Source organism: Eublepharis macularius, chromosome 14 (genome assembly GCF_028583425.1).
Source record: "Eublepharis macularius isolate TG4126 chromosome 14, MPM_Emac_v1.0, whole genome shotgun sequence".
In the NCBI taxonomy this organism is placed as follows: domain Eukaryota; kingdom Metazoa; phylum Chordata; class Lepidosauria; order Squamata; family Eublepharidae; genus Eublepharis; species Eublepharis macularius.
Genome location: NC_072803.1, coordinates 21,409,235 through 21,651,514, shown reverse-complemented (window position 1 = coordinate 21,651,514; position 242,280 = coordinate 21,409,235). Strand labels below are relative to the sequence as shown.

Genomic DNA, 242,280 nt, shown 5'->3' with positions numbered 1-242,280 from the left:
CTCTCCGCAGCATGCCTTCCTGCCCCGCCCTTTCCCTTTTTTTTTTAAAAGGGGACTTTCCCAGCATTGTTGCACAATCCTGGCCATAAATCTTAATCGGGATGTTCCAAAATCCCCGCGGAGACATCGAGGGGTGGCGTCATTTCCGTGTCATTTTTAGGATGCCGAACAGTTGGAAATATCGGTGGCTGTTAAAATTAATTTTTTTTAACTGTTGAAATTACCGTTATAGCGGAAATCCATCATTCTAACATTATATTCAAGCATCAAATAATTAGTCTGCCCGTTTGGAGAGTTTGGATCACCCCCACCTTAAATATCAGTTCAAATTAGCCCGCCAGAATAATGGTCCAATGGATTTCAAAGAAGAAGTCATAGAATAACATTAACCAATCACAGGCATCATAGTGGTGTGGCCTCGCCATAGCAATTTAGCAAAAAAACACTATAGCGGAAATCTGATGAAAAAATGAAAAAAAAAAGGAACATGATGTTGTCATCGGCGACGTCAGATCTAAACCCACCCCGTATTGCGCGATTCTACCAGGGATGTGGACGAAGTATAGCGCAAGGCAGCGGCAGTAAGAGAAGGGATGTGAACACAGACTGGGACATTGCGGGATAGAATCCAGCGCGATTAATGCACATGAAAAGCGGAAGGTAGGGAAGTGTGGATTCAGCCCATGTTTGAAATTGAATGTCTGTTAACTCTTTGGAAGACCCCGCTCCCTTCTGTGGCGAGGTAGGCTGGATTATTGTAGGGAGTGCACACCTAGCCCTGTTGATCTGATGGTGCCAGACCATTTGTGCCAGGTGAATCAGCAACAAAAGCCATGTTTGAGGCAAAACTTCCCATTCCAGATTTGTTGCTGGTTAGAACTGCTGCATGAACTGCAGCTGGGCTAATAGACTTATTGGCACTGTCCTTTACTGAAGAAGGGAGCTGACAGTTATTGTGTGTGGTACAGGAAAGGGACGGGGCAGAACTCAAGGTTAAATGATAGAACATAATGTGTACAGCCAACCGAAGGGACAGTAAGAGCCCACAGAGAAACTAGAGATTCATTTTCTCTAAGGAGCAGACCTTCCGTTACGTGTTCTGCACTGGCAGCTGCCTTTCTAGAGTGCTTCTGTACAGCTCCATCAGCTGTTAGAGGCCAAAAATGGGCAAAGGCCTAACTGGCCAACACCTGGTCATACTTGTGTCTTCGAAGAAGTTGAGAGCAACCTGGAGAAAGCAGGCTGGTGTTCAGCTTCTCACAGACACTTAAAAAAAACTTTGCTAATAACAAATAAGTAAGATGTGCCAAATTTATAGTAATGGGTGTGTGTGTGTAATTGCCTTTAAAATTCAGGGGAGCGTAGAATAGGTGCTCTGCTCTCCCCATGTGGTAGTATAACTCACACAGTAGCTTGCCAGTAGAAGGAAGAAAATAGGCTGCAGAATACACTGTTTAGAACTGCAAGTGTCAAGGTGCACATGATCCAGAATTTTTTCTTTGCTTGTCCAATAAGTAGCAAATTTTCAGCCTGTGCAGAATTAATTCTTTGTAACTCTGAAGTTTATTGCCCCTTCTACACAGCTGAACCCCTGACACACTTCTATCGGTTGCATCATTTTAGTTCATATTTGGGTAGCATTTGGGTCAGCCTGTAGCTGCAATGGAAAGTGTATTATGGATCTGGTTTAGCTTTCTGTATTTTTAGCTCAGATCAGGCTCATAGGGGAGAAGTATCTCATTCTCTTTGCACCTGCTTGTCTTCCTTTGAGAAATACGTTGGGCATCTTTCCTCCTCTCTTGCCCGACTGCTAAAATAATCCCATGCTACTGTTGACTGTGCTTCGTTCAGGGTTGGCAGTGGAGAGGAAGCTGATGTGGCCACAACACAAGGCAAAGTTGTGTTGGGGGGTGGGGTTTCCCCATCACAGGAGTTCAGCATTTTACTTCTAAACTGTAGTTCAGCAAATGAGTGCTGTAGGGTGCAAATAGATGGTACATGCTCCTGATAACTTTGGCAAGGAATGGCCATGCTGTTATGTGATTACTAGCACATTCCATGCCAGTGGGCAGCAGCTGCATTGCCACAAAATCAGTCACTGAAGCAGGCACATTTTCAGCTGTGGTGTGATGGGTGGAGCACACATTCCAGTCCCACACAAGGAGTGTGCTAGGCTCCTTTTTATGAGGGACCTGAGCTGCCTTTTGGAGTTGGCGGTATCAGATTCTGCATTTTGCATACCTGAAGCTGTTGCCAGATGATCTGACCCTGAGGATGGACAAGGAATTTGCTGTGGAAAGGAAATCCAGGTGGACTTCCCCATCTGGGCGCTTTTGGTGTTCTTCCTGTTTTGGCTTTCTCCTTCTCCTTCTTAATTAGTAGTAGAAGCAGTGTTTGTTGTTTCTAAACCATCTAGGCAAGAATCATAGAGGATTTCCTAAAGTTTGGGAGATACGTAAACAACTGACTTGCTGTGAAGAGCTCTGTGAGACTTGGCAAGATCTAGCCTTCCTTCAGCTATGTGAAAAGAGCTCCCCATATAGCAGATTTTATGAATGGGCATCAGCATTGTAATCTACTGATTACACTGCATGTTTATGGACAGCTGCATCATTGAGATGGTGCCCTGAAGCCATAGGAAAATCTTTTATCTAGCAGAGAGAGACCCCTAACTATTGTCCACCTGGCCCTTGGCTTCTAGTTGCCAAGCTTCCTTTCTATTCTCATTTCCTTCAGAAGTTGCAACTTTGCCATTAAGCAAGGTAAGAGTCCATCTAGGGCAGGTTGCACTGTTTGTGACCCTGAGCACAGTTTTCTCCAGACTTGCTGCCTGCTTAGGAGTGCAAAAATGGAGGGGGGGGGAGTCAGGCACCTAGCAGACCCCCACAGTACAGTGGCTGCTGGGCTGCATTTTGGCTTGGTGGGTTGCAAGGTGCATGAGCCTGGTGTAGTTTTGCTTTTGGTTCTCTCTTGCTTCTCTTGTGTCTCTTTCCAGATGTTGCTGTGAGGGGCCTTTTCTGTTTCATGTTAACCATTTAGGTCTAGCACCTATATTTAGTATATGAAGTGAGTTTGTGTGGACATTGTCTGAGCCGAACAAAAATACAGTTCTCTATTCCTGGCATCAGCTGTATCTGTGGCAAGTTCTCTACATGCTTACAATAATAATAATAAAAAATATCTAAACAAATTTGCGTTTCTGCATCTTAACACAATGCAAACTTCCTCCATAACTTTTGGGTATGAATAGTTTATCTCTCACTGCATGTTGCTGCTTTGGTTCAGTGTTTGTTCTTTGGTTCTCTGAGGCAGTATTAATCACTTCAGTACCAGACAGGTATATTTTAAGCTTCAGCAGGCAATAGTTTAAAATCGTCATCTTAAGTATAGTGCCTTAAAATGGTTAAAAATAAACCAAGCTACTTAAATTCATCATGCACATGAACACACATTTCTGCTGTGTAACAAGAAATCCAATCCAGGAGACTGGTGGGAGAAGTAGCAAGTTGGTGTCTTTAGAAAGTAAACTTCCATCCGATCAAATGGCCAGAGAATACTTTCACATTCAACTCAGTCTAGTCCAAAGAAGGAATAAGCAAGAGGTGATGTTTTGAGTGCTCACTGTTCAAGCCTTTGGTTCTGAGACGCTCTGCTCCTCTTGGCAATCCCAAGTATCCTAAATGAGAAGCTTCTATATTTGGAATCAAAAGCTAAACAAGTCCAGTGGCACTTTAAAAACTTAACATTTATTCCAGCGTAAGCTTTCAGAGCTCACTTTGTCAGATGCATGGTTAGCATGGAATACATTTTGTTTAGTCTATAAGGTGCCACTTGACTCTTGTGTCAGTTTTGCCGTAGAAGGCTAACACGGCTACCCCAATGTGATTGGAGTGAGAAAGTACTCTTTACATTCCCTATTTTCTAATGGTGGTGAATGTAGAGGCTGTTGCAGATACTTCCGAGACCTGGGGAGCACATTTTCCTAGGATGCCAAAGACCAAGGAGAATGCAAAAGAGAGATGCTCTAAATGTTAAGAGCCTTTAGCTGATCTTTAATACAAAGGTCTTCAGGCTTGCTGTATTAGTCCTCTGGGTGTGTCCCTTGGAGACACTTAATGGTTTTTCACATGGTTCATTTTGGAATCAGTGGCAACAGTACAACAATGCTTTTATTAGAAACAACTGTGGCTCACAATGCTTTGAGCAGAAGATATTTGTGCCACACAACTTTTCTTATTCAAGACTCATCTAGTAAGAAACAGTGGATGATTCTGAACAAAGGCATAGTGTTAAAGTTTGCTTACCTGTGTTGTCATGGTGGAACTGAGTAAATAGTATTCTTGTGCAAATAATTGCATGGGGGAAGAAAAGGAAGAAGCCAGCTTTGTATTTTGAGAATTGCTAATCTATATAATAGTGATATGTATTTTAGGCAGCCATTATTACATCTGACTTTACAATTCTCATCCCATACTAGAAGGGATCAGAGAGAATTATAGAAATCAGTAACTTTTTTAGGTGTCTTACAGCCAGCTTCTTTACCACGGATCAGCTGAGTACTTGGTGATACATGCTCTGTACTGGAGGATGGGCTGGAAAAGGGGAAATATCTATAAGTGCAGCAAATTAATGTGTCTAAGCCACAACAGCTGGAGAGATGGATTACAAATGTTCTTTGTCATGTCTTCTGTGCGGTCTCAAATGGGAACTGCACGTGTAGGCCAGTCACAGACGTTCCAAAGTTCCTAGAATCTCAAGATGCTCGCCTAGCCTTTTTGCGTGCTTTCCTCCCCCCCCCCCCCAGGCACGACTATAAAAGATAGTTGAGTGGCTCCCTCCCTCAGTTCTTACTTTGCTACCACTGAAGAAGGATGTGTCTTCTCTCCGCTCCTCGGTTCCAACATTATAGATGCGAATTAGGGTCTTAGATTCCATAGAGTCCAGTGCCTATTTGATTCCAGTGCCTATCACCACTCAGAAGGACCAGTCAGTTCCAGCTGCACCTTCATCGGTTCCACCTAGGTGCTAGTCAGAGCCACCTACATAAAAGGCCAAGCTCAAGTCAAAGCATGCTGATAAGCCATTTCTCCATTGCCACCGTCACCAATATGACCTGTGAAAAGACAGAGGTTCCTCGGGTCTACCTAAAAATGACAATCATTTCAAACTGGCTTCTCCTCATTACAGACACCATTGGTTCCATTATTTTCCATATGGTTCCTCATACCATTACTATGCTTACGGGTTTGAAGGTTTGCCAGGCATGTACCTGCCCCCCATTACTTACTCCATGATGAAGACCCCTATGTTTTGGTTCACTCAGAACAAAGAGTTAAAACTAAATCTACATTGGGTCCGGCCACAGTTCTAGAAGACAACACTGTCCTGGAACCGATATTGAACTATACTATGCACTCTGGTGACAATTCCAATGTCAGCTCAGATCTTGCATCAGAACCTTGTCCACAGGAATTACTTACTGAGGATTCTGCTGCATCCCTGAGTGAGGATCTCCGCATGCACACCAAGCAGTCTTGATGGTGACATCTCTAGACATTGAGGTGACCTGCTATGCTCCCACCTCTTCGGATCCAGTCTTCAAGATCCTACACTCAGAAGTGGCTGGACCGGTGGTATTTCCATACGTAAGCCTAGTCCCAGATGATAAGTAACAACTTGCAAAAATTTTGCAAGAAGAAGATCTAAGGCTCTCCAAACAACAAATTAATATGGTTAGATATATTGGAGATTGCTCTTTGAGACCTATGGTCTCTGCTATTCTAATACGTAGGCATGCATGGCTCAGAACTGCAGCACTAGCCCCTCACCATAGGATAAGAGTAGAAGGCCTTCCCTTTGAAGATGCAGACCTATTTTCGTCCACCACAGATGTGGCACTCAAAAAGATTGCTGATATGGTGTCGGCAAGGTCATTTGGTGTCACAACCCAAATCCTTTTAGACAGAGTTTCTCCCAAGGTCATGTGGTGGTGGAGCATGTCCTCAAGTCATAGTTGACTTATGGTCACCCCTGGTGGGATTTTCATGGCAAGAGACTAACAGAGGTGGTTTGTCATTGCCTGCCTCTGAAACCCTGGTCTTCGTTGGAGGTCTCCCATCTAATTACTAACCAAGACTGACCCTGCTTAGCTTCTGAGATCTAACAAGATCAGGCTCACCTGGGCTATTCAGGTCAGGACCTTACAATAGTAAATACAATCGGTTCCATCCCCAGCTGATGCACACATTGCCCAGAAGCTCTTGAGCCTTCTCCCTCAGCATCTGTTCAACCTCAGAAGAACCAAATCAAAGGATGGTTCCCAATCCCCAAGAGATTAGTATGAGTCCAATAAGCAAGGCTTTTGACACCACACTCTCTTGTGCCATGTCACTCAACCACCCACTTCCTCTACAGGTTTGGGACTCAATCACCCAAGAGGCTTAGGTAATAGACATCGCTGCCCAACATTCCTTCTCTGTCCAACCCTCCACCTCCTCCTGCCTTACTCTTAGAGGAAGTGCAGACATTGCTGAAGAAACAGGCCATAGAACTGGTTCCGTTTGTACTGACGGGGTGTTTTCCCGGTATTTTATTGTGGACAGGTGCTCCCGCCCCATTTTAGACCTCCGTTCCCTAAACAAGTTTAAAGTTTTCAGAAAGTTTTGGATGTTGTTTTACCCCTGTTAAAAAGTCAAGTTTGGCTTGTTACTGTCGATTTTAATATTTTCATGTTCCAATAAATGTTCACTGCAGAAAGTTCCTTCACTTTCAATGTGTGTCAGAGAACTACCAATACAAGGTTCTTCTTTTTGGCCTCTCCTCTGCCCCCTGTACCTTTACTAAACTCATGGCGGTCGTAGTAGTAAGCCACCTCAGAGAAAAAGGGTGTACCGTTTTTCTTTATCTCGACAATTGGCTTCCAGTGGGCCAAACCAGAGAATCCCTGTCCCAGCACACATATCTGGTTCTTACTATTCTCCACCAGCTGGGACTGAGGGTCAATGTGGAGAAGTCATCCCTGGTTCCCCAACAAAAGGTGACATTTGTGGGGGCAGACTCAGACTCCTTGTTAGCCCATGCCTTCCCTACTCAAGAAAGGATAGGGAAATTTCTCCTCACTCTGAACAAGGTCCTTTCATACAGGCACCAAGGTGCAAAACAAATTCAAAGATTGTTAGGTTGTATGGCCTCTCTGACTCTAGTTCCATTTGCCAGGCTAAGGCGTTGTCCCCTGCAGAACTGGTCCATCAGAGTGTTCTATCTACACCATCAGAACCCATACTAGTGGTTCTCTAGCCTGAGGCTCCTCCACAGGTCTCTGAAGTGGTGGAACAACACACAGAACCTCTTAGTGGGGACCCCCTTTGGCTCCTCCCCAGTTCACATCTCGATCTATACAGATGCCTCTCTGTCAGGATGGGGGGCTTGTTCTGCGATCACCCAGGTAAAGGGAGCATGGTCCTCTCAAGAATCGTCTATGCACATCAGCCTCCTTGAGCCCAGGACAATACGGTATGCTGCGAAAACTCTGTTCTGCCTAATGGAAGGTAAGAAAGTTTAGACATGCACAGACAATACAATACAATACAATACAATACAATACAATACAATACAATACAATACAATACAATACAATACAATACAATACAATACAATACAATACAATACAATACAATACAATACAATACAATTGCCATGCATTACTTGAACACACAGGGGGGACGGCTTCCTTGGCTCTCTCCTGGGAATCCTCACTGATACGGGAATGGGCTATCCAATATCGAGTCTCTCTGTCTGCCATACAAATAGCCATACACATAGCGGGCAAGGACAATATTCTGGCAGATGCACTAAGTCAGTTCAGATCCCAAGGTCCATCCGCATGGACTTCCAACACTCTATTTTTGCAATGTGGGGGTATCCTACCATAGATCTGTTTGCCACAAACCTCAACAGGAGATATGCTCAATATTGCTCATGGGCAGGAAAAGGGAAAGCCTGTCTCAGGGATGCCTTTCAGATCCCTTAGACAGGCACCCTTCTGTATGCATTCCCCCCTCTTCCTCTTATGATGTTGACACTCAGCAAGATGATGAGGGAAAATTCCTTGATGATCGTAATAGCCCCTTATTGGCTGAGACAGTGATTTTTTATTAAAAATTAGCAACCTGTAAAATTTTGTTTTAATGGAAATATGGGGTAGAAATGTTTTAAGTATAGGAAACTGTCCCAGTGTCCACTGAAGAGCTTTGGAAGCAGTTGTGGTACGGCAAGACAGAAAAGGAAGTGCAGAGGCCCCAAAGACTTCAATGGTATTTTCTATCCCAAGGAATGTTATTAAATGGTTGAAGGCCATGTGAATAACTTCATTGGATCACTGGCTGTCAAGTGGTGCACATAAGCATTTTCTAAGCATTTAATAAAGGCTGAGCTTGGATGAAGATATTCACATATTTGATTGAGAGCCTGAGCTAGGATGGGTGGTAATGTTGCTGAAGCCAATGCATCTAATCCACCTAGAAGCCAATCCAATGTACAGGCTTACCAGAGGATCAGTGTGGAAAGCACGGAAGTCCAAGCATATCACAGCAGGGAGGAGTGTGTGCTCTTTTTAGCTTGTTCACAAGATGTCCACTGCCAGAAATAACACGCATGGGAGAGGGGAAAGGGTGGCATTCAGAGCTGGATTTTAAGGGCATTGTAACACCGTAAACATTTGAAAGCACTTTGTGTACTATTTACATTGGACAGTGTCTTCCATCCATGAAGGATCAAAGATACCACCTTCAGCATTCCCCTGGCAGTTTCTGTGGGGTTCCTTCACACCTTTTTAACATTCTGGCAGGTTCACCTATGGTGTCCAAAGTCTGTTATTAATGGCTGGCTTGCTGGGTCAGTGCCTAATTTTAAAAACTGACTGTTATTAAGCTAAAAGCTGAGATTCTCACGCATGTGCTCCTGGAACTGCCAAAACAGAACAAACGAGGAGAATTCAAGAGGGAGATGGAATTCCCATCTCTCGTGTGTGTGTGTGTTTTAGCTGGGGCATAGAATTGAGAGGCGGGTGGACTGCAGCTTATTCCAACAATCAGATGTGACGTTCCTGGAAGTCCAACTGAACACCCAGGATGACAGCTGCTGTCCCTTCTTACCGAAAAGGGGACAAACTGGCCATTAAGCTTACAGGGTAAGTTCCTGGTGCCTTGCTGTTCTGTCGGTCACTGACAACCATGAGAAATCAGAGTCAAGCCCCAATAAATCTGCCAGCACGACAGGGGCCACTTATCACAGATCTCTCAGCGACAGCCATTGGGGTCAGCTCAGCTGTTGCATCCTCCTGCACCACCACTGTTGTGTGTTGTTAGACATCACTGGCACTGCTGGTCAGGTCTGGACTGTGTGGCCCTCGCAGCACTGGCTTGTAAGTGCTGAAGGCGTCACTCGGCACGACTTGTGCCTGGGCCATTTGAACTTCCCAATCTGCCCTGATCGTGCTGCTTTATACTATATCATCTAGGAGGCAACTGTAGTGAGCTAATTTATTTGTCCAATACTCTATGAATAAACTCTGCCCTTCATCTGGATGGCAGAAATGTGGTGTGTAAGAAACTATTGCCGCTTATTTCCCCACCTCCTTAGTGCTAGAGCACTGTAAACCAATTACGGATTTTTAACAGCCGAGTTAGAAAGCAGCACTCAATGTTTTTGGAGAAGCAGGATTTTCTTTTTAAAATATCTATAATTTATATTTTTTCAGGGCTATAGATAGATTTAAAAAAAAAACTACTTTGGTCATGTGCCTAGCCACATGCAGCAATCCCAGCAACTGAGAAATCCCAAGACACACCAGACACCAAACTGCAGACAGGCCAGTAAATGCACACGCAAGGCTAAAAGTCCTTAAGACATTGTCCTAAGTCTGCCTTGTCATGGTTATAGGATATGAATGTAATTTGTACGATTGCAGCTAGTCATACTTATTGCTGCTTTAAAACTGGTTTTACAGATTTCCCTGCAGGCCCCTGGGGAAAGTGTAGAGTTTCTGGTAACGATCCCTGGCCGCCTTGATTTTTCTAAGTGTTCCTAGAGGGGTAAAAATGTATATTGTAAGGTTAGACATGACATTTCCATGGCTCTTTAGACAAGGCTGGCTTGTCCAAAGGACTAGGAGGGAGAAGCCTTTATCGGCATGTAACTAACGAACAAACCTGAGCCTTGCTTAATTCAGAGTTAATTTACAATTGGATTGATTCCCTCCCCCCTTCACTTTTATATCTCACATGTTCAGGAGATAAGTTCAAATGATTTGAAAGAAAATCAGCAGCTGCTGGTGAGATCAGGAGCTACTTGGCTCACCTCTCCATGCTAAAAAGTGGTCCAGGATGCTTTTTCTGAGGGGACTGCAGGTCCCAGAGCAATCTCCAAAAACAAAGCTATGGTTTTCATCTCTGAAGGGTGGAGCTTTTGCTTCTAAAGGGGAATGTAGGAACATCTCCTTATTGCCTAAGGAACACAAATTGCCTTTGCATTCACCCAAGACAGAAACTGTGTTTTGGGAAGACAGCAAACAGGGCAAAACCCACACTTACATACATAAAGATGCGGCTTTGTAAGGAATTTCATGTTACCCTTCAAAAAGATCCTCTCAAAGCACTCTGTGAGCCCTCAAGGGCTTCCATGAAGACAGTTTCAGGTGGGTAGCTGTGCTGGTTGGTAACAAAAGAGTAAGATTTGGGTCTAGTAGCACCAGATTTCCAGGGTATGAGCTTTTGAGAGTTAGAGCTTCCTTTGTCAGATATGAGGAATGGGAAAAGGAAGGATTCTTTATAATCCCCTCCAAGCAGAGGGTGGGAGGGGTATATTGTAAATTAGAGTGTCAGAAAGCTAGTTATAATGTGTTGTAATTAGCTTGATAGAACATGGGTGCAGTGCAGAAAATTAGCATCTGTAGTGCAAGAAAAATCCGGTGTTCCAATTCAACCCTGGGGGATCCATTGTGCCAAATTTGCAAATAAACTCATTTTCAGAAATCTCATGTTGCAATTTTCCTTTAAACCGTCTTTGCTTGCGAATTGCCTCTCTTATGTCAGCGATGGAATGTCCTGGCAAATTACAATGTTCTCCCACTGGTTTTTGTATGCTATGATTTTTGATATCAGATTTATGTCTGTTTATTCTTTTACAACTTTGAATATGTAGACACCATATTCTGTGTGTCATGCTTTTGCTGTTTTCATGATTCATATGGAAGCCAGTTGCTGTACTGATAGAGCTACCTTGTACCAGAGGTCTGCATTATCTCCTGATTTCCAGAAGCTCTTAAGTGAGGAGGGAGTCTTGGGTGGGCCAGTTTAACAGAAATCCCTTTAGCTGGTGATGCTGGGGAGTGAACCTGAATATGTATGCAAAGCATATGCTCTACCACTGGGTCAGCGTTGCAGCTAAACCTCACTGAATAGTAAGTACACTATTGTTGTATGATAACATTCATTTGCTTCTAAACTGGCTTGTGCACGCAGGATAATCTAGTTGCAAATGATTGCTATAGTCGTCGTGCAACAATCCAATTATATCTGGATGCAGCCGAGGTCTCCCTAGCAAAAAATAACATCATCAAATCTTAGCAGTGTGAATGTGTCCCTCACACTTGACTTTTCCTTGGTACCAATAAGGGGGTCATATTGGAAATCAGAAAGGCATTAACGGCTGCAGTTCTGTGCACACTTATCTAGGAAGAAGTTTCATAGCATGAAGTGGGACAGACTTCTGAGCAAGGAGGCATATAGGACCACACAATCAGGTTGTAAGCCTAGGCATGCTTGCTTGAGTAAGAGCCCCATAAAATTCAATGGGATTTTCTACAGGGTTGAACAGTCACTCCTCTGCAGAGTTACGAGCTTACTGCATGGTGGCAAAAACCTCTGGGCAGAGGGAAATCTCCTTGAGTCTAAGGAAAGAAACGGCAGGCTTGCAAAGATCCAACCCCTCCCAAGTATGAAAGGCTGGTTCTTTACTTTGTTGGAAGATGGGACTAGGGAAGTCCCCATCCCCTCCTTCATGCAGCAAGAAAAATTTCCACCACCACCCCTCCAATCTCTTCCTAGGAAAGGATTGGGGGATTGGATCCTTTATTAAGTCAAAGCTACCTCTACCCAGCTGCACTGTTGCTCCCCAGAAACCAAGTGATCGCTCCTCTCTGGTTAGTTAGAACAAAAATATCTGTCAGCAAATATCTGTCAGCAACATGCAGCCCCCACAGTCGCCCACGGTGCCCATGGCAACAGCAGCACCAGGCAGTCATGGGCAGGGATGCTGGGGGATTGTGTTTGCTCTGGCATAGAGGGGGTCTTCTCCTAACTGGAAGGATTCTGCGTTTCTTTAGACTTTCTTCCCTCCTGCCCAGTTTTGTGTTGTTAAGCCATGGTCCATGAGGAGGGGTGCCCCTTGATGTTTTGATGATAGCCTACTTGGAAAGCATGTCCATAAATAAACAGTTAACCCACCCACCCACCTCACACCTCTTAGACAATGTCACCACCTGAATGTTAAACAAGAGCTCCACGCCAGAATCTCTCAACCTAGGTGCCTTCATTGTACCATTTCTTTCTTTCCTACCAGTAACTGGTATAAAAATGCGTATTCTCCCAATATGATATTTTAAATTTTGTATTTATACTCTGCTGTTCTCCCTGATGGTCACCCAAAGCAGCCTATCCCATCATTCTCCCTTCCTCCATCCTCACAACAAGAATTCTGAAACAGCTGAGCAAGTGACAAGCCCGAGGTTCCCCCAGTAAACTTCTGTCACAGAGTGGGGATTCAAATTTAGCCCTCTTAGATTCTGACACGCTAGGCCACCCTGCCATGCTGGCTCTCTGAGAAAAGCAAGGAGATGCAGTGATGGGTTGTCATTGGCCCTGGCCTCATAATTACCAGTAAAGGGGGTTGGATGACACATTTGCAGGACTCTTCCAGAGCTGTGAACTCTGGGAGTGCTTTTCAGTAGATGACTTGCTATTAATTTGTGGAACGGTAGCCCGCACTATTTGCTGTGGTTCAGCCTCTCAGCAGGATGCAAACAATAACCATTTCTGGTGCAGACTCTGGTTTGGTACTTACTTACCATGGCCTTGTCAGCCTTTTACATCTAATCCAACTCTTATCAACCAATGATGACAAGGAGAGAACAGAGATGGCAGTCATAAAAATACTAGCAGGAGCCCCACAAGAACTTGCAGGGGGCGTCTCGTTTTCCCATCCACCCCATTCCCTCTTTCCATCCTTGAATGCTGCCCTAGCCTCCCCCCTTCTCCTGTTTCCTTCTGTCCTTCCCACCTACCAGCCAACCTACAATTATCTGCCCCCATCTTTAGCTTTCCCGTGTCTCTCTCCCGGCAGCTTCTACCTGGGAAATGTGGCCCAGTTGAGTAGTACCACCGTCCAAGCCAGGCCCACTTGTGCAGCAGAGAACCTGCAAGGATTTGCAGGGACTCCTCATTCCCCCCTGTATTGCCTTCCCTACACTATTTCCTCTTTAATCTTTCTCCCCATCTTCAGCTATATTTTATTATTTTATTTATACCCCACCTTTCTGCACAATGGGGACCCAAGGCAGCTTATATCATTCTCCTCTCCCCTTTTATCATCCTAACAAACCTATGAGGTTAGTCAGGTTGAGAATTTGTAACTGACTGAAAGTCATCCAGTGTGCTTCCATAGTAGAGTGGGGATTCAAACTCGGATCTCCCGGATCCTAGTCTGAAACTCTTGCTGATTCTGCACACGTTGGATAATGCACTTCCAATCCTCTTTATAGACCATTTGGAACTGAACTTTTCGTGTGTGAAACAAAAAATCCACTTCTAAACGATTGCTAAAGTGTACTGAAAGTGCATTATCCAACGTGTGCGGAATCAGCCTCTGTTACACCACACTGGCTTTTCTGAGGTTGCTGGTGTTGAACAGAAGGAAGCACTTGGGCGTCCTATCCTGTGGAAGCAAGTCAACCAGTGGTTGCTGCCCAACATAGCTTTGGTAAGTCCTCCCTCAAAAGCCAAAAGGGCCTTGCCCCTCCCTCTGTCTTTTACTGACAGAAACCATTGCTGGAACTTGCTGGCAATACTTTGAGGTTGCCTAGCAACAGGCTCTGAAAGCATTTGTTTCTTAAAGCTCCAGGTGCTGCTTTTATTATTGCGGGGGGGGGGGGGGGAGTTAACCATCCATTTTAAAAAAAAGATTTCAGATTTTCCTGCAAACCATCTTTCAGGTTTATAAAAAAGATTTGTCTTGTCTGTTCACGATGCCAATCTCCAAATTTATAGTTATCCATTGATCCGGCCATATTGATAATTAGACATATCAACATCCAGAGTAGAAAAAGTGAATAAAATTTTTCTCTCCCATCAGACTAGTTCTTCATGCAACACATAATGAATATACAGAATTCCTGACGGCTGTGGGATGTGGCAATATTTGTGACCTTAGATGACGATAAAAGGGGATTGAACAGATTGGCTTATTTTGCACGGGAGATTTTTGCCGCTTTTGGCCCCATACCTCTGCAGGTTTTCTTCCAAATTCTGGATGCTTAACTTCCTTTTCAGATTTCAATGCAGCATTCCAAGGGTTCTCTTCTGAATTTTCTGTCTGCACTGAACTAAAATCTTAAGCATCTGGAATTCAGAAGAAAACCTGAAGAGGTATGGGGCCCAAAGTGGCAAAAATCACCCATATAAAAAAGGCTATTGATTGATGGAGGACTATTGGTGGCTATTAGCTACAATAGTTAAACCACATTCTGGGGTAGCTTATCTTTGTATAATAGTTGCAATAGGAAGCCTTCCTGCCTTTGCTGATGAGTTTTCTGTTTAGCATCTGGATGGCCACTGTGGGTACTGGGCTCCTGGACTAGATGGATCTTTGGTGTGAATCAGCAAAGCCCTGCTTATGTTCTGAAGATTAAAAATAAATGGTCAGCTCACAGTGTGAACATCCTTTCAGGATTTGAAAGGAACAAAGAACGATCCTAGAAACACTGCTTTTTAAAACCATTGACGTATCTTTAATTCATGTAGAGGTAGTACAAATAGTTAATATTTTCCAATGTATTTTATGGTTGTCCCCTATCTTCCTTCTCCAGACAAATAGTGACAGCCCCCCTAACTGTCTAAACTGGTTCTCTACCACCACTTTTGGATAGAGGTAGAGATCAATTTTCTTCAACCCATCCTTAATCAAGAAAGGCTTTGCAGACACATTATTTCAATTCTAATTAAAGCACATACTCCTCCAGCAACATCTAAAAAAGAGGTTGACTTTTACCAGAAATTAAAAGCCGAAAGTTATTTCTGTAAATGTTCTTCCTCTCCAGCACTGGCTTTTCCATGGTGCATCCCGGAGTCTGGCAGCAGACTCCGCAACGAATCTAGATGTGCTGATGCTGACCATATCCACTCAGGCAATACAATTTACTGGTTCTAATAACATCAGCCATGCCATTAGGGGTCCATTCACATTCCCATCCTCTGATGTGATAGATGCAATCATCTGTTAACTGAACCTTTTGCGGTCTGCATAGGACAAACAGGTTAGTTTCTGCACAAAAGAATAAATGACTACAAATCTGACATTTAAAAAAGAAGCCAGCGGGAGAAAATTTCTATCTACCACAAACCACCTTGTTGATTTGAAAGTGATTGTTCCTTAACAAAGGAACGTCGAAGGAAGGCCCTGGCAAGAAATTACTAAATTACTATCAGACATATCAATACCCATAATTAACCAGACCTAAACAGAACACATGCCTTACGTAGCCTCTACAGACGTTAAATTAACACACTTAGACATGTATGTCTGTGCTATCCAACGGCAACTAACTTAGAGCAACCCCAGAAAGGGGCTTTCAAGGCAAGTGAGGAGCAGAGGTTGTTATTGCCTTCCTCTGAATCTAGGTAGAATGTGTTAATACCTCCAAGAATAGTCACTGTGTTTAGCTTGTACACATCTGAAGTTTCCATGAAAGTGTCACAAAAGTGTACATCTTGCTTTTCATAGCCTTTTAACCCACATGCATTATATCTGTATCCTTCTCTCTCTGTGTACATATACAATTCTAGAGGGGACTATATACATCACCTGACCAAAGATTCACTAAATGCATCTGATGAAGTGGGCTCTAGCCCATGAAACTTACATGCGTCAATAAACCTGTTTGTCTTTAAGATGCTATAAAATGGCTCTCTTTTTATATTTTTGTTGTAAGCAGATATGAGGACCCTACAACAGTGGAAAGTGACATACAAATATTTAAAATAATTTTTTGAAAGCCAGGCTGGAGTTTTGGCATCTGTACTATTACAAAAATCCAACTTCATGTGTCTCTGCTTCTATGCTATATGGCAAAGTTAACCTGGAAAATGATGAGATAGTGCAATGTTGTACTTCAGCCTAAGCCCGTTGCACTCAATCGGTTTAGGCTGGAATTACACAAGATTCCACTGTGATTGTGTCAGATTAGGAGAACCCAGTAAAAAAATCCAAGTATCAGGAAATGATCTTCTGAAGTTTAGTTTAATTCTGTGGCTTATTATTTTAATTGTTCGAGACTTTAAAGTTCTAAAACCATCAAGCCTCTCTGCCCTTCACAACCTAAGTAAGGGGATGTGTATGTTTGCACCAATTCAAATCCTAAAACCGTATTTCAAATACCAACCACCCCATAAAGATATTGTCAGGTGTGTTGCTGTGTTAGTCTGTAGTAAAAGCACAAAATTGGAGTCTAGTTGCACCTTAAGTACCAACAAAATGTTCAGAGTACGAGATTTCATGAACCCAAAGGTCGCTGGAAATGTTTGTTGGTATGTAAGGTGCTACTGGATTAGAATTGTGTTCAACCACTCCACAATCTTTTCAGCGGTAAACTTGTGGGTTTCCTTGCTCTTGAATTACCCTCCCTCCCCTGCTTTGGTCTTCCAGCAAGAAATGTCACTGCCCCTTATTCATTCTGAACCAGTGTGGCTTACTGTGTGCGTTTATCCCAGGAAAGGTGTTCGATCGTTAGTGGATTACATCACATACATATTTTGCATAGATCAGTGTGGTGTTGATCAGACATCAAGTAAGAGGGGAATATTTAGCCAATACTGTGTAATGGTGTTTCCAGTGGTATATGTCAAAGGGCGTACTACCACTGTTTATGGTCAACTGGTACATACAGTCTGTGATGTTTTGATGATCCCTTCTGCCTTTAATAAAGCAGGTCAGCAACTGGAAACAGTAGAATCAGAGACACTGGGAAAGAGAAAGGAAAATCCCTCCTAATCTTGGCTGCTTTTGGTTTCCACACTTTAAGAGTCTACTGCAGAGACAGATGCAAGAACGGGGTCAGACCCCCACCCTACACACGAGTGGTTACAGCCCGTCCCCAAACCGCCACCAGTGGACGACTGCAATGGCTCTGGGTCTTTGATACACCTGTCCGCAAAAGCGAAGCCCTTCACAGTTTGGCCTTTTTGGGAGAATGTGCAACCCCCGAAGCATTGCTATGTGGCTGTTTCAATGAACAGTTGTGGGGCTGGAGTGGCCTTGGATGGAGACGCTCCCGAGGGTGTCAGGCGGCCTGGGAGAGTTTGCCCGAAGAAGACGTGAATAAGGCAGCAGATGTTTGCAAAGGAGGAAGGGGAGCTCTGAGTCGCCGGGGTGGGTGTTCGGGCAGCGGGGGGGGGGGGGTCCGAATGGGCCGCTGGGCGCGAGCAGCCCGAGCCAGCGCCGCGAGCGAGGAAAGCCCCTGCGTTGCGTGTGGGCCTGGCACCCGGTACCCCCAAGCGAGGAGGGGAGGTGGGGCTCCAATCCCCCGGAGGGTGGGCGGCACGGCTGGCCCTCCTCTCCGCGCCGTCGAGCGTGCTGCAGGCTGCGAGCGTTGGAGCGCTTCCAGGCCTCCTCCTCTCCCGAAGCGAGGCGGCCTGGGGGCGGCTGGTGCGCAGCAGGGTTGCGCTCGCCCTCCCTGGAGGCTGAGCAGCGCCCCTCCCCTGGCAACCCTCCTGGGCTCTGCCCAGCACCGGGACCGCTCTCGCCAGGCGCTCGCTGTGCAGGCAGGCAGGCAGGCAGGCAGGGGCTGGGCGTCTCTTGCCCCCGATCGGAGCCTCGCCCCCTCCTCCTCCGCCTCTTCGCCTTCCCCGCCCGCCTGCCAGCCCCTCCTTCCCCCGCTGCCAGCCCGAGTCCAAGCCGGAGCGGAGCCCGGGCGGCTCATTGCGGAGCGAAGCTGCAGCCGCGATGGCCACCACCGTGACCTGCACCCGCTTCACCGACGAGTATCAGCTGTACGAGGAAATTGGCAAGTAAGGAGCCCGGCCGCGCCTGGCGAGAGCGGGGCTGGGGGGCGGGAAGGAGCCGGTGCCCAACGCGAAGGCCTCCGGAGGGCCGGCCGGGGGCCGAACTTGCCACCGGGGAGGCCCGGCTCGGGGCTGGGCTGCAGGAGGAGGAAGGGGCAGCCCTCGAGCCGCTCTGCCGCCTCTCCGTGCCCGCGGCCGTGCCCGCGCTTGCCCTCCCCTCCCTTGCCTGCCCTGGCCCGCCAGCGTCTCCGTGGGGCTGAGCGGTGGGTCCGGCCGCGAAGGGAAGGGGCGCCGTGGAGAGGCTCGCCCGCGCTGCGCAGACATGACGCACGTTGCAGAGCCGCGGACGGCCAAGAGCGTGGGGGGGAGGCGAGGCGAGCGCGGCGGCGGAGGTTCCCCTCGCCCGGCCGGCCGCAGCCCCGGCAGCCGAAGCCGGTCGAGACGCTTTTGCGCCACCGCCCTGGGCGCCAGCCTCGCCCGCCTGCTCTGCCTCGCGAGCGCGCCGGGACTGAGGGCCACGGCCGCCGCTGCGAGCCCTCCACTGCAGTCTTGCCCCCTCTCGCTCGCTTCCCCGGGCGTGCGGAGAAAGCACATGGCCGGGCGGGGCAGCGAGGGGAGGAGAGAGAGGAGGAGGAGCGGGGATGGCCGGCCGGCCTGCCTGTGCCGGGCGAGCGGGCGCCTGGGCGCGCTGCGGGGGAACACCCTCGCCCGGCTGCGAGCCCCGAGGAGACTCAGCCGCCGCCTGTGCGCGTCCGCCGCCCGGGCGGTGTGGAGCGCGTGGGCTGCTGCAGGCCGGGCTAGTCGGTTGCTTGGCGCCCCGCTGTTGCGCGGGGGCGTCAGCCGGGGCGGCTGCTTGGAGTGGGAGACGGCGAGGCTGCTGCTTGGCTGGGGAGGGCGACGCCTGTCTCGATAGCGGGAGGAAAGAATCCAAGCCCCTTTACCTCTTTGCTTGGTACTGCGGAACGAGTCTGGTTCGGCGCCCGCGATCCATCGGGGTGGCGCTGAATGGTTTCTCAAAAGGCTGAAGCCATCCTGTCGGTTCTGCCCCGCTCTTGAATGCCCGGGGACTGGGGGCAGGGGCTGGCCAGTGAGGTGCTCTGCACATGCTCCAGAGCACCCTTCAGTCGACTTGGATGGGGAAGGGGAGAAATAACAGTACAGGTTGATGCCAGAGAAGCCAGATCTGTTTCTCCAGAGGCTCGCTTTCCACCCCTCGTTGGTGCTGCCTCTGCTGAGAGGGTGCTGCCTGGGTGTGGAAGGAGCTGGACATCTTTTTTGCTGAGATGCAGCCCATGCTTACCCAGCAGTGTGGCTTCAAGCTTGTAGGCATGGCTTTTTACTGCAAGACTGTGCGGGCTTTCTTTGCTTTTTGCTGGTGAATAGCATTTATTCCCAGAGTGAAGGTGTCACAAGACACCAGACCACAGAGAATCGGCCTTAGGAAGAGGCACACCAGCCAAGAAGTGAGCATAAGTCTGTAAGCCTCCTTGCAGCTGAGTAAATGTGTAAAAGAAACCTGCCAGGTTGTTGCACACTACAGTTCCCCTCTCTTGAACTGTCACTGTGCAGGTGAAGCTCTGCTGCTGGCTGTAAATTAAAGCTGCTGTTGAAGTGGCAAGAGGAGATCAGACTGTCCTGGTCAGTCAGCAACCTCAGGCCAAAGCCACTAGTAAAAAAAGTACCTAAACCTGTTTCTAATGCTCAGCTTTGGGACTTGTAGAATAACGACAGAGCAGAGAGAGAGAGCTGTGCAGAGTGTTTTTCCATCACTACTACTGAGCCAACAAATGGCCTTTACAATACATCAATTGGTGAAAAGGGCTGGGGGAAGAGGTCGGTTGAAGGTAGATGTGAGTGCTGGCAGAGGGGTTTGGAACATCTCTTTTTGCTTCCTGTTGGATAAATAGTTTTTTTTTCCCCCTGGGGTTGCCTGTCGGGCACACATGCACATCATCAGACAGCTAGCCTTAGCAGAATGTAACTGTAGACCCAACTCAGACTGGACTGTCTCTAGTATCTCTTTGATGATACTCCCTTCTTCCTCCTAATGGATGCTTGCATTTTAACTTACTTATTATTTGTACTCTGCTGTTCTTACTGAGACTTAAGGCAGAGTAGTCAATCTGATCAATGGATTCAGCATTCAATAAACAATACAACAGAGTATGGATTGCAGAAATTTGAAAACAAGTATTGTTATGAATGACCTGACCTGGATAGTCCAGGTGAGCCTGATCTTGTCAGATCTCAGAAGCTAAGCAGGGTCGGTCTTGGTTAGTAATTGGATGAGAGACCACCTATGAAGACCATGGTTGGAGAGGCAGGCAATGGCAAACCACCTCTGATAGTCTGTTGCCAAGATAACCCCACCAGAGGTTGCCATAAGTCAGCTATGACTTGAGGGCACTATACACACACTGTTATGAATATAGAGATGAAGCATGGCTGAAACAGAACTTAAGTAATTTGACATGACATTAAATGACGTGGAAACTGCTCATATCTGCATCAACAGGCAGTACCCAGTAATATAGTCTACAGCCCCTGTCCCTTAACTAAAACATCTCTGAGCCATTTCTTAGATCACAGCCCTATTACCTGAGTGAAAAAGCCAACCTGAAGAATTCAGTTTGCATAATTTGCAGAAAGCCAAGAAAGTGGGACACCACAGAAAATCTGCATGTATGGGCAGCAGCCAATATTGCCCATTTGCAGGGAGATCTGCAGATGTTCAGATGAACAAAGCTGCATGGTATATAGCATAGGGAGAGAGGCGGTCCTGCAGATCTGACATACACAGTGATTAGAGTTTCAGGCGAGGAGCTAGGAGACAGATTTGACTGCTGCACTGCCATGCAGTCTTGCAGGATGACTTTGGACCAGAGTCTTATCCTAATCTACCTTACAGGATTGTTGTAAGGATAAAATGGAGGAGGAGAGAATGATGCTCTCAGCAATTTGGAGTCCCCATTAAGGAGAAAAGGGAGGGGGGGGTAAAAATATCTAAAACAAACATATAGGCCTTTCCTGTTATACAGTTTTAGTCTAGCTGTTTCATAAGTTCAGTATTTAATGCAGTATCATCAGCAGTAGTTTAAGATTTATATGTTAAAAGGATAGTAAAGCCAAATGCTCTTATTCAGTAATTGGATTCAAGTCAGGACTCATGAACTAATCCTTCTATCTGCCAGCATGCCCACAATTCCCACAATCACTTTTTAAAAATTCTACAGTGCAACTCTAGTACCAACTTTATCCATGCAAGGTAACACTGATTTGGCGTGACTTTGTATCTGATGAAGGGAGCTTGACTCTTGAAAGCTGATACCTGGGAAAGCTTGTTGGCCTTTAGGGTGCTACCGGACTTGAATCTTGCTGGTTTAGTGGTTTCACTATTTCCTCTTAAATCAGTCTGCTATTCTGCTTGGTTATTTTGCCATTACTCTTTGATTTCTAACCAACTTTTCTCCCCGGCTGCAGTTGTTGTAGTGTAAGATATAGGAGTTATAGATCTATTATTTCATCCCAGACAATTTTCAGACCCAGATTTCAAATAGGTTTCTGCTCATTCCTAGAGATGGAGGAAGAGGCAAAGCAAGTGATTTTTCATGACCACAATGAAGTATGAATCGGAGTGAAGGCACCTGCAACATTCAAAAGGGTGTGTAGCCTGCAGTGGCTTGAACTTCTTTTTCTGAAATGAAAGGTCTCGATGCTGTTCAGAAGATTATACTTTGGTCTTCAGAATTTTTCGCCCTTAGGCTATTTATTACTCTTTGCCTTTGGGAACAAGATTAATTTCCTTTCCATTTTTCTAAGAGGAAGAATCGAGACTCCCTTCTGCATTCCAAGGCCTGTTTCATAATTAGTTTGAAGGGTGGTTTGTGTGTGTGTCTGTGTGTGTGTCTGCAGGGGTGGGGAATAGAGCTATTCTGTGAAGTTCTAAAACGTGGCTGCCCTAGATGCCTGGAAGCAAACAATTTGTTGGTGAGAACAAACTGCGCTGAGAAGTTCAGGCCCCCCTCCCTGCACTTTTTATGCCCATGCGGTTCCCTTCGAGTTGCTGGGTCACAGTGCTGTAGGGACAGCAGACACCACAAGCAGTAGTAGTTTCCTTTAGAGGCCTAAACTAGCAACCCCTAACTCAGAGCTCTTCACCCTCCAAGTCTTAATTTCCTTGCGCAATCTGTCACTAGGCCTTATGTGAGTTCTGCCTGTGTACCATTTTCCCTGTGGCTCCTCTTCTCTTCAAGTCTAGGATTCTGCCCTCCATTGTAATCTTAGATGCAGGCTGCACCGCACTTTTCCTATATCTTTTTAGCCACCTTGCCACTTGACTAGGGTTGCCAGCTCCAAGTGGGGAAATTACTGGAGATCTGAGGAGTGAAACCTGGAGAAGCCAGGGTTTGGGGAGGGAAAGGATGTCAGCATGGCATAATTCAATAGAGTCCACCCCCCAAAGTAGCCATTTTCTCCAGGTGAACTGATCTCTGTGGCCTGGAGACGAGTGTAATTCCGGGAGATCTCCAGCCACTACTTGGAGGCTGGTAACCCTGCACTTGACCAACCTCCATCGCTCTTTCCGTGACAGTATGTATTCCCTTCTGATCTAGAATGCTTGGAAGGATGTGAGGAAATGACTTGTGCCCCTACCTAGCACGATCTGCCTCAGTGTGGCCTTCCCTTGGGTCCTAAATTAAAATTTTCTTTATTTTACTTCATTTATATTCTGTGTTTGTCCCCAGTGGGAACCCAAAGCAGTGTACGTCGTTCTCTTCTCCATTTTTCCCTTCATGACAAACCCTGTGAAGTAAGTTAGCCTGAGAGTATGTGACTGGTCCAAGGTAACCCAGCAAGCTTCCATGGCAGAGTGGGGAATCGAACCTGGGTCTCCCTAGTCTGATACTCTAGCCATTACACCACACTGGCATATGGAAAGACTTTTTCACAGACATTCAGTTTAACAAAGCATGGATTTATCCTTAACTCCTCTGTGAGCCATTTTTTGGTCTCTCTATGCTTGTGTATTCTCTCTGCATAGGGTTTGGGAACTTGAAAGCTGTTTTTGTTGCTGATTCATATAGTGGTAATAATGTGCCACACGTATCTCCCTTTTCTGTAATACTGGAACCGAGGGGCACCCAATGAAATTGAGGAGTGATAAAATCAGGAGGGACCAAAAGAAGTATTACTTTATTCAATGAGTAAGTAGCTGTGGAATTCACTGCCACATGGCATAGTGATGGCTTTAAAAGGGGATTTGACAGATTTGTGGAGGAGAGGTTTGTCTGTGGCTACTAGCCATGGTGACTCTACATCCAGAGGCACTAACAGTGCAATCCTAAGTAGCGTTACTCCAGTCCAAGCCCATTGATTTCAGCTCTTAGCACTGTAAACCTCCGAAACCAGTACTAGGAGCAGGGGTTTTTTTCAGCAGGAACGCGGGGGAACAGAGTTCCAGAACCTCTTGAAAATGGTCACATGGCTGGTGGTCCCGCCCCCTGATCTCCATACAGAGGGGAGTTTAGATTGCCCTCCACGCTGCTCGGTGGCGCAGAGGGCCATCTAAACTCCCCTCTGTATGGAGATCAGGGGGCGGGGCCACTAGCCATGTGACCATTTTCTCCGAGGGCAACCCACTGAGTTCCACCACCTCTTTTCCCAGAAAAAAGCCCTGGCTAGGAGGCAACATCAAGAGAAGGTTTTGTTGTCTATGCCTGTTTGTTGGCTCTCCAGGGCAACCTGTCAGCTGCTGTGCGAAGCAAGATTCTGGCCTAGATGGACCACTGGTCTGATCCAGCAGGGCTTCTCTTAAATTCTTATGCTGCTAAATATGAATTTACAAAGTTCAAGAAGAGTCTTATCATCTAAACTTTTGACATATGAGGGACGACAAATAGATGGCAGGGAGATGGAGATAATTGGGGGAAGAACGTGAGTCGACTTCAGTTCCATGTGTTTAAGCTTCGTTTCGAGGCTGCTGAGAACCAGTATGGGCGAAGATTCCCTCAGTCTTCACATTCAGAAGAAAATACGCGCAGTGACTGATGAGAACAGGGAGATTTCCGATGTCCCCCAGCAGTTCCTTGCCAAGCCCTCAAGGATTACCTTGTTCCTTAGCGTTTTGATCCCTAGCCCCACTACTTCAGTGACCCTGTTTGCTTTCAGTAGTGAAGGGGGATTCGGCGATTGTGCTATAGGCTTGTTTTGAGGAGGAAATCGAATGTCCAAATGAAAGTTGGTTTGGATTAGGGTTTTCTTTTTTCTTTTTAAAAACAAACTGCCTAGAATCATAGGGTTGGAAGAGATCTACGGGGTCATCTGGTCCAACCCCCAGTAACCCCTGTTCCATGCCCAGAAAAATGGCAAAACACCGTCAGGATCCCTAGCCAAACTGGCCTGGGGAAAATTGCTACCAGACCTCAAGGTGGTGATCAGCGTTACCCTGAGCATGTAAGAAGGGGCCTACATTACTGAGAATTTTAAGGTGCTTTCTGATAATGACTTATGCTAATTTAAACATTTAGGGCACTATCCAGCACTCTTAAACATTTCCAGTGATTTCAGCAGTTGAACTCTTCCATTGATTTGAGCCAAAATTCACCCTCACTGGATTGTGGCCTTTCTTTGCTTTCTGAAAGGAGGCTGTTGTGGTAGTCTAGCAAGAACCTCTGTACACTTGTGGAATCTAGAGCCAGTAATTGTCTTTACTGCAGAAACGGTTGACTAAGTGGAGTAGGAAAGATTTGGGGGTTGGAATTAAAGGCTTAAATTTGTTCTCATTGTTGAAAAGATCAAAATCCAGGTCAGGAATGGACAAATGTTTGCCTTAGAAGATGCGATCCTAAGCAGTTTTACATGGAAGCTAGTTCTAATGAAATCAGTTAGACTCGTAAGTGTGTGTGTAGGCTCAGTTTGTAATACTGAAATAGAAGAATGAAATATCATCTGTCGTTAGTACCGTAGGCTGCCATATACCTCTTCTCCTTGAATGATAGTGGTGGGAAATGATATAATGCATACTTGGCATCCTGAAGGGCCTTTTCTTTTTAAAAATGCAACTTGAATATGGATGGCAAGTTTATTCATCTCAATGTATGCTGTGTTATGCAAGCTACCTAATGGCATATTTTCAGATATGTATAGTACATCTCCCTCCTCCATATAAAAACACAGTGATGGGAAGCAATAAATTTGGCTGTCTGGGAGTGGTGTCTGGAAGAGGAGGAGGGAACACGCACACGCGCACACACACACACACACACACACACAAGAGTCTGTAGTAAGGCATGTGGAGAACTGGGAAGTTTCCAGATTAGAGGTCTATATAAGCAAGACCAGAAAGTTAAATGTAGAATAGCATAGTCTATTTAAAGCTCTGACAATATGGAGATGCTTGCTTGGGCCTTTGCAAAACCTGACTGTGGCTGATTCCGCACACGTTGGATAATGCACTTCCAATCCTCTTTAGAGATCATTTGGAACTGAATTTTTCATGTGTGAAACAAAAAATCCACTTCCAAACGATTGCTAAAGTGCATTGAAAGTGCATTATCCAATGTGTGCGGAATCAGCCATTGTGAGCATTTGAAGTTACATGAAGTTCCTGCTAAGGTATGGTTGAGGGGAATATGGAAGAATGGAATGTGTATGGGAGAGGGCTCTGTAGCAATAGTATGAAGTTCCTGCAGAGTGGAAGACTAGAGGAGGATCGGAGGCTTTTTTGAAGATGCAGTGTACAGGTGTTGAGTGAGTGTTCAGAGAGGGGTTGGACCCAGGAGGTGTTGAGAGATGTCCTTGTGGTGGAGGCTCAAAGAGAGGTTAAGATTGGGTGGGGAGGCTTAGGCATCATGTCTAGTTGACCAGTGAAGATGCAGAAAGTCATATGGCAGTCTTGGGACTATGACTGTTCTTTTCCTCGATCTACAGCGGTAGTGACTCAAGCTGGTGACCCAAGTGACCCAGACTAATTGCTGTAACCATTGAACCTCTGGGCTGTGAAAGTCTTCTCCCAGATTAGTTTTTAATCTGGTACGCACCAGTTACAGTTATGCATAATGAGGAAAAAATAGGTCTTGTACTTGTCAAATATAAAGGCAGTTGGGAAAGTAGCCTGGGACTGCAAGCCCTGGTGCACCGTGATTCTGTACGCTTGTGGCAGGGATTGTCCACTTATGTATTTTTAGGTGGCATTCTAGTTCAAGAGGTTAATGCAGGTGACAGAACTGTTCAAAACTCAGGGGTCCTGGATCGGTAATAAAACTTGGCATCACCTAGCAGAGAGCTTTGCAGGCACAGAGAGCACATGTGCTTGGAGGGTACGAGATCATTGATTTCCAGAGAACATATGCAATAGCAATGCAGTAACGTTTAGATGAAGTGCACATGTTGAGTGATTTAGAGCAAAAAAATTTAACACACTGCAGATTTTGTATATTTAGGACAGTTGTGTAATTTATATGTTATCTCTCATGGAATGTACATTTGATAGATAGTGAGCCCCTTGGCTACGGATGTGTGAACAGTTTGTATTCTGGTTGTTATTTATTGATGGGATTGTTTATTGACTGATTGGAGTGTTTATACATTGACTGAACATATTGAAATATTGTTGTACTGACTGTATTTATTATATTTATATTTATTAGGAGCACTTTGCACTTCGTTCACTGTTAGCACTTTATATTAAAAATTGCTTCTTATGTCTACAGGTTGCAAGATTGAGATTATAGAAGGGAGACATTTACTCTTCTGGTACAGTGATATCTCCCTAGTGTGCCTCTCGTTGGGTTGGGAGTGTTTAGAAGACCAGATTTGACCCAAGGGTCATCAGTTACTATGCTTGCTATAGGTGAACAGGACGGGGGAGAGTCTAGATTTGCAGTAGAGCGTGCTGGTAAAGTAGCCCTGCCCTTAATTCCTTTTTTAATCAGCTGGATAAAGCTTGCCAGCATGGTTCCATAAGCCAAACATGGATAACATGGAATTTTCCAACCATGGTTTAAGAATTGCTGTTCCCCGCAATCGTAGTGGTCTAGGGGCTGCTTCTCAAGAATGTTAACTGTGTTGTGGCATTGTTGCCGAGCTGTCCTCTTGAGCTGCACAACAACAAGACTCGTGGGTGGCCTGGCCTGCCTGTGGTAGCTTTGCTGCGCTGAAAAGAGTTGTTACACCACCTGCCCTCACATGTTGCACATTCACTGCGATTCATTCAGGGCATCATTCCAGCCCTTTGCTGTCTCTTTCTGGCTGGGTGTGTAATTAAGTCTTTGCACTGGCATAATAAGGAGGGTGAATGTTTCAGCAAAGATGGCTGAAGAAATGACAGGAGCATGCTTTGCGGTCAATTCTCCCCCTTTTGTGTGTCCTGTATGTGTGCTTGTGCCCATGGAAAGTTCCATTATGGGACGTAATGGAGGCAACCTTTCCTTTGAGGTGCGCGTGCTGTTCAGAAAAGCGATTAAAAAATGGAGGTACTGAAATAAAATGGAAGAATATTGCTGAAAACTTAATTCTCTCATGAAACCAAGGGTGTGTGTTTTCCTGGGAATAGCACATTGCTTTCTTGTCACAACACCTTAAGGCAGATGTAGAAACTGAAGGTTGTTTCAGAGTGAGGAAAGTGGATGAAGAAGCAGACTGAATGGATTCTCCCATCTCCAAGATACTGGAATAGCTTGTGTAGAGGGAATACAGGAAAGATACAGAGGCGGAAGACAGAAGAAGAAAAAAGGAAGGGGTGCTATTTTCTATCTTAATACGCGAACAGATGGAAGCTGACGCCAAAGGAATAGCACCTTTCACCCCCATTTTTAACAGTAAGCATAATTAACCATTGAAGCCTTTTTAAATAGGATGTCAGGCATTCACAATTCTTTGCAAATGGCTGTGCTGAGATCAAGGTTGTTATCCTTGTCCTGATTCCATGTAGAGCTAGGTGTGCCTACACCCACTGGAATCAAAGAGTTTAGGCATGCCTAGCTTAGCTTAGCCTAACCTAGCATTGAATTGCAGCTCTGGATGTAAAGCAAGCTACCCTCTGTATTTTTGGTGTAGTGGTTAAGAGCGGCAGGACTCTAATCTGGAGAGCTGAGTATGATTCCCCACTCCTCCACTTGAAGCCAGCTGGGTGACCTTGGATCAGTCACAGCTCTCCGGAGCTCTCTCAGCCCCACTCACCTCACAGGGTGATTGTTGTGGGGATAATAACAGCGTACTTTGTAAACCGCTCTGAGTGGGCGGTATATTAATAGAATCCTGCGCTGGATCCAGGCGCGCGGACGCCCGGGGCAAACCTTGCCTGGGTGCTCCGCACGCGCGCGTGCACTCCCAGCACTGCGTGATGACATCACTGTTGTGACATCATCACGCGGGGCGGGAGCCATGCGCGGCAAGCCAGCCTCTCCAGTGCCCGGTGAGCCATGGAACTGGCGGCAGCGCAGGCGTGCGCTGGGGCGGCTGGCTGGCTTGTCGCGCACACAGGACCTCCCAGCCCTGCGCTCAGCCACCCTGTGTGGCAAGCCAGCTGCCCCAGCGCACGCTCTCGCTGCTGCGGCTCACCGGGTGCTGGGGTGGCCAGCTTCCTGCGCGGCCAGCTGAGCGCAGGGCTAGGAGGCCTTCTGCGCAGTTAGTGTGCCCCGCTGCCCTGTGCTACCTGTGCAGCAAGCCGGCCGCCCCAGCACACGGTGAGCCACGGAGCTGGTGGCAGTGAGGGCGTGCGCTGGGGCAGCTGGCTTGCCGCACTGGTGGCTGAGCGCAGGGCTGGGAGGTCCTGCACGCGCAGCAAGCCAGCCAGCCGCCCCATCGGCGGGGCTGGCGAGGGTCTCCCAACCCTGCGCTCAGCCTCCTGGGCGGCTAGCAGCCGTGCCCGGCACCCCCTCTTTGGCGGCGCTGGGGGCAGGCTACCCCCCTGCCCCCCCTCGATCCGGCCCTGATAGAATATTATTATTATTATTACATGTGCAGTGCAATATTTTAACAAGTTTGCTTAGAAATCGGTCCTACAGACTTGGAACAGAACTTGTTGCTTCTGAGGACTGATGCCTGAAGACGTGTGCATAGTAGTGTGCTGTGCATGTTCTGACCCCCATGACATGGCTACTGTAGGGCTACATTTTTTTTTGCACCAGATGAGCCTAATTCCATTGATATTTTTTATTTGGTTGAGTCTCATTTGTTTCTATATAGGGTTGGGCTATGATGAAAGTTACAAACACCTTACTCGTTTCTCCATTGATTTTTTCCCTTTTATAAAAAGAGCATAACAGGCCTAGACTCATTTTTAAAGCCTGTGGTTATGGAAATGAAAATGTGAGTTGGCCATAATCAGTGCAATTACACTTACCCGCTGGTGTCTTTAGGCAATAGCTCTTACATTCTGTGCTGATTGAAAATTTAGGATTTAAGGGGCAGGCTGTGGAATTGCATGTTTGATTCTTTTCCCTTCTTTATATAAATCTGGCTCTCCCACTTAAGTGTTGCATGCAGTTGTTGCCAGTGAAGATAAACATGCTTGTAAACTCTCTTAGACCCTTTCCTAGGAGTAATCTCTATTGAATGAAATGGGACTTCCGAGGAGACCTCCTTAGGATTGCTGTCTTAGAGATGCAAATCTGGCAGAAACTAGTATTATGTTACATAATGCATTCTAATAATAATACTTGGCATTTATGTAATGCTTTCAGTGTTCAGAGCACATTGCACATTATCTTGTTGCAGTCTTAAGCACAGCCCCATAAGGTAAGCCAGAATTATTATCCCCATATTGCATGTGGAGGGAGTAAGTAAAAATGGCTTGCCTAAAGCTACTGAGTGAGCTTATAACAGTCACAAGATTTAAACCAGAGATCTTGCACTTCATTCTCTTCGCCATGGTGGATAGTTTGATTCACAGGTTTCATAGGGGATGCAAAATACTGTCACTGCTTCAGTATATATTAAGTAAGCAGATGTTTTGTATGGGAACATGGGTTTAAAGGAATTCCTGTTATGGAAGACAATGGCTCTTTTGGACTGAACCCGCTTGATGTTACTGTTCCAGTGCAAGGATCCTTCTCCAGCCTCAATGCAGCAGAAATTGCCTCTGACACATTACTTGGCAGCGTTTCCCCATTCCCCCCATTAATTTAGTACCTGGTGAATCTAATCCATCAAAGGGGGCGTGTGTCGTTTGTTCAGGATTAATTCATTTGGAACGAAAGAACGTAATCTTGTGAATGTGCCCCAGTTTGCGCTGTTTTATTATAATCACTTAATCACTGCATGGTTCTGTACTCGGAATCAGTAATGCGAATTAAAATAACCACTACACGCACGCACGCACGCACACACACAATCTGCAAGTTAAGGGGTGGTTAAGGCTGCCTTAAGTGATCTTAAATATGCAACTTTATTAAGTGTTTTAGGAATAAGACTACTGGCAAGTCAGACCAGTATTTTTGCATGCATTGCTGATGCTACAGATGTTGACAATATAGTTCAAAGTAGGTGGAAACTCCTGCGGTAAAATCCATTTTATGTTGGATGATTATCATAATGGTGGGAAATCGCACTAGAGATATCACTGCTTCTAAAACAGTGAAACAAGGAAGTTGTATGTTCTTCTGAAAGAGGTTAGAAAGATTTTGGCCAGTTGTATACCACTGGTGGTGGGGTGATCAGACGTTTTGGTTGTGGGTCCATTCTTTCTAATAAGTTAATATCAAAAGTGGCATAATGCCATTATTAACTGGTTGTGTGTATGGGGTTGCCTTCTTAGTTCTGTTGATCTTCCATGTGTTTTAGTTATTGGAGTGATAATGTAAGCAGTCCTTATTTCAAAAATGGCTGGGGATTTGATTCTTGGGTGACCAAGTACCATAGACGTTAAGGTTCCTTGTGTAGTTATGTGGAGAAGAGACTTTAGATAGGTAAGATTACTGTAACACTGGGATTCCACAAGATACACATGTGGAAACTCCCTCAGCTGTTCAGCCCTGTATTCTGCTTTGTTTGGACAACCCTGTGAAGTCAGACCTGGCTTTTAATTTGAGTAGAACTGGAGCATGAATGAAATTTCAGAAACTTTAAAAGTACAGCAACATGTTAAAGGTTTGTATTGAGCGATTACCTTCTGCTAAGAGGGGAGTCTTCTCCCTTAGAGGATGGGAGTAATTGGATCCAATCTAAAATTTAGATGTTGAAGTTGAATTTTTGCTTTGGCATATGTTGAAGGAAGTGTTAGTTATCAAGTATGTTCAAGTACTGTTGTGAGTCTGGTGCTCTCAGATATTGATACAAAATGTAAACCTTCATCCACCCAGTGTATCTGCCATCTCATGATTTGAGGAATCCTTTTGTCTGGAAAAATTTTTAAAGAAGACTGAGGAGAAAATAGAGAGCATTATTAGGGGAAAGAGGCTTGGATTGAGGAAATAAATTGGTCAAAGAGGGAACAAAGAGCAGAGGGTTTGAGAGGTGCCAGTAATCATCTACTTTCATTCAACAGTGGTCCTCTCTGTAGTTAGACAAGGTTCTCCTTACATAGTATATGAAATGTGAGTCAGGTTGGAGGTTCCCCTTACCAGACTTGCATTTCACATCAGACCTGGTGGTGGGAAATTGGCTGCAGAGGGAGTTCTGCCGTCCCTCCCTTCCATCCCATGCTACTTTGGCCAGAAAAAAATGGCTTTAGGGTTGTTTTGGTTTTTCTGTCGGCTGCTGGTTCCAAGTGTCTGGCCAGGATATGCGGGCAGAGATGTAAATTGGAGCAGGACAAATCTCCTTTTCCTAGTGAGAGTGGCATGAGATGGAAAGGAGGGAAGCCTGAAGTGCCTCCTGCCTAGGGTTGCCAGCCTCCAGGTGATACATTTCAGTAGTGCAAACGTGAAAAGTGCAAAGTGCAAATAAATAGTATGCAATGATTACAATAAATCATTGCCTGTGGATTTTACATCTATTTGGACTGGAGCCACCTCCCTAGGACTGTATTGTGACTCTCTCTTTAGTATGTTCCCCATTGTGGGCTTGTTTCGGACATTTACATAACGACTCGGACAACTGAATTGTATAAATTATATTTATTGTAATCATTGCATACTATTTATTTGCACTTTGCACATTTGCACTATTGAAATGTTTACATAAAAAGGAATAAGCATTTATTGTACATTCCCGGACTTGTTGTTTGCACCTTTTACTATCCGGGCTTTTCCCCTTGTTCTGCTTAGCCTCCAGGTGATGGCTGGAGATCTGGAATTACAGCTGATCTCCAGGCCACAGATATCAGTTCCCCTGTAGAAAATGGCTGCTTTGGAGGGTGAACTCTATGGAATTATACCACGTTGAAGTTCTTTCCCTCCCTAAACACTGCCATCTCCAGGAATTTCCCAACTTGGAATTTCAAGTATCATGTAAGGAGACTCTAAAAATGGAAGAACTTGGGAATCCTGTATCCAATCACAGAAAAAGTAGTATGCTATAAGCCAGGATTAGAAGGGCTGAGGCCCAGTCTCTAGCCTACGTTGTCCTGAGACACAGACTGCTAGAATGTCTGGGACTGTAGTGGTTATTTTAACTAGGCCTCAGTTGAATCCTGAAAGGATATTGTTTCATAGAATTGGAAGGAAGCTTATAGGCCCAATCATTCAACTTCTCTTCATAGGACTTGTTTTCTAGACCCCAATCATCATTGTTTCTCTCCTCTGAATCCGTTCCAGTTTATTAAGCATGACTTCCGAGTGGATGGGCTACAAATCAGCACTCTACTGGTTCGAATCCCACTATTGCCATGATCTCAGTAGGTGGCCTTGGGTAAGTCGTTCCTCTCAGCCCCAGCTGTATTGTGGGGATAATAACAACACTGACTTTGTTCACTGCTCTGAGTTGGACATTGATCTGTCTAAAAGAGTGGTATTATAAGCGCAGTTATTATTATTCCAGGTGAGGTTTGACTAGCACAGAATTGAGTGGAACTATTACTTCTTGTGACTTGTATTCTATACATTCAGTGAATTAACTGCCTTGTTATTACTGCTGTGCATCCCTGCCCTGTTAAATAAACTTAATTCTTTTCCCTTTTCCCTTGTATAACAGGAACATTAGGTTTAGTTTCTGGTCACTTTTCTGGGCTACCTTACTGTTTGCTCTCTGATTTTTTTTAGTAGTCTGGAGATATTAAACCATATGCTTAAGGCCTGTGGCATCCTGTCACTTCTGTCATCTCTTCTTGCAGTGGAGTTGTAAGACTAATAATGGAGGAAATGAGGTTGCAAAATTGGCAAAAAGATGACTGAGAGCCAAGCTACAGGTGACAAATTACACTTGCCTGGCAAGTGAACAGACTCACGTGTATTCCTCCCTGTTCACTTGCCATTCACTTGCTCTCCACTTGGTCAAGTGGAGCGCAAGTGAATGGCAAGTGAACAGGGAGGAATACACATGAGTCTGTTCACTTGCCAGGCAAGTGTAATTCGTCACTTGTCGCTTCGCTCTAATATTCAGATAATCTATATATCTGATTTTGAACCTGGACCCAGAATGCGGATCAAAAGCCCCCAGGTTTGCAGGAAATCTTAACTTTTTAATACATTTTAATACTTTTTTATAGGGGTAAATTGGTAAAAGAAAATTTTAAAAGATTTAAAATGCTGAAATCTCCCATGATTACCTCATAAGATCTTGGCATCCTTTTCAAATTGCCTAGGCATCTATGGATGACTAGATAATCCAGAATGGCTGCTACAGTTTCACTTCAGAAATTGGAGGTGATGCAGGGGGAGTGGGGGGAGTCAGCTGGCAAGAATGATGAAAAGGGTGGGGGAAGTGAAGCTAGAGATGGAAGAAGGAAAGAAAGATGGAGCAAGAGGGGAGGAAATGGCTGGAGGGAGGGAAGAAAGTGGGGAAAAGGAAGAAACTCAGGATCTGTGAGCTGGAAGAAAGGTTAAGATCACGTGGGGAGGAGGAAGACCAGATTCCACCCCCCCCCCAATGGTTCCCCTGCTTGTATTTGTCAAATTCGCAGAGTGCAGTTTTCAGAAGCAGTTCCAAGCAGATGCACAAGTAGTTCTAAAGCTTTCTAATCTGGATCCCAGTTTACATAAACCAGATCCCCAAATTCTTGATTTATAGACCTCCGATGGCTTGAAGCTGTGAGTCTTGAAACTTGTTTAAAGGCCTACCTTGAGCTTGAGCATTCACTGCTTGCATTGGGTCAACTTTCATTCCAAAATGCTTCCTTGGATGTAAGACAAAGAGAAGTGTGGTTCTTGAAATCTTATGCTACAATAAAATTGGTTAGTCTTAAAGGTGCTACTGGACTCTACTATTCTGCAACTACAGACTAACACGGCTAAGTCCTCTGGATCCTTGGATGTAGTGCCATTGCAGGCCCTGCTAGGAGATGGCAGTCTTCCTCTAACACTTATTTTATGCCAGCTCTATGGCAGATGGCTGCTGTATTAATCCTCCCTTTAGATTTCCGTTGCCTGTCTCTGAAAGGGGGCAGCTGTTGAGCAGAAACTGGTGTGTCTCGATTCTTTGGTGGCTACTGGAACGGCTGCCTGGGAGCCCCAAATGATTCCAGCAAGTATTCAAAGCAAGGCTTTATAAAATAATATGCTGCAATAGGCAATCTTACTCTCCTCTTGAACTTTTACTGCTTCTGCATTCAGAAAAAGGACGGTTAGTTAGTGTGTGCCTCCTGAAGCATATAGGCAGAAGTCGCAGACGTCACCTAATCTGCATGCACAAACATCCTGATATATTTGGGGAAAAAAGAGATTTTGGACTGTAGAGGGAAGAAACGGTAGAATGGATACGAAGACACGTGAGGATGGCTGCATAGCCACTACCTGGACTTGAAAGTGATATAGTAATAAGTTCTGCTGAAAAATGAAAATGATTTCTGTATTCAAAGCACCCCACTTTAGAACAAACTGCAGTGGATAGATAATTTGATATTAAATATTTGAGTTATGCTTTCTCCGTCAAAGTTCAAATGGTGTGCTGATTTTGAGGTGGGCAGCTGACTTTCAGATTGGTATTGGACAGCCTTGTTTGTCTAAATGGGAAAGGGTAGAGAGGCCAAAACAAATGTGCTCTAATTTGAGGTGTGATGTTTGGGAATCTGCCCCTTGCCTTGAACCCTGGCACAGGTATATTTCCAGCATTCTTGTTTCTCAAGTTGTAGCTATACTTTCTTGTGCGTAAGTCTGTCTGTCGTAGTTGCTTAAGTGTTATTCACTTCTATAGGAGGGGAAAAATTGGAGAGAGAGGAGAAATTGCTGAGGTAAAACATGCCTCCTGAATTCCTCCCAACACTGAATGGCCTAGCCTCTATCAAGAAGGATTTCCGTGGCGGAGTAATGTGTCCATGTGCCGATCATACAAATGTTACCACCCATCCTATCCCTGCAGTTCAAGGCCTTTCCCAGCCTGACAGTGATACGGGATTTTGGGACAAATATGACTTGGCAAGTTTTCTGATGTCCTAGAGCATGATCTAATTTTGCGTGCTTATTTTGTTTATTAAAAATAAAAAGTACCCATTGGTAACTTTATGCTCCAATAGGAACAGATACTTAAACTGAAATAATGGATCACGAAAGGAAACTAAAGTGTGGGTTGGTGTGAGCTAATGCTGACAGGGCATCTCCCCCCACTCCCCAGACTTGACTATTTTGTGTGTGTTTATATATGTTGGTACCCTCTGAAAGCTTATAACAATAACTGCACTTATATACCGCTCTTCTAGACAGATTAATGCCTCACCCAGAGCGGTGAACAAGTTAGTGTTATTATTATCCCCTCTATACAGCTGGGGAGCTGGGGCTGAGAGGAATGGCTTATGCAAGGCCATCTACTGAGCTCATGGCAGTAGTGGGATTCAAACCAGTAAAGTGCTGATTCACAGCCGAACTACTTACTCACTATGCAACAGCAGCAGTTATATATGCTAAAAATTGGCATGAATGAATGAATGAAAATGTCACATGCAGTGTTGGGCTAGGCCAAGAAATCCTGACTTTTGTTAAGATTGTATGTGACGTGGTGATGTTCATGCTAATAAATAATAACAGTTTAGGGTGTCCCTTAAATTGTTCTCAGTATTTTTCATATTTTGGAAGATACGGCATTAGCTTCGATTTGGAAGTGTCGTCTAAATCTTCTTTTGGGTTCTCATAAGGCAGCTTGTGGAAGATGGGGTTGATAAAGTCTATGTTGCTGGAGGAATGTACAATATAACTTGTTTAGGTTGTAGACCATCTGGGTGGTTTTTGCACAATGATTGGTAGATGGAGTCATGGATACTCAGGCAGGTAGGAACGGGGCTGGTAGGAGGGGAAGCAAAAGAGAGTCTAGTGCAGCTTTGGGGCTGATTCACACTATGAAGAAGGATTGTATGCTTGATTTCAATTGAGTATGAATGCAGTGATGTTTGACTGCAAGTTATGAACTTGTAAAATGGTGTGGAGGAATTTTGGGCAATAGCGAATGGCCATGTTGTGTATCCTGACTCTGAGGCACCCATCCCCTTTTTAGTGTGACAGCATGTATGGCAGGGTTGTGATGCAGCTGTATATGTAAAATATGAATCACATTTTGGGGGCAGGAGTATTTTCTGTATTCCAGTGCGTTGAATAAGACAAGGCAAAGACGCAGCAGCGCACTACAAATCTAGATATATTTACGCATGGATTATTTGGTACCTTATATGGAATGGTCATTGGTAGAGCAATTATAGATCCGGGCATCATGCACAACTGGATGTTTCTTGCATCCCCAGAGTGCAAACTACAATCAGTATCTGAATTACAGTTTTGGACTGGACTGTAAACCAAGCAGTTGGTTGCAGATCCTTTAAAGGGGTTGCGGAGTATTATTTAGCTCTCTAGAAAATGTGATTATGAGTGGCTGTGGTACATTTGCATTACTTGAGTGGAAATTTTAAACTTACTCATTTTAAAAGGCTTTGTCACGTTTAATACTTGTCAGCATGCTTCAGATCAGTGCACTTAGTCTGATCCCGAACGCAACGTTTAACTGAAATGGGTAGGGCTGGGTTTTTTTCAAGATAATATATTTAAAAATGGGTGCTATAAATACAGAGCCATGCACTGGACCTTGCTTGATTTCCTCAAGTACAGTTTGCAGGCAATGGCTTTGGGTGGGGCAGTGTGTTATGTGCGTTTTGACAGGCTGTGCTACAGAATAAAAATAATACGTCATTCTCCTCGGGAATTTCTGTGCATAATACTGATTGCACTAAGTGTGTGCTAACTGGGTGGGAGATGCACAATCCCTTTGACTTCTGGTGTGATATTACAAGTTGGGGGGCAAGGAGAAGGATGGAGAAAATGGGAAGTGTAGGTCTAATGGGAGAAACTGTTTTCTACTCCCTCTTCTCCCTTCTACTTTTTAACCCCCCACCACAAAAAAAGGAGACTGTCGCACTACAAATTTCCTCTGCATGAGAACATCAGGACTCGTACGTAAAAAAAGAGTGTCTGAACCCCCCCAAAATGTAACTGTGGCTTTTGGAGGGCCATGTCATAATTTCTCAAAATATCAATGTGAACACAAAAAGGAAAGCAAACAAATCTATTAGAAAACTTATGTCTCAAGATATTGTTCTGTGCTTCTTAATGCTAGTAACTGCCCTTTTATGTCACAAAAAGTGGCTGTGAGGGGAAATGTTTATTAATATTCTGGTCCTGTAGCAAAGAAAAGCTAAGTTATTGTTATTTCTAGCATCTTTCAGTGTACAGAGTGTCTTGCCTCCTTTATAATTTACCTCTGCAATGAACTCTCAAAATAGAGTAGGCTTGAGAGATTGTTGTGACACAGCCAGAACCACCCAGTGATCTTAGGGGTTGATTATTGATTTAACAACAACAACATTCAATTTATATACCGCCCTTCAGGATGACTTAACACTCACTCAGAGCGGTTTACAAAGTATGTTATTATTATCCCCACAACAAAACACCCTGTGAGGTGGGTGGGGCTGAGAGAGCTCCAAAGAGCTGTGACTGACCCAAGGTCACCCAGCTGGCTTCAAGTGGAGGAGTGGGGAATCAAACCCCATTCTCCAGATTAGAGTCCTGCACTCTTAACCACTGCGCCAAACTGGCTCAGAGATAGTGACACCCATATCATAGGCCAGGGTCCCCAATCTTGTCGAGCTTTGGGCCACTTTTAGCTTTTGAGGGCAGGGAGTTGGTGCCACCACAAAATGACTGCCGTGGAGGGCCAGGGACAATTAGAAAATGCCTGTGATGGGGTACACGATCACAAAACATTGGGAAGTTGCAAGCCAAGTGTCCTCCTCAGTTCTTTCTGAGTTTTGCTGCTCCAGTGAGGTGGAGGAAAGCCAGGATTAGTTCTTTGCTTTGGAGAAAGAGCAAATGGATGTCAGGAAAGCCATCACTGAGTGCCATTGTGCCCGTGGAAACCATGCTGGGGATCACTGTTGTATGCTTGTTTATCCAGCATCTTATCCATCCTTCCCTTTTAGAATGGTCTGTCAATTCCCTAGCTTTGCTATCCTTGCTGCTACTCTGGTTCACTCTTACCCTTCTCCACGATTCTCTAGTTCTTTACCATTACTTCATCCCGGTTTGTATTCCTTTTAATGCAAAGGGAGCAGTGGGTGTTAGGAATCCTGGAACGCCTCTTGTATTTCATAAGAATGTGCCAAAAATCATACATCTTAATGTCACCACTCAATGGTCACAGCTAAGGAATCGGAAACTGTTGTCGTTTGTAGTGCAGCCAGAGATTGCCTTATGGCCCAAAGCCAAAATTGGCTTTTAAGGGCGCGACTGTGCCCTTTTCTCTGTGGTTTTGTGGGTTCCATATTGTTTCCAGCTGAAGGAAACATTTTGTCTCTAGACATCAAGACGGCAGCTCATCTCAGCAGCACCCTCAGCCATGAGGTGGGCCAAGATAATAGATTTTTCGCTTCCTTTTCCTTTGTCTTGTGCTCTCCAGGCACCTTCCTGGCACAGGGCCTGGCCCAACTGGCAGCTCTGTAGAGTTTTCACTGAGTCCTCTGGCAAAGGTGCTGTGCTGGAGCTGCTTTGAGCTGAACCCGCAGTTCCTAGATTGCAGCTCAGTTTAAAAGCCAGGAGATGACTTGTGCATTTGCTGCTCAGAGGGCCCCCTTCCTTGCCTGTCTTCTGCATTTTAATCCATGCCCCAGGTCTTTCGTCGCCACCTCTCTTTATCCTCTGATTCTCTTGCTCATGACTGCCTTGCCCTCTTGATCCTGCCCTGCAATAATCAACCCCATTATCAATCCAGGATACCCATTGTTTCCATGGTAACGCCTTGCAGTGTCAGACCCAGGATCATGGCTTCCCCTATGCGCTTGGGAAGGAGAAGCCTTAGCCGGAAGGAGGCAGCTGCTCCTGTGGACATAATTTTAGAAATGTGAGGGATTTCAGATATCTCAGCAATAACTTTAATCAGCACCACCCAGCTTTGCTAGCCAGTCTTCCCACAACAGCCTGTCAAATCATTGCAACAGGAATAGTTGGGGGTGCATATGGGAGGGGGGCAGGATCACAGGCCTTTGCAACCAGAGCTTCTGGGAAATCAGTCTCTAGTTGGTATTTTTCACACAGAGTTTACAGCAAACCCCGTTGTGAAGCAAGGAGAGTTGGGGTTTTATGTCTGTTCAGGACATTCTTTGCCCTGGAAGTTGCTAGTCCCTGAGAATTTTGTTCAGACTCAAAATGTCAGACCTCCAATCCTGGAACATTTGATGATGAAAAAGTGGTTATCACTGAGTCCATGCAGAGGATGCTTCTTCTTTGTGGTTTCTGTGATGCTCATGTATGTGCAGAAGAAATTTGGGAATATTCTAGAATTCCAGCCAAGACATTAGCATGGAAATCCCCTCCCATGTGGGAGAGTTTTGATGTGGTGCATGCCTTGACTGGCTCTCTTATATTTGGGATTAGGGTGCAAGCCTTTATAAGTCAGTCAGTCTGTATTTCAGGCAATTACCCCTGCCTTCCTTTACAAGTTATGTTCTGTTTGGAATCCATGTGCAGGGCCAGTGTAGATCCAGATGATCTAGTGTGTGATACTAGCATGAGATTCTCACTATACGTTTTCTGTAAATGTACATCTTCTTGATCTGCATTACTGACCCAGTGTGCTGTGTAGCAATCACTGCTGATCTTCTGAGATTGAGTGAGTTATGGCATATAGCACCTCTGTTGCCATTGTAGGCTCTGTGTGGGCAATACCGACTAGAGATCACTCTCCCAGTAGGTCTGGTTGCAGAGGCCTGTGCCCGCGTTTGCCATTGTCCTCTGGGGTCTTGTGGTATAGAGTATTAGACAGATCCTGTGTATTCCTGGGAATTCTCTAGTGTGGCATGAAACTAAGGCATCCTGTGCAGCAAGTCCATGTGGTTGCATTCAGCAAAACAGCACATCCTGATCCCTTAGGGGCTGTAAACAGGGCTAAGTTAAAGTCACCATGCACTTAAAAAAAGAACAACAACAAAAATCAAAATTCTCCAACATGGTAAACTAATTTCTTCAAACGAGATAAATTGTTCACCTTTGCAGATCTTTGCTTCCAAGTCATAGGAAAAGGTAAGTGCAGAAGCACTATTGTCCACCCATAGGCTGTTCTGCTTTGTTTCTGCTCCCTGTTTTTCAGCTGGTAAGATTTCATTGTTCATTTCACGAATCTGGGTTGGTAGCACTGGTGATGCTTTTTCAAGCTTGTTGTATATATGCTGGGATCTTTCTTTATGCAAAAAAGAAGAGGAGGAAAGCTGAGTGTAGATGTGTGGCAGCGATCTGTGGCATCATTCCTCAGTGTCTGTGCTGTCAGAATTGTATTTCAGCTCTTCTAAGGATGCTCTGGAGACATTGTGGCATAAAAAGCATAGCATTCATTCAGGATACTTGGGCTGCCGTTGTGATTGCCCAGTTGTTGAACGGCGCTGATGAAGAGATGTGGGCTGCTTGGATGTTTTCCAGAGGGCCTAAAGCCATGTCATGAGGTGGATACTTGTACTCCTGGTTCAACACCACAGTACACAACCAGAAGCATGAGAAGCATCCTTGACCACGGCAGGTGCATCCCTAGACACCTCCATGATAAAAGCAGGCATTCTTGAAAAGATAACTAACAATTTACACACTCAGAGACATTGCTAGATAGCTCACAATTTTATGAGAAATGGATGCCCTTTTATGACTATATTACAGAGAAAGAATTGCAGGCACCTAACCAACTTTGCCGAACTATATTTGATTCATAACCTAACTAAAACAAATAAGAAAAGGAAATCAAAAGATTATGATGCCAAGCTTTATTTATTGCTGTACTGTTTTGATAGTAGCATATAATGAGGACAGAGTGTCTACTTACAACTCCTATACTTTGTACATAGTTCATATCGCTTTGCATTGCTTGTTATTATATATATTTTGTTACCTTTGTATCTTCAATATTTATTCAGTAAAATTTGGGGGGGGGGGAATAAAAGCCGGCATTCAACCATGAGGACTGCATAGCTTTGGTTGGTCCTATTCTGATCTGTGAGGATTTTTAGGAGGTAAGAAGGGCTGAAGCCACCTTCCCTTGTGTGTGAATCAGGAACAAGGGAGACCCGGCTTCTGTAACCGATCCTGTGTTTGATCATTTGAGAGCAAGATGAAATTTAGCAAACTGCCCTCTTCCTCTGTACAAGCAATTTATATAACCCTCATAACCTCTTAGGGTGGCACTCACTAGTTAATGCCCTTTTAAAACTTTTGGGTTTTGGTTAGCTTCCAGAATGAGTGCAGGTCATTTAGACTGTGGAAGGAGATTTCTTTTTAACCAGTGCTGTGTGTCTGGTTTATCTGTTGGTAGTTGGAAAGAGGAAAAGTTGGAAGAGGCATTGAAGGAGGGCAACACACGAGATGCGCAGCTGTGCCCTCTACGATCAGCTCCATATCTTGGGTTCATTGTACATTCCTGGCGGTGCTGCTTGTGTGTGTGAGATCTACTTTGCAAATGGGCACGATAGTGCTGTCCCCATCCTTGCTGTGTTAGGAGCATCATTAAAGTGCTGGATTCTCCTTCACCACAGTTTTCCTCTTTAAACAGGGGTGTTTAATTGCCAAATGGCTCATCACTCAGCGGTGCCAATACAGTCACACCAGCAATGTCACAGTGGGATAGATGTGATAGAAGAAGGATACAGTGATGGTGGTTGTGCAAAGGGTTGAGTTGGGGAGGGGCATTGCTGAAAGAAGATTGGACCTGCTCAAGAGAAAGTGTCATTGAAATTCTGAGTGCAGTCAAGGCAGCTGTGGGAGAGCCCTAACCATCCAGGAATCCAGGGGCAGCAGGGCATGGCTGATCACTTGGCAGGCGGAGGCGGTGTATACTTTATTATTAGAATGCAGTGGGAGGGGGGAAGCTAAGGCACAAAGTTAGGATGACTTCGCTGCCAAAAAGCAGAAACACACACAAACAAAATGCGAGCAAATGCTGATCTCCATGGCTAATGATGGAGCCTTAATTCTATGCTGTAACATGTTGCATAAAATTGCTGCTTTATTGGATGCCATATTTAAAATGAGTTATAGTTTCTATACAATATCACCCCTCCCTCCCAATATGGATTGTCTGTGGTCTAGTATGCATGTTTTTGGCAGTGGTCAAGCAGGTATGCTTGGATAGTTTTGTAGAGTTTGTATTTTTTGTATCTCATATTGCTGCTATCTGCTGAAGGGAAGAATGGTTACATTTCCAGGCTTTTATCATTTATTTACCAGGACATAATCACGTGCTCTATGTGCATGGTAACCAAAGTGCAGAGCAGCTCCTGTTTCCTTCTGATGGGCCATCTCTGTGCTTGGGGACTAGAAGCATAAAAAGAGTGACCTGGGAGAGCCAGGCCTGAGCCTCTATTTATCTGGTGCAGCAGAGCTAGCTTGGTGAAGGATTAAACGTCTATACTGGAGTCGTGAAAGCGACTCTACATCTTGCTTTCCATATGTACTGGAGACAGGGCTAACATTTTGCATCCATTTTGCTAGTTGCAAAGGAATGGTGTGGATAATAAACTATTTTTCCTTATAATAGTATTGGTTTCAGAATAAATTATGAATTGTTTGGCTCTTACAAGTAAGATCGTATGAATGTCTACTGAAAAGTAAGTCCCCTTATGCAGGAATGGCAATTAACAGTCTATAAACTGTTCAGAGTGAATCTTTTTCACCTGTTAAGATCCCATTCTCATATAACCTTATAGCTACTTACCTCTATTTTCCCTTTTGTTTTTCACTCTCCTCCTGTGGTTCCTCCAGCTATATCTAAATTCATATTGATGGCACATACTGGGATGGCATAACAGGCCTAGTCTGGCCTAGTGCTCCTAGAGGAAAATACTGATCACAGGCAGAGCCAGAAAACATGTGATCAACTTAAGTTGTTTAACACATGGCGCCTTGAATTTCATACTGCGCCATTGAAATAGGCCACTTAGCTTGGATTACCATATATGGAATAGACTGCTCTCAGGGTATAAAAGGGGTGGTAGCTTTGTTTTCTGTGAGGAACCTGAGGTAAGAGCCTGTTCCTCCCTTTATTGCAATGAAGACTTTCTGAACTCCTTCTACTCTGCCTGCCTTCTCAGTTGGATCAGGGGAGGATGTTTGGGCTAACTATCTCTATATATAAAGACATAGATGCAGAGGAGTTAGCCGTGTTAGTCTGTGGTAGCAAAATCAAAAAGAGTCCAGTAGCACCTTTAAGACTAACCAGTTTTATTGTAGCATAAGCTTTAGAGAATCAAGTTCTCTTCATCAGATGCATGTTACAGAAACTGGTCAAAAAATTTCTGTAATATGCATCTGACGAAGAGAACTTGATTCTCGAAAGCTTATGCTACAATAAAATTGGTTAGTCTTAAAGGTGCTACTGGACTCTTTTTGATTATATATAAAGACAAGTGTCCTGACTGACTCATCAACGCCCAGCCCGAACCCTTGGGCCTAGAAGTGTGAAATTTGGGCAGGACCTTCCTTTTGTCATGTAGAGGCTCACTAAGAAGGGATTTTAAGAAATTCGTCCCCTAAGGGGGGGTAAAAAGGAGTAAAATGTGTTTTCCCATAGGGATACAGCTACCCTGTGTGGCTGGCAGGGTGCTCTTCCCTGTTCCCGCCAACTGCCACTCTTCCCTGAGGTCATTTGCATATGCGGCCTTGATTGGTCATCATCCCAACATTCAAAACACTATACAGGACACATGCAGACCCTCAGGACACATTCAATTACTCCCAGTCATTGAAAGTGTCTTGAGGTAAAAATACACCTCCCCTCTAGGTTTGCCAATCTCCCTGTGGGGCCTGGCTTTCCTGTGTGGCTGGCAGGCTGATGGGTCAGCTGTAGAACTGTGTTCTGAGGTAAAAAGCAGGTAAAGGGAACTGGAGACAGTTGAAGAAAGGCAGTACAAGACTCCTGAAAAGGGATTTTATATAAAAGTCAGTATGGCAGCTGAGTTTTTAAATGTTCATGGGGAGATGGTGCATGACCTTTCTAGGGGCCATTTCAATGCGAACCTCTCACATGAACCTGTCGAAGTGCCCACCACACCACCCCTCCCTCAGTCCAACTCCACCACACACCTCTTGCCGCCATCACCTCTAAGTGCCCCCAAGAAGCCTCCTGCCAGACACTGTGTAAGATGTACTGATGCTAAAAGGAGGTAGCAACTTAGAGATGCGGCAAAAAAATATGCACATCATACTCCTACAGCGCAGTGAGCAGCAGTGACCAAGTACTAGCAAGTCCCAAGTCCAAGGGAAAGGTGACCATCCCTGCAGGTCTGGCCACAGTAGTGACAACCCTAGCAGATCTAACAGCCATGATACACCCTGATATCATCACTATCATGGAGAAGTCCATGGATGGGCTGTGCAAGCGTGCCATTCTGACCCCCAAGAATGACAAGGCTGCCATCATTAATAAAACACAACTCCCTCAAAGGGCAGAAATGGAGTACAAATCTGTGGACTCAGTGGTGCAAATGGATGATTCGGTCCACTACCCTGTGGAGTTCCGCAACATGCTCAACCCTCCTGGCTTTCCAGCCCACAAGCTTCTCAAAGTGACGGCTCCAGTTATTCTGCTCCAGAACCTCAGCCCACCCAAATTCTGCAAAGGCACCAGACTACGAGTGAAAGCCGTCCACAGGAACATCATCAAGGTCACATTGTTCACCGGCAGTGCTGGGGGGGTGGGGAGTCGGTGTTCATACCACGCATACCACTCATACGATCAGATAACCTCTTCAAGTTCAAGAGACTGCAGTTCCCGTCAAGGTCTGCTTTGCTATGACGATCAACAAGTCCCAGGGGTAGATACTGAAGGTGGCAGGAATTGACTTGAGGGAGGACTGCTTTTCACATGGGCAGTTCTACTTGGCCTGCTGCAGAGTGAGCTCACCCAGCAGCCTGGTGATCCTAGCACCTCAGGGGAAAACTACCAATAAGCTCTACAAAGAGGTCCTTCAGTAGAAAAAAAAAGATTTTACGTATTTTTCACTTTATTTATTGCACTACAATTTTTCCTTTTAAAATCTCTTCAATAAATATTACATTTCAAAATTCACTACATCAGTTTTTGACAACACGCTTCGCTTTATTCAAACACCTTTATGAAGCTCTGGTATTATGCTAGTATACTACAAAACCAACTAAAAAAAACCCCACAGACAAAAAAAATGTTACATACCCATAAGTATTATAACTGGATTTAAAGTAGTTAAATACCATAGCGAAGCATGGGTATCAAGCTAGTCTGTATATCAAGCTATGTCCTGACTGACTCATCAACGCCCAGCCGAAACCCCTGGACCTAGAGACATGAAATTTGAGGAGAACATTCCTTCCATGATGTAAACACCCACAAAGAAGGGATTTTAAGAAATTTGCCACCTAAGGGAGTAAAAAGGGGTAAAATGTGTTTTCCCAAAGGGATGCAGCAGGCTGCTGCCTGCTTGTGCCACCACTCACTGCCAGCTTGTCCATTCTTCCCTGATTGGGCCAACCTTACAAGGTCATTTGCTTTTGCAGCCTGATTTGTCCTCGCCCCAATTCTAAACAGTATGCAGTTGCTATTGGGGTCATTGAATGTGTCCTGAGGTCAAATGCACGTCCCAGTCTTCCCCTCAAAGTTCATTAGGGTTGCCAATCTCCCCGTGGGGCCTGGCTTTCCTGTGTGGCTGGCAGGCTCCTGCCTGCTTGCACCCCCCTCTCTCTGATTGGTCAGCTGTGGAACTCTGTGTTCTGAGGTAAAAAATCAGGTAAAGGAAACTGCAGACAGTTGAAGAAAGACGGCACAAGACTCCTGAATAGGGATAACACTTTTCACTTTATTCAAACACCTTTGTGAAGCTCGGGTACTATACTACAAAACCAACTAAAAAACACAAACCAAAAACATTTCATAGCCATAAGTATTATAACTGGATTTAAAGTAGTTAAATACTGTAGTGAAGCATGGATATGAAGCTAGTATGATATGTATTGTCGAAGGCTTTCACGGCCGGAGAACGATGGTTGTTGTGGGTTTTCCGGGCTGTATTGCCGTGGTCTTGGCATTGTAGTTCCTGACGTTTCGCCAGCAGCTGTGGCTGGCATCTTCAGAGGTGTAGCACCAAAAGACAGAGATCTCTCAGTGTCTCACAACAACCTAGTATGATATGTTCCTTGAGGTGGGAACTTTATTGCTTCAGTTACCTTGTAAAATACAACAGACACAGATGGTATTATATTCTTAAAAAACAGCTTTCTTCATAATTATCTGAACCACTGCTTAACAAAATATCTAGAATTAGATAGAAGTTCGACTTTTCTTGCCAAGGAATGCTGAGGACAATATGAGGTATATTAATAAGTATATTAGTTTCAGAATAAATTGAGTTATTTTGTTTGAAGTCTGATTTAAACCATCTAGAATCCTGGATCAAGTTCTGGTTTAGAAGCAAGAAAATAAACCAATGGTTTGCAATTTGGATGAACTAGGGTTTGCTGCTGAAGCCAGTAATTTCTGAGATGTGTGTAAGGGGAAGAGAGTAGGTTGGGAAGGAGGGTGAGAGTTGGAGGAATTCCAAGGCTCGTTTCTGTAATGGCAAACTGAGGCTAATCCTTGTGTGTAAATTGTGCCTATTTCGCAAAGTCATGCCTTCCTGCCTCTGTCCAGGTGCGAGACAGATCCTGGCCGCCTCTGCCATTTGTGGAATCCATGTGCTTGATGGTGGATCATGTCCCCTTCTCAAGGTGAATTCCAGCCTCTGAATTATTTGAATGACATGATCAGCATTGGGGAAAGCACAGGAGAATTCTAAACAGCGATTCCTCTGCAGATTTTTTTTCTTTTTCTTTGGTTTAGGTGAGTCTTCTTTTTCTGAAAGCATTTTCATTCAGCTGAGCAGGATAGTGGTAGGTCACTATGCCCCTCTGAGTGTCGTGCTCTGCTGCAAAGCTAACAAATGCTCTTGTTCAGTTTCTCTTGTTTCTTGTCACATTTTTTGGGTAAAGCCAGCTTGATGAGTTGAGTGCATTACTTCTGAGCACTGCAGCTTTCTGTTGCCTTGTGCTCTTGTTCCTGCCCCCTAAATAAAAGACAGAAGAAAAAGAAGCAGCCAATTAGAAAACCCCTGGGCCACAAGTATCCAAAGAAAGCTTGTTGGACTGATGTAACAGGTATGTCTTCACACATCTCAGCATGTCCTTTGTTTTACATAGGGAGTATCTTTTCTTTCTGGTCAGCACCATCATTTGTGAGAGCATCTCTCCTTTGCTACAGACAAAATAAGCTGAAATCCTTTGCTATATCATTTCTCTCCACCTTGAAAAACTGCCTGTGGAAGATAGGAAGCGGCAGGACCTCTGAAGGGGTGACGATGGGCTGTACTTCTCCCTCCCTCTTTGAGGGAAGAGGGACCCCGTCCATCACTTATTCATGTTTGGGGAGGGCTTCCCCCTCATTCTTTTCCGTCTTCAGTCTCCCTCTCTGCCACCTCATTGCTGGGTTGCTTAGCAACCGTCCAAATTTTCCTCTCTAATTCTTTCCTCCCTCTTTGCTCGCCATAGATCTCATGCTGGCCTAGGGCCTTTTTACACCATTTATTTGTGAGGTAGCCCCTGTAATGGAAGGTTGTCATAAGCTTTGAGTCACCAGCTCGGGTGGCCCATTGATGGATCCTTAATGTTGGGATGCGGATGCAGTAGCCGTTTGATAAGATTGGCTCCATGTTGTCTGTTTAGTGAACAATGAGCTTGGCATTTGCAGGGAAGACAGGCTTAGCTGCCCTCGCTCCATGGTTTCAGGTGTTTGATATTGAATGCAGCCAATGGGGGAGAATGATCTGAACGATTCCTTCCTAAAAGATAAGCATACACGCTTCCTTGAGCTCTGTGTGTGTGCGCGCATAAGGGTGGAACTTTTAGGAAGGTTCATGCTGCAAACCTGATATGGGGATCCTTTTTTTAGACCAGGCCTATGCGCTTGTTGTTTCTGCTTTAGCAGAACACGTACGATTCTGCCAGCGTTAAAGGTCTCTTGTTGGCACAATACCGAGTCATGCAGCTTCCAGATGCAGATATGGCTTAAGGGTTTGTGCTTTTGTCTCTGGTGTTTTTGTGATTGTTTGCTTTCTGGACAAATTGGGGAGGGGCTTTTTTGTGACAGTTTAATTTTTTTTAAAAAGATACAAATGCTGGTTTGGAAGTTGCAGAACTGTAAAGCTGGACAACAGTCAAAGGTCATGGTCAATGGCTTACACAGAGCAGAGAGTTCTGAGGGCTGAAAAATACTCTGTGGGCTGATTCATGCAATCTGTGGCTTCTCCTGCCTGTTCCTGGGCAATGCATTCTCCAGGAGAATATAAAACGCAATTTGGGCGCTTAATGGGTGCAGCTGCATATTCTCTGTGGCAGTTTTCAGGAACACAGTAGAATGTTCTTTGAACTTTATATTAACAGAAATAACTCCTGTGTAGCTGTATTTGCGAAGGGCCCAAGAGTTTGTTGCCTTATTCATGCAAATGCATCCCCGGAGAAAGTTGGGATGCCTAACACTTGAAAGAAGATTTAGTCTATGACTAATTTCAAACATGCCACTTAAAGCAATCTCCTCCACCCCCATGCAGAAAGGTGCTTTTATCAAGTTTCTCAAACAATTTGTGACTGTGCAGGGATGTTGATTTACAATTCACTTTTGGCTTTCCTGTGCTTTATAATGAATGTTTGATTCTAGTCAATGTGAACCAACTGGAGCACTGAGTACTACAAGCAAAAATCTGGAGGGGCGAAGTATACCAGTGACAATTTCAGAAGGAGACACCAATTTGAAATTGCTGAACTACTTATTTATTTTATTTAAAATATTTTATGTTCCCTTTCTACCCATCTGGAGGTCCACCCCAAAGCAGTGAACAATCAAAAACATTAAAACAAACTTGAAATACATAGTATTAAAAACAACGATAACACACACACACACAATTAAAACTATAATTTATCTGGAAGTTTGATCATATTCATCTAGGTCTTAATTGCTACCAATTTTCTTACCCATTACAGGTGTTGATACAGCGTTACTAATTTTGCTAAACTAACTAATCATCTGTGACTGCTGTTATGCATGGACACTGCACTGTGTATCTTACACACATCTGAGCTTTGCATAGAAATGTCATATGCTGTACACTGGAGGCCATTGGGGACCGCCATGAGCAGTTTTTCTCTCCCTATGTATGTTACCTGATTGTTTTGTGATCCATTCTGTTGTCAATGCTGCTCTTAAGCCGCTGAATTTAAAATATATTATTGTCAGGTAATTTATGCTGCTTATTTTTACCTCTCCGTTGCTGCTTTTAAAATTAGCATGCTGTTTTTGACCCTTTTAGGATTTTTGATAGTGGTTTTGCTGTTTGCCTCTCAATCTGTTTTGCTGTTTGTCTCCTAATCTTTTGGTGTTTGGTTCTGTTGTGAGATGCCCGAAAAAACCAACTTGATTGAGAGTTGTGGGATAGGAATATTTAAAATAAATACATACTTGCCAGCTTCATGCATCCTCTGAGAAATAGGCTGTAGTCTATAAAAGCTTATGCCATAATCAGTGTTAATCTTTAACGGGCTCTGAAGCTCCTTTTGGGTTTTGTTGACAGCTGTAACAGTAGAACAAGGAACAGAATTAACCCATACTGAAACATTTTGGGGTAGAAGGGCAGATTGACAGATGGGAAGCCGTGTTATAGCGGTTCCTTATGTTCTTTGATATGAATTGGTAGATGCCAAAAAAGATGATTCAGACTTGCAATAACAGGAACCCCTATCGCAGATCTGATATGATCTTTCCCCTGCTTCTCCCCCTTCCCCATCGAAATGTGAATGCACAATCAGTGCACACAGAGAATAGATGTCCAGGAGAATTCTGAAGATCCCCCTGACGAAGCTGAGGCGAAATGCGTATACAACATTAAAGAATTTTCTCTTTGCACCAATTTCTGTTACTTCTTCGTTTTGACTTGACTTGGTGTGGCCCCCCTTCTTCTTCATTGTTCACTCATTGCTATGCCACCATTTCTCCCAGGGCAGCTTACAACAAAATATTTTAAACTTGCAATAAAAAAAACTGGGTCACTGTAGAGATTAGAGCAGGGAAGCATGTAGACTTGAGTTCAAATCCCCACTCGACCATAAAGTTTACTGGGTGACCTTAAGCCCGTCACCCTGTTACCTGACCTCTCTCATGTGGTTGTGAGTATAAAATAAGGGGGTGAAGACACCCTTCTATGCTGCCCTAAACTCTTTGGAGGAAGAGGAGGATAAAAAAAAAATAGGTTGAATATCTGCCCCGTGGCATGCAAAGTAAAGCATTTTAAAGTCCCTTTAATTTTGCTGAAAAGACGTTTGAGCATTCATTACACCTCTTCCATTTTTATATATTTTGAATTTTATGTACAGCATAAAATATTTTGATTGCAAAAGACATCCCCTAACTCAAAGAAGCACAGATAAGATATGTAATCTAGTCTTCTTGACTAGGGGGTAATTTCTGGAGGGGGGAACATTGCAAACAGCCTATGAAGCAGTTGACTTCCTATTTAACGGGTCAGGAATCAAGGCTGAACAAAGCTTTTCTTGTCCAAGGCCATCCAATGAATTCAAGCACAGTGATGGAAAAGAAGCCCATGGATTAAGGCTTGGTTGTGAGCTTTAGTGGCCTGTGAATTGGGAATGTCTGTTTATGCTGCACGATTTTACAGGGCTGCAGTTACACGGCTTTGCATGTGGATATTACTGGCAGTGTTTTATGTTCCCAGGAGCAACCACTGCAGCTTTATTAATAAGGGGTTGTGATACCTACATTGACAATTAATTCTGATGTAGCATTTTTCACATATTTACCTCCATGGACATTCCAGAGGTACTCCTCTGGCCTTTGTTTCTGTGCCTCTGTGCATTGTGTGTGTCTTTTAGCAAAGGATCTGGGATCTTTCACATATTATAATAAGTAGCAGAAAATCAGCCACATGAGAGTCTTGAGCTTCTGCTTTTTGCTGCACATTCTTTTTTTCTAAAAAGGAAACAATCTTGTTTCCCTGCATGAAGACGCATGGGCTGTACACTAACTGCTGCCCTAAACTCTTTGGAGGAAGAGGAGGATAAAAAAAAAAAAGGTTGAATATCTGCCCCAAGCATGGGGCAACATGCAGGGACTTCTCATTTTGGATGAGGCAACATGCAGCAGAATGTAGAAATGCAAGATCTGCATCTGTCTTTCCTGCAGCTTGTTGTGATGTGCAAAAGAGTATCCTGATATTTCCCAACTGGGGAGATAAAGGATGCAGAGGAGGAAGCTAGGCATCAGCCTCCTCTGCATCAGCCAATGGTCAGCCAAAAGGGTTTATTACCTCTCTGAGTTGAACCAATAAGATCATGGCTCAAAAAGATGCTTATGAGACTTAGTGCTGCCCGCTGACTGTTCACTCTTGTAGAGCACTGAGATGGTCATCTTTGCATCCATGGCATCCATTGACACCTTTCATGGTGCCTGCAAAGTGTTTTTAAAAAGTGGGCGGGGCCAGGTAAGATTTTCGCCCAGAAGAGCTTCTGATTGGTTGTGCAGATTTTTAAATGTTGATTCGGCAGCAGCTGCCATCATAGCACAAGGATTTTCATTGTATGACCAAAGATGAGCTGTATATGTGCAAGAAAATGCTGTAACCTGGATAGCTCAAGCAAGCCCAAACTCATCAGATCTCAGAATATAAACAGGGTTAGCCTTGGTTAGTAATTGGATGGGAGACTTCCAACGAAGACCAGGATTGCAGAGGCAGGCAGTGGCAAACTATCTCTGTTAGTCTCTTCCAATGAGAGGTTGCCATAAATCAACTATGATGGGGCAAGGAGAGCACCATGCGAAATATGGCGGATGCTCCTTGCTGAAGCTTTGGTCCTCGACTGTGGCCAAAACAATCATAAACAGCCAGACTGCACATACAAATGATGGCAAAGACAGGAGCAGGTAAAGCAAAGCCTTCCCAGTCAAAATCTATGACAGTGAGAACTTACTCTGCGTTGGAAGAACAAAAAACTAGCAAAGATCTCTCTCCTGGTAAGGACTCTAAAATGGTGGGGCGGGGCTCCCATTCAGACAGGCTGATGAAGCAGGAACTTGCAGACTCTCTCCAAGAAGTGGAGAAGAGAATTATAAATGCAATCTCTGCAAATCTAGCTGAAAAAATAAACAGCTTTTTGGAGCCCATAATCAAACAATTGAAAGACATCAAAGTCTCTATATCTGCGGTTTCAAAAACAGCAGAGACAGCCCTAGAATTAGGGCTCACGTTACAGGAAGAAATAAAAGAAATCCAGACAGTGGAAGACAAGTTAACTGCTAAGATGATTGAATTAGAAACACAACTTAAAACGAAACATTTAAAATTTAGGGGTCTACCAGAGAAAGAGGAGAGTCTCTATCTTTATTAGTCTATCTTTATTTCTTCATGGCTGGCAGAACTTGTTTGATTACAAGCGGGCATTGCCCCTAGCATTGAGCAAGCCTATAGACTGGGTCCCTCCAAGCCAAAAGGAATGCAGATCCCAAGGGACATACTGGTGTGTTTTCAGGGCTGCAGATCTAAAGAAAAAACTTTGCAAGAAGCCTGTAAGCAAGGCTATTTAATGTACCATGATAAAGAAATACAAGTTTATCAAGACCTCCCATCAGAAACTTTGCAAGTGTGTCGCAATCTAAAGCCTATAACTAACATTTTATTGAGACCTAGTATCAAATACAGATGGGTTGGATGGATCGTGTGCAAAATTGTCTGTGCTTCACAAGGGAACCCTGTACTACGCTTGAGACCTGGCAGAAGGACAAACTCTATTAACTACACTCTGAAAACTTTACCTGACTTATCTGTGAAACTTGCAATAAAGGACTTGAAAATCTCTAAAATGATTGGCAAAGAGAGGAAATCTAATCCTAGAGTTCAGCAAAATGGCTGACTCCAAATTACTCTCAAACTATTTTTGAAGCTGTGCCTTTGGCAATCTTTAAATAATGTATCTGTTGGTGCTAGGGCGGGGGCTGTAGGTCTGTGGCTTTCAGTATTTCCCCCCTTTTAAGTGTCCCCCCCCCCCCAGGAATAGAGCCCATAGTCCTGTACATTTCCAACCTATTTTGTAAGGCTGGACCCAGGAGGAATGATTGTTTGTTTTATGTTATTTTCCATAGAGATAATAGTAATGCATATAACTGTAAGAGGGATAGAAGCAAGATGGTGACAGGGGAAGGGGGGATCGTTTGAACTTGACTTGTTGGAAGGACCAGAGAATTTAATAACATTTATTAGCTAGGGATATGGCTATTATAACTGCATAAAAGAAAATATCTATTCATTTTAGCAAGTGGACTTAATAATCTTTTATTCAACCTCTTGACAAGAGCAACTACAAACTTTTGAACTCTATGATCAGCCAGGAAACCAAATGGAGTAAACCATATCCAACAGACTCCTTAAATATCAGGGACTCTGCACTTGAGTGTAGGATACCCTTAAAGCTCTAATCCCCATAAATGCTTACTTTATTAATGAAAATATTGTAAGTACTTTCCCCCCTGTATATAGTACCTCTCTACTTGTTTTTATTTTATTATTATTTATTTTTCTTGTAACAAGCAGTTAAATTTGTAATCTAATAGTTAAAAGTTATCTGTTCTAAAAAAAATAAAAACTGTTTTCAAAAATAGAAAGTAAAAAAAAGCTATGACTTGACAGCACTCTTCACCGTGCAAGAAAATATTTTTAAACAATATGTTCATTTTATGCTTCACTTCCTGTGAATTTTGTGGTTGGTTCCACCTCTTGTAGCAGCCTTGTTGTTGTTGTTTTGTTGTTGTTGTTGCTGCATCCATCATACAGTGTCAGAATTCCAAAGGGGCCCTTAGGTCAAAAAGGTTGGGGACCCCTCCTCTACTCAGATTGGCAGCAGCTCTTCAGGGTCTCACATAGGGTCTCCAGGGTTGCACATCACCTACTTCAGACGCTCTGCCACTGAACCAGAGCCCCTCCCCGTCTTTGATTTCCAGACAGTTTGGGATTGGCAATGAAAAGCTATGTCTATAAAAACCCTCAATTTTTCTGCATAGGACTTGGGACGTTTCCCCCCAGTAGGCAAAAACGTTTTCTTGCTTGAACACTCATGCAAGAGACTCTACTTTATTATTATTATTATTATTATTATTATTATAGAGGATGATTTAAAATAAATGGCTGCCAGTAGCTCTATAGCTAAAGTGCTTTAATATTGCATACATTTATCACTTCATTTCAACATGGAGTAATATTGGGTAAGCTTTATCAATGTGTTTCAAATATATGTTAAAATATGGGATAATAGCAAGCAAGAAAAAAAGAGAAATGAGTTGGAACATCAGTTAATAAATGTTGAGAAAGTTGTATATCTCTTTCAATGCATTGTAAGCTGTTATGACCACCAAAGGCAAATCTTTGTGTGGTTTCAAAAAGGACCATTACAGTGTATTATAGTTTGACTTCATTTTGGAGCTAATTTTAAAATCAGAGCTGGGGTTCTAATAAGAACCTTGAGGCTGTACTGAAGTACCCAAGGAGCTGCGAGCAACCTACTTTCTAGGTAGAAATCTGTCTCATTGCCCTAGAAGATCTTCAAACATTTATTGTATATGAAATTCATATTCACTGCTGAGTCATATGCAGTGGTTTACTTGGGTTTCGGTAATCTTTGTCATTCTTCTTTTTTCCCTTGTGGAGTTTTATACAGCATTATAATTCTATGATATATAATTCTGGGCACATATAATCTTGCACTAATTTTTAGACAATCTTACACGTCATTCTGGGAAATGTCTCCAACCGATGCCCAAATTGGAAAGGGGCACTTGTCTTGAAGCAGGCTTATATTTGCCATGATTTCTAAATTACAGGCTTTTGCATTTTTCCAAGGCCCAAATTCTTTTGTAGGCATAAGATACGTTGTGGAAATGAGCACAGTGCCATTCATCTGGGGCTTTCTGTGTTCCATGTAAGGAAAAATCTTTGTTTGGAAGCAGCTGTCTTTGTCCATGGTACATATGTTAAATTTTGTTTCCAGGGCCGTTTCCAGACGGCTTACCTGGCTCCGGAACGTTGCGCCGTCTTGCGGGGAAAACGCGAAATATCGCATTTTCTCGCACGAGTTTTGCGCGACGTCGCATGACGTTGCGCAAAACTCGCGCAAACGCGGTATTTTGCGTTTTCCCCGCAAGATGGCGCAACGTTCCGGAGCCAGGTAAGCCGTCTGGAAACGGCCCTGCTATGCTATATCAAGTTTTAAAGATTTTTCTGTGACTGAAACTATAATCACAATCTATCCAGATGCAATAGGTTTGTGTAATCTAGATTAAATTACTGCAGTGCGCTCTGTGGTTGGGGGCTGCCCTTGAAATATGTTTGGAAATTCAATTGGTGCAGAATGCTGCAGCTGGGATGTTAACTGAAGTGGGTCAAAGGAACCATATCACTTTTGTGTGGTCCAATATATGCTTGGCCCCAATTTGTTTCCGGGCACAATTCAGGGTGCTGTTGTTAACCTCTTTAAAGGCCTACATGGCTTGAGACCAGCATAGGTGAAGGACCACCTATTCCCTTGTGAGCCTATATGACCTTTACGGTCGTCTTCTGAGACCCTGTTTCAGGTGCCCCAGTCTTCTTAGATTAGGTGGAACTCTCTCCCTAGGAAGACTTGCTTACCAGCAGCTATCACCAGCGGGTAAAGACTATTTCATCTTGCGTTCCCTCAGTGATCCCTCCTTCCTACCAGATGTTTTATTGTTTTTATGTTCCTATATTTGTATTTTAGCTTGCTTTTAATTGTTTTAAGGATGGGTTTTTTCGGTTTTAATGTTTTTTAAGATGTGTTTTCCTTATGTATGTTTTTTAATCTGTAGGCTAGTGTCGTGACCCTGATTAGGGAAGAAAGACAGGGTATAAATTTGTAAATAAGTAATAAGACATGAGATTTTTGCAATTGGATAGTGCTTGTGAGAAGTAATCTCATGCTCAGTTTGTGAATATTTTTTTTTACTGTGTGAAAGGATAGGCACACAATTATTGATGCATTCTTACAGCTTTTTAATGGAGGGGGGAAATGCAACCTTTTCTCCTTAGGAGTGAAATGGATCACTCCAGGTGCTGCTTGAGATCCAGTGTGGTCCATTTCACCACTCCATTGCTTTGAAACATCTGTGATTAGGAGTAAGAAACTGAAACTTTTTTTTCTCCCGTCTTCCTCCATCACAGTTGTACAGTCTTGAAGTTACCTGTGGCTCGTGGTAGTGTGGTGAAGTGTAGGAAGTAGTTCATATTGCTTGACAGAACAAGCCACCTGTATACAGGCTATGTTGGACTGCTGCAGCCATGTGGAAGGGGCTCCATGCCAGCACTTTATATTCCTGCAACTACTAACGTTTGTTTATGACTCACCAGGTGTTTAGGCCAATCCATGTTGCCAACAGCTTTAAAACACTGAATCATGTGGGAGGGGACACCTTCAGTGGTCTGTCTGACCTACGTGGGTTGAGATCCACCAAGCGCACATACCATGGCAAGAGTTTAAAAGAGCCCTTGCAGATGTGGTTAGAGTTTCAATGCATTGGTGAATGACAGTCCTCCAAAGATCACGTAACGGTATTCTGAGAGAACAGAGCTTTTCTTATAAGTATTGCTAAATCATTGGGAACAGTGTGTGCTTTCCAGAACCCTCATTTGTAATAGTGACAAAATTGACAGTTACACATGAGTCAGATATTTTGACGTTTGTAGATACTTCAGGTCCCATTTTTGTTTCCTTTTTTTTTTCTTTTACTTTTTCAAATGGAGGCAAATTTTTTTGGAGATATTTTTCTGTGTTGTGATTCTGAGAGGCTTGGGTGAACATGCACTTAGAAGTGTGCATATATATTGTTTAGCTGCTGGTTAAAGCCATAGCAGTTATATCATGATGAAGCATGGAATTTCTTTTTTATTTCATCTTGTTTTAGTGTATTTGATTGAATGCAGATTTGTGTGGTGTAGTCACAGAGCCCCTCCCTCCTCCAAGTAATTAAATCTGCAACCACTGCTGTAGTAACTAGTTTATACAGCATGTGGACAAAACAGATGTAATTTTTCCCCATATGTACTTATTTCTCCTTCTCCTGGGAGGGCTTATTCTTTTTCTCTAAACAAGGAAGGGTTGATGATGGCTACATCTGAGGAGGCCATAAACAGTTCTTTCTGGGATGTTGGATAGGGTTGCCAGGTCCCCCATCCATTGGACAGGAGGTAGGAGGCCTGGCACTTACCTTGCCTCACTTCCAGGAAGTGACATCATCGCATGGGCCACCCTGGCAGCACTCTCATGCTCCGCAGGGGCCTGAATGGGCCCCGGATCGGGCTGCTGCAGAGCATGGGAGCACAGCTGCACTCTGCAGCAGCCTGACCCAGGCCAATTCGGCCACGATTCAGGCCTGGGAGCATGCTGCGCGGCTCGAGAGCATACCCTGGGAGGTGTGTTCCTCCCCGCCAGCCAGGTAAGCGGGTGCAGGGGGTGGAGGGTGGGAGTGGGGGATTCCCTGCCCCTAGCAGGGGACTGGCAACCCTAATGCTGGAAGTTGTTATTCCGGAGACGTACACAATGCTGAATCTAGTGAGAGGTTTAACACTGTTAGCAGATTTTATTTATTTATTTATTTAATCACATTTCTAGACCGCCCTCCCCGTCAGACAGGCTCAGGGCGGTTTAACAACAGTTTAAAACAGTAAAAACATTAAAACATTATATCAACACTATTAAAATTGGCGGGTATAAAATATTAAAATACAGCATTTTCCTGCATGGGTGGTGGAAGGTGTTCAGTGGTATGGCCGGCGAGAGGACAGCCTAGCCCCCACCAAATGCCTGGCGGAACATCTCTGTCTTGCAGGCCTGGCGGAAAGATAACAAATTCAGTTTTCCCAACTGAACTGTTATTGGAGGGGAATGCAAACTACTAGTGTAAACACAGTATGTGTTGTTTGAATGTTGATCGGCACAGAGGAGTTTTTCAGTGTATACCTCTGTGATTGAGGGAGGGGGATTGACATTTTGAGACTAGGAAAGATCTAATTCCTCTTTACGTGTCACATTATTAATACTTTCCATTAGTGGGTGGAGCTTCCTACAACTCTTTGTCTCCATACTAGGATATGTTCCACGTGTTAGATTTCTACATGTCAAGCTTCTGTTAAAAGCACAGGATCAAGGATAGAAAAAAAGTTGACAATCCGGCTTCCAGTCAGAGCTGTAGTTATTACCTTTTTGCTGTATAAGAAGGAACCATTTCTGTTTCTAAGTGGTTTTTGTTGCCCAGAGCTGAATGAGGGTTGACCTAGTACCAGCTCTTCTTCAAGCGTTAGTGTAGAGTCTAGCACAGCAATTGCTAAAGCATTTGCTCTACTGTCCCATTTGAAGAGCTGTGAATGGCACCTAGATGATGCACAAGCAAGGTGCAGCAAGTAGCACTGGTTGGATACTCAGTACTGGAATATAATTGGCATGTAAATTGTTGAACACTTCCTTAACTGTTGAGGTCATTAATTCCAGCTTCTGCCTTGGAAAACAATTAAGAATGAATTATTTATTCGTATTACATTTTGCAAGTAAGTAAATAGACAGCTAGGCACACAGAATTAATAGGTGATGCAGTGATCTTACAGCACCATGCTAGGCAACTGCTTTTCAGATTTGAGTGAGTTCTTCGTTACCATGAAACCCTGCCCTTTAGTTTGTATTGAGCATAGAACTTGGGTTTCCTAATGTCCAGAGTTCATCCTGCCTTCTGGCATATAGACTTCAGATCTGCTACTTGGACCTTATAGCTCAAATAATAGGCGTTTAGCTATTACGGAAAAAAGGTGCAGTCTGAATGTGACAATAGTACTTGTAAATGATTTTTAAAAATCACTTTTTAAAAGAAATTTTAAATTTCTTTTAAAGTGATTTGCTGCTTTAATTTTCAAAATGAGGGAAAGGTGTGTGTAAGCAAACACTCATTTGTGGAATGAAAAAACATAGGAGGTATTCCATTCATACTTGGTTTTTTAATGTTAAAATGTTTTTTTGGACTTGATTCCCCCCCCCCCACCTGAGCTGTGTAATACAGTAAACTAACAACAATAGTAACCAGCAACACCAACCCTTTTTTGATAGACTGTATTCTCCCTTGCTTCCCCTAAAATCTATATATAGAAGAACATGGTCACATGTAATATCTTCTGTTTTCCTATTTTAGACACTGTTATCAACTTGCTTACTGTGCTTTGATTGACTTTCTGTTGGTTGGTTGTTCATTTATAGTCTCTGCCTTTCTCATTGAAACAAAAGGCGGGTTATAGAATTAGAAGACAGTGAAAGTAAAATAGTGTAATGCATACATAAAACAATGTAGTAAAAACACTATAACACTTGCAACACATTAAAAACTTGTTTGCAGCTCTGAATCTTTCTCTTGGAATATAAATCATATCCGAGGACCTCATGCCTTTGATAACAAGATGCTGAGGATAAACCATAGGGGATAAATATCACCTTTACATGCTTGGAAGTTTCCAGTGGCATCTGTCTGGCCTCTGTTAATATCACAGTACTGGAACTATATGAACCCTGGTCCAATCCAGTATGTCAGTTAGTACATTCTCCAAGGGTCCCACTTACACTTTCTTTTTATGTGTATCCAAGAGTATCCACAGCTTAATCAAATATGTCCTTTAGCTCCCAGCTTTACACTTGAAATCAATATAGATAGATCACGATGGGTAGCCGTGCTACTGTCTGTAGCAGTGGAAAAAGAGCAAGAGTCCAGTAGCGCCTATAAGACTTTGTTTGTCACAGTTCACTTCTTCAGATACCTGAAGAATCTGAAGAAGTGAGCTGTGGCTCACGAAAGCTCATACCCTACCACTAATTTTGTTAGTCTTATAGGTGCTACTGGACTCTTGCTCTTTTCCGCTTGAAATCAATACAGTTACGTCCAACAACCTCCCTACTGGCTGGAATTGTGGAATAAGTAAGACACAGCTCTTGGGGACTGAGGGCCAAATAGACCCTGAAGTCATTGCCACTCTTTGTGACTCCTAGAACAGCAGGAGGCGTCCAGCTTACTATCCTGCACCAGAGTAGGATTAAATATCCTGATAGTATCTTATGAAACCAATTTCATACGTCAGTTAAATGCATTGTTAGGAACTTTCTCTTCAAATTTGTGAGCTGTTGTAGAACAGAACAGAACCCCCTTTCTTTTCTTCTTTGTGTGTTTTTATGCTCTTCCCCACATGGTCACCTGTTTATGGTGCATAGATCCAGAGGAGTTAACCATGTTAGTCTGTAGTAGCAAAATAGAAAAGAGTCCAATAGTACATTTAAGGCTAACCAACTTTACTGTAGCATAAGCTATAGATGCATCTGACAAAGAGAACTGTGATTCTTGAAAGCTTATGCTACAGTAAAGTTGGTTAGTCAGATGCATCTGACAAAGAGAACTGTGATTCTTGAAAGCTCCAGAGTAGGATTAAGTATCCTGATAGTATCTTATGAAACCAATTTCCAAAGTCCTACATTTATGGGCTAGTTTATTGGGAGAACATGAATGCTGATTGCTAAAGCTTGTTTGTGCTGTCAGTGAGTTGGATCTTACCAGCTGCATCTCGGTGGTCTTTTCTAATGGGATTCTGTGCCTGTGCAGAGTCTTCTTCAGAACCTTCTAGAACTAAGCTTGGCACTGTTTTGGTAGCTGGCTCAACACACCCTGGGGGAGAAGGCATCTAATGTACATGCTGACTGGCGGTGGAGGCACGCTTCCTTCTTTCTTCTTTGACTACGTCAGTTAAATGCATTGCTAGGAACTTCTTCTTCAAATTTGTGAGCTGTTGTAGAACAGAACAGAATCCCCTTTTCTTCCTTGTGTGTTTTTATGCTCTTCCCCACATGGTCACCTGTTTATGGTGCATAGATCCAGAGGAATTAGCCATGTTAATCTGTAGTAGCAAAATAAAAAAGAGTCCAGTAGCACCTTTAGACTAACCAACTTTACTGTAGTATAAGCTTCCAAGAATCACAGTTCTCTTTGTCAGATGCATCTGACAAAGAGAACTGTGATTCTCGAAAGCTTATGCTACAGTAAAGTTGGTTAGTCTTAAAGGTGCTACTGGACTTTTTTCTGTTTATGGTGCACCAGCCTTCATTTTAAAAGTGGCTTGTATGAGTGGAGGCAAACTCCTCCAATTCAGATGACCCCTGGCTGCTGCATTCGGACCAGACTGTTTTCAAAGGCAGCCCCTGCGTAGAGTACATTACGGCAATCTAACCTAGCTGTAATCAGAGTATGGATCACTGTGGCCAGATGTAGTTGGTGCAGCAGCCAATGCTGATAAAAGGCACTATATGCCAAGACACAGACCTGGACCTCTGACCATAAGCCAGGATTCAGCAGCACCGTCAAGCCATGAACCTGCTCCTTCAGGGGTGTGCAGCCCTCTCCAGGTTGCACTCCTTAAGCAAGCAGCTTTGTCCTTTATCAACAGCACCTCAGTTTTGTCTAGAGTGAGCTTCAGTTCTTTGGTCTTCATCCATCCCATTGTCTTCTTCAAGCACCTATTCAGGGCTTCCACAGTCCCACCTGACTCAGCTGTTTAGAAGAAGTAGGGCTAGGTGGTGTCATCTGTGTATTAATGGCACCTTATTCCAGATCCCCAATGATCTCTCTCTCTCAGTGGTTTAATGTAGATGTTAAACCACATAGAGGAGGATCAAGACGGGTAGCCGTGTTAGTCTGACTATAGGAGTAGGAAAGAGCAAGAGTCCTGTAGCACCTATAAGACTAACAAAATTTGTGGTAGAGTATGAGCTTTCGTGAGTCACCGCTCACTTTTAAAAAAAAAAACTTTATTTTCCATTTTTAATATAATCAAACAGTACAAATGAACACATGCAACTGTAGAACAATATGTAACAACACCAAATTACAGTATATAATAAAGATACCTGATACAGAACAAAAAACAGAGATACTCATTTTGCAATACAATAGATTGCAACTAATATACACTATTCAAAAATAGACAAAATCGTATGAATCATGGGATCTGGAAACTGTGTTTGATCTGAATCAAGTATGTAATTGAGGTAAGGAAGCCACATGTTAGCAAAAGTAGATTGGAACTGAGAATTGTCCAAAGACTGAAGATGGTCAGCTAGCTTTTCCATAATAAAGAAGTCCCATATTTTATTATACCACGCTGTTAAAGGCGGCATAGTGGCTTTTTTCCATGACAGCTCACTTCTTCAGATACATGGAGGAGAAGATGGATCCCTGAGGGACACCATAGCACAAATGCCAAGGACCCAAGCAGCAGTCTTGCAGTGCCACCTTCCTGAGTTGGTTGGCCAAGTAAGAGTAGAACCACCAAAGCACGGTATCCCATATTCCCAACCCAGCCAACCTTTCAAAAACAATACTGTAGCTGATAATATCAAACGCTGTAGAGAGGTCCAGGAGAATCAACAGAGATGCCCACTCCCTGTCACTTCCCCAGCAAAGATCATCAGTTGGGGTGAATGGAGCTGTTTCCATCCCAGATCCAAGCTGTGCAGCCCTGCCCCTTGACTGCTCAGGCCTGAAAAGGAGATGCTCCCTGGGGCTGTCTGTGCTGCTGCTTGCCAGAGCAGACTGTTCCATCAGGGGCCGAGTTCTTCCAGCTGCTCAGCACCACCTTCTGGTTGCTGCTTCTGTTGTATAGTTGTATTGTGATTTTTTTTTAGATTGTTGTTTGTTTATTTAGGTTTTGTATTCTTCTCTGAGTCTTGTTTTGCAAGAGGAAGGTGGGATAAAAATATTCAAATGAATATCCAAATGAGTCTGAATTTGGATTGAAATGGGTCTAGATAATCTGTTTCCTCCAAGATTGCCTAAGTCCCAGAGCCACCAGCACCTGCTCAAGCACATTGCCCCCAAAAGGAATGTTGGCTACTAGGTGATAGTTGTTTAGGTCAGCAGGGTCCAAGGATGCCTTCTCCAGAAGGGCTTTCATGACCTCTTCTTTCAAGATGGTCAGAACTACTATGCCCTCCTGTAGAGGGGCTTTTATTACCTCCTTGACCCACTCAGCCAACCCAGCCTGGCTTGATAACAACAGCTATGATGGGGAAAGGTCAAGTCTAGACAGGGTGAGCCCCAAATTTCTAAACAGCTTGTCCACTTCATCAGGCCTCCTCAGCTGCCAGTCATCCATACAGCTAGGACCAGACTGCACTCCAGTGGTATCCTGAGATTGAAGAATCCCAACTGTGGAATCTAAGTCACTGCTGATGTGAGCAAATTTATCTGCAAAATGTTTTGTGAAAGCATCACAGTGGACTTGTATGTTTCCTGGATCTTCCCGTGTTGCACTGCCACCTGCTTTCTCATTCATAGATCAATGCAGACTAGAGTAGTGTCTTCACTCTGAATGTGACTTGTGATACCAGTTTGAGAAAAAGCTGTCTCCTTTTCCTGTAGATCCTTTCATAGGGTATTTGTAGTGAAGTGGGAGGGGAAGAAGCAGTGAAGGTTCACATCTATATTACTGAACCTCTGCTCTTCTCCTCCCGTCTCATTGCTAATGCACTCTGTACCTCTCTGCTCCCCTGATCTCTGAGGCTATGGTTTCCCCATTGCAGCACACACGTACAATACTTAAAATTAATAACATCAGCAAGTATAGTTGCATTTATGTAGGGGCGGCTTAAAAAAAACCCACTGCTGGTTCATTCAAGTACATTCATTTACATCAAAGAGAACTTGAATGTATGAGTGAGCCATCACAAATCACACACCATGGCTAAAGCTTTCCTGTCGCCTTGAAAGTGCACCGTGTTTTTCACTGGAGACCGTTCATTTATCTGACTGCAAGTCATCAAGTGCTAAGTAACCAGGTTATGAGAAGTTGTGGCCTGGTGAACCATCTGATATTAGCTGGTGCTATTTTTTTCCCTCTCTCCTGTAAATGAGTTATTTAGTCTTGTCTTACATATATTCACTGACGTGGTTTGGCAACAAGGGTTAAGACAAGTTGAGCATACAACTAAAAGTATGCCAGTAAGATTCTCCTAAAGTACAGACATTAATTTCTCTTCTCCCTTTTGTACCTCCTTCCCTCTTTTCTTTCTGATGCCCTTTCTTCAGAGGGGCTTTCTCAGTTGTACGACGCTGTGTCAAACTCTGCACTGGACACGAATATGCAGCAAAGATTATCAACACCAAGAAACTCTCCGCAAGAGGTAAGCCCTATATTTCTTGGTACTTCTGAGTGGACCTTTGAAACTTTTATTAACAGGACAGTTTTCTGGCAGTGGCCTACTAAAGATTAACTACAAACTTTCTGCATGAATTCGAAGAGGCAAGAGGTGCTGCAGTCAAGAATTGTGATGAAATTACTAGAAAAATAATTGCCACAGATACTGTACAAGATCATCTTTTGGAGAGGGTATAGAATAACTGAACAGTCGGAGTCCTGTTGTACTTCTCAGTGTTTTCAAAATGCAGCTGGAATTTTTTCTTTACATTGACAGAAGAGCTGGGGAGAGTTTGTCGTTTTCCAAACATTACTTTCACCCTTGGGTGTCTTGAAATTTACCACAAGTCCAAAGGATGGAACTTATACTTTATAGACTGGAACGAACAGGTTGGTAGTGGAAATTTATGTCTGGAAAGATATATCTACAGGATTAAGGAAAACAAAGTCAAGGAAATTGAGTTTGCTGAAGCAATAGTAGTGTGAGTGATTAACCCAGGCCTTGTGATAGTAGGACTGGGTACTAGGTGAGGATGGGACTAATTAAACCATGAAGTAGTAATTTGGAAAAGTCTTTTAGCACTAATGAAGCACCTCCTAGTGTGCTTTGTGCTTATACAGTTGCTCCTTTTTAAAAAGGCTGGAATGAAAACTTGGGTGTAACCTTATATGTATTTGATGATTTGAGTTATTGTTGACAAGCTTGTATAACTAATGTGTTTCCATGTGGATGGGAAACTTGGTAGCAAATTTAGATTATTCATGGATTTTGCTTAACAATCTTGCATTTTGAAATGTGCAGTGGACGAGCTGTGAGTTGGCCCTTAGCAAGTTGCCTCCGAACCTCATTTTATTTTCATGAATGATCTGCTGATAGCATGAAGACTGAAGACCTACTCATGCTTACTTGGGAGTGGCTCCCATTGATGTCACCGAGACTTACTTTTTGCATGAACGTGAATAGGATTGCCTCCATATCTACCCCAAATCTGGATGCATTCGTGTAAAGCTGTGCCAGCCCGCTCTCTGAATTGCAATAAGTTGAATCCTTTTTAGGTATTTCATTTGAGGGTACCCAACCATGCATGTTGGGCTCACGTGTGTACCTGCAGTCCTCCCATTTCATCTGGCGAGGTGCAGTGTGCAGATGAGATGATGACAGCGCATATTGGGAACATTGTGGGGTAGAATGTAGTCCCAATAGGCATGGTTAAATACCAGCATAGCATCCAAAAAGGACTACTGGCTCCATAGAATTATGGACAAGGGCTGGTTTTCACATTGCTTTGATATCTTATCAGTTCTTGTTGCAGACTTACCTGTCTGTTTCTTACTTTAATTCATAACATATTCTCATATAGGAGTGTGAAATCTCTGTGTTATGGAAAAAGAATATGAGGATTTACCTTCTACCCAATTTAGGAAAAACACTTGTGTGCAAGATTATCTCTGTGGCACTGCTATAATTAACCGTTAACCTCACTTCCCTAATGAAAATAGTCAAATATAGGAAATTACACTGAACAGAGTTGTTCAGAGTGAGAAGTTTCTCAGTGTGTTAAAGCCCCAATATAGTTTTAAATGAAATAACTAATAGATTAAACAGGAGGCATGCAGGGTACAATATCCCTGGTCCTTTTGAATGCTCTTGCTATGACTGTCAGTCATGTTCACACCACAGCTGATTGCTGGCATAGATTTAATGCTGTTTCTGGCCAATTGTAACTGTGTCATATGCAGCCATTATTTTTTTTCTATATACTTCTGAATATTGTTTCACAGAACTAGCCGTATTACAGCTTGGCATGTCTCACTTCACCACTTTGGGCTAGATCTTTTATCATATCTTTTGTTGCTCCCAGTTGTTTAAAACAGTACACAAAAAGGACATTTGGAGAGATGTTTATCAACTAATGCTAGGATGCTCCAACCATAAATGGGGAATTTGTAGGACTTGGTCCGAAAAGAAAATATAGATATAATGGCCGTATCAACAACCTGGTGGAAGGGATTTAAAATCTGGAGGAAGAAGGCACATTTCACTGTGGTGTTGCTTTGTATTTAAGCAGGCACATAGTTCTATAGACTAGAACACTTTAGAGGATCAAACCCCCTCCACGGAAACACTGTGACTGGGAATACTAGGCTTAAAGTAACAGAGTACTGAGCATTTACTGTTGCCATTCTACCCTTTTCTGATGATGATCGTAACTTGGAAAAGCACTCAAAAAGATGGCCAAAGGAGAAAATGTTGTAATAATGTGTGACTTCAGCTATCTTTGCATTGACTGGGTAAATGTACATGTACATGGCATTAAAAAGAAGAAAGGTCTAGACAAATAAAATGGGGTTTTGTGTGTGTGGGACTATTAGTCATGGATCTGACTAAAGGGAAATTAGCAGATAGATAAACATGCTCTGCATAAGTAACAGTTGACTGTGAAGGATCCGATCTTTGGTTCCTAGTTCAATCAGGACCAGACAGATGAACAGATGCACACATATGGATGTCTGGGCTGGCTGTGTGCATGTGTTTCAGAGAGAGTTTTTGTCTCTACCAGCCACTTCCAATTAGGCCTTTCACTCTAGGGACAGTTTACCCAGGAAAACTGAGTGCCAAAGTCTTAAGCAGGGTTACTAACTTTCTAATTGGATTAGTGTAGTTTAGCTGCAGGGAATGATGCAAAAGCCCTGTTCGACTGTTACAGTGAACACACATTCATGTACTTGTGTGCATCTGTTTGTAAGAAAGAGCCAAGATGGTCATGTTACAAATGAAACTGTGGACCTGTACCTAGATGAATGGGGTGTATGCATGCGTGCACACGCGCATGCATGTGTGCAAATCACACATTCAGCTGTACATGTGTTGAATGTAACATGAGAATGACTTGGCGCATATGTGAAAGAAAATCAAGTGTATGCAGATTATATGTGCATTCCCTCTAACTTGGGAACAGGGCTAGATTTTGGAAGGAAAGCTTATTAGAAAGTGACAGGAGAAGCATTTTTAAAAGGAGCTCAAGGTTATCATTAGGCTAAACTTGGTGATTTGTATGAGGACCCAGAGACTGGCAGAGTTAAGTTAATGAGGCATATAATGCTTATCGGTAGCATTTAAAGAAGGGCATTATGGTAGTAGTAGAGAATAGCTGTCAGGCTGACAGATAAAGTGTTGGAGTCAAGTAGCGTTAATGTACTTAAGCTGAAGTGGGAGGGCATTCTTGACAGCGAAAGCTGTGAATGGATCCGTATAGCCCTACTCAGGTTTGGGGAGGTGGGATTTGAAGAGGAGAGTTTTATTCCGTTCTCTTCTCCCCGCCAATACTGGATCAACACACTGGCCTGCTTCTTTCCTTCTGTTTTGTAGTTCTCAAATAATCTCGAAGACAGAGGTGCTAGTTAGCATGTGCAGGGCGGGGGGAGGGATACTGTTTTATGCTCCTTTCTGATCCATTCATATCAATTCACTAGGTGGCCATTGTACTAAGTGAATCAGGAACATATACTAAAGAAACATATTAAAAACGGAGATCCTTTTGTAAAGGGGAATTTTCTTGTATTTCTATGGATATTGATAATATAAAATAATCTCCACAATAGCTTTTCTTAAAATACTTGCATTTTCCTAATTTCGTTTTGGTTACATCCAAAAACGAGCACATGGACCTTTCCGTCTCTTGCTTCCTTGGGATATTGGAATATCTTAACATCTCTTAGATTTAAATTTGAAACTGAGTCCCTGATTGTGGGTTACAAAGACCAGATAGTTCTCAGACATCTTTTGGAAGATGATTTTATGTTCTAAAATTTTTTGCAAACAGACATTTTCTTGTGCTGCATAGGAATGCCGTTTTAGGATGGAGGGGATAGGAGGATGTATTGGGAAGTAAGGAGTCGGCTTATTCTAGCTGGAATTGCCCTCCCCCTTTGAAGGAATAGGCTCACCATTCGCGGTTTCTGTTAGACCTGCCCTGGCAGATGAATGCTCTGATAGCATCTGTGACTTGCGGCACCTTTAATGAACTTTGGTTTATGCCCCAGTTATCGCCGTCTTTGAAAAGCAAGACTTTGCTATAGTTAACCATGCTCAAATAATTTTCAAGTTAGATTACTGCCTTGCGCTCTACACAGGGGTGCCGTTGAAGACTGTTCTGAAATTTCAGTTGGTTCCGAGTGCAGCAGCAAGATTGTTGGCTGATGCGGTTTATGTTGACTGCACTTTGCCAGTGATTAAACTTGTTAAAGACTATTTAAAGAACTATCCTGGTTACTAGTTTGTTTTAGGGCGTCATTCAAACTTGATCCTTGGCCATTAGGGTTTTAAATGTACCTTAGATTGTCTACTCCCATAGGAACCTGCTCTTCAGGGTGCCTTTTCTAAATGCTACCTTAATTCTATCCCGGATGACACTTTTCTTCATTTACTGTCTCCTCACTCACCAGTAACTAATGTTCTACAAAATTTAATCCAGTCTCTTGTTGCTGACAATTTTTGTACATTTCCTGTGCATTAGTATAGACTCTGAGGGAAGGGATTCCTGGAAGGATCAGAAAATGGCTTGCTACGATTTTACTTGTTCAGTTGATGAAACACCGTATGTGCCTAACCCAGACAGGTGGAGCTGTGAATTCTTTCAAGAGACTTTGGGAAATGGGATGAGTGTAGATGCCAAAGCTTTTAATGTGTTCAACATACAATTAGGAATACGTGTGGGAGACTATGGGAAGAGGTTTGGCTAAGGAGCCGGAACATGAAACGTGTGACAACTTCTGAATACAAGATTTGGAAAGAGCCAGAGTGTGAAGTGTGGAAAATTTCAGCCCCTTAATTTTAAGTTTGAGTGGTTCATTGAAACAGGGTCCAAGTGAAGACATCCAATAATTATCTGCTGCTGATGGCTGAAAGAACTTTCTACTGACAGAAGGCTGTCCTTGCGTTAGCAGAGCAGAGTCCGTGGATATTATTTGTGACTGGATACTTTTGTGGTGTAGAATTAAGGCAATAGAATAGACAATATTTATTTATTAAAACATACCCCACCTTTCCACATAGTTCAAGGAGGCTTTCTATAACACAGTGTTATATATGTATATTCCCCGCCTCTCCCTCCGGTGATAAAAAAACTGGTACATAGGGAAAGGATGTCAGAAAATTCTGAGGAGCAAGAAAATGGCAGAAAGATGGAGTGAGGTGCTACAGACCATACTCTGATTGTTTTTTATCCTTTCATCTGATTCTAGAAAAACCCGTTTGAGTTTTTCTATACCGGAGTGGCCAAACTGCGGCTCGGGAGCCACATGAGGCTCTTCTAGACATATTGTGCGGCTCCCAGAGGTCTCTGAGCATCGCTGTAGCCATACATTTCATTTTATTTTAGTTTATTTCCCTCCCTTACCTTCTTTCTTTCCATGTCTTTCCCTCCCTCCCTCCCTTTCCTTCTTTCTTTCCATGTCTTTTCCTTCCTTCCTTCCTTCCTTCCTTCCTTCCTTCCTTCCTTCCTTCCTTCCTTCCTTCCTTCCTTCCTTCCTTCCTTCCGTGTCTTTCATATTTTCAATAAAAATGTTGGGGTTGCTAGGTCTGGCTCAGAAAATACCTGGGGACTTTGGGGATGAAGCCTAGCAAGGATGTGACATCACTTTTGTGTTGTCACTTCCAAGTCAAAGATCAGGTGATGGTTCTTCCCAAGCCCCACCCCTTCTGATGATGTCACTTCCAGCATACTGCACCCAAACCCACCTCTTCATCTGAAGTCACTTCAATGCATCATGTCTTGTGGCTCTCAAACATCTGACGTTTATTCTATGTGGCTCTTACATTAAGCAAGTTTGGCCACCCCTGTTCTATACTAAAGCAATGTCTAAAAATATGCTATTTTAAACAAAATCCTTAAAACTTAGTAAGTTACCAGAAAACAAATTCTACAGTTTGGCTTTCCACTTGTTTCCTTAGACTTTTCAAGTATTTTGCAGAATTGTGTGTTCTAAAGTGCCCTCAAGTCACATCAGACTTATGGCAGCCCCAGCAAAGGGCTTTCAAGGCAAATGAGAAGCAGAGGTGGTTTGACATTGCCTTCCTCTGAAAAGTCTTCCTTGGTGGTTGTCCATCCAAGTACTGACCATGCTTAGCTTCTGAGATCTGAGGCTATACCATGCCACCTTCCCTCCTGGTCCACATATTACACATACTGAAATTCTGTGTAATGCTGAAAACATTTGCTTATAGTTCAAAAAGAAAAAGGTAAGGCTGCCATCTTCTTGGGCTGGATTGTTCCTTCTTAAAAATATGTTCCTTGTATGAACTTTGCATTTTTCTAGTATCAGTTTCCACTTGGCCTTTTGTTTGTCTTTGAATTCAATAATTGCAGCCATTATAACTCCTTGGTGCAATCAAATTGCCTCATGACCTTCAGTCACACAAGCTAAATTGTTGTTGTCTATCACTGTGAGAGATATTTCTGTCACTGAAATAATCCTTAAATATTTTCTGGATCTTTTCCAGGACTTTTTTTTTGTCATTTCTACTTTTGAAACTTGAACCTGAGAGTTTTAACAAAGTTGGCGAATACTGGTTGGCACAACTAGGAAGCAAAGCTGATACTTTAGCTAAAGCTTTCAAAATAGCAAGCAGGACGCGCCTGGTAATTACCAGCCAGTTAGCAGGTTATTGATTCTGTTCAAAACCGTGGAAAATACTGATATAAAACTCAATCAATGGAAATTTAAAAAACAAATACACAACTAAGCCTAGCCACTAATGTCTGTGGTGGAAAAAATTGATATCGTCACACTAACCTGTTTTTTTTAATTATTATTTTTATGAAGATACAAGAAACACAAGGGGTCTAAGTTATTGGTAGCTATTGTCATGCAGTGGCTAGATCTGGAAGATCGAGCTTTGAATCCCTACTCTGCCATAGAAGCTCACTGGGTGACCCTGGGCCAGTCACATATTCTGAGCCTAACCTGCTTCACAAGGATGTTGTGAGGATAAAATGGAGGGGAGAATGATGTAAGCTGCTTGGGGCCCCCATTGAAGAGAAAGGAAGGCTATAAACAAAATAAATAAAATTAAAAAACAAATACACAACAAAAACTAAAATTTCGGGGTGGGGCACAATATCCTCAAGCAAATCTGACTTCATTTTTTAAAATAATGATGGTACAAGAAACACAGAGGAATAGAAGTGGGATTGCCAGGGACCTGGAGTCCCTCGACAGGGGATCCCCAGGTCCCTGTAGTCTCCCGGCGGGGGATTGGGAGCCGGCACTTACCCCAGCTTCCTTTCTTCACACATGCACATAGCACGCGTGCACTCCCAGCTCACACGATGACATCACTTCTGTGGGGTCAAAGGGTGCCCCCAGGTCAAAGGGGGCTCCTGTTACCGCCGCTGCCAGCTCTTGCTGTGAGCGTGGCTGCTGCTGCCGCTCGCTCTCATTTGGTGCACAGGGGCCACAGTGGCAAGAAGCAGCAGCGGCGGTGGCAAGAGCCAGTGGCAGCGGTGGTGGTGAGAGCGAGCGGCTGCACTCGCAGCAAGAGCCTGCTCTTGCTGCTGCTGCTGCCACCGCCCGTTCTTGTGGCGCGGAAGTGCGCCCCCTGCCTGGGGGTGCACCGCACTGCCCAGGGAGGGGGCTCCCCAGGGAGTGTGCCCACCCCTGCCAGCCACATAAGTGGGCGCAGGAGGGAAAGGGTGAGATATGGGGATCCTCCGCCCCCTGCAAGGGAATGGCAACCCTAAATAGAAGCGTTTGAGAGATTTTGGTTATTGATCACATTTCTCAATTTCACCATGTTTAGCAAGGCATTGTGTTCATATTAAAATATATTGGCTCATTGCTAAATGACCATCTCCCAGTATCTGAAGCAGAAACTTTGATTTGGTATCCAGAACTGAACTTCTGAGTAATTCCATGAAAATTCCTATTTTCAGATCTGGATGTAAATAAAACTTCCAAAAGCTGCTTTTTAGTGGTTATTGATAGAGGATGACGGTAGGAACGTGTTCGGTAGAAGTGGTTGAAATTGTACTGCTCTTTGCTATGCTGGCAACTTTTACAATTTCTCTCTGCTGTGAATGGACCTGCTTACTTCAAGGAAAAGGTATTGTGACATATTTGGACATATAAATTACTGTCTCAGTTCTATACTTTCAGAGCATTTCCCCCCCTGAGTTGCCTTACACTAATAACAAAAGTGCATGAGATAGCATAGATGTCCAAGAGGGATTTGTTGCTACTAATTACTTAATATTATTTATCACTTATTTCTTTACAAATATTTCAGCTACTTTCCTAACTTAGGTCAGCCCCCAAAGCAACATACAAATAAAAATTTAATTGCCAAATTTAAAAAAAATCCACTTAAACAATAGACGGTTAAAACAGTGGAACAGCAAATTGAAATGGCAGTCGTCAGCAGAAAATTGTAAAAACAGGGAGTCAGCAATAAGCAGTAAAGGCTTGTAAAAATAAAAAACATCTTAAGCTTCTGGCAAAAGCTGCACCTGGCCAATTTCACCAATGGTCTATCTGGGTCAGCATTGTCTAGTGTGACTGGCTGCCACTTTTCCGGATCCCAGACAGAAATCTTTCGCTTCACTTATTACCCGATCCTTATAACCGGGGATCGTCTACTCTGGAATAAGGCCCAGCCCCATCTGATATTACTAAATAATACATTCAGTGAAGTGAATGATAGGGGATCTCTGGAAACACCTCACCCTGTATTTGCTAAAAATGCTGCAAAGGGCTAGCATGGGTGGTTTTTGCGACTTCAAATGGCTGGATTAGTTCTGAGTGATTTTATTTGTTGGCTTGGCCTGACACTGAGTTTCTGTAGGTGCATCCTTGGGATGCCGCAGCATGGAATAGTTGAACACAAGAGACTGCCTTACACCAAACCGGGCCTTTTGGTCCATCCGGCTCAACACGATCTACTCAGGCCGGCAGCAGCCGTCCAGGATCGTTGGGAAAGTCTTTCACATTGCCTGCTACTGATCCTTTTAACTGAAGATGCTGGGAATTGAACCTCTTATGCAAACCAAGCAGATCCTGTAAGTTATTCCTTAACACCTTGGAAACCACCTTGTCATGGCCAGGGTTGTGAAAGGATGTGCCTTTTGTGCCCTTCTCGGTGCATCCTTGTGGATGAAGTGAAGTGACTTTGCTGACTGTGAGTACTAGTCAAGATGAGTGTCTGTGAGTTCAGTCTGGTGATGCACCACAATTTTAAAGAGTGAGTTCCCATGGGGGAGGAGGCATCCTGCCTTCCTGTGTCCCATTTTTCAAACCCAGTAGAGTGCCGGAGGGGCATTTTCTGCCCTGGCCTCGGTCTGGTGGAATGCTCTCTAAATGGAGATCCGGGCCCTGCGGGACCCCCTGCAGTTCTGCAGGGCCTTCAAGACAGAGATATTCCACCGGGCCTTTGACTGGGGCCAGCATTTTGTCCCCCCTACTGACCACCCTGCCTTCCTTTTGCAGCTGTGCTGGAGTTACATCATGGCGGTGCCCATGGTTTATGGTGACTTTGCAGTAGCTGATTTGCTTGGTGGTGCCTTTTCATATTATTTGGACCAATGTGGTTATAATGTTTTTATTGTATTTCTAACCTGTATATCCTGTTGGAAGCCTTCCTGAGCCTGCTTGCAGGAAGGGCAGGATATAAGCTGAGCAAAATACATACATACATACATACATACATACATACATACATACATACATACATACATACATACATACATACATACATACATACATCATACATACATACATACTGGGGAACTTGCAGCTGCTGTGTGACTGTGGTGACCACAAATTAGATGCCCCATCTAGTTTGGCATCTAGCAGATTGGGTCTTTAAACTGCAACCCTGTGCACACTTAGTTTGGAAAGAAGTACTGCCGTATGCAACGGCTCTTCTAAATACGTACAAGGTCAGGTTGCCCAGCCTGTTGTTGTTCAGGTGCCTTGTGGATTTTGTGAGTTTGTTGTTGTTTTTGTTGTTGGAGCACTGAAGTGCTGAGCGCCGAAAAATTGCAGCTGGAGCTGACGTAGTTATAAAAAATGCTGAGAACTAGGAGAATAAGACTTCAGGTGGCTGAAATTGGATACGAAAACGGAGTTAATTCTTGTACTTCTGTGTGTGTGTGTGTGTGTGTGTGTGTGTGTGTGTGTGTGTAATGCCTGTGCTTCAAACCATGGAAGGGTTTGCGCCCCCCCCCCAGTTTTCACATTCAGGATACATTAAGGGCCAAATGGCATATTATATTGGAGATCTCTGATTGCCCCCCTTCCCCAGCAAGTAGTTTAGCCCCCAAAATACTCGTGCCCCTTTCCTCCATCATGGCAGTGCTGCAGGAGAAGGGGTGAGATAACTTCCCTCTGTGCTGCCTCCTCGATCCAGCTTGGGTGCTGGCTATTATTTAAGGCTAAACTAAATGTGGAGGGATCTGATGATGACGCCCCAGCATGATGCAGTTTGGCCTTGAGATCCATTCAGATTTGAATGTTGTGTTCATGTTTGCCTATGCATTTGCTGTTTTTTAAAAAGAAAGTTCTCTGACTTTTCATCTCTTCATCTTGCTCCATGTATTGCCTCTGCAGGCAGGAGATTAATCACATTTGAAAGATAGACAGAAGGCACGTTACACGGCAGTTCCATTATATAGTCAGAGGCTGTTTGAATACATGTAACAGTAAATCACTGTTCCATTATTACACAGGTGGTTACCTGCAGAGATTAGTTGCAGAGGGAAGGTCAAGTTCAAAAGTAATGGTCACTTTCATAATCTGCAAGACAATCACAGCTGTAGAGACCTTCTAGGGAAGCCTAGCTTTGTAGGGGTTCCTACCTTTGAAGGTGAGGTGCAGTGCAGGGCTTTTTTTCTGGGAAAAGTCGTGATGGAACTCAGTGGTGGAACTCAAGACTGCACAATGACGTCACTTTGGGTCAGCTGGAACAAGGGGGGAGTTTTTTAAAGTTTAAATTGCCCTCGGCGAAAATAGTCACATGGCTGGTGGCTCCGCCCCCTGATCTCCAGACAGAAGGGAGTTTAGATTGCCCTCTGGAGATCAGGGGTCGGGGCCACCAGCCATGTGACCATTTTTAAGAGGTGTTGGAACTCCGTTCCACCATGTTCCCGCTGAAAAAAAGCCCTGGTGCAGTGGCAGTAGGAGGGGGGGTTGTCTGCCATAGCATCTTGCTTGTGTACCTTCCTCTCTGTATCTGATTATCAGGCACCTACTTTTACTAGCATTTAGGTGCTAGGCAGAAACTGTTCTTTTTTGCCCAGACTTCAGATTGAAGCCGACTGAATTCATACTGTTCTTTGCTGCCTCCTGCTTTGCCATCTGCTGCGTTTGAGCATTTTATTTCATTTGTTTGTTTTTATGACAGTTGCTTTAAACAATGAATTGTAAGCTTCCTGGTAGACTATAGCTGAAAGGTGGGGTGAAAATAGTTTAAGTGTACTATAACTAGTTTTTTTATTTTAAAGTACTCGCATACGAGAAAGTAGAGGGGAAATTCTCCTGCAACAGAGAGATCAAACTCGTACCATATTTGCTTGGAAGCAAAGCCCATTAATTTCAGTTGGGTTTTCTCAGTTTGTGCACTGAGGACTGCAACTGCTCTTGTCCAAGTTTGATCCCTCTAGCCCCATGTGTTTTATTGGAAGCAGGCTCAGCTGTCATCTCCTTCTCCCAATCAGTACACACAGGGTCATTGTGGTGTACATTCTTTCTTGCCTAACAATGCTGGAGGGGCTACAGATCAATGGAAGAGCCCACGCTTGGCATGCAGAAAGTCCCAGGTTATCTCCAGCATCTGCACTTAAAAGGATTTCAAGTGGTGGGGGCTGGGAAAGGCCTCTGCCTGGGTCCTTGGAGAACTCCTGCCAATCAGGAGAGAGATAACCAGCGGCCGTAGTCAGTATAAAGCAGAGTCATATGTTCAACCTGTCTTTGCTTCCCTGGCATCTTTTCCTTGTGCAGCGCACCTTAAAAGCCACCTCGTATGAATGGCAGGTAGCAATCGCTCTTGGCAGGATGTTGTTATTGCACACCAGGCCTTCTACTGGCAATTGTATTCACTTGTCTCCCCCACCCTCATTTTTGATTTTCCAAGATTGCCCCAGAAATGAATGTTCTGTTCCCTAAAGATTTACATCACTTAAAGATAATCCTCCATAATTTTTCCTTTTAACTTATTTTTTCTTCTCTTTAGAAGCACTTGTGGGACTGCTTATTTTCAGAATATAGCTCAATAATTATAATATTCATAGGGACGCCCCCCCCTTTCTGGAAGCTGATGTGTCCTTAGTCTAACAATCTAAGGGGTTTGTGATGTAAATACATATGTTCTCACATTGGAGTGTGTAACTAAGTGGCTGTAAAGGTACATAAGCGCATCTCACCATCAGGATTATGTTTGTTCTGGGTTAGTTTCTTCAGCATAAAGCTGGAATATCCTAACACCAGCCTTTCACATTTCACTTTTTCCCTCTTTAAAACTAATATTCATATGAATGATATTTGAAATCCCCAAAGTAAGTGTGTGCCCCTGAGATTCCTTAAGGCAAGACTCATTTATGGTCACTTCCACATGGGGATTTTTCCCCCCATGTTGGCAGCCAGATAGCTCTGCTTCTTTTGGGTATCTTCTCTGATTTTAAAGGATAAATGTGGAGTGGCTGCAAGTGGAGCTTCCGTGTTGATGCTCTGCCCTCAGCCAGTTGCGGGGAGGGCAGAACTGAGCTTGGCGTTCAAAATGATAGAGCTCAGCTCTGCATTCACCCTCTCCCTTTCCAGCCCTGTAACTCCCCCGCCCCGGCCAATTCATAGCTGAGTCGCAGCTCAGCTATCAAAGAAGAAGGGGGAGATTTCCAGTCCTCGAGGGACCCACTGTGATTGTCAGTGCTTCTGCACTGATTCAGTGGAGGGGTGGTAGGTACCAGCTTCGTATGGTACAGGGATATTGTGTAGAAACAACGTCCCTACCTGCCTCCTCCTTGTTACTGCTTTGATAGGGAGTGCTGTTTCAGGGCCCCATGTAGAAAAATCTTATGCCAAATGGTTGTGAGTGTGCACTCCTGAGAGTAGGTGTTAGGAAGTCTGTTGGAAACTGGCCTTCCATTGACCCTGTTGAGAGATCAAAAAGAAAACTCAGAATAATTTTAATTCCAAATGCCTTCATTAATATTTGAACCCTTTATACTAGTTGCTAATTGGAGAGGCCCGGTTCCAGACATATGTCTTTGGGCCTCATACAAACTTGTAACATGCTACCCTCTCCCTCACACACCTAATTCTACTCCAGAAGTATCACCTCATAAGTCATGAATGAAAGTCCCTATTTCTCCTTTCACTCCCATGGTTCACTCTTGTGTGCTTGGAGGGACAAGTATCAGATGAAGTTCTCACCAAAAAGATAATGTGCTGGACTTAGGGTTGCCAGCCTCCAGGTAGTGGCTGGAGATCTCCCAGAATTACAACTGGTCTCCAGGCCACAGAGATCAGTTCACCTGGAAAAAATGGCTACTTTGGGGGGTGGACTCCATGGTCCTTTCCCTCCCCAAACCCCTATTTCCCCAGGTTTCTCCAGGTTTCATCCCTCAGATCTCCAGGAATTTCCCAACTTGGAGCTGGCAACCCTAGCTGGACTTTGTATTCAGCTTTTCATGTAAACGGTTTTATTTTCGGAACAGCAGGGAGTAAAATTTTTCCTTATTACTGTCCAAACTGAAAAGCTGTCAGTTCTTTCTTGTGTGTGATTTGGTCCAGGCATTAATGAGAGAACTCAGGAAATTTATGTAAAATGGAATAGCAGAAGATAATGATAGTCTTTGGAATGTGATCCTCCCATCATAAATGGTATATAGATTAATAGAAACACGAGCAAACCCAGCCCGTAGGTGTTCGGGTGTAGCTTTCCTGGAAATGGGATCTTGGACTAGCCATGCAATAGCAACATTGTTGTGAGAGACAAGAACTCCACAGGCTGTTTTAGGTTGTACTAAAGGAAAAGGAAGTAATATGATCTCTCCAGCACTTTAAATTTTTTCAAGTGAGGTTATTTTATTGATGCCACACAGGGCAGAAGTTTGAGATCTCTTAAATATGAGTCAGACTGGTTTTACGATAAATTTTAAAGTTTCTTGTTACTTTTACCATAAGGCACTCTGATTGTAAGTATAAGAGCGGAGGTGCCGTCACCATCAGAAGTAACCGCACATGATACAAGCCAGTACCAAGATCATAGAACTCCCTTCTTCCCTCAGTTATATCTGGTTGCAAAGTGGTTAAAAATCAACAGATTATTGTTTTAAATTAATTGATGCTGAGCTGGGGATTATTCTGGCTGTTGGAGCTTTGGGATCTTGTTGAATATTTTATTTTTGTACTCTTGACTGCTTGATTTTACTTTTCTTTTTCTTTATAGTGCTTGTTACAACTTTAGCTACTGCTCCTCTTGTAAGCCACCTTTTGTTTGGTGTATGTATTTTACTGGAAGGTGGGGCAGTGTTTCAGAGAGAGGTACTGTCCTGCTATGGACCAAAAGTACAGAATTTAAGGGCTAAACTTGATGCAACTGCAGTGAGTACACTTTGTGTTTGTATGGGGGGCAGGGGAGCAAGTGGAAATCCTTCTATACCTGGCCCTTTTGGTCCCATAAGTCTTCTCATTGAGATTCTCTAACACTGGAAGTAATCCCTGGTGGAAGAAAAATTGTGTTTAGCAGTTTGAGGGTGTAAAGTTTGAATAAGTGGAGTGTTCAGTCTCCCCAAGTTATGCCCATCTCTGCTATATTTTCAGACTCTTCTTCTCTTTCTTCCCACCTTGTTTTATATAGATTTGGCAGGGCTAGGTCTGGGTCTTCTACCATTGCATCTAGTTAGACTCTAATAAGTATGGATCTTATATGGGCCTGAGTAGCAGCTAGAAGTAATTGGCTTTACAGCTAAGATATGACTTAGATATAGTTGTCTGCCTTTTCTCTTAAGTATTCTTGTGAAAAGTGAAATCCTGCCCTCAAGTCATAGTTGACTTACGCGACCTCTGATGGAGTTTTCATGGCAAGAGCCTAATAGAGGTGGTTTGCCATTGCTGGCCTTTGCAACCCTGGTCTTCATTGGAGGTCTCCCATCCAATTACCTAACCAAGGCCTACCCTGCTTAGCTTCTGAGATCTGACGAGGTCAGGCTCTCCTGGGCTAGTATGAGTCACATAATTCAGATAGGCCATTATTTTCAAATGCCTATGAATCGAAAGCTGTGCATATTTGGCTTTCAAATAAAAAAGATTGGCTCTTATTTATTATGCCCCTATGGGGAAGCTTTTCGTTTGTCTGCTGCCCAGATTATCAGATATGAACAGCCTTTTAAAAATGAAGATTGTTTTGACTAACCATTGCTTATTTGTTACCTTTAAGGCAATTCAGTTTGTTACAGCCTCATACAAATATGTGAAGTCAAGTGTCTTTGTAAAAGATAGTATGGCAATAAGAACTGTTTTGGACAGGGCATTTTTTCAGCTGGAACGTGGTGGAACGGAGTTCTGGAAGACCAGAACCTCTTGAAAATGGTCACATGGCTGGTGGCCGCACCCCCTGATCTCCAGACAGAGGGGAGTTTAGATTGCCCTCCATGCCTGCAGTACAGAGGGCAATCTAAACTCCCCGCTGTCTGGAGATCAGGGGGTGGGGCCACCAGCCATGTGACCATTTTCTCCGAGGGCAACCCACTGAGTTCCACCACCTCTTTTCCCAGAAAAAAAGCCCTGGTCTTGGAGATGGGTTTTACTGAAAAACACTGTGTGATTGCTAAGTTCTCCTGTTAAGTATTTATTTAATTTAATGTTTTTGTTGTAATGGCCTTTGATTAAACAATAAATTGTGTGCATGTCGATAATCTCTTAAATAGCCAGCCTTGGTTACTGTGGAGAAACCAGCATTCCTTAAGAAAATCAGATAAAGCTTGAACTTCGGTTGGCTAGCCAAAAGACTCCTTTTTTCGGTTGGCTAGCCAAAAGACTCCTTTTTTCGGTTGGCTAGCCAAAAGACTCCTTAAAGTGCCAGAAGACTCCATTTTTGTTTGTTTGTTTTGTTTCTCCAAATTCCTGTAAGTGTCAATGTTCTCCTATAGTATCTTTGTATCAGGACCCTTTAGAAGTCTACCATCCCCAAACAAGACAAGAGTTAGGTTTTTTTCACATGGGCAATTTTTGCCACGTTTGGCTCCATATTTCTTCAAATTTTCTTCTGAATTCCAGATGATTAAAAGAGCAGGCAGAACACTCAAAAGAGAACCCTTGAAACACCACATTGAAATCTGAAGAGGGAGCTAATCGTCCAGAATTCAGAAGAAAACCCAAAGCATTATGGGGCCAAACGATGCAAAAGGCCTTTGAATAACTGAACAATCTGGATGTACCAGAAAGGAAGGCTAGCTTTTCCCCCTCATGTGTGCTATCAAGAAAAAAAGCATCTTAACTTCACGTATAAGCTAGTTATATATTGTAACAAAAAAACCTCCTTTTATGGTAACTTTTTAAGGTGGGATTGACTTGCCTTTAGGGTAAGGTACGCTATTTTCATCCGCGCATAAAATGTCTCTGGCCTCTGGCAACAGGTTTCACAAGTCAGCCATAGTTGCAAAAACAACTGACTTCTCATACCTTTGAGTAATCTGTAGCCTATGGTCAGCTCTACAATCAGATAGACTGCAAGTGATGGCCTCAGGTAGTGGAAGGGGGGGCAGTTTTCCATCCCACCCACCCAAGGTCGACTTCATGTTCCACTCACCTCTCTCCCTCTTCTACCTACGGCTTCCTTACCCTCCACCAAGGAGCCAGAACAGAGCAACAAAAATGATGCTCAAATGTGTACAGGAGAGGAAGGAATCCGTTGAGGGTTTGTTAAGCTCTACAGGGAATGAGTACCTTGTTGTATTGTTTTAAAGGGGTCTGGGGGGTTGAGACCAAACAGAGTTAGCTATCGGCTTGTGTTTGTGTGTGTGTGGCTGGCCTCAAGTAGCAAAATGTATGGAATTGGAACTATTGTCATTTCAGATTACCACAACTTTTCACACTTAAAAGAAAACTGCCAGTCCTGAGGTGAGAAAAAACTTCTGGATGTAGGCTGAATGCTCTTAATAATGCCATGGCTTTTGTTTAGAGAACAATACACAAACTTTTACTTGTACCCTTTAATTCTTTTAATTCTATTTCATTTATACCCCACCTCCCCCCACCGCCCGCATAGGGACTCAAAACAACTTATGCTCTTGAATCCTCACAAAAAACCTGTGACGTAGGTTAAGCTGAGAGTGTGTAACAGACCCACAGTCATGCAGCCAGCTTCCATGGCAGAGTGGGGGTTTGAACATGGTATTCCTAGATGCTAGTCCAGTACCCTAACCAGTACACCACACTGGCTCTCAAGCATTTCTTGTACTCATGTCACCTCCTTGAGAATTCCCTCCATTAGCATTCAAAGAACCATCTCTTTGGCTGATGTGAAATATTGCAGACTGCAGAGGCCAAAATGTTTAATAAAACATTTCTCCCTGATATCTGGCCAGTCATTTATATACTCACCTTCTGCATCTCTCTGTTTATTTGTTTTATATATTCACATACACATAAACTTCCCACTGAGGCCTGCTTTGAGCCTCCTTTCTTTCTGCCCCCCCCCACCCAATTCGAAAGGTTTTTAAAATGTTCTCTGTGCTCCGTGCCATAAAACTTTTACTTGATCTGTCAGTTTTTCCATTACTTAGCACTTCAAGATTTTATTTTGAGTATTTTGTGATATTTATAAATGTGTTGACTCTAGATTGACAGATCTACCTGAAAATTGTGCTAAGACAGTTAAAAGTTGCCTTGTAACTTGAATGATTTTTTTTTCTGCAGTAAGTAGGGGAGAACAGCCAAAAAGAAAATTGTGTCGCTGGGTAGCAAATAAGCAAAGGTAGCATTGGGCCAGTCTTCGATCCATTCTTGTTATTTATTTGTCTTTGAGATTGTCTTTGTCTGAATGCTGAGGGGATCTTGTCTTTGACATTTAAGGCTGAGGGAAAATAAGAACCCTGTTTTGAAGATACCGTATTGATTAATCTTGGCATTTTTGAAACTAGCCGCCACTGAGGCAGAATGGAGGCCAGGGGTATAGGCAGTTATTCTCAGCCTGTTTCTGCAGAACCCAGCATTTCGGTATGTCCAAGCACTTGGATCCTCCTGCCACAGAAGTAGTTCTGTGTCTTGCTGCTATATAGCTATTCCAGTCACTTACATATAGTATTGTGAGTGTTATTGTGAATGGCAAGTGAAGCTTGATGAGGTCAGGTTCTTTGACAAAAAGAATATTAATGGTTTTTAACTTCTCTGGATGTCTTAGAGGAGAGGCTGTACCCCAGCTCTGTAGTGATGGAGCAGGGTTTGCTCAACTTGAGAACCATGGAGAACTGCTGTCAGCATAGATAGTATCAAGTTAGATGCGGGACTTGGAAGGATGACGTCTTCTCCAAGCTCTGATAGGTGTCTCGTTCAAAAGCTGACAGTTGGCTTCCATTTTTCCTGTGCAGAGGGATTTTTTGGATAAGGATCTAAAATTTTTCTTAGCTGACAAGAGTCCAGCAATAACCCTATCCGTTGCTGAATTCCTGGCTTATGTGTGGAAGTCAAGGGTAACATTTTATAAAGCCCCCTATGACTGTGCTGTATCCTGAGATAATTTTGCTGTCTGGGGACATGATTGTGCTGCCCTATGAATTTATTTCACAACATTTCTCCTGTTTTGTCTGTATTATTTATGCCAATAAAGGTTGCTGTGGCTGTGGCATAAAGCTACTTTATCCTCCTTCCAGCTGAGACGTGTGTGAGAGGTTTGAAGTGCTCCTTCTCCATTGGCCATTTTGGAAGAGTCATTGAGAATCAGATGTTAGCAAGCTACAGTATTTACTCAAATGCAAGAGTAGGGTTTTTTTCCAGGTATGTCATTTTTAAAAAAGAGGGGGGTCAATGTGCATACAAGCTACAGTTATGTCCAATACTACCTTCTGTGTGTAATGTTTTAGATTGGCTCATCTTACTTTCAGAATTTTCTTCCTTTTGAGTAAATATGGTATGCCAGCTGGCTTAAAGTGAAACATCTTCTTGGGGTTCAGGGATCTCAGGAACCTGAGGTCTGAAGAAGATCAGCTGCCCTGTAGGCGCCCCTCTTTGCCTTCACCTGTGTTCTGCGTGTATATTTTTGAATAAAGCAAATTATTAAAAAGGCAGCTTTCCTCTCCAGGGCACACTTATCCAAAGGAAATAAGAACCCTGCTCCGGGAACTTCTCTCTGCTTTGGGAAGTGGGGACTACACAATGGTATTATAATTTTCTAATGTGATGTTCTGTGCAATGCATTTTTCTTTATTTTTGTTCTCCTTATCAGTGTAGTTCTTTGAGCTGAGTGTGTATGTGGGAACCACATCATTTTCTGTACTCATCAAAAGTCCTCTAAAATCATAAATGGAAAAGCTAAGCTGTTTATGTACCTCAGAGGTATTCTGACTTTTCAGTTTAGTGCGTGCTTGTCCAAACTAAACCTGCCTGAGTTGAGCACATTAAAGTCACATTGATTTTAGTGCCGAACCAGGCCTGATGATCCCTGTGCATTTCATCTAGAAATGTTGTTTGAACAGTGTTTGTGGTATGAACGGTTATTTTGTAGGCTGTTACTAGAGGACATGAAATGATAGGTTAGGGTAAGAGAGCAGCATCTGTGACGTGACCAGATGTTTCATGCTGTGACTGTGTGTCTACATGAGATGTGGAATATCTGATTAATGTGGGATTCTGGATGCAGTGGAAAAAAAACCTTTGCAGTAATCCTATGCGCTTAGGGGTTTATATGAGATCATGCTGCCCTGGCCTGGACTTTACTGGACTTCCTGTTTGCGTGGGAGTCCCCACATGCAGCCTAATATGTCCAGGCCTTATCTTTGCAATCAGTGAGGGTTTCCAGGTCCCCTTACCTGTACACTGGGGCAGGGGGGAATCTGGTTTGGGGGGGGGGGCGGCTGCTGCTTCTTTTCTGTCTTTCTCTTTCTGATGATATTGCTTCCAGTTTCCAGCTTCCATATGCGCCAGCCAGCCTGCCCATACACACATGCACACACCTCGCCAGCCAAGTGAGCAGTGCTGGGGGGCAGCAGCTGGGAGCAAGGAATCCCCCACCCTAGCAGGGACAGGCAATCCTGATCTGTACTCTTTGATTTCATGCTATACAGGTTGTGCAGATAATCTGTATCTGCTGGGAACATGTGAGTCTCTATGCAAATGTGAAGTCACACATGTCAATACAGAATGGGGCATGGGCCAAAATAGCCATGAGCAAATGTTTGATCGTGTTTTTCTGCTGTGAGTTTTGTTCCTCTTTTTAGAGTCATCTTTCAGGATCCTGATGAATGCAGAAAGAAAAATTTCCCACAAAATCAAGAAGTAGGGGGCATAAAGGGGTAGTTCTCAAGGGCAAGCTTACATGTTGAGAAGTGGGTTTAGGAATCTGAGTGGGAACTGCTCATGCACCCAGGTGCTCCTGTGATGGTTGTGTCATGCAGCCAGCTTGAACGTTTGAGCCAAGCGACGCAAAGCAGCTGGTAACACTGCCAAAGTGTATGTTGCAGGCAGAAAACTTAATGGCTGAACTGCTCCCTGATTTGGTTGTGCTGTCTCAGAAAGAATAGTGTAGAGCTAGTGTAGAAGTAGAACCCAATAATATAGAGAGACTTTTAAAAATTTCTGACATTGCAGAAGGTACTGACTTGGCCACAGTAGTCGGAATTGACGGGATGGGCCGCTTCACAAAACACTATTTTCTTATAGGGATGTTGCTTCAGTGATGGAAACTGTGTCACTATGTGTATGCATAATATGTGATATTTGCAAGTATGTGTTGTAATCACACACTAGGATTCCAGGTGAAGCTTTCCATGATGAATATTATGTATATTTCATCATAAAACATGATGAAATATACATACACATAAATCTGGGTCACATTTACAGCAATGACACAGGGGTGTATGTGTGTATGTTTCTTTCTACGAAATTATCTTGTGTGATGATAGGAATCCATCCCAGGTCAGAGATTCCCTGAAAAATGGAGGAAGGGGGCAAGGATCGGGTGTTGTCTTGAATGATGAGTGTGAGTTGAAACAATATTCCCTTTCTGAGTCCTGCTAGTACAATTATATGTGCAAACTGTGTAATGAGAGGGAAGCTGGAGTTGAAAATATCCAAATGTATAGGTCAAGGGATAGGCAAGGGAGGAAAGGCCTTGGTGTTGACAGTATGCCCAGGTTTGGAGTTGACTGGGAAGATTCATGTTGGGCTCCCAGCCAAACACAAACTTGAGTTGAAAGTCAAGTGAAGCCTGGGAGATCTTGCATATGGTACAGAAAGTAGGGAAAGTTCAACTCTTGCTGGATGTTTAAGAGCGGCAAGTTAGTTGAGGCTTGTGCATCAAAATCCCCAGGACTTGGTTCCACCTCCTCTGGGAACGCTTCTTGTATAGGTCCTGCCATCTTTGAGAGTTTAACCTGGTTTTATTTAGCATCTTCCTAATATTTTTGCATAAGGCTGCTGGTTGCCCAAAGCATGGGCTCAACAGGGGCCCGTTCACCTCAAAGCACAATCTCAGCTGTCCTGCTGCTTCACCTCCTTCTGTAAAGCAGCTTTCTCCCTTTGAATGTGTGAACCTCCACACAGTGTGTTTCCATGGAGACTTCTCTAGATGAACGTGCAACTTTCTTGCTGCTTCCCTCTCTCCCCCCCTCCGCCCCCCCGCCCCGCGTGCCTCTTTTTGATAGTCTCCCTCTCCAATCTTGCTTGCTTCTGCAGCTTCTCTTCCCTCTATCTCAACTCTGGCTGTGTCAGGGAGTCAGCTGGTAACTGTTGTGTTCTGCTAGCCAACTCTGTATTCAAGCAAAAACTACTCGTTGTCAGAAAGATTTCTGGAGAAGCACCCAGTGCCAATTGAATTTGCAGCACAGCACGGCAATCACTAGAAATAGAACTACCGAGGACCGTGAAATCCAGTTTGACTGGGTTTTTTTTTCATAGTTTGTGTTTTTCCAAATACCTAAATAAATACTTGCTTGTGTGTGTGAAGGTGGGGGGAAGACACATATATTCCCACATACCTTTTGTGAGAATTATCATTTACATTTCTGTTATGACACTCCATTCAGGAGCTAGGCAGACAGTTGCATGGCCTTTCAGAATATTAGGTATTTTCTGTACTTCTTCCAACACAGTACTGACTCCACTTTTGGAAAATAATCTGTAAAGCCTCCCTCAGATTGTCCCAATTGGCTCGACAAAATGCTAGCCAATAGGATAGAGCCTAGCCTCTGAGATACTGTATGACGTTTGGCTTTCCAGGACTCTCTTTCCAGTTGATTGGGAGCTCCAAATCCTCTGTTTTACTGTCTAAGGAAGAGGATCACTTTTTTTTTGATAGCAAGGCATTAGTTATGCTGCTGGTATAAAACTCCTGCACAAATCCTTGCCCCCCCTTCTCTCCTTCCCTCTCCTAGGCCCCTTCCCTTCCTTGTTCAGTTGGCTATCCTTCTGTATTCAGAGCAAAAACATTCCTCCTCTGGCTTCTGCCGCTGTGCTAATAAGTGTCCTGGATGGCATGATGGGATTAGCATACAGCTGGGTTAATAGAGGACACTCTGAGCCACTGCAATGCAGGTAGATTTGAGCATGCTCAGTCGCACAGTTCCACTCTGCCAGAGAGAACACGGCTCGGCATCTTTGACTGACAGCCCCAAGCCTTGCAAGAGTTGCCAGTGCCTGGCCTGTGTTCAGCAGCTATTGGCTCTAGAGTCTGCCTGTCAGTCATCTGACCTGCATGCTATCGGACCTCCTAATTTGTCTGGGCTGCTTGGAGATTCCCTAGGCTAGAGCCAGACTGACTCTTGCTGCTGGCAGGACAGAGCTGGCGAGGGTTGTGGATTTCTCTTTCATCTCTTCACTGCTTACTAGCCTTGGGGGATGGAATGGAGGAGTTGAACTCTTCTGCGGTTCTGTCCTGAGTGGTGGCAGTGCCTACAAAGCAGATCTAGGAAATGATGGCCCAGCAAACATTCCCAGGACCCAATAGGTTGATCTGAGATCATTCTTTTGATGGAGATAGTTCTGTCTATTGGAACAGCAGGTTATTGTGCTCAGTGATTGAATCTACAGGTATTTTTCCCAAGCACAGAGACTGCTGGGAGAAGGGAACAGGGTGGTTTATCTGAAGGAATGAATAGGAAACAACCACAGGGTTCGCTCCCATCTCTCTGGAGAACCAGGACAGTGCATGTCCTGGAGAGTATGCACATGGAAGGAACATTGTCTACATCTTTATCCAGAACATACAAATGCCAAGTTTCTGATAGGGAGGCAGATGCTAGAAGTATTCATTCCAAGCAGGGATTCCAGTGTGGTCCAAGGTTTTATCTCTGATGCATTAATGATACCTGATAGGAGCTAGTAAGGATTTTGCACTGTTTCCCAAGTTGGTGTTTTACCCTGTTTACAAAGATTTTGGCACCTAGGATGGATCCCCCCTAACACACACCAGTTAGAAGAAGTCTAACAAGCAAGGAAAAGAACCTAGGAATAAGCAGTCCAGAATATGTGTAGGGAGTTTTTCCTTTGTGAAAGGAACCCAGCTTCTCCTGTCCAGATTGGCTACCTTGGCTGTGAAATCTGGTTCACTTGCCTCAGCCTAGCTAGAATTTCAGTGTCCCTCTCAGATGTTACGCCATCTGATGGGATGAGATGTTAGGCGGTCACTTGACTGTTGGGGAGAGGTTTGGACTCTGCTGATGGCTGGCACATGCCAGATGCATCCGGCCATGACTGCAAACCTCTTACTTAGTGTGGAAGACATTATATGCATGCATTTACATTCATAACATCATGCATGTACCCTACACTACAATCGCACCCCCCATGCCTTAGTGTGCATGCCTACGCACTATTTGACAAGAGGGTGACCAATCTGCCAGTTGGTCCAAGAGGGTGAGATTCAGGTAGAGATGATAAAATCCTGACTGTGCGGCAGCCCCTAGTAAAGTAGGGGGAGAGGAAAACCCATAGAAAACAGAAGGGGAAGCCTAGTTATGTCACATAGAAAACAGAAGGGGAAGCCTAGTTATGTCACATGTAATGTCAAGATAATGTTTGTATTGCAGGCCAGACCTGCAAGTGTACCTGCAGTGCAAGAAAAACATCTTAGGCTAGGGATGGGAAGTTCCGGGAGGCAGAAAAGAAGAGAAAATGTGTAATCATGGCTCTTTGGGGGGGTGGGGGGGTGATTGGGAAGGAGGAATGCCATTGCAAATTCTTGACAGATATGAAAGCAGCTCTTTTAAGCCAAAGATGGAACAGTGACAAGAGAAGGTTGTGTAGGACCCAGGTCAGTTGGGTTCACCGGGAAGAACTGGCATGAGGTGTGTTTTGTGGTCTGAGTAGAGGTCAGTTAGGATAACAAAAAAGCAAGTTTAGAAGTGCATCAAATAAAATTAATCTCCAGTATTGTTTAGTATAATGAGTACCAGGTTTCCCTTTTGCTCTCATCATTTTAAGGGAGCCGTTTGTACGTCCTGATGGTATGGAAATATCTGATAAGCAACTGATTTTTGTATTTTCAAGCAGATGCTTCCATTTTTACTGCTGCTTCCCAGCAGGACAAAGGTGGCAGCTGACATTAATATGTTTGTCAACCTCCAGGTGGTAGCTGGAGACCTCCTGAATTATAACTGAGCTCCAGGCCACAGGGATCAGTTCCTCTGGAGAAAATGGCTGCTTTGGGGGTAGACTCTGTGGCATTAGACCCTGCTGAAGCCCCTCCCCTCCTAAATCCTGCCCTCCTCAGCCTCCACTCTCAAAATCTCCAAGAATTTCACAATCTGGAGCTGGCAGACTTAACTCCCAGCATCATTTTGGGGCCCAAAACAGCACTGAAGCAGCCTGAATAGGAGCCAAAACAGCCTGGATTGGGTCGCTGCCGGGTGGGGGAACCCTCCCCAGCCCAGCACTAGCCCAATCCTGGCCGTTTTGTCCCCGATCCTGGCTGTTTCGGCTACTTTGGGCCCATTTAGGGCCCCAAATGGCCCAGATTGGGCCCAAAACGGCCTGAATCAGGCCGGTACCAGGCGGGGGAACCCTTCCCCGCCCAGCAGCTGCCCGATCTGGGCTGTTTTGGGCCCGATCCTGGCCCAAAATGGCCAAAATAGGCCATTTTAAAAATACCGACATGACCCCAGTCATGTGCGCATTTTAAAGAGCTGCCGGAACACCATTCTAGGGCGTTCCAGCTCAGAAAAAGGCCTGCATGTAAAGAACTTGAACGCTCAAAGTACCATACAATGTAGAATATTAAGTTGGCTGTACTGAGATATGTGTTCTTAACACACAAGTATCATTGCATTATCCTTTCTGGATATCTGCATGATAACTTGCGTTGTTTTCTGTTTTTTACTTTTCAGGATATGGTTTTTCATGGCTGGCACCCATAAACTTTATTCGCAATAACAGTGTGTTTTCTGCTAGAGCACTGAGGAGCACCAAGCCTAAAAATCATTACTTAATGAAGCTTAATGGGTAATATCCTAATTGGGGGATAACAGGCACAAGATAACTTCAGAATTATGCAACAGCGGAGGATGGGCGGCTGTTTGTAAATCGGTCTGTCTCTAAATGGCAGCTTCTCCCAAGGTTGCTTTAACACCATAGTGCTAAACTGGGGTTGGGAGGAGCCACGTGCAAGGAAGAAGTGCCAACTCTTGTGGGCCGCTTGTGCTGCAGTTGCTATTTCAGAGTGTGTCACCCATGCTGATCCTGCTAGACCCGAGTCTGTTGTTTTTCATGATCAGCTATCAGCACCCAGGGATTGTCTCAGTCCCTGTGTAGCCTGTGGGTGTCAGACGAACTGATTCAGGATACTTGAAACTTAAAAAAAAAAACCTTAATAGGGAAACACATTCTGAAGTAGGCACTGCTCTGAAAGCTGTGTGGGAATACGAAAAAGAGCTTGCTGCAGGTACTTCCTTCCAATACTGTTTTAAAAGGGGAAAAAATTGAAAGTTTTGGGGTCTTTTTCCAAAACGTTTTTCCTCCTAGAGAGATTGAAGGTAGCCATGTTGGTCCAAAGCAAAAGCTATGTAATACCTTTTTATTTAGACCAACCACAAGAAAGCTTACACATTACTATACGTTAAAGTTTTCCAAGCTCTTCATTGGCCTGGATGTTTACTTCCTTCATTTATACCCCACTTTTCTCACCTATCGGGACCCAAAATGCCTTACATCATTCTCCTCTCCTCTTATTTTATCCTCACAACAGCCCTGTGAGGTAGATTAGATATAGAGTGCATGACTGGCCCAAGGTCACTTCCATGGCAGAGTAGGGATTTGAATCTGGGTCTCCCAAATTCTAGTCGAACATTCTGACCAGTACACCACATTGGCTCTGATTGTTAAATTAAACTCCAGTGCTGTTAATATAACTACCACATTTTCCCTCTGCTTTCAGATTTTCAAGGGAACCATAATCCATTTTATCATATACCGGTTTTTATATTTTCAGATGGATGTTTCCTTTTATCTCCCCCCCTCCTTCTTCCCAGAACACCAAAAGTGCTACTTGATATCTGCTGTAACTAGAACCATTTTTGCTAGTTAGATCTGGCTGCTTGAAACACCTACAGGCACCTTTCCCTTTTAACAGCTAGGCTGACTAAAAGTTCTGTAGAACTCGAAAGCTTGCATGCTGTTGATATATCTTTGGTTGATCTTAATAAAGAGGTATTACATAGGTTTTGCTTTCCCTTACAGACTAAAATTAAATTTGCATTGATTCTTTTAAGTTCTTAGAGTTGGAGGTCCAAAACAGCTGTCTTGCATTCATTGCGGCAATTCCATGTGCTCCTTTAAAATAAATGTGGCGGTGTCATTTCTTTCTATACAAGGCATTTCCCCCCAGGATCTTTGTAAAAGTGACGAATATTCTTCCCTAGCTCATTTAGAAACCTTTCATGCAAACAATTTGCAAGTTATCACATTTTCCTATCTAAATATTTTGTCTGAATCAATTTGCTCATTACATATTTCAAATGTGAAGTTCCTAGTTACTTGTATCTTTCATAGATTGGGACTCTCTTGCTCATTCTCTCATTTGCTTATCATAAATGAGATCACATCATGTTCTCCTGCAAGCTGTCAGTCACTGGTTTAAACTTGACAACAGATACCTTTGTCAGAGTGAACTTGAACAGTGGCATATGTGTACATATTGGATGCCTCTATTCAGTGTGTTTAGAACTTAATCCTACACTCAAACAATGTGGATGAAACCAGGGCCAGCACAAACTGCCTTGTTCATATGACCCTAGGAGTCTTGATAGCTTGATGTTCTTCCAGGACATAAGAAATTCTTAGCTTTTCCCCACCAGTTTGGTACATCATTCGTCCTATGAACTTGGAAGCCATTCTCAGTATTTTTCCCAACGTTTAATGTATAGGCAGGGTGGTTCATGTTTGCTGGTTTGTTTACTTGTTTGCCTTATCCAGAAGATTTATTTGCCGTGTCTCCAGAGAACTTGCATGGAGTGGTTTACAATGTAAAACATGATAAACTTGTGAAAAAACATATTAAACGTTAACTGTTAAAAACCAAGGAGATAGATCAAGATGGATAGCCATGTTAGTCTGTCTGTAGCAGTAGAAAAGAGCAGGAGTCCAGTAGCACCTATAAGACTAATAACATTTGTGGTAGGGTTTGAGCCACAGCTATCTGGTATCTGAAGAAGTGAGCTGTGGCTCATGAAAGCTCATACCCTCCCTCAATTTTTGTTAGTCTTATAGGTGCTACTGGACTCTTGTTCTTTTCTACTGTTAAAAACCAGGCCAGAGTATAAAAAAGTCATCAGCCTAAAGCAAGTCTCAAAACAGTCTTCAGTTTACAAGCAGCCCGTAAAAACAATTTTAAAAGATCAACTCCTTTAAAAGCCTAGGTAAAAAAGAAATCCTTTGGCCTGGCACCTAAAAGAGAGTAGGATATGCAACAGGCAAGCCTCATTTCATGGACTCATTGCCACCATGAATATTGACCGCATTCCCAGATCACAAATAGGCCTCAGATTATTTGTGTTGAGAATGAACCGGAAACTCCTTGGACTCTCACTCTTCAGACTCCTTGGTTTAGAACAAACTAAAGTTTGTTATAGCTCAGTCAGGCAAAAAAAACAAAACAAAAACTGGTTTGTTTTCTTTGACTAGAATTCCACTGCTCTGCACTGTGGGTTATTTGGAAAGTAGGCATAAAATGTTTCAGGTCTCACCAGCACTATTGGCAAGGGAAAAAAACAGTTGCCATAGATACTGGCAAATAATTCCATAGAATGCAATATGTAAATTCAAGAGCAAAAAAATGTGAGTTTCTAGAGTAGGCTATCAGTGTGATTCTACTCAGCACTTGGTACTGAAACTTCTTTCTAGATAAAAGGAACAAAGGAGATAATGGTTTCCTAACTTGCCAAATGATTTAGGCTTCATTAACGTGACTCTAGTAATGGAAAAGTCTACTAAATTGTAAGCTGTTCTGCAATTCCAAGTCTTTGGTTCTTTCCACCCAAATATCTATACTTCTCTGGATCTACCTTCCCATCTCTTAGGCTGTTCTTGCATTCTCATATTGCCACTCGGGACCATTGCTCAGTGACGAGACCCTGCTTTGTATGCAGAAGATCCTAGGTTTGACCCCTGACATCTTCCATAACAGGCTCTCAGCTAGGAGGTGTTGGTAACAGACTTTTCATTGCTGGAAATCCTGGAGAGCCACTGCCAGAGCTTATATACAGAGCTAGATGAACCAACCACCTGACTCAGTATAAGGCAAATATCCGTTCTTCTGTATTAGGAAGTGGGATGAGGGATTGTCTGTCTCATTTTTATCTCACCCTTCCTACACAAAATTCAGGCCAATGTACAGGCATCTGTTTTCACTCCTTTTGGTGTGAGAGAGAGGTTAGGCTGAAGTGCTTAGGCTACCCAATGCACTTCATAGCTGACTGGGGCTTTGAACTCGGGTTTTCCAGCTCCTAGACTGGCACTGACCATTACAGCACACTGGCTTTCAGTTCATTCGTAATGTATTATAGCCCTCTGAATAGTTAATTGCAACGTACAATGTAAGTCACGTAGCTCAGTAACCCTAATGCTACCTAGGTAACATTCTACCAGGCTAAATGCAGACACCAACTAAATCTAAAGGTAATGATTCTGCCTGTTCAATAGGGAGGTGTGAGGGGATTAGCAAATGCATTTCTCAGCAAAGGTTTTTCGAACTTTAATACTAACATTGACACCAGAACTAATCAATCTCTGTTGTCTATTAAGCATTTTTTAAAATCAATAACATTGTTAAATGGTACAACACAGACAGAAGCCACAGGAAGAGTCCAATACATCAGGTCAGCCACCCAGAGACACTGAGCTTTAATCTGTAACAGTCGTTCCATTCGTTCAGCATATTTCAAATTTCTGAAGGCTTCACATGATGGCTAGGAACACCTGTGGTAGGGAGATGCCCATGTCTGGAGGCACTATGCACAACCAGGTATAAATAACTTCTATTTGGGAAAAGGCTCGTGGCCTCATGTGCATAGGCTTCTTTTTAAAAAATGAAAATACGTGGAATAATCCTGGTGTTGTTTTCTCATATTTAAGAATTGCATTAGCATGATCATAGAGCCCTGGTTTGCTACTATCTCCTGGTGGAAAATGCCTGATCTTCTCTGATGTCACAATGAAGATGTGCAGGCAGAGGTAAATGGTGCTTTAGCTGCCACTGGTTTAAACTGCTCTGAAGTCACAGATTGACAGTCTAGGTCTAATGGATAACAGGAATGTAGAAGACCAAAAAAGAAATGCTAAAGTAGTAGAGATAGTTTTTTGAAGTTAAACCATGACCCTATTGCCTACACGCTAGGAGCTTTCAGATACTACCTTGCTGATGCAAGCCAACTGAATCATTCAATCGGAATCCATTTGCTACAGACTGAGGAGTATGCTTCTTGCAATACATGGATAGATATAACTACCATTTATGGTAAGAAAATGCACAACCAAATAGCACTAATACATCCACTTCCTGGGTCCATGATCCCTTCTTTTGTTTATCTCTAATGGTACACCCAAGAGGTGTTCATGCTGCTGTATGTCATGTAAAGTGCTGACCTATGATGTATGAAGCAATATTTCCAGTGGTATTAGCCTCAGATGCAGAAGCTCAACAGACACTCTCTACGATAGAAGAACAAGAGCGAACAATGTCGTATCAATGTGCAAACAAAAGCAGCCCCCTCGACATGAGGAAGCTTTTCTGTATTGGACTGGCATCCATATGTATGTGGGAACACACAGCTGTCAATCTGGATGCATTCATATAGCATAAATGAACCTGCTCGTTCATGAACAGTGCGAGCTAGGAAGTCCAGGGCAGCTCATAGACTCCCTTTCCCATTCTCCTCATGTGTGGTACTGAGAATGAAGGCTTTCAGGAACAAATCACAAGTCATGTGATAATGCCAAATGTTGGACAAAACTACAGTTGTTTATTGCTAAGCTATGGCTTAGGAGATCAAGTGAAGAATACTAGCAACTCTAGGCTGGCAGGTTAAAGTAGTTTCTCTGGGATTTTTGTACATTAGAGGTGAGTCAGTGGCTCCATGCAACGAACTACAGATAGCATGTGTGTGTATGTGCTGTCAAGTCACCTCTGACCTATCACTACCCTATGAACGAAAGACCTCTAAAAAATCTTTTCGGATTCCATATCCCCTGTCATATGCTCTTGGGGTACTGAGCTGTTCAAAGATCATAGCTTTTGTCATCATCTTGCTTTTTCCACATAATATATCTTCAGTGAGAATTGCTCTGTTGACATCTTTTATTCTCCTTGCTACCTTGGTCTTTATGATGATTATTAGAAAGAAAAGTTTGCATTTCTACAATAATACAGAAACATCTCTCACTTTTTTAGGGTGGGACATGGACATTTATTTATATGTTCGTTTGACACTTCTCCAAAGAATGTCTGAAGTGTATACAACTAAACCGGGACTCAAAATATATTGTAATCCATTAAAAAATAAGTAACAGCATATTCTAGACTTGATAGTTAGAAACAAAAATTTATCAGCTCAAAGTAAACATACTAAGCAGCCCACATGTACACATGTGCCCCAGGGCAGGATGATTGATGGGTCTGGCATGCTATTTGACTGGAAGGAAGAATGTCTAACGGGAAGGCTATGAGATGTAATCCATACATTATGGTTTTTGTTCAGTGTATAGCAGGTTGGCCGTCTTTGTAATCTACACCTTTCAGTGTAATATTGCCATGACTGGCATGGATTCCTATAACTTCTTGGATGGTATTTTATCGGATTGCTCAGATCAGCATATGTGTGCTAGGGGAGATTTGGCTAAGTACATTCTTGGGGAACAGTCCATGTTAGTCTGGGAGGAATGTAAAGAAGGAAGGATGGGATTTTTCTGTTTGTGTTGGCTTCACCTGGCAAAACATGGATGCATAATGCTGTAGGGGGGAAAAGAGCATGGGTGCACCTGAATCATGCTGGCATACTTTCTTAAGGGCAGAATCACACTTTGAAAAGCCGACATTGCATTTTTAATGCAAATGTCGGGGTGATAGTGTGGTATTTGTAGGGCAGAATCAGAATGCAAGGAGCTGGTATAGTGTACTGGTTAGACTGAATGTCAGACTAGGATCTGGGAGACCCGAATTCAAATCCTCACTCTGCCATGGAAGCTTGCTGGATGACCTTGGGCCAGTAGCATACTTTCAGCCTAACCTACCTCACAGGGGTTATTATAAGGACAAAATGGAGGAGAGGAGAACATTGTAAGCAGCTTTGGATAAATAATATATAATCCTTCCTGTACTTGCTCGTTCTTCACTGCAAAGGCCCTTCCCCACTGTTTCTTCTAGCTAAGCTCTAAGCCTGGCTGTGGGAAACACAGCCCTGGGGAGGGGCATTGGTAAGGAAGAATTAGCATATGTGGGAAGGGTCAAGCACCCACACCTGCCCACTGATTCTCCTCTGTAAATGTTCCAGCTCCACCTCTTCATTCACTTTTCTTCGCAGCAATTTGATAAATGCTTGATTAATGTGGCATTGATCAGATTGGGTGAGTGAAACTTAAAAAGTATCACAACAATCCAGCTTTGCCAGTTTGCACAGGATTTTTCCTTTGATAGCACTGGATATCTTTTTTTTAAAAAAAAATTATTACATCGTATTCCGCTGTCCCTGGGAACCAGGCTCAGAGCGGATCACAGAAAAAAATAAAACAGGCAGCATGATAATTAAAACACATTCAGTAAAAACATCGCAGCATTCTTATTGCACAATCCCTCTATATACAAGAAACCCCTCTTGCCCAATCACTCTGACTGCTAATAGTTTCTTCCTGAGATTTTGAATTAAAGCAGGAGGTTACTCTTTGTACCGCCATTCTCAAGATGAAATCTCCCCCATTTATTTAAATGTTTACCTTGAAGATATTTATTGGCTAAGATCATATCCCCAAGCCACCTTGCTTTTGTCTCTGTCTGTCTGTCTGTCTGTCTGTCTGTCTCTAAAATAGGATTGTCTCAGCTGCCAAAGAAGATAATAGCCTCTGTTTTGTGTATCAAGTTTTCAGCCTTGTTTGAAGTAGAGTTGACTTTGAAAGGCTGTGTGCGCTGTTAAGTATTCATGCAAGCATTAAGCACAGGGGAGTCAAGCGGGTGGGGAAACTTGGTTTCTTCTGAAGCTGCTCCAGCCAAAACAGTGCCCACGGGTGTTAGGTTCTTAGCAGTGGAACAAACCTCAATGATTCTCCAGCACTTAATGTATAACTCACAGCTCTGATTGCTGGTGCTTCATGCCTGTTTGGCAGGGTCCATTTCTTCCCTGGGACTGGCATCTTTTTCTTTGTTGGCATAATGCAGCTTGGGAGAAGAATTTTTGGTAGAAAAATGACAGGAGGGAAAGGAATCCAGAATCCTGTACCCACAGCCATATTGATTTTCTACTATTGCTTGCCGACTTGTCTCTCTACACAAGATGCCTCAGTGTATGTTCATCAAGTTTAGGGAGATGCAATATTAGCCGGGAAGCGTAGTTGTAAAAGACAGAGCCAGCTTCTTCTCAGAAGGTTTGTTAATTTCATTCTGGCCTAGGGGAAGGCTCTGTCAATTTCACTTCTCCAGTCTAAACTTCAATGCACAGCAAAGCCCTGCCACCAGCTCGCCGACACACTTTCTTTATGTGTCGGATATCTCATGTAGAAGAGACTCTTTGCAGCTGCATTATGCTAGACAAAACCTCAGCAACCTAGCAATTGGTGTTGAACTATATGTAGTCAAGCATCATATTTATTTGTTTGTTTGGGCAGTTAAAACCTGCTTTTCTCCGCCCAGTGCAGATCCGAAGCAACTTACAATGCCATCAACAGAAAACCACCAGTACCACAAATAATTGTAAGTGGGTTACTTAGCAACTGATTTACCAGCCTTCAACAGACTAATTCATGGGATGGGGAGAATCAGAGGAGGTGGGTAACAGTGCTGCCCTCGACAGCATTCTCTCCGCAGGCTCTTCATGAGTAATTTGGCCCCTTGTTTAAATTTCTGCCACTCTTGGCCCTTTCCCCTTCCTCTCCAATGAACCCACTTTTCCGATGTTTTCCTAGTTCATCAGATTACCCTGTTAAAAAAGACATTTTGAAAATATATAAAATACTTTTAAAATGGCATACGGAAGACAAGACAGTCAAAGTCCAGATGGTGAAATGGGCAATAAACTTTCACAAAGAAATAACAATGAAATCATGGGAATATTTGTGGAAAAACACTTTGAAGACTTCAACTTGTACCAATATTAAAGAGAATGTTTATAAAATGATGTATAGGTGGTATTTAACGCCTAAGAAGATTGCGCTTGGAAATGCAAATATGTCAGACAAATGCTGGAAATGTAAAAAGCATGAAGGTTCATTGTATCATATGTGGTGGACTTGTGAGGTAGCTAAGCAATACTGGGGAGATATAATAGAAATAATTAATGAGGTGTTGCAAACCCAAATAAATAAGAACCCAGAATTGTTGCTACTGAACTTGGGAATGGAAGATGTTCCAAAGCAGCATAGAACATTGCTATTTTACATGATTATAGCAGCAAGACTTTTGTATGCGCAGAAATGGAAAGTGCAAGAAATACCAACTATAGAAGATTGGATTTACAAATTGTTGTACATGGCAGAAATGGACAAAATGACAAGAAAACTGAAAGATCTTGATCCAGGAGAATACATTGCAGACTGGGGGAAACTGAAACAATATCTAGAAAAAAATGGGATGTGAAAGGAGGACTGTGGCAGTTTGAGAATTACTAATATGTGATACCACAAAGGGGAGAGAGAAGTAACTTTACCATTAATGGGGAAATTTAGCTATTAATTAATCTAAGCAAATATTAGTATTAAGAAGATTGTATTAAACATAGATAGATTAAACAGTGAGATGTAGATTGATACATTAGTAAATTGGAGATACAGAAGAATTTGAATATGCTTAGAATAAGTGACAATATATATATAAGATTTAGAAAAATTATAGTTAAGAGTAATTTAAATAATAAGATGGGCTAAGGGTTGGAAAGCTGTTGGAAGTCAATAAGGAGGGAGGGAAAGGGTGGGGGTTGCTATAATTTAGGTAAGACGGGGGATTTGTGTAATATGTTATGTACTCACCAATAAAATTTTTTATATATATATATTAAAAAAAAAAGATTACCCTGTTATTTCACCCATTTGTACTGCTCATTCTTGCACGCTTATCACATCTCCCTAAATAGAGATTTACTGTCTTAGGACTTTGAACTCTCTCCTTTCCTTATCATTGACGTAAGACCCCAAGCCATGCTTTCAGTTATTTATTTATTTACTGGATTGATCGCCTGCCTTTCTCACTGAGACTTAAAATGGATTACACAGTGTACATTGGTAACAGTTCATACAAAGAGACATCTAATAAGCAGAGTGTCAGTCAATACAATCAATATGAGGAGATGAAATCGCTCTGGAAATTTTGTTTCTTTCGTTGACATGCTGCCCTTGTTCCATGAAACGCAAGGCAATGTCCATAGGACTGCTGAGCAGTCTCCCATCCAGGCACTGACCAAGCCCAGTCCTGCCTAGCCAGGGCTTTTTTTCTGGGAAAAGAGGTGGTGGAACTCAGTGGGTTGCCCTCGGAGAAAATGGTCACATGGCTGGTGGCCCCGCCCCCTGATCTCCAGACAGAGGGGAGTTTAGATTGCCCTCCGCGCTGCTTGGTGGCGCATAGGACAATCTAAACTCCCCTCTGTCTGGAGATCAGGGGACGGGGCCATCAGCCATGTGACCATTTTCAAAAGGTTCCGGAACTCCGTTCCACCGCGTTCCTGCTGAAAAAAAGCCCTGTGCCTAGCTCTGGTGAACTTGCTGAGTGGTGTGCCTTTAGACTTTACCTTGGGAAAATGGCATGCCACATTAAAGATAAGGTGTGAATGGAGCAGCTTCTGAATTCAGCCTTCTAACACTTGTTTTGCATACCAGATTTCAAAGCAAAAATTCTTATTGTGAGGCAGAGCTGTATACTGATTGCTGTATATTATCTCTACCTGTAATTTTATGGCATCTGCCGGCTTTCAGAGTCTGGGGATGGGACTAGAGCGGTTTTAAGTATTTGTACTAAGTTGTTGTTTTATTGAACATATAATGTTTTGCATTGGTTTTGAACTGATGTATTTATTGATGATGTGAACCGCTTCGAGCTCTTAATTGAAGTGGTACAAAAATCAAATATATATTAGAAGTGTGTGGGAAGGCATGGCTGCCTTGCTGGGAGTAAAGAGGCAATAGAGCTGTCAGTGTACCGGTACTTTTAGATAGCTTTGTCGAAGCCAATCTTTCAGTGCATAGTTGTTTGTGGACTGGTGATTCTAAATGGTGTTTGCTTTAGTGTATCTGTATCAGGAGTGGTAGTTATTCTAGATTAGGCCAAACTTGGTCTTAATTTGTGCTTGACTTACTTGCTTTCATCCAGCTCTTCATACTCTGTGTGAGTACTTGGGTGTATGGTGGCTTTATCAGACATCTGGGTTTGCAGGAAATAGCAGCCTGATTATGTTCATAATAAACATGAGGTGAAGGAAATCAGGACCAGGGAGGCAGACTGGTGTCCCCTGCTTGAAGCCAAAGAATCAGTCTGAAGATGGAGGAGCTAGGGATAGCTGATGGAATCAATTGAGAAGGAGAAGGTGAACTAGATATTTGGAGTGGAGAGTCCAAAATCTCCATGCTAAGACGCCCAAGAGCAGCAACACGAATCTCCTCTGAACCAGCAAAGACAAAATGCCTACTTCTAAATGCATTTTCATCTTGACCAATCAGGAAATTTTTTACTAATTGCCTATCGAAGAGATTATACCCTAAATTTAGATAAGGATGTTAGGGATCTTGAAGAGGAACCCAGTTTTGCATTGTCTTGAATAATTTACTAGGAGAGATACTCCACTCTCATCCTCTATAAAGTCCCTAGGTCCAATCCTGCATCCTCCCTCTACTATGATGATTGTTAGTAGATTTTTCATGTTATTGTGTGGATCTGCCCTGTATCAAAAAGCTCTGAGGATAGAAGCATGCAACTTCACACCTGAAGTGTTCTAAAACCAGTGGTGTTCAAAAACCAATATGCAATAGCAAAGGTATGTATGAACATTCTTCCCTAACCTTTCGTAGTATGTGTTTTATTTCACAACATTTATATCTTACCTTTCCTCCTGAGAGCCCTAAGTTTTAATAACCCTTTCCAAAGGTTGTCAGCAATAGGATTCTATTTATCTCCAGAGGGAGCTGGTTATTTTTAAGGGCAGCCCCCAAAAGAACATGCCACAGTAGTCCAGTTTAGTGGTTGCAGAAACATGGATCACCACAGCCCTGTCCAGAAGGATTGACAGGCTACAAATGTGGTGTAGATGGGCAAAGATGTTCCTGACTAGCCTACAACTTGTTCTTGAAACAAGGCAGGATTTAACAAGTCCACATGGTCTTTTAACTGACAGTGAAATCCTAAGCAGAGTTATTCCAGTCTAAGCTCATCGAAATCAAACCATTACCATCTTCAGTATCTCTTCACTGTCAGCATCACTTCTGTCTTGTCTGGATTCACCTTCTGTTTGCTCATTCACATGATCACAGCATCTAGAGACACTGGTTTAGGAAGGAGACTGCAGCTTCTAGAGGCATACAGAGCAATCCTATGTAGAATTACTCCATTGAAGTCAATGGGTTTAGATTGCCTAGGATTACAGTTAATTAAGGAAATGTTTCCCTGGATGTCATCAGCATAAAACTTCAGATTATCTCAATCAGTGGCCAAACATAACTTTTAAAGAGCACAAGGGACATAAAGGAGCTACAGTGATGGAATGCCTTTAGAGTTCATCTGCTAGAGCAACTCAAGCAGTCTCCATCCTATAGGCAGGCCTGAAGTCAGATTGAAAGGGGACAAAGCCAAGGGAATGTGCTGTGATTGGTTGTTGAACTCCCAGCAGTTAATTAATGCTGAGGTTCAAGGGGCAATTCTATTTGTCATCATCATTTCAGGATGTAAAGTTTGAGCAGGCCTATAAGTTGAGTGTGTGGGTGAACGGCTGGGCTAGTTGGCAAGAAGTCCTTCAAAGCAATGTTAAAACCCCAGATAGAAGCAAAGAGATGGATTACTCCATTATCGCCTTGTGCTCTTGTGTTCTTTCTCTGTAGCATCCAAGGCTGCTCATTATGAAACTAGGACACTGTCCTAGATCATAGGTTGGCCGGCTTCAATTTTGCATGGTCTAATTTTTTTTCTTAAATAGAATCTCTGTGGCTCACTGATGGGTGATGCATTGTAAATTTAAGAATGCATGCTCAGGATTTTTTAACTGTTAAGATCTTGCTCCTAGGCGAGTTTGCTTAGGAACATAAGAAATGCCCTGCTGGATCAGAGAACTTGGTTCAGTTTATCTTTTCCAACATTCCCTGCAAGCATCTCAGCAGAAACTGGCCCGTGATCCTGCTGTGAAACGCAGATTACGTTCTGCCCACATCTGGCCTAGATGGATTATTTTACCCTAAAAAGCTTTGCTGATGTTCCCTCTAGTTGTGATATACTTGTGCTGTGGTCTTACCGTCTTACTGTGTGATTGCTTATACTGGAAGCAAATTGGTCATAGACAGCTGTGATTAATGGTTGTCTTCTGCCTTACTTTTAACAGATATGAGTATTTTGTTAGTGCATGAAAATCTCTGAACTGTAACACATCTATCTGCCCTAGGCAAATGTAAAATGAGCTTTTGGAAATCAGTTTGGCGTCTTTGCTTTTACATAGTTGTGTGTATTACTCTTTGATTATCGTATTTTGTTTCTGAAAATGTGACACGTTCTTTTAAAAATAACCTGGGAACTGGTCTTATGGTCTCCAGCTCTTAACATGAGGCATGCTGAGTTTGCACGAATCACTGTGAGAGGTACAGAAATCTCTTTTAATACATGGGTTCTGCTGAAGAGAAATGTTGGAGGTCTGGCTTTCCCAGACCTCCAACTTGAGAAAGGGGTGCACTTGAGAAAAGGGTGTTTATTCTGCTCTTCCTGCCGTGTCTTGGAATGCAAAGAGCTACTTCAGTTATACAAGCTGGAGAATAAGGTGGTAGGTAGAGTGTGGAGGGGGTAGAATAGACTTCAGTCTACAATTGGAGGACTGTGACAGATCACCTTTTGGAATGCTTCCCCACATTCAAAGCTGGCTCCTTGAAAACAGAATAGCAACACAATAAGTATGGAGAAGAGAGGAGAAGCTTTCTTCTTGCGGAGTTAGATTTCTGATTGCACATAGCTGCAGATTCAAGAGAACACTTAAAGTTGGAATTCATCAACTGCATCAGCCCCATCCTATAATTATGCATTTCGTTTTAGCTCTGTTTTCCAGCCTGTCGAGATTATCTTGATTCTGTCTTCTACCATGTTTGCTACCCCTCCCAATTTAGTATCATTGCAGTTTTAACGAGCATCTCCTCTGTTCCTTCATCCAAGTCATTTGTAAAATAATACAGGGCCCAGGACAGACATCTTGAGGTACTCCACTTGTCACTTCTCTCCTCTCTATTTACAAGCACTCTTTGGGTGCGATCTGTCAACCAGTTTCAAATCCGCCTAACAGTAGGATCCAAACTACATTTGTATCAACATGTCAACAAGAATATCATATGGGACCTTATCAAAAGCCTCACTGAAATGAACTATGTCCACTGCATTCCCCTGATCCAACAAAGTAGTAACGCTCTCAGAAAAGGAGATAACTTTGTCTGTATGACTTGTTCTTGAGGAACCTGTGCTGGCTGTTAGTAATCACAGTCTTCTTTTTGAAATGCTCAAGGACTGAATGACTGATGATTTGTTTCCCAATCAACCCTGTCTATGATATGACTGGCTAGAGACAGGCTAGTACAGCTTGATGATGATGATGTGTAAAGGCAGTGAAGTTTGTGGAGCATGAATTGAATTTACACATGCCCCAGTAGAGGAGCACCATGCAGGTATGCTCTTATAATATTTCATCTTCCAGGAATTCCCAGCCACGTTTCCAGCAGCTCAGGATTGTCATGTGGGAGCTGATTCTGAGACGATACAAAACAAAGGACTTGAACACCACCGCCCCCCACCCCAAAGAAAGGACACTGTTCATTGCCTGAAAGCTCTACTTCCCACAGCAGAGTGCTCCATGCTGGTAGGATTCTCTTCCAGCCTTCCAAGGAAACGGCCGCTTCACTGAACGCTCTGTTCAGGAGCAATTTGTTGCTGTGGAAATGCTCCTGACGTGCCAGATTGAGGGGGGATCCCTGTGCATCAGCAGAGATGGCTGTCTGCCTGTAAATGCCCCTCATTAGTAGGCAGCACAGCTAGGAGCATAAAGAGCCAGCCGCAGCAGCCGCGGCCGCTTCTCTGTGCTGTCAGCAAGGTCTGCGGGAATTGCGGGCTGCCTGATGCTTGTTCTAACGGGCAGCCTTACTGTTAATGAGCACTGAGGTGGGGCAGCCCTGGGTGTAGCAGAGAGAGAAGGGGCAAGAGGCATTCTTCTGGTGTTGCGCTGGATTACAGTCTCCATCTGATTTGAACATTCTCCTGCTAGCCCCTCCCTCAGCGTCAGAGATTAAAACTACCTGGTCAGAGGTGTGCACTGTAGGCATTTTTAAAAATGTTCTGCGCCAGATTGTTAATTTCTCCCCCCCCCCCTCCCGCCTTGTACTGTTCCGCACTGGGGATGGTGAAATACCAAAATGGGATGAAGTTTGTTTTTTTAATGCTATTATTGAAATGTAGGAAGGTTATAAACCCTGCTACTTTATGTATCTGCTAATGACACACAGTTGCATTTAGCCATCAGAAGTGGCAAAGTACTAAAATCCCAAGCATACTTTACATGGATCCATTTCTTTCCTAATCTGGGTCTTCCTTCCTTCCTTCCTATCCATGATAATCAACAGCCCACCAGCTTCTTAGTTTATCTTTTTTAAAAATAATCACATTTGTGTTTTGCTCTTCTTTCAGCAGGCTTTGGAGGGCAGATACAAGAATATCAGATACTCAGGGCTCTGTTCAAATCTTGTCAATGTTATTGTTTCTCTCATATCAGGCCTCATCTCACCTCTCTTGTGCAATTACATTTTGTTTATCCGTCTCTTTTGTGTGTGTATTGAACCATCTTGTTAGAATATTATCTTTAGATCTCACTCTTACATTTAGACTATATTTCGCTGTTGCCATTATTTTCTTGACTTTATAAATTGAAAAGATGGGTTTAAACATATTCAGCAAAATCACATAGTTAAGGTTTTCTTGGAATGGAAACATTTTGGATGGGAAGTAGAGAAAATCTTAATTTTGCTACTTAAAGAACAAGAAAACTCCCTGCAGGTAGAAAAATAGCTCATCAGGAGAAGAGGGCTTCTTGGTGTAGCCCTACTCCTGAACTCATCAGACTTGCTGGTTGGTATTTTAAATAAACAGGAGAGTAAGCTGCTAAACTGGAGACTGTTGCTGTGTAGAGGCTGGGGGCAGTGAGAGCATGTACTGGGAGTGCCCTGTCCAATTGCTTCCATGACAAGTGAAATTTTTGCATTAACTGAAGATGCCCCCCCCCCAGATAGATAGATGGAAGGAAGGAAGGAAGGGAAAAAAAGAAAGTATAGGACCAGTCCTGCCTGTTTGTTACAGCAGTGAAGAGAGGTGTGGACAGCAAGATCATTGATTTCTTTGTGGTAGATGACTCCATAGGTTTTTTTCCCCAAGTGTAAAGAGATCTTCCTTAAATAGGCCATCCTTCCAATCACCTCCTGGGGCTGGCTCCTGTCCTCCATCCTTTCACCCAACCAGGAAGAGTCCTGGAACCCTGTCTCAGCTGCAGCCACCTCCTGGGTTGCTTCTTCCCCTGGGTGGGGCTTGATGACCCGACAGGCTCTACCTGGCTGCCAAACCCGATTACTTAACCAGAATCTTCAACTGCCACCTTGCCTTTTTTGGACACGTCCTGGCAAGGCCGCAATATACGGTTTGCCTCAGTCAGGGTCAGTTGTGCCTTGAAGTCTGGGCAGGTCCCATCGCCAGATATACATCTACAAAGTGAGCTGTAATGTCTGGCTTGAAGCAAGCTGTTTTTTCGAAAGAAATGGTCATTCCTGGCTTGCGGTAAACTTTGTTAGGATGAGCGCTGGCTGTAGTAATATACACACCCAGGCTTCAGACCCCTGCAACTTACCTCTGCAAAATTTTTGTCCGGTATTGTCATGCCCGTAAATACAGAAACTCTGTGAAATGGACAGAACAATTACCATCCTTCTCCACGTGGCTTGGTTTGCTTGATTCCCCCTGCTGTTCTACTGTTCATTATCAACACAGATTCAGTACTGTTTATTATTGCACACATTCAGCCCTGTGAGAAAAGGTGTTGACTGAACAGAAGGAATTCTGTCTTGTCGTTCTGTCCATCCCCTTCCGGCTTGCGGCCAATGATCTGTTCCCCCTTGGGTTTCATTCTGATCATGGGCCGCTAATTGCAGCCAGCTGTCAGGTGGACAAATGTCTGCTGCGTATTAATTGCAAGGGCACCTTGTTTCATTGGTAGGTTTGCCAGATTAGAGACATTTTGGGGCTGTGGTATTTGAAACAGAGATATCCATTATGTTCTACGCAGGGCTTTTTTTCTGGGAAAAGAGGTGGTGGAACTCAGGACCGCACAATGATGTCACTTTGGGTCAGCTGGAACAAGGGGGGAGTTTTTAAAAGTTTAAATCGCCCTTGGCCAAAATGGTCACATGGCTGGTGCCCCCGCCCCCTGAGCTCCAGACAGAGGGGAGTTTAGATTGCCCTCCGTGCCGCTGGAAAAAAAAGCCCTGGTTCTATGGAAGTCTGATATAGTGGAAGAAAGGATGGTCCTTTGCAAGATGGACATCTGGTGACTCTCTTTATCGGTAACCTAATAGCATTCAAATCCAAGCTGTTAGGGCCTGAAAGGTTGTGCCAAGAAATGAGCAAGTCTGATCTTCCTTTTGATTCTTGGGGCTTCTGTGGTGTTAGGCATTTGGTTCTTTATCTTGCTGTTTTAGGTTCGACAGCAGGGAAATAGAACAAATTCCAAGCATAGAAACTTAAGTATAGCATTAAACAACATCAAGATTTCTTTTCTTCCTAATATAGGTTTAGTGTTTTGGTTTATATATGTCATTGCAGTGGAGAAATTTCCATAGAGAATGTAATTGCATCCCATTCAGAGTGGAGCTGGATGGTTGATTGTATTAAAGAGGTTAATTTGGGGGCTTCGAGGGAGTTATTTTCATTGTTCTCCTAGATATGAGCCATTTTCACTAGAGAAAAGATTGCTCTGGTACATGATGTGTTCTAATGGATATTCATTGAACATGGTGTTAGAACTGTGTGATTTTCTTTTATCCTCAGAGTGACAAAATTGGGGTGTCAGAAGTGACCTGGCTCATAGTGTTTCTGTGAGAATGAGGAAGGCAAACATTGCAAAGATATTTGAGGATATGAAATTAATTTGTAAAACAGAGAGCTGGTGTAGCATAGTGGTTAAGTGCTTGGGCTGCAAATCAGCACTCTGTTGGTTCAAATCCCACTACTACCATGAGCTCAGCTGGTAGCTTTGGGTAAGCCACTCCTCTCAGCCCAGCCTCCCCAGCTGTATTGTTGAGATACTAATAACACTGACTTTGTTTACGGCTCTGAATGGGGCACTAATCTGTCTGGAAAAGTAGTATATAAGCACAGTTTTTATTTGTTTAGAAAAGCTTGTTATTATTTATTTAATAAATACTGTATGTGCTTGCACATGTGCGCATGTGCGTATGTTATTTGTAAACTAGAAGAGAGGTACATGCATTTTTAATATGATCCCATGTGTCAGCCTGGAAAGAGGATCTCACCTGTCAGTTCTTAATTTGGGAACATTTGGAGAGCAGCTTCAGTTGTGACATTCAAATGAGCACGAATCGCAAGTACTTTAAGGAGGAGATTCATTCACAAGTACCATCAGCGTAAAGAACTCATGCTTTTCTCAAGTGCGAAAGATGCCCAAAATCCCATTCTGGATGTTAACGATGATGCATAGGGGCGCCATTCCCTCACCCAGGGTGGAGGATCCCCTGCCCTTCTTCTCCCACCCCCACTTACCAGACCAGCAGGAGAGGGCGCATCCTGGGGTGCCCCCCTGGGTGGCACGGCATATTCCCACACCCACAGCAGCCCAATTTGGGCTGAATTGTGCCCACAGCGGGCCCAATTCAGGCCAAATCACGCCTTGCAGTGAGCCAATTCATCCCCCTGGTGAGCGCTGGCTCACTCCCAGGCCGCCCTTTGACCCACACACGCGCGTGAAAACAAAAACAGGTAGGTAGGTGCTAGGCTCCTGGTCTCCCACCTGGGGAGTTGGGGGACCTGGCAACCCTAATGACCCACCAAGTACTTGCAGTTTCGGATCCCTCCAAGTTTACATAATGTTCCAAGATGTTATAATGGTCACATTACACATCACAGGAATGAAAACCTAAACCATTCCCCTTGTCTTAACTTTGGTAACTTTACATTTGGCAACTGTGCAAGGATGACTTCATTGTCTGTGGAGCAGAAGGCAGCAAACTGTGATCCAGATTGCTTGGGTTTACGGGTGTGGGCTGGTGCTGGCTGTCTTCTGTTGTGCCAAAGGCCTTTGTGTTTCATATGCAAGTTGTACAATTCCATGAACTGGGAAGGGAAGGCAGCTCCACTCACAGGAAGGAAAAGCATGTGTGTTTTCTTCTGCTGAAATACCTGACTGCGAGGTGGGATGGGGACTAAGGAATAAAAAAATCTGAAGGCAGAAGTTTGCCACATTCAGCGTTCCAGCTCTTTGCAGGAAGGGCCAGGCACCCCTTGCCAAGACATCCGTGGGCCTTCCCATTTTCTTCAAGGCCGTGATAGTTTTCACCCAAGTTCTGACTTTGATCAGGGTAACAGCGGCTCACAAACATAATATAGGCACTCCATGTACTCAGCAATGAGGAAGCTCCATCATCCTGCTTGGAACAAATTATGCAAATGTACATATTAACTCAAGTACGGTGGTTGTAATCATGGAGATTTTCACAGAAATTTGAATAATTGGGGTTTGCACAGGAGAAAGAAACTGTAGGGGGTGCACGCTGAGACAGGAGATCAAGATGGGACTGCGTTGTAAGGGAAAGCTGCTTTATTTAGTGGGGAGTTGCTGTGCCCTGGATTGTGAAACAGCCCTCCACGGTAAACTTCTGTTTTTGTCCCCAACATAATCTTGTCATAATCTTTTCGTGAATAATTTGTAATAGAACTGTTTTAGATCTGTGAACGATAGCTGCTTGCATGCTGTAACCACATTCTATACTTCTGAATAAACTTTCCTCTTTTTCTTCAATACTGTTCAACTCAGAATAATGTAACTTCATTTACTCCTCCAGTGTAGATAAGGTGCAACAGGAATGTCTACTGTAGTATAATTCTACAGGTGGGATACTGTAAAATGTGTTGCCTTACTCCACTGAGAAGAGAAGAAAATGCATAAAAAAGAGTCCATAAATGGAAATAAGAATGTGAAAAAACAGGAAAGCATTTATATGTATGTTTGGGAGTGATTTCAAGAGACTGTTACTGAGAATTGAACAAATAATCTAAATTTGCATAGAATCTCAGTCTTTTGGTTTTATTAAGGGTTAATGTGCTATCACCAAATCTTTGGGTACATGCAGACGGACATGTCTTGAGTGGAGAGATTTTGGAAATATATCCTCTACGTTTTTGTTCTTTTTTCCTTGATTGAGCTCGGCAAACACTAGTTCTCTGTGGTTTCATTCTATGCTTAGATTGGCAGCAGTCACTAATATCACTAAGTCATCTCCCACTTTCTTTAAGCAGTTTTAATTTTTTTAAAAAAAAATCTTACAAAAATATTTTTAAGGGAACAAACATACCTTTAATGGAATAAAAGTACATGCAGCTCTTTAATAGTGAAAAAACCATTGGACATCTTGCCTGAAGTGGAGTAATTGTGTTGGTGAGTGGATGAATCAGCATTCACATCTGCGCTACATACATTTGTCCTCCTCACAATAAATGTAATTGGAATCTGCTCTCACCTAGTGGAAGAGAAAACTTCTTTTCAAGATACATCTATATGCAGGCTTTGTTTATCACATGGGTGACTTAAGTGAGTTGCTAATGCAGATGATAGGATTTACCTGAATTGCTGGACAACCAAAGGATAACTCAGAATTGCTTTGCCACTCACTTGCCAGCTTAGAGAAAAAGACTCTTTTAAAACCAAGCAAACCAGTAAAACAATCTCCATTAGTGGCACAGTCCCTTGAATCCCATGACAAAACTAGTTGTAGTTTAAACAGAAAATATTCATTTACAAAGAAGCAAAAGAGTCAGTGTGCAGAATATGAAAAAAGCATAGAAATGAATATAATTCTGCTGTTTCAGTGCATGCATTTTCACTTTTAGGGTATCTGCAACAGATGCTATGTAAAGGCTCAACACACAGTCCCTTACCAATATCATGTAGTTGGAACAGTAGTCTGCAGAGATGATGACTAAAGCATTAATTTTTTTTATTTAGAGACAGATTTCTTGGTTTCTTTGTAGAAAGATAAAATCGTGTTTCTGCCTCAGAGGGCAATGGTCATCACAACATCCTATGACATAAATACCATATTCATTATGCGTTGATGAAGAACTTCCTACTGGACCTACTACCAATTGGATTTATCAGTCTAATGATACTGAGTTCTATTGTTTTGAGGAATAAGTATTCACTATTAACTTCTATTGGACTTCTTCACTATTAACTTCTTCTTCTTACCATTCATAATTTATAAATCTTTTTCATGTTCCCTTACACATCTGTTTTTTTTTCCCCTTAATGAACATATCGAACATCAGTCAGGAAAAAAAGACAGCCAAGTTGGTTGTGATAGAAACAGATTGAACAATGAAAGGTTTTCAGTATCTTTAGATTTTATGAGCAGGTCTTATTTTTGTTGTTATTTTGTTTTACCATGTGAGTGATTCACAAAAACAATATTATTTTGAGTTGGCTAAAGTTGCAAAGTGAAATCTGAAACCATCCTTCTTACCCTGGGATGCTGGAAAAGTTGCTGGGACTTTCAATGGTAACTAGGTCTTCAAATCTTACCTAGAAATAAATCCCATTGAAATCAATCAGATTATATTCGCAGTAAACTTGATGAAAACTGAGGTATTAATTAGATTTCACCTTAAACTAATCCTAGCCTTTCCTTTTGAGGTTTTAGCAGAAACCAAGAACTAAAGCAAGCAAACTCACACAACTGATTTACATGGCATGTGTTCTTTATTTTGTCTCTAGATCATCAGAAATTGGAGCGAGAAGCTCGAATTTGCCGTCTCTTGAAGCATTCCAACATTGGTAAGTATCTGCAGGGAGAGTGCTGGGAGGTATTTAAAGATGGTTTGGAAGGACTGAGGATACTTGCCTGCCATTAATATTTTCCTTAGTCAAAGAATTGCTTAAATGATGAGAAGGATGGGAAAATCTTTGTCCACTCCATTGAACTGATATTTTGATTATTACCCAAGCTGAGAAGGCATTTGTTCAGAATCTTTTCCAACTGATCTGTGTGTTTTTGCATACTTATGCATGTGGAGCATGCAATCCTTTGCCATCAATAAATCATATTCAGTAGACTAGATTTGCATTAATAGAATTTACTTCTAATCTCCTCGCATGCATATGTGCCAATGGCTCCAGTTGATGACATCATTTCCAACCCAACCCAGAAGTGATGGTGCCATAATGTTTTTGCTGTGTTTTGGCCAATTCTCAAAAGAGTCTGCCCTGGCACAATGCCATGATTTCCAAGGTGATGGAAACGACATCATCAAAAAGGGCTATGTGCATGTCATAAGACTCCCTTAGAAGGAGTCTTACCTTCTCTTAGTGTTACCTTTCTAGTTTAATTCAGATCTGTACATTTTCACATACATAGGCATGCTTTAGTCTGTGAGGTATTATCTGGAATGTCCTGAGGGCTCATTTCACATAGCCATTTTGATGTTGTAGTTGCAGTTATGGAGTACAATGTAGAGAACACAAGTTCTCTAGAACAATTATGGTTCTGTTACATATGATCTTGCAGTAAAGTTATTTCAAGTGGTTTTGGACAATGGGGGTCCTCCTGATTTCTAACCATTCCAGTGCCTGCCTTTTGTATATTTCATATGAAAGAGAGGAGAAAGCCCTTGTGGGGGTCGATATGTTGCAGATAGAAATTGATAGTAAGAACATCGCAAGAAAGGATAGCACGGTTTGTTCAACTTGTGAGTGATGTGCTGTGCACATCATCCATGGAAAGTATTTAATTGCTGGGGATTTTTTAAAAAAATTACCTTTGCTTCATTAATACAAAGTCTGATTACGGAATCTGGATTTTATAGAAACGGATGTTTTGTGTGGAACTCAGTAGAACTAAGCAAAGGGAGTGGTGGACCCACTTCTTAAATGGCATTCCAGTCAGTTGAGTTGCTTACTGGGGTCTTAAAGTTACAGGAGCCCCCGCGGTGTCTGGTTCTGAAATGCTAACCCCACTGAGACGTTAAAAAGATGCAAGTATGAGAGTCTAGCAGGGAGTTTCCTATAAAGGATGTGAACAATGGAATTGAATAGAAAGAGAGATAATTGGGGCATTGTCAAAGGAATGGAGAGAGTTAAGGGAAAGAAATACCATATCCCAGTATGTGTTACTATTTCTCATTTAGCATTGTGCACCTCCAAGAAATAATTTTGTATAATGCAAATTTCTAGTACCTGACTTTTAAAAGTATGGAAATGTTTAGAGGTATAACTTTAGGTAAACTGAAATAGCTATGAGCAAGGAAATGCAAAACTGGGAAATTTGGATTCTTTGTGGTCAGCACATTCCTCTTACTTCTTCACTGCAACTTGAGGGAATAAAATAAGATTGTTACAGCATGAGAAAAATTGGAGAGTGAATTGGACACTATATATATATATATATATATATATATATATATATATACATACATACATACATACATACATACATACATACATACATACATACACACACACACACACACACACACACACACACACACACACACACACACACACACACACACACACTGTATTCTCATAGCAAATTGCATGTCTTTAAACCATTATTTAATCATTTGAGAACTTGAAATGCATTGCTTAGTTAATGAATGGTTTATGGGACTGACCAAAGTGCTGCCTTTTGCCATCTGGTATTGTAGGACAGAGTTCAAGCTGCCACATTTAATTATTTATGTAATTATTTAAAATATTTGTATATCGTTTTCCTAAATTTGTCTGAAATGGTATCTAATAAAACTCATAAAACCTGCAGTACGCAATAAGTTTGCCAACTCCGGGTTGGAAATTCCTGGAGATTTCAGGGGTGGAGCCAGGAGAGGGCAGGATTTTGGGAGAGGCGAACCTCAGCGTGGTATAATGCCATAGAGTCAACCCTCCAAAGCAGCCATTTTCTCTAGGGGAGCTGGTCTCTGTCATCTGAAGATTAGTTGTGATTCCAGATGTCCAGGTCCCACCTGGAGGTTGGCAACCCTAGCACAATAAATAACATTAATATAAAACAAGCAACCTAAAGTCTCATCATAAAACAGTAGTGTTAAAAGTAAATCTATATTTAAAGCCAGTTCAATTAATGCAAGATCTAAAAAGCCTTAACAGTGCATTTCTAAACAGAAATACACCCTTCTAAGCCTCTTGACTTCAGTGGACTCAGAGAGGTGTAACTCTGTTTAGGACTGCACTGCAGATGACCTTAAAAACTCCAGATTAGCAATTACAAAATATTAAATAAATGAGAAAGATTTGGCCTGGTACCAAAAACATTAACAGATCTGATGCCTGGCAGAAAGTGAGGGGAAAGTATTCCAGAGACAAGGCACTACAACAGCACCTCCAATCTTTTCTGGCCTTTGATTTTGGCATTAAATTTTTCCTGACCTGTATTTGCCACCACCTTATTGACACTAATGAAAAGCTTGAAATGAGTGACACACTAGAGGTGAAGGAATTCCACTGCTGTTTACAGAGAACTTTCTGACTCAGGGAGCTTGCAAGTGCGTTAATCTACTCCGTAATTAATTTATTTGGTTTTATCCGGCTTTTCGACAAGAATTGCCTCCCAAGGAAGCTTACTTTAATTTGAATAAGTTTAATATGCAATGCTGGTGGCAGGTGCTTTTACAGAAATAAAAATAAAACATGGAGTCTGCCCTCAGACCTGGTTCATACATGCAGGTAGCAGATGTCAGAACGCCAAGGTGGTAGAATGAAGTGCGCTGCTTTAGACCGTTCCCTTCTGTTAAATGCGTCCTGCAAGTAGAAAATCAGCACAGGAAGAAAAAAGAGAGGGTGGAATCTTTCTTGCTGCTTTTCTGTTTGCATCATTTAATAATGATGCGAAGGGCTGTTCAAAACTGGAATTCGTCACCTACAATCTGAAGTAGCATTGCCCATTTTTTTACCTCAGGGTTCTTCTCCCTCATTCTGCTGAATATGTGAACCAGGCCTTGAAGCCCGGGCACCTGAGGGAGTGGGTGAGGAGGGCAAAGGCAGAAGATCAGTTTGACCATGCTGAAATTAAAGTGGTGAGTTGTTAATAGACATGTACATCCAGCTGGGGCTAGGCTGGTTTCCTGTTGCTGAGACAGAGCTAGCTTGACCCAGTGGCACTTAATCTTCTTTCTGGTGATGGCGGAGACTTCAGTGACATGCTGCAGTCACAGGGCAATGATTTAAATATCAGTGCTAGCCACAAAACCACAATAGGAGGGACACAAAAAAGACAAGGGGCATCAAAGCAACATAAAAATGGGAGAGGTGAGAATAGTGAGGGAAGGATAAGAGAAAATATGTTTTAGGTATGTTTGGGTGAAGAGGAGGAGGACTGAGGGTTAAGAAATTAAGCTAAAAGCTTTTCAGGGAGAAGTAGGTTTTATGACAGGATATCAAGAAAGAGAAGAAGGTGGCACAGCACTGGTGGTCAGGGAGGCATTTCCAGATTGAAAAAGAGGAAAAGCCACCACAGAAACACAGAAGAATAGGAATTGGATGAGCAGTCAACAACAGGTACTAGAATGTTGTGAGGACTACACCCTGTCTACATGCAACACATCTCACATGCAAAATTGCTGGTCTGGATGGACCCTAGAGAATGTTACGGCCCCATTGTATCTGGTAAAGTCATCAAGGATGATAAAAAAGGAGTTTTTAATAAGCAGCCTGTTTGGCAGGCCTTTTCTTCTCAAGCAACTGGCCAATTAAAACTTTATGACACCTCTCCCCCTCCCCTTGGCTCTGGTGTGCACAGTCTGTTTATGCCAGTTATTTTGTTTGAATCTCTCTCTCCCTCTCTGTCCTTTTTTAGTCTCCCTCTGTTTTCCCCCCTTTGAAGTACATTAGTTTCTATGGCAACAATGTCGTCATGGGTACCTTCTAGGTGGGTTTAGAGACAGCCACAAGTGCAGAAGAAAATCAGTTTATTATATAATGGAGCTGAAACAGATGCCACTAGCTTGGGAAATCTTGGTGAGGTATAAGAGAGGTATGGGGGCTCTCTTCAGCAGGGCATTTGTGAGAGGGAGATGTGTATGTCTGTATGTACATTTCTCTCAAGTGCACCATATGGTTTAAAGCTGAGATTATTCAAAGGGATTTATCAGAGTAAAGCATTTATCATGAGCTAAAACTCTGTAGTATCTTGCACCCTTAATTATTTAAAGTCTGTGGTTCTCAAGTGTGTGATGGGCCTCTTTAAGGAGGTTGTTGCTAGGAAAAGAGACTTCTCCTTCCTGATCCCTTCTGGATATTCCATGGCTTGACCAGATGGTAGAAACGTAATTTTAGAATTTATTCCAGATTTGGGGAGACCTGGTAATGATGCCCCTAATCTCCTGCACTAAAGAGTGCCACTACTTCATGCATGTATAGTATGTATATACACACACCCACACGCTCCTGGAGCAGACAATATTTTTTGCACTCCTTTAAGCGCCATTGGTGTCAGTGAGAGAACGAGATTCAAGGGACTCCAAAAAACACAAATAGAATCCCAAATAACCCCCACTGTCCCCAAAAGATGCCTGCAATCTATTCCCTGTTAAAAGCCCTGGCAAATAAAATGTCTTTAAAGACTCCTGAGGAAGCGAGAACAAATAAGTTGCTCTAGCTGCTAGTATTGTGGTGTCTGTGACTTTGATCTACAGTTGTAGACACATATTATTTTAAATAAAAAGAGTCCAGTAGCACCTTTAAGACTAACCAATTTTATTGTAGCATAAGCTTTCGAGAATCAAGTTCTCTTCGTCAGATGCATGGTACAGAAACTGGTCAAATATAGAAGAGGAGGGGGGAGGAGGGGAGGAGAGAGAAGAGGCAATTAGGGGGGGAGGGGGAGGGTGCAACCAAAACATTCCTTTGCTAGTATATGTAAACATCTCCTTTTGGTGTGTGGATCAGTTGGCTTCAAAGGAGTTTGCCCTGTTAGTTTGTAGCAGCCACACAGCTAGACCATCCAATTCCAATGCAGTACAATTCCAATGCAAACACCAAAAGGAGATGTTTACATATACTAGCAAAGGAATGTTTTGGTTGCACCCTCCCCCTCCCCCCTAATTGCCTCTTCTCTCTCCTCCCCTTATCCTCCCTCCTCTTCTATATTTGACCAGTCTCTGTATCATGCATCTGACGAAGAGAACTTGATTCTCGAAAGCTTATGCTACAATAAAATTGGTTAGTCTTAAAGGTGTTACTGGACTCTTTTTGATTTTGCTACCACAGACTAACACGGCTAACTCCTCTGCATATTATTTTAAATAGGTGTTTTAGGTTTTCTATATGTATGTTTAGGAAGGATACCGTTATTTGAAAGTGTAATATAATAGTCTGCTGGTTGAAAAAGAATAGGTATATGATTGGCTGAATGAGTAACTGCAGCCGATTAGGGAGACTCCTTTTAAAATCTTGGGGAGGAGATGGAGAAGCAGGAGTTAATGGTTGAGAAATATGACAGTTGGGGAATGACAGATGGGAAGTGGAGGGCTAAGGCTGAAGAAAAGGAAATGATGAAGTTTACGGAGCTACGAAAAGTTTTTTACTGCTAAAAGACTGTACAGAAAAAGAAGTTTACAGTTAACTGTTTAGAAGAGAGAAGCTTACAGTTAGCAGTTTAGAACCTGTTAGAACATTTAAATCTCTTACAATTAATCTAGATGGTTGAATAGCTAGGACAGAAATGTATGTTAATTTCTGAATCAGTCCACTTGATTCATGTTGGTAAAAGAGATTACGATTGTGATAAGTTTGAATATTCTTTTTTAATATTATTATTTTGTAAAAAAATAAACTTTGGTTTATAACTTTTTGTTACCCTTATTACCAAGGTGGTATAGTGGAAAAGGCTGACATCCGGGGATGATGGCCTCAAGAATCTCCCTTTGCTATATTGTCACTGATCTCAGTTTAGCTCAGCAGTCAGAGAATTTAGATGCTGAATGAGTTTATCCTCTGTCAGGAAGTTATACCATCCAGGCACGCTCTTGGAGCTGATTGAGGCATGCCTAAATGAAGCTCCTCCTGCAAGCTGTACTCAACCTCAGTTTTCCAATGTGAACGTTGAAAGCATCAACATAAAAATCAAGCCCCACAGGGCTCGCATCTTCCATTCTTTCCTCACATGAGGTGTGGCTATTATTTTCTTCTATACTTTTAGTCCCCAGCAGTCCCCATTATGTCATGTTGCAGATATTGAAAAATAACAATTCTAATTTTCTTGCCTGCAGATTAGGATTTCAAACCAACATTTAAATCTGGTTTGGTATCTTAATTTTTTAGAAAAGAGAACAAACCACCGTTAGCTTTTTTGTTTGATTCAGATGTCACAACAAATGGTAATTTCTGGGAATCAGAAAGTTTTCCATATGGAAGGGAAGGACATTAGCCTTGGGAGTTCCTAGACCATGTTTCTTCATTATGTCTGAAAGTAGCCACTGTGAGGAGGTTACAGAACAGTTCAGAATCTTTACCTTATGGCTTACAAAGGGAGAAGAGGACCATTTCTGACCACTCCGATATTTTATCAGATAGTAACAGTGTTACACACATGTATGTACATATACATACACATGTATGTTAAGAACAGGCAATATATGATTAGAGCAGTCTTTTAAAAGTGGGTCTGCCTCAGTCATATATCTAATTCCTTCCCATGGGTGGCTCCACCATGTGGATAACCCTCCCCTCCCCCTACACACACAATAGGGTTTTCTAGATGTTTCTGCAAACCTGGAGGACATTGTATAGAGGAAAAGCCAATGTTCAGGTGGTATTTTGGGTTGCTGTAGCAACCCAAAAGGGCACCTGATGTCATATGATGTAATGTGGTCCGTACAAGGAGGTGACAGGAACTGGAATAAGAAAAGGAGAAGAGGCTGTGAGGGCTATGAGGGGAAAGCAGAAGATACGGAGAATTTAAGGTGGGGAGGAGGAGATATGAGGAGAAGGGGAGGAAACAGCATCTGTCGAGTGTCAATATGGAACAGCAGGTGAGAGGTGTGGGTTGAAGGGAATCAGAGGAAGGGGTTGGGAAGAAAAGGATAATGCTGAGGTTGAGGTGTAGGAAAAAGGAAAGATGGTTATTTAGGGGACAAGAGCATTAGTGGGTGTATGGCTGATGAGAAATAACTAAAAAGTTGGGTGGGTAGGCAAGTAGAGTAGAGAAAAAACAAGTGGGTTGGGGGAGGAAGCATAGCCATGAGGGAGGGAACTAGGGAGAACGAGAGGCAAGTGATATGAACCAAAGACATTTCCTGTCCCCTGTGTGCCCTCTTGGATCTCCTGCTCCTGTATCTAAAGTACAGAATGAGGGCCTAATTTAAAGAGTACTAGTCATGCTTAATAAGTGTAGAATTCTCCCTTTGCCCATCTTTCCACAGTCTCTCTCCCAAGACATTTTTTTTGCCTTCTGGGCAATCATCTGGTTTTCGCTGAGGGGAAAAGTGATATTAGGAGACAAACTACAGAAAAGGAAAGGAAACTCTGTCTGTGTGTGTGTGTAGGGGAGGGGGTGCTTCAGCAGCCCTGTGTGCCCCCTTTGGTCTTTCTGTCAGGCTTGCCACCTCCTCTCTATTAGAAATTGGAGGAACAGAGCTGCATGTTGCTATGTCTTCTAGTTTGGCATTCAGTAGCCATGCTATTCTGCATTCACATTGAATCTGCTGCAGTTTTCAAAATTGGGAAAAGAGTAGTGAAATAATACAAATGAGGTTGATATGAGTAGGCAGGGGAAGCTATCTGGCCAGTTCCTCTGAATGGACAAAAATGGAGCAGAAGCTTAGCAGAGACTGAGGAAATTGGCATGGTTTGGGTAAGATGTTGAGTTAAAGGCTGATTCATCTCATCGCTCGAGATCTCAGTTTTGTTCCCAATGTAAATGATACTGCAGCCCTTGTTTCTGAAATGCTCTTTTGTCTCCTTTCTAGATATGTATTAGGTTCAGCGGAGTGTTCTCTCCCTTGTGTAGCTTCGGGGCATATCTGTATTACAAACATATATCAGTTTTATACCATTTTAACTATCATTATATCTTCTCCTGAAAATTGTAATTTGGAGAGGGAGCCGAGTGTTCTCAGTCAGAGATCCTCAGACCTTCTCATAGAAATGCAGCTCCCAGGGTTCCCAGCGAAGGGTAACCATTAAACAAGCTTAAGTCTGCGGTGCAGATATGCCTTCAGATGTTAGTGATAAGTGGGCGTTCATTGCAACCATGGTGATTTGGTAGCGTTCCATACTCTCTTGTTCTTAGGGGATGCATATGGTGTAGTGCTTGTTGGTGGATCTGGTCCCAGGAAGTGAGGCATCATCCAATGTGAATTTCAGCTCAAAGCATCAGAGCTAGTCATGTTTTTGGCAGCACAAACATCCTGTTTATAAGCACTATCCCCTCAATTGTGTTTCTTGCTAGACATTTTCTCCTCATCCGTGAAGAACTTTTAGAGATGTGATCATTCATTTTGCAAATAGGTTTTTCTTGTTCTTTAATTAGCCTTGCTCTGGTGAGCAGTATCACAATCTCTGAAAGCCTAGGAAAGAGAAGCAGAGCTCCGGAGTTCTTCAGTGGTTTTTTTGCGAGGAAGTTTGGCTCTTGACCCAACTCACAGATGTTCTCACACCAGTACCACTGTACTATCAACATAAATCTTCAGTCTATAGCAATGTTAAGGTGCTTCAGTCTGAAGAGATGTAAGTGCATTTTGAGAAGGAAAGGATTAATCATTTTATTCAGGATTTCTGCTTCCCCTGCCTCTTTGAAAGGAGTTAAGAGTATTTTGGATCCATGATTCGTTTCAGTGGGGTTTGGCATTTCCTTACCAGCTCCATGCTTGATGAAGAGAGTGTAAGTTGATTCAGACGTAATGCCAAACCGTGGTTTGGTAACTACAGAAACAAGCTTTCTACATATACACATTCCTACCTCCCCTACCATACTGCAGTTCAACTAGTTACTTTCTGCCATAGTAATGAAGGCCACGTGATCAAGCTGTTGTTTGTGCAGCCCTGGTTTGGAGGGCAAGCATATACCACAGTTTGACAGTTTATTTATTTATTTATTTATTTATTTATTTATTTATTTATTTATTTATTTATTTATTTATTCATTCAATTTATATACCGCCCATCCCCAGGGGCTCTGGGCGGTGAACAGTTAAAATTGATAAAAACAAAAACTAAAATCAATATACAAATAATAAAACAAATTAACAAGGTGCAGTGGTGGGGAGAATCTTCCCCACCCCAAAGGTGGGAGGACGACATGGCACCGCCCCCTTCAATCACCAAACGCCTGGCGGAACAGCTCTGTCTTACAGGCCCGGCGGAACGATAATATGTCCCGCTGGGCCCGGATTTCCATTGACAGAGCGTTCCACCAGGCTGGGGCCAGGACTGAAAAGGCCCTGGCCCTGGTTGAAGTGAGGCGGGTTTCCTTAGGGCCGGGGACCACAAGTAAATATTTATTCGCTGATCGGAGCGATCTCCGGGGAACGTACAGGGAGAGGCGGTCCCGAAGATATGCCGGTCCCAACCCACTCAGGGCTTTAAAGGTAAGAACCAACACTTTGAACCTGATTCGGAATTCAACTGGAAGCCAGTGCAGCTGGCGCAGGACAGGTGTGATGTGTGACTGGTAAGGTATACCAGTCAGGACCTGTGCCGCCGCATTCTGGACCAGTTGTAGTTTCCGGATCAGGCCCAGGGGTAGCCCAGCGTAGAGTGAGTTACAGTAATCTAGCCTGGAGGTGACCGTTGCATGGATCACTGTAGCCAGGTCCTGGGGCATCAGGTAGGGGGCAAGTTGCCTGATCTGACGAAGATGGAAAAATGCAGACTTGGCAACCGCCGTGACCTGGGCCTCCATCGATAGGGAGGCATCCAGGAACACACCCAGACTCTTTACCACTGGCAAAGTTGCCAGTGGTGTCCCATCCAGGGCAGGGAGCAGGATCCCAACATCTGGCAGCCCCCATCCCAGCTGCAGGACCTCCGTCTTCACTGGGTTCAATTTCAGCCTGCTCTGTTTCAACCATGCCGTCACAGCCTCCAAAGCTCTGGCCAGATTGTCTGGGGCCGTGTCTGGCCGGCTGTCCATCAACAGAAAAAGTTGGGTGTCATCCGCGTATTGATGACAACCCAGCCCAAACCTCCGCACCAACTGGGCGAGGGGGCGCATATAGATGTTAAATAACATCGGGGAGAGTATCGCCCCTTGGGGAACCCCGCACACCAAAGGGTGACGGGGCGATAGATCTCCCCCGAGCGCCACCCTCTGTCCCCGACCCTGGAGAAAGGAGACCAGCCACTGTAAGACTGTCCCCCTAATCCCCACATCGGCAAGGCGGCTGGCCAACAAATCATAGTCAACCGTGTCAAACGCTGCTGTGAGATCAAGTAACACAAGCAGCGCTGACCCGCCTCGATCCAGATGCCTGCGAAGGTCATATAGAAGGCAACTAGACAAAAGAGGAAGTATCAGATTATATAGTACCATACTAGGGGAAGAGGGGAGCATGCAAGTGCATGATGTGTGCATGTTGCACCAAACTGTAGTTTGGCTTTCTATCTGAACTTAGCCTCAGTTTACTGAGACTGTTTTGTTATCCAAGTTGTCCTCTACTGGTCTATTTTCTGGGACTTACCATCTCTGTGGCCCATACATCAGGACTGATCTTTTAGTGGTTCAGATGGTGCGTAGCACCCCGTCCCTAGTTTTGTGAGGGCAGCAAAAATATACAATTGATTATTAAAATGTTCAAGGTACGTCAGTGCTGGTGTTTTTACACAAGTTATTTTCCCACAGAGAAAACAGGTAAAACGTACTTGTGGTCTTAGAGAAGAAAAGAGATACAAGAGGCATTAGCTGATATAGGGCCTAGAAGAGATGGTTTCACCCCAGATCATAGACGATTAGATCTGTGCTGTGAGAGGGACCATTATTTATTCCCTAAAGTGGAGGCATTTCTTCTTCCTAACTATGTATTTCAGTTTATCAACTAGGGCCCTCAAACTTTTTTCAAGGTGTTGATCAAGCTACATTTTGCTGTTCTTCTTTTACGACAGGATTCTTCTTTCTCTGTAGCAGGAGGAAAAATGAATGATGGTCTAAAAACATAGCTCTAAAGTGCACTTGAACCCTGGTGTTTCCTCCAAAGTATTTTGCCTTGAGCTACAGGACTAAAGCTAGTCTTGGTTTAAAGAATGTGCCATCTGAGAAGGAATGGCTAACAGTGGTAGAAGTAAAATGGTACAGTCAGATACGCAACAAGACTTTATAATTCTTTCTCGTCAGCCATCCTCAAGCCATCTACTCGGTCAGAACGGAGGAGCTCCAAAACCATTTGCAGATTCCTGCACTTGCATTTGTTGCTGTGCTTTTCCGGTTTGATTTGCTCTGTAAGGAAAAAATAGAGAAAAAGTTGAAAGCCTAAGGAGGACATAATCCACAAGTGCACCTTAGCTAGGCATTCTAGTTAAGTTAACTCATCTTTGAACTTCATTTGCTGTACTATCAGGCATTTTCCTTATTAAAAAAAAAAAAACCCTAGACCCCGCTCAGTTGGAATGGACTGTAACTTTTTAAAGTAGATTTTACAAGTTGGGCCACATGAGAAATGGGGGTGGGTAGGGAAACAGTTAACCCTCCCCAGCACAGTAGTGCAAGACTGCTGAGTTCCTTTGCAAGGTAGGTAGTTTGCAGCTCACTTAATTCTCAGTCGGAGGAATCTATCACAATAGGGCAAATGAGCTGTAATTCTCTGACTGCTGAGGTCTGGGGCTATATGTGCAGGAAGCTGTTCATCTTTCTGAACTAAAACAATATAATGTGCAGAATATTTTTACCTTTTTCTTCCCTAAGTTACATGCATACCTCATTGTGTGCATCCCCTGACTTTAATGCTGTCCAGGATATTATGTTACAGCTGGAGAAAGCCAGTACTCTCCCCCCCCCCAGCATATCTGCAGCGTTCCCTGAGAAACTCCTACCTTGTCTTTGGATGATGTATGATCTAATTTCACTGCCCTACTGATAGGTAAAGGGCCATCAGGTTTGCTATTAGGAGAAGTGACTATTGGCCTCTATTCGCTGTCAGGAATGTTAATACTTCTAGATATTTGATTAGTATGCGAAGCCTTCTGTTGTATTTAACAGCAGGAGTCCTATTTCATATAATGTGTTTTCTTGCAGAAGTGTAGGGATAAGGACTCTTGTCCCACTTCAGCACATTACTTTAAGTACAGACCTGTTGCTCTTCTTAATTATTAAAGTTCAAACCTATTCAGATCAGCATATGGCCTATATACCATTAAAAAAACTGATGCAAATTAAATGGCATTATAGTGTTAAAATATGCATGCATTGATACCATGAAATGTTTTAATGCCCTTTCAATCACAGTTTATCACACACTTCTTTAGTGTTTAGGGGGAAAGCGTGGCTGTTTTCTAAAAGTTTGGAGTGTAAGAAAGGAAGATTTGAGGTTCCAGTCCTCAATTCTAGTTTTAATTTGCAACCTCATTATCTTTTTATGTTGCTTTATTTGTATTATAAGATAGCATTACCTAACTTGAAACTTTAATGGAGGTGGGGGGCGTGGTCATGAGTTAGACTCAAAGTTATGGAAGATAGAATTATTATTAAATATGGAGCCTTCATATTAAGGCAACAGATACAGGACTCAAACAAGTCTTCATTTCTTAATTCATAATCTACAGCAATGCAGTGCAATGAAGCAGGATGGCACTATGGCAGTGTATTTGGGAAAGTGTTGATGGAAAGGAGGAAGTTGCATTCAAAGTGGCCTAAAAACTGTTCCTCCTGATACACTGCCAGTATTTTAAAAGCAGGGCTCGATGGACACGTTGCTCCTTCTTTTCTGTATATAAATTCTGCTCCCATGATGTGCGATGTTTGCCAAGGATAATGGAGCTGTAGTTTGCAGAACTGCAGCCCAGAAGTTGGAGAATTTCTTGTTTAATATATCCTTTATGTTCCCTTGCAGTTCGCCTCCATGATAGCATATCTGAGGAAGGCTTCCACTACCTCGTCTTTGATCTGTAAGTAGGAAATCAGTTTTGACTGCATTGGCAAATGCACCACATTTTTGCACACCATATTGTTGCCCTATAGTTCAACAAAACTCTTCCTTCAGTTCTCTTGGAATTGCCTAACTTTTGAATACTTAAGTGCTTTTCTAAAAGAGCACCATGGCTGCAGTGTCCTGGCATGCTCTGGGTAACTTTCTTGCTCTTTTGAGTAAATGTTGTGTTCTGCTGGGGAGTTGAGCAGGCAGCGCTGTGGCATCCTCACTGATGTGGGTGGAAGAAGGCTGCAGCTGCAGTGATGCCTTTGACATGAAGGGGCGGATGGGGAGGAGGGGAAAGGAGGATACCAGCACGGTGGTGACTCAGTGCCCCTGATACTGCGCCCAGTGTAGCTGAACAGCTGTTTCGCCAAAGACATGCCCACTTAAGAAGGCTTAAAAACCCTCCAGTGGCTCAAGAACTCCAGACAGTGATTCTGACTGTCCTGCTTTCTCCCCTTTCCTTTTGTTGGTATGGCCGTGGGCCACGTCCTATACTGACTCTCCTTGCAAAGTGTCTGGGGGCTTTCGGGAGACATTGTGTGCTTTGCTTGGCTGCCTCTCACTTCATTCCAGATATAGAAGCTGGTGATCTCATATCTCCTCCTCTCTGACAGCTCCAGTTAAGCAGCGAGCTATATTTAGCTCTCCTCTGAGTCAGTGCCGCTCTGCTTTTACTGGAGTCACACAGACCTTGGCATGTCCCTGGCCCCGCAGCAGTAGGATTAAAAACAAAATGCATGGGTTTTGCCCTGAGGCCACATTGCAAAAAACACCTGAAGCTGGGTTGTGCCCCTTGCCATGTTATTGCTGTGGTTTTACTTGCATTTTGTGGGAGTAAGGGTCAAACTAGGCATGCAGGTTTGTAAAGAGTTACGTCCAGGTTCCCCAGACCCAACTCGAGTTCTCCACAGCCACACAGCAGCTGTGGGAAATGGCTGTTAAAAAATAAAGGACAGCCCAAATGGCCTCAGAATGCCACTGCAGGGGGGGAAAGAGCTCCTGCCTTCCCCCCTAAGCCATTTCCCCACGTCAAAATAGCCCAGGGGGAGGGTATTTCCCTGTTTTTACTACTCCATGTGCACAGAATACTCCACATGGAACAGCAGAAACAGAGACACCCCACCCCTCTATTTTGCAAAACAGCTTGAGGGGAGGGAGCCCCTTCCCCCTATGGTAGCATTCTGAAGCCATTTGGGCTCTCCTTTTTAAAAAAAACACAGCCATTCTCTACCGCTGCTGTGTGGCTGTGGGGAACCTGAGTTGGGTCTGGGGAACCTGGACCCAACTGTTGAAAAACCCGCACATCTAGTTTGACCCTAAGCCTCTTGATTCTTTGAAAATCCAGCAATTCCTAGTGCCTATAGGATGAAACTGGATGTTTGGAAAGTTAGGGAGTGCTGAACCTTCCCTGCTAAAAATAAAGAAGAGGCAGGTAGATAGTGATAGCGGTAATGGGGTGGTGTGGGGGGGGGATAACCAAATCCTTCACAACTCTCTGCTCTAACCTCTGCTAATATCTGCTCTGTTCTGTTTAATAATTTGTGTGTTTTCTTACTGAATATCATCATTTAAGTTTTTAGGTCATCAGGTTTCCTTAGAAATTTTTATAATATGTAAAAATCAGTAAACATAGGACAAGATGCCTCATGGAATAATGGTGCACATAGCTACTTATTTCCTGGAGTGAATTTAGCCAGTGTAGGACATCTCCATATTTTGGTTTCTTATGCTTGGTCACTTGTACAAGAAGTGGAAATGTTGGTGGGAAAAGTACTTATGAGTTACTATAGTGCTGTAAAATGCCTGGATCATTCTTGTTTGTACATACTTTCATATTGATGAGGGAGGGTGGATAAATGCACACTGAATACGCATCTGACTTTTCTAAAATTGTTGTCTGGACAAGGATGTTGAAAATCTGCCGAGCTTCCACCTGGCCTTATTTTTATTGATATATTCCATGTTGTTAAAAATCAGTCTCAACACTGACTGTGTTCATGCTATAATTTTCCTATAGCTCATGGACTTTAAAACTGCCTCACACCTCACTTCCATGTGGAAGAATCCATACTTTTAAGTTCCACCGTACCGGAGGTAGTACATGTTTCCCAAACTAAATTTCCTTGCTTAGAATGAAAGATACTTTTTAGCTAATGGTTTGCTGGCAATCCCTCATGTTAAGGGCCCTCCTGTATACGGAGTACATTAGAACTGATATCCATCATTAGGCCTCTCAAGCTTGTTCGTCTAAAGCCATCTGAAAAATATGACAAGTGCAGATGTTCAGCACATCTGGATATCAAATAGTGTGGCCTTCTGTCTCATCTGAGCACTTCCCAAATTACTGTTTTAAGTCACAGACCTATTCCTGCTATCCATCCCTATGCCAAAAATCTCAGGGTTGGAAGAATTTGTATATGTGTCTATTTATGAAATATCCACATATATGTAGAGTCGTTCCCAGATCCTCTTGAACAGACACATTGTAAGAGATCTTCCGTCAATACAATTGCTATCTCTAGTATGACTTTTCAGAACTTTACCATGACTTGATATTAGAATGTGGGGCATATCCCTGAGTTTCCTTCCATTAGAATTTGCAGTGTCAAATTTAAAGTAACTATAAAAAAATCTAGGAGAAAGTGGGAGGAGGAAGAGAATTTGAATTACCTTGGGAGTTCTGATTTGCAGACAGATTTGCTGCAGATATTTTCAGTGCAGGGAAAAACGGAATGGAAAGAGGTGGCTGTCGGAGAAGCAGCCATAACAAAAAATTTCTCTGCAGATGCATAAAGTTGTTCTCTTTGCTGTCACACCGGAGGCCATGCATTCTCTTCTTAGCCAGGCAATTGGCAGCACAGAGGGAAGAAGCGGGTTGCAGCAAGCATTACAGCTGTAGCCCTGTGTGGGTGGGTGAGAGAATAAGATTTAAAACGGCAGTGACAGTGTGAAAAAAGACAGTGCTCACGTTGGGAAGTCAGGCAACACATACTGTCCTATGCTTTGGACTGAGTGCACTTTTTGTGAAGTTGTCCAGTTGGCAGCATTCACAAGGTTCTTTGGTGACGATAAGGGAATATTTTTCCCAGTACTTAATTTCTAAAATAAGAGGAGCCAAGGTTTGAGCTTGTTCAAAAGCCTTTTCTCCAATTCCAAAAACAGTTACATAGTGGTGAGGGACATTTATGCTCATTTTCATCTTGACTGGTTCCAGAGCTGAACCAGGGCAAGTTCAGCAGCCTGGTGAACCATAGCTTAAATGAAAACAGGCCCCGTATGTATGAGTTTCCCCTTTGTACTTTGGGTTGGGTATGCCTTTCCTTCCTTTTGTTTGGTCCAAGGGCACCTCATGTGCCGCTCAAAGTCTGCCACTCTTCAGTCAAGGATGCTTCATAAGCATTTAAAGTAGGTGAGGCAGGAATTAATAAAACAAAGGAATAAAACAAAAGATATGATAAAGTATCTCTTCTATTGTTGTACAGAGAGTCAGTGAGCCCTCTCCATTCAAACATGGCATCCAAATGCTCCATGCGTGCTATCCTCCCATTTCACCTAATGGCTGTGGAGTGCTTTATATGTGGGTAAAGGAGAACAAGGCTCCCCTCTTGGCTCAGCAGTCTCTCTGCTGTCATGTGACGGTGACATTTCAAGAGTTTTCTGGCATAATAGAAAAATACAATAGAAAAAGAAAATCTTTCCCTTCCTAAGCCCTCAGTGACTTGCCTGTTCCCTGGTTTCTCAGATTGCCTCCTTCCCTTTAAATCCTTCAAGTACAACTTTTTTGGTAAGGCTCATGAAGGAAAATCAGTAACTGCAAGTGGAGGATTACATAAATTTGCAGATAGGTTGCCTGTATGTGTGTGTAATAACAACTTCTCTGTGTCCATTTCCTTTTTACTTACCGATATACTCCCGCATTCGCATACACAGCCGCAGCCAGTCACATGCCGCACTTGTGTAAACCCATCATTCACATATCACAGTTGTGCACATAGAACTTTCTCAGCCATACAATCAAACAACAGACCAATGCTTTATTCACGGTGCCAGCTCCATTCTGTTGCTAAACTTTTCACCAACACCACACTGTCCCATCATAATCCTTGTTATGTTGATCATTTTTGAAACTTCAGAAGAGCTAGAATATTCATTCACTTTTAAAGGAGGACTCATTTCATTCAACTGATGACAGCGCTTTGTCATCCAGTCACCGTGGAAATTTTGAAGACTGCAGCCTATGTTAAGCTGTACAACAACAAAAAGAAATTGAGTAAATCTGTTGTGGGAGACAAACTGACCAAGTCATTTCCCCCCCCCAATCTATTTGTTTTTTGTTCTAATCTAGTATTTTATTTGATTCAGATTATTCACAGCTGCTTTGGAATTTGCCAGTAGGTACCTCACTGACAAGAAAAACATAAACTGGTACAGATGTTGGTAGCTGTAGTTACTGAACAAGGCCATTCCCCAGCCATACAGATGATACCCCAATTTTTGAAAATATCCCTTTTGACTAAAATGATACCTCTTGTACGCATAAGCTTATTGCATGCATCAGAAAATGCTTGCATACTGGCAACATTTCTTGCTTGAAGCTCTAGAGACTTGCACCCCTCACCAGCAGCGCTATGTTCATTTGGTAGTATAGGTGCCTCTTTTATAGAATACCATTGTCTGCCATAAAATTCCATCTTATTTCATCATACTTCTTTTCTGGATTTTTCTCAGTGCCCCCAGTATGGCCAACTATCTATGTGTATTATAATGTTAGGCTTAGGCACATGATAGAATATGAGAAGAGCAGTTCTGTCGGGTATTTGCCAGTAACAAGCATATTCCTCGCAGGCGGGATGGGGAACTGCTACATCTTGGGCAGTTTGGGAACTGGCATAAGAAGGAGGTTGCAGTAAACTCCTCCACACTTTCAGCAATATCTGTGCTGCAGCAGTTCAGTCTCATGGGGGTGTTCTGAGCAAAATTTCAAATATAGGGCAAACCTGGGTCTTTGTTAACAAAATTTCTGGAGGTAGCAGTAAAAACAAACAGGAGTCTTATGGTCTTTAAACACCAGCAGATTTATTGTGGTCTAAGGTTTTGTGGATTAGAGCTTGCTTCCTGAGATGTATGGTCTGTGTTGTGTTTCAGCGTCACGGGTGGGGAGCTCTTTGAAGATATCGTTGCCAGGGAATACTACAGTGAAGCCGATGCAAGGTGAGTGGCAACTCCACCCGCACCTGTCCCACTCCGACCTTCTTCCTTACCCTCCCTCACCCCTTCTTTCTGTTCCCTGATCCCATGCCAGCTTGTACCTGTGCAACATTAACCCATCCATGACTGGGACAAGGGGTTGGACTCAAAGGTATCACAAGGCTGCAGCAAAAAATCTGTGTCCCTTTGGCACCAGTGGTTGCCATGATGTGCCCCGTTGCCATATCCGAAGCCCCTCCCTGGATCTTCAGGCTAATGAGCTGATTGCAGCAAAGGATAAGGCTTAAAAGAAAAATAAATTCTGGTAGGTGCTGCTTGTTAAGTTGCAGCAATGCCACACATTCAGAAATACTGAAATTCCTTCTTCTACACAAAGGGTGCAAGAGCTCCTTCCTCTGTTGAATCTGATGACCCTTACAGAAATCCCTTTCAAAATGGACCTTAACCACAGCTCCTTTATTCAAGGCAAGACTGGCAGGGAGGAGACATTTGGCTTAATAGCCTAGTGGGCCAGCTGGCTGGTTGACAGGCTGGCATGTGAAATGGACTTGAGGCCTAGTATCTAAGATCGGAAGGGACATAGCGCTTTCAGGGCACAAAATCACAGAAGCTAAAGTCAGCGGTTGTTTGGATCCCTGGACCTGGTTCAAGAAGACAGTTTTCATTTTTGCCTAGAATAAGTTTATGGGTAATCTCATGGATACTGTCCTGTTCACTTTAGTTGGGCTGTTTGGGGACAGTGAGTAAAAATGCAGGATATTCTGCAAGTCAATGGAAGAAGGAAAGATCAGATCAGACCTTAGTAGCTCAGCATCAGACTAAGGAGGACACTGGGAGATCTATGACAGGTTCTTAATAGCATTAACAGAAGCCATAAAGAGCCCTGATTCTAACTGGGGTAGTGCAAGGGAGGGGAGGTGAAATTCTCCCTTCATAGTTTGAAACCAACCCCCATGCTATTAAAATAGGGTCTGTCCATCTTTTTGCTATGATAAACACATGGAATTCGTTGCCACAGGAGGTGGTGGCAGCTACAAGCATTGCCAGCTTCAAGAGGGGACTGGACAAATATATGGAGCAGAGGTCCATCAGTGGCTATTAGCCACAGGAGATAGATGGTATTCTCTTTGTGGGGAGGTGGTGCTCTGTTGTCTTGGTGCTGGAAGGAAGGCAGTGGGAGGGCTTCTGGTGTCCTGGCCTCACTGACAGTCCTTTAGATGGCACTGGATTTCTAGCCACTGTGTGTGACAGAATGTTGGACTGGATGGGCCACTGGCCTGATCCAACATGGCTTTGCTTATGTAGGCATGATGGGGAGAGGGGCTTTGATTATCAAAATTACATAAAGGGGAGAATTAATCCAGCTCCCCCCATGATCCCAATGTAGATTGGACCCCTTGCATGGCTTCTGTTAGTATTTATAAATACTGGGAAGATCTGATCTTGGATCTCCTTGGTTCTCATGTGTTTTTGCTCTCAGAATTGTTGGCAAAGAGCTGCAGAGTGCAACAGTAGCCACGTTAAAGAGCAGCATCCATATCTAAGTGCAGCATTTGAAAAGAATCAAGGACTGGAAAGATAAGCAGTGGAGCTCATGCCTTGTCCTGGAAGAAGTTCACTGAATGACAAAGAACCAGTGGCTGTAGACTGGGGTTGAAGAGTATCAGCAAAGCTTGGGGACAGAACTAGCATCTCTCTCATAGCAAGAGACTGCTAGTGAGGGCCGAATTTCCTGGGCAGGAAATGCAGGCAGAGGTTTGATTCTCATGTGAAAGGATTTGATGTAGTTGCTGCTGTCTTGTGGCTCCTTCCTCAAGCTGTTCTGAAACTATTAAAATGGAGAAAAGTGGGATCATATCAAAGAACCATGCCAGTGTCAGAGATCATACTGAAGGGAGATTGCTGGCTTTGCTCTTCCCACTTGATCCTATCCTCTTCCCCTTCTATGTAGTTCCTGTCTTTCTGAAGTACTAAAGTGGCATGGAGACAGCAAGTGTTCTGTTCTTTTAACATAAGATCCTGCATTATGTCTTTATCTTTGAACCTGGCGGCAAGCCAGAGATCCCTCAACTAAAGCTGTCATCCCCTGTATGTGACTCTGCTGTTTTCACTGGAGCTGACCAAAGAGTCCTTGTTATAAGTCAGGGCATAATAGATAGGGAAACTTTACCTTTTGTTCATAGATCATCTAAGATGAATGGCATGGAATACCTGGTTGACTGGTTCCATGAAACACATTGCAGCTCTCTGTGGAAAAGGCAAAAGGAGGCAACTACTGTTGTTTGACCATGATACCATGCTAAAAAGTTGCCCCCCAACACAGTATGTGAATAAAATCTAAATAACATTCACTAATCAACTATGCCATATGAAAACTGACAGCTTTCCCTTCATCGCAGTAAGGAAACATGGCAACTTGCCTCAACCAATGATTTTCTTGTGGCACATTGCTTTTGAGGAATGAATGCAATTGTTTAGCAGTGTTATCTACAGAATTAGGTTTAGGTAGCTCTGAGCCAGCTAGAGAGACCAGAAACAGCTAGAACTAGTAGTAACCGCTAAATTAAATGAGAATAACCAAATGCAGTGTTTTGAAGGAATTAAGGAATTTACACAATCCTAAAAACTTCCATACTGAAAGAGTGTGGACAAAACTCAAGTTCTGCAGGGGCGTAAAGGATTGCTCAAGTGAGAGGATTATATATAGAAATGTGTTTGTTTTAGTGGATTGGGATGTGGGTGCTAAAAAGGGTAGTCTTTGATATCAGCATATGGGAAACATACGGACTTTTCTGTGATGGCAGTGGACACATGCTTGGAACGGTGTAAGAACTGGTGTAATTTCTCAATAACTTCAGAGCAAGAGACTTCAGGAATCCTTGGAGAGACAGTCCCATCAGTTTCCTGGGTTTCTTTCCACTTTCATTCCTTCTAGTCTGACTGATTTATGCTCTTCCACCTTTCTTTAGTTCTGTAGAGCATTACTTTGGCTTCCTAGTATTTATTTTAATCTTCCAAGTCTCCCTTAACCCCTGAAGTAACAATAAACATTGGATGGCTGAAGAAGCTTAATGCACTTTGGAGACAGACCTTATCCAGATATCTTTGTATGCTTCTCCCTGCCTTCAAGTTCAAATGGGCTCCAGGTGGCTTACCAGGTTGTTATTGATTCAGTTGTCCAACTCTTGTGGAACTCTGAGCTCCATCCATCTGGATAATAGGACTTTCCTCTGATGTTTGAATTTCTTTCTGGGATATGGGGCTAACATCCATCTAGGTTTTCATCCTGGGCACTACTGCGGAGACATGGACTCAAATTCTTTTTCTCATTTCCCTTTGCAGGGAACAAAAAAGTAAGCAAAGTGGCTTGTTTAACAAACTGCAACCTGTATTCTCAAAAGGCCTAGAGATCTGTGGGGAAGGAGGACATCAGTTTGGAAGCATTGCTGTGCCCAGGCCTAATGGCATCTGGATCATTTTGTGATAACCTGTATTTGTTAGAAGAAGGAACTAGAAAGTTGGACTTGGAGGGTGTCAGATGAGAGAGGTTAATGTAGCACTTGTCTGTGCTGTCTCCTCTGTTCTTCCTCCTCTTTAAAATAATAACACCAGCACACATTGCAGTGGATTCTTGCAATAGAGGCTGCAGTATCAGAGAACTTCCCTCCATTGGGGTTGCATTTTTCAATCCACTCCAGAAATGGATTCTTAAATGGAACTCAGAGCGAATGACAGGCCCTAAGATGTGTACATGGTGAGGGCTTCTCCTTTCCAAAGCCATTTTGGTGCCTGAGCATACCACCCCGGGGAGGGAGAGGCTGGAATATAACTCCATTGATAAATGAACTAATTGACAGTTGGCATCCCTTTTAAATGATACCCCAAAATACATCAGTTCACTTAGGGCACCTCAGTTTGTCTAATGATGGGCCGGCCCTACTTCTTTCCTGTAAGTAGGTGATATAGGAGGGGTCAGGAGGGAAGAATAGAGTTAGAGCCAAGCTACAAGTGACGCCTTACACAAGTTGGACTCTTGTCAGCTTACCTCAAGTTTTGATGGGAAATGTAGGCGTCCTGGTTTTACAGCTTGGCTCTCCATTACAGCTGCAAGACCAGGATGCCTACATTTAGGTTTCTTCAGAAATGGCTAAATGATGGCTACCAAGCAATTGTGAGCAAGGATTGGGAGTCAATAGAGCACTGGACTTCAGCCAGGGACCCTTGTGTTCCTTGCTCAACTCATGATTGTGTGATTATATTTTTTGCCTTCATCCAAGGAAATTGGGACCGTGATCACAATTGTATCCACATAACCTTATAAAGTGGCACAGCCTTAAAAATGGTAATTAGCCGGTTGCTATGCAGTTGTCACTGGTGTGTACCCAACTGTTCATGTACAGAAGGCACATGGAGTTTTCCTTTCTTCTCTGTTCCTACAGCCTATTCAACACCCAGAAAGATCAGTCCAGGAGTTGTGGGACCTATGCTGAGGAAAAGCTGTGTGGGTTATTGGGCAGCTATGAGGACAGCTGGATGAAATCAGCCATGTTCCTCAGTGAAGCTGTGTTTGTGGAAGAAGAAGGGGGACTGATTCCACTCCCTCTTTTCCTCCCCCCGCTCCAGTCCCTCAGCTGATACAGGGCTGTTCTACGAGACTCCCACAACCATAGGTGTGATCCTTCTGGAGGCTGGAAGGGGCAGCAGGAACAGAGAGCACAAACCTGAGCAGGGACTGATAGCATAAATGCCACTTTCTCTCAGATTACGCTTCTTCACAAGGTTGTTACTAGGATAAAGTTAGCATGACCCCATATGATGATTGCCCTGAGTTCCTAGGAGGAAGCTCAGGATGAACTATAATCTCAGCTTGACTAAATTTTAATTAAAGATTGATTTGTTAAAAATAATCTCCCCTTCCTTTCACTTATAAAGGAAAGAGAATCATTTCCAGATTTTGCAGGAGACAAATGGTGTAACTACACGATACATACAACACATGACAGGTCAAGGGTACATGACTGAACTTGCAGACAAATGCACGTCCCGGAATTCTCCTTTAAAAGCACCTGTTCGCTTGGCGCTGTGACAAAGCACTATTAAGGGGTAGAAGGAGCTTCCATTTCCATCCCACCCTGCTTTGTCCAGCAGAAAAGAAGGAAGGGATGGGACTTTTTGTCCTCCGTTCTCTGTCTCCACACATCCTTCAGGAAGCTTCTTCTCCCCCCAGCAGTGTTCCCTTCCATTGCCAAATGCGTGAGCACTTTTTAAATTGAGTTCCCCTGATGGACCTCTTTCTGCAAGTCTGATCATACACCTGTGACCTGGCATGTGTTGGGCGTATCTTGTCGCTTGGCCCTGAGATAATCTGTCTTTGGGTTTTGAATGTATTGCTTCAACCATGTTTAAGCACAGGTGTTCTACTGTGCTTTTAGGAGTCATTTATATAATGGTGACACTTAAGCTGTTTAGGTGATGCCAGCTTTGAGAAAAGGTTGGGTTTTTCCCTGACTTAGCTGCGCCCTTGTGTCCTATCAGCTAGAGAGAATCAGAACTAGAACCCTTGAGATCTGAATGCTTGGTTCCCATTCTAACTTACCAGTCACACACATTCAGAAATGTGATGTGGTATAGTCTTTCCTGGACTTGACTGTTTTAGAACCTAAGACCAGCCCTGCTCCATCTAGTTCAACATCCTGTTTCCCATGATGGCCAACTGGACACCTCCAGGAAGGCTGCAGAGAGGGGGCATGACAGCAGTAGCTTTCCCTTGCTGTGGTCTCCCGTGCAAATGGTGTTCAGAGGTATCCTACCTCTCAACCTGATGGTTCCATTTAGCCATTGATAGAACTATCCTTCATGTAATTGTCTTGTCCCCCTTTAGAGCTGTCTGAGGTACAGTTGCCACCACATCTTGTGATGGAAAATTTTATCTGCCAATTATGCGTGTTGTGAAGAAGTACTTCCGTTCATCAGTCTTGAATCTACACACCAATTTCGTTGGGTAACTCCCAAATTCTAGTGTTGTGACAGGGTGGAAAAAGTTCTGCCTTCTATTCTCCACATGTGTGTAATTTTATAAAACTCTCATGACCTTCCCCTTTTGTTGTATTTTTTTTCTTTAGAATTGAGGTGTAGGGATATCTGTCCCCCCATATCAGAAACTCCATATTTTGGGAAAGTTGCCACTGGGGTCAGACTGGCCTTTCTACAGCAAAGAAGAGAGGGCATTCCAATGTACAATTCCCCTTCTGTAGCTTGAACTGGTACCACACTGATTGTTCTGAATGTATAGTTTGACTCTTAAGATGTTTTTCATCAGGCGTGTTCCTTGTTCAATCCTCTGGGATTGCCAGCTGAAGTTCAGAATCCAGTGATGATTACAAAGTCCATCTTGATTTCCGAGCTCGTAGCTGAGTTTGCAGGGTAAGAAAATTGTTCCGGAGACATAATTGAGTAATAGCTGGATGAGGAAGGACAGAGGAGGCACGGTAGTCATAGCACTTCTGCAACATCAGTTTGCATGTGGGGTTCCACCTTTAAATACATATAATGCCCTTCTCTGGCTCCTCATACTTTGCATCGCTGTAATTCTTAGCCACCTTGGCTCCAAGACGCAATTTTGCTCCTTGTAGTGATGCCACATTTGGAACCTGTGGTCACATAAAAGAGGTGAAAGGAAAGCCGGTGCTGCTCGATCTTCCCTCTCTTCTTTCATTCTGCAGCAATGTCCAATTAATCAACCGTTAGGAAATCTGATGCCTCTTTTAGATCAAGGACCATGGCCTTCCACCTTCCTCTCATTTCTTTCTTTGGCTCCCTTGGAAGCCAAGACTATTTGGTTAAGTGGGTTCTTTATAGTCACATGTGTAGAATTCCCCTATAGATTTCATGAAATATCACACGTACCCATTTCTAGAATGGATTCTTGGAATCTGGAGAACTGTGTAGTTGTACTGTAATGGAGGGAGAGTTAGGATTGTGAAATACATAATCTGTTTATGCACATGAGACCAAATGCAAGTTCATTGGCCCGCAACACTGCTTGGAGTATGTCTACAAGAAAGTCAGTTTTTTTCCATGATTGATCTTTGCCAGTGTTAGTGCTTGTCCAGTCAACGCTTAATGCTGTAATGAATAAAAAGCACTAACAGAACATTCTGCAATTGGTTCTTTAGTTGGATGCCTCAGCACTAGTCATAGCTGTTGGGGGGAAGCCCTCGCCCCTCTTTAAATTCCTTTAATCTTTGTCATGATCTTAGCTCATCTGCCTATATCAGGGCTATTTTATTTTTTGAAAACTATGTTTTGAACCTGGTTTTAAGCACATGCATCAGTTCTCCAGTCTTAACAATTTTTTTCCGGTTTTATCTTTTCCCCCTGACTCTGCACATGCTTGTGTATTTCACAATCCTCCAGATGTTTTCTTTTTTTGCATTAGAATTTGTACACTCCCTGAAAAGTTATCTCTGTCCTTTATAGAAGCATACAGTATATTATTATTTTATTATTATTTATTATATTTCTAACCCTGTGAAGAGACTCAGAGCGGAATACAACATATATAAGGTAACATGAACATATTAGTTTAAAACCAGATAAAAACTTTAGTAAATACAATACAATTTTAAAAAGACAGTGGCATACATATTGCATGATCCAAGAATAACAGCAATCCATGGGGCTGGGTGGCCAACTCTTAGCTGTTAACAGAACAGGAGGCAAATCTGCCCTCCCCCCATGGCAAGAGGCCAGTTTCATGGCCCAATCACCTCAACCACCATACGCCTGGTGGAACATCTTTGTCTTACTGGCCCAGTGGAAAGATAACAATTCCTGCTGGGCCCAGGTCTCCACAGACAGAGAGTTCCACCAGGTGGGAACCAGGACCGAGAAGGCTCTGGTCATGGTTGAGGCAAGACAGACCTCTTTGGGGCTGTGGACCACCCAAAGATGTTTGTCCATTCATTGGAGTGCCCTCTGGGGAACATAGGGTGAGAGGTGGTCTTGTAGATAATGCTGATCCCAGTCCACTAAATACTTTAAAGGTTGGATACTGTGCATGGCTGGCACCAGAAAGTGACAACCATTTGAGGGTCAATAAATGTTTGAAGGGTCCTGTGAACTGACCTGGTGCCAGCCCCTAACCCATCAATTACTTGGGAGACTAGTAGGAAGGACAGTTTTAAAGACTGCCAAAGTGACGAGCAGCACACTCCTGGTGATGGTAGGGTAAGGTGAGCTCTGCCCATGCCTCAAACGAGAAAGCTGGTAACCATGAGAAAGTGTGTTCAGAATTATATACACAAGCCATAGGAAGCATGATTCAGATACCACACAATCCCATGAGTCAAGAAACAAAATATTAAAAAGATTTAAATGAAAGTATGTCTGTACAGGCATGGCCTTGGAGCCAACTGTGGTGCTTTTTTATTGTGCTGAATTCCATACAGCCTGAAAGGGAAATGTTGGGGATATGTCGTGGACACGTGTTAGAGGCTGTGGGCTGGTGGTGGCTTTCTGTTATATGTCTCTCCCCCTCCCCATGTGCCCTTGAATGTGTTTGGAAACGTAAGGCTCCCTTTCTCACTATGAAGCTTAGTGCTGCAAATACTAGTTATACATGCGGGAAATTCAACCTTTTAAAAGTTTAAAACTACTTTTAATCTGTATTGAAGGATAAAAGTTACAGTCTGAACCTAGAGGTTGTTTATTTATAGAAAACCTCCAACCTTTAGCATTATTAGTTGCATGTATTCAAATAAGGCTTAAGACTAGAATTATGGCACTAGAGTAGCAGGCATTGAAGTTGCATGGGGGGAAGTATGGCACAGATCTGGAAAGAAGAGGCATTGGCAGAGCAAAGGATTCTGAGAGCAGAGGCCAGGGCTGAGAAATGTTCAGTTGAGTGAATACCTTAAAAACTGCAGAATGCCAGTCTAAAACAGCAAGGCTCACATTAGAATAGGGTCGAAAGGAGCTGTGAGTAGGAGCCTAGATTTGGAGATTGAGATAGGCTGAAGATATGTTAGGCTCTTGTCCAAGAGGCTGCAGTTTTGGGGATCAAGAGTACTGGCCTTTCAGTCCAGATGTGCAAGTGTTTTTAATCTCATACTAATTCCTTTGGAGCAGATTTCTAGCACAGGCCCATCTTGGGTTAAGTGCTTTATACTAACTTCCTGTAGTGAGCATGATGTTATTCTGGGGGGAAAGACCTTTCTCCAAGATAGTTCCAGTGAACGTGGTTTAATACTGGATTACCTGAGCATGATCTGCCTGCCAGGTGAATCAAAGAATGCAGCAGCTGATGATTCTACAGGTCAGGAACACACCTTGTGAGAAAACGCTGATAATAAAAGCACCTGGCCATATCCATTGGTAGCATCCTCTTGTTTCCATGTTAACATCATGGACTTTTCCCCTTACCTGATCACTTGCAAGGGGATCTTTCCCCTCTGTTCTTTTTGTTTTCAGTTATGATTGAGCTTAATGACAGGACTCTTTTTGCCCACTCGACCCTTAGTGGAGCTCCTTTCCACCACTTCTGTAGCCCTGCATGATCTCTTGGAGGGGGCAGGGGGGAGGGAAGGGAAGGCTCCCTTTGGCTATGCTCACCCATTCTCAGACCCTGACTGTACACAGTTCCTGGTGCCATTAACCGCCATCTGCACACACCTTGTGATAACCCCCTGTGGTCTCTGAGCTTTCACAACATTGTTTCTCTCCTTCTCTTGTCCCCATATCCACCCTGCCCCCTGTCCCTTTCTGTCTGTCCATCTGTCTGTCCCTGTGGATCTTCCCCCTCCCTTGTTCCCTTTTTCCTTTTAATCTCTGGATTTTGTTTCCTGTCATGCGTATTTGGGTTGTCTTTTTCCACCACCCTTTTCTATAACTTCCCTGTGCTGCCCTTCTTCTTATACCTGTCCCACCTGTCTCTTGTGTATGATTTCTTCACTTCCCCCTAATCCTCGTCGTCTGCCCCTCCTCCCCAACCTGCCTTCTCTCTTCCTTCCTCCCTTCCCGTTTTGTTTTGCAGTCACTGTATCCATCAGATATTAGAAAGCGTAACTTACATTCACCACTATGCCATTGTGCACAGGGACTTGAAGGTCAGTATATATATATGCCTTTCACCCTCTCAGAATGTTGGGTGGGGAGTGTAGGTGTTTGCCATAATAGATTGAACCTGGACAGGTCCAACACTCAACCCTGCCAGTTTCCTTTTATTTTTGGCATATGGAGGGGAGGGAATATATTCAGAGTTGGTTTCTTCCCAGTCTTCTGAACTTGCATGATAAAATCCGTCTCCTCTGTACAAAACTCAAGCAAGACCAGTTGGGGCAGGCAGGTAGGTAGGGAAACCTGAGACCTCTCCCACACAAGGCAATGCCTGGCCCAGATGTTCCATCTGGTTCCAGCATACCTGGGACCAGCAATTATTCTTTTCACATCAAATAAAAAAAAGAAATGAAAGCAGTTGGCTTGATTCTGTTAGCAATCATCATTTCACCTTTCCCATCCCTCCCTCCTTGTGCTTGTGTGCACGTATTCTTTCCTTCCTTCTCCTTTCCCTTTTTGATCTGCATCTTTTAAAATCTTGTTTACCAAATTCTCTCCTTCCTGACTCTTGGCCCATTTCCTGTTTGGACCAAAGCATTTGCTTGTTGCCTTCAAGGTCAGAGGTGATTCAATCTAGGGAATGTGGTGCATGGCCATCAACCCAGACGAGGAGGTTGTTCAGGGCTCCACTTGGGGTCTTGACTGCTGAAGCCAGTCCTGGTAATGGCATTGCTCAGCATACGATAGAAATTGGGCTGATGCTTGATAAAACCCTCCTGATGCCATTCTCTTTGATGGCAGGAGGGATGCTCCTCTGGACTTGGGTGAAAAGACAGCATTTGAGAACGTGGCTGTCATTCTCATAGAGGCTGTGTGCTGATATCATGGCTTTTGATAGAGAATGCTGGTACATCTTAATTGAGAGCTTTGCATGCATGTCTGCTTACTTCACCAGACCAAGAGTATAGTGAAACTAAAGAGGCTGAAAAGGGGCAACCAAAAAAGTTGAAGAGGTCGGTCACCTTCCTTAAGAGAAAAGGCTTGAATTTAGAGCTAAGGACCAAATTACCCTTTGACTTTTGGAACGATTTGGCTGGAACTCCAGACATATATTTTGGCCCTAGAAAGCTGCAACTGGCAGTGGGAGAGGGAGCTGATACGGATCGGGGCCACAGCATTGAGGAAGGAAGCTTTTCAGGGCCAAAAGCCTGGTATTCCATTTCTGAAGCTCTAGCATCATGTGTTGTTTGGCTCTCTCGGTGGTTAAGACAGAGGTTTGTTATCGCAAGGGAGTAAATAGAGGAAACTCTTCACTCTGAAAATTAATAATGAGGGCTAGTAACTCTCTTGAATACTTGTTGGTAAGGCAGGATACAGGTTGAATAAACTAAAGGGTGAGAGTTTGGAGGTAATCCAATGAAACTGATCAACAGCAGTTTAAAGGCAAACAAGAATAAGTTACTGGCAGTTAACACAGGTAATTCATTGGCACAGAATGTTGTAGGAGCCTCTGGCATAAGAGCTTTTGCAAATTATCATACAGATTAATGAATATTAGATCTATTGCTGCCTAAAGCCAGTGAAGTCATAAATGGGGTATTCATATACATGATCCAAAAAGAGAATAAATAGTATTTCCACAGCAAGAGCATTTACAGTGTTCCACCCCTTTCTGATCTTTTAATTGCAATTTATGGATGTCAGCAGCACCCATTGGCAAGCATACACACAATATCACTGTTGACCCCCTTCCCTGCGCCTATAACATTTAGAAGCCATTGTTTCTTAGTTCAAAAAGTAATTTTATTTCCCTTGTCCACTAGAGAATAACTACTTCCTGCTCCTGCTACCAGAGGGACCTGCTTCAGACTTTTAAAAAAAATCTAGATAACAGCCAACAAGGATATCACGTTACCCACAGCACTGGTGATCCTTTCCTTGGTTTCCCCCCCAGATAAACTTTTTTTAGGCTGTACACTTCCCCTGTCCAGCAGTAAAGTATAGTAACTTTTTTTAATGCAGAAGTCTGGGGTGCCACCCTAGCATGACAGCTGCTTACCAGTAACAGCAAGGCTTCCATACCCTTATCAGTTGTGGGAACTAGAAAATTTTGCTGCTAGCCCAAATGGGACAGAAATGGTCCTCATGCTCTTATTCCTGTGATCTTTTGGCTCTAATTGCTGCCCTGTCTCTTAAGTAGTTCTCACCAACAGAAGTTCACTTTTTTCTGAACAGCTGGGTGGTGATGGTGAGACAGATTCACATGATTGAATGTGCCTAGTAAAAGTGTTCCTGGCACATAGAAAGCTGAGTTCTGGCCTACCCTTCTCCCTGACATGCTTTCTGTGGGCAAGAGGCATTTTTTGTATAGCGGAGCATTCTGTTACATGAGCTCCCACCTACCTTCTGAAATGGTACTAGCAGAAATAACAATAATGCTGTCTCAAGAGGGTTTGGAGTAGGGAAAACCTATGCTATGATATATGTAGCTACAGGGTAGGTAAAAGTTGATGTGGCTTAAGGCTTCATTCTTTGGCTGTGATTCATAGAAGCACACAGTGAAACCTCTCCAGGAAGATGAGGTCACACAAGACACTTCTCATGTATAGGAAATGGATGTTGTGATTGCTAGTACTCAGCGGCAGCTCTCCCTACCCTTTCGTAGTGTCAATTTTTTTTGTCTTGTGACAGTATCTGGAAGATAGGACGTTCTAGATACTCTTCACTTAGATCCCTTTCCCTTTCGCCAGTTCATCCTAGAACAATCTAGGGTAGGAAGTTAAGCTGATTAATGAATTTCCTCCCTAATTCCATCATAAATCATGGCTGTGAATGCTTACCCCGCTTTGATTTGGGACCAGCATCCAGCTTCCTACAGAGAAACTAATTGTTCTTTGTTTCCTTCAATAGAGTACATTCTCCCCCTTTTCCTAACCTGCCTGTGCATTATGGATTCTCAATCCAATACTTCATTTTAATAATTATGTCACATTGCTATGTGGTTTGGATATTGCTTTTAAGTATGTTGGGTTTTTAATTTCTCACTATAGAAATAACTTCCTTTCCCCCAAGTGGCTCAACATTTTGTTTGAAAACAAGAATGTAAAAACCTCCAAGTTGGAACCATGTGTTCCTGATAGTCCTTTGCACATGATTGACTCTGGATACATATCAATAGAAGGAGAGAGAGAGGAGGAGCAGCCACCAGTAAGAAACATTAACTTTTGCCTTTCCACTACTGGAGAGGCAGGTCCTCGGTGAGAGAGCCCCAGATCTCCAGTATCAGTTTTCAGTGAAGAGTAGTTTGTTTCCTTTCTCTCCTCTTCCTCTCAGGTATAACAGGCCCAAAATGTAGCACGAAGGGACCTAAGTTATCTCTCTCTTACGCTCAGAGACACAAAGGTTGCTATGATGTGCTATAATATGGCAAATATTAATTTGTTGTACTAAGCCTAGAAATAGTGTTTTAGTAGCGAAACCACCCATTTCAAATGCTGAAGCTAAAGAGAGCTCTTTGAGAGTAAGAGATTCTCCTATACTTACTAGAATCACTCACTCAGGGGGAGATTATCACATGTGCCGGGCAAAAAGCCAAAGTTCTTTTGGCACACTGAACTTGGCAACCTGCTCACAGTGCACAGGTGACTGCCAACTTAGCCCTGGGGAAAGGACAGGGCTATTTTTGGATCATGGCCATACTATGCTCTGGTTTCTTAAAGGAGAGGTCCCAATCTTGCCTTGAGATCCCACAGCTGACATTAAGGGACCTGTCTCTACAGACAGTTATATTGTGCAACATTGTTCTCACCATGCAGGTTGTTGCAATCTCACTTTGCCCCGGTGCTTCTGGTCTTGTATGCAATTTGGGGAATTCATTTGGGCAGTTTCACATAGGCCAGCTACAGACAATCTTTTGGGGTAAGAGGGCAAAGTCCTGTTCAGCCTTCCAAAAGGCGCTGCTTCCCCATAATCCCCAGCACCTGAGAGACTTTGATTCACTTTAATTGAATAATGGATTTGTAGTACGATCTTGAGTAAGCCAAATGCCGTATTAATTGGGATTAGGGAAGTCTATTGGCATATTCTGTGGAAGACATTTTCAGATTATCCCTTCTTTTTATGTATTATGTTTAGGATGTCAAAAGTAAATATTTTTAAACCTGGAGTACATCTCTGTTCCAAAACAGAATCTTCAGAATCTGATACATGCTGGCAACATCGTCAAATACAGTTCCCAAGTACGGAAGGTAGTACAGTGCCAGCCTCATGGTACAATGAGAAAATAAGGACTCTGCTTATATTAGAAATGGGTATTGGTGCAATGTGTATTTTCTATGCAAGCTTAGAGAATGTGTTCAAGTCCTTCGGTGACACTGCTGAAGATGAGCAAAATCAGCAGCACACTTACTGTTGGAGATAACCCAGGGTTTTTTTTTTATTTATTAGACTTACAGTCCCCTCTCCCTGCAATGCAGACTCAGAGCAGATCACATCCCAATCAAAGATAACCAGCTGCACTCATAATGAGAAGAAATAACCTAAAGAGGGGGAATAACCTTTAAATGTGTTGCTGCTCCTGTTGTCTCCTCTTGCTTCCCCTTCGATAGAGAGAAGTAAGCAGAAATAGAGAAATGTTATTCAGGCAACTGCAGCAAACAGGAAGACCAAGACCTTACGGAGGTGTCTGGTTGGCTCCTGAGGTCTGCCTTCTAAACTAGCCCAGTTACCAATTCAGTGACCTGAATTTCAGCAGAAAGAAGATCCTCCAGTCTATGCTTGCAGTATATATAAGTGTAGCCACTACATAGACAAAAATAATCTATGAGCCCCAGGACATAGAATTTCATTATTTCAACTAAGACGTTCTTGCCAGTCCTTTCCCATCACCGCAGCCATGTCACCACGCGTGTGCGCTCCCTGATGAAAACTCAGATACCTACAATCCTGTAAATCCCAGCACAGAGAGAATTGCTCTGAACACTTGTAGGGAGCCCCCTCCCCTTCCAGGCTTCTTAAAATGAAGTGAGGGGCGGTGTACATCAATATTGCAAATGTGTCAAAATAGACATTTGGATCCTAGACCAGCACACAGAACAATATAGCAACCAAGACAACAGCCTAGCAACAGGAGCAGCTGCACCAAGATACCTTAAAAATACTATTATAAAGAGATGGAGCCCTATGCTTTGTTCTGGAGCAGTCAAGAACCTACATCACGGGAAACTTCACAGACAGCATGTAACCAAGACTAAGCCAGTTTCTGCAGATTCATTCAAGCCAATGAAAGAATGAGGAAGAAAAAAACGGGTTTGCCACCTAGGAAAGTGGGTGGCGGTGGTGGTGGCAAAGCACAAGGATTTGCTTTCTACCACAGTAGATGTGTGAAAGTGGTGTCATTACTTATAATCAGATCGACTGTCAGTTATGCGGATTAGTGACTCTTTAGCCTCCTTTAACTACTTTGTGCCATGTTCATAGGGTAGTTAAAAAGTGATAAAAGGATGGACAAGCTGTTCTTTGGCCCTTTCTGCTCAGACTCCATCAACGCCAACCTTCCGGGAGAGGGAGGGAGGGCAAGGCTCTTCCAGTCAACCTGCCCAGCCAGTGGTCACCAGGGACCAGCCATCCTACAGAAGGAGTGGGAGAAAGAGCCGCTTCCATTGAGCAGCAGCCCGAACAGCCGTTGTATATTGCTGCTCTTATCTTGTCAGATGTTAATAGCCTAGTCGTAGTCTTTTATAGTTGTAAGCCTCCTTGTGAGTTTTTTTAATGGACAGCGTGGGATATAAATAATCATAATAAATAAATAATGACAGCAGCGATTCAAATCTGTGTTAACAGTAGCAAGAACTGAGATAGCAGAGACGGAATGAGTTGTCAATAGGGCCACTCTGTGCATCATCCTGGTTCCTCCAGTCATCATATATGTAGCATAGCATCTGTCTCTCAGGCAGCTGACATGATATTGTGGATACACGTTCAAACAAATTAATCTGCAGATTAGCATCCCTCAAGGTATCACTTCTGTGGATCTGATAACTAGTTTACGCACTGGCTTGGCCAGTGATATCGCTTGCATGCCAGAGGGGGTGTACTCTTTCTGTTTAGGATAATGTATGGAGTGGACGTGCCATATGGAGACCCAGGGCACATGGTATTTCATCTCTTTCTTTGAAGGGCAAATATTGGGCCTCTGAATATGTCTTGCACCTGCTTTGCATATTTGAGCAGTGCTCTCGTGTGTTTCTCCATTACGCTGGATGGGAATGATGGCTGAGTAGTTGTCTGAACCAGTTCTCCACCCTGACTCAGCAATTCCAGTTAGTGGGTTGGGTGCATGCTGAGTTGCAGTGTTTTAGGACTTTGATCCCCCTCTTTAAATTCATTACCAACGTATAAATGGCAACAAAGCTGTCTTGGTTGTGTGATGTTTTAACCATAGGCCAGTAGAGGAAACAAAAGCAGCTTATGCTGTTTGAGAGAGGAAAAGGTGGTAGGAACCAGATGAAGGGAGGGGATGTGGCTCAGTGGTAGGACACATGCTTTGCATGCAGAAGATCCCAGGTTCTGCCCCGGTAGCTCTGCTTAAAAGGATCAACGGTAAAAGGTGTTGAGAGAGATCTTTTCCTTACCTAAGACCCTGGAGAGCTGCTGCTGATCAGAGTAAGGTCAGTACTCACCTACATGGGTTGGGACTCAAGAGTCTCTCTCTACATGAGACATCTGACACGTGAAGAACACATGTCAGGAGATGCAATGTTAACTGGGAAGGGTAGTTTAAAAAGACAGAGCTGGCGGCAGGGCAATGGCTTTGCTATATACTGGAGCTGTGTGAAGGGGCTGTGAAATGCCAGAAGGGAAACTTCAGCCCATTATAACCTCTCCAAAGCCAAGCCCAGCTCTAGAAGGCAGCCCATTTCCATTCCTCGCTGCCCTCTGGTTGTGATCCCACACAGTTTTAGACTGGAGAAGTGAAATTGACAAAGCCTTCTAGGAGGCAAAGATGAAATTAACAAGCCCTCTGAGGAGCGATCTCCACAGGCTCTGTCTTTTTAAACTACGCTTCCTGCCTAACATTGCGTCTCCCTACACTTGACGGACACGCACAAAGGCATCTCGTGTAGAGAGACTCTCAGAACCCAGCAACTTCATATCTTAATTTTTTTAATATTCTCAGATTTGAAAAATATGCTCTCCTAGGATTGATCAAATATGGTATAAGAATGAGTGCCTTTTATAGGACTGCCCAGACTTCTTTGAAATCTCCTTTGGGGCCATGTGAGTGTTGCAGATAGAGGTTTAGATAAATGCCTCTCCTACTTTACATAACTTCCATTACATACAAAGATGCATTATCAGTTGTTATTTCTCAAGTGATCTTTTTCTCTTTCGGGTGACCATTCTCTTCCCGTGATAGAACTCTGTGGAGGCAGATGAACTGATGAAGGTCAACATGTGGGAGCTCAGCTATTCAGGATTCAAGAGCTCTCTGTCGAGAGGAGCTTCTTCATTCATATCTTAAGGATAATCATTTTCAGAGTATCAGTGATGCAAGGGACAGAACAGAGTAATCCCTTGTTCACAGGGTCCCAAAGAATTGGCATAGTACCTGAATGAGGGCAACTTCATTTTTAGGTGGAAATTTAAAATTGTTGCATTTAACTCACAATACATAATGTGAATATAGCAAATACATATATCATAATTTGTAAAGGAGCCAGGTATGGCTCTAGCTTCTTGGAAAGTGGTCTGCTTGGCAGCAAACCTGGTTTTCTGTTATCTCGGTTCACACATAATGCCAAACTATAAGTTGGCTTTATGTGAATGATCCTTAGAATCATCAACAACCAAGTTTATTATGTGGTCAACAGTCTGTTACAGTAATAGACCTTTTATTCATCATAGCATATATCAATTGTACAAGTTCGTTTAACAGATTTCTTTCAAAATTCAGGCTAATTCCAAATCCCCAACATCTAGGCGTATTGCCAGTTCAACCCCAGTAAGTCCAGTGGGGCCGCATCCCTTAATCCGGGGAAGTCTTCATCCACTCTCCTGTGGATCCCATTACTGACACCAAATATTAGGCGCAAAACAGCACTTGTGGCCCTTTGCCTTCTACTCCAGGGCTGATCAGACCCTAGAGCAAAGTTGTGGGCCTGTGGGTTTGAATACGGCAGTGAACAGACAGCCCCAGGTAAGGATCTTTTAAAATGAAATAAAGTTTTATTGAAACTTACTCATTCTAGGCTAGCCTCGTTCACACACACACTCTCCCCGAAGTTCAGGTTGACATCACCTGGTTGTTGTACAAGTTGACTGCTGGAGCAAGAAAGCTCTGATGAAATGGAGGGTGGACAGGCTGCCTAGCAAGAGCGATCCAATGATGATGGGAAATTGAACTCTGCCAGACCTGTCTTTGGCCCCCTTCTTTGTAGGACCCATGACGTTATGGTCTCTCCAGCCCTTCTTTGTTGTTTCTTCACTTCCTTAGTCCTCCCTCTTAGCCTCCAAACTGGGTATGTGCCTAGTTCTTGCTTGGCACTTTGTTGATATCTTTGTTGCCCTTTTGCCAGGCTCATCAGCTTTGTCTATCTTAGCTTTTCACAGTTGCTTCCCTTATCTCGCAACACCGGTTGGGGACGGGTGAAGGAAATGGCTGACTGCACTGAGATGTTCAAGCATGTATTACGTGTATCAAGATGGCACAAGACATTCTATTTCAGGGCCAGGAGGGGGTCATCTTTGGCCTGGATGTTGCTTATGCTTTTTGTACACACACACACAAACACACCCACCCACCCACACACTCTATTTCTAAACAGGCTAAAGTTGCTGAATTCACAGAAAGTTTTAAGGACAGTTGCAAATGCAAGTTCTTGATCCTGCAGAATTAGATGCAGACGTATGAGCATTTAATTAAGCATTTCATGGATAATAATCAATTAGCCACCATTATTAGTTAGGGAATCTGTGTTCTATATCTGACATACATTTTCCTCAGCAAGGAAAGGGGAGACTGGCTGGTATCCTGGGCAAGAATGGAGCAATCACATCATCTCTAATGCTAATTACTATAACTTGAATCAATAACTTGAACTCCTTTATAATAATTACAAAACAATAGCACATGGAATACCGTCTCAGTCAACCCTATGCTGCAAGGACAAAAATGGATCGGCACGCTAATACAAAAGCTCCTACATTTTGGTACACTTAAATGTTTTTAAATAACTTGCACATTTCTTGAGTACTGCAAAGTTAAGATTCAAGGTTAAAGGTGAACAAGGTCTACGTGCCACAGTATGCATATTCCGGTAATCTGTATCACATATCCTTTGCTCGACTAATGCCTGGGTCTTCTCCAGACTGAAAACAGTCAAGCTGGGGTAGAAAATCCAACAGTAATAATTTTTTTAACAGCAGTAGCTGTTAATGAACATAATCCCACTCTGAGGCTCACAAGTGCCCCTGTTGCACATCTAAGAAGTCCCAGAATAGCTCTGAAGAATTGAGCTTGTATCCTCTCTATGTTGAGATTGCATCTATCAGGCCAGATAGGAACCCCGTAAAGTAGCTGAGGCACCACTTTGGCCCTGAATACATTAACTGCAGCTAGGGTTACCAGGTCCCTTACCCTCCTGCTGTGAATGCGGGGGACCTGTCACTTACCTCTAATGTCTTCTTCGTGTGCATGCACTTCCGGTGCGGTGTGATAACGTCACTTCCGGGAGTGATGTCATTGCTCAGGCCCTGGAAGTGCTCCCAGGCTTTGTATCAGGTCAATTTGTGCTCCCAAACTGGCCGAATCGGGCCAGCAGGAAGCCCTGGAGCACTCCCAGGCCCTGTGTGATGACATCACTTCCAGGAGTGACGTCGCTGGGAGAGCACCCGGGCGGTCCATTCCCGTGCCTTTCTCCCCTGCTGACCAGCTGAGTGGTGGCGAGGGGAGGAGGCTGGGAGTGAGGATCCCCCGCTCCCACTGGGGGACCAGCAACCCTGACTGCAGCAGGAAAAAAATGTCTGCCTTTGATGTAATAGAATCTAGTAAATGCTCAAGAAGATTGTGCGGTCCGGTTACCAGAAGAATGAAATACAATGTGCCAATACCTATGGGCCTGTACTTGTTCCAGCAGCTGCCCGTCCCTAGGCCTGCTAAACTTAACTCTGCTGTTTGAGAAGACAGCCTTTAGTTTTGTTGTAATTAATTTGCAAGCACACATTTTTGCAGTACTGTGCAAATTCATTATGTTCATTCATATCATCAGCATACAATAAGGTATTAATTTTAGTGCCAGCTAATTTTGGAAGATGGGGATCAATTTTTTTTAGAATGAGATCAGATCATTTAAATAGAGATTAAACAGCAAACTTGAACAGAGGTAAAGACACTTTATAAGTTGTAGCAGTCTTCTTTCCAGTGAAGATTTTGCAAGCTTAATCCAGAGAAGTTCCCCTGAAATTGAGTTGATAGTTGACAAGATCAATAAAAGCTACAAACAGTTTCCATCATTTTAAGTGCTTATATTTCTCTACAAGATGTGCTCACACTTACAAGTATTCTAAGGTAGAGACGCCTGGGCTAACCCTTGGGCTCATGCATTCTGTCCTTTTTCTCCCTCTTCTACCATCCCTTCCTGGCTTGCATCCAAACTAGCAAACTATGATTTGTGCTTTCCCTGCAAACCAGGATTTTTTCCCCACATACTCACTTACACTGGCTTTTCTGGGTATTCCATCCACAAAGATCGGATCGTCTTTGGGCCTCTGTACTTCCACGCTTGAGGGAGTTGAACCAAAGCAGTGTCTATTTTTTCTGCGCTAGAAAAAACACCCGTTTCTGCTGCAGGCTTTCTGTTTCCTCAGTTGATCAGCTGAGGACTCGTCAGTGTCATCAGTTGATTGGCTGAGGAAACTTGCAAGATTTTTTTTGGTTTTGACGCACCAAACTTGCAACCTTGCTATTTTTTTAAAAAAAATTAAAAGAAAAAAACTGGATTGGTTGCTGTTCAGCCAATTGGAAAGCAGGAGGACAAAGGGACAGGTGAAAGCCAGGGCCAGGGCCAGGCCTTGCACTGAAGAAAACATTTTGTGCTTCAAAACAGCCCTGGTTTGTTTATTTATGTGATTTATAGTCCGCCTTTCTCACTGAGACTCAAGGCAGATTATACATGAGATTAGTACAATCAGTATCAAGGACATTTTTCATACAGTATCAAGGACATTTCCATAAACAATGCCATAGGGTAAATAGATACACATTTAAGAAGACATAGTAGCAAGAATCCAATACAGAGTAGAAGAAATACTGAAACAGAATATAATTCTAGGACTAACATTAGACAACATAAAGCATAGGTAGTATACAGGAGTACATATTTAAAGCAACAGATAATATGTAAGGCAACATAATGGTGAAGTCTACAGTCCCTCACTCATTAGTGAAGCATCTGAGACCCCCTCCCTACAATACAGCTTTCCCATTTGAGTAAAAAGTCTTTTTGAATAATTTGGTTTTGCATTGTTTGCGGAAAGCCAGGGAAGTTGTTCCACAGGGCAGAGTCCACCACAGAGAAAGCCTGTGTATGGGCTGTTGTTGATTTCACCCATGTGCAGCCTAGCACTTGCAGGAGACCCTGTTCAGATGAGTGAAGCTGCCATGGAGGAACATAGGGAGGGAGATGGTCCCATAGGTATAATAATAATAACAGCAACAACAACATTTGATTTATATACCGCCCTTCAGGACAACTTAATGCCCACTCAGAGTGGTTTACAAAGTGTTATTATTACCCCACAACAATCACCCTGTGAGGTGGGTGGGGCTGAGAGAGCTCCAGAGAACTGTGACTCGCCCAAGGTCACCCAGCTGGCTTTGTGGAGGAGTGGGGAATCAAACCTGGCTCTCCAGATTAGAGTCCCGTGCTCTTAACCACTACACCAAACTGGCTGGACCAAGGCCGTGAAGAGCTTTGTATGTAATAACCAATGCCTTATAATAATAAAAATAGCATTCAATTTATATACCACCCTTCAGGATGACTTAACACCCACTCAGAGCAGTTTACAAAGTATGTTACTATTAGCCCCACAACAACAAACACCCTGTGAGGTGGGTGGGGCTGAGAGAGCTCCTAGAAGCTGTGACTGACCCAAGGTCACCCAGCTGGCTTCAAGTGGAGGTGTGGGGAATCAAACCTGGTTCTCCAGGTTAGAGTTCTGCGCTCTTAACCTCGAACTGAGCACAGTAACTGATAGGTAGGACTGTAGGATGGGAGTGATGTTCATGCTCCTGCTTGCTCCTAATAACAGTCAAGCTGCAGCATTTTGTAGTAATTGGAGCCTCCTGGTTAACTTAGATGGGAGACCTATGTATAGTGCATTACAATAGTCAAGCCTTGATGTTACCATAGCGTGGATCCAGGTGGCCAGGTTGGCCGTATTGAGGTAAGAAGCCATCTTCCAGGCTAGAGTGAAGTTGTAAGCATTTTTTGCCTCTGCCTTAACTTGTTTTTCTAGTAGTAGCGCTGGATCCAGTATAACTCCTAGGCTCTTAACCAAGTCTGCAAGGGTCAGACAAACTCCATCGAAAGTAGGGAGAACAATATCCTTCAAGATCTCTGCCTTTCCAACAAGCATTACTTCAGTCTTGTCTGGGTTCATTTTCAGTTTGCTGTTTTTCAACCATTTCACCATGGCTGTCAGGCAGCGATCTCAGATTTCTACTGCATCCTGCGGGACCTAGATAGTGAGATATAGAGCTGAGTATCATCTGCATATTGGTGACATCCAACTCCATAGCTGTGAATGAGTTCTCCTAAAGGCTTTACGTAGAGGTTGAATAATATGGGAGATAAGATTGCGCCCTGCGGAACCCTGCAAGATAGTTCCCATTCTGAAGATAGCTGATCTCCATGGCAACCCTTTGACTTTATTGGAAAAAAATTGGGGTATTTGCACAGGGAGAACAACTTCAGGAACCCCAGGAAAAAACTGACTCTGCACCTGATGCAGCCTTTCACCATGTAAAATGCAAAAAACTCTGGGGAGCAGTTTGGAGGCTGAATTGGGGTATTTTGACCATGTGTGCAGATCTTTGGAGAGAAATTGATGCAGTATGGGGCCAGAACTGATGAAAAATCCCAGTGCAGAAAAGAACCAAGACTCAAATCATGGTTTAGTGGGGTTGCCAAGTCTTCTTACCCTCCTGGTGGGAGGGGGAAACCTGAGAGTGCTTCCAAGCTCCTGCTGGGCTATATGACATTATGCTGCCCCAACTTCTTTAGCTTCATCCCATGCTGCCTCAGTGCAACAGCAACACCATAACTGAGGGCCAGCCCGTACTCACTTTTCTACACACTGGACGATTAATGCATGACTATGTTCCTATACTTGGACTACTTCCTTGCTGACTTCCAATGTGATCCTATTTGAAACCTAAGTCCTTTGACTACAGTGGACTTAGAATAGTATCACTCTTCTTAGGACCACGCTCTTTGTAAGCCAATTCCAGATGCTTACATGTTAGAGCAGGGGTAGCCAAACTTGCTTAATGTAAGAGCCACATAGAATAAAAGTCAGATGTTTGAGAGCTGCAAGACATGATGCATTAAAGTGACTTCAGATAAAGAGGTGGGTTTGGGGGAGTGTCCTTAAGGTGACATCACAGGAAGGTGCGGGGTTTTGGTGCAGTATGCTGGAAGTGACATCAGAAGGGGTGGAGCTTGGGAAGAACCATCCTTTGACTTGGAAGTGACATCACTAAAGTGATGTCACATCCTTGCTAGGCTTCACCCCCAAAGTCCCCAAGTATTTCCTGAGTCAAACGTGGCAACCCCAACATTTTTATTGAAAATATGAAAGACATGGAAAGAAAGAAGGAAGGAAGGGGAAAAGGAAAAGGGAGGGAAAGACATGGAAAGAAGGGAGAGAGGGAAAGACATGGAAAGAAAAGAGGGAAGGGAGGGAGAGAAGTAAAATAAAATAAAATGTATGGCCATGGTGATACTCAGAGATCACTGGGAACCGCACAATATGTCTAGAAGAGCCACATGTGGCTCCCAAGCCACAGTTTGGCCACCGCTGTGTTAGAGTAAAGCTGTGGCTATCACACTGTGTGTGAGGACTCAAAAATGGGTGCTGCTCTTTTACAGGTAGGCTGCAAGGGCAGGAGGGAGGGGAAAGAACAAGCCGTACTGGAAGATGAGGCTCGGGGAGGTTGAATTGCAGGTGTGGGTTTGTATCTGCATAATATGAGAAATGGCCTATTGCTCAGAGCCAATTTGGTGTAGTTTTTAAGAATGACGGATGTTCCACTTCAAAATATTTAAAAACCACTCATATATTGTTTTCACTTCTAAAGCATTCACATATTGTTTCCTTAAGGCTTACCAAAAAATGTAATGTGCAAATAGGCAAGAATATCCAGTCTTTTCAGACCCAGGCCGCCTCCACCCCCTTTTCAGAGAACAGGAGTCTTTGTTGTCAGGAACATAGGTTGTCCTCATGAATTGTTATTGGCAAGAAATGCCTAAGTATTCACTGTGGCACCTCTTGGAAATTTATCAGCATATACAGGGCTGTTTTAGGCTGTCTCTGTACAGTAGTGGCCTATAAGCATCTTAGTGAGGTACGTGGCATATAATACCTGTTTTCTGCTTGTACTAGGTTCCTGGAGAACAGAACAGGTAGAGGCAAATGTTGTGTATGACTTTTACATACCATTTTGACATGACCCCTTATGCATTCGTCTCACTGCCAGTTCCTCCATCCCTTAGGAGTCATTAGACTAGAAATCTCTCCACCTTCTCTACTCACTTGGGTGATGTCTGCTTTCCTCAGATAAGTCTTAGAATAAAACAGGTGACGCTTAAGGAAGCAAAGTCTTATGGCGGGAAATTCAAGAAAGGGGCCAGAGGCTGTGGCTACATGCTCTCAGAAGTTGGGATTGTGTATGGCAGCAACCTAAAGGAGGTGGATGAGTGCTAGAAGACCTTTCTCAAGTAAATGTGCCCATCTTTGGGCCTCTGGGGGACTGAAGCCCCATCCCTTCCTCTAGAGGCCAGTAAAGGTACAGCTGGGGCTTTCTAAATATGGAGCTTCTTTGAGAGGAAAACCAGCATGGTGTAGTAGTTAGGGTGCCAGACTAGGGTCTGGGAGCCCCAGTTTGAAATCCCCACTTTGCCCTGAGGCTTTATGGGTGACCTTAGGCCTCTCATATTTTCTCCACCTAATCTAACTCACAGGGTTGCTGTGAGGGAAAAATGGAGAAGGTAGAATTATGCATGCTGTTCAGGGCTCCTTGAATGAAGATTTAAGCTAAAAATCTACCAATGATGAGGACAGAACCTAGCTTTAGGAGCTGCTGGCAATGTGGTCTGCTTCAAAGGATGCCTTGGGTACTGATAGCAGAGAAGCATGGCTGCCTTTTGGGGCTGTGCCAACAGCCCTGTGCTGTTGATTGGATCCAACCTGTCTGCGAATGAATGATGTGGAGACAATGGGAGAGAACAGCTTTCTGCAAGCACTGTATGGTTATGTTTAGCTTTCATTTCTTAGTATATGCATTGAGGAAATACAAGCCAATATGTTAACGAGATTTCCCCATGCTTCAGAAGGACAAAGAACTGTCACAGTGCGCTGCAACCGGCAGAGTCCTACCTAGCTGTTCGTAGCATAAACAGGAAGTGAGGGCTCCAAGAGTTTCTTGTGTGTTTACTTGGGGGGGGGGCGCGGAATTGGTATTGATGTATATATTTTTAACTTCTTAAAGGTGCTGTTGCTAGAGCAGGGCTCAGTTGTTTTCTTTCCTTCCTTGTGAGAATAGAAATAAAAGTACATAACTTTTTAGCTGGGCTTAGGTTTGCCATGGGGTGGAGGGAACTACTGGCTGCAGCCTCCATTAATGTATTGCCAATTTAAAACTGTCAATGGATGCTTGGAACCAAAGGGAAAACAAGCATATGAACAAAAGACATGGTCATATGAATGTAAATCTTGATCAGTCCTGTTTGAGCATAACAAGACTGGGTGACTGTCCAGGTCAGTAGCCCCTGAAGGGAGAGGGAAGCGATTTCAGACCTTCTCTGATACTCGCAGGTGATTCTGTTCGTGCACCTGTCCTCACCACAGCATCTACATTGGGGGATGCTCACCCCCTTCTGCTTTGTAGTTTGTAAGTTGGCTCTGAGGATTTCAGTCAGCTTTGCATTTTTCCTCTCCTGGGGGGAATGTAACTCCCCCTTCCTCAATTCCATTCTCAGCTTTTCAAGGGTTTGTGCCTGTATCTTGGGATGAGAGGGAGTCAGATTCCTTTATTTTTCCATTCTCCTTTTCCTCCTTTTCCTGTTCCTTCTCCTCCTCCTCTTCCCTTTCCTTATTTCCCCCCCATTATTCCCCTCCCACCAGCCTGTGTGGTTGTTACCACTCACCGTGAACTAACACGCCCCCTGGTGTTTGCATGCAGTCATTGCATCCAGCAGATCCTGGAGGCTGTTCTCCATTGCCACCAAATGGGGGTCGTCCACAGAGACCTCAAGGTGAGTTTTCTTCCCCACTGCTCTGTCCGTCTGTCCGTCTTTGTATCTTTGCATGTATTTTTTTCTGAAAAAGAAGTAAATCGTTTCTGTTCAGATCAATTTTTCTGAAAATCCTGATACAGGGTCCTCTGGGAAATTGTTGGTATAAAACCAACAAGGTACTGAGTTTGGACAAGGACGTTCCACAGACAGCCCAGTCAGAAATCAGCTTAATGATGCTAGCATACGTATTGTAGTTTTTGCAGTGATTATTTCTCTGGCATAGCTGACCAATGGGGAGCCATATCTTGATGCACCTGGTCAAACCTGTCATCCCACAAAGAAGAAACAGTCTATCTTCTAGGCCCTTCTGGAGGTGATTGCGGGGTCTGAGGCACTCACACAGTTTGTGCAGCTGATTGCACAGTTGTGACCACAGAACTGGTACTTACCACAGTCTTCCAGAGCTGAACTTTTACTGGGCTATTATTGTAGAGGTGACTATTTGGTTGGAGGGGTGGAATTCCCCTGGGCTTTGTTGCCACTCAGTGGTAAAATCACAAACTGCATCTTAAAATTTGAAGCCAGAGGTGAGGTTGAGCACTTAGATATGGAACGTAGTAATCACGCTTAAGAGGTCATCCAGAAGGTTCTGATTTCAGGGAGTAGGAAAGCTATTTCCTCACTCCAGTACAGTATTCGCTGGTCCTTGCCAATCCACTTGACCAAGAAGAGCCAAAGCAGATATAGTGTATGCTGTTCTTCTTTTGTTTGTCATGGGACCAGCCAGAGGGTTGGGGAGCTTGCATTTACTGAACGTTTCCTATGTTTCTAGCCACATGCTATTGCCAAAAAAAAACCCCCTTCCAAATGAACCCTAAAGCAAAGGATATTCCCCTTCATAGTGGACCTTGGTTGCATTAAAGCAGACTTTGAATGCAGCTGGGACCTAGCAATTCCATCCTTTCTGATAGCAAGGAAGGATTTTCTGCCTCTTACAAGCAGTATCAGCCATTCCTAGCTCTGTTACTCCCATGTCATCCATAATCCCAAGTATATCCCAATCATTCATTGCCTGAATGCTTTGGGGCTGCCCCACATCAGACAAGAGTCCAGTCTCTGTAACAAAGCCATTTTGCTTTTGCATGCTGCATGGTGAAGCATAGTCCACCCTTTTGGCTAATCTGAGCTGATTTCTGGGCAGCTGTCAGGTGACAGTCCAGGGGAGACATGGGATATTAGGGTTTGGGGCAGTGGAATTACTCTGCTTTCAATAAACAACTCATTCAGTTCCCCTCAACTGCTCCCTGCCGTTCCCACTTTCCTTTAGCCATTCCTCTTCCCACCCTCAACCATTTCCAATGTTTTCCTTCTCCACTGGTGGGTGTGTGGGGGAAAGGCTCCACACAGCCAATGTGGCTTGTAGATAAAAAATGGATGTAATCTCTCTGCAGACATTTGCATGCCTTATGTCCGGTTTCAGTGTGCGCTACTTATTCGTTTTCTGTCACTTACTGTATTGGATTCTTGTTATTTGTTTGTTTTTTTCTCTGTTTGGCCTCTTTACAACATTTGTTTAGTAGGCCCAGAGTCACTGAATATTATAAAGGTATTCTGTTTGATAAGTGTTACGGACGCTCAGCCATAAGCTAAGGTACAGCAATTGCCCATGTTTGTCTGAGTGGCAGTGGGATAAAGGGGAATCTTGTGGTGACAATTCTGTGTTTGTGTGTGTAAGATGTACTTTAAAACTGCTTTCGGGAGGGGGGGACTGTGATGTTTCTGTTGGCGTTTACAAAGATCTGGGGTTCCCCTCTCACTCCACCTCTACTGTAATTGCTGATATATTTTCTCTTTGGGCTGAACAATGGGAATTTGACCCTGAGGTAAAACATTTTAAAGTTGAAAAACAGCAACAACAAAGCTCTACTAATTTAACTTTCTGCTTAAAACAGACAATGCCTGGTTATTTTGTGCATCACACTAATAGGTAGGCTTACTTAGGGCTAGAAGTAACACTCAAGTCCCAGTACTTTTTTATATGAATCACTTCCATAGCTAATGGCCTTGCTTTCACAACTGCCAAATGAAGTTTTACATGAAGATCTGAAATTTGTGCATAAAAATGTCCCCAGACCCTTGGACAATGTTACTGAAGCAGTAAGGCTCATTTTGCTGTTTGCCACAGTGTGATATTTTTGAAATGACTTACTCAAACCTCCTGCATATGGCAGAATACTGGTAGTAACAGTGTTTGGAGATCTTGGGTCTCAATAACAGAATTTTCTTCTAAGAGATGTTGAAACAAAAGTTAAACAAGAATTCTCCTGCTTAGTCTAGGCCTGGCTCAGTGCTCTATTTTTGTACCGATTTGTACAACTAGAAACTGAACTTGTGCTATTCCAAGGAACGGAGCTCTTGCCTATAATACTTGCCTATAATGCAGCGGTAGTGCTCAGCTACCTATGGTAATCTGTAAGAAGATAGATGGCATGAAACATCCTCTATTGGTATAAAAATGTGATTTAATTTTGTACTAGCCCTTTGGTACAAAATGTATGTTCTCTCTCGTCAGCATAGCTACTGATGTGTGCTGATCTGATTTTTGCAAGTAAATGAAACCTTTGATTGAGATTTGGTGCTTCTTTTTGCTGCCAGCTTGTTAGCCTATTGGACAAACTAAATGTGGATATTTAGGTGGCAATTATGTCGTGCACGGACGTGTGGGGTGGGAGGAAGTAGCCTCAGTCATTCTAAGTGCCTTGTTTTTGTACAGCCGCTACGCTGGTCATAGCTGAGGACAAGACAGCCTTTCTACATTGGTGTATGTAGAAAATATGTTTTTAACATAGTTATGAATGCTTTTGAAACTCTGTAGCGGTAACTGTTGTTTAAAAAGTAATCTTTGGAAACTGTAGAGACAATCAGGTCAGTGTCCTATACATAGGAATAAATGGGACATATGCTACTGCAAGTAATCATTGAATTGCCATTTAGGTGTGAAATCCCCCTGTGTCAAACAAGCAGAATTAGATGGCATAACGTGCACAAAATGAATATGTTGATTCATTCCCCAGGCTCTTGCAAGATGGATTAATAAGTAAAAGGATGTATTAAGACAAAGAATACTTCTGCATATCACACCAAAAGTGGTTCTGTGGATGTGATTATCCAGTGACAGTTGGCCGCTCATCTTGACTGGGTAGGATATGTGTATTGGTCAAGGCAGTGGGCAAAGTTCCTAATATTGACCTTACATGAAGTATTAAATTGCCTCACAGAGTTGTACTGAGCGTACTCTCGGTTAGTCCTAGAGAGCTGATGGGGTGGAGATGAGCTTCAAGGCGCCTTGGGCCTAGGCCACCTGAGTTTTTTAGGCAGTAGTCTGCACCTTGCATGATGCCAAAGGCAGGATCTGATGCAGTTTCTATGCATGGAATTGTTCGGTGTGGATACCGGCACGGAGAGTCACTTTCGAATGTGTTGAATACTACAAATCAAACATAATAAAATATTTATGTGACAAAGGTATTCTCTTCCACATTTAATATGCCTTCCAGGATGCCTTCTTTCTGACTAGTATCCTCAATATCTGGACTCTTAAACATGAAGGTGGTGGAGTTGGTTTACTGTATGTGGGTATTCACTGTTAATGGGGATGCAGGTCTGCTTTGCCAAGCGACGGCATTTCCTGATGACCAAAATCCACATTCAGCACATACAGTAAACCAGTTATTTAAAATGGGACCAGTTGTGATGTGGCGTCATTACGACTAACTCTTGATGTTTCGTTTATGGTAGGCAGTGTGCCTTTTCATGCACATAAAATTTTGGCGTTGAAGTTGGAAGATTCCAAGTGGTAACGTAGTTCAGTGAAATCCCTGTAACTTCAGTATGTCCTATTGAGCAGCAGCGTAGCTTAGATAATCAAGCATAATAAACATAGCAGTGAGCTATAACATTTGTTATGTGCCTTGGGAAGCGGGGGGGGGGGGGTAGATCTTTCTGGTGGAAGCATTTCTTCCCTCTCTCTCTTTCCCCTCAATACAAAAACTGAAGGAGCTGCTAGAACCGGGTCTTTACGGGCAGAGTATCATGAAACTGATCAGCAAGTGTCAAACTGGTACCGAATCACAAAACCAAAATGTTGTTCTGCTTGACACATTATTGTTCTTTCACCTCTAGTTTCTGGTTCTAGGAGAGACCTTCAGTTTGGGATTTGACTTGTTCAGAAAGGAAAAGGACAGACTGCAGGGCTCTGCTTCTAATTTATCTTCTCACGTTGATTGGAAAAGATGAGTGAAATGAACGTAAAGCTGTGCAGCTTGATCCTAAGCATGTTGCCTGAGAAGTAAGTCCCACTGTGTTCAATGGGACTTACTCCCTGTGAATAATTACTCTGTTTATCATTGGAAAATTACCTTTGTGTGTGGAGTATTTTGGTAGAGTGAATGAGTTGGAGCTTGTAGGCGGCTTTTATCCTCTCGGGGTTCCTCACGGTGGTGTTCTCCTAAAGACATTAAGAAGAAATTTGCATGGCGTGCAGGACAGTGCCTTTGCACAAAGACGCATGTTCATATACTGGCAGCCACAGCTTGTCTCTAATCCATTGCTAGAACTGGCACACGCTCTCTTCTTAATATTGTAACATTGCCAAAGTTTCCGAGGGGATATTTTTAACTAGAGACTTCTTTGTCTCTGCTGATTCTTAGCAGATATATCTGGAAGTCTAGACAACATACTTGAGAACACGAGGGAAAGTGTGACACAAAGTATATCCGATTAATCTCACCTAATGGAGCGAAAGGTCCAGGCAAAGGCTGGAATGGAGGGGAGCCCTTTTTTGTGCATGCTTGGTGAATACAATGTTGTCTGCTGTGTTGTTGTCCATTTACAAGTTGAAAGCTGGAAATCCAAGGGAGCACGATTATGCTCTGCTTCCATCACGTTGGTGCTTGTTTAGCTTCATAAAGTGGTACAACTTAAAGGACATAAGATCACCAGGCCAACCCTCTGCCGCAAAACAGAGGGACTGACAAAGATACGAATTCTGCCACCAATGTATTGCAAGCATAGCAGAACAGTGCTTGTAGAGGAAATGGCTGCTGCACATTACTCAGGTGGACACAAGGGATTTTTAAAAAGCATATTAAATAGCAACCCAGAATCAGTAGCCAGTCTCAGTTGACTGGAAATTCCTTAGCCACTCCATATTTGGGCTTAGACTGGAGTAACTCTTCTTAGGATTTCACTGTTAATGGGGATGCAGGTCTACTTTGCCAAATAGCAGGACTTCAGCTACGGTACTTCCTGATGACCAAAATTCACATTCAGTACTCCTGGTATCTCCATTTTCTGTTTCAAATTAACATACTGGCACCTTGGTGGAATTTGGGGAGGTGCCACATGATATTTGCCAATCTTAGACCAAGAAAGGTAAAAGCTACTCCCCTGCTATGAAGTAACACCACATTAGCCAACAGGTTAAAAGAAAGTGTTTATTTGCCCTCTTTCCAGTCTAGACTGCTACTTTGGTGTGCAGGAATCTGTGACTACAGTACCAGACTTCCCACAGAGATCGAGCAGTTCTTCCTAACTCTTAACTGACTTTAAAACTAAAAGAGCCTGATTTAAATTTTCTGTCCTCTGCTGGATTGGCCTTGAGAACATTCCTTGTGAGTGAAAAAAGGAACTAAACTGTTTCTGTCTTCCCCTTTGCAATAGCCTTGGCGTGCCTAAATCTGTTGAGTACTTTCCCATAATCCCTGGGAAGTGCCAGATACAAGGGCAGTAATGCTGGTCTAGGGTGGAATTTGATGGGAGGCCTGTAAGTAGAGAGAGAGAATGATTCTGGGTCGCTAAGAGAAGCAGCAGATCAGCTTTTGTCTTTTAATCTAAATAAAACAAACTCAGGAACAGCAGACCAGTCTATCGCTGTGTCCCAATTTTCAGTCCTCAGGCAGCACTTTGCACAAGAGCAGACTGCCCTAAAATATTCTCCCGCTTATCCTGGCTATGGGACAGGGCTATCTCCAGAAAAATAGCTTTTCTCTTTTTTCTGTCTCTGTCATGCTTTTATGGGGTTGACAGCATATCTTTAACCCGCTTCTGCAAACTGTTTGTTGTTTTTTTATTCTGTTTCTTCTTCCTCCTCCTTACTTTAAACCAAACCAATACTGTACATGATTATGTTAAAATGGCATCCTATGTTAAATTGGGGCCCACCATGACAGCCGGAGAACCTGCTTCTGGCCAGCAAATGCAAAGGAGCGGCGGTGAAATTGGCAGATTTTGGCTTGGCGATAGAGGTGCAAGGAGACCAGCAGGCCTGGTTCGGTGAGTGATAGTCGGAATCTCTCCCTTCCCTTATTTCCCAGCATGATTTCCTGGCCCAATAATTGCACAAACCACATGTGTTGGCCACTCTTGTTTTCTCTCAGGCTTTGCAGGAACTCCCGGCTACCTATCTCCAGAAGTCCTACGCAAAGAAGCCTATGGCAAACCTGTGGATATCTGGGCATGTGGTAAGATCAAACTGTTTGGCTTCTTGCTGTGGCTCAGAGTAAGAAAGTTAAAAACGTCAAAGGGTTTTCTGAGGCCTGGGTCACACATGAAGGAATATGAAGTGGTGGAATGGACTGTGTTACTTCAGACTGCAGGCAGAAGATCATGGAGAAACACATTTTGGAATGCTCTCCTGTTGTGAAGCCCCCTGAAGATACAAAACCAGCACAGCAAGCAAAGAACTGTGTTAGAATGTGAGGAATAAAAGGTTTCTCAATGCCATGCTGGATTTCTGTTGGCATGGAGCTGGAATTTACCACCTACAGTCCATTCTTCCATCTTAGCATTCTACCACCTCATTCTCCAGCATGTGTAACCAGGGTTTTATTCCATTCACTGTCCACCAGTAATAGCAGGCTATGATTATTTGCTTCTCTCTTGGAACTATGGAAGGGATGGATCACTTTATGTTCACCCACAGTTAGGAACTAACAAGCTGCAACTTTGTTGAGACTTCCTGCAATTGAAGAGTGAGGCTCCAGATAAACGAAGAATACATTCCAAAGGAAAGGAAGGAAGAAGGCAACCAGAGACAGGCATTTTAGGAGAAGTCTCTCCCTAAAGGCTACTTAGAAAGAATAAGAAAGCGTCCTTGTTTGGCTTTTCCCCACTCTAGGAAGTGTCTGCATGTCCAAGGTCCGTTATAAGAACATAGTCCAGAGTTTACCTTGAGGTCCATCTAACTAATTCTCGTATGTCTTCCACACATGATCTATGAAGTCACTGATGAGAAGAGCAGAGAAGCAATTGTCAGCCCCCACCCCAGTCACATAGGCTTGTGCACAAAGATGGTCAAGATGAAGAACCAGGAATATATATCTTTGGTTAAGTGAAAGGAAAAAAATATATTACCAGCTTTCTTTTTTGACAAGCCTGAGTGGTAGAGTGAGAGAGATGAGGCCTTAGGTGTGTTTCTAAATTGCCGCCGCCCCGTTTTTTGCCATAGGTGTTATTCTTTACATCTTACTGGTTGGGTATCCTCCATTCTGGGATGAAGATCAGCACAAGCTGTACCAACAGATCAAGGCTGGAGCCTACGATGTGAGTAGTTGCTTCTTTCTCGGGTCTTTGCTACATTGTCCACATAACGTCTCTTTCTAGGCTTAGGAAAAACCTGGTCCTGATTATCGGCTTTTGTTTACACGGGAGCCAGTGTGGTGTATTGGTTACGTTGTCAGACTAGGAATGGGGAGACCTGGGTTCAAATCCCTCTTCAATCATGAAGTTCATTGGCTGACCTTGGGCCGGCCATGCTTTTTCATCCCAGCCTACCTGGCACTAAGGATAGAACAGAAGAGAGGAGTACTGTGGATGCTTCCCTGAGCTCCCTGGAGGAAGGGTGGGGTGAAAAAGTGATACATCTTTTGTGAGGAAGCCGAGGGGAGTGCTGCCTGCCTGGATTCACATTATGTTTTTAAAATATAGACTACAAGGTGGCTCCCATAAATATTAAAAATGTGTTTCAAAGTTTAAACAACACACACTAAAACAAATAAACAGCAGCAGCCCGTGCACCAAATAAATAGCAACAGTGGGAGGAGGTAGCAGAAGAACAACCCTAAAGACACTGACATTGAAAGTACTTTCAAATAAAATTTAACCTTGGCTCTGAAGCAAACAAAGAAGTGGGCACCAAGTGAATGTTTTTAGGGAGGCTATGCTATAGACTCTGCATCACAACAGAGAAGACCGTGGCCGATTCCAGACGACTAACCTGAAGGCGCTGCATGCCGCCATGTTCCGACGTCGCGCCAAACTCGCGCGAGAAAACGCGATATTTCGCATTTTCCCCGTCGCGATCCGGAACACGGCGGCATGCAGCGCCTTCAGGTTAGTCGTCTGGAATCGGCCCGTGTCTCTTGTAATTGCTCATTTCTGTAATGTGGGGGTACTAAGAGAAGGCCCTCAGAATAGACAGCGTTTATGGCAGGTGGTGGCCTTTCAGATACTGTTCGATGCTAACGTTGTGTGTCTCTAATGGAAGTCATGCTAGCCTGTATTCAGTTGCTGGGTTTGGGGGTGGGGGGGTTGCATGTGGAGGTCATTGGACTGATACTCTTTCAGCTCATGTCCTTCCCATGCACAAAGTGCACTTCTGCCCCTGATGCAGACAGGGTTGGGGGTAAAAACAAATCGCTATCTGTGTTCAGGTTCACAAAACCCGTCAAAATATGCTCCTCCCTAATTTGTGTATCTGCTCACTGACCATTAAACCGCATAATCTAGCATTCTCACAGTGGAGACTGCATCTCACATTTCATTTTTCAAAGACAGTGGAGAGACCAACTCCATGTCATCAAAATACATCCAGGCATCTGAAATTAAAGAAAAAAATATGCATTTGTGTCAATGTCGACAGAAGTCTTAGCAGTCTGTTGGAGTGAGGGTGGGAATAAGGTGGTCAATGGATTTGAGATGAAAACTGCTTTGGAGCTGGCCTACCTTGTACAGCACACCAGACCTGGTCTGTGTCAGGTTCAGAATGGAGTCTCTTTGGTTATAACATAAATGTCAGGTTCAGAATGCTTTCCTTTATGTTATAACCAAAGAGACTCCATTTTAATTCTTTTAGTATTCGGAGTGCTTTATTCACAGGTGCCAAGACGTTCCCTAGCAACTATCTCACAGAAGAGGAATGTTTTGACTACAGCTTTTCCAGCCTTGGGAAACTTTCACTTTCTCAGCTTCAAGCGGCTTGTTTTGAGAACTATGGGGGGAGGCTGGGCCTGCTGGGGTTTGATACTCTGTACCTTGTTCTTTGCCTATCATTCGTAACAATACACGTGTACCAGCCCAGATATTGCATCTGGGCCAGTGGACTATAATGATTGCTTTTTTCAGTAAATCTTTTGAAAACAACGGACTCTTGTCTGTGCAGAAGGTAGTCTGGATTACAATTATTATTTAGCCACAGGTCTGACATTCTGTACAGGCAATAAAATGAGGTTGGTGGAATGCTGAGATGGTAGAATGGATTGGACCATTTTAGTCTACAGGGACAGTGGTGTGGAGGTCCCTTTTTATTGGACTTCAGTATTATGACCTCTCTACAAATAGAAAACCAACATAGCAAAGGGAAGGGCTTTTCCGGGGATGGGGGCGGTATTCAAAAGAGCTGAAGTAGTGCTATGGTTAGGGCTTTCAACTCCAGCTTGGGAAATGCCTCAAGATTTGGGGGCAGAGCCTGGGAAGGGTGGAGTTTGAGGAAGGAAGGTTGCTCAGCAGGGATATAATGCCATAGAGCCTGCCCCCACGCTGCCGTTTTTTACAGGGGAACAGATCTCTGGAGATTAGTTAAAATTCCTGCCACACATGGAGGGTGGCAATCCTAGCTACAGTCCTTTCTTTTACCTCATTCTGCACTATGTCCAGACCCAGCCTCAGAGAAACTTTGTAAACTAAAATTGTATGGGATGCATCTTCAATCACTGGTCATGCTAGAAGCGTATATCTAAGGAGGGGACAGCAGATACTCCAAAGGAACAAGTGCTATGACTCTTACTCTAGCTGGGCAGATGGGTGCTCACAGGACTTTTCAGTATCTCACTTTGGACTGACACCTGAATGCAGCACAGCAGCATGCTGAAGCTTCTGTGTGGTTGTGCTGGGCCAAGCAATGGAGGGTGCTGTTAGATAACTCTTCAGATTGGATTCCTCAGCATGTCTCATGAACAACTCCCATGACTCTGCTCTTCTGTTCAGAGTCTATTATATTTCTCTTGTGGAGAGGTTGTTGTCCTCCACTCATCCTGTTTCCATGGGAGATTCAAGAAGCATAGGGACACATACAGTTGGCCTATGATTATATTTCCAAGGCCTCTTAAGAACACAACTACAGGTTGCATTGACAATGCTGGTGGGAGTGGGATAAAGGGGTAGGAAGGAATAAATCTGTAGGGGAGGGGGAAAAAATCTAGAATATCCTATGACAGATCCTTGAGTATCTTAAAGATCTCTTTTATATTAAAGATATATTTAAGGAAGAATGCAAAGTTCTAAATAATGTAGTGATTCTCAAACTTTGGAATGTCTACTGGTGAGAAAGGTGGGATATAAATGAAGTAAAATTAAAATTCCTCCTAAGTTCATTAGACTGCCAGGAGGTGGGGGTGAAGATAGATCTGAGCCATGCTGGTAATCTACAGTTAGGATGCATTGGTCAGTCTAGGGCCATTTCCACACTGCTTACCGGCCTCGGAACATCGCGCTGAGCTTCCGGAATAACAGTGTCTTCTTGGCGCAATTTCGGGCGAGAACTACTGTTCTTGACCGAGAACTATTGTTCTCGCCCAAAATTGTGCCAGGAAGACGCTGTCATTCCGGGAGCTCGGCGCAATATTCTGTGGCTGGTAAGCAGTGTGAAAATGGCCTAAGTTTTTCCTTCTCTGTGTCACCTTCCAACCTGAAAAATGATCACTTGCCAACTGAAGCTGGAGTTTCAAGGCAATGTGGCAAACCAAATAGGAATTCACCAGTTTCCTGTGTGCTCCCTGTTGGCTGATTGCCTCCAGAAGGGGTCTTCTACTTACCTCCCTTGCTTCTGCACTGTCTCGTAGTGATTAGTTATCATTCTTTACAATGGTATTGAGTACAATAAGCCATAAGCCTGGCTCCCCTGAAGACATGGTACAGAGCAGTAGCACAGGAACACTGTTGACGTTCCTCCTTGGAGTACCTCCTTTTTCTCACATATAACAACTCAGAGCAGATTGTGAACATTTGAATCTCTCTTCACCACAAGCCTCACTCCGCAGATTTCCTCAGGGATTTTGAGGATTTGTTTCTCCATTTGGTAGCCTTCCCCACCCTCCACCCCACGCCCACTACAGTTTTTTACTTTGCTGGCACTTCCTCTTTTCATCTTTGTGTGCTTTTTGTGCACATTGATCTAGCTACACTTTCAGTGACAGACTGACTACAATCCCAGGAATGGATGTTGGGCATACTTTAGGTACTAGAATGCTTCATCTCCTGCTACTTCCGTGGAATGCGATAGGAGTCTGACTCCAGATTCTCCTCTGCTAGCTGAAAATCATTTGGGCTGGGGGGGGGGGGTTCTTCAAAATCTTTAGCCTCCTACATATATGGAAAACTTTAAAAGTGTGCTCTGAGTTTCACCCATGCAATAACTGCAAGGGAAAATTTTATGACTCCGAGAATTTCAGCCACTGAAATCAATGGTCTTTCAGAAAATGCCTGCCTGTTGAATGGGAGCTTCCTCCTCCTTGGGCACTGAAGTGTTCTCCAACATAACCTTCTTGTAACATCTTCTTGTCTGCAGTTTCCTTCTCCTGAGTGGGACACGGTCACCCCTGAAGCAAAAAACCTCATAAACCAGATGTTAACTATCAACCCTGCAAAGAGAATCACAGCTCATGAAGCTTTAAAACATCCATGGGTCTGTGTAAGTGTCACTGTTGCTCTTGTCTTTGTACCTGACATTCACTGCTTATCATTGGAAGGAAATAACTTCTGAATCTACTTCCCCCCTTTTGTATAATCCTACTATATAATTCCCTTAGCATCTTCCCGACAACGCACGTTTATTCAGGTGCGCCTGAACGGCACACCAGGATAAAGGTGTGCCAGGGAACGCTGCCAATGGAGGGCGCGGGCTAGGTAGCCCAGCTGGAGGAAGAGGGCGGCGCAGGAAGAGCGATGCGCTCAAGCCCCAGTGGAGCCCGGGCAACGGGGCAGAGGCGAAGCGCCCGGTGCCCCTGGAGCCTCACCGCACCACACCACGGTGCTCCACGGTGGGGACCGGGCGGAGGTGAAATGCCCATCACCCTCGGAGCCCTGCTGAGCCGCGGCACAGCGCTCTCGGTGGGGACCAGGTGGAGGTGAAACGCCCGTCGCCCTCGGAGCCCTGCCGAGCCATGGCACGGCGCTCTCGGCGGGGGCCGGGCAGAGGCGAAATGCCCGTCCCCCTCGGAGCCTTGCTGCACCGCACCATGGCGTGCTCAGCAGGGACAGGGCAATGGGGCATGAGCAATGCGCCCATCGCCCTGTGAGGCCCACTGTAGCCGGGCATGTGGAGGGAAGAGCGAACCGGCTCTGCCCTCCCTCCCTGGCTCCACACCCTGCCTTCCAGCCCTCCCCAGACCCCTCCTGCTTCTCCACCCTCCCCAAACCCCCATTGCCTCCCTACCTGCCACCCCTCCCCAGACCCCTCCTGCCTCTCCCCCCTCCCAAGACCCCCACTGCCTCCCTACCTGCCATCCCTCCCCAGACCCCTCCTGCCTCTCCACCCTCCCCAAACCCCCATTGCCTCCCTACATGCCAGCTCTCCCCATACCCCTCCTTCCTTCACTTCTCCCCAGACCCCCCTTGCCCCCCACCTGCCAGTCCTTCCCAACACTCCCCCCCCAGCCCGTTGTATTTATTTGCACAACAGGCTCTGTTTCTAGTATATATATATATTTAAAATCCTGGAAAAGGTATCAGAATCACTTATAGGCGAAGTTTCATAGGTGGTCCTGTTCTAGGCAGAGGTTTTGCCTCATCTGTGAAAGCTGCACATCAGCCTTTGGTGTTGACCTGAAGTGCTCCAAAATGTTGGTCCCTTATAGTATCCAGATTCTTGAGAGCCGCAATCAGAAAAGTCTTGCTGATCAAGAGTATATAATACTTATGTACTCTGCTAGTGTACAGACTTCCTGTAATTCCATGGCACAGCAGTACATTAAAGCACAGCAGGGGTATACCTGAGAGGTTTGTGAAAATAATATCCACTGCATGTCTTAAGATTCCCCTGTCTTTTTATTTTATTTGCTGTTTTCTCCTTCCTATGTCCATTTCTGTTGCCAAGGAATAAGTTCCAAACTTTGTTCATTTTACTTTTTTATTTTTATCTTTTAACAGCAACGTTCAACAGTGGCCTCCATGATGCACAGACAGGAGACTGTAGAGTGTCTGAAAAAATTCAATGCCAGAAGGAAGCTCAAGGTAAATTTTCTTAAAGACTGTAGAAAACTTAAGTGTGGGAGATGTTGAGGGATTTCCAGTGCTGAATCTGTTTGCACTTTTATCTGTCCACATACACTTATACTCTCTTCCATACTAATCAATTTGCAGTATAATCATATACCAAGTAATTCCAGAGTGGAGTAACTCTGCATAGGATTGCACTGTTAGTTTCTTCTCCTGATTAATTCTCTTGCTCATAATTCTTGTCCCCTTCTCACCAACTCAGTCCTAGAAGCTTCTGCACTACCTTTCCTTTCTTTCTCGCACTACCAAAGCACTGCCCAGATTCTTCAAAACAAAGTTAACATATGAATTCCAACCAGTTCCTTCTTTCTTTCTTCCTTTCCTATATGATCTTTTCCATTCTGCCTTGCTTTCTTCTCTCTTTCAGTTCCAAAACATTATTCAATCACTTTCAGTTTCTCCTACTTCTTCTTTCCCCATTCTTCCTACACTTTCTATCCCCTTATCTTTTCCTCCACTTTCCAGTCAATCTAGCATACTTTTGCTAAAGTAATTTTATCTGTTATTTATATGATCACTATGTCAGAAGGCTACTTGATAGAAAATTCCTAGATGGTACTGCTGTGTAGGAAATAATGTGCATGTGACAATTATATATGTGACTGCTGAACATTATGGGAAGTATGTATATGCCATGGTATCAGCATGAGCAATAGCTGTACACTATGATCTGTAATTGGACTGCATGGAAATTTGTAGTGTGCAAGACCACTCTAAGTCTCTGTGTTGGCTGTCCAGTGCTTTTCTTCAGTGGTCCATTGGGAGTGGGTCAGTCCGTACTGTTGGGAAGCGACTCCTCTCCAGTGCAGGGTCAGTCGATCTGATTGGTCCTGGAAGGGGAGAGGCTTCCTCAGCTCTTCAGTTTTTTCTGGCCCTGCTTAAGTGCAGGATATTGACTGCAGTGCTACATCGAGCACGGGATCTTGGCAAGGCAAAAAAAAAGGGGGAAAGGGAGGCAGAAGACAGAGAAAGAGCTCGCCGCAAGCCTAGCTTCCACGGCTCTTGCATGGACTCCCTCAGTAGATTCCAGCCTTCAGGCTAGGAATCCCACCCACCCACCCCCATCGGCTCCTACAGTCGGGGGACACGGTAGAGTCAGAAGACGCCGGCAGGAGTAATGTTGGGCCGACAAGCCTGTACTTCAGCTCCTGTGTAGTCACTTAGAAGCTTCTCTGCACACCCGGGGACAGCTTGGGGGCAGGTGGGGTGGTAAGAAGCCTTCCAAGGTCAGATTCTTGTTTTTTCCTCTGATCTTTCTGGTTAGTTTGTCTGAGTTGTGACCCTTTCACCTCCGTCCAGCTCCTTTCTAGACTGCTATCCAGCTACTGAACGCTGTTCCTGTTGGCGGGAAAAAAGTGCAATGGCTGCGAAGGCAGGTTTATCACCCACTGCAGGAGTAGAGGGCGCCCTTTGTAACCTGGAACTCCCTAGCTCTCCAAATTCACTCTCCTCCCATCAGTCCCCAGGGGATGAAGGGGGAAATCATGCTGGATCAGAACCTACAGGCCAGGAAGTTAAAGCCCACCTATTATCCTGGCTTGGTTCTGAAATGAGAGAATTTAAGGAAGAGTTGAAGGAGTATGGTTTTCTTCTTTGTCAGACGGGGCAGGCAAAAGGGCTCATCCTCCTAAAATAGGCAAATGCAGGGGGACATCACCTTCCCCACCTAAAACCAAAAAACGAAGGGAGGTGGAAAGTCCCACATATGGGGAACCTAGCCCCTTGGAAGATGAGCACTCAAACTCTGAGATGTCAGACTTATCCTCCATCAACGAGGAGGGAGGACTATCAGAGGAAGAGGATAGCATAGCCACCACACAGGTGCGGCTTTTCCCTCAGGAGGTCTTTGCCAGACTTCTACCCAAAGTGCTGAGGGTTCTAGAGATTACACCAACATGCCCAGAAAAACAGACACGGGGTCTGCCTTTCCACAGGGGTCAGAATGAGCCTTACCTAAGAAAGGCAGTCTACAACCTGGCTTGCCCTTACCTGCTGTTTTCCATATCATGAAGGCAGAATGGGAGACACCAGCAAAATCAAAGTCCACTCAGCCAATTGTTTCCAAGTTATACCCCCTTACTACTGATGCGGCTAAGGAAATCATGTTGCCCATCATAGATGACCCAGTTTCTAGCCTGGCAACCACCTCTGTGCTTCCCATGGGAGCGGACAGCCTTCCAAAGCACCCCTGCGATAGAAGAATTGAGCAGGCATTATGTAGAAATTTTGACACCTCGGCAACATCAATTAGAGCCTCAGTGACGGGCTCCTCATTTGCCAGAGCAGCCTTCTCCTGGGCATCAGATTTCGCTGCAACAAAGAGTAACATTCCGAAGGAGATCAAGGATGAGGTCAAGAAAATTGCACTAGCAACGGCCTTCGCTGCAGATGCGTCTATAGATGCCTTCCAGTTCTCCTCCAGAGCCATGGGATTCAACGTTGTGGCAAGAAGGAACACGTGGCTACGGAAATGGGAGGTGGACCCCTCAGCCCAGGCAAAGGTGGCGGCCATCCCATTCAAAGATTCCTCCGTTTTGCTTATGAGGGGAGGCACTTCCAGTATCAGGCGCTCCCTTTTGGGCTCAATTCATCACCCAGGGTTTTCACCAAGGTTCTGGTAACACTTGACCTTTCTCAGACTATGAGGGATATAACTTTTTCCTTACTTAGACGACATTTTAATAAAGGCTCCCTCCATGCAGGAGGGACTGGAAGCAGTAAAAATGACATTGAGATGCCTAAAGAAACACAGATTCGTTGTCAACACAAAAAAAGAGTTCCCTCATCCGAAGGCAGAAGATTGTTCAATTGGGAGTTCTACTAGACACGGTAGAGGACAGGATGTACTTAACTCTTGAGAGACAAAAGAAGCTACAGTCCCTGATTTTACAGATACGGAAGAACCAATATCAGGAGATCCATGTCTCTGGCACAACTGGTAGGCATGATGGTATCCTGCCAGGATGTAGTACAATGGGCAAGATTCCACACATGCCCACTTCAATGGTTTCTTCTTCCTTATCAGAGAGCCATAGCTCACAGAAAGCACCTCTTGATAAAAGTACCAAGAAGCGTCCTTCAACAGTTGGAGTGATGGGTGGATCCATACTGGTTCCAGTTTGGAGTCCCTCTCAGGGAGCTGAAGAAAGTGGTGCTAACTAGGGGTGTGCAAAAAAAAAAAGTTTCCCGCTTCGGGAAACCCAAAGCAGAAAAAAGAGTCAGCCCTGCTTCAGTGTGCTCTGTAAAGATTCGTGGGGTTTGTGTCGGGCCCTTTAAACTCCATCTGTGTCGTGAGAGAACACTCGCCGCCGCCCCCCCCCCCCCCGGGTGACCCAGGTGAAGCATGGAAGTGCCCTTTCACTGCCGCTTGCAATGCGAGTGGTGGCGAAAGGGCCCTTTAAACTCCATCTGGGTCATGGGGAAAACCCTCCACAACCCAGGTGAAGCGCGGAAGGGCTCTTTCACCGCCGCTTGCAAAGGGCCCTTTAAACTCCATCTGAGTCACGGGGGAAACCCTCCACGACTCAGGTGAAGCATGGAAGGGCCCTTTCCAGCTGGCTGGAGGGAGGGGGAGAGTTTAAAGAGTAAAACGCTCCCAGCACGCTTGCAAACGGCATGGGGAGCGTTCTTCCATTCAAACCGTCCCCCTTTCCAGCTGGCTGGAGGGAGGGGAGACAGTTTAAAGGGAAAAACACTCCCCGTGCTGCTTGCAAGTGGACGGCGCAGGAAGAAAAGAGGCAGAAAAGAGGCAAGAAAGACAAATTAGGTGTATGCACAAAGCAGGATTTGTTACTTACATTTCATACACGACTAGAATTTGCTATGCAAAATCATCATTTAAAGAAACCGTGGTTAATCATGTCTCCTGAATGCCGCTAATTTCACAGATACAAGCTGTAGAAAATTATTTTTGCTCATTCAGAGATGCTCCTCCAAGGTTGCCATATATTTAAACTGTTTTCTCCATTTTCTTAAAAGACCTCCATTGTCCTTAAAATCAGTTTGAAAAATTCCCTCTGAAAATCTTTCTATTTAAAAACTCTGTTTTCTTCTTTTTAGGGTGCAATTCTTACCACTATGTTGGCAACAAGAAACTTTTCAGGTGAGAGCTTTGCTTTCCTTAATGAAAAGAGAGATATTCACACCACTGTCATTTACGTTCCCTTTTTAATTAAAAGAAAACCCGTGTAACCGAGGTCATCTTAAAGCTGGGCTTCACAAGCGTAAGCACTGTCCAAACTCCACCTGTAGATTTTGTTAATTAATCTCAGTCTTGGAGTGTGACATCGTTCTCTTTATCTTCTTATCCTGGCTCTCTTTGGCATGGCAGTATTGTGATGTGGAAGGTTATAAACTGGGACCAGGTATACAATGCAAACTAATTTATTTTGCTGACTGGGTGTCAATCAGTCTCTGCATGTAAAGCCAATCAGGAAGAAACCTGGGGTGTCCTGGAATGTCCTCTTACATGATTTCTTTCAAGAACTCTGAGTATCCTTTGACTGACTCCTGGTATTGTCTCACCTCCTTTTTCCTTCCTCTAATTCCCCTGCAGAAGCTTTAAGAACACAGCCACTTATACCAGTTTGATTCAGCATTGTCTATTTAGGATTCTGATTTTGGAATACAGGCTTATCAGAGACTATTCCCCCTGCCCTGACATGACTGACATTTAGGAAGAAGGAAGTATCACACACACACCCACATGTGTAATTATTCCTTTGGAGCACCGCTACACCTTATTATTATGAAAAAGTACATAGTAACCGCAAGGAAATACCTCTTGTTTGCAATTTGATTTTGAATATATCCAAGAGTTGCCCTTTGGACCTTATCTTGTCTCCCAGTCCCAAATCTCTACTCCCATATCTCCTGAAAGGTGTAATACAGTGCCCCTGTTACTACTACTATTACCTCTCAACCCCAAACCTCTTCTCCCATATCTCCTGAAGTCTGATCCAGTGCCCCTGCTGCTACTATTACTTTTCACGAATTGTATGCAAGTAATCCTAATTTCAAAAAAATCTTGGTAATATATTATTAGAGTGGACATCTCAAGGACATCTTCTGTTGGTTTTGCAGACATTGAGTGTGTCTTTTTTCCTTCTTGACATTTCACGTTTAGCTTCATGACCACCATCTGATCAGTCAGAGAGGAATTTGCCCGCCTGTAACAGCCTGGTCCCAAGGGAGATAAGCTGCTGTTCCAAGCTAGAGAAGTTGAAGAAAAGTGCCTTTGTTTTACAAGAGACCACAGGGTGTAAGATGGCTGAGTAGATTCCGCAAGCAAGAATCCACCCACTCACACTGTTTCTCCCTCCTCACTCTCCCACAGGGCTTCCTTTTCTCATCCCCTGTTCATGGGCCTCTTCCAGGCCCCATGAATTTTACCGCAAACAATTCAAAACAAAATCCATATTCCGCAACTAGGAAATCCAAATTCCTCAATCAGGTGGAAAAATTCTATAAAATCCCATAATATTAAAAGAAATTATATTCTAGCACTAACCATGAACGTTTGATTTGTATAATTCAAAACACAGATGTTACCTTACCTTTTTGTGGAATTTGGAATTTCTGGGCAGAAATTGGGTGTTGTTATACAGAAAGATAAGAAAGCAGTAACATTTTAAAGATGGTAAGGAAAGAACAAAATGCATTGAAGAGTGAACATTGGGGGAAAATATTCATAATCCGTCTTATTCTGTTCCTATTAGCTACTGTTGGTAGCTATGGAGAATGACTGGATCTCCTGTCATTTTATCTGGGGAAGCCGCTGAATTCTAATACTCTCCTGATCCTACCAGCTGGAAAGTAGATGATGGATTGTAAATACCCAACTATCTTTTGCTGGGTAGCTTGTTCTGTGACAATTGCCAGATTCTATAGATTTACTGAATGAACTGAGTCCTTGACTGCTACTGGGTCTAAAACTTGGCATTCAGATTTCCACTGCTGAGGCTACGCAACTCCTCAGTCAGTTCTACAATCATAGTGGAGGAAAATTCAGAGATGATATAGAAGTGCTAATAAATTGTTATCACGGTGTCTTCATCTCTGTAAAGAGGCTCAGGAAGAAAACCGCAGAAGTGGTACACGGCTTATGAACATCCTGTGCTGCATGGTAATTCTGTGAAACTCTTGCGGTTGCAAACCTCACAATAACGATGCTTTTTTGATGTTCACACCTTGATATTTCTGCTAGATTTTTATGACATAATTCGAATAGTAGGAATGCAAACAACTTTCCCTGACTCTCTGTAAGGCCAAAAGAAGCAGTAGCTTTCCTCTAAGAAGCAGCGACTTCCTCTGCTATCCTGTGGCCAGGATATATTGTGGTTCCCCAACCAGATGCTGTGCAGGATGGGGTTTCCAGAGCAGTCAGCAGCACAGGAGGATTTCAGGATAACTTTTGACAAGGTGGATTGACCCATGGATTGTGTAAAAGTGAATGCACGTTTGCTACCGGTAGTCAAGTCTCTTCATCTCAACTTTAACTCTAATCTTTTTCTGCTTCCTTTGTCTCCTTTCTTTCCCCTTCTTACTTTCCCTCTGTCTTTCTCTTTTCTCTCTCTCTCTCTTTCTCTCTGTTCTTCTCTAATTCTTTCCCCATCCCTTTCCCGATTTGCTGTCCTTTATTTCTTTGTTTCCCAACCTGGTGCTAACAGTGGGCAGACAGACCACCGCTCCCGCCACAATGTCTGCAGCAGCCTCCGGTGCCACCATGGGGTTGGTGGAGCAAGGTAGACGTGTCCTGAAGAGACCCTCCTTACTTCCCCTTTCTCACTTTAAAATTTGAGCGCATGAAGTGTCACTCATCTCAAGCACCTCATCACACCCTGTTTTAAGAATCTAGGACTTTCACAACCAGTAGCAAATACTCTTCTCCATATATCCTACCTTTGTATATGCTACCAAATACCATTAACTACAATTTGGCCCCAACTGTATATTTGTCAGTGATGGCAATTCTAGCTCACCCCATCAAATGATGCTTGGAAACAATTATATTAAAAAGGTCATAGGAAAATGCACTTTAAGGGTTCCATTCAGGTGTTGCTGAAATGATTTATGAATCTCAGTTTAGTGTTAAACAAGAGAAATATTTAACTCCAGTAACATAAAAGGAAATGCATAATATTCCTTAGGAGGCAGGGAAGGACAGAATCTTAAATTTTCCTGTAGGAATATTGTGGGTGTTAATTATGGCACTGCCTCCACATATCCTACTTCTGTAGGTAATACCAAGTACTACGAGTTATTACTATGTAGAATTTATTTAGCACCAGTAGTGAGCTGGGGGCAGAGCAGCTCATACATGGAGCAAGAAATGATGACAGTCTAGTGAGAGAGTCAGTTGGCAGCATGCCCATCGTATCCAGCCTTCTCTTGACTTTTCAAGCCCACTCCGTCCCTTCCCAGCTTTCCAGTGCACCCCTCTAAGGCCACTGAAATCAGTGAAATTAGAAGGTTGTAACTCATCTTAGGATTACGCTGTGAAGTTCCATTTTTTATGTGACAGGGTCCCCTTTCACCAGGAAATAACAGGTCTTTTCTGAGGCCTTTTTAGTGACCTTTCATTTTTGAATGGGAGAGGATCTAGTCATGTAGAAAGAGAGACAGTGGACAGGAAAAAGGGAGATGTCATTATGACCAGAGGGACTAACCCTTGAGCTGTAATGCTGAGGAAAGACCAGCTTAATAAACTGGAAAAATTGGTTAATGGTAAGAATGAGTTTTATATATAATTCTTCCTTCATGGGATATTTCACTTCTTTTGAACATGTAAATGCTTACCACATAATTATATGTGGTTTCCAGCAACGGAAAGATCTACATTTGAGTTAATTACCAGCAAAATTCTCAAAATAACAGTAGTATAATATCTTTTTATGAGGACAAACAAAGTATCGCAAAACATGAAGCAAGCTTTCAGGTTTCCCGGAACTTTTCATCAGGCGGCCGAATGTTTGGTAAAACAGAAAGAGAGGGTTAGAGAAAAGGCTATTTCAGAGCATGATGGAAGGACACAAAATCTAGTTGGTGGTCTTAAAATGGGATACCGACTGTGTTGCAGACTTAATTAGATTGGATAGTTCTGGGTGCAAAACACATTTCAAGTTACACCAGTCTGCTAGGACAGGAAGGGGAAAATGGCTGTGCTTCATGTTTCTCCATCCCAGTAACCTTTGGTGCATCTTGAAAAATAATTTAACCCAATATTATGTAAGCCAACTAAGTCTGCAGCACATCCTGTATTGTATTCCATTTTAAGATTCTACTAACTGTAGACTAGGGAATTCCTCTTCATGCCCTAAAATACCACCCCAAAGGAGGAGGACTGAACAGTCAATCTGCTGAAGAGCTTGTTCACTGTTTTTGATGAGTTTTTGGTTGTAAAAAGGCATTATACTACTGTTGTTTGGGGAATTTTTAATGTCTCTAAACTTGGCTAAGTATAGTCTTTAATTACTAGTCCTAAAGCATAGCTAGTGGCATTTAGTCTTTCTGACCAGAAACACCATTGTAGCAAAGGTACTTTCACAAGGACAAATTGTCTTTGATCCTTTATGGAATTTTAAAATACAATGTAATTTGCTACTTGGCAGCGCACAGATACCAAAGCATGTACATTCCTAATGCAGTAGGGAAATAATGGATTCTTTAAGACATTATTTGTTTCACCACTGCTTGCTATATAAATGGGCAGAAGTGAGGTTCTTTCACCTGCAGAACTGATGTTCACATGAAAGTTTTCTGTATGTGTAATTTTGTGTTACTGGTGATGTGCAGTTGTGTTAATGGAGCATAAAGGCACATTTCTATATGCTGCTGCAAATTTAATCTGCAGCCATATGCAGATGTCACAACAAACCTTTTTGTTCATAATGGACATGTACACAGGTTGTTTGACATTCCCTCTTCCCTTCACACATGGAGTGTCAGTGGAAACTTCTGGGAAGCTTGGGTAGTCTAGTCTTCAGTCAAATGCCATATTTGCTGTGATGTCTGAATATAGGTGTATGGACAAACTGCAGTTTGTTTCCCCTGTACAAACTGGGGTTCCAGTCTGAGATAGTTTAGAATTCCAGTTTGGAGAAAGGAAACAGCCTCTACTTTGCCCATGCACCTGCACGCAGATTTCATGTCAAAGAGCACTTTGTTCAAAGGCTTCCTAATCCAGATTTCAATCACACTCCATGTGTGAAGGGAGGAGAGAGGTAGTACGTGAGCATGTCTGACTAGTTGTGTCCATGATTGTCACAACCAAACAGATTTGTTGGGTCATATGAATGCCATTCATATCAGTAAGATGCAAAGACAAATGCCTTTCTCCCATTCAGAACAGTCACCACTCCACTGAGGGTGGTGTTCCTTGCTCAGCTGGTGGGAGGCAGACCGCATCTTTACAGACTAGACATACTGATAATTTACTCTGGAGAAGGTGCAAGCATCCGTTCTTCTCTTGTATGAACTCGCAGCATTCAGCTGACCCCTTTGATACAGCCTAAGGCAGGCATGTTTGGGCACCTACAGTAAGACAAATTAAGGTTGGATTGTATAGTTTCAACATCCATCTCAAACTGGCTGCAATTGTTATATTTAGGAAACTATTCTGACGAGATAAGTAAGAGAGTTCTCACTTATTTACGGTGCATACAGACATACCTACCTACAGAACCCAATGCGATTATTTCTCATATAGGCAACCACTGCTGTCTCCTCCCCTTTCCCTCATAAGGCACACAGGTACCTGACTAACATACTGGACCTGAGTTTTCTCCTTTACACCATGGTTTTGTGCATAAGGGTTTTTTTTAAATTAAAAATAATCAGAAGCCTAGTATGCTACTCTGGTAATATGTTCATTAGCAATGTTTTTTTAAAAATCAGTCAGGTTTTTTGTCCATTTGAAACCCTCTTTCTCAACGGGAGGGGGATTTGGCACAAAGACCAACCAGTTAGCTGTATGCACCCTTAAATATGTTTCACCATGATCAAGGCTTTTTTTCTGGGAAAAGAGGTGGTGGAACTCAAGACTGCACAATGATGTCACTTTGGATCAGCTGGAACAAGGGGGGAGTTTTTTAAAGTTTAAATTGCCCTCGGCGAAAATGGTCACATGGCCAGTGGCCCCGTCCCCTGATCTCCAGGGGATGGGGCCGCCGGCCATGTGACCATTTTTAAGAGGTGCCAGAACTCCGTTCCACCACGTTCCCGCTGAAAAAAAGCCCTGACCGTGCTCATATAAGGAAGAAATATTCAGTAACTTTCCTGTGGCTTTCTTTGGTTGTTGGCATGCATCTCAGCTGTAAGGTAGCAACCCAGCCTTGGGAAGATTGCTGCAATGCATCTTAGCCTAAATTGTCCCATGAACAATGTAACTATAGAAAGCTGAACCAGAGAGTTCTGTAAAGAAGGTGGAAAGGAGGACCAAACACAAAGGAGGACCCTCCTGTTGTGAGAAGGGATTGTAAAAGCATTTATACTTACAAAATGCCAATAGGAGAAATAGTCTGCTGCAGCTTAGGTTGTGGGGAAATCACTTAACTAGATGCTAAGAGAGGCCATTGCTATGAGATCATCTCCCCTCCATATGCGATCAACAAGGACAATTCTTGGGCATGCAGACAAGGGTTCCCTTGATGCGTTTTCATGCCAAGGTTTCTCTCACATGAATGTTGGCTCTTTGCCTGCCTTAACCATTGCCCTGTCTGCATTCCAACTTTGCCTGCAGGTTGAATGTGGTGAATTGTGCATGAGTTTATGTAACCCAGGTGCATGTTCGTGGGCCCTGCCTAGTCACATCTCTTGTCAGAAGATGGATGGGGACTTCTGCTTATGTCTGTGCTGGTGTCGGTACTGCATGTGGGGTAGTGATATGCATGGTGGCGACAGTGGCAGCAGTGCGACTAGTCTGAGGAAATCCACCCAGCTTTAATGCCCCTTTGAAGATACCCATTAGGATCTCAGTGTAAGCAAAATGAAGAAACAGATGGGAAATTATGGCAACCCGTTGCATATATCATTGGTTTAAAGCTTCAGCTCCTTAAAACAGCCAACTCCATTACTCCATTTCTTGTAATTACTTTAATGACTGTTTTTAAAATTGCCCTAGAATTCTGGGGAATGTATTTGCTAAATGGAACTCACAAGCTAGAGAGGAGAGAGGTCGAAAGGTTAAATGAGATAAATCTGGGTACAGAAAATGAATTAAAATGGACTGCAGAGAACAGGTTTCATATGAGGGAAGACTAAAATATTTTTGAAAAGAGATGATTTGAGACATCACAACTGCTTACACTTTCTCATAATACGACAGTGTGCTTAATAGCCGGATTCTGGCCTGGTTCGTAAATGAAAACAGTTGCGTTTAACTCTTTATGCGTTGTTTTTCTCCAGGTGGGTAAATGAGCTAGGGGGATCCCACTACTTTCAAGTAGATTTTGATTTAATTTAGGAACAGGGAGCACTCAGTGAAAAGGAACACGAAATGCAAAATAATCTAGATAATAAAATAGTCTACAAATATCTAGATGAATATCAATTGTGATGCTTCAGATGGCAGAAGACAGTGGAGGCTGTTTTGAGGCTTGACCATGTAACTGCCTCCGTGTCATGATTGTAAACTCTTCTCTTGGATATTTTCTCTGGGGTTAAGAAGGGTCATGTGTTTGGTCCTTCTGCTGCTACCCCAAACAGACACCAAATATGCAAAATGCTAACTGCTTAGTGGTATCATCTCTTGTTTCAAGAGTAATTGCTGTAATGGCGAACTACACTCGTGATCTCTAAAATCTAGAATATGTGTGCATCTGCCTTGTACTGAGGCTTATAATCCATCCAGCTCAGTATTGTCTGTTGGGACCCATAGTCCATCTACAGAGCCTAAGGCAGGATTTGCTACTTGAGGTCTTTTTAGCTGAGGTGCCAGTGGTTGAACCTCGGCTCTTCTGCATGCTGTTGTACTCCGGCCCTTCCTGCAAATCCCAAAATCGCCACTTGATATTAATCTAAAAGTTGCCTTACATGTTACAAAATGTGTACCATGGTTTATCATATAAGATGTTAGGTGGATGTGCATGTTTATTTCACAGTATAAACCTATGTGAAGGCAAGATCCTGTCGCTGCTTCCCACAGGCTTGCATTCACAGAGAAATAATCACATGCTGAAGTGTATGCTGTGTATATCTGTAGTATATCCATTAATCAGTAACCTGTGTTGCAGAGGTTCCTAAATTTCATGGTACTCTATTCCTTGCTTGCTAATTTGGCGGTTGAAAGATTGTGAATTATACCTGAGGTAGATTTTTTCCTGCGAGTTGCAGGTGATATGACAGTTTCTCAAGGTGTATCTGGTCAAATGGTTTTATGGATAATTCGAAGAGCTACCCATGAACACATCCATTTGCCTTATCAGACCATTGGCCCATCAAGGTCAGTATTGTCTACTCAGACTGATAGTGGCTTTCCAGGATCTCTCACATCACCTACTACCTGGTCCTTTTAACTGAAGATGCTAGGGATTGAACCTGGGACCTTCTGCATCCCAAGCAGATGCTCTATGACTGGAGCCCTTCTTTGGGTGCCCCCATCTTCAGAAGTTAGGTGAACAGTTTCCTGAAGAAAAGGCTTTTTCTTTGGTTGTGCAATTCTGTGAGATGTTTACCTGGTGCCACCTCTGCTACCTTATAGGCACCAGGCAAATTCTAATTTTTTTTCACTCTAAATTTCATGTTAGGTTGTGCATGTGAGTTCCCAAAATGCAGGAAAAGGGGACCATCAGGAACAGTGTGAGGGGAAAATAGAGGGTCAGAGGGGTGAATTGGTAAAAGTCCACCCCTTCCATTAGCAGAAAATTTCAGTGGGATTCAAGTCAGTATTGGGATGTGCATACACATCATGGGAATAAGACAGTTTTCTTCAGAGCATCTGTCGTTCTCTGAAAAAGCTACTGTCTGTCTCCAGTCAATGTCATCTTCTGACGTTCAGCTCCCTTTTGTAGCTCAAAGCACATCTGCATGAAATACCAATTCTAGTATACTGAGTACATGTAGCAGCAACAAGGAATGAGTTGTGCCAGTCTGATACCATTCTGCAGTTAGCAGTGGGAGCAAAACTGTCCTGCTCCTTCTGCTGAGTGTCCGTTGTAAAATGTTATAAAATATTAAGCATGATACAGCTACCTCTGTAGTGGCTGAAATGTCTTTAGGATACCATAAAAGCGAACTGTCCCTGCTCCAGCTTCTTCCAGTTTCCTTTTCCATCCGCTTCTCTATAGTGACAGACCTTTGCGCAAGGCTCTTGTGCCACATCTGGTCAAGGGTGATGTTGCGAGTGCAAAATCCATGCTATTGTATTGGTACAATGTCCTGGGTCAACACCCAGCACCATTAGGTATGACACTGTTTTGCTACAGGATTTGCTTTATACAGGTCAGCTAGAAAATTTTAAATGTCCCTTCTTTGGGGCCTGGTGAAATACAGTTCATATTTCTTCACTACAGAAGAGTTATGAAGAGATTCTGTGTTCTGTTCTTCTTCACTAATTGTTAATAAACTGTTAACTATATTTTAACCATAATCGTTTACATAGCAAAGGCATCAGTATTAGGTAAGTCATCACTTCCGATGTTTATTAATCTGCCTGAAACTCCTGTTTAATAGGAGTTCTTGTATGGAAATTCATAATTTTAATCTAAAAACAGTAAACATATCCCACAGAGGTTCCATTCTAGGAATTGAAAGGTAATAGCATCTTTTATGACCAGATTTCTCTAAATATTGAATAACTAAATTAAACATGTTCCCAGCCCTGTGTCAGCGATCACTATGTAAATGAAGTATATCGTTCACATTTGCTTAATTTGCATTATTCCGATTGTAAAATTGGCTTAAGCTTGGAATTTCAATGATATTGCAAGGATTTGGGCAAGCAGTTGGCAGGGTAACAAAATTAAGGTTACAGGAAAGATTGGCTGAAGGGGGCGGCTCATCTAACTAGTAGGACCAGCTGCTTCACCTTTTGTGGCTACTGACAGGATTCTGTCAAGAATTGACAAGATTCTGTGAATTTTTTTTCTACAGCATTGTGCTGTCCATGGGACAGAAATACACAGCAGAGCCACAATCTGTTATCAGCTGATTGTCATAAAATTCTAGTTTGAATTCGTAAAGGTTGCCCAGAAAACTAGCAGACTACATTCATACTCCTTCCTTGTTTCGTTCACTAAGATAAATTCAAGACTTCACAAACACCATGACTCACGAACAGATATGGAAGAGAAACTTCAAAGAAGTCTTACAATATGAATAGTTCAGGATTCAGATGAAAGAAGAGAACAAAGACCATATGTCTATTAATAACATAAGCAAATGTAATAATAGGGTCACTGAACTCAGCCAGTATGGAAAATGACAATGGGTCTGCAGCAATCCCAAGGACTGCCATTTTTCCATTAGTGTGGTGATTGTGTGGACCATTTCCTTCCTGTGTGTGGGTGTTTGTGTGTGTGTGTGAGCAAAGTCCTCCGTAGTGCTGCTTTCGTGGTGCTGCTGCTGCTGCTTCACTTCCCCTTGGTGTCAGACTGGGCCTTCACCCCAAAGGCCTTGCGTTCTGTCTCAACACTTCTTTTTTTCCCCTCCCTTTTTTCTCTCTTTTCTCTCTCTTTCTTTCCCCATCCTTCTTCCAATCCTTCTTCTCACCTGCCTGTCTCTCTCGCCTTTCCTCTTCTGTAAATTTTTGTAAGGTAAGCAAACTTTTTCTCGGGTTCTGCCCTTAATACCTACTGTGGTGATTGGATTTAATGTGGGAGAAATTTCCTGGCCTCACGGGGTCCAGAAATAGATATCTTCTTCTTCTGAGGAAGGTGGTCCTACTAATGTCAGTGCCTCTCGACGGAGCCATTGTACTGGATCTAATAAGGGGTTGTGATTTTGCAAGTGGGCATTTAAACAAAATGCATTCCAGTTACAGCTTATTGGGCTAACACTACAGGCAATACATGATTTTTCCCTGTTACCGCGTTAAAACTTGTTCTACTCACTAAAGGCTTTTCACCTGGCTTTGCTGGTCCCTCACAATTCCGTCAACCAGGTCTATATGACAGGCACCCATATTTCTGTTCATTTTAATGGTCAAACATTTATCCCACCTGCTATAGCGCACCTCCCACCCGACCCCCTTTGCCATGCATTTCATTTCAGCCCCTCCAGCCTCCCTACCATATCACTCTTGGGTCTCTCCTCAGCCAAATCAAAACAAGACAACCGAGTCCATTCTGAAGCAATGCACTTATATTAGAAACATCATTGTATCAGTTACTCCTGTCCCCTGCACCATCCTAATCTTGAATAGGTGGTACTCCAATATCTAAACATTGGTTATTCAGATATTTTCTGTATTTGCTGAACCATTTGGCTAGAAGGGTTTGTACTGTACTGCTATGTTTAACTGGAGTATCAGCAACTCTAGAGTGTTGATTAAATGTAATAGATTCACAAATCAATACAAGCGAGATAGTGTGTTCAAAGAAGCTTTCTTGCATATCTAAGATGAGGTTGTGTAGCATCAGGGCTTTTTTTCTGGGAAAAGAGGTGGTGGAACTCAGTGGGTTGCCCTCAGAGAAAATGGTCACATGGCTGGTGGCCCCGCCCCCTGATCTCCAGACAGAGGGGAGTTTAGATTGCCCTCCGCGCCCTGGAGATCAGGGGGCGGGACCACCAGCCATGTGACCATTTTCCAGAGGTTCCGGAACTCAGTTCCCCCTGAAAAAAAGCCCTGTGTAGCATGATACAGTAGCTTTGCAGAAATAACAGCATTGATGTCTTACTGGGAAGATGTACAGAAGTCAGATAAACTTCTTGAGGCTCACATGCTGCATGAGGTTCTTTTTGGCTCCTTGTTGCAGCTCATTTTTTCTAATTAGAAGCTCTTGGTGTAAAGGGAGAAAGGATGTTTAATGACCATCCCTAAGGGTGCCTTCCGATCAAGAGAGATCTGAAACCTCATAGCGGAAAGGAACTGTATGAAATGGTGTCTGAGAGATTCAGTATTCTCATTGGCCAGTATTTGCATAGATGTTAATAGGGTTGAGACCAGGGAAATCTTATAATTGTTTGAGTAGGTAAGATGTGCCTAACTTAACAGTGAACAAAGGACATGTATGTTATCTTCCCTAAGCATTCAGTTGAGGGAAGGTTTTGAGAGGTTTGTGGTAGGAATGGAATCTTATTTTAGAACACTACTTTGCTAATCTGGACACATTGTCCTGCAGAGACTCCCTCGTTGCAATTGCACATGTTTTGGACAATCCATCATATATACGTCTGGGCTAATGGCAGTTTGGGAAAAAGAGACCCAACACCATTCAAGTATTACCAACGAGGACACTTCCACTTTACAGTCTTCCCCTGATTTCCCTGCATTTGGGAAGCTGCCCGTTTGTGGCTCTTTGCCATTCATACCTCCATTTTTGGCTTAGGGAGATGTTGGGGCTTTGCCCACCCTCATAGAACTTGGGATTTACCCATTGTTCTTGATCCTCCTTTTAGCTGTTTGATGAGGAAACAGCATCAGTGCAGCTTGTGTGATTCTTTTCTTGCTGTTCAGGCAACACAGTATGTCTCAGGACACTAAGAGAGTTGCCATTAAAATCTCTTCTTTCCCTCCCTATGCAGCAGCTAAGAGTTTACTGAACAAGAAAGCTGACGGAGTGAAGGTAAGTATCCTTATGAGGGTTTGCCTGACAGTCCACCTGGGGAAGAATGGGGACAACTACGGCAAAAACCATGTTACTTGCACAAAGTCCTTTTCAGTTCTATAGCACAGAGCTGCTAAAAACTCAGTTTTTACAAAACGGTCAAACTTTACAGTTTGAAGAAAACTTTATAGCATTTTTGGTATTTTGCAAAATTTCGTCATCTGAACTTTTCCTGTCTTCTTTTGCTGCCAGAACCTAATTTGTACATAACTGCCTGTGTCAAATATAGGGTGTAATGCCATCCCCAGTGGGGTTTGTGTGATGTGAATATGGTGTTGCTTTTGTGGAAAGTGCTTTTAATTGTTTTCCCTTTCCAAGGTTTATCCTTTTGTGTATGTGTGTGTTCCTTTTCTGCAGGCTCAAACAAACAGCACCAAAGGCAGTGCCGGGGTCACCAGCCCGAAAGGGACTCTTCCTCCAGCCGCACTGGTATGGGTTCTTTTGTACTTTTAAACAGTCCTTTAAGTAAAAGATTTTGGAGACGCTGCAATTTGCCTGCTATTTTGGTAATATAGTTCCCACTTAAAGCTTGCTTTAGGGATTTATGGGATTGAAAATTACACCCATTCTTAGTCTTGTGACTCTGATAGGATACCATGTACCTTTGTGATGCCATGTACGTGTAATGCTGCTCTTGCAAGAAGGATGTGCCGGGGGCATTTCCCACATCTCTCGGGCTCTAGCTGTAGATTCTTCTAAGATAATTCATTATGAAAGTGAGGAACCGGAATTGTCTATGCAGCTGAACTCTCTAACTTAGTCTGACAATAAATCTCTCTGCCATATAATTGGTTCAAGCAAAATAGCAGATTCCATTGTTATTGTAGTAAGCACCTCTACTTTCCCCCTAAAACCTGTTTCTTCACTCTCTCTCTTGGGGTCTGAACAGCATATGGGTGTCTTTTTTCTCTTGTGAATGTTATGACACACACCAAAGTGCTGAAAACAATTTTCCAAAGGAGTTTAAGAATCGAGAAATGCCCAGATTCTGCTGATTATGAAGTCAGCAGCCTGCTGTCAGTCGCTGTAGGAAATGGGACATTGGCATGTTGCAACACCAACAACAGTGGCTGGAATGAGAGACTTTCCTTGGACAAGAAGGTTCATGCTGGAATTAGCTGAAGAGAAGCAAATATTTTGCAAGCACAGTATTAGAAAATTAACGTTTTCATTCTGCCTATTTCAGTCTAGCATTCAGGCAAGTAATAGCAGAGAGAATTTAATAAATATTTTTGCCAGCAAAGGATCTACAACGTTATGTCAGGTATAAAGCACTGAGCCAACCATGTAGGAAATTGCTTCTGAGTAGAGGCAATGCCTGAAAATAATGCTGACATGAGTGACTAGAAGGCAAAGCTTCAGTGCATAGGTGTAGGCACAGATGTGGAGCCAAAGAAATTTCCAGTGTTTAGATGAAGACAGACTAGCAGAAGAAACTTGATTTCTTCAGTGACTTTCATACGAGCAGCACACATAACTAAAAGAGACTCTTTAGACTCAATTCTCTCACATTATCCTTGCAGCATAGATGCTGCTAAGCTGTCAAATGATGTGGTGTCTAAACCACGAGGGCTAAACATCTACATATGGTAGAGTGCTTTCAACCATGTGCATAAATGAGTGGGCCCAGTAAGTGTGGTTAACATCACCTGCCTCTTGTAGGATCTGTTGCACATATATATGTTTGGGAACCAACGTAATTTGGAATCTCAATGGCAATGTGAAAATTGGTCCTTAATTTTTTTTTCTGTTTCTGCTATTAATATTGAAAGTGAAGAGCCAAACTCTGGACTGATTTTCATCCAGTCATACATTTTCTAAGTCTGGTCTAGAGAATCAGACTCCCAAAGAACATCTATAGAATAGGGCAAAGATCATCCATGTCCTAGGCTCTGACACAGGCAGTAATACATGTGACCTTGGCTTCTTCCAAGGTCACATATATTATTTTCTTCGTTTATCTTCAGCTGCCTAAGCAAAGAGCTCTGATGCAGATGAAGGGGTGCCAGGGTTATTTACCTCTGGTAGACTAACGGGAACCTTTATAGTGCCTGTCTCTATCTCTGGAGAATTAGACTGCACAAACTTTTAAAGGCTAAGGATGGCTAGAAGCAGAAGCAGAGGATTTCCTATGAGAGCATCTATTTATAAGTGTGATCTACTTCTCAGTGACATGTACTGAGCCTGAGTTGTTCATCAGCTGTAGGGGACACGGTAGGGCCACCAAGCCAATTACAGAATATACTTAAAATTGACATAGAATTAGAGTTTCTGCCCTGATAAATTTATTTCATCATTTCCCCCCAGTTTCTTATCCTTTAATCACACAAAAACCTCAAGGAGAGAAAAAGCAATTATCCATACATGTTATTCTGCGCATGAATTGAAAGAAGGCAAACAGGGTAGCTACCCTGTCCTCTGGGCCTTTCTTAACTTACCATGTGGTGATGAAAAATAGCCAGCAGTATTCTGTTTCAACTTTTTGCTAGCATAAATTATGCACAAGCAATGCTGCAGAGGAGCAATAGCTAGAGCAGTGATACTCAGTGGCTCGGGAGCTGCACATGGCTCTTGGACATGCTAGCATTATTACTTCTGGCTCTTCTGAGTGTCATTTCTGAATGCAGTACTCACCCTAAGTTTTAGAAAAGCGAGTAAGACTAGCTCAACTGGTTTGCAGTTGGGTCCCACCTTGAAACAGCTGTGGAAAAGCTGTGAGCCCTCCCTGACGTACAGGCTTCATACTGGGGATGGAAGTCATTGTGGCTCTTTTCGTTTATGGGGTTCTCTACAATCTGTGGAGTGAGTACCCCTTCAGTTCTTTATGGCACAAGTCTTTATGGCCTTAGTAAATTCTATCTAAGGGCAGGCTTATATAACCATTTTTTGCAGCACAAGTTGGCATTTTCAGATCATTCATGCCAGTGCCACATGTGTCTGAGTTATGTTAATGATGTTATTTACTTCATTTGTACCCTTCATTTCTACCCAATTGGGACCCAAAACAGCTTACCTCATTCTCTTCCCCTCCCTTTTAAATTCACCACATCCCTGTGAGGTAGGTTAGGCTGAGAGAGTTGAAATCACTAGGCCAACATGTTGTCCTCACAGCCCAATTAGGCTTGAATTAAAACCTACATTGAGTGATTTTAAAGGTGTACCAAAGAGTCAAACTTTTCTTGTTGGGCATTGTCATGCTGTACTATGTGGCAGCTTTCTTCAGAAAAGTTCTGAAATTGTTTATTTTAGAATTGATTGGGGTGGCACCTAGGTACTGATACTCATTTCCAAAGAGCTGCTGAACTTGTAACGCAGGATTAATAAACACGATGGTTAATAAATCTATTGTATTGCTCTAGTTGTATAAAAGGGGAAAGCTTAGTTCTTCTTTGTGCACAAGTTTGCAATTACATTAATTTTTTTCTCAGTGCACCCATCAAAGGAATTCTTTGGGATCCATCCCCCTTTTCTGATAATCTGGTCCCCATCCTGAATTTCCCAAAATATTCTCTTCACTCAACCTAATGCCTTCCCCACAAAGCTCTCAACATAACCCCCAGTTCTGGAAACCTGTAAAATTATATACATTGTAAATGCTGTGGATTTGAGGGATTGTGGATTAGTTATTTTGCTATCATTTAATACAAAGCTGGAGGAAAAAGCACTATAAGTTGGGTGCTTTTGTATGGTAGGGGGTGGGGAGTGGAATCACTTGAAATACTCCAGTTTTCTCATGAGTACTAAAAAGTGATTGAAGCATCTTCCTGCAAGGGCGTTAGAACTGTAGGAGAAATTTTAAACCTCTTAGAATGAATTAAGAGAGCTAGGTCCATTTCTTTTTTGGCTTTAAATTTTCTGTATGGAGTTTTAACATCAAGTTCTGCCCAAGTTTTTATCTATAGAATGGATTCCATCCCATTGCATTTGCTACTATAGCAACTACTCATTGCCATTTAATGGTTATTCTGTAACTTTAAGAGTAGAAAAGTCAAAGAAGTATTCTTAAAAAAGACCTCGGCTATTTAAGAAACCTACATAGTCAGTATTTAGGGTTTCCAGGTCCAGGTTGAGAAATTCCTGGAGATTTTGGCGGTGGAGCCTGGAGAGGGCAGGGTTTGGGGAGGGGAGAGGTCTCAGTGGGGTATAATGCCATAGAGTTCGTCCTTCAGAGCAGCCGTTTTCTCCAGGGGATCTGATCTCTGTTGCCTGGAGATCAAGTATAATTCCAGGAGATCTCCAGATACCACCTGGAGGCTGGCATCCCTATCAGTATTTCACTTTTAAAATGGCAGGTACATTATTACTTAAGATGGTAGATCCATTACTCCAAATTAAGGATGCTCAGTTGCAGAGTAATGTTTCGTTAAAATGTATTACTGCAGAACAGGCTGCAGCAGAAATGTAATGAACATGAGATTTCCCCAATAGCCTTCTTCAGTTAAACTGCACATTGTTCCATCACGATGTTCTGTTGTAGGGCTCTTTGGTTGCCCTGTTCTATCAAGTAAGTATGGCTTCAGACAAATTAAAGTGTGATAGCCATGCCCTCCCGCTGCATTCAGACCATGGAAGGTAAGTGTTCAGGCAAATAGGTAGTGCAAATCTGTTTTATTAAAAGAACAGGAAAGAATTTGCAGGTCCTATTTAAGGTTTTCAGCTTGCTTCAGAGGTGGAAACCTGGTGCCCACAACAGTTGTTGTATGTTCTTTACATAGCCTGTCCTGAAGTTGAATTTAACTTACAATTTGGAAGTCCCAAACATGGCAAAGCGGGGTTATATTATTGTCATAAATTAATTGGAAGCATGGAGAAGTCAGGTTGATATTTGAGTTGATGAACTGGCTCAACAATATGTGCTACATGCCTAAATTATTAATCTCTTTCCTCCAGAAAACCTCAGAGAAATTGGTTTATCCATAATATAACAATGTGATGTTGATGCTTACTGGAGCATTCAGAAAACTTTTAAGATTCGTCAGTTGAGTTCCATGGGTAGCCTGTCTCATTCCAAAGGCTTGGGACAGGTAAAAACACATTAAAATAAAATGTAGCGAGATTAAAATATCATTAAAGCCCCCCTCCTTTCTGCCAGCTAACCCTTGTGTGTGTGTAAAGTGCCATCCAGTCACAACTGACTTATGGCGACCCCTTATGGCAAGGGGCTTTCAAGGTAAGTAAGAAGCAGGTGTGGTTTGCCATTTTCCTTCCACTGTAGAGTCTTCCTTGGCAATCTCCAATCCAAGTACTGATACTGCATAGCTTTTGAGATCTGACGAGATTGGGCTAAACCATGCCACCTTCCCTTCTTCAGCTAACCCTTTACCATTCCAATTTAGATGGATCTTGCAGTGCTTCTAAAAGATGCCCTGGCTTGGACCTTGATGAATCTCCAGGGTTCCATAACTGGGTAGCCAACCACTAAGAAATGCCTCTTTCATGTTCAGTTCCAGCTTGAACATGGCATAAAGACATCATTGAGAGGGCATCCTTGGTTGATCTCAGGGTCATAATAGAACACTGAAAAAGAGGCAGATTGTTAATTTAGATCAAAATCAGCCTCTGCCATTGTGCCCAAAAGACAATAGGGAGCTTGTGTGCATGTCAGAGCAATAGTGTAATATAAGACACACATCCACTAGTAAAAAGAATGAACTTATAAATTTGCCCTTAAGAATAGAGCAGAAATGATGTTCCCAGGCAGCTAGCTCCTTGGGATATAGGCTGGACTGCTTGGCCATTATGTATTAGATAATGACCCTCTCCAGATCACGCTGCTCATTTTTTCTTTGACAGTCTCCTTACTAGTTTTCTGATTTAAAGCAGACAGTTGTGCTAGTTAAAATGATGAATAACTTAATTTATTGCAATCATGCTCCACTTGATTGCTTTTATCTCTTTAGAAGAGGCGTTTTGAAGTCTTTGTTAAAATTTAAACATTGATTTCCATAGCATATGGCACCATTCAATGGCCTAGTTGGGAGAATGGCTGTCACTGATCTACATCTTCCCAACATATGCCTGATACTAAGAAATTCAGAGAGTAACATGAAGCCTGTTGAAGCTTAGTGGAAATTCTGTTTCTCAGTCTCCAGTGTTCTAGAAGGCAAGAGTAAGTTGGGGACAAATTGGCAAGTTCTTTCGACACAAAGGAACAATACTTTTGAGGGGGTGCCAGAGAAAATATTTCTCCTCCAGAGAAATGGGCTTGAAAACTGTGCTTTTGATTACATAAAATGGAAGTCTTTTCTAGTTCAATTCACCAATTAGCTGCTGAGAGAAACCGTGGCTCTGTTGAAGACTGAGGCAAATCTTTCAATGGCTTCAATAGCTAGAGCCCGTGGTGGTGCATTAAACATTAGGAAGTAGCCAGTGAATGCTCCAATTCAACATGTGCCACCAAGGGCAAGAAAAGTAACTTTTAGTCTTGGAAAGAAATCTGTTGCATTCATTCACTCCCTTTCATCCACAACAGATATTCTCAACCTTAGTTCCCACCCTTTCAAATGAGAACCAACTTTCCTTCAGTAAATCTCAACCCTAGCCTTGTTTAATTCATCACAAAGCCAATCAAGATATCTTGTTTTTAGTGCCAGCCCTGACTTGCTTCCAGAATGGGTAATGCCAGTTCCCATAGCAATGGATAATGTATTTGCATATAGATCTGCCTTTTTGTATGAACTAGTCATTCAAGTCCTGTTCTGATGGAGAGACCACTGAAGTGCGCTCGACTTGTGTAAACAGTGGGCTGGAGCTTTCCCTGCTTCAGAGACAATATACTTTAGTCTTGCTGGCCCTTTTCCATTAAAAAGCTTGAAATCCTCCCTGCAGTACAAACTAGCTTTTTGGAGCAGGGTGGGGTGAAACACAGTGTTGTTTTTTTGGAATAAGTATCCGCAGATCTGGGAGTTGAGACAACTTGCAAAAACTCTTCATCTATCCTCCGACTAATTGCCTAATACCAATTACTTGCCTTGCTTTAATTGTGTGAGCCCATTGATTTCAGTGTGCTTTATTGTCCATCTTGGAGCAACATTTGTATTATTCAGATTGTAGATGTTGACCATGGGGAAGATGCATTACTTTAGAATAGTCTGAACAAATCAGAATCCACTTCTTTAGATATTGCTTCTAGCTGCTAAATAATTCCTTTTAAAGCCACTATTACATGGGTTAAGTAGCTTGAACCCATTTTCTGGAGTGCTCCAGAATGGCTTAATATACATAGGATCAGTTGAATCGTCACTTAAGGAAGCAAAAACTAAAGGAGGGCTCATGATATATTCTAATTTTCAAGCTGTCCAAATGTGAGGATACTTAATATGAAGATTGGAGTTGTGAACAGACCACGACAGATCTTCTTACACAGCTGACAAACACCCCAGGTTTGCAGAAAAATCTGAAATCTCAAAAAAAAAGTGCAATGGGTGTTTTTTTTAAAAAAAAGCTAATGATGTAAGGAGCATTTGTAGCTTTAATAACCAGATCCTTTCAATGGCTGTTGCTAGGCAACCATAACAGTTTAGCCAGTATGTTAGGCTTTATCTTTCCAGGTTGTTTTGAATGACTCACCCAACCCAGCTTCTTGCTGGTATTCAACAACAGTAGCCACCCCACCCCCCAAGCCAGAATACTGTAGTGGTTAGAGTTTCAGAGTAGGATTTGAGAGACCCAGGTTTGAATCACCACTCTGTTGTGAAAGCTCACTAGGTAACTTTGATTCAGTCACACACTCAGCCTTACCTACCTCTTGAGATTGTTTTGAGGATAGGAGTTGCTGTAAGCTGCTTTGGGTTCTCTGTTGTGGAGAAAGGCAGTATATGAAGTAAATAAATAATAAATATAATGAAAATGGGGGGCAGAAAAAAGGTAAATAGTTTAGTGGGTTTGAAGGAGAGAAAGAAGTAGGGAAAGGTGAACATATGGAGGCAGCCAGGAGGAAAAGAGGAAATGATGTGGGGAAGGGGATACAGGGGAAAGTGAAGTACCCCCCACAAGTCCTTGCATGTTCACCACACAACTAAGTCCGGCTCAGCTTGGCACCATACAACTGGATCATAGAAGAGAAGCTGCCTGGGAAGGGAGGAGAGAAAGCTGAAGACAAGGTGGAGTGGGCAAACAAAGGTGGGTGGGAAGGAGAGAAAAAAGCAGGAAAGGGGTGGGGGAGAGGCTATGGACATAACCATGGAAAGAAAAGAGGACATGATAGGGGAGGAGGGAATGAGATGCCTTGCAGGGCCCCCACTTGTTCAGTAACTATTCTGATAATTGTCCAGTCAATATGTACAAAGTGCTTTACAGGATAAGCCCAAAACAAAATTCCACAGAGTTGATTGATGAGAGTGTATATAATTGATGCTCCAATTCTAAACATATTGAAAACGTTCTGGTTTGACTGGAGTGTTCTTCCAAGTAAATTGTCTAAGATTATGACCCTGAGCAGACTGAAGGGAACTTGATCCTACACTAGCAAGCTATGGGTTGAATCCAGACATTTTCCATAGGCCCAATGATTCATGCCCACAGAGCATGATTTTCCTGTCTCTTCCCTTCCAGCAGCCCTAAATGCCCTTCCACTCTGTTCCTGGATTTTGGAGGACATTTCCGGCTGCTATGGGAAGGCAGAGGCAGGGAAAACACACATTGCGAGTTGAAGTCCTGGATCCAAGCCGAAACAAAGAAAGAAGCCTTCAGTGCAGCTGTCCTCCCCTCAGAAGTATATCTTGCTCACCTTGAAGAATGTCTCCTTAGTTAAATATGTTGTGTTTACATGTAAGATTTAAGCTGTTTCTAAGCTTTGGGCTTTTTGTAAGCTTTCCCCCTCCTAGAGTAGGGCACAAAAGGAAACAGCACCCCGGTTATTTTAACAGTATGTAGAAATGAGAACTTCAGCAGTTGTGTCTTTCTTGCTTCTGTACAAGATGCACCTGCTTCACCAGATAAAGGAGCCTTGTCTTTCTTTTGCATTTGGTCAGTCTATCCTAGCAAATGGTCCAAAATAATTTAGCACCATATTCTTCCTCATTAAGGGAAATAGAAAGCCACATCCTGTTCATAAGAACAGAAGAAAAGCCTTGCTGGGTAAGATCAGTGATCCATCTAGCAACTTGTTTTGCACAGCAGCCAGCTAGTTACCAATCTAATGGCCATCCTAGCTGCCATCCAGGCCAGGGACCAATAAAAGGGCTGCTGGGGGAGATAGGGGGACAAATCACAAGGGCCCAGGTCACTCTGGGGGTCCAATTAAGCTAAAACAGCCATGTAGTTTATTTTAATAACATATTTGGATTGGGTCTACGTAGTGTGTGTGTATCCATGTCCTACGGAAATCTGTCTGGGGGGAGACATGGGGGCTTTCAGCAGTCCTGCCAATAAGGATGTAATAGATTTTCTGTGGGTGTCTTCACAGTCCACTTCCAGGTAAGCACCTCTTAAAGTCAACCTCAGAGTATGGTCATACCACCGGATCGGTTCAAAGGGTAGATACTCAGCCATTGAGACACTTAGCCTGCGTATCCTAGACTGAATTAGCTGGATTCCTAAAGAGCCCGCAAGCTCTTCTGCTGTGAGCGTCTGTGGATAAAAAGTGCTTCATATGACAATCATAGATCACACTTCTCCAAAACTCTGTCAGTAACTAAAGTCTGTCTATAATGCAAATGGAACGGTCCAGCAAGACCAGGGGAGATGATCAAAGGACCTTCTGTTCTCTTGCTTTCCTTTTTCTTCCCTGTTTAATCTCAGATGGAGCCTGTTTGGGGATGATAATCCAGGTATGGACTGGCCACATCATCATGGGGAGCTCATTCCTGCCATTTTCTCTTATCCTGGCACTCCTTCCCATTCGCCTTGTTGCAAAGGTTTCTTTGGTTTGCAGAAGGGCTGAATGTAGATTTCAGCTTGCACTCTCCATTTCCAAGGGACTCACAATCTTGCCATGGGGGTTGAATATGATTTTGGTTTCATTCATGGAAAATCCAGTTTCGATTCTTCTCTTCCTGATTTACTCTGCCACTTTCTGTTTGTTAATCATTTGCCTTTTGCTGAACTAATTGCCTTTTGCTTTTTTCCCTTTCATTCTCTTCCCCTCCCTGCTCTTATGTGGGTCTTGGTCTTTCTCTCTTCATCCTCTTCCCTTTCCTTCACATTTTTATCACCATTTTCTGCTCCACTCCCTCCTTCCAATTACCACCTTTTCTTTTGATCTCTTTCATTTCTTCCACCTCTTCTTTTTTATTCTTTGGCTCATTCTTCCTTCCTCTGTAGGAACCTCAAACCACCGTTATCCATAACCCAGTGGACGGCATTAAGGTACTGCTGCCTGTCTTTCCTTCTCCTCAGTTTGCCCTTTTGTGATCTTGGATAAAAATTGACTTTTCTGCTCATTGCACAGCTGTGTAATTTCACCTCTGGGGACAGACTGTAGGCTCAGGTTGTGCACCTCTTGTCTGTTTCAGTATGTCTGAAACCATATGTAAGATAGAATCCAGCCAGTGTACCTACTCTGGTGGATGTCTATTAAGTAACTTACTCACTTCAGCAGAATCTGAATTGCAGCTGCTCCATACAGCTTTTCCACAGGTCTTAGCCTTCCTGGAGATTCAGTACATGCTTATAATAAAGGAGTTGATTCTCTGCGAAGCCCATTTCCAGCAACAATCCCCCTTCCCTTCACACACACTAAAGTAAATCAGGTAATGCAGTTGAAATGAATGGCACAACTGTGGTCTAAAAGACTCTGGTCTCATTGAGAAAACAAAGATTAGGCCTCTTTGTGGAAGGAGCGAGAGAGGTTTATTGCTTCTTTACCTGGTATATTCCCCACACATTGTTTCAGCACTTTTCTGTCTCGCAAAGGGGCTCTGCGGTTATGGGCAAAAGAAACAGAGGAGGAGAGGGTTGATGGATTCAGAGCATGTGTCTGTCTGGAAGTTTGTGCATTAAGCCGGAGAGGAGGTTGACCTTAGCCTCTGGACATTTCGCTCTGGATGATAGGATGGAAGGGAAGAAGCCTCTACTCTGACCCCAGAGGAGCTGTATCAGAGGGTAGCTATACTGAGCCCCTTCATTTCTGAAGTGAAAGAATGCAGCCATGCAGACCCAAAAGACCAGTCCAAGAGTTCGGATTGGCTGAGGACTGACTATATAGACTCCATGCCACAATTCATCCATTGCTCAGACACAGCCCTCGCCTCCACCCAAGTTTGCATTTCTTACCCATTCTCTGCTGCAGGGATTTGTTTTTTCTTTTTACGCTTCCTCGTCAAGCCCATTCACTCAGTGCATCTGGCATAGCCATTAAATGGAGCTTGGGGAAGATGACGAGAGTTAAAAGTTTAGTGTGGAAGCAACGAAGGCTGGTTAGAGACCAAGTAAAGAAAAAAGAAAACCTAGCTCTCTTCTCTGCTCTCCCCCCCACCCCCCGGGAAAGGATATTTTCTGGTTTAGATTATTATTGGAAAAAACAATGTAGGTATACATCTTCTGTTTTGAGAAATAAGTGTAATGTCTACAGATGTTAGAAAACAAAGTTCCATTTGATTATGAGAACAGGTGGCCCTTTGCTGAATCCTGATGAGCTCCTGTGACTTTTTGTTCTGGGTGGGCATGAAAAGGGAAGCGAGACATCCCCTCTTCTGCCAGTATGTCAACTCTTGCCATTCTGGTTTGTATGCTGGCCAGGCAGCCAGTGCTTTAGAGTTGCATCTCATTGAGAACATAGCCTTTGCCAAGAGAGAGGAGGACCGTCTTCAGTTTCTAAGCTTCATCGACGTCCCTGAAACAAAAGCGTTGATCCCATTTCAGCAGTCTCCAGAATATAAAGTGAAATTGTTCTTTCTAAAAGCAGAAGTAAATGCCTATTGTTAGGGCAGCAAAATGGGGCCACCCACAGACAAGACTGGGAAGTTTTGAATCCTTGGGAGACTCCCAAAATATGCAGAAAAATACTGATTTTTAAATTTAAAAAACAGAAGAAAATGGCCTGATGAAAACTGAATGTGCTCATTCTTCCTTAGAGACAGAGAAATGCAGAGCATGGAGTGAATTTGACTGTTCAGAGCTTTAGGAGTCTATAATATTCTGGAGGAGAAATTTAGGCAGGTGGGAATTTCCCATTCATGTGTCTACCCTGCAGTTCCAATCTGTCTATGCTGTTTTTTGTCTTGTTGAAGATCCACAAAATGTGATCTGTAGCAAAAAGAACCTTTTCAGAGTTGCAACAGCTTCAATGTTTGTCAGCAATTTGAGATTAAAGTACCACAAAACAATGAAAAGCCCCACCTACATCCCCCTTTAATCTGTGGCACCATAAGCTATGCAGGCAGCAGCCACCTGTAGTCCATCTAAAAAAAGACTTGCAGTTCTAATAAGCAAAAGCTTATTCATATGGGGAGGGAGGAGGGATTAAGACCCTCTTTCTACATAATACAAAAACCATGGGGGCACTGCCTAAAATGTTTGTCCTTTTGTGCCTGAGCTATTGTAGAAATTATTCTGACCTTCAGTTGGGCAAAAAAGCTACAATAGGTGAAGCCCTCGGGAGCCAAAACCAGCTTATTTCTAAGTTTATGTGCAATATAATTTTTAAAAAGACAAGCAAAGTAATAAGTCAGAATTTAGTTTCAGAACATATTTGAGCACAGAATTAGAACTTTGTCCTGCAGATGATTTTGCAAAGATTTTTTTTAATGAGAGTACTGTTAATAATCAGCTTGTCCAACCACATTACATAAAATCATAAGATTTACTTTCTGACATCCCTGATAGTTTTTGTTAGAAATGTTACAGGTCATCATATGAAATATCAGAACTGTAATTTTCAAAGAAGTCTGAAGGAAGGTAAAATGCAATAGACATCATACAGAAATTGATGTCAGATTTGTTAGTCTGCAACACCCAAAGCAGCAGTAGTGTAATGCTTTTATTAGAACCCACTAGATCAAACACAAAGCTTGCTTGTTACTTTATGATCTTTTAGTTGGTCTCAATAAAAATATTACCCTATTGCTGCATATATGTAATACAGTCATTCTCAAAAGGAGGCAGGATTTGATATCCCTTAAAGAGTTTAGGACACATTGACTGAAAAGAAAACAGGTGGGTCTAGGAAGGGAAAGACTCTGAGACAGGTGATACCTTCATTCTCTACCAGCCGAGACTTGAGAAGGTTGCCTTTTGGCAATAACTAGCTGATCTAGGTTGTATTGCAGGATGGAAAGACCCTGCATCCTTACTGCTGCTGCTTTATTCTTGTGTTGACCTGTATTTGACTTTGGTCAGGTATCCTGTGCTAGTGTTATTGTGGATTGCTGCCAAATCAATAGAATTTCACATGCAGCATCAGGATGTGTGCACAGGGTGTACATTAGCCTGCAGAATGGGTGGTTAGTGCTGGCTGGGGAAATGAACGTAATGGAAGTATAAGAGGGGGAAAAGTTTGAGAAATGCTGATCTAATGTAATTTGAGACATACGCCCCTCAAGACACACAAGCCCATCAGTGCAGCCTCTGAAGAGTCTCACATTTGTTCAGATTCTGAAATTTCAGGAATAGCTTGTTCAGCAACTCAGAGGGTAACTTCCTGATTGGCTCACATGAGATAAAACTTTCAGCACTGCAGAGCTGGTTAGATAGGAAATTTTTGCTAACTAATCAGATCGGTTGTGATCCAAATAGTTCTTGTATGCACGATAGAAGTTAATAGACATCTGTCTTGTGCCTGAAGTGCAAATACAGACAGATTCATTTAAACTTCCCACGTGATTGAAACAATTCAAAGCATATAGCAGTGTATCCAAGTGCTCCTCGGCGAAAGAAAATATATGACTTAATAGGCCATTTCTGCTTCCTTGGGTGATGTTGCCAACATGTCCCTTCAGAGCCAGCTGCATACTGGCACAAATTGGTTTCATGTGTAGGCTTGGTGAATTTTTAATAGCTCTGGGTATTTCCCTTATGGGTCATGAGTTCAGACTCCTTTGTAATGTCCTCACAATTCAAGGGTTACAGTGTGGCTTGCTGTGGAGGAAGCATGTTTGCAGTCCTGTTTTCAGGTGGCAGCACCAGCCCGATGTCTGCATCTCTAAATACTATCTTCACATGGCACAGAGAAAAGCAGACTCTTGAAGTTGCCAAAGTGCAGTAATCGTCCAGATGAATTACTGTTACTTCAGGCTGCAAATCTGATTTCTGCTCCTACTCCTACACAGAACAGTATTCTCCCCAGGCCCCTTCAGTTTTCACAGAGGTGGTCCTCCCTCTTTCTGGTTACCTTCCTTTTGCCTCTCAATGCAATTTGGCACCACATCCTCCAGCATAGTGACTCCAGGATGACTTCTGTGCCATGGACGCTCCCAGATATTTCCACTAAAGGTAGGGTGACAGTGGACCTGATAAACGTGGCAGCCGTCATGGGGTGCCCAGAAGCGGAATGCACGTTGTTCAAAGCACACTGTTTTTGTTTGTTCAGAGTGTGGGCTGATCCCAAATGAGAGGACTGAAAAACACGCAAGGTTAAAAGTGCTATTGTAACAATTAGTGTTTTCCTTCTTAATTGCTGAATAAGCCATGTAATAAAATGTCTAATTTACCATCGAGGTGTTGGTTTGCTATTCTCTCTTGCTTTATATATAGACAACTATGAGGTCATGCAAGAAGAATTCCAGGGAAATGTGTTGCGGAATATTTTCCATATGTGGGGAAGTGGGGTTAATCTGATCCAATTTAGTTTGAAGTGTTGATGGAAAGCATTTGCCCAAATGCATATGAAGATACTTAGAATAAGGATGGAAACAGCATATTGTCTTAGCAAATGGGAGTTTGCCTTTGTAAGGGCAAAAAGGAGGGGTGCTTAATAAATGGTTTCAGAAGCCAGATGTATGTGGGGGCACAACAAAACTGCCTGCGAGCATTAGCAGGGGAAAATCAGGCCGAGAAAGGTTAAACTCCTTCCTCCCATACTTGATTCTCTCCTGTAAATTCTTCCTCCCACTGCATTTTGCCTTATGTGGAAAACACAGTTTGTTTTTCCAAAAGATTTCAGTACGAAGACAGATGCTGAGATGGTGTCCTACTGTTTTAGCTCTCCATGTGTTCTGCTCATCTACCTTCAGCAGTGATTTATTACTGCAGCATGAAGTCTGTCCCAGCTACTTAGGTGAACCCAAAGGACTGGGGCATATAAGCAGTTACCTGCATTACTGGCAAGCTCCTGCAGGTTTTTCTGTTTACTGTGAAGAAGAATCTGACTTTGCTTTCCTTAACTAAGGAGAGAGGATGCACCTACTGTTCCCAAAAACCTGCTCACTGTATATCTAGCATATTTCTGTGGAGGAGTTTGGAATTCATATCCCCCGTGGCTTGGAGCTCAAATGTGAACCTCTGACTTAAAATGGCTACAGAACCAAAACGTGAGAGAGGCTACAGATAGACAAGTTATGCTCAGCATTGATTCTCAGAGCATCTGCCTGTATGGTGGTGTCTCCCTCTTTCTGATCGTTGCTGCATGCGCTCTCTCGTTAATAACTTGATATACTTTTTTCTTATAAAATTACATGTTTCATTTTTAATTTCCTCACTTGTGCTATATTATCCCAAGTGGGAATTGGCAGATCTCACTTGCAGCGCGATACATCACCTTCAGAGGCCATCTGAAAGTGATATCTGTGGATCCCCACTTAATCTCAGAAACTAAGAAGGCAGATGGGCAAGCTAATGCACATCCATTGTACATTTTCTATACAATCAGGGTGAACCATCTTTTAAGTTTGCTGGGATTTGATGTAGGGTTTTTTCACATAAAAGGGAAATTACGTTCCCCACAACTAAAGAAAACTTTTAAGAATCTATTTAAAATGGGTGGGGAGGTTGGATGCGGTTTGAAGGACAAAAGGAGTTCTGGTGTGTTAAAAGGCCACAATGGAGAAAAAACTAGGGATGTGTTAATGGTGAAGTCTTGCAATGATCCTTTTACATGTTTTACCCAATTGACTTGAGAGGTGTCATCTTAGAGGCAAGCAAAAGAGGATAAAAACATGTGGTGCTAATATGGATTTATTTTCCCTCTGGTAGATAAGAAGTTTGAGAAAGGGACTTATGAGCCCCCCCCCCCAGACCTTTTTTACATTCCCCAAGGCCCTTGATTGGGTGTAGATGTTAGTTGTTCACGGTCAACTTCTCCTCAGGTGTTCCATTCTGACTGGAGCCACTAACGTTTTATCTTCTCCTTCTCCCATCCCTGTTTGTTTCCACAGGAATCCTCCGACAGCACAAACACCACTATAGAGGATGAGGACACGAAAGGTAATAGTCTCAAAGGAACAACAGGATTTGAGTCCAGTGACACCTCAGTGACCATGATTTTCAGGGTATAAGCTTTCAGATACCAAAAAAACTAGGGACTAGTCTCAAAGGACTGGACAGAAAGTCAAAGGTTCATGAATGAGAAAGCTGGCAGTCCCTTGGTGGCTTGTGTGTTTTGACCATAAATGGATTCTTGGAAGCTATAAAAAATGCATGTCAGGAAAATTAGTGGGGAGAGGGGATTGCAGACCTGCTGTGCAGAATAGCAAAAGAAAGGAGACAAGTTTGGTTTCTGGAGAGGAGTTCATAGGCGTTTAAAGCCAAGCGGAGCTATACAGTATATAATTAGTTTCTTGTGGGATGGAGGACATGGCTAACTACTTGATTTGTGGGAATGTAATCCTTAAGAAGCCTCCGGATAATAGAGAATCCAAATAGCTTTATTTGCTGAAGACAAATAGTTTATATCCTCAGTTTCTTTCTACTGGATCTCATTGGTCTTTCTCCCCCCCAAGTATCCAGGTTTGTTTTAGTGAACACATACAAAGGAAGTGAACTATAGCTCTGTGGCAGAGCGCAAGCAAGTTTATCATTGGTTCAATATCCAGTTAAATGTTGTCAAGTACCAAGGGTGGGAAAGATCTGTGTCTGAGAACCTGTTGCCCTTTCTGAACTAGATGTGCCATTTATTTGACTCAGCATGACATACTCTTTTTGAGGGGAAAGAACTTTTTTGAGCTTTCAGAAGTATAGCTGTAGCACAAGAAGACAACTTCCATGGAACATGACATTCATCCTTGGCTAGAGACCTGAAATAGGGGGAGGGGTGGAATGCAAAACTTCAGGGATGATGAAGAATCCCCTACCACCACTTTTTTTGAGACCCAGTATGGAACAGTTGAGGGGTTTTTTAGCTGGACTGGGGGACCTCATTTTTCTCTTTTAGAATTATCAATGAAATTATGCTCATTAAATCAAAGAAAAAATACATTTTTGCAAAAGGTATATTTAGTATTTTTTAAGCTGAAATAATTTTTATTGACCACAGTATTGATGGTTTCTATTTTCAACTTTTTACCAATTAGCAAAAAAATTATACAGCACCTTGCTGCTCCATCTCTAACATTGGGTGTGACTATTATTGGAATGAAAATGAAAAGGTTCTGCTCTTCATAAATGTATATAGCACTACTTTATGTGCTAAATGCTGTTATAATCCATTTCAAGTTTATAAATAAGGTTAAGTTTGGTAAGTCTATTATTTCGTATGTTCCAGTTTTTACAAACATTTCTGGGACATTTTTCTCCTGAAAAAAGGAAACCGCGTATGTTCATCCCTAGCCCTGCTGGCATCAGTGTTTCTAGAAACTGTATATTTCTTATCATTGTTCCAGATTAGGCAGATAAAAGAAAAACAACCAGAATCATGCTTCCTGCAATACTACTTATAACAGTTGGAAAAGCCTTGGAAAGAGACTTGCTGCATAAGCCGTTGATACCTAGCTCTTACAGTCTGATGAACGTGTTTGTTTCTTTAAATTCTGTCCTGTTTTTCTCCAGAAAAAGTGACTCCAATTAGCTTAGAACAGAATTTTTTAAAACAACAGTATACAGAATCACTAAAACCAAAAAAATCACAGGAGTCCCCCTACCTTATTTGTTTTCGTGGACACCTTTGAAATTTTGATGCAGGGTGGTGGTCACACAACCACAGTATAGCTGGCCCAGGAGGCAGAGCAAAGCAAAAAATGGCTACTAAAAGGTAGAGCTCCCCCACCCACCCCGAACACACAGATGCACAGAAGAAGCCCAAGTGCAAAAGCAAAGAGGTGATTTTTTGAAGAATATGTTTGGAAAAAGGAGTGAGAAAGAAAATACAACCCAACACTATGGTGGCATCTGCTGCACACAGCCAATCAGATCTCCCGTAGCCAGTCAAGCTCTGCTGGGAAGGAGCCCCACATGGCCTCTCACCCCCTTTCTAAAAACACTTGGGCACCAGGAAAGGTGTTGGTGGTCACCATGGCGCTCTCAGGCACCACGTTGGGGACCTCTGCCATAAGTTTTTCACTGGGAGTGATCAGATAAGGAGTGTGATCAGACTCTCGGGAGTGTGATTCTGTAAGAAAGATCTCCTTTCTCCTTTCCATGTGTTGTAGGGTTTATTTGCACATTACTTTGAGCTGTGAACTCTGATACTTTATGAAGCATTGGCTGTGCAATTCCCTCCCTTCCTGGATTGATAATTCAGCGTTTCTTGCAGAAATGTTGCCACTGTGGTCCTTCTCTTGATGTTCTTGGAAAGGAGCAAGGAACTGTAAGCCTTGCTCTGCAGCCTGCAGTACTGAAGGTCCACCATCCAAATGCCCTATGAGAGATGAAAGCCACAACAGTAGAAATAAGGATGTGCAAGTTGTGTGCTACTGGTCCCTCTGTTGGTGAGACACAGGTGCTACCAGTTTTGATGCTGCTTGCAGAAACTGGCAGCGAGCAACAATGTTAATGACAAAAAGGAGGCAGGAAGGCGCAGGTGCTGTAAAATACTTACTCTGAAAATATGACTCTGTTGTAAATTTTGAGGTTTTGCCCCCAAAATACATCACTTCTGTTGTTTGCATGGACTGGATTATATAGAAATTGCTCCTGAGGTAGAGCACCAGAATGAAATGCAGAAGGTATCTGGTTTATAGCACTTTATGTAAACAGTTTTCAGGAGAATTTCTGCAGCAGCTCTTGTTTCTCGCTCAGTAATAATTTTAAGCCTTATTCTGAATCAAGCAGTAAACCAAAAGGGGAAAATGTTTTGTAACTGATCAAGGTTAATTGTAATGGAACCTCAGGCTAACAAATGTTCTTTTTGTACTGAAAGTATATCTCGGCTTTCTTTTTTAAAAAAGGGTCCAGCCCTCATGTTCTTCAGTAAACTACAAATATTCAGACAGTGTCTCTTGGGTTCAGAAACTATGTGAGAGGCCCTGGTCTTTCTGTTATACAGCCAGGGCTTTTTTTCAGCTGGAACGTGGTGGAACGGAGTTCCGGCACCTCATGAAAATGGTCACATGGCTGGTGGCCCCGCCCCCTGATCTCCAGACAGAGGGGAGTTTAGATTGCCCTCCGCGCCACTCGGGGGCGGGGCCACTGGCCATGTAACCATTTTCACTGAGGGCGATTTGAACTTGAAAAAACTCCCTTCTTCTTCCAACTGACCCAAAGTGTTGTCACTGTGCAGTCCAGGGAATGTGCGCACACGGAACCAGGGGCACCACCTCCCACCGGGAGTTTCCCCCTATGCTGGCAACCCAATGAGTTCCACCACCTCTTTTCCCAGAAAAAAAGCCCTGCATTCAGCAGACGATAGGGCCAGACTTACTGCACAAGCAGTCTCCATCTTTGAAGTAACAACAGGGCTCATTTTGAGAGGGAACGTGCAGGAACGCAGTTCCAGTAGTTCTCCAAAGAGGTCACATGTCAGGTGGCCCTGTCCACCTGAATTTTGGCCATTTGGGGCCCGTTTTGGCCTGGATTGGGCCCAAAATGGCCAGGATTGAGCCTAAAACAGCCAGGATTGGTCCCCAAATGGCCAGGATCGGGCCTCTTACAGGTGGTGGATCACACTTCGGCTCAGCAGCGGCCCAATTCTCTCCATTTTGGGCCACTTTTCAGCCATTTTCAGCCCCTTTTTGCCATTTTGGGCCCAATTTCAGCCCTGAATGGCCAGGATTGGGTCCAAAACAGCCAGGATAGGTGATGTCAGGGGGTGTGGCTTATGCAAATCAGTTATGCCAATGACACTTCCGGCGATGGCGTGACATATGCTAATGTGTTATGCTAATGCATTATGCTAATAAGTTCTTGCAGTTCTTTTTCTATGAAATGACCCCTGAGTAACAATATATTAAGAGCTAACAGTGTGCGCTTGGGGAGGCATGTCCCAGATCCTTTGCAATATTTCAAAGGAAGCTGATACATTTCATTCAGGTTTTGTGTTATGGTTGTTTAGGAGAGGCACAAGATACTGGGTTAGCACTGGAAGGTAGAGCAAATTTTCATGCAAATGTTCTTAGTTTCAGTGAAATTAACAGAATAATCTAAAAAGAATCAGTGTGGATGTTTTCTGTTGCTTCCAGTTCTTTTGTCCAGGAAGCAAACAGATGGTTGGTTGTGGCCCTTTTGAGTTCATGATGGTGTACTTGAGGGAGTAGGGGTCTTCCCTTGCACATAAGTCCCAAGTTTGGGTGGAAGAACATCCTCTTTAAGATTGTTGCTGTCTACCTCTGGATCCTGGGAAACACTCCTGTGAATGGAGAGTCTTTGTTTTCCCCCCTGATGTGTCAAGTATTTTTTGAATGCGGCTTACAGAAATGCTTTTCGCTTCCTGTCTGAACAAAGGTGTCTTTTTGGGGAGGCTGGAGTAAGCTTTATGTTTTCAAGAAGACTAACTCCTGCTGCTGCCAGCCCCAAACTGGGAGCAGCTCCAGTTGTTCTAGAAATAATGGAGTGAGGAGCTGTCATCTAGGGCTTATTCCAACCCAAAGTCATCCGGGCTAGCAGAGACATTTCAGGAGCTGTACAAGGAAAGAGCTGTACCTTAGAATCTCTCATGAATTTGTAATGCCTGAACCTTTTTTGTCTGCCAAAGGACAGCCAAGCTGGAAAAGGGGCAGGGGGAGGGTACATTTTGTGGTAAGTGTGAGAAAATAGAGTTGGAACCGAGAAGAAAGAGCTGAAGGGAAAAGGCTAAAGAAAGGTAGTGAGAAGAAGCAAAAGCAACAGCTGACTGACTAGCATATTGCACTGAGGAAAAGGGTGTGAACAACAGTGAAGGATGCAGCCAGCATGAGGCAAACGAAGTTCCATGTGACCCAGAGAAAGGGAGACTTTGGACTGTTATTTTTTTACCCTTAAAACAATCCCCAAAGAAAGAAGGACCAGAAATAACCAGTGCAAAGTTTAGAATGTTAATTTAAGTTAAATCTGTCAGGAAAGAGTGATGCATTACCTGTTTCAGGATTAATCTGGTTAAGTATGTTATGTTCAGTAGGGGTGTTGTTGTTAAGTTGACTAATTTTAAGAACCTCCTGCAGCATTGGGGTTGATCACTGTTGCTTGTCTTCCAGTTGTGCGACACCTCAAAGCAGACGTGAATGCATTCGGTGCAGCCAAATTGGTAGTTAAAGAAATAACAGATGGCTCGGTAGTAGCAGCACTGCTACTGTAGTAGGGTAATAGTGAAGAGTATGAGCTATGGGCCAGGTATTTTTAGTTCAAAATAAGCTTTGTGTGAGCTTAGGCAAACTATTCTCCCTGAAGCTTAGCCACTGCTGCTCCATCTTCAGAATGAGGGATAATAACACAAGGCAGTTGTAAATAATTATTGAAACAATGTTATGTGATGTTGAGTGCTTAGGGAAAGCACTATATAAAGAGTTGTAGTTATTGCCAGTCACTACCCTTAGTGGGGCACCCGGCCTCCTCTGTGTATTTTCTCCTCTTCTTGGTTCTGTTGCTCCATCATTCTTCTTTCTCCTTGGATGTATATACTGCTCTCCCATCCTCTGTCTCCCTTTTTTCCTGTTGCTGAAGCTGTCCCTTTCCTCTAGCTTGTTTTTCTCTTGCTTTCTTTATGGTGTTTTCTTTTGTCGTCCATTTCTCACTCATTTTCCCCAGTGAAGACCACTGATAACGAGCTTGTAAAAAGCCAGTTGAATCCAGGAAATGCCCCTGAAATTCCTCCCAGTCTGCAGACTTCACTGATGACATCTGCTGCTGCTTGTAAGTCACAAGATCTCTGTGTTCCTCATGTTCCATTCCATGTGGACAACATCTGTCAATAAATGTCCCAAGCCCTTTTAAGTCGTGATGTTGATCTGCTCTGAAGAATGATTGCAGAAAGAGCACTCTAACTGCAATTAATAAATGTGTAATATCGATCCAGTTACCAGAAAGACACAGATAAGAACACAGTTCATGCATTGGTTCATGGGTGAAAGTAGATTAGATGGGACTTAATGGATGCTTTCCATCTAAAGTTCCTGTTTCCTAATCCGCCTCACCAGCTATGTTCACCCTGTTATTTTTCCATTACATTTGCTTTCTCCTCTCTCTCCCTTTTTCTTTCTCCCTCTGCTCATCTGTCCCATCCTAGCCACCAAACTGTCTGATATATTAGGTATGGTGAAAAAAGGACCTGGTCTTCCAGAAGCTGAAGAGTCAAAGCCTTCAGTCACTCCACCCTGCATATCTCCAGTTGTTGCAAACCCTCTGCCGCCCCAATGTAAGTAGTAGGTGGGCACCAGGATTTGCTGCGCTGGATGGTTAACAAGGCACAGACCTGTAAAGAGCATTTTTAGCGTCTAACCTCTCCCTTCCCCAGTCCCTCACTGCAAACACTTGGGTTCTCCCTAAGGGTAGCTCTTTCCTAGAAAAGATGCAATGAGGGGTTTCAACAGCCTGTAAAAGATTGCATTCAATTTACATGATAGTAAAAAGCTTGCAATCTTTCAGAAAAGGTTGAAGACAATTGTTACAATTTAGCTGGATTAGATGAGGGTTAGGGGATGTTTGATTTGGTAAACTGCTTTGATTTATTGGAGCTTTTCCCAGGTTGCTGTATAATCAGACAGCAAGTACATCTTCATACAGTGACAGTGCAGGGCTAAAATGGCTAAGTCTTGCTGGGTTAGATGCAGCTTGCAAGCCACATATTTTTTTTTGCATGGGAATAGCACACTGGGAAAAAATTAACCCTAAAAATTTCACAGTAGGCTTATTAGTCTAAGAGTGACTGTATAATATTAGAAGGGACCCTCAAAGCCTTCCATATATTCTTATCCCAATTGCATTCTCTATCATCTTTTTCTAGGGCTTTCCCTTTCCCCCCAACATTTAAAAAAAATTGTTTTCTCACCACTTTTGCTGTTCCTCCTCTCATCTGTTCCACCCCAGCTGCCAAGCTGTCTGATGTACTAGGCATGGTGAAAAGGGGTTCTGGGCCCCCAGAAGCTGAAGAACAAAAACCTTCCATCAGTTTGCCCTTATCACCTCCAGTTGTTGCAAATCCTCTTGCTCTCCAATGTAAGTAGAATGTAACACCAAAGGCTGCCAAGTGGAAACGCTGTTGAAGAGCCTTTTGTAGATTCTTTTTAGCCACTTCTCTGATATAATCCAGTTGCCCTTATTCAGTGCAGGGCATTCCTTGACTGCTAAAGTACATAACTGCTCTGACCTTCCACAATGCCCCAGAGAAAAGTAGAGAAACCTTTCCTCAAGGAAAGATGGAGCCTTCCCAACTTTGGTAGGCTATTCCATTTTTAAAACAGTAACATTATTTGTCCTCAGAATAGTTCTAGGGACAGGACTGTTCTTAAGCAATATTGGAATAAATCCTAAAGTTGGCTAACCTCTGTTGATTCCATTCTCTCTGTTTTTCTCCTAGTCATTTATTCATTTCTCCTCTATTTTGTTTGTATCTTTTCTCCTCATTCTCTCCCTCATTTAATCTCTTGCTGCCCAGCTGCCAAGCTGTCTGATGTATTAGGCATGATGAAAAAGGGCTCTGGGCCCCCAGATGCAGAAGCGCCAAAATCCTCTGCCCCCCTACCTTGCCCATCCTTGGTTGATGCAAACCCTGTTCCTTTCCAGTGTAAGTAGCACTTATCACCAAAGCTTATGGAACTGATGTGTCCCAACTTCCTGAGGAACCTGTGCTGTTTCATCTACTCTCCTGGCCCCTGCCCCAAGACCTTGCAATTAACTGGTCAATTTTTTCAGCATGAGTGATACAGTGTGTTGTGGCTGTGTGGCAGAGCACATGGTTTGCACGCAAAAGATCTCAGGCTCAATCCTTGGTTAAAGGATATCAAGTACTAGGAAAGACTGTTTTTTGCTGAAGATGCTGGAAAGCCACTACTAGTCAGAACAGGACAATACTAAGCTAGGTGAATCAGTGGTCTGATTCAGTATAAAAAAGCTTTGTATATAATTTAAAACGCAGTATGGTGATTGACATACTAGTACTGGGGACTCCCCTTTTCAAATCCCCGCTATATTATCTTATAGCCGTGTTCACATGTTATGGTGAATGCATTTACATCTGCATGTACATGTGTGCATCTGTTTGTAAAAAAGAGCCAACATGCATTCACTTTACAAATGAAAATGGGGACCTGTACCTGGATGAATGTGAGGTTTGAATCACTCAAAGGGTTAAGCTGTATGTTGAACATAACATGGGAATTATTTAACATATATGTAAAGAAAATTCAAGCGTACATTGTACGTGGATTGTACATATATTCACTGTAACTTGTGAACAGGGCTTATGGAGCAGTCTGGTCACATGATTTCTTCTTCCCCTCCCCAGACTGAAGTATAATCCAGGAGGAGTTTTGCCATATGATGGTTATTTCTAGACTAAAGAAGTTTATTTGCTTTGAAAGATGGTTTTAGGAAGAATATTGGCTAAACAACTGGCTCTTGATAGTGGTCAAAATGCCAAGAAGAAGTTTTCCAAAACTATTCAACTGTGTGTTTTACCTAATACCTCTGTTGGACCTAATTTTTTTCCATCATATGATTGTATTCCTTTCCTCTGCTTTTCATTTCTTCCCTGTTTTTTACCATTTTTGTTCGTTTTCTCATTTCTCCCTCCTTTCCCTCCTGTCTTCTGCCCCACCCCAGCTGCCAAGTTTTCCGATGTACTAGGTATGGTGAAGAGGGGCACTGGTCCCCTGGAAGGAGAAGAGCCAAAGCCTTCCATCACTTTGCCCTTCCCACCTCCAATTGTTGCAAGTCCCCAGTGTAAGTAGCGGATGTCACTGCAATTTCTTGCTTACCCCTGATAGGGCATAAAATATGTACAGTTTTTCTGTACTTTTCCATCATAACCTTTGCATTAATTATTTGGTCTGTCTTTACAAAGTGTGAATTTGGCTTTAGAAACCGCAGGTGGGAAACCCCCAAATGCAGAAGAATACATGTACTGAAACCGCATTGCCCCCAGAAAAATAAACACAACTTTTTATAGAGATGGAATGGTTGGTTAAGAGACTTTTCTATGTAGGCTGGCACTGGATGAAGCCGGCTGTGTTATTAGTACCATAGTGGATTCACCCACTTTGTTAGATAGTCTGTGACACCTTAAAAATATGTCATCCTTGTTCTGATCTCTCTCTCCCTTGCATTTCTACTTCTTCCCACTCTCCATTTTTTCCTGTCTGTGAGTTTTCCATTTATTTTATTCTTTTCGTGCCTTCTCTCATCTGTCTCATCCCAGCTGCCAAGTTGTCTGATGTCCTAGGCATGGTGAGGCGGGGCTCTGGAGCCCCAGAAGCTGAGGGGCCACAGCCTGCTGTCTCCCAGCTTTTCCCTCTTCCACTCATCCCAAATCCTCTCCCTTCTGATCGTAAGTATCCTTGTGGCCTGCAGCTAAGCCATGGTGGTTCTTTTCAAACCCAGAAAAGAGTTCAGTTCTAAATTCTTGACTGCTCAGCTTAACAGCATTACTGCATGGCTTCACATGAAGCATTCTGGCATCACTGTACAAACATATGCTTGTGTGAATGCAGGCTGACAGTGCATCAAATATACTATACTTTCTGATAATACAGGTCCCATTGCGTATTTTGATCCTAATGTGAGAAGTTTTCATGGTGTAAGGGAATATCTTGATGCTCCTGCTGCAATTTAAACATATATATATGTTTTTATATATATATATATATATATGCAGGGTTTTTTTCAGCAGGAACACGGTGGAATGGAGTTCCGGCACCTCTTGAAAATGGTCACGTGGCTGTTGGCCCCGCCCCCTGATCTCCAGACAGAGGGGAGTTTAGATTGCCCTCTGCGCTGCTCAGCGGGGCCACCAGCCATGTGACTATTTTCGCCAAGGGCGATTTAAACTTTAAAAAACTCCCCCCTTGTTCCAGCTGACCCAAAGTGACATCATTGTGCGGTCCTGAGTTGCATCCCTGAGTTCCACCACCTCTTTTCCCAGAAAAAAAGCCCTGTATATATTTATGTGTATATACAAACACACACACATTATTTGATCAGTCTTTACAAAATGTAAATTTGGCTTTAGAAACTGCAGGTGGGAAACCCGAATATATATATCAAAATGAAGTTGGGAAATATCAGGTCTCAGTTTAAAATTCCCATTTGGAAGAAAAAGGAAAGCCATTATTTTAGCAAGGAATGCTGGTATTTGAAAATAGAATATAAATCCAATGTGTGTATCTGTTGCACAAGGTGAGTCAGAAACTCATTGTCTGTTACTTATATTTGAGATAAACATTTGCTAGCACCTATTTTTGCTATGTTTTTTTAACAACTCCCATCAGCCTGAACGGGGCAACGCTCTTTTGTACTCCTATGCATGGCAGCGGCTTCTGCAGCTAAAATCGGTGCAGTCTTGTAGAAGGAGATGGATCCACAATTCAGTACAGTTAGTTGTGTCAAAATCACAAGGATTCAAATACTCCCAGTTCTGTTCTAGCTTGTAGCCAGCGTGTTTCATTGCCTATGGGATTCTTTGATGTAGTGGTAGCTTAGAATATATTTGTGAGCTCTGTTTTTAGTTCTTTAAGTCTGTATTATGTGCATATTCTTACTGGAACGGGTGAGTGCTGCCAGAATGGGCAGTAGTCATTATTGTTAGAAAAGCTGCTAAGCCGGCTTGCAACTTTAAATGGATTAACAAGAATAAAGAATCCAGCCTCTTGCCATTCTGGCACCTAACCAGAGTATGGTTTTCAAAGCATATTGTCCATAAACTGTTTTATCTCCCATTCCTTAACTCTCCATAGAATTCCAGTCCAGAAAGCATAAGCCTTCTCTGTGTGCAGCTACAGGGCCTCAGCTTCGTGATATAAGTAGATTCAGGTCTTATCCAAAACACAATAGCCTGAAGCAGCTGAAATGTATTTCCAAAGGCACCAAGTTCTAGAAGAGCAAGAGTAGCAACTGCAGAGAAAATGGGAAAGAGATTTATTTTCCCTTCATCAGGGATATACAAGTGGGCTCGATTCTTCCCTTCCACCTCAGCCCATTCAATCCCATGTTCCTATAGCAGCAGCAGCAACAACAACTCTCCTAGCCATCCCACAGCTTCACTGTAGCAGCAGTTGCAACTCTCTCAGCCACCCCACAGCTTCACTGCAGTGGCAGTAGTGACTTCTCCACACGACCCGACTGCCCACTCGCCATTCATCTTGACTGCCTGCTTGCAGTTTCAGCAGTGGCAACATTCCCAGCCACTCTACAGAGCCACCAACGTGGCAGTAGCGATTTTCCTGGCCACCCTGCTGCTTCATCGAGGTGGCAGCAGTGACTTTTTGGTCTTCCCACCTGACTTTCCTGACCACCCACCTGCGCTTGTGCAAACAACTCTATTATTTGGTAATTTAATCCCCCTCCACTTATTTTTAAATTTTCAGATTTTTCTGAAAGTTTTCAGAACTGTTTGGCCTTGATCTGTAGATTTTTTACAGATGGGACCACACTTGGCTATTAGAACATAGGATAATGAATATGCCTTTTTCGTTTTTGTAAGTTGTTATGAGCTTTGTTTGTTTGCTTGCACATGTTTGTTGCTGGTGTTCCTGATTCATTTGATTCTTTTACGTCATTTTAAAGTTATATGCCATTTATAGACCAAAATAACATTAAAAGTGACATAATTTGTACAGGAAAAATTAAACATAGGGCAACAGAAAATGGCACAAAAATACTCGCATGTTCAGTTTGCATCAGTGAGAAACAATGATTGAAACAAGTTTTTTGAGTTGCAACGGTGGGGCTGAGAATTTTGGTAGCATTTCTAGTGGTTTTGAGTTACAAGTTGCATGCACCCTCTCTGCTCTGAACTCTCTTCTCCAGAGAAACTGGGAGTCCCTAGCAGCAGTGTTCATTTACAGAGATGGATAACAGGTTGGCACATTTTGCAGGGAGGGAGACACCAGTGAATATGAGCTGAGATGCCATGCAGATTGTGTTAGAGCAGGGCACACGGAGAGCACTCAGTTCAAAGTGGAAGCAGGCATGCCTGGCAAACTCTCAGGTAAGATCTGGCTTGGTTGGAAGGTTAAAGAAAATGCATTTATTTTTTCCTGGGAGACAAGTCTGTTCTCAAGGAGAGACATGCAATAGGGCAATGCCTGCTTTCTTTGGCCATCAATGCTTTCTGCAGGTAATATGTCCTCTCTTAGTTTCCATGCTTTAAAAAAAAATCAGGTAATATGTCCTCTTTTAGTTTCCATGCTTTTTTTTTAAGTCATAATTCCCGTTCCTATTAATGATTTTACGGACAAACCTGAGTAGAATAAGATGGGATATTTATATGGAGAGAGTGAGTTTGGTTTATATAAGTAAATTTGATGAAACATAGATGAAAATACGGTTTTGTATATACCTGTCTCCCATCTAGGATTTAGTACATGGATAACTATGGGAAGCTTTCTGGGGTGGGAGATCCCATTGCATTTATTTTGGTGCAATGGTTTTACTTCATGAACTGCCTCATATACTGCCATGTAAAGAAGAAATAATGTTATGCTAAAAGCCTGTTGTGTGCAAATGTGGCAGAAGAAAGACCTGGGCGCTCTGAGAAACCTCCTTCCACTTGACAGAACAGGCCAGAGCAGGCTTTCATGCTTTCCTTTCGCAGTGTAAATTACAAATGACTCCAGAAATCCTCCTTTGTCCTCTTTTAGATGTTGTAAAATCATCCCTCCTTTACTAAAGACAGGGCTGCTTTTGCCTGGTTTTGAGCTCTCTGTCCTCATGTAAACATGGGTTAGTGACTCTGCTAGTGCTGCATTTTCCCCAAGAGTTACAGTTGAGTTGTCACCGCATGCTTGTCCAGAGTTCAGAAAGTGCATCAACCAAAATAACTCAACTCTTAAGTCCAGGAAGTACTAACAGGTCATTTGGAAGCAACATCGAGCAACACTGAAGTTCGTTTTTATGCACCAAAGTTTGGAAAAACATGACACAAGGGAATCTCCATGGTCTGCCTCAGATTAAAGAGGTAGTTTGCCTTTATGCAGTATTTATGAACTCACATTTTACAGAAGGGAGAAGCCCAGATGAAGGGCGAGAAATACTCACAGACAGAGGACTCTTTGAAAGCCAGAATGCCTCTGTTTCTAGATATAAGTCCTGTCAAGATCTTTCTCCCAAATTTATTTTGCATTTCATTTTCAGAGAAGGATCGTCATGTTACTTCTAGCTTGGAACAATGGGGTTGTTTGAAGAGAGCGTTTCTGAATCAGTTCTCATTGCAAGCTGGGGAGACATGACAAGAACAACAGAGTCAGCCGATTTGGGTGAAGAGGGGGAATTCATCGTTCACAAGTTTTGTGAGATTTTTCTAGAATTGTTGCATTTGGTAAAGTCCCAAGGTTGAGAGACAGACATAACCTTGCAAAGCTATTGGGAGAAGACAGGGTAGGATTTTAAAATAAAAGCCAATCTTTATTATGGAGGGGAGATGTGGAACTGGAATAGCTTAAGATTTAGGAAGAAGGCACTGTGAATATTGCAGTGGAAGATGGAGCACGGAGAGGGAATCAGAGCACAGATGTGGATGAGCATGGGGCTATTACATGCTTTAGGCTGCAGTGATTGATAGCAAAATGGAAGGCAGAGGATAGTATTTGTGCCTAAGAACCTTTGAGCCCAAGCAAAAGTTGCCATACTGTGAATGCTCCTTCGGGACTTGAGGAAAAAACACCATCCACTTGCAAAGGTTCCAGCTGGAACAGACATGCTTTTCTTTCCTAGCCAAACCAAGGGAGTATTCTTAGTGCTCAGTGTTGTTGCCTAAGTAAGCTACTGGTCCTTAGAAGCACTTAATGCTCCTTTTTCTCCCTCTGTTCCTTTCTTTAACCATATAGAAAGCCCAATTTTAGAGAGCGTCAAGAAGTGAACAGATAGTACCAAAGCTGTTCTGGCAAGTGTATATTTGCTCCTTTGTTCAACAGCGGTATTAATAATCTTTCTTGCTTGTGCAATATTAGGGACATTCTCTTCTTAAGGGCTTCAAAGCTAGACCCTGATAGAGAGAAGATGAAAATGAGGAAGCAGAGAATGGAGAACAACAGCCCTTTCTTGTAGGTTTAAGACTTGTGACATTAGGAAGAGTCAGTAGACAAAAAGCTAACCCTAGGTGATAGTGAAAGATGCTGTTTTGATCCAGTCCTCTTTTTATTTAGCAATGGGAACAAGCTAACACTTTCACAACCAACTGCAAAGTATGGCAGCATATCAGAGGTTTGACTCACCACTGTTTGCAGTCCTGAGTAGGTTGCAAATCAGGAAGTTTTTAACACCCTTTTACTTGCGGGCTTGCAAGATGTACAGACTGCAAAGAGAGAAGGATTTTGGGTTATTCTTGTCTGCAGTGCTGTCAATGAGCAAAATGTTTCTCAGTCTTTACACAACAGCAAGTTTCATTTTTCAGTGTGGGAGCGCCACAGTTCCAAACAAATAACACACCCAGAAAGCTGGATGGTAACACTAGAGCTGATCTGAGCCTCAGTTACTCAGAGGCACATCAGGTGTGCTAGTTCCTAAGATAGGGATGGGATTCTGAGCTTTCATTTTGTTAGTCTTTCTGCAACTTTCCTGTATTGTGAGATACTGTGTAAGGTTGGGATGCAAACTGCATCGGGCAAAGGACAACTGGCGAGAGGCTAGGTCTGGGATGGGAATGGATAGTGGGCTACATCAGGACAAAGCAAGTGTGAAATGGATGCTTCTGCAAAGGCACAAGTTTCCTAATGCTCCTGCTCCAAGGAGATGACCTTGGCAAAGCCACTGACACCATTTCTGCCACTTGGACATTGCATTATTCATAGCACTTGCTCTAACTGGGTCGCTTGGGTGCCTTGCAAATTCCTGCATCTCCCCAGATCTCCCACATGTGCTGGCTACAGAGATGTGTGGCATTCTAGACCTACAGCATCGCAGAACAGATATGGGCATCCGTAGGCCATTGTGACATATATGTGGTTAGTGGGGAATTGAATATTGGGCAGATGAAATCAGCCAGTGTTTTCTGATGTATAATAGCCAAGTTAGCACCCATAAATTCACACTGTACCTCTTCCTTACCTCTTCTCCTCCAAAGTTTTTTGAGCGGATAGAGGTGTTTGTGCTTCTCAGAACTTGCATTGCAGGTATGCTTAAGCGTGTACTGAATTAGCATATCTTCCCATTAGTGTTTTATCATTTTTATACAGGCTCTTGATGTGATTACTCAATATCCAAGTCCCTCACCATGCAGGAATCCCCACAAACAGAGAGAGTTCATGTAAACTCTGGACTCAGTGGAGAAGGCATGCCAAGGCAGCTTGTTTTCTTTTAGGACTACTGGGCATGCAGATCTGACACTGTACATCATCCCTCTTTTTTTCTATCTCTTTTGTCTTCTCTCGGTTCCTCAACTTGCAGCCCGCAAGCAGGAAATCATCAAGATAACTGAGCAGCTAATCGAGGCCGTGAACAATGGAGACTTCGAGGCCTATGCGTGAGTAAGCTGGGCTTGAAACTGACTTAAATATCTGACTTCATGTGCATTGACATTTCTTCGTGTACACAGTACCCCTACATCAGTAGGATTAATCCAGTTGTGATATTAACTTGCCGTTTCTTTAAGTCCAACTCAGTTCATGGCTGAGATAGCCACACACAGCATAGCAGAATAGAGCACATAAAGAATTCTCCTAGCACATTCAGCCCAAACCTCAGTTGATTCATTCCTGAACCAGGCTCATCTTTTCTTACAAAGACAGTTATGGCAGGGATGAGTGAGTTCTCTCACCACACTTTCTGATAGCTCTTTAGTAGCATTAACCTCAAGGCACAAGAACAGCTCTCTTTTGGGGAGAGAAGGAATGAAAAAATCGATCTATACCGACACGGGCATCCTCAAAACATCACAGAAAAGCAAATGATAGCTTGGTTCATCTCTCCCTCCAGAAAGATTCCTCATCTCACCAATCTGTGTCTTCTGCTTTTCTAGAAAAATCTGTGATCCAGGCCTAACTTCATTTGAGCCGGAAGCCTTGGGCAACCTGGTGGAGGGAATGGACTTCCACAGATTTTACTTTGAAAATTGTGAGTGCATCTTCTTGTACTTAGGCTATAGGTCTAAACCTGAGTGTGAACCCGGAAACTTGAGGGAGGAGGCATGGGGGAGACTTACTAGGTCACAGAGGTGAGTGGAGTTAGTTTGCCAATGATGTCATCACATTGCTAGCAATATGCTGACCTCACTCCCTGTGTATCTAGAAGTGACATCAGTGCATTGCTGGGGAATGCAGGAGACACTCTAGCATTTTAGAAAACCTCTGTGGGTAAACTATAGAATTTCCTTGAAATGCTAGAGTGTCCCTGGCAACATGCAGTCGTCAGAGTGCACAGGGAGTGACGTCAGCATGTCAGGATGTTGGCAACATCCCTACCTCAATTTCTTCAATTGACCAGCTGAGTGGCAGCAAAAAGCCCCTGTTGGCAGTGAGGGATTCCCATCTCTCTGACGAGAGGAAAGGCAGCCTTAGTTCACACACACTGTTGTAGACTTCCGGTCCCTTCAGAGAACAAGTGAAATGATTTTTCCCAAACTGAAACCAGGCCTGAGAGGTGGGCTTTCCTCCCTGCCCATTAACAAAAAGTTTCTCTCCCATGCTCACCATTTATGATAATGAAATTGTCCAGCAGGGCCACCAAAAAAGAGTCATTGTAGGACAGATTTCTCAGGTAGGACTACTGAATAAAGTTATAAAGAGCCATATTGATCCAAAAAAATTCAAAACCAAGAAGAAAATCCAAGTAAAACCTTTTATTAGGACTAACCCAACACGCACAAAGCTTTGCATAAGCTTTCACGCTCACTAGAATGCTTCATCAGGCTAGACGTTAAAGCATTTTTTTTTTAATGTGGAGGTGGGAAGAAGATTTTTCAGGTCATGATCTGGATTTGCTGCTTGCTTAGTGCTTTACAGAGAATTGTGCATGTAGCTTCTTCACCGCTTTGCTCCTTTGCTCATTACCCTCCCCTTCCCCAGCAACCATCTTCCTCCTCATAAAGCCATGCTTTATTTCTGTTTGTGCTGTTCCAGTGTTATCTAAGAACAACAAGCCCATTCACACGACTATCCTGAATCCTCACGTGCACGTCATCGGAGAAGACGCTGCATGCATTGCCTACATCCGCCTGACGCAGTACATTGACGGGCAGGGCCGCCCTCGCACTTGCCAGTCTGAGGAGACCCGCGTCTGGCACCGCCGAGATGGCAAGTGGCAGAACGTTCACTTCCACTGCTCGGGAGCACCGGTGGCACCACTTCAGTGAAGGTAAGACTAAGCAAGAAATGGCCCTTGCCCAGTCACCCTATGTGGCAGATCTTTTGTGGTGTTGGGGAACGTGAGACCTCAAGTGCAGACAAGAGAGGGTACATAAGACGGGTGAGTGTGTTCTCAGGTGTGGCGGAGACTGAAAATGGTCAGCTTTTAACAACAACAACATCATCAACAAACTGTGCTTATATACCGCTGTTCTAGACAGATTAGTGCCCCACCCAGAGCGGTGAACAAGTTAGTGTTATTATTATCCCCACAGTACAGCTGGGGAGCTGGGGCTGAGAGGAGTGGCTTGCCCAAGGCCACCTACTGAGCTCATGGCAGTAGTGGGATTCAAACTAGCAGGGTGCTGATTCGCATCCAAACCACTTAACAGCAGCTCTGCCTTGTGGCAATGTTCAAATTTCTACTTTTTGGCAAACTGGCCTGACCCTAGTTGTTGAATGAGTCTTGGATGAGTCCCTTGAGCCTCTTGGAAGTCTCAGTAACAGAATCTTTCTCTTTGTACTTGTGTCTTTCAGAACTTATGCTGGCTGTTCTGGTTTCATCTCGAAGGAGACGGTGATTTGAGCTGAGCCGCTAGCCGGGAGCAGCGGTGACAAGCACGTGCCCGCATGCTCGTATCCCCTTCCCCATCCTTCCTTCTTTCATTTACAGTGCCTGTGTTTGCAAAAAACAAAAAAACCCACAAAAAAAACAAAAAAGAAAAAAAACTAAGAAAAAACCCAACCAGACATGATTCTTTAAAAAAAAATTAATAATGAAATTTTAAAAAATCAGCAAACCCAGCCAAACCAACCCAGCTGTCCAACTCGCAGCGTGGCCACACTGCACCTCCCATCCCCAACTCCATTTCTTTGTGTCCGTCCGTCCAGCTGTTCAGGTGACCAGGTGTTGCAATGAAAATGTTTCAACTTCAAACAAAAGGCTCCACCTCCCTGTGTCGAACCCAGTGTTGAACGGTGTTAGTTTGTTAGGTGAAAAAAAAAATTAAAAAACCCACAAAAAACATTTATAGTATTTGCATTCTCTGCCAAAGCATGGGCCTTCTCCAGTGGTCGTGTTCGCGCTTGGAAGTCTGTGACCTGTGTTACCGTTTGTTTTTGCGGAGGATGCTATTCTTGAGCTCTCGGGCTGCCCGTTTCTTTTCTCCTCTAGCCGTGGTTGTGGATTATTATTGATGATGATTATAATTATTCAGACTTTTAATTAATTTCGTTCTTCTTTTGGATATGAGGTGACCCCTTTTGGGGAATTTGGGTTTGTGGGCCCCTCCCATGTTAACCTACTACTGGGGATTGCCTGGAGGCGGTTGGTCATGGCCAGAATAATGGGTTCTTACATGAAAGGGTAATTATAGCCTTAGAGATACAAATAGGTCTCACTGCAGGATCTTGAATGTCTGAATTCTCGTTGGCGCTCACAGTCCCAAGCTTTCCTGACCTTGACCTCTCATCAAGGGCTACCAACAGTGGTGTCATTGTGCCTGTGCCCACGCTGAGGTTTTGTTACAGGGGAGAGTCTCTGCTTAAGGAGGCTGGCTGGGACAATAGTGGCAGTAGAATTAGAAGAGCTAGGGAGGAGACGGCTAAGAAGCCTCATCTTCTTCCAGTTCTTGGAAACTGACTTCCCAGGGAAAGAGAGCAACAGATACCTCACTGCAAGGTATTATTTTGCTCCCTAAAAGCCTGGTCCAGTTTTCTTCTATTTTTTTCCCTTTGTGCAGAAAGTGTAGTAATTTAAGGAGGGGGGATTGTCAGTGGTGCCTCAAGGATCTGCACCCAAGTCTTATCAGCCTGGAAAGAGGAAGGCTGATCAGCTGAGCTTGTGCATTCTCTCTCTCTGTCTCTCTCTGAAGCCTGTGAATTCACTTGCTAAGAGAAGGATTGATTGGCAAGGAGACCAGGGAGAAAATCCCTCCAGGAGGTTGGGGGAGAGCAAGCCACTTCAGGTAGCTCTGGCTGCAGGAGCTGACTGTTCCAACAGCCTCGTGGAATCTGTGATACCAAAGGGGGACAGTTTTTCAAATGGACCAAGCCTGAGCAAGAGACAGATGGAAGGGTTTTTATTGAACCACCCACAGAGCCAATGCAGATAGATACAACTGCACCAAACGTGGTGGAGCTGAGCCAGCAATCTCAGCTCCGTTTGCTCCCAAAGGAAGATAAGCTACGAGCCACTGTCCTCCGCTTCCTATGCCTGCATGATGAGCGGCTGACATTTGCAATGTGGAAAGCATCCAGACATTTGGCATTTAAAGAGGCCCCCCTCGTACCTTCCCTCACCACTTCATATCCATTCAGAACAGGGACCCTGCTGCCCACACACTGCTCTAGGTGGGTGAGTAGGTTTAGTTGCACGCCTCAGCCTAATCCGCGGCCACAAGGAAGATGAGTTGGGGTGTCTGAAATGCCTCGGCGTGAGCCTGGAGAAAGGCCTGCTGTGTCCTCCTACTCCTGCTCAGTGTCTGTAAGCTCAGTTCTTTGATCGATATGGAGTCATTCATCAAGCCGCTGTTCACAGTATTGAGTAGACTCCCTGTAGGAAACAGCAGAGCTACATAGCCAGGGTTGCAGTTAAGGGATTGCCTGAGAATCCCGGCAGAGGGCCTATAGAAGGCTGTAAGCATCAGAAATAATAGAGGAAACTTGTTTCATTATGGGTGGTAGGCAAGAGCCCTGTCTTGGGGAATTAGATACGGGAAAGTTTGTTGTCAGAAATCTGTACTCTCTCCCCTCCCATCAGACTTGTGGGACTACCCGTGACACTGGAATGTCGTGGTTTCTCAGCACTAGTTTGAGGCATGTTCCCTCTAATCCTGATAGGCATGTTGCCTGTATATTCTAAGTATGTATTGCTCCAAGGCTTTCACAGTGCAGTTCTAGCTGAATTTGGGAATAAATATTTACCTGGAAAGCATAAAGCTGAGAACAGGGATGCTTTTCCAGTTTGCCTTGTGATATGATTGTTTGAGGGAGGGCTTCTCTGTAGCCTCTTCTCTTCTGTGCCACTTTGCACCCGTGGCCTTGCTTTTTGTCTATGTATCATCGTGCAAAATAGACAGCAAACATCTTCCTCAAACTTCGGGCAGAACTGGTTCCTCAGCATATGCCCAAACAATGCTTACAGTGTGGGGGAAACAGCCCTGGGTAATGATACTTCAGAGGTGCTTGTGCATATGAATCCTGCCTTGTTCTCAGTTTGCCATCAGTACTTTGCAGAACAGCTGTGAGTTGAGGACATAAAAACAGGGTGGTGTAGCAGCTAACCTGGAGGACCTGTTGGAAGTGCTAATAGCTCAACTCTAACCTGTCTCCCCTCAAAAGTTCAAAAACAATTGGGAACCAAAGAAGAGGCCTGGAAATAGACTTAGGAATGTAAGTGGAAATATAACACCTCTGGGTTCATGTTTCCACATCTTCAATAGTATTTATTTGAAAAGTCAAAAGCAGTGGGAGGGCTATAATCGCTTTAGGGTTTTAAGGACTTGGGAACCCACAGGGTTAGAGATATAATTACCAAGGCCTGAGATGTTAAGTTTGGGTAGCGCAATTTCAGAAGATTCAGAAGTTAATTTTCCTGAGACTGATGCTTAAAAGATTGCTGTTTCTGTGGTCTCCCAGTCAGTAACATCACCTGTCTATGAACCACATCAGCTACTGTGCAGTTTTATGTCCAGGTGGCTGAATTGTACAAATTCGACATTTTTTTCAATTTTTTTTCCAAAATAAGCTAGTATCTCAAGAGCAGGGAGCATGAATGTTCAAGGAAATCAAGGTGATTTGTAAGGGAGCAAACATGGAAATACAATGGACAAAAATGTGACAGATTGCTAGCGCAGGCAGACCCTTAACCAAGGGTGCTTTCATTGTCCATATAAAAGCTCCATAAAGATTAGGAACTCTGAGTGAGCGTACCAGCCAGCCACAACCTGCATGTTCTAAGGAAATGATTGTTCATCGTCATGTCTTCTGTGCAGTCCCACTTGGGAACTGCGCATGAGCAGGCTGGCCTGTGCATGCGTGTTTCCCATGTATGCCTGCACAGAAGAACTCTCGATGAACAACAGTTACAGGTAGGTGTAACCTTGTTTGTTCCCCATTCTGATCACTGCTAGTTACTGTAGAACAGCAGGACCTGCATGGGAGTGTGAGGTACCAGTGTAGTGCCAAAGCAACAATAGTCATTGCAACCACCAATACTAGGAATTTTTCAGTGCAATACTTCCTCTTCTTTCTGGTCTATGGAAGTGGAGCATGAAATAACACGGGGGGCATACAAAACAAAGACTTAGCGTAAATGTCAAACCCATCCCATGCCATCTCTGTATTTTTACTAGTTTAGGAGAGAAAAGGCTTAAATTTTAACAGTTAAGTGATTTCCTATTCCTCTGAAATCATGGTCAGCAGAATACATTATGGAAGGAATTTTTTAGCACTTCTTGTTTGAAAATGAAGTTAGGTATATGATCATGGTGTTGTGGTAGTATAGTGACATTAATTCACTAGTGGTGTTAGCATGCTTGATGAGTGTTTTGCACATAGAGATTGCTATATCATGGTAACAGCTGTGATGTGGAGCAGGCTATAGCTGACTCTGTAAATTAAACACTCTACCAGTATTACCATCTAAGACCCAGTTGCTGATCCCAGGCCATTGCCTAGGGGACAATCTTCCATGTCATAATCTCTTGATGCCACCGCTAAGACCTCATCCTTGTTTTCTTGGCAGGAACAGGAGCCAATGAAAGTAGAGATTTGAAATTGGAATTTTTCTTTCCCTCTTTGGTAAATGTAATAAATGCACATTGGCAGGCAAGAACAAGCAATGGCATGCATCATTTCCATATCATTTTTACTTAATGTTTGTTGAGGTTGCGGCACTGGGAATGAACTGGATAATCTTCCAGCTGAAAGGAAACACAACTTTCACCCATCTCCAGTAAGAGACTAGAACAAAAATAGAAAAAGGAAGTGCCTGAAGGTGATGCTTATCTTAACTCATCCTCCACCCAACACCCTCAGTCACCTCCTTCAGATGTCTTAGATTTGGCAGGAAACACATGTCTGCCACAGTCCTGTGTCTCCCCCCTGCATCTTCCCAGTAATAATAAGAATTTCCAGACAGCCTATAAAATACCCACATTTTAGCAGGTAATTTGATCATACATGTAATTTGCACTAAAGTGAGTGCACACTGACAGATTTCTAACCTTTTCGTTATGACAGAAATTTAATTCCATCTTTAACATACTTTGTACTTCACTCAGAACCTGTAGCATAGTTAGGAATGAAATGGCATTCACTTTCCCCTCCAAATTCCTATCTTTTAACCCTCTTCAAATGAATAAAGAATAAAAATCCATTCCAGTCCTAAAAACCTTGCCAGATCAGGGGCAGGGGGGCGGTCAGAAAGTTCCACGCTGACTTTATAAAGATTTGCTGTAATTGGTTTCTGGGTTGCCTGGTTAATAACAAAGGACTTGATATTGCTAACGTAGGTAGGAGAAAGTAGTATAGCTAGCACAGGGGTGTTTGCCAGCACGGGCAAAAAGGGGTATAAAATGAACAGAATTAACCAGGATTGCATGTACATATATAACCTGAAGAATGACCTGGCCAAAACAATTTGCTGCCATGGTCCAAGAAGTTTATGCCTGAATTTTTTGCACAAAGAGTGCAAATGTTGCATAACCAGAACTGCAGGAGGTCCTAGCTGTGTGCTTCTTGGATCACACAATGTTTCATTAGCAACTGCTTTGGTCACTTGTGTAGCTAGGCCACCCGGATTGCTCTGTAGGAGCTTCTAAAATACAGAATTGGTTGACATGGAGCAACCAAGTCGTTCTATGAATGGTTTGTGTCACTTTAGAGTTTAAAGTGACTAGGATGAGGTCAGAAACAAACTGGTTAAGTAGATTGCCAGGAATCCTGGACTACATTACAGTTATATGCCAAATTGTTCTTGTGTAACAATTTAAACATCAGAATATTTGTGTATGTTGAACTGCAGAGTTAAATAAATGGCTATATTGCTAGCATCTGTCCTCTCAGCTAACAGCAAAAAGTGCCTGTCTGAGTGTAGCTCTGTAAATAAGCTAATGAAATCAATGAGTTCCACTCATCATGCTAACCAAGGAGAATAAAATTTGATTATTCAGGTCAGTGATCTAGTGCAAGGCATCACTGTTAACTATTGTTGCTTATATTAATTTCCCGGTGGCGGGTCACCCAAGTTTACTGTAGGACGGGTTACAGTTGTTGGGGGAAATGTGATGGACAGATTTTTTTAAAGAGAGCAGTTTCTCAGTCTAGATAGAGCTGCTTGCCTCTTAAATACTTGCATAAGAGAGAGTTTGGCAAGTACAGCTTCTTCCATCATCCTGATGGTAGAAAATAAATCACTCGGTGTAGAACATACGTGTTCTTCCCTATCAATTAAATCACAGGCTTAGGTACGCCAGGCAAATAGGGTTGCCATTTTCTGCTTTAACAGTAGCCATGCTGCTTTAACAGTAGCCTAACACACACACATTGCTTAAGAGAAGCTTCTTCCACATGCTTTTCACTATCCAGCTGCTACTAAGCAGAGGAGGAAGGTCCTTTTTTTAAAAAAACACAACTCCATACAATGGGATCTTCCTACTGTTAAGCCTTGTGCACTGCACTGCAGCTCCTATACAACCAATTGCTCACCTATGGCTTAAAATGAAAAGTCAAGTACATAGCCCTGTAATAAGAACAAGGTGCTCCTTTTATGCTGAAACCTCTGCCAATAAGCCAGCAATACTGTGCTTGCCTGGCCCTGCTTTATATCTTAACTTTCCATATCAGAAGAATTCTTAACTCTCTGAGTGGTATTTGCTGAGCAAGCTGTGGAAGGAGTATTGTAACTTAATACGTTTTGTACATCTGGAGGCCCATAGACTTGTTCTATAGGACCTGCTGCTAAGGAATAGCCCTGTATACTTTTGCATACTTTTGTTCTACTGTGTGCCTGGTGCTTTTGAATCTGCTTAGCTGCACCGTAGGTAACAGACTAGAAGCAACTTGATGCCTGCAGCTGCATCTTTTTCTGTACTCACAATCTGTATTGAAAATGTGTGGGAGACTACACGAAGGGAGTTACTTCGTGTTCTGCTAGAAGCTCAGTACACTCTTCTGCAGAAGGCCCCCATTTACATGAGCTGGACACACAGCAGCTCAACCTTTTGAATATGTACAATTGACTTTGAGAGGGTAGATCAGGGAGACTATAAATCCATTAGGATGTGGCCCTTCTATACATTGCAATGGTGTGATTTTGTACATTATTATTTGAGAGGCACTTGGGTTCCTCTTACTGGTATTTAGAAGGGAAAGGTGAACTTGATGGGAAATCCGTATATTTTTTTCTTGCTTGCTTGCTTGCTGTGCAGATCGTTTGAACTGAGACGCCAAACCGGCCTTCTCTTTTGAATAAAATGGAAACATTTCTTGTGGACAACTGAGTTTGTCAGTAGAAACAGAAACTGCTCAGTGTGAGATCCCTGAGACGTCATGATACCAGAGCTAGGATCACACGGCGGGGAAAAGCAAACTATCCCCTCTAGTCAACTCTACTTGGTATGTGGGTGTTACTCCTTGAGCACCTTGCAAGGAGCTGGTTCTAGTACCATTTCTTCACTGCTTGCTTCTGCCTTTTAGAATAGCATTAGTATTTTTGTAGTATCAATGCCATGGTGATAGCAAAGACACTTGTCACACATTATCTGGTGTATGGAAATTGAAGGTGCACAGTCTGTTGAGATTCCTGTGACTCCTTCATAAGAAGGACTTTTTGCATTCCTTCCTGAAACAAGCCAGACTAGACCTCAGCAGCCCATCCTCTCTTGCCATGTTTCGTTGATCGAAGTGCCATAAAGTCAGATCTGGAAGCATGAGACCAATTCTTCATTCTACTGAGGGCACCATCCTATAGGAGAATCTGTATATATAAATAACTCTATCTAAAAAAAAAAACAAGAGTTGAGCATCTTTTTTTTCTCAGTAGATTGCAAACCCAAGCAGTGATGAGCAGTTCACATGACAGTAGCTGGTTGTATGCTTAGTTTTGGATTCCTAAATAAGTTGATGTCCCAGGGTAAAAATTGCACATTATGTGCAGCTCCCTAGAGCTGTTTCCAGTGCAGAAGGCAAAAGTAGGGTTAAAAGCTCTCAAAGGGACTATGAGAGGGGGAAGGCAAAGCTTTCTGCTAACCTTGGAAATCTTGCAAGGACATGAACTGTGAAGGTGTTGGATGCTAATGAGCAGCTAGTTTCAGTTGTGAACGTGTGAGGTGTCAGTGTGCTCCAATAACAGCACAGAGAGAAATGTTCAAAGCATATCTGTGCCTTGGGGGAGTGGGGGGGGGGGGGGTTGGCTGTGGTTCAGGGTTTAGACAAAGTTCATGCCAGTCTTAGGTTTAATGATGTCTTTGCACATTCGCTCTTCTGTGCAGAGCTGCTAGCCCAGCTCTGTTGATTTGCTTGAGAGCAATAGACATAGTCCTGTATTTTACTGTTACAGAGCCCAGGTTGCCCTATGCAATGACACATGAGTAAGTAATTATGGGGAGGGGGTCTTCAAGAATATCTCCAATACATTGTTGAAGTTAAGAAGATGACCTTTTTGGCTTATCCGTTCATTCCATTGTTAGGTATGAGAGAGAGTCATCAATACCTTTGCCACTTAGATGGAAATGCATGCATGGTGCGCGTGTGGCCATAGCTGATGGATTCTGACTGGTCGTGAGAGCTCATCTGCAGCACTGCAATCATCCCCATCACCTTGTGCAGCACTCCCCGTGGCCAATGAATGTAAGGGCCTATTGGACCAAGCCAGAATGACTGAGCAGGGGTGGGAGAATGGGGGGGAGGGGAGGGAGAAGAGAGGGTGGGCATCGGTGGGTGGGTGTCCCACCAGCACTGATACAGCATTGAAAGCACTTTATTCTAAAGAGATTGGATCTCTTACTCCTGCCCTGTCCCAAGACTGGGCTTTGCACTGCATCGCCAAACCCGACAGAGAAGAGTTCAGAAGGAGCTCAGTGGTGCAGGAAGTGTTAAATGATGCTCCTCTTTCTAGATGAGGCTTCGGAGAGAACGTGCCCCTGCCGTCCTTCCCCTTCCCAACCCCATTATGCCCTCTCTGCAGCAGGAAGAGGGTGTTCGGGAGAACAGAATGCAGACTGCGGGGGTTAAGGTCAATTTTTCCCCCCTCTACCGCATATATCCATACAAACAGTATCTAACAAACAGTCAAGGTGACTCATGTCCCCTTTCCAAATGGGAGGGAGATTGTGCTTCCAAGAGGGGAACATCCAGCTGTATACTGGAGCGGGGGGGGGGGAGATGACAGGTGGAGCCGACCCATTCTGGGTGACTTGTCTTTCAGAGCACCTTTTTTTTCCTGCATTTCTTTTTCAGGGGAGGGGTTGGAAGATAGGGGAGGTGGGTATTGGATAAAAGTGCAAAGAGAGTGAGAATTCACAGTTGGGGGCATAATATACTATGCTTGTATGGTTTCTTTGGAAGATACTGAGAAAGGTCTCCACATCCATGTATATGAAAAAATTACAAGCCGCATGTTGAAACAGGTGTTTCATTATTAAACATTAATGTACCGGGGTCTCCTCCCCTTTGGTGTTCACCTTGTTTACTATGGAACTAAGTACGTTGCTGGGGGGGTATTTTTGGATTGGGGGAGGGGGGTTGTATTTTCTTTTGCATGACCTTTAAAGAGAAAAAAATCTATATATATCTATATCTATGAGAACTAAAAGCAAAGCTGAGCTGTTAAGTCTGTCCCATGAATGCTGGTGGATCTTTTCCTCTTTCTGACTTACTCTCCCTTTCTTTTTCTTGCCATTTCACTGTCTTTTCTTTCTGAGCCTTGTAAGTGTAAAGATGATTCCGACTTTGTTTTTGTCTCGGGAAACTGCAAATAAAAAAAAACCAAAAAAGGGACAAAAAATTAGCTTCCTTCTCTTCTTGATCACGTACCTGCGCTTCTGATCAAGCCAACAGGTTCTTTTAAAAGAGATCTCCAAGGAAGGCACAGCAGGCAACCTTTTCTAAGCTGCGCCTGCTCAGTCTGGCCATGTCCAACTCTGGAAAGTTGTGCAGCCAACCTTTCAAGGTACATAAGCTAGAGAACATAATCAGGTTGCTAGCCATTGTAGATGAAAGCAAGAACGTTTAAGGAATAGGCAACTTTTTAAAAGGAAATGTGTATTTACTGATTCTAAAGATGGGAGATACGGCACTAAGTCAGATACCTTTCAATGTACACTAGAGGGAATTTCTGCAAGTGCAGCATCTCTTCCTTCTACATGCTAGGCTGCTTCTTCTAGAATCCTTTCTCCTAAGGGCAAGAAGGCAGTATTATATAGCCCAATCTCATCAGATTGAAGAGGCTTAGCAGGGCCGGTGCTTGGATGGGGGAGCAACAGGGAAGACGCTGCAGAGAGGCAAATCACATCTGCTGCTCACTTCTTGAGGTTGCCATACATTGGTTGCAACTTGATAGCACATACATATGTGTTGTGTTTTGTGAAGGGTTAGGAGGACCACTGTTCTTTGCGCCTGGTCACCCAATACTAAGCATAGTTATGTAGTGCTAAGACATTGATAGGATTCGTGGAAGCTTCATCTTTGCATATACTGGGGAAGAGAAGGAAGCATAATTTCTGCTGCTGCTTCAGTATTTGCCTCCAAGATATCATGGAGAAGAAGGGGATTTCTTCCCACCTCACCATAGTCATGATACAGGCAGGGGAAGTAAATGGGCTAATGGCCACTCCAATATGGTCTCCCTGAATCAAATGTTACTAAAGCAAGTTAGAAAACTGGACCACGCAGAAGGTTTCAGAATAGTCATGCCCTTTGCAGAGTAGGGAAGACTCTCCTCTGCATGATGACCCTCCCACACACATACACTTTTTTATTCCCCCTTTTATGAAGCAGGAAAACTACTTTGTCGGGTACTGCTGTTTTCTGTAGTAATCAGGGAAGCCCACCCTATGGATCTTATGGATTGTTCATACTCTCTGACGACTCCTTCAGGGCAGGAACTCATGATGAACACCCTTCCCTTCCAAGGCTACCATGAAATGTCTTACAGTTTTGAATGCCACTGCTGCCACCACTCCACTGCTGTGATAAGCATGGCAGGGGACAGCATTCGTTTCCTGCAGCTTATACTTCCAGTTTTATCCGTACTGAAGAACTTTTATACACAGCCCCCATGGGGGAGAGAAGATTGAACCATTTGAAGAATGAACACATGACAGCCCTATAAGCACTTCCATACAGCAAAGGGGCCATTGGATGGGCCACGTAACTGAGTGTCTATCCCCACCCCACGGTCCTGGGTCACTGCCTGTCCTCCTATAGTGGTCATCACTGTCTAGCCTGCTCATGTGTCACAGGGAAAGGTTCCACTTTGCACCACACAACGAGGCTGACATAAAGGGACAGCTGGAGCTCTGCATTAAGTCCATTGTGAGTATTTACTGGTGAGTATTCATCACCAGTCAGCTGAACAAGACCAGGTACAGAAGATGGTGGGGCAACCTCAAAGCTCTACCACTGTAATGGACCCTGTCAGCATGGGGTGGGGGTGGGGGAAGCATATAGGACACAAGCTTTTGACAACTTAAAGAGCTTGGCAATTGCAACTCTGATTTTCTTAAAACAGTTTTGAGTTAAAATTTAAGTTATACAATATGTCTTTTTTATGTTTAATTACCACTTATGCATAACACAGCTAACTTTACCCTTCCTTTAAGATTTTGTATAAAATTTGTATAAAACATAAGTTCTGACATCTTGTTTGGAAAGACACACCCCAACTAGCTGAGAAAAAGAAAAAGAAAACCAGGGCTGAGAAAGTAAGCACAAAATGGCACTCTGTTCAACTAATGTGCCGTTCACACAACATGGGGAAATTAAGATGGCTGCCTCCATTTAGTGTCCATTAAAATTTATAGTATCTTAACTTCTCTCTTGGTTTTGGAATCCTTTTTTTAAAATAAAAAAACGTAATTACATGAGCCCTCTCCATTGGGCTGGAAGGGGAGGCATTTATGTTTGAAGGGCCAGTCCACCTTGTGCCAGTCATATTGACTGGCTGCCATTTTTGATACAAGGATGTAACAAGATAGCACAAAAGGGGGAAATTCATTTATTTGTACTCAAAAAATATCAAAAGGAATAAGATCTTCTTGAAACAAAAAATGGACTATTTGCAGCTGTAAGCACTTTGATTTCCATCCAAATGGAATGAAATGATCAGGGACTGTATTTTTCAGATAAAGCCCATCCCTCCCAAATTACAAAGAGAAATAGGCCTGATTTTGTAGTCAACAAAATAAGTATTTTTTGGCACAAGTCCACATAGCATCTAGTAAATTACTTAATTACTATGCCACTTAGAGACACGTTCTTTCGTAAACAGAAAGTATTAAGTGATCAAAGTAATCAGGAAAGCTCTCAGCCTGCTGAAATATAAACATTTCTTTCTAATATGTGAAATCAAAAGGGGGGGCAGTGAGGAGAATAAGGACAAATCAAGAGATGCGAAACTGAGGAAGTATTGATCAAAATACGTATTTTTATCTCGTGTGTTTCACTTTTAATCATCTATCAAACCAAGACCCTTTCTACTCTGTCTGAAATGCAACAGGTTGAATATACTGGGTAGGGAGCACAATCCCTGATACTTTTAGCCACAGCAGCAGAAAGCAAGAATTTACAAGCAACAATGTGCTTCTATTGAAAGCAATGGAAATGGACAAGCTATTATGTAAGTGCTTACTATGAGAACTGCATAAAGAGAATAAAAGGCAGCCCCGATAAAATACAGGCATTCAGAACAGCTTCTCCGAAGGCCTGACTGCCTCCCCATCCCCCATCCTTCACCAGGTCACCTAATTCTGCTGCTATTGCAGATTATACTAACTTCTCTGGTGGACAAGGCAGTGGCCATTTTTCTTCAGGGTAAATATTGGCCAAAGGAGGCTTGCTTCACCAGCCATATATCTTGCCCTTAAACATTCACAGCTGTAAGCGGAAGCTTTGAAACCTCAAAGTTGTATAAATATAACATACATGTGTGTTCCCAAACTAGTTAGGGAAGCACACCTGGAATATCTAAATTTAACACATGAGCCCTGTTATCAAGTTACAGTGAATGCACGTACAACCTGCATACAGTTGATTTTTCTTTACATACGCATTCTCATGTTACGTTCAACTCAAGCACAGCTCAACATGCAATTTAAACTCCGTGTTTACTCAGATACTGATTCACAGTTTAATTTGTAAAGTTTGCTGTTTCCTATGAACAGGTACACGGAGGATATAAGTGTGAACAGGGCTACTATAAACTGGGAAGGGAGACACTAAAATTATACTTTGGATGTGCAAAGTCAAGTAAAGGTAAATTACATTTTAACTGCACATCTCAGCCATTCTTATTTTGTTGGAATTTAACCCCATTGCAGCCTTTCCATCTAGGCTCTCTATGACAAGTTTCAGACTGATAGAACAAATTGTCTTGATTTTAAGACAAAAAGATTGTTAAGAACTGTGTCTCTGATTACCACGTATTTCCACCTAGTGAGCTCAGGGCAGCTTCCATGGTTCTCTCTCCTCCTGTTTTACCTGTGAGGTAGGTCAAGACAGTTTGTGTGACTGGCCCAGGGTCACCTGGTGAGCTCCATGGCCAAGACAGGATTTAAACCCACCTCTCACCCCTCCTAGTCTGCCATACTCCACGCTGCTGTGCCTGTGTAATTTTTGCATGGATAACATGAGACACAGCCATTTTTTTGGAACCATCAAGTGAACAACTTTATCCATTTAGATGTAATCCAGTAACCAGTACATACACAAAAAGTTAAGCAATATTTATTAAAATACAGTCTTTAGGTAAAAGCTTCTCCATTAGATGGAGGATAGGATTAGGTATAAGCACATTAACATGGTGGGCAGATTACAGTAACTAAACCAGTCTGCTCTTTACTCCTCTGGATGAGTCTCCAAAGTCCAGTTGTAATTCAAAGAACGTTGAGTGGGAAGAACAGTTTTCTTCTGAAATTAGTAACACAGAACTCACAGCAGTTCTACCTGTGCAGCTATTAGGAGAGCTCATTAGGATCAAAGCCACAGCAACAGCTCAGAAACCTAACTGACTGCAATAAAAGATGGCTTTACAGAAAATATGCCAGCCCTGGGCCTAGATCTGAAGCAGGGATGGGAGAAATAAAAATTAAGGCAATCAAACACTGGCACCAAGAGAGATGTTGCACTGGTTCTACCAATACAATGTTAAGTGCCAGTTCAAGCAGAGACTAGGCTTTCGTGCAACCTTTGGCCCAACCCGTTCCCAAGAAGAGGTGCAGCAGAGAGCAAGTAAATGTAGCCAAGCTGTCCAAATCCCAGGGCGCACACTCCCCCAATCAGACCATCTAAGATAAACAGAAACTCATTAAAACTCTAGGTTGCTCAGTTAGCCCCTCTCATTCCTGTAGAGCTCTGGGCTCAATGTATGTTTTCATAAGCAGGTGATTAAGTAGTAAGAGGTTTGCAATTTAGTAACTGCTGGTTGGTTGTAAGAATTAGGCAGTCAAAACAGGACACAAAAGCAAAGAAAAGCCACAGATCTTTCAAATGTGAATCAAGAGAACAAAGACCAGGATGGCATTCTTCCTTACAACTCTATCAGTAAGCCTCAGCTCTGCCCCGACAGATTGCATCTGCTATCAACATTTAAGTACAGCTTTTGTAGAATGGCACAAGGACTCGCCCCTCTTTTCCAGTGACCTTCATTACAAGTATCCAGATGAATGCCGGTCAGTCTTTGGGGAGCGGAATACCTTGTCTGATGTAAGAGTTGTGTGCCTGGTTTACCCACAATCCCACTGACTAACAACAATATACCATTGCTTAGTACTGCTGCTATTTCTTCAGGTTCCTTGCCAGCTACATGTATTTTAAGCACTGTACTCTCATTTTAGTGCACATGACACCCCCTACCTAGCACTGCTGCAATGGGGAGAGCTTCAGTCAGAGGGAAACCCAACTACAGAACAGTGTTCCTGCCTTCCAAGATAGAGCAAACCTCAGCACTCAGGCATCACTGACAGAAAGAAAAATATTAACAACAACTTCTAGTATTTACATAAGACTAGCAGGCAGGGACAGACCCTCCAGAAAGGTGGGTGGCATGTAGGACCAGCTAAGAACATCACGACACAACATCAAGTCACACAACTTTAGAGGCTAAAACACTTATGTCCAATAGAAGACAGGTCAAACTTCACAGAACTCTGGCACAGCTCTTAGCGGAGAGCAGTAGACGATGCTTCTGGATATCAGCACAAATGCCATCAACAAATGGCTACGGGTCAATACTATAGAACAGGCACTGCCAAAGTGTAGCCATGACACAACAGAGTGCCAGTGCAGGAGAATAACCAGGCTACACTGCAAAAGCAACACAAGCCACCAACTAGAACCCATAGATAAGCCCTCCCAAATCAGCTCTAAAATACAAATTTCCAGGTGGAGGCGTAGAGCGTCGTGCCACCTTAAATAAAATTCTATACTGGACAAACAGCAGTAGTGTGGATTGTGTTGCTTATCGTGTTGGCAAACACAGTCCTTTGCTTATTGTGTTGGCAAACACAGTCCCAGCACAGGAACAGCTTCCCATCTTCAGCCAAGGAAGAATCATTTCAAGCGATTTCACTAGTCCAAGTTCACCCGATGAGCTCTTCCCCCCCCCCCGCCCCCCCACCATAGAGCTCCTCTGCTCGTTTAATAAAGCAGCACCAGTTCTTAGGCCACCCCAGGCCTCTCACCTTAGATCATCTCAGAGTGACTCTGAATGGAGTGAAAGATCAACAAGGTTTATGCCTTGCTTCCCTAACTAGCATGGGACATTTGGGCCCAAAGGGAAATTCCTCATTGTCACCAGATGTAGTACAGAGACCTGAAATTCAAGACTCAGTATTGGCTTGCAACCTTCAGGTAGTTGAACTGTTTTCCTAGTGTTACATGAGCAAACAGTGATCAATAAAGAACAAGTCCACAGCTATTTGTAGGTTTCAGAAAAAAGCAGGGCAAAGTGATCAATAAAGAACAAGTCCAACAGCAGCTACCAACCAGACTGCTGGAACTGCCACTACCCCCCTTAGGACCAGTGGAGAAAATACATCTATGCTCATTCCATAACGCGGAAATCTTGGAGTCCGAAATGCCTTCTTTCCAAACAGGGGAAAGACAGTTTTTTAGTTCATGAACCACGACATTGTGTCCCACTCCAGGCATCCAGTCTGGATGAAGTGGCTAACTCTGGAAACAAGGATTGCCATCATCGGTAGTTTTGGGATATATCTTCTTGCTGCCTCATTTCGGGAGTCTTGAATGTGAGTGAAGGCCTGATAGTCCACAGCAGAAGGTGGGATGCAGCTGACAGGGTCACATGATTTCACAGCACGAGTTCTGCTTTCGAGCCTTAAGAGGATGTCAAAAGAACACATTCACAGTGAGAGGCCTTCCAGTTTTAAGCTAACAAGTAAAGTTCTCTGAGGTCCCCATGGTGTTACCCTGGTGGCATGAGAACCACTGCTTAGCATTAAGCAGGATAGGAAGGACTAGCAGCTCCCACATGGCAGAGGTAATATAAGAGCAACCACAGTAAGACTAATGCTAGAGCAATGGACTAGATCACAGCAAGCAATTTCCTTGAACAGTCTGTTTCTATCTCTACATTGTACTTGAAACCAAATTAGAACAATTATGAAATGTAAACAAGCTTTTTTCAGCAGAAGAATCCTAATACTTCAACCATTTCTTGTTCTTAAGATGTCTGAATGTCCTTCCATTTCACCTCCACCAAAAAAACCTGGGTGGTTACATCCCATTTATTTGGCAAGTGGCTGTACGAAAAACAAAAAAGCTTCATGCCATAAATTCTGCTCCTCACAAAACTGAGTTGCAGGAATTTTGTGCGGGAACTGAGCACTACAGTCCCCTCCAGCTGAAATGCCTGAGGCCAGGAGCCATTGCACAACATAAGAAAAAGATATAGCCCTCTAAGGTCCCTACGGGATAGACTAATTTGGAAACTATATTTTTTTTTAAGTAGTAGAAAAGTATACATTTAATATTCTAATGGCATCCAAAATGAGAAGCCAAAGCAAAGCACTGACATATCAGCAGAATGCAACAGCCACGTGTGTTTCACTATTGCTGGGTTTAAATTTGCCTACTGCAGCAATATAGCGATGAAGAGTCGAAGGAATTTTGGCACACAATTGTCATGTAACAACAGAAACTGAGGAGATTCTTTGCAGGGCCGGCAAGGGAACTCAGCATTAACCTAGAAAGCAGCTTACTATTTTAACAACTTGTAGGTTCTCCCCAGTCTTCAGGTATTACACAGCACCTGATTCAGACAACACATTGCCACTATTTGCCTCAGAAAAACCCATATTCTCACTGACTCAGAAATACTCAGCTGTGGAGACAGGGAATGAAGCTGATGGGACAGGACAGCTGGGACACTGTCCTGAATATACTTACAGTTTTGTAGAAGGCCTTTGACTGAGTTCCAAGAACCTCCGATTTGGACACCAAGTCATCCAGTTTCTCTCCTCGTTCTAACAAAGATTCCATGGTATTGTGCTAAGTGGGAAAAGACAAAGCTGAAAGAGGGAGCAGGCATGTTGCCAACAACTCTGTAAGCCCATCTGAGTTTTTTGCACTCTGCACAGATTCAGCTGTCCCACAGACCCTTCTGTCACCAACTATACTTGCCTGGCATGCAATTTAATAGCTTCTAGATACCGGGCACCAACTACTGTATTCAGGTGACCCATTAGCGGATTTTACCTGGCAACAGCTTTTATGATGATGATTATACTGTTTACAAACAGTTTATACTGCTCAGTTGGGGAGGGATCACATTCCGAACTGGATTTAATTATTTTACATTCAAATTTTGTATCAGTATTTAATCTCATGTGAAAATCATTTGATGGAGAAGTGGAGTATAAGATGGGGTCTGCCAGTCGTTTGTAAGGACAGAGGGTGAGCCCTTCTCATGTCTATCTAGTTAATATGAAAACAGATCCCTCTCAGTTTTCTAGGAATGAAGGCTTCAGGGGGAGGGGATATAAATGGCTTCCCCCTGTTTTGAAGGGCAGGAGCTCACAAAAATTTAAATCACAATGGCAGACCTCAGATTGCAAAACTTTGCTGCTGCTTTACTAAATTATCTTTTTATAATAAATAATTGTTTTAACTCCACTGCTCCCTAACTGGAAGACCCCTATAACTCAGCTTCACCCCCAATCCTCAGCATTTTGTGTGGACTGGCTAATACAAAGTAGGATTAAAACAGCAACCGTAATTCATTAAAGCATCTGCTCATCTCAAACAAGGCATTCTTCAGCTGCAGGAGAAGAAACATCTCTGGGGCAGAACAAAGCAAACTCCTCCACAACAAAAGAAACCGATGAATTCAGATCTCAACGGCATGGTTTAAAAAAAAAAAAACAGATGTTCATGGTCATAGTTAGTCATGACCTAATTTCACCAAATTGCATCATGTTTTTAACTCAGGGCTCACACTGTAGAATGACAAGTGGCTATTAAAAGACTGGTTTAGGAACCTGTCACTCACTCCTGAGAAAAACAAAACCAGGATGGACAGATACACACATATACTTCTATCCAAAGAGGAAAATGGTTTTACAGCATTTAGTCTTGTAAAAATGTGTTCCTAGACTGATGACCACTAATGCTGTACCCTTTCTTGATTACAACACATGTTTTCCTGCCATTGTTTACAGTGTTATTACAGTGATCTGTAGATGTACCTAGTTTTTAAAAAGGCCACGACAAAGTTTCCCAAAATCCAGTCTAGATTGCCACATATGCTTAAAATGTGCACTGAATGCTCCCATGACAAAATTATGCCCCTTATTTTTAAAAAAAAACTCTTAAATTATCTGCCTATTTTGTAAAGCAATGCAAGGCTCCAAGTTGTGGCCCTTACCAAGATGATTTTGGTCTCATCCAGCTCTGCTTGTACTTTTGTCATTGCATCTGCATCACGAGGATTCTGAAAGAGAGCATCACCTTTTACTTTAGAAGTCTGTTGCCAAAATGCTGGAGATCATAGATAGAAGGACCTTAATTGCATCACAGTCTTATAGTGAAAGTGGATTGTTCTTCCAAGCTGATGGGCCTGATAAAATCCATACTTCCCCCAATTCTTGAATATTAATTCTTCCCAGCAAGTAGCTTCAACCTATACAATATAGAAAGACTAGAAACAGAGCCCGTTGTGCAAATAAATACAATGGGCTCTAGAAAGCTGGGGCTGGGGAGGGCTGGTGGGGGGAGGGGTTGGGAAGGGCTGGCAGGTGGGGGGCAAGGGGGGTCTGGGGAGGGATGGCTGGTAGGGAGGCAATGGGGGTTTGAGGAGGGTGGAGAGGCAGGAGGGGTCTGGGGATGATTGGCAGGTAGAGAGCCAAGGGGGTCTGGGGAGGGCTGAGAGGCAGAAGAGGTATAGGGAGGATTGGCAGGTAGAAGGGTAAGGGGGATCTTGGGAGGGCTGAGAGGCAGGAGGGGTCTGGGGAGGGATGGCAGGTATGGAGGCAATGGGGGGTTGGGAAGAGTGGAGAGGCAGGAGGGGTCTGGGGAGGATTGGCAGGTCGAGGGGCAAGGGGGGGTCTGGGAGGGTTGAGAGGCAGGAGGGGTGTGGGGAGGGATGGCAGGTAGGGAGGCAATGGGGGTTTGGGGAAGGAGGAGAGGCAGGAGGGGTGTGGGGAGGGATGGCAAGTAGGGAGGCAATGGGGGTTTGGGGAAGGCGGAGAGGCAGGAGGGGTCTGGGGAGGGATGGCAGGTGAGGGGCAAGGGGTGTGTGGGGACGGCTGGCAGGCGGGATGTGGAGCCAGGGAGGGAGGGCAGGTGGGCTCGTTCTTCCTGCTGCATCCCCGGCTTGCACCTCCTCGCCCTGGGTCCGCGGAGAGCGGAGTGCCGCAGCTCCAGCAGGCCTCACAGGGCGGTGGGCGCATCGCTCTCACCCCCTTGCCCCAGGTCCGCAGAGAGCAGAGCACCATGGCACCAGTGGGCCTCGCAAGCTAGTGGGTGCATCGATCTCGCCCCGGGTCCGTGGAGAGTGGAGCGCCTGGCTCCGGTGGGGCTGACGTGGCAGCAAGCACTTTGCCCTCGCCCCATCACCACGTCCCTGCCAAAAGCAGCGCAGCTCGGCTCCGGTGGGGGTCAGAGGGCGGTGGGGCGCGGGCGCTTCTTCCCCGCCATGGCTCGCCCGGGGCTTGCAGGCGCGCCGCCCTTCCCGCACCATCACCCGCCTCCGCCTGGGCTACGAAGCCCGGCGTCAGCAGGCCGGGCCTACTCGCCCAGCCCTCCACCGCGAGCGGCGCCCTCTGGAAGCAGCATTCCACGGCACCCTTTTATCCTGATGCACCCGCGCAGGCGCACCAGCATAAATGTGCGTCATCGGAAAGACACTAAGGGAATTATATATAGTAGGATAAGATGTAAAAAAGTAATTGGGACTGATATTATTGGCAGAGCCACATCTTACCTCACATCATACCAGACATCAATAAAACTTTTTTTATTTTTTTAAGAGTAACACAAATAGGTCCCAAACACCAAAAAGCATACATAATCCAAGTTGGAAAATCATGCTGATTTCACAAGAGCAATAACCCAAGCACCTTACAGTATCTGTCGAATTTTTGTTCATGATAAAAATGTGGGAAGACATGAGGCTAGAC

At 43.3% G+C, this 242,280-nt stretch overlaps 2 protein-coding genes across 6 annotated transcripts in view; one reads left to right on the top strand and one right to left on the bottom strand.

Annotated features, from left to right (window-relative positions):
• Positions 1-18,224: 18,224 nt before the first annotated feature.
• On the top strand, positions 18,225-223,294 carry CAMK2B (calcium/calmodulin dependent protein kinase II beta). 5 transcript variants are annotated; one of them, XM_054997383.1, is made up of 27 exons: positions 18,225-18,335; positions 65,106-65,200; positions 112,317-112,376; positions 125,591-125,645; positions 130,820-130,885; positions 157,404-157,476; positions 163,689-163,791; positions 163,896-163,979; positions 164,966-165,060; positions 169,301-169,423; positions 170,881-170,964; positions 175,069-175,111; positions 177,678-177,752; positions 187,693-187,730; positions 188,130-188,201; positions 198,036-198,080; positions 204,023-204,071; positions 209,739-209,843; positions 210,217-210,345; positions 211,017-211,145; positions 211,585-211,713; positions 212,751-212,870; positions 213,346-213,474; positions 219,528-219,603; positions 220,099-220,193; positions 221,198-221,432; positions 221,960-223,294. In XM_054997383.1, exons 1-26 carry the CDS (start codon positions 18,271-18,273, stop codon positions 221,428-221,430), a joined length of 2,370 nt encoding a protein of 789 aa, XP_054853358.1. In that variant the 5' UTR covers positions 18,225-18,270; the 3' UTR covers positions 221,431-221,432; positions 221,960-223,294. The 5 variants fall into 5 exon arrangements, with proteins under 5 accessions (XP_054853358.1, XP_054853360.1, XP_054853361.1 ...); XM_054997385.1 differs by lacking the exon at positions 198,036-198,080; XM_054997386.1 differs by lacking the exons at positions 177,678-177,752; positions 198,036-198,080 and having other exon boundaries at positions 187,690-187,730.
• Positions 223,295-235,353: 12,059 nt separating this feature from the next.
• YKT6 (YKT6 v-SNARE homolog) overlaps positions 235,354-242,280 on the bottom strand; it is a 12,868-nt gene continuing 5,941 nt past the window's right edge. Inside the window, exons 6-8 of the mRNA XM_054998336.1 lie at positions 240,528-240,593; positions 239,051-239,152; positions 235,354-237,979 (exon numbers count right to left, since the gene is read on the bottom strand). Coding sequence (XP_054854311.1) covers positions 237,944-237,979; positions 239,051-239,152; positions 240,528-240,593 — 204 coding nt within the window. The 3' untranslated portion in view covers positions 235,354-237,943. The remainder of the gene's footprint in view (positions 237,980-239,050; positions 239,153-240,527; positions 240,594-242,280) is intronic.

Excerpts from the sequence above, each read along its gene's own strand:
- CAMK2B (XM_054997383.1), top strand. The coding sequence starts at position 18,271 with ATGGCCACCACCGTGACCTGCACCCGCTTCACCGACGAGTATCAGCTG. Across the intron at positions 211,146-211,584 it reads AAATCCTCTTGCTCTCCAAT|CTGCCAAGCTGTCTGATGTA; the intron begins GTAAGTAGAATG and ends CTTGCTGCCCAG. Across the intron at positions 211,714-212,750 it reads AAACCCTGTTCCTTTCCAGT|CTGCCAAGTTTTCCGATGTA; the intron begins GTAAGTAGCACT and ends GCCCCACCCCAG.